At 45.5% G+C, this 288,358-nt stretch overlaps 1 protein-coding gene across 1 annotated transcript; it reads right to left on the bottom strand.

Annotated features, from left to right (window-relative positions):
• Positions 1-60,275: 60,275 nt before the first annotated feature.
• On the bottom strand, positions 60,276-207,270 carry LOC138266898 (phosphatidylinositol 4,5-bisphosphate 3-kinase catalytic subunit alpha isoform-like). The gene is made up of 22 exons (XM_069215630.1): positions 206,632-207,270; positions 166,550-166,813; positions 163,243-163,405; positions 162,678-162,887; positions 150,913-151,163; positions 150,279-150,521; positions 149,335-149,420; positions 146,674-146,779; positions 140,834-140,986; positions 140,336-140,470; positions 139,346-139,467; positions 136,372-136,453; positions 109,704-109,868; positions 107,741-107,844; positions 105,440-105,611; positions 104,563-104,669; positions 98,686-98,807; positions 94,743-94,821; positions 94,239-94,409; positions 85,457-85,574; positions 66,131-66,282; positions 60,276-61,585 (listed from the first exon to the last, which is right to left on the bottom strand). The coding sequence occupies exons 2-22, from the start codon at positions 166,736-166,738 to the stop codon at positions 61,300-61,302; spliced, it is 3,216 nt and encodes a 1,071-aa protein (XP_069071731.1). The 5' UTR covers positions 166,739-166,813; positions 206,632-207,270; the 3' UTR covers positions 60,276-61,299.
• Between the last annotated feature and the right edge of the window lie 81,088 nt (positions 207,271-288,358).

Genomic DNA, 288,358 nt, shown 5'->3' on the forward strand with positions numbered 1-288,358 from the left:
ATGCACAGACTTCACGGGTGAGGTTTGGGCGCTGTGCTGAGATTTGTGGCATCGTTCCCACACCTGGTTCAAAGACTTTGACCTGTGCGCTGAAGTACAAAAGCACTTTGACTTCTTGGACTTATTTACATGGAACTTACCAGACGATGATTTGGACCTAAGCACAACTGGTGTAATAGAATCCAATATCAAGTCTGCGACATTCCACATGACAAGGACTGTCCTATGTCAAGCAACCAAGTGCTTCAAGACACACTGATGTATTGCTTTTGGGTTCATAGTGAGACAGTCGGCAGGCTGTGGAGTTGTGGCCTTGCTTCAGGCTTCCTTTTTTTGTTGGGGGGGGCGGGGGGAGGCTTCCCTAAAGCACACAGGAGCTGAGAACTCACAAAAAGGTCGACAAAAACTTGAAATGGTAGTAAAAAAGGGAATGAGGTAGCTCTTTTGGATTCTCGCTGATAGCGGGGCAAGAAAGGAAGTGATGTCAACGCGCTGGGGTGGTGCCTATATAGGCACCATTCAAGTCACACCCAGCGAGGACGACGCCTAGGACACTGAGCTTAGCAGCTTCACCTACCAGAGTATAGAGGTACTGCTCAAGAGTAGGAATATTCTAAGGTAAGGAATCTGCAGTTAGAAGTCTCTAGCTGATGAAGCTCATACTATTCTGTATTCCCTCTCATCTCCCAAAAAAAACTGTACTTGTGTGGCTGGACCTTTGTCTGCCATAGGAAAGGCCCTGAAATGGAAGACTGAGAAATAAAAAAAGAATTGTTTGCAAATGACCATTTTTGGCGCTAAAGGTAGCTGTGGTGTAAGGCCAAGGCTCAGCCACCACTCAGGAAAATCTACTACAACTAAACATTTCTGAAGACTATGCACCCATAAGAGTGCAAACTCTAAGGACTTGTGTGGATCCAACAACTTTTTCCTACCCAGAATGCCCCACAAATCTCAAACTGTGACTAAACTCACACATTGTTCCTCACATTTCTGGGTGAGAACGTTCAAGATCCTGCAGGGAGCCACAAAATTCCTACTACCTACTGTTCCCATACCGCTCCTTATAAAAACAGTACTTCACTTGTGTGGATGGGCCTGTCGCTGGCAACATGAATGGACCAACGAGGGACCATGTGAAGACAGCATTGACTTCCTATGGTCACAGTTTTCATCAATATGTATCATGCCACGCCACTCTGGATTTGGCTGTGTCTCTACATTTGAGAAATGCCAATAAATGCCAAGATACCCACTGCTCCACAGCTAACTCTAGAAACAGTGAGCTATAATTAACAACAGGCATCACGCTCTTGACAATCCTTTGTGAACAGTCCTGAATACCTGTTTGTGTGCATAACAATCATACAGACCTCTTGATTGCCACAGCAGCTTTAAGACAACCTCCCAGGCTCCTGTACAGCCATTGAGTGTCAGGCTAATATTGTGAACAAGATAATTCATTGTTTTATGCTAGGCTTATGTCAGCCCAAGTATTACGCCAGTCCTAATAATTTCTGGGCACCTGGATATTCCTGCTCGGAGTCACAATATTCAACAGTACCTTGTTGCAATTTACTGTTCAAAAGTAAGTTGTGAACTGAAGGCGCGGCAGCAGCAGAGAGCTGGCGAAGATGCACTGGACTCTGCTAAAGGGAGCTGCAGGATGGTGACTACAGAGTCAAGGATGTTGCGTCCTTCTCTTACTGGTGATGATGAAGGCAACTGAGGTGAAGCAGGTGGATTCAGCTTAAATAGATGTGCCAAACTCAACAAGGTTGTCAGTGTCTTGCCAGAGCTGATTTACTTCCAAGAGATCTCTTGTTCCTCCAGGATGTTCCTCTGGTTCTGCATTGACAGGGACCTAGATACTATCCACATATTGCTGCATGTGGGGACTGGGATGGCTACACTTTGCCAACATCTGCCTGATACATGGGGCTGGAGTGGCCTAGGGTAGGAGATGGGGGCCCAAAGTACAAGTTACTTACCTTCAGTAACTCCTTATCTGGTAGAGACTCTATATAGCCGCAGATACCTTACCTTAGAATTATCCTTAGGCGTCAGACCGGAATGTGAATTTTGTCGTCAGCAGTACCACTGCGCCCTAGTAGGTGGTGTTGTTCGGCTTCATATGGCATCGTCCGCACTGGAAGTGATGTGAGTGGTGCCTAGATAGGTGCCAGCCCAGCATATGTGTCTCTCCTGTATTTCTGTATATATAAGTCTCTCTCCTGGATTTTTGTATATAACTGTCCCTCCTGTATATATAAGTGTCTCTCCTGGATTTCTGTAAATATCTTCTATATATGGGTGTCCCTCCTGTATTTCTGTATATATCTTCTATATAGAAGTGTCTCTCTTTTATTTCTGTATATATGTGTCCCTCCTGTATATATAAGTGTCTCTCCTGTATTTCTATATATATCTTCTATATATATGTGTCCTTCCTGTATTTCTGTATATATAAGTGTCTCTCATATTTCTGCATTTATCTTCTATATGTAAGTGTCCCTTCTGTATATATAAGTGTCTCTCCTGTATTTCTGTATATATAAGTGTCTCTCCTGTATTTCTGTAAATATCTTCTATATATGGGTGTCCCTCCTGTATTTCTGTATATATTTTCTATATAGAAGTGTGTCTCTTTTATTTCTGTATATATGTGTCCCTCCTGTATTTCTGTATATTAAATGTCTGTCCTGTATTTCTGTATATATAACTGTCTCTCCTGTATTTCTGTATATATAAGTCTCTCCTGTATTTCTGTATATATATATATTTTATATGTAAGTGTCTCTCCTGTATATATGTGTCCCTCCTCTATTTCTGTATATGTGTGTCCTGTATTTATCTTCTATACAAACCTAAGTCCCACCTTTATTTTTTTTTTAAATGCAGTTCCAAATCATAGCACATCCAATTTTAAGCCAAATCTTTATCCCCTCTCTTCCAAAACTTAAAATAGTAACTGAGCTAAAACGTTGGAAGCCAGTATCTAACAACTGTGTAGGAGCATAAGATTGAATCACCACATTCCTCCTCCAATCTCGTTGTAAAGTTGAACTGAAATGCGAAGAGGCTTTTCTCAAGAACACAAGTAACAACACCCCAAATTAGAGTGAAAAATCCAGAGGAAAAAGGAAGTCCAGAATCTACATTCTACATATACTTAAGGCTCTGTAGTCCATCTTTTCATAAGGGAAAAGAAAACTACAGCAGTAACATAAATCAAACCCCCAGTTACATTACATAGCACTAGATTAAGCTGAAGAGCAAACCATGTTTTAATTCCCACAAATGATCATGAAAATTAGCCCATTGACAGAAATAAAATCTGTGCAAACACTCAGGTTCAGAAACACCCAATAGACAAAGCAGTTGACACACTTCCATTAAGTCCAGAGCTTGAGACAATTCACAGGGAGTGGAGAAATATCTGGAATGGCATGCAAAGACTTTTGTCATGAACACAAACAACAACCCCACAAAAAAGATGCAGTTAAGCAGCGAAACAAAAAAAGATTGAAGGACGACTCCAGTATCTATGTCCACCAGCTAAATATGGAGAACAAACGGTTGTCATCCTGCACAAACCAGCAACAGGAATAAAGTAAAATCTGTTCAAACACTCAGACCCAATAGGTGAAATAGAAACCAATTGACACTTCTAGCAAGTCGACCAGTTGAACACAGAGCTTGAGACATTGGTTATTGGATATGGGCCACAATTTTACTTCAACTGAAGCAACATCCTCAGTCTTTGCTGACTGTCAAAAATATTTTCTTAAGATCAACAATTACCGTAGCTCCTGTTTCTCCAAGGAGAGACTGGAGACATCACAAGAATGGCCTCAGTTGTCTGTTCACTCCTGAGTCATCTAACGCAAGCCCAAACCCTCCGGGGACTGGCAGATCTAAGAAAACCTCTAGTAATATCCCAGCAAGCACAGCCCTGAAGAAAACTGGAACACATTTCAGGCCTTACAGTGTCTCGAACCACCGAAATGTCTATGATACATTGGCAAGCCACTAGGGAGAGGCAACACATTACCAAAAACAGATTTGTCTACTCCAAGAAGTGTAAAGGTTGTACAATGTGTACGTGTTTTGACAAAGCCTAACCACATACATTTTTATAACAGTGCTACATTACACTTACCTTGGGAGGCACCTGGAACGTCAGATGTATCAATTGTACTGAAGCCCACGACTGATTCTGGCTCCAGAGTCGTTTTTAACAGTGCTTCTACTGCAGTTAGTGAGGGATCCTCCAGCAGCTCCGGCCTCACTTAGCCCATTTGCAACCTTCCCTTTTGTACGTGATCTAAGATCAAGCCAGCGTTTTCTGATTTCCTCTATGGATCTCTGCATCACTCCAAAAGAGCTGATTTTCTCCTGCGTTGCTTTCCATATTATCCTCTTGTGATTCAGACACTGTAAGGGATGATTTTCCAAAAATTGACCAAGCAAACACAAACATCTGTGGGAAAAAATGTGCAAGTGGTGAATTCCAAATAAAATAGTAAATGTGATACTTCCATTGTACTCAAACAATTGGTGCAATTGAGAGTAACTGCAGAGGGCCCCCCAAGAAAAACTGGTTAAAACTGTTTGCTTGCCCCTCTGTTCTTTAATTAGCTGTTGCTGGCATGGAGGCAGCAGTTGTGAATCCTAGAGCACAATCGCCACCCGCTCATGATTCTGAAGTTCTGCTATTTGACATTTTACCTGTATAGGGTTACAACACTGTAGGAAAGCACCCTTTGTGGCATGGTTAGCCCCCACTTTGCGCCTGGTACCTGATGTAATTTTGAGTGAAAGTGCACTGTGTTCCTGCTAACCAGGTCCCCAGTGCCAGATCACTGTCTGCAAAACTGCACAGTTATTTCCCCCAATTGGCAAAACCTTTAGCACCCTCTGTAAGTAAATGGTACCCCTGGGGTACTAAAGAGGGTCCCTAAGGGTTGCAGCACAAATTGTCCCACCATAAGGGGCCCCTCACCAAGCACATGACAAGCTGCGTGTCTTGGTGCAGACAAAAATGAAAACACAACATTGCATTCAGCCTGGGTGCCATGTTCCCTAACACTACATGTACGTCACCTCTCCAGGAGGCCTTACAGCACTATGGCAGGGTGTATTATGTTACATGTGAGGGCACATAAGCCCCTTCTGGGTCTTTGTCAATTCTCATACATGGTAAGGGACCAGGGAAGCCTATTTCCACTGAAACCAATCCCCATTGAGATATACTGGGCACATGTCGCCATACACCTCTGCACCCGGCCACCCAGAGTGACCTGTTGGTGTTGTCCTGCAAGTCATCGTAAAGTACCTCTTTGCTGAGTTTGTTTTCCTCCCGTAGGTTAACACTGAAGAACTCAAAAATTGCACTGTGTCCAAGTAAAAAAAGTATTTATGCTCAAAAACATGCTTACCTTGTAACGAAGGTCTTGGTTTCAAAGCATACATATATAAAGAAGTTTTATTATTCTGAATTGGTCTCGGATTTGTTCTTTGAGTGGGTGTCTCATGTATTGCCTCTGTGAGTAAAGCAAATGCTTAGCACTACCCTGTGATAAATCTAGTTGCTCGCCCACACTAGCACAAAATAGAGCATTAGTCCTATCAAGTTTTGCCTCTGCCAACCAACTGGGGATCCTCTGGACTCTCTGCACAGTGTTCTTCATTTTAGTAAATTATGTATAGAACAAGCTTCTTACAATCATCAAACATCCTTGAAATTAATTATGAAAGTCCCTACTTTCTCTAAGAAAGAGAAATTCATTAAAAAAATGTATGCTTGGAATAAAACCAGATCTCCAATGCTCCATCAAAGTCATTTCGAAGGGTGGATTTCAAACCTACAGGTCATCACAAAGCCCATGTGCAAGAGCTGGAAAAGAGAGCTGCAGGTCTAAGGTTTACACTTTGTAAAACTGAACACCACCGGAACAGGCTTACTGTGAAACCGCTACAAAATGTTCACCTGGAAACCTTTTATCATCATTAGCATACTGCCTGATTGCCTTCCCCCTGAAACTCGACAATTGGCTCAAAAACGTACATAAGTAAGCAATATGCTAGAATTGGGAGTCGTTGAGCCCCTGGGCCTTTTTCCAGGGTGGAAAGAAAGAAATGATGTTTTGTGTGGATTATAGGGGCCTCAATGCTGTGACCAAAATGGTAAACAATCTTTTAGTTATTGCCAATACAACAACTTTGAAATTAATTATGACCAAATTAAAATCCTAACTTTCTCTAAGAAAGGGAAATTTATAAGAAAACGAATGCTGAGGGAAACCCAGATCTCCAGCACTCCATCAAATTATTATCTAGGGGTCTACTATGTAAAGTTGAACACCACCTGAACAGACCTACTGTGAAACTGCTACATTTTTACATACAAACATTTTACCTTCATTAACTTACTGACTGATTGCCTTCACCCTGAAACTCGACTACTGGCTCAAAAATTTACAGATGCAACTCTATTGTACAAATTTCAAATTATCCAACTGGGTTAGACAAGTCCTTCACCTTGAGTTCAATCTCAGGGAGTAAACCCTGCATCAAAAAATCTGTGTTATTAAATGTTTGGTTAAAATTATAGCAAGTGGATGAAGAGATATAGGCACACTAAAATACCATCTCTGCCAGGAGTTAAGGGAGGCTAAGGAGACCGTATGATCCACATCCATTGAGTCCATCCTGAGAACACTTCAGATGACTCGTCCGTGAAACTCCAACACATCCTATCAACTACTAAAAAAGGTTCTCAAAAAGGACGATTGCAAACAAGAAAAATTATTACATTGAGTCCGAACAAACCGGCATGCCAAACTAATAGCGGACACCTACACAGCCATGCAGGGCTATTTGAATCTTTCATTGACATGAGCTACAAAAATTAATCAGGCATGCCTGTTCTGATCTTACCATTAAGAGTTGATAACTCATATCGCCTGAGTCTCTAAGGCCTTTGAAACAGAAAGAAAACAGATTCGGCCAAGTTAAAAGACATTTGATCATGTAATAAAAAGGGGCAATTTTAAAATATCAACAATGGCACTAGTAAGACCAAATTCAAAATCAATGTCATTTTTAAATTCACCAATTATGTCCGGGACAATTGAAGCCAGGAAATTTTCCACATCGACAGGTGGTAAAAGGGCCAAATCTTTACCAAGTAGAGTCAACGAGCACTCATGTTACAAAGCCTGAGCTCCAGCTGAGGCAGCAGCATTCCGTGTTATGCCAAATGTTGTTTTAGGAGCTGCACGGTCCAAAAAGGGTACTCATACACAGCTTCCCGCAGCAGATGCACCCTCAACGCGCATGTCTAGTAATGAGCCCTCAGTGATAACATCAACAGATCAACATCCAATGACAGTAAGCGCTGCATAGAAAGGCAAACTTCGAGGGCACACTCAAAATTACACCAAAGGCATCGAAGCACGGGCTGCACACAATCCAAAACGCGTTAAATATTTGTCGCACAAGTTCACCAAAGTGTCTCAGAAAGTTTGTACTTCAAAGGGACTGTATCTCTGCTGATGACCTCACAAGCTGAAGTGCGTAAGTCTTGCGTGCAGATGTAAGCACCACATGTTTTTGAAACAATAAAGCCTCAAGACTGCTTAACTTGTCAAAATTCACATCTGAAGTAGCAATATGAGGCCAAATTTCTGCCACTTCCCTTCGCTGTGTAGAGGGAAAAAGGACATTCCTGTGACAATTTGGGAGACCGAAAAGACTAAGGGCCAGATGTAGCAAAGGGTTTTTCCCATTCTGTGTCAATGGGAAAATGTGTTCGTACATATGGCCCTAAGTTATTCCGGCTCACATTCCACAACAGCTCTCACTGTTAAGGAGCACATAGCTACCATTTTAGAGTACCTGGAATGCAGGTCTAATCAAGGTGGCTGGAACTCCTTTCAGATAGCAAGCCAAGTTCACCGAGAGGCGTTACATGCCCCGTGCAAGGACAGCTGCTTACGAACCATCGAATAGCTCACAGAAGTCTTGCATTGACTACCACTAAGACCTCTTTCATGGGATTGAAACATTAGTATGAATAGGGAAGCTCCCACATCTCGTGTATATAGCTATCTCCCAGCCTTTCATATCTGCCTACTGAAATGTGTTTCAAGCAGGAAGTGAACTGAAGTGTTGAAATAGCTCGTTTGAACACTTGTGTATTAACCATTCATCAGATGGTTTTTCAGCAGCAGTAAAAGGCAACTTCTCTAATTTCTCGATGTTAAGCATGACATAAGTTGCTTCCTTCTTAGCTATTATTTGTTGTTGGTGCGTTAAATTAAATTTTGAAAATATATCCCTGGCACTCACATGTTGCCAGGGAACGCGACCTGCTTTCAGAGTTTGTGGTGTCCAACCTAACTGTATTATGGATCTTAGTTGACTCTGTCCACGATATGGACATGTCACTCTGTACTATCTTTATTGCAGACGACACAATATTGTTTAACGTGTATATCTGGTCGGACAAGGTGTTAATCCCATTATCTACAACAGCGAATGCTTTCTGTACGTTTTCCCGATCTATTTGCCTTAACAGGGCAGTAGCTTCTTGTTGTAAAGTTTCCAAATCTCATTATATACTGCATATAAGAAGCTCTTTCTACGTTGTCTTCTGGGGCCTATCAGAGCTCATGAGCTGCCAGTACCCATTTATTTTTTTCAGTTGCTAAGAAGCGTATAATACGTTTTTACATTCTAATATTTTTCTAGAGTTGGTACTGCTCAAAACCCATGCTTACTTAAAAGGAAGCCTTGTTGTAGTGAGTAAAAGGATGTAGAAGAATTTTCTAATCATTGTTCCTGTAGATATAACATTTCATCTCCCCTGTGGAAAGCTAGTGCAGCAGGAAAAGATGTATGGGGTTGACAAAACTCAACAAATCCGCCTCGGACCATCTGGTTCTGACATTTCCCCATACGGATAACCTCGCAAATTTTATGTATCAGTAAAATAAAGTGTGCTTCAAGGGCAGTGACAGTAGCCTTGACACACTTCTGAACAACATTTGTATAAATTCAAGGTTGCAACTGGGGGGTGTTGGTAGGGGGTGGCTTTGGGAGGGGGTGTGGAGCTAGCCACCAAAGAAGGCGGCGGTGTGAAAGCAAAGCTCCGGACCAGTCCATAAATGATCCGGTAAATAACGGTGTCGCAAACCGGTACTAAGACCAGGTGAAGGTGTCCGAGGATGTGTGGTTGGTAGCGATCCCTCCCCTCGACGAGCAGCGTGATGGAGACGGACACGGAAGACCACAGAGGCATTGCACAAAATGGAAGCCTTGCCGCAGCATTTAACGCCTTGAGATCCTGGAGGAGGTGAAGAGTGCAGATGCAGCGATTGCACCCCTCCGACTGGGACCGTGGACCACAGAAGGAGCAGTGGGGCTTCCGAACCTCTGGGGGCACAGGAGAGGAGGCGATAAGAGATCGGGTGGCAGCTGGGCATGTGCAGACCCTGTGACCTGGGCAGAGCACACCTCCCCCCCGGTGGGAGTAACAGGCTTGCGGTACACAGCTGGGGGCCTGGGGGTCTAGGGAGAGGCCCCGATGCAGAGTACTTGGGTCGGTGCATGGTTCCCTACCGGCAGGGTGGTGGATGAAGGTCTCTGCAAGTGCATATGGGGCACTGCGCCCTCGTGTGCTGTCTGAACCTGGGCTGGGGTGCTGCAATATCCTCACGAAGGAGATGCTGGACACTGGACACCCACCCCCTGAAAAGGAGCTGAAACCCGTGGGAGCCCGGGCTTGCTGGAGTGATCATCATTAGAAGGGACTGGCTGACCAAGGTGAGACAGTGCTGGGCTGTGTACTCAGCAGACCCTGGTGCTTGTGGGGGGCCTTCCTTGGCGGAGCCCACTCGGACTTTGAGCTGGGGAGGCCACCCGCCAGGAATGGATCTCTCACCCCCCCCCCATGCAGGCCTGAGTGATAGGAAGCAACAGGGGCCTGATGACTCAGGACACTTGCAAAAGCACGCAGACAGAGGACTAAGTGCCACTGCCGGACTACGTGGGCTGCCTGGACACCCAGAGTACCTAGTCGCTGGGGGGGACCAACATTGGTGGCAAGAGGTTCCAACAGCATGCCCATCCATAAACGGCACTATACTGCCTGGGAGCAATAGGGCCCTGAATATTGACTCTAATGGGGAAGGAAAGCCCTAAGCCCCAGGGGTCATGGGCGGTCAGCCCCAAAAATGGGCTACGTGCTGGATTAATAACGCCGCAACTGGTAGCACAACCATCTCAAGCAACTCTACAAAAGATACTGGAGACAATTGAGTACTCTAAGAACACACCCCCCGGCAAGAGATCAGGAAGGTGTCTGGCAAGCTCGGCCTCCTGTGGATGGACCACCGGAAACCATCCGAAAGGGTGAAAAACACAAAGGATGAACTGACCGACCTGGAAACCTTGCATCGAGCACACCAGACCCAACTAACCCACCTCACAGACTGAGTATAGTAGCAAGAGCATCAGGCAGAAGACTCTGAGGGTCGAAGTCAGCTCAACAAAGTACGCATCATTGGGCTACTGGAGGGGGCCGAGGGCCAGGACATGGCGGCTTTCCTAGAAACTTGGATGAACTCTCTCATGGACAAGCAACAATTCACACAGTTCTTTGTATTGGAAAGGCCGCATAGAGTCCAAGCCCGAACCCCCGCACCAGGCGGGAACACCACCCAGGCCGGTTGTGGCCATCTTACTGCACTACAAAAACCGGGACCTACTATTGCAGAGAGCGCGAGAGGCAGGCCCCTTCGAGGTAGAGAATAGTAGAGTCAATATGTTCCCCGATTACACAGCAGTGCAGGCTAAACGGATATCCTACATGGAAGTGAAGAGAACATTACGAGTGGAAGGGATCAGGTATGCCTTGTTATTCCCCTCGAAATTAAAGATAATGTGGGATGGCCGCTACCATTTCTGTCGAAGAGGCCTGGCTTTAAACCTATGAAAAGGGAAAGACTGACTCGGACCGAATGAGCCTACTACATTTAGATGCAGAAGGAAGACACACTGCTCCAAGGACCAACCTCGCACTGAGCACGTGACAAGGCCCACACAAATGCAGGGGAGCCAGGAGAAGAAAGCGGCAATCCAGGCTGCGGTGTCCCAGACAGAGTCACCTACCCCCAATAAGGAAAGAAATGATCTTACCAATGTCCATGAGATGGAGGACACCTCTGACCTTGAATCATCGCTAACACGCTTGAAGAAACCCCTCATGTGACACCCCAAACAGCAGAAGACATTATTTAGTAAGTGGCCCCTCTCAATTCTGCGAATGACTTTTAACCAGGAGCGGCAGTTTAAACACGGGCCTGGGCTGATCCAGGCTAAATCGATGGTCTACTACAGACCCACGACTATTTCAACCCTGCTCACCTTCAGACTAGTCCAGAAGGGTGACGATGATGGAATACCAAAGATTGACTTAATTGGTTTGGGCAGTCGGCCGTTGCCGAACTGCTCTGGGGATGGGGAGTTGGGATTTGATTATTATTATTATTGTTGTTGTGCAAACATATTCCTCAATCTAAGTTCAACCTGAACAAAGAAGAAAATGCAGCCTTACTAAACTTAAAAGATAACAAGATCACAATAAAACCATGTGACAAAGGAGGCGACATTGCTGTATTAGATACTACACATTACATTGAGAATATGTCGAATATGTTTGAGTTCCTTACTCCTAAACATACTAGATTTCCCATCATATATGGACTTCCCAAGGTACATAAGAACTCTCTAGATCCCCTGTTATGCCCCATTGTCTCCACTATTGGTTCAGCCATCGAACCGTTATCTCAATATGTTGAAACCTTCCTGAAACCATTAGTGACGCAGCTTCCCTCTCACGTTCGAGACACAGGACATTTCATCTCCATACTTGGAGGCTTAGTCTTCAATTCTAAACAAGCTATATTGGTCACCATGGAACTAGAGTCCCTTTATACTAACATTCCCCAACAACAGGCACTTGACTGCGTTGAGGCTTTTTTTTGCAGACCTGGGCTCAGATCCCCTACATGCATTGATTTTAGAATGTCTTAAGATGGTTCTATTTAACAATTATTTTTAATTTAATGGAACAGTTTTTCAACAAATTAAGGGAGTCAGTATGGGCGCTGCTTGCACTCCCTATGTAGCAAACTTGTATTTGGAGCATTTAAGAAGAGACACATCTACAACGAGATTGCTCAGTTTTTTTAAAACATCCATCTATGGTGTAGCTACATAGATCGATTAAAGGTTTGGATCCCATTAAAGGCAATTTTAAATGTGGTAACTGTCATGCCTGTGAAGCGGCTATAGTTACAAAAAAGGTCACCTATAATGGAAAAACGATTGCCCTCAACACTATGACGAACTGCAGATCAAAAAATGTGATCTACCTTATCCTATGTCCGTGTAATCTAGGATATGTTGGTGAGACATCAAGGGAGTTTAGAGTTAGACTGTCCGAACACAAATCTTCCATTAGAACTCGGAAGCCTAATGCCCCCTTGGTCACACATTGGGTCACATTTAACCATAAGGAAGATGAGACCAGATGGACCCTCTTGGAAAAAATAACCTCGAGGGACGATATGTTTTCTGAAAAACTTAGAAAAAAGAAGGAGGTTTTTTGGATCTTCTTCATGGAGACCTTTAAAAGGGGTTTGAACAAAGACATCCCTTGGCATAACACCCTTTGAGGAGTTTTCAAGGCTAGTGATGTCCAGCTACACAAAGAGGGGAGCAAAGAGGTATCTGTTAGCCCTTGAGCCACGATTTCTCTTATTTCCACAGGTTATTTGCTTGTATTTAGGCCTTATGATCGCTTTTGATCATATATCCTGCTGTTTCCTTGTTTTCTGTACTCCTCTATTCTATTACCAATATTACATATAACTAAATTACTCTCTTTTAGGATGGCCGCCATGTCTTTCTGAATTATTACAGCTCAGTAAGAGGGACGGCTGTCCCTCATCTATTTTCACACCTTCTGGTGATTAGCACCCGGCGTTTTAAGAACGCGTTTTAATGCCACGTGTCACAGAGATTGTCGTCCTGTCCACTTGTATAATTGATCGAATCTTATTCCCTGGAAGACCTCTGAAGGTACGTGTTTTAGGTTGAAATGACTCAGGTAATGCAGCTTTCTAATTCTGTAGTGCTGCGCTTGCCCGTGTCTGCTTTGTATTCTGAAAGACGATTCTCTTTGCAATGTCGGCGCTCTGGTCCCCTGACCCTTTGGTATTGTGGTAGGCTGTTCTGTGTTTCTCCTACTATCATCAGGTAAACATGTAATTTCTTTGCGTGCTATACTTCTCCAATCTTTTTTAATGTATGGGCTGAAGGTCTCCTCTATTTCTGTGTATATCACGTGGCTTTATGCGGTTCTCTGTATTATACACTATACTCGCACTGTGGTTTTGAGATTGGTCCTCACATTCACTTGAATGGGCCCCCACACACTGGAACAGATGTAACATATGCCCTCATAATACGCCATATCCTTGATATGGAGGTAATTATGTTTTTAACTTATACATAGATTCAAAAAGATGACGCAGTGCGCAATATGGGATATAGTGCCCCGATGAAGGTGGTTGTGAGTATTATGAACATATTTGAAAGTGCAAGTCCACCGAAACGCGCGTCGGCAGCTTGGATGATCCACTAAGGCAGTAAGGATGATCCACTAAGGCAGTAAGGATGATCCACCAATTGGCAGTACTTTCATCCAAAGATTAACCGGATTTAGCTACTACAGCTAGAACTTATGTTCTTATTATGAGCATCGATCCTTGTGACATTTATCACTATATTTGTGAAATGGACTTGTTCAAAGCTCATTATTGGAGAGAATTTTGAATATTATTCATATAATGGGCGTGATGTCTTTATTCGTCATTTATTTGATATCGAAAATTTGAGATTTTTGATATATATTTATTGTTTGAAAACATTTCTGTGTATGAAATTATTTGTCTTTCAGGTGTCTTGGTATTGTTTATATGTATGTTTTATGTATAGTCGGTTGTTCATGGTCCTTGTGTGTTGATCTGTATGTTTGTTATGATTATCTGGGAAGGTCTTGCTTTGAGGGCTTTTGTGCTGGTAGGGGTTTATGGTCTATTTTAGAAATTGTATAGTTTTGAATAATGATGTATATTTACACACATATACTCGTGTTTGGATCAATACATTTTTGAGTATCAGTCAGGCCTTTTTGAAAATAGGTTGCTTCATTGAATTAATAGGAGAGTGATGTACTTTTTACTTATTGTATATTTCCCTGAATCTCTCTCCCTATTCGCGTAGGGACCCTGTACCTCTTCTTGATATGCCAAAGATTGACTTCATTGGTTTGGGCAGTCTGCCGTTGCCAAACTGCTCTGGGGATGGGGGGTTGGGATTTGATTATTATTATTGTTGTTGATGCCCAAGTATTTAACTGGTGTGAGGCGCTGTGGAGTGCGGCAGGGGGACAGAAATGCAGGACAAGAGACACTGTGAACATATGTCAAATAGTACCACTGCCTTTAAACTGATGTCCTGGAACATACGGGGATTGGGCACTGCATCAAAACGACAAAATCCTGACATACATGAATAGGAGAGGGGTCCACATTGCTATGCTACAGGAATCCCACCTCACTAACGTTGGTGGCGGCAAATGTATGCCACCATCTATTCTGCCTATGCACGGGAAGCATTGGTGTGGGTGTGGGTAGGAGTGCCCTTTGAGGCCATTTCAGTAGACGTTGACAAGGAGGGTCGCTATGTTTTGGTGGACGGACAGCTCTGCGGTCGACTGGTAGGTTTGGGAAAGTATATATGCCCACAATCAAGACAAGGTCTCCTTTCTACACTCACTCTCTGCCCAAATGGTGCGGTACCCAGACGGTCCCGGGCTTCTGGGGGAGGGGGTTTGGGGGGAAGGGGCTGTGGGGGTGACTTCAATAGCATCATTGACCAGGACCGCTTCCTCCCTCCCTCCCCCGTCCCCCCACCCCAGTGAGGGAGCTGCGACAATCAGAGTGGCGAGGGGACTGGCGCTGTGGATGTCTAGGTGGGACATGGAAGACATATATCGGATTCAACACCCCCACATTAAGAAATTCTCATACTATTCACCCCTTATCAAGTACATACTAGGATAGATCTGCTCTCTGCCTTACCTGGAGGGACTCACTGTCCCAGGGATCCTCGCTGCCTGTGGGGGCCGAACTTTCGATCGCGGGCGCTTATAGCGCACCGCGTCGCCCCGCAACGTTGTTGTGCTGCTCTCTGCCTTACCTTGAGGGACTCTCTGTCCCAGGGGTCCTCGCTGCCTGAGGGGGCCGGACTTTCGATCGCGGGCGCTTATAGCGCGCTGCGTCGCCCCGCAACGCGGGATGCGTGCGGGCTGCGCACGGGCCGAGGGCAGGCCCGTCTGGGCCCGTCCAAGACCGTTTGAGGCCGGGCTGGGCCAGCTCTCTTAGCTCCGAGGTAGGATTTTTTGAAGATTTTCGTTGTTGTTGAGTACCATGTAATCTGTGGGGTAGATCAATAGTACATGGAATGGGGAAGCGTAAGGCCAAAGGAAGTCCTGTGGCAGGCCTTGTACAAACTAAAATACCAAAGCTCCTTCAAACTTCACACTCTCTTTCCAATTGTGTAGTTAATGAAATAGACACTCTGATCGAAGAGGTCGAATCTATTTTAAATAAAAAGGAGAAAAACCAGAGAAAGGGCCTGAAGAATGGTACTCTTACCCCCTTCCTCTCTGCTAGACTTCCCAGTAAGAGCAGTATCCAAGCCAATGGAGATTCCCTGCATGCTCTGGCATTTCAGGCAGGTAGCACAAATACAAATCCCTCAGCATCTACCTTACTTCATCGCAACATAGAAGATCCCAGGTTAGATAGTGCGATTGTTTATAACATTCCTTGTATCAATCGCTTTTTACCATTGGAACCCCAGGACCATATGCTTGATCAAGGTAGCCCTTCCTCAACTCTGCAACTCACTATCCAACATTCTTCCACAGCCCCTAAAGCCTCGTCTCAGGAGGATCTGGCTTCTCTTGTTATTGGCTTATAAGATGAAGTGAGAGAGCTGAAGTTATTAATGGTAGAAGTACTACATACCTTTAGATCTATTAACTTGAGGAGGGACACTACCTATATTCATGAGGATGAGGTGGCTCTTCCGAACGTTCGGGTCCCCTTACCACAAAGAAACAAGATGAACCTAAGCGGTGCCTGCTCTTCCAAGAGGCACGCTCACGTCCCGGGAGCTCCTCTAGCCAAGCCTGCTAATGCACCATGTGCTAGGGGTCTTTTTGAAGCATCTCTGGGGCATCGATCACAAGCGAAATTGAAGTGGGATTCGACTATTGCTCATAATCATTCCAGTCGTATTAGTAATGGCTACCCAATTTACATGTGTAAGGTACCCCCTCTACCCCCTAACACATGGGAAGACAAATCCTCATTAATAAATAAAGCCTCTCACTGGCTACGTCACACTAGGCAATGTGGTTCTATCATCCATTCGGACATATTATCGGCAGACCGATTCAGCGGTAAGCCAGGACACTGGGATTTTATAAAGCTAACGCTAGCCAGCCCACACTTGGTAAAGGGCCTGTTATCTGTGGAAACCCGGAACACCATGTGGAATGGATCGAACATTTATCTTAGTAGCAGTTGGCCTGCAAACATCTACTTCGAATCTTAGGTCATTCAACGAGTGATCCAGGCTTCTAGTTCCCGGTGAAGAAATGTCTTGTGCGCCCCTTGTGAAGGAACATGATCCTCCAATTGGGAGGTCTAACCCACATGAGCTGGAACATTTGGCTGCCACATCGGATACTGATTGACTGCACTCGCCTAAAATGCACAGGGGTGTTAATATACCCTCTCCCAATGCCACATTCCATCCACTTGATATTCTTGATCTGGAACCTCCAGTTTCAGGGAGCATGGTTTCGCTATCATTGCAATCTCAAATCTTGTGGAGAATCCTGCAAAGACATGCATTCTTGCCAATTCTCAGGAGGGTCTCCGCTATCCTGAATCTTCATTGATGGAGCTCTTGTCATGGAATGTGGCTGGAATTCGCAACAAACTAGATGATGATGATTGGGGGGAGTACAGAGACAAATTTAAACTCTGCTTGTTTCAGGAAACCTGGGCCACCTCAAATGTGTATAGACAGTGATTCTGTTCATTTTGCAAAGAAGCTAAATAGTCCCCCGCTGGTAGAGTAGCGGGTGGCCTTTTTACCTGGATAAGAATCTCTGAGGTGGGCGGTGCTAAGGAAATTTATGTGAATTCCCCTGACATTTTGTCTACATCAATACAATACAATCAAGGCTTACCAGTGCTGTGTATTAACATCTATAACAGACCGGATCACCCCAATCAAATGTCTAGCACTATTCAGTTGTTGAACTCCTTAATCCTGGACTTTCATACATTGCACTATATTATTATAGCCGGTGATTTTAACGTGTCCTTTGAGCCTAACTTAGTCTTCTCTGAGATCACGCAGTTAGAAGACTCAGTATGGAACATCCCCTCCTATTCGACCCAGATGAAATATCCGAAAACAAGTAACAGGGCTCTTCAGATCATTGACATTATGATAACTTATGGTTTCCACCCAGGAAATGGGTGTTTTCCTTCAGATACCCCTGCGAATCCTACATTTTTCAGAGGGTCATGTAGCAACATTTTAGATCTTGTACTTATTGACATGAGGATTTGGCACCTCATCAAAGATGTAAGGGTGGAAAACCAATATAACAGTGACCACGCCCCTCTCCTGGTAACATATGACAGGCAGCTTTTTATAAAGACAGATGTGCAATCAAATTATGAAGCTACTGCTGCTTTGGAGGTGTCCTCTAATAAGCGTGCTGTGAAATGGGAGTTCTTTAGAAACTCTCATAAATTATGGGGAAAATTGTGTACCCTAGTATCGACCCACTTGTTATTTGACGGCTCTTCCTGATATACCCCGAATGAGGTTATGACTTTGCATTCAGATCTTTTCTCTGCCCTCAAAGAACTATTTTTCAAAACTAAACGGGAGAATAGTCACTTAGGAGCTCACCCTCGCCATAGGTGGTTCGATAAGACATGTAGAGAGGCTAAGAATACTCTTATGAAAGCAATAAGATCAAAAGACAGATGTAAGATAATTCATGCAAGGCGTGATTATAAGTCCACACTCAAGTCGAGCAAAAAACACTGGGAAGAGTTATCATGGCAAGAATTAGTCCTGGCTGCCAGGGACTCAGACTTGAAATGTTTCTGGTCCTTGGTGGGCAGAAACATACGCAATGAGAACTCCAGACCTGATTGTCATATTTCCCAGGAAATCTGGTCTAGTTATTTCATCGAGTTGTACAGAGATAAGTCTGATTGCAAATGATGCCGAACCTACGCATGTCTCCTCCCCGACAGCTAGTTTGATTCCCTTTACTTTGAAGGAAACCGAAATTGCCATCAGGGCCCATAAATTAGGAAAGGCACCTGGGTTAGATGGCATACCCTCAGACATGTTTAAATCGGACTCGAAGCACTGGGGTCCATATGTCAATAGGGTATCAAATGATGTCTTGGCAAGTGGAATCTAGAGTGTTACGGGAAATTACAGACCAATTAGCCTCCTGGACAACTTACAAAAGATTTTTTGCTACCAAGTATTAGGCAGGCTTAAAGAGTGGATAGAAGAAAACCAAGCTCTTAGCCACTTACAGGCGGGCTTTAGGCAAAAAATAAGTACTGTTGATCAGGTCTTTCACTTCCTTACTATTAAATGGAAGATGGTGGACGTGGACGCAGGGAAGCTCTTTGTTGCGTTCGTAGATCTCAAGTCCGCCCTTGATCTTGTCCCACGCTGTAAGTTGTGGGAATTTATGAGTAGGGTTGGAGTGCCGGGCCCCAATTTAAACTTAATTACAGATCTGTGTTCGGAGTATTATACCAGAATTCGATGGGGGACAAAAGGGGAGCTGACGACTGATATTCCGATATGCAGAGGGTTGAGACAGGGGTCTGTGCTGGCCCCTATTCTCTTCCTCTTGTTTATTAACGCGTGCATTCCTTATCTTCTCGACTGTGTTAACGATGCTCCCAGATTAGGCGGGGCTAAGACCCCATGTCTTTTATTTGCAGATAATACTTTGTTATTATCTCAAACTGCTCTTGGGCTTTCTAACTTGCTCGAAAGGTTTATGGGCTTTTCCAAAGATTATTGCTTGGAAATCAATATAGTCAAAACCAAGTACATGGTATTTGGGGATACAAAATATAAAATGAAGAAATGCATACATCTGGAGGGCGAGGCACTAGAACGAGTCAGTGACTTTGATTATTTGGGAATTAAGTTGGAGGATTCACATAAATGGCAGGCCCATCTATCGAAGTCGCTTATGAGCTTAAAATAGAAGTCGGGGGTATCTTGAGATACACAGCCAGGTCCTCCAGATTTGCCATTACTCCCGCCATGGAAATATGTAAAGCCCAAGCAAGAGGGGGAAGGACCCTGCACCTGATTGGAGAATCAGGAGCCCCCTGTTTTTCACCCAGGAGCAAGGATAAAACTGACAGACCTACACCCACACCTCAGTTCCCTACCACATCCCTACCAGGAAGAACTACAGAAGAAGAAGGACTGCCCTGCTAGACCCCTAGCCTGCAACTGAACCCTGCACTCTGAATGACTGCACCACCTGCACACTTGGGCTTCACCACAAGAAGGACTTTGCCTGGTTTCAACTGGTTCAAGGAGGGACTCCCTGTTTGATACAGGTGAAAAAATGCTAACCAGAGTCACCTGCACCAATTCCTGAAGAAATCAACCAGCTGACCTCTGTCTAGTGGCATAAAAGGAGTTTGTGCCAGGTGCATTCTGGGAAGTTGTAGTCCACACCCCCAAGGATCATCTCAGAGCTTCTGGACCCTTGGGGTGAGCTGTGGACCCCAAAAGAACATCTGGGATAAGATCCAGAATTTTGGGGAACTTTAAAAAAAAAAAAAGCTCCATAGAGGGACCGACCCGCCGCGGCAACTCTAGCCGGCTTGCCTCAACCGCGACCCGGCCTGATTTGCAGGTTCGCCTCGGTGAAGAAAATCTCCAAAAAAGAGACTAAGTCTGAACGTACAAAGTTGACCGGGACCTCCCAGCCAGCGTATATATAAGTGTCTCTACTGTATATATAAATGTCTCTCTTGTATTTCTGAATATATGCGTCTCTCCTGTATTTCTTTATATCTAAGTGTGTCTCCTGTATTTCTGTATATATACGTGTCTCTCCTGTATTTCTATATATGTCTCTCTCCTGTATTTATCTTCTATATATGTGTCCCTCCTGTATATACAAGTGTCTCTCCTGTATTTCTGAATATATGCGTCTCTCCTGCTTTTTTATGTATGTGCCCCTCCTGTATTTCTGTATACATAAGTGTCTCTCCTGTATTTCTGTATATATGTGTCCCTCCTGTATTTATGAATATATAAGTGTCCCTCCTGTATACACGTGCCTCTCCTGTATATATCTTCTATATATGTGTCTCTCCTGTATTTCTATATATGTCTCTCTCCTCTATTTCTGTATATATAAGTGTCTCTCCTGTATATATGTGTCTCTACTGTATTTCTGTATATTTGTGTCCCTCCTGTATTTCTGTATATATGTCTCCCTCCTGTATTTCTGTATATATGTCTCTCTCCTGTATTTCTGTATATATAAGTGTCCCTCCTATATTTCTGTATATATAATTGCCTCTCCTCTATTTCTGTATATATGTGTCTCTCCTGTATTTCTGTATATATGTGTCCCTCCTGCATTTCTGTGAATATTAGTGTCTCTCCTGTAATACTGGATATATGTGTCCCTCCTGTATTTCTGTATATACGTGTCCCTCCTGTATACATGGTCTCTCATGTATTTCTGTATATATATGTGACCCTCCTGTATTTCTGTATATATGTGTCCCTCCTGTATTTCTGTATATATGTGTGTCTCCTGTATTTCTGTGTATATGTGTGTCTCCTGTATATAAGTGTCCCTCCTGTATTTCTCTATATATGTCCCTCCTGTATTTCTGTATGTGTGTCTCTACTGTATTTCTGTATATATGTGTCTCTCCTGTATATATGTGTCCCTCCTGTATTTCTGTATATGTGTCTCTACTGTATTTCTGTATATATGTGTCTCTCCTGTATATATGTGTCCCTCCTGTATTTCTGTAAATATATCTTCTATATATGTGTCATTCCTGTATTTCTGTATATAAGTATCTCTCCTGTATTTCTGTGTATATAAGTATCTCTCCTGTATTTCTGTGTATATAAGTGTCTCTCCTGTATTTCTGTATATATAGGTGTCCCTCCTGAATTTCTGTATATATGTGTCTCTCCTGTATTTCTGTGTATATGTGTCCCTCCTGTATATATGTCTCTCCTGTATTTCTGTATATATATGTGTCTCTCATGTATTTTTGTGTATATAAGTGCCCCTCCTGTATATATGTGTCTCTCCTGTATTTCTGTATATATACGTGTCCCTCCTGTATATACGTGTCCCTCCTGTATTTCTGTATACGTGTCCCTCCTGTATTTCTGTATATATAAGTCTCTCCTGTATTTCTGTATATACGTGTCCCTCCTGTATTTCTGTATATATGTGTCCCTCCTGTATTTCTATGTGTGTCCCTCCTGTATTTCAATGTGTGTGTCCCTCCTGTATTTCTGTATATATGTCTCTCCTGAATTTCTGTATATATGTGTCCCTCCTGTATTTCTGTAAATATGTGTCTCTCCTGAATTTCTGTATATATGTGTCCCTCCTGTATTTCTGTATATGTAAGTGTCTCTCCTGTATTTCTGTATATATGTGTCTCTCCTGTATTTCTGTATATGTAAGTGTCTCTCCTGTATTTCTGTATATATGTGTCTCTCCTGTATTTCTGTGTATATAAGTCTCCCTCCTGTATATATGTGTCCCTCCTGTATTTCTGTATATAGGTGTCCCTCCTGAATTTCTGTATATATGTGTCTCTCCTGTATTTCTGTGTATATGTGTCCCTCCTGTATATATGTCTCTCCTGTATTTCTGTATATATATGTGTCTCTCATGTATTTTTGTGTATATAAGTGCCCCTCCTGTATATATGTGTCTCTCCTGTATTTCTGTATATATACGTGTCCCTCCTGTATATACGTGTCCCTCCTGTATTTCTGTATACGTGTCCCTCCTGTATTTCTGTATATATAAGTCTCTCCTGTATTTCTGTATATACGTGTCCCTCCTGTATTTCTGTATATATGTGTCCCTCCTGTATTTCTATGTGTGTCCCTCCTGTATTTCAATGTGTGTGTCCCTCCTGTATTTCTGTATATATGTCTCTCCTGAATTTCTGTATATATGTGTCCCTCCTGTATTTCTGTAAATATGTGTCTCTCCTGAATTTCTGTATATATGTGTCCCTCCTGTATTTCTGTATATATGTGTCTCTCTTGAATTTCTGTATATGTGTCCCTTCTGTATTTCTGTATATATAACTGTCCCTCCTGTATTTCTGTATATATGTGTCCCTCCTGTATATATGTGTCTCTCCTGTATTTCTGTATATGTGTCCCTCCTGTATTTCTGTATATGTGTCTCTCCTGAATTTCTGTATATATGTGTCCCTCCTGTATTTCTGTATATATGTGTCCCTCCTGTATATATGTGTCTCTCCTGTATTTCTGTATATGTAAGTGTCTCTCCTGTATTTCTGTATATATGTGTCCCTCCTGTATATATGTGTCCCTCCTGTATTTCTGTATATATGTGTCCCTCCTGTATTTCTTTGTATATATGCGTCTCTCCTGTATTTCTTTGTATATATGCGTCTCTCCTGTATTTCTTTGTATATATGCGTCTCTCCTGTATTTCTGTATATATATATGTGTCCCTCTTGTATTTCTGTATATATAAGTGTCTCTCCTGTAGATATAATCTCAGAATTAGAGATAATATAAAAACGTCTGATAGAGATCAATATACTGATACACGCCAATCTCGTTCCTTTCAGGACTCATCGGAGAAGCGAAATGAGAGAGGTGGGCGATCAGAGCGAAGATCAGAGTACATGAAAGCGAGACAGGAATCACAACGCTCATCAGAGGTTTCTGTTAAAAAGGAAGACAAACCTGCCCAACAAAAAACCCTAATTAAAAAGAAAAAGGTGGCAGCAGTCGGAGTTCGACATGCCACCTAGGAAGATGGTCCTCTTGAACAGGAAGTGGGAACTAACACTGCTCGACAGCGCGGCCAAGGTCACAATAGTTTGCCGGAGTCTTCTAGAGCATCTGGAGGTGAAAGCAACTGACTTTATACAAGTAGAAACTCTGGACATGAGTGTCTCCACACCTGACAGGGTGTATAAAGTACCGCTACAGCTAGAAGGAGACATTGTGCGCAAAATAGACGCAATCTTTTGGGATCGTCTAGTAAATATATATGATGTTTTGTTGGCCGAACAGGATTGGCCACCTGAATTTGTCAGTACCTGCCCATATGGAGAAGATGTTATTAAACCTGCTTTCTCACCCCTTGTTCCAGAGGTACCCGCTGAAACCTATGCCACTAATTGTGATATAAGGCAGGTGCTTGTGCCAAAGCCCAGTCACGTAGGATGGGATAAAGAATCCCGCTACCATGTAATTCCTATTAAAAATCAACCCCAACCACAACCTCAGTATCCAATAAAACATGATGCTAAAGCACCTGTGAGGGAAATACACAACTAGAGTACCAGGGCGTAATTGAATCCTGTGTCTCCCCAATGAATCATCCATTATTCCCAGTAGCTAAACCAGACCATTCATACAGAATAGTCTGAGACTACAGACATTTAAACAGTCATACACACACACACGCTATACAAAACTCCCATAGCACAGCACTAATGAACAATATAGTGCGTAAAAAATACAGAACACTGGACATTTCCAGTGGTTTCTTCTGCCAGAATATAGCACCTGCGAGTAGAGACTTAACAAGTTTCAGTGCACTAGGCTCCCATTAAAAATTCTGTTGTTTACCCCAGGGGTATAAGAACAGCCCAGGACTGTTTGCAGTATGTGTTACTGCAATGTTGCACGAGATTGACCCTAAAGCAGTGTCCTATGTAGATGATATTTATCTTACGGATGATGAATTGCTACAACATTTAAGACGGGTAGCCTGCATTGTTGTCGGAGTGCTGAATTTAGCTACACATTTAACGTCAAAAACGTTTGAGAAAGCCTGCCAGTGTCAAGACAACTAGCCTGACCCAGGTCCATCTGCCAGTCCAAGGGATGTTGCCTTAGGAGGAAGGGTCGGGATACGACATAAGGAGCAAGGACCCTGCCAAAGTCAGAACCAAATGCCGTAGGCTCAGAGAAGAGAGGCCTAGAATGTCCACGCTCTCTTCCCAAATCAACCAACAGACAGAAATTTAAAAATGCTTGTGCTTCTTTGACTTCCTGTGCCCAGGCTTACACCCCCCTCCCCCCAATTATCCCAAAGACAATTCAGTTGGAGGGCTATGCAACTGTTTGCAGTAACTTCCAACTGACAATGCCGAGCACAGTAACACAGTAAAGTATTACAGGGCAACTTTTTGCTGAGAGATTTGGGGTTATGTAAATATTGCCCCACTACAAGTGGCCTTTTAGGCGTGAGAAGGTACTGCCTGATATCAACCATGAGGCATTGGTTATATGGGGGATTTTATCCACCTTCTTATTGTGGAGTTCAGTCTGGGTTAAGGAGCCAAGCTTACAGGAGCACCTGCCCCTAGACATTAGGTTGTGTGCTACAGGAAGTCATGTTTTAAGCTCTTGGAAGGCCAGCGTTCAACAACCCAGAGGGCATTACTAAAGCGGACATTGTTTAGCTGAAGCACACCTTCTCGCCGGGTGGCAGCCGAGAGCAAGGCCCTGGCTTGAATCAAGCAGTCAATGCAAAAGTACTGCATGGTAACAAGTTCCCAACATTATCATCAGCATCTGATTACTTAAAACTGGGTAAATTAAATCAGTTTTGGGTGCAAAGGGTACTTGGTTTCAAACTGATTTACCAGCTTGAGCTTGCACACTTTTTTTTTTTTTTTTTTTTAAATAGGTGCTTACTGAAAGAAGAAATTTAGCTTGTAAACTCCAGAGCTCAAGACCACAATCTCACTCTCTAAAAACAGCACTAACAGTCAGCTTTCATTGGAAGAAAATTATGGGACAAGCTAATTTGTAAAATGAGCTCACTAACCATCACAGGAAAGTGCTATATTCCGTCTTCTAAAGATAATGGGACATGGAACGGTCCTAAATACCATTTACAGACAATCAACTCTCAGGAGAGCCCCTCTGAGGAAACCTTGATCACTCTTTCCACATCTCAAAATTAGCACAGACACAGAAGTTCAGTTCAATACTTTATTTTACAATAACGTGAAGCTTTGAAGTGAGACAAGGTCTGGCCATCAAAGATTTCCTCCAAGAGGCTTCCTGTGGGAGGAGAGTCACCTACAAGAAAATAAAAAGAACTTGAGTGAGGACAGCTACAGCCACCTGAGATGTTCAAGCACCCAACATGAGAAACTAAGACCAACACTTTACACCACTCTGCTGTAAACCAAACTGGTAAGATTCTATTCAACCTACATTGGTTACTGAATTCAGTTTATGTAATTTGAATTGTGTATTCCTTAAAATTGGATTTCCAAGATTTCTCAGATTTCCCTGCCATGCATTGCCAGTTCGCATAAACCCATGACTTACCCTTTAATACTGCAGCTTGATTTTGATGGGGTCCAAGCAGACATGTAGGCAACTCAACGACCATCTATGTTTCAGGGATTGGTGCAGCACGGACAATGATGGCCACTTCTGAAGCTGGGGAATCTGCAATAGATAAGAACAGATTGGTACAAACTCAAGTGGAGAAGCCAATATCTTCAGATATGAAAGTGACTTAAATATTTATGCATACTGTGCCAGCAATAAGTCCTTCCAGTGTCAAAGATAACAGCTAGTCCAGGAATTAAAAGGTTCTCCTCTAGAGGAGAGATTTCACTGCGAGATGCCCGAATAGAGGTGTTCTGAGCGGCCCTTGGGTGCCAAAATCCAGGCTATCTCGAGAGAGAGGTGACAGATGGCGCCAATCTCTGCCACCTCTCTGTTGACATCAGCACTACAGCCGGTTCACCCAGTGGGACACCCTTTTTTGTGTATGGATGCCCACATGGGGCCCGGCTGCAGTGCTGAGGTCAGGCTTAAATAAAAGCCACTTTATTTTAATTTAGTCATACCATAATAGAAATAAAAGTAAGAAATAAAGTAGAGAAAATGGAGATACAAAAGGATAGGAAAAAGAGGAAGTGTTGCTAGCAGACCTACAACAGCATGGGATGGCAGGAGGCTAGTGTCTTGCAACCCCTAACACACTTACTGAATTGACCGATCACCAAAACAACGTCCAACTTAAGCTACATTCGTATCCAGCAACCTGCGCTTACTATTCAGGACCATTTCCCCCCTCACTAAAGTCTCCCTACTAATTCACATTCCTCTCCCTTTCTACTTCCCCTTAAGTCCCTCTCATGCACCCTGCCCTTGTATAATGTATTTTAACCTGTCAGCATGATGGTTGGATAATAGTCTCTCACCATCACCACCTACCCCAACCCAAATGCCTTGTAGTCTTAATCTCGGATCCCTTTTATAAGGAAGTTGAAACATTCTGGCCTTAGCTTTGGAAGTAAATGTCAAAATATAATAATTCCTGCAGATCAGCGCTTACGGGATAGGCCATTAGGACCAGTCCTTTGCAGTGTGAAATTTGCATCTCCCCCTGGTTAGGAGGTCAGCTTCAGGTGGTGATGAAGTTCAGAGCTTGCACTTAAGGGCAAGGCAAAATATAAATAAGATAATGACTGAACTGCACAACTTCCACGGCCCTCAACAGCACTAATGCATGTTGGTTGGAGTTCTAACAATGCTGCCCAAATTGAGTATAGGGTGTCACCAAGAATAAATGCCCTGCATCACCATCTGCACTCAAAAGTGACTCCAAAGGCAAGTTTAGCTTGTCTTCTCTTCAAAGCTACGAGAAAAAAAGAAAAAAGTCTCCCTCCACTCTTGGAACCTTGGTTGGGTTGTAAAAAGTGTGTAGGTGGCCTTTTTCTGCAATGGTGGACTAGCTATTTGGAGAAAAAAAAAGAATTTTTTTTTTTTTTTTTTTTTAATTATCAGGGTTGTGTCAAATCATGTATTAAAATTTTGTAAATTGGTTTGGGATTTATATTATTGTGTTGCCACGGTTAGTGTGTTCCCCATAACCAGTTACCACATTGCCTCAAAGTTTAGCCCGACTGCTTTTTTTGTGCTAAGCTACCCAGGGTTAAGTAAGTAACTTTGTGGTTCACCCTGCAAGGGATTGTGGCTGTTGCTGGACCACACGCTTGTCAACCAACAACCCAATTTCTCACACGAGGTTTGCAAAAAGAGCCAAAGAAAGATGGTTTTTGAACAATACCTAATGAAACAAGTCAAGACAGAGGAATCCATACTATGAACTATCACACATCATAGGGTATGGTGGGGAGCGTTCCTCAGTGGGGCTGGCTGGCTCACAAGGGTGGCAGTTAGGTTGGCATCAGATTCCCTGGTGAAAGCAAGAGCATAATGACAGGTAGACTGAACAGTTTCCTTGTGTGGGCAGGTTCATCCTTCAGCCAGAAGGTAGAAGTTCTGGTCTGGTTTTGACCTAGAAAGGTTTGTAGTAGACAGTACTTTAAGATGTCGGGCTATTTGGCTCCTCAACACCCTTGATGGATAGAGTTGTGATGAGCAGGTTCATTTATATGATTGGTGGGGGGCAGGGGGTGTTTAAGAATACACTCTAAGAGCCAGCTGAGCCCATGGCAAACAATGGGGGGGGGCACGCTAGTACAGATGAAATGACTGCAGAAACATTTTCTGGAAAGCCGCAGTTTAACCTAATCACTGCTGTGATGAAGTGCACTAACGACAAGGCAGAGGAGCTGCAGTTAGGATTTTTTCCAGTTTTAAATACCCGCTACCCCAATTCCTCTTGCATCCCTGTGTGTGCAGTTACTGTAGATTACTTCTGCAGGTGTCCTCCCATCTGCGTTCATGGAGTCTGGTTGCAGAGAGCCACACTAGTCTAGAAGAGAAGCCTTCTAGAGTTACTTATGACCACATGCACATGCACCAGCGTTGCCAGATTACTCAGAACTACACTACATTTCAACGAAGTCAGCTCCTTCTTTCCTGTACGTGCTCTGCGAGGACAACCCCAAGGGCAGCAATTCAACAAAGCTGGCTAAAGCCCGGAGAATTCAGATCCTAGATCTGGAGAAACTGTCTCAGTAGCAATTACTAGGTTTTGCTGAACTATTTCATTTGGAGAAACTAAATTCTTGAGCGCACTCATTTTGTGGATACTCCGCACAAGCCACAGGGACCACAGCAGAAACTAATCACAAAGACGAAGACAGCTAGCTAATTAATCACCAGCTGCTGAGATCACTCGTGGAGTAAAGTCTGCAGACAAGACCCACTAAAGAACCAGGTAAGTACTCCATGCCCAGGACTTGTATCAAAAGATTGGCTGCCAAAGAAACTCAAAGGCTTGAAACTGGCAGCGCAGAGACCACCACGAGGTACCAGCTTGTTATACTGCAGCTCTGCGACCACCTAAAAGAGAAGAATAGAGTTAAATAAAGTTCAGGGCAAAACAGGAACCCTTCAAAGCAGAACTGTCAATGGTGGGGGTCACTAGCAAATCAAGGCAGAATTTCACTTCTGTCCAAGTCTGAAAACATGCAAATGCCCATCAGACGTCAGAGCCACGGCTGGACCCAACACACTGATACCACCTTTGATTGGATCACATACGCTAGTGGGCAAAAAATAAATAAACCACATACACACACCAATACAATTCCCACCCCATGCAAAGGGAGACTGTACTCACCGATATGATAAGTTCCAGGAGAGAACGAACTACAAACCTGCATGGAAAGAAAAATACATACTGCAGTGCAGGCCCTGCTGTGAACTAGAAACATGTAGTTTACAAACAACCTAGACCTCCCTCTCAAACAGAAGCGTACCCCCTCCAACAACACCCTGCAACTGTAGTACCTTGTAATGGCACATAGATGACCAGAACCCCACAAAGAGAAATATTGTTGCAAGACCCTAAATACAAGCTCAGTAGCCGAAAGACCCTGGAGACAGAGTGACCCCCCAACAGCTACGAAAAACCGGGGTCACAATCTTTCCAAATTCGTAACAAACGTTGCTCACCTTTGAGACGCCCCTCCCACGTCCTGAACTGCACCTTTAAGGAAGAAAAAAAAAAAAAAAAAAAAAACAACCTCCAATTGAAGTTAATCTTAACATTGGTACCTTGGAGCCAGGATCATGGGCTTCAGCAATCACCTGGCGAACTAGAATACCGAACAGCATTAATGCACGATAGAACCATGAAACTGACTCATTTCAAGGGCCAACAGACCCAGAAAGTACCCCCCCCCCCACCGTAAAGCCCAAATAGTGTTCTACCTTTAACGGTTCCAACAAGCATTGCAAACTGTTACAATCGTCTGCATTTCAGGTCACCCCGGGATTTAGTATTTCCTCACGAAGGGTCACAGCTACTCTGGATCTGTAAAGTATAAATTAATTTAGGAACAATTAACCTACTAACATGTTTAATAGGGTTTACAGCACTCAGTTACCCCAGAGCGGTCCTTCCCGTTCATGGAAGTTACTCCAGTTAGTTATATTGAACTACAACTCCCAGAATACAGTCATGTATTAAGTAAACGAAATTTCCTTAATAAGTCAAGTGAAGGGAAGCAGTTTGCAATGAAGACACGCTGTTCTAAGGAAACACGATACAAACACGTAATTTTTAGTAAACCGGAAAACGTCCGTGGCTGAAAAGCATAAAAACAAAACATCAGGTTAAATATTTTGTTCAGGACAAGTTACCGTTTACTTGAAATATTAACAAATAAAGGGAGACAAAAAAAAAAAAACACACACAATAACTGAACTATGACGGCCTCTGAAAGGAAACATGACCTGATATTGAAGCATCTTCCAGGCGGACGGTGGAAACAACTGAAGGTTTAGAAAGAACATAAAATAAAGATCCCCCCCGACCCTCGTCCACTCACCTCCCTCTTTAGCCTCCACCCGAGCTCCTTCGAGAGGATACGAGCATAAAATTCTGCAACTAGAAAAGAACCACAGACTCCAAAACCACAGAAAACCTTCTGTGAGAGATAAAACTAAACACTACTATTAATAGCGAAAACTAGCAGAGAGAACCACAGCCTCTAAAGGCAACACGAACAAAACCGCCCACCTCACCATACGCCCAAGAAACTCACCTGAAAGAAACTAAAGCATCTTCTGGCCTGACCCTTTTTAAATTCACAGCCTGGGCGACATCGGGTCATGTGGCCACCTCTGGACCAATCAGAAGCTCTCCCATAATTACAAGCCACGCCTATTCCGTGCATGTGACAGTCTCCTGGCCAATCCAAGGCTTCCATGAGACCTTGGCGGCAACGAGAAGAAACAGGTGGGAGCTGGATGGGCGGCAGCCAGGTGAAGTCGTCGATTGGCTCCCGAGGGAGAGCTGGGGCTGTGACTGAACAGGTGGTGATAGGAGGCAGCTAGGTGAGGATGTCATTGATTGACTCCTGTATAAGAACCCGTGTTTCCATGCAGTAACAGGCCCTTTGCAGAGCTGCACTGGCCACCTTTTTTTGCTTAATGCTATATTTGAGTATTAAAATTGTACTAGTGAGGTGCAACCAGCGCCCAGGCCGTGTTACCAAGTTTACACATGACAAAATGAAGAAGTAATACTCCTACACAATGTGCACCATTATGCCACATAATTTACTTATCCCTGCCAGGTAATTTGACTATCTCCTACCACATACTTCCAGTGGTCCTGGTTATAGCCTTGGTTCACCTGCATTGCGCAGCACTGAACATGTCAGGTTTACCACCTTTGTTAAAAGAGAGCCTAGGCGTGCATTAATGGGTGGCTGACGTGGCCCGAGATGTCAGGTTTAGAAATACTGGTTATTCGATCAGGTTTCCTTTTGTAACGGGTGCTCCAGTCCCCAGACAAGATGAGGTAACCCCTCAAAACAAGTTTCAAGCCTCACACAATACACACACTTGCAACAATGCGTTCTCTGTGATGCAGTTCCATTACAAAGGAAGAACACCAAAAGGTATGGGGGTGCCAATCAGTGCACTGCGGTACCTGGTATTACTCTGCAATTGGCATCATTAACACATCGACTTATACACTGGAGGCCATCAACTACCATAAACGCATGCCTGAAAAAATTAAAATAGGAAACTAGCCCCCACCCCCCACTCCCGCCCCCAAAATTGAACTCAATACAACACTTTATTTTCTTGAAAAATAAAGTGCTAAGAATCACTGGAGGAATGACCCCACTGCCTGACTCCAAGGCTTGTTGAATCCAAGGTGGGCTCAGTATGGGACAGCGGACTCAAGATTTGTTTCATGATGCAACATGAACATTTTTGACAACTGACATTTAATTTCAGGTAGCCATACCACCGTTTCCTTCAAATGAGTCCTTAATCCTCAGTTCTTCGTTTGTTCTGTCACTGTGCCCTGTGGAGCGGGACCATTGCTGTCACATGGTCCATCACACATAACACAGCAAATGATGGAGGACAGTTCTTTCACGACAGTGGATATGGCTTTGTGTTCTTTCTGATGCAGTCTTCGTAATACCCCTTTTTAAATCAAAGTATACCAGACAGCACAGCTGTCTGATTTGTTAATGACATTGGGGATTGGGGGGAGGAAGGGCATTCAGAAAGCTTCCCGGGGAATGCATTCTACCTGTTACTTGCCATTGGCTTTGTGGTTTGTAACTCACATTTTCTGGCTTTCTGTTTACTGACTTTTTTTGTCTTAGGCTGACCTGGTTAATTTCGTCTCTCACAAGGAGTAAATCATCTTCACACCACCTCTCTTTGCATTTTTCCATGAGTGCTCATTTTCTGTAATCAGGGCTGTAAATATTGTTCTTATCCTGTCACATTTGGTGTGCATTCAAAGACAAGGGTCAAATGTCAGTCTTTCTTCTGAGGGAACTTGGTGTTTACTTTTCTTTCTGGGAGGTCAAAGTGAGAGGATTTATTTGACATTCATGCTGGATACAGGGGTAGACAGGGGTTGGAAAGGGTTTATGTCTAGAACACAACAACATTTAAATGAACTGTGTAAGTATTTCAGAATATATCAGAATTACAATAGCACAAATGAAACACTTGTTAATTCTGAAGTGTTTTGGGAATAAATACTTTAATATGATCAAAACAAATCAATACAGGAACTGATGCCATTTCCACACATTATCATTTGTGTGCTATATAGTTTTATTAGTAAAACTGTTAAGTCTGTGCAAATGTAATGGTCATTTCAATTGAAAATGCATTCTTTGTAATGGCAGTGTGCTACCACCCCATGCATACTCCACGCTACTGCACTCTGCACCACTCCACTTTACACAATACAACTGTGCCATGCACCACAGCACTGTACTCCACTCTACAATAGAAAGGCATACAGTGAACTGGACTGGTGCACTCTGCAACACTTTACTCTATGCCAACGTACTCTACACTACTGCATGCTTTGCCCATGCTCTCTAAAACATTCTGGTCTAGGCTAAGCCACTTTACTCTGCACAATTCCACTCTACGCCACTGCAACACCGCACTCTACGCCACTGCACTCTATGCCAATATACTGTACATCAATGCACTCTAGTCTTTACCATTCCACTCTACGCCGCTGCACTCTATGCCAATCCACTGTGCGGCACGCTAACCTATTCTGCACCACTGCACTCTATGCACAGTACTCTACTTCACTATATTCTATTCCTCTACACCACTCTACTGTACCCTGCTCCAATCTAAGCCACTTCTCTACTCAAAACTTACTGCTCTACACCACTGTAGTCTCTGCCACTCTACACCACTGTACTCAACGACACTACTCTGGAGCACTGCACTCTCTTCTGCTGAACCTTATACCACTCTACTCTGCACTCTACAGCACTGCACACTGCACCACTCCACTCTACACAACTGCATTCTTTGCCCATGCTCTCTACATCATTCCAGTCTAGGCTACACCTATGTACTCTGCAAAGTTCCACTCTATGCCACTGCAATCTATGCCACTGCAACAACGCACTCTATGCCAATGCACTCTAGTCTTTACCGCTGCACTCTATGCCAATCCACTGTGCGGCACGCTAATCTATTCTGCACCACTGCACACTATGCCACTGTACTCTATACTACTTTATGCCATTACTCTCACCACTCCACTCTAAGGCACTTCTCTACTCCGAAGCAATCTACTCTATACCACTGCACTCTACTACACTCTGCACCACTGCACTCTACGTGACTGCACTCTATGCCACTCTACTCGAAACTACTGTTCACTCCAATACACAACACTCTATGCCCCTCCACTCTACAACCCTCTATTCCACTCTTCGTCATTCACTCTACAATACGCTGTGCCACTCTCCTCTATGCCACTGACTTTTAGCAATGCTGGACATCATCCATGCTGGTGAGTTGAACACATTTGCAAAGCCAAAAGCTCTAGCATAGGCGAGACCTATTGGTTTTGCCAATGCTTTTTCTTAGGTGCAGTTTCTAGAGATTCCTGTTGCTGGCCATGTAACCTCTGTGGATGATTGTGTCAGAAACACAGCAATATTATTTCCATAAATGTTGCAATATTGTTGTGAATTACCCAGGCATTCACCCATCCTCATCACAGTCCTAACAAACGAAGCTTGACTTCCAAATAGGATTACCACCTAAAGCCTGTATTTTTAGCCCTTTTCTGTACATACTTAAAACAGCAAATATAAATAGAAAACGCTTTTAAATGTGTTCTAGAGCTCATTAACTATCCTTGATAAATAAAGTAAATAGACAGAAAAGTCATGTTACAACTGAATACAATCCATTTTATTTATAGCCCTATTTAGTACCATGTCCAGGCCCTTGCACTCCTAAAACCACAACAAGTGGCCGGTATTTTTCTTTTGGACAGGTGGCAACCCTACTCCCACCTGACAGAGGTCTAGCAAGCGTCAATAAAAGCAGAAGCACAAGCCCATGGCCCCACCCCCATTATTTCCCATGAGAGCCTGGGCTACAAATGTCACTTCCTGCTTTATTTCTGTTCCCTGTGGTGGGGGTCTGGCAAGAACCAATCCTGTTTTGTTTATTTTAAGGTGACGATTTTGGGATTTGGTAACTGCTAACTGCTTACCAGGGCAGGGGTGATCCCCTCTCTGTTACTCCACATGCTCCCGCTTTCCTTCTTATTTCTATCTCCTGTTCTTTCTCTTTTGATCTTGCGCTTTCTTTTTTGGCTTCCTCTTTTTACATTTCTTTTCTCTCTTTCTTGTTCTTTTATCTTTAGTTTCTCGCTTGATTTAATTTACTGTTTTTCTCTTTCTTTTGTCTTTCATTCTCTTTCTCTTCTTTCTGTCAGACATTCTTTTTCTTTCTCTGGCACCTGCCTTTTCCTCTCTTTATTGCCTTTTTTTCTCTTTCACTTTCAATCTTTCACTTTTCCCTTACTGGAAAATCTTGTGTTGCTTTTACTGTGTTATACATATTGTCAAAATCCTCCCTAAAGTACAATTTCGCTGCACTTAGGCCCACAAAGTCCAGCAAGGTATCAAACCAGATAAAAACACACACATCAAGTTCGAATTTGCAGTCCCCAAAATGGGATGTCAGAATTGATCATATTTCTCTGGCTCACCTCACAATCAGATTCCAGGCCTTTATTACCCCTATTGGGCCAAGTTAAGTACTCTGTTCAGGATCATATGCCTCCCCACACGAAAGGGCAATCAACAATGATGGACCCACTTCCTGAGAAAGAAAAGGGATGGGAAGGAAATCTGCATCTGATAATTACCTTGTCACATTGCATCTGGGCAGGGACTACTGTAGACTGGTCCACAAAGCTACTCCTTGCAGCAAGCACAGATGCCTGCAGTCTGCCATACATTACAAGCACCCACAGAGCAAGTCTTTACACATTCAAAACTGCTCTTACTTGCAAAAGTGGGGACTTTTTAAAAATCTTTCTAATTCACTTAATATAATTTTTTTAGGCCAACTCTATCTTCTGTCCCAGTTTGATTCCGTGGCCTAGCAAGAAATCTAGCAATTCCAGAGCAGCCCCATTCCTTTTCTCAGGAGTTTCATATTGCATGATTTTCTGAGTCAGGTTAATTTTTATTTTCCATCTATTCACCCTGTTTTTTCTGGTGATGCCCTTTCTGCCATTTTGGTTTTAATTTCTTGTAATTTTGTCACTACCATACCACTTATTTACAATTATGAAGCACTTTGCTTAAAAGGGCTCTAGCAAATTCAAATAAACTAAGTTGCATAATGGGGACAACTTACAATGCTGGAAGAGGAGGCACATGCAAGTATGTCCTGCTCTTAAGCAAGCCCTGCCATGCGGGACTGCACCATACTTCCAGGCTTCTTTGCCAACAGTGCTTTGCATGCTGGGATTTGTAGTCTTAACCTTTTGAAAGAAAACACAAACATTTAAGCAGCTCTCCCAAATACCACACATCAGCATTAGACTAACGCCTTTTAGTGTTGGTGTCAGCATACCTGCACTAAAATGCATTAGTCATAAAATAGCACCTTCTGGACCTCCGGTTATGAAGCGCTATACTGGCCTCGCTTCTTTCACAGAAACAACCATCACCTCTTTAGCTTGCCATGGCAGAAGTGCCTGCTGTGCTGTGTGATGCTGCTGCAGAGCCATCTGACAAATTCACTCTCAGATTTGCGCATGCACTGTCCTCATCTGGATCCATCAGTGCCTTGTTTGCTGTTGTATTGTTTATTTCCAGTAAGGCTCTACAGACTGTGGTTACGGGACAGCAGCAGACAAATGCAGGCCGCAGCATGCAGGTTTTTTTTTTCCTGAGTTCCAGCACCCCCATCTGTAGTGGTGCTGGAACAAATCTCCGAGAGGGGGGCTGCCATTACTCTTATATCACTGAAATCATAGGGAATGTGAATAATCTAAGCATCACATGAAAACAAGTGTAGCCAAGGTGACACGTCCATTCAGTGATGGTATGTAGCTGACGGTGCATCTTAGAGCACATTGACAGATAGCATGAACATTTTCTGTTAAAATAGGCACTACATTTTGAAACATATGCAGTTTTATTGGTATAACTATATAGGGCAAAAAATAATGAGTGGAAGAACAACTTACTTACCTTCGGTAATGCATTATTTGGAGAGACATATTCTAGTTGCAGACTCCTTACCTCAGAAATTTCCCCAGTCTGGATCCGGAGATTTTTCTTGAGCAGTACCCTAGCATGCTATTAAGTGGCGTTGGTCGGCTCAACGACCGCCATCGGCGTTGTGCGTGCCGAACATGATGTCGAAGGGCCTATATAGGCACCACTCCGGCACAGACACAGATTTAATTAGACAAGGCAACAAAATGAACCAAGTAAAGATAGATGAAGTGGAATAGAAGTGATAAGAAAAACAAAATAAAGAAAGTATGATAGAAAAAGATTATGGAGGGACGCAAGAAAAAGAAAACTTCTTGACCAGTGAGTCGGTTGTATCCAGTCCGCAGCAGGTTGTGAACTTTGCTGCGTCTCTCCCACCAGCATCTGCTTGGAAAAGTACGGCTTGGGCCTCCGCCAGGACCTGAAGAAGCAATCGTATCCCACAGCATCTGGGAATAATGGCCCAAAAGGCCAGGCTGGTGACAGAAAACATCTTCTTCCCAAGTGTGTCAAGCCTCTTGAATTTCCTATCCGGGGGTGCAGAAAGGAACGTGCCCTGAGAAGTGGATGCTTGGATAACCAAGCTCTCAGGGGTGGGATGTTGTGTTAGGACATCTGGGTGACGCAGGGCAGGGTGATGGAAGCGGGCAATAGTTTGGTTCACAGGAGCTCCTGTGCTGGGTTTGGACCAAGTATCCAGAAGGACATCAGTGAGGGCTTCATTAACCCCGTGTGTGCCGCGGGTCAGCTGGTCTGATCCAGGCACACAGTTGCCATGTGCCTGGGACGAGACCAGCTCGTCCTGCACCTGGCCCACACACCCCCTGTCGGGGATGGAAGGGGAATCGCTTCTCCTTCCACCACCGACCCCCTCCACCCCCCTAGTGATGTCTGATAACATCAGCACGCAAATCGCGTGCTGACCTCATCGGAGGTCACCTCGGATCACGCTGGAACCATGCTTCCAGTGCGATCTCCCGGAAGAGAAATACTTTTGCATTTCTCTTCCGACCAGGATGTGGGGCGGGAGAGACAAGAAAGGAAAGGAAGGACCTTTCCTTTCTTGTCTCTCACAGCATTTCTGCTGCCCAAAATGCCCACTAGACACCAGGGATTTTTTTTTGTGATTTTCAATAAAAGTAGCGGCCCCTTGGGAAAGGGACGCTCCCTAGGGGGGCCATAATATTTTTAGGCCATTTCTCCCCCCCTGTGGGCAGGGCAGAAAACCCCTAGACACCAAGGATAATTTTTGTGTGTGTTTTTTTCTTTTCTTTTATGTGCAGAGAGCGACCCCTTAGGCAAAGCTCGCTCCCCTGGGGGGCAAATTGTATTTAGCCCATTTCTACCCACCTTGGAGGCAGATCAGCCTATTTTTGTTAGGCCAATCTGCCCCCAAGGGGGGGCAAAAACCACTAGACACCAGGGATTGGTGTGTGTGTTTTGTTTGGGGGGGGCAGCCCCTTGTGCAAGGGTCGCTCCCCATGGGGGGCACATTACTGTTGGCCATATCTTCCCCCATTGGGGGCAGATTGGCCTATTTTTGGAAGGCCCATCTGCCCCTTAGGGGGCCAGAAAGTTCACCAGAGACCAGGGAAGATTTGTTTTCAAAATAAGAGGGTGGGAGTACCCCAAATAAATGGGGCCAAAGTTGTTCTGCCCACCACTGGGCAGATGGGGCAATTACTCCCGATCCACACCCTGAGGGACAGAAAGTCTACTAGATGCCATTGAATAAAAAAATAAAAATAGTGGGGTGGTGGCTACCAACCAGTATGGGCCTGGTTATGCCCCCACTCCAAATGAAGGGGGTAACAGTCATTCAGCTCTCCCCTTGCACACTAAAACATCTTATCACACAGCAAGCAAGAGGACATTTGATTATTTTGTGTTTTGGTTTTCTATTTGGGCCAAGAGAGCTTGGTAACTCTCAAACTCGTCCCACTAGGAATGGTGAGGGCTGCTCTTTTTTGACTTTGGGACGTTGCCATGTAGAATAATCCACAAGATCTAGATGCATCTGAAAATTAAACATCTGGTTGATTCCAGGGTGGTGTGCTTCACATGCACCCCGCACCACTTTCTTACCCACAATGCCCTGCAAACCTCCAACTTTGCTGGAAATCACACATTTTTCCCACATTTTTGTGATGGAACCTTCCGGAATCTGCAGGAATCCACAAAATTCCTACCACTCAACATTGTCTCATCTATACCAATAAAAATTCTGCTGCATTTGTCAGCCTAAAAATGTTTTTTTTTTCAAACTGCCCTTTTGGATCCGCTTTGGTTCCCCCCTCAATTTTGACATGTTTTTTGCTCTTCCCTGTCACAGGCACTTGGCCCACCTACACAAGTGAGGTATAATTTTTACCGGGAGACTGAGGGGAACGTTGGGTGGTAGGAAATTTGTCCCGGTGCGGTGATCCCACACAGAAATGTGGGGAAAACGTGATTTATTTCAGCTAAATTTGAGGTTTGCTGAGGATTCTGGGTAAGAAAACATTGGGGGATCCACACAAGTCAAACCTCCCTGGACTCCCTCGGGTGTCTAGTTTTCAGAAATGTCTGGGTTTGGTAGGTTTCCCTAGATGGCAGCTGAGCCCAGGACCAAAAACACACGTGCCCCCCGCAAAAACAAGTAGTTTTGTATTTGGTAATTTTGATGTGTCCAGATAGTGTTTTGGGGCATTTCCTTTTGTGAGCACTAGGCCTAACCAAACAAGTCACCCCATCTTGGATTCCTCTAGGTGTCAAGTTTCCAAAAATGCGTAGGTTTCCCTAGGTGCCATATGAGCTAGAGGCCAAAATCCACAGCTAGGCACTTTGCAAAAAACAGCTCTGATTTCTTTTGGAAAATGTGATGTGTCCACGTTGTGTTTTGGGGCATTTTCTGTCGCAGGCGCTAGGCCTACCCACACAAGTGAGGTACCATTTTTATCAGGAGGCGGGGGAATGCTGGATCAAAGGAAATTTGTGGATCCTCTCAGATTCCAGAACTTTCTGTCACCGAAATGAGAGGGGAAAAAGTGTTTTTGTGGCCAAATTTTGAGGCTTGGAAAGGATTCTGGGTAACAGAATCTGGTGAGAGCCCCACAAGTCACCGCATTTTGGATTCCCCTAGGTGTCTAGTTTTAAAAAATGCACAGGCTTGGTAGGTTTCCCTAGGTGCTGGCTGAGATAGAGGCCAAAACCTACAGCTAGGTACTTTGCAAAAAACAGGTCCGATTTCAATGTAAAAATGTGATGTGTTAATGTTATGTTTCCTGTCGCGAGCATTATGCCCACCCACGCAAGTGAGGTACCATTTTTATCGGGAGACTTGGGGGGACACAGAATAGCAAAACAAGTGTTATTGCCCCTTGTCTTTCTCTCCTTTTCTTCCTTCCAACTGTAAGACAGTATGTAAAAAAGACGTCTATTTGAGAAATGCCCAGTAATTCACATGCTAGTATGGGCACTCCGGAATTCAGAGATGTGCAAATAACCACTGTTTCTCAACACCTTATCTTGTGCCCATTTTGGAAATTTTCTTGATACCTATTTTTCATTGTTTATATTTCAGCAAATAAATTGATGTATACCCGGTTTAGAATGAAAACCCACTGGAAGGTGCAGCTCATTTATTGGCTCTGGGTACCTAGGGTTCTTGATAAACCTGCAAGCCCTAAATATTCTCGCAACCAAAAGAGTCCAGCAGACGTAACGGTATATTGCTTTAACAAATCTAACATCGCTGGAAAAAGTTACAGAGTAAAACGTGGTGAAAAATGGCTGTTTTTTTTCACCTCAATTGCAATATTTTTTTATTTCAGCTATTATTTTCTGTAGGAAACCCTTGTAGGATCTACACAAATTACCCATTGCTGAATTCAGAATTTTGTCTACTTTCAGAAATGTTTAGCATTCTGGGAACCAGCATTGGTTTCACACCTGTTTCTGTCACGAACTGGAAGGAGGCTGAAAGCACAAAAAAAGGTAAAAATGGGATATGTCCCAGTAAAATGCCAAAATTGTGTTGAAAAATTGTGTTGAAAAATTGGGTTTTCTGATTCAAGTCTGCCTGTTCCTGAAAGCTGGGAAGATGGTGATTTTAGCACCACAACCCCTTTGTTGATGCCATTCTCAGGGGAAAACACCACAAGCCACCTTCTGCAGCCCGTTTTCCCCATTTTATTTAAAAAAATGAAATTTTCACTGTATTTTGGCTAATTTCTTGGTCTCCTTCAGGGGAACCCACAAATTCTGGATGCCTCTAGAATCCCTAGGATGTTGAAAAAAAAAAGGACGCAAATTTGGCATGGGTAGCTTATGTGGACAAAAAGTTATGAGGGCCTAAGCGCGAACTGTCCCAAACAGCCAAAAAGGCCTGGCACCTGAGGGGGAAAAGGCCTGGCAGTGAAGGGGTTAAAGGGAAGCAGAGGATGAAACCCCAGGTTGAAGCACCTGTCAGGAGATTAATTGACTGCCACTGAAGGCAGCACAAGGTTCAGGACCTCAGCTGCTTTACGCACCACCATGGAGTTTGAAGCACCCACCTCCGTAGGAACGGTAGTGGGTGAGAGCATGCCAGTGTCTGGGGAGTTATCCAAGCCACTGGCTTCATTCAGTTCCACAAACCAGTCCAAGGGGGTCTTGGAACTAGTATTGTAAAGGGTCCAGGGACCCCTCCCCTTCCTCACCGTAACCCAGCACAAAATAATAACAGGGCTCAGAATCCGACACAGGGGGCAAGACACCTACCAGAGTCAGCATCATACGATGCCCATCGAGCTTCATGTTGGAGTCAGCAATGAGAATGGGGACGGCGCAGCCCGAGGGCACTGGGAACGTCCATGACGGGACCGGTACCAGGGAAGGTCAAGGTGGTACAACCAGCGCTGGTTTGGATCCAGGAATGGATCCATGGGTCCCCCCTCAGAGCCGAGGCCAGACTGCCAGCATGGAATACAAAGGGGTGACTTCTGACTCAGGGGGCCCGAAGGTGCACCAATGGAGTCAGACTCCCCAAAGATGAGGCACATGGCTTCATAAAAATCATATAGCTGGACAGGGGTTGCTCAAGCTCCAAGAAACTCGCAGAAAATGCAGTCCTTGGGGAAGAAATGTAACAACACAGTTTGCAGGTAATTACTCAATTTACAATCCCAGTCTCATGGAGTTAAATTATCCAACCGGGTGCAGAGGTTAAAGTTGGTGTCCGAAGCCCAATGGAATCCTATTGAGACAGGGGGCACTCAGAAAGATAGAACTGGCAGGTAAGTACCTGCAAATTCATGGCACAGACCTGGGGGGGTTTAGCTCAGCACCAGTGGGGGGCCACAGGTCAGCACCAAACACACCCTCTCTGTGGCACAGGTGCAGCTGGGTGCAGGGTGCAAACATAGCATCAGGAGCCCAGTGCTTTTCAGTGAGGAAAACCCGGGGGTCACAAAGATGCCACTGGCATGGTCTATGGAGTAGACTGAAGAAAACCAGCTGCTGGGCAGCTAAGTAGACTGCCCACTGGACGTTGCTGGACTGTTGGTTGGGTTCCCCAATGACGTGGGGCTGCAAATGCAGGGGTACCTTCAGGCCTCGGGATATCTTCACCAGATCCATTCACACGGGGGGCTCTGGATTTATGCTGCAGACGTCCTCGTCATGGTCAGAAGGGGTCAACCCAGGGTGGTATCACCTGGAGACTCTCTCTGGTCCAGTTGGCCACCTGGACCCAGGCTGTGGACGTTGGGTGCAGAGTGGCCAGGACTCACGAATCTGGGGCAGTTCTGGAATACTTCCTGGAAGTTTCTTTGTGGACAGAGCCACTGTCCTCAGGAGATCTTGGTCTGTGGGTAGGCAGGTAGTCCTCTGGGGGTTTGTAGAGGTCACTGGTAGTGCAGGACTAGTCATCTTCTTGTAGCAGGAGTCTTGAAGCTGCAGACAGGCCAGTAGGACTGGGGACAACTCAGTTGTCATCTGGAGTATTATCTGCTTGTGCAGCTCATCAGTCCTTTTCAGGTCACCAGGAATCTGAAGAGTAAGGGTCAGGGTTTCTCCTTAATACTAGATCTAGGGGCATTACTGGGATCAGAGGGCAGCAGCCAATGGCACTGAGCCTGAAGGTGGTTGCACCCTTCCTGTGCCCAATCCCTTTGAAGAGGGGGTCAAATTCCTAACCCGATTGGGTATCACCCTCCAAAACAAGATGGAGGATTCTGTGGGGGTGGGGGGGGGGGGGGTCACCTTAGCTCTAGGCACCCTAGGTTTGGTACCACTTCGGGTGGACACTCCTCCTGGTGTTTACTAATTTACTTGTCGGACCTGCCATCAAATGTGGGGCTTGGTCCAGGGAGAAGGCATCTCCACTAGCTGGAGTGCCCTGGGGCAGTGTAACATGAGGCAGGAGCCTTTGAGGCTCACCACCAAGTGTTGCAGTTCCTGCAGGGGGAGGTGTGAAACTCCTCCACCCAGAGCAGACTTTGTCGCTGACACCAGAGAGCACAAAGGCTCTTACCCCATGGTTTCAGACATTTGTCTGTTAGTGGCAGGCTGGCACAGACCTTACACTAGAGGGTTGGATGAAATACAGGGGAAATCTCTAAGATGCCCTCTGTGTGCATTTTACAATAAATTCAACGCTGGCATCAATGTGGGTTTATAGTGCAGAGATGTTTGATACCAAACTTCCCAGTCTTCAGTGAAGTCATCATGGAGCTGTGGAGTTCATAATGACAAACTCCCAGTCCATGTACTTTATATGGCCACACTACACTTACAATGTCTAAGAATGGACTTAGACACTATAGGGGCATAGTGCTCATGCCGCTATGCTCTCACCTGTGGTATAGTGCACTCTGCTTTAGGGCTGTAAGGCCTGCTAGAGGGGTGGCTTACCTAGCCCACAGGCAGTGGTTTGTGGGCATGGCACCCAGAGAGGGATGCCATGTTGACTTTACCTTTTTCTCCCTACCGACACACATAATATGCAATGGCAGTATGCATGTGTTTGGTGAGGGGTCCCTTAGGGTGGCATAATAAATGCTGCAGCCCTTAGAGACCCTCCCTGACTACAGGGCCCTTTTTACCACTGGTACCTTTTATAAGGGATGAACTGTGTGGCAGGGGTGTGCCAATTGTGGAAGCAATAGTACAGTTTAGGGAAAGAACACATGTGCTGGGGTCTGGTTAGCAGAATCCCTGCACACTCCGCATCAGATATGAGGCAAAATTGTGTGTGTCGGGGTTATCCATGCCAAAAAGGGGCACTTTCCTACAGCTGGCTCTAGACCATTTCCTCTTTTGGGCTCTCACCAACCCCTGGGAAGTCATTTGCAAGGAGACAATAAAGGGGAAGGTCTGAACTGACTACCACCCATGTCGAACTAAGGTACCCAGCTATTTCTAGGGGTACTAAAGCAACAGGCCTATTTAGTAACTTCCCCTGGGATATCCTTTACTCAGAGTCTCACCTGGGATATACTGGTTTGAGAGTTCAAGTCTATTGTGCACAATGGTGTGACTGGTACAAGTATCTCTCAGGGTGGTGGTTAGAACTGCATTCACTAGAACTCACCCTTGGGTCCCTCTTTCCAGTTAAAAGTTACAAGGACTTCCTCATCTGAGGAATCATCCTCTAAGGCTACACTGGAAACCCCTGGGGGCACAATAGTGGGTTTGCTTTTAGGACAGGAAGGGTCCTTGGTTTGGTGTTCTGTCTGCTTAAAGTCAAAGCACCAAGCCTTTGTGGCATCCCAGGACTTACTGTGATACCCACGTTTCATTTTTTAGGTGTCGTGGGGCCCATCCTCCTAAACAAATTTGTGTGGGACTACAGCGGATTCATTTTCTTGATTTTGAAAGTTGTCTACCTTTTCCTCTTGGTTGAGCTTCCCCACTCCTTTCTTTTGGTCACTCCTTCCATGACTTCTTTGACATTCTAGTTTTATCTCAATGACCAGTCTTCCTCTCAAACTTAGTTTTCTCACTAAAAAGTCTACAAACTCAACCCAAGACTGACTCAGTGTTTTCTGAGTCTCCATGAACCAGATTCTATATTTCTCAGTGGTAAGCCGGAATCCCTCAATCAGGATTCCCTTCACGAGGTCAAAGCCTCAGCATTTGTTCATCAAGTGTCAGGAGTCTATCCCTACACATGCCTTAAAACAGCTCCCAGAGTAGAGAGCCCCAATACTTTTTGTTGAGTTTCCTCATCCCAGAAGCCCTCCCAAAGGCAGAGAACCCTTTGGTGATATCATCACCTTCCTCATATTTGGCGACAATCCCTTTGGGGATTTCAGGATGTAAAGGTACCTTCTTTCTCCCTCTTTAAGTTATTGCTGCCACCAGAGATGGTCCTAGGCCCAACTCAGTTCTTTCTCTTTCTATTTTCAATAGTTTTCCCATAAGGGCCACACTCTAGGCTTGTTTGTCCAGTTTTAGGTCTGGTTCTTCTAGCACTTTTCTGGGCCTGGAGGAGCCGGGCTGACCCCCAGGTCCAGTTTTAGGGAGTTTGGCAACATGGGCCACCCTATTGGCTAGTTTGTCCAGTTCTAGGTCCGGCTCCTCTAGCTCTTCTCTGGCCCTGGAGGAGCCTGGCTGACTCCCAGGTACAGTCTTGGTTTAGAGGTTTCTACTGTTATTCGTTCCCTATGTGTTATTAGAAGGAGAACCCTCCTTGAACACTGTTGTCAGGCTCGTCCTCACAGACTAGGTCATCCTCCTGACCATCATCAGTGTTTTCTTGGAATACCTGGGCCCTATTAAACGCAGCAAGCAACTCCTAGAGTTGTGCTTTTGTTGGTCAAGGCCCAGGTGCAAGCCTTATAGAGTTTCTGTAGCTGCTTCACACTACGTCGAAGGTTGGGAGTGAAGTTGAACTCCTCAATTCTATCCTCAAAAATTCTAAGCAGTTCTTAAGGCCTTAACTACCTAGTAACTTTTACATTTCTAAACACAACAGGACTTGGGGGCTAACAGACCAGATTAGAAATTTTGTAAAAATCAAAAAGTATTTTTGGCAACTAAAGTCAATTGTGGATTTTTTAGTGGAATCCGAATACTGACAGCGTGGTACAGTACATGCAAAGTCTTCTTCCCACCGCTGTACATCAATGTAGGAAGCTGGCTCTTTATATAGTGGAGTGAAATAGGGTCCGCTATGCAAAGAGTCCAAGCAAACCTCAAAGGTATCACAGAGGCACAAATGGAACCCCAAATGCTCTATTTTGCGGTAGTGTGGTCGAGCAGTTAGGCATATCAGAGGGTAGTGCTAAGCATGTAAGGCACACACATACAGTGAGTGAGACACATACTCAAAAAAGAAATCAAACACGAATATTTAAAAATAACACATACTTTTATATAAATTTAGATACCAAGATCACCAGAATCAGGGGAGTACTTTTCAACATACAGCTTTTAAACGGTCCCAAAAGTTGACATGTACTTCATTTGGTCACTTCGCAGTGACTTACAGGACTGTTCTCCAGACTCCAGGTAAGTATGGGGTAGGGTCCAAGGCAACACCAACAGGTCACATCAGGAGGCTTTATGACATCTGGTTGCAAAGGTGTGTTATGGCTTCGGGTGTCCCATTCACTTCCATGTTAAATGATCTTGTCACAAACTTACTGCAAGCTGGGGCTGGAAGGTCAGTCTGGGGTAACCCACAAGAGGGTAGACCCTTGAGGGCCTTGGGCAGATGGGGAAACCATTGGTCCACTCCTCCTCAGGCTGTGGGACTCAGGTGCAGTGGTGTCTTTGGCCTCCAACCGATACTCACGGTTGGAGGGGGTTCTGCAAAAAGAGGCTGCAGGTGGCGACTGGAAGTCCAGTCTGGTCAAACTCAAGGATGGGCTCAGCTCCAGAGGGTCACAGGACCTCATGGGAACCATTGACTTCCTCAGACTCAGGCTGTGGGGCGGGGGTGCAGAGGTGCTTTGAAGTGTCAGATCGCAGTCGTCAGGATATTACTCTGGGTCTTGGTGGCCTGGTGAAGAGGGGAACCAGGGCAGGGGGGACATTCTCCTGCACGGCCTTCTGAAATACACTCGATGGTAGTTCTGCTTTGGTGCTGTTAGGATCCGGATTGGACCATCAAGAAGCCTTGGTTGCTGTAAGGGGTCCAGTACCCCAGATATAGGTGCCAGGAGCCTCCAGGTGGATTCAGTGTCTCAAGACTTCAATGAAGTAGTGGGACTGACCTTCTGGACTCCAAACAGTCTTCTCCTGTCAGTGATCTCTCGGAGGGCCCGATGGCCAACAGGGCAGAGTACCAGACATTATAAGCAGTGCCTGCAGATGCAGGAAGAAGCTTCTCTGCTCCATGGGAGGTCTTGCCAATTTGCGCGGCACTGGAACCTCTCCTAGTTTATTGGAAGCTGCAGCGACAGGACAGGTCAGTTGCTCCTCAAGGGTCAGGTGCAGCAGGCAGGCTGGCAGAGTTGGCACCAAGTCTGTTGTGCTACTCGGGTCAGCAGTCTTCTTTGTCCACTCCTTGTGTGTCCAGGAAAGATCTGCAGTCCTAGTATCAGGGGGTAACACTTAATACTCAATTTTGGGGGAAGTAAGGGGAGTGAATGGTAGTAGCCAATGGATTTCTTACCCTTGGGGTCCCTCCACCACCTAGATGACCACTTCCTTTGAGGAGTGGGCATCACCTTGTGCCAGAGGTCCTAATTCATCACACACAAGATGGAAAAATTTCTAAAGCTGTGTTCATTTCAGGCTAGTCACCCTGGGGTGTGTTCAGCCTGCAAATGCAGCATACCCCCTGCATAGCTAATTTTCCCATCTGTCCAGGTGGCAGATTGATCCTGGGGCAGGGGGTCGACATCTTCCTCTGAAGTCCAGATCTGTATACCAAAGGCTGTGGGCTTCTTTGATGCCTCCTGTCAGGAATACAGGTCTGCAGGTCATCCTGCTGGGAAGGGTGTGTAACACTTCTGCCAGAGCAGGCTTTGATTTTGACCGCCAGAGAGCAAAGGCTCTCACCTTTGGGGGTCAGAATCTAGTCTGTTGGTGGAAGGCTAGCTAGAAGTGCTCAGTGATCCCACTGCAGTTGGTAGGTTTTCAATCTGTACCTTTAAGTTACCCTTTGGGTGCATGTATTAATAAATCCATCTCTGAAATCAGTGAGGGTTTATTCATACAAGATGTTTGATACCAAACATCCCTAGTTTCAGTGAAGCCATCATGTAGCTCGGGAACTCATATTGACCAGTGCCCAGCACATGTATTTAAAATGGCTGCCCTGTACATTTACTATGTCTAAGAATCGACAAAGACATAGCAGGAGCATAACTACTCATGCAGATATGCCCTCACATGTAATATAATGCACCCTGCCTTCACACTTGGTGAACACCCGAAGGGTGCTTGTAAGGCCAAAAGGGAGCACGGTGAATTGAAAGTGCCTGTGACCTACTGTGAATAGCAGGCAACACCTGCAGGCAGGCATTACGGGGATGTGAAAGTATGCATCCTGCAAGTCCAGTGCTATTATCCACTCTGCCGGGTCCAGGGCAGAAAGGAACTGAGCAAGTGTGAGCATTCTAAATTTCTCCTTGAGTAAGAAATTGAGAGGGTGCAGGTCTAGGATAGGACAAAGGCATCCACCATTTTTGGGCACCAGGAAGTAGCAGGAATAGCAACCACTACCTACTTCTGGCTTCAGAACCCTCTCTATGAGTCTCTTGGCCAAGAGAGTTCTCACTTCCTGACAGAGAAGGGATAGGTGGCACTCTGTTAATCTTTTGAAGCAGGTGGCATGGAGAGAGGGGTGGTCATGAAGGAGCAGGATTATGCCCTTTGGACGACCTGCAAAACCCACTGGTCTGATGTTATAGTCCGCCAGCCGGGCAGGTGATGGCGGATCCTGCCCCCCATTGGGTGTCCATGATGGTAAGAGGGCAGAATATAGGGGTTTGGAGGCTGAGACTGCTTGGGGAGTGGTGGACTGCTCCAGACCCACGGGGTTTGTGGCTACTGCATCCTCTGCCAAGCAGAAGTTGAGAAGCTTAAGTGCCACAGTGGCTGGGATGGTATAGACATGGAGGGAAGCTCTTCCACAGCGACTAAAGGACTGAAAGGTGAATTGGAGGTGACAAAGGGCCATGGAAAGGCCCAGGGACCTGGCTGTAGCCCTGCTGTCCTTAATCCTTAAAGGCGCTCCAGCTCTGAATTTGCCGTGTCTCCAATGACACGTGAGCCATCTAAGGAGATGTCCATAAGCGATGCTTGGAAATTCTCAGAAAAGCCAGCTGTCCTTAACCAGTTATGGCACCTTAAGGGCAATGTTGATAGATCCGCTCTGCCTAGCAAGTGGGTGGTGTCCACTCCACACCTTGTTTTCTTATCAGCGTCTCTCCTGTCTGCAACTGCCTGGGAGAGCAGAGCCAGGGCCACCTCCAGTATTGCTGGCAGCTGAGTATGATAACAGCAGGCTAAACTTTCCTAAGTTATCCATCCTCTTAGATTCTCAATCCAAAGGTGCAGTTGGGAATGCACCAGGATTTACTTCGAAAGAGAAGGCTTGGACCACCAAGTTTTCAGGAGTAGGTGCTGTGTTAGGAAGTTGGGATCCCTGGAGCAGGGCGGTGGAGGCAGGCAACCACCCTGTTCACAGGAGCTCCTGTGTTAGTGCTGGACCAGGTCCTAAACAGGACATCAATAAGAGCTTCATCAAAAGGGAAGAAGCAGTTCTGAGGGGCGTACTCCTTTTTGAAGCAGTTCTGTCAAGACGTTCATCTTGACTACCACCAAGGACAGGCTAAGTTCCAGGACCTTGGCCGCCCTCCTCATCCCCATTGCAAATGAAGCTCCCTCCTCTGTAGCCACAGTAAGGGGAGAAAACATTGCAGCATCTGGAGAAGTGTCCAGTATGCTTGCATCTGCTAAATCCTTACACAAGTCCCTGTCAAAAGGCTGGTATTTTCCAGTGTCCAGAGACCCTCTCAATCCTCCCTGAGTCCTAGCCCATAAGACTAGCAGTCAGGCTCTGGCCTGGAAGGCATGGTTCCATGCGGCCTCGGCCAATGCCCTTACACTCCGTGTCAGAGATCAGAATGGGGATGGAGGTGCAGGGAGCATTTGCATTGGAGAAGGTAGAGGTGGCATGACTGGCACCAGTCTGGATCCATCTGAGGATCCAAGGGACCCTACTGCCCCAGGGCTGCCAGTGTGGATCAAGTAGGGTCCCCGCCCAAATCTGCAGGGCCCTAAGGTGCAGTTGACGGAATGGGTCACCCAAATAACGGGTGCCTGGCCTCTTAAAATTCTTAATTAGGCAGGGGTGGGTCCAGCCCCCAATTAACTCGTGGAGGAGAGGAGATAGTCCAGGCGATAGCTCTACCACAGTGCCAGTCCTTGGATGTCAACACAGCCGACAGACAAGTTGAAGTTGAAGGTGTCTTCTCTTCAACTTCTTCTTCTTGTGGTAGAAGTTACCTGAATTAGCCAATCACTTTGAGTTCAACACAAATCTCGGACTCTGAAACTGCTCCTGGGACCTTCTTCCTGACTGGGATCTTGATTGTTGCAGAGTCACACATAAAGCTGCCAGAAGTTTGAAGGATTGCTGCCTCAAGACCTTCAGGTTCACGACGCAGCAATCAGAGCAGGCCTTAGGGTTTTGGTTCCAATCAAGGTACTAAAAGAATACAAGATGTTGGGCTGAGACACACATCGAGCAGTGACAAGCGCCGCAGGACTTGAAGCCAGCCTTCTGAGATCACATCCCTGCCACACTAGCAGGAAAACCTCAAAAACACTTAAATAAAAAGTAAAAAAAAGTTGGTCAATAATTGACTAAGGGTTAGCTCTTCTCCAGATCTGCACTGACTGGTCCAGAAAGAAAAGAACTGATGTCACCGCTATAGGGTTGTGCCTCTATAGGCACAGGACACATCACTTCTGCTCTGGACGACAACTCCTACTGGCACGCAGAGGTACTGCTCAAAAAAATAATTCCGGATCTAGTTTGATGCCTGGGGATAATTCTAAGGAAAGACAACTGAAGCTAGAGGTCGCTACCAGAGGATATGTACAACAGAGGTGACCTGGAAAGGCACCAAACTAAGGGCTGAGCATCTGACCTGGTATCCGCGGGACTGGCTGTTACAATATTTACATATGAAAGTGACACTTAGAAATGGAAGGTGCAAGTATTACTGAGTGGCGGCGAAGACATAGGTATGTCACGTGGAATAGTGTGTGATTATGAAAATGTGAATATGTGCTAAGATTAGTATGTGAATGTGCAACTGTGCTCTGCCCTTGCAGCCATATGGTCTGAGTGAAGATGCAAAGTCTCATGGGAAATGTAGTTTTTTTGAGTTGTTTATGATTTTGCTGGCTGATGATCTAAAATAAGGGAAAGAGAAATGTATAATCTGAGCCTCTAGTACGGACACAGAATCACTTTTAATTATGGAATTGACAGCCCGACCTAGAGGTTTTGCCAATGCTTGCCCTTAAAAAGCAATCTACAAGTTTCAGTACTGTACAAAGGTCGAGCCCAGTGGAGGACCATAAGGGTCAGGCTAGTACAGAACAGGTATGCACATGTGCAACAGTGTGCAACGGAGAAGTCCTCTCAGCAGATGTACCTCTATAGTTTGTGGTTCACACATACACCAAAGACCTCACACTGGACATACAGTCAGAATTTGCACACAACACCTTGTGACAGTCATATTATAACAAGTCAAATTTATTCAGTCTGCTCAACTTCAAATGCCAAGACATTTATATTTTCAAGTATAACATAGTCAGCCCTTCATTTTTGCACATACCCCAAAACGTCATACTGTGGTAACTGCGTTTAAAAATATATAGATTTATGTTGATATGTGTTTACAGAATACAGAAATACTTTTCAGGCTTTTGAATGTACAAAGCTCTACCAACAACAACAAAAGGAAAATACAACCCATACATGATGGATCAGATGTGCATGCAATATTCTTCAAGTGGACCCACACATTTTCCCAGTAGAGTGCTGATGGCAACAGGGAAAGAAATCTCAAGGCAAAAGAGTTGCTTTAAAAATTTGGCACAGAGTTGCAGTTATTTATTCAATGTTGATGTCTGAGGGAGTCTCTGCAACAAATTCAAATCTGGCAAATGATCCGAACACTTTGCAGTTTAGATAACAACTTCATAGATGCTGGTGGCCACAGAGCTAACCTGTGTCACTGAGCCATCGCCGCAGCCAATAGTCGACACTTTTCCTGGCAGAGTTGCAGAAAGGGCAAACATGGTGCATGCAGTATGATATCTGAACTGTCCTGTCACTCGAGAGGTGCCTTCCTAATTTAGCCCTTTGTCCTCAGGAACACCATGCCCCAGTGAGCCTCACTTTTTCACATACAAAACAAGTTAAACAGGGACAAACGCCTAGGATAAGTTCCCATAGACGGTAATGCTAGCACAATGAGTGAAATCTTCCTAATAGTCTGTGCCCCCTAATGTAAGCTCCATGTCTTTTGGACTATGCAGCTTATTACCTAGTAACTGGCTGAAAGTTCTGGCTGTAGCTCTCAGAATATAAGCTCGTTTAAGCCCCATTCTCAGTCGTGGAGCCCTTTCAAGGAGTAAGGCTTCTGCTGGGACAGGTTGTTCCTTGGTTTGCTGCCAAGAACCATGAAGGAAACTTGGGAAAGGAGGAACTCATTCTGTGGTGATCTGTAGGAATCACTTCCTGTGTCATCCACCAGTGCATGTGCCACCCTTTCGGGTACAACCGAGTCAGTGAGTCCAACAACATTTACTGGTGGGTGCCCAACTCCCTTTAACCAGGTACAGGGAACACACCTGGGGTCACCTGTATTGCTTTGTTTCAATTACTTACTGTTGGTAACTATAGCTGAAATTTGTGAAGCTCAGGATTGGTAGTATTCTCCAGCTTTAGGTGCTCTTCCCGGTCCCTACACACCAGCGGCCTTCACAACAATTGGGTGAGATACAAGGAGCTACACTCATCCAAGCACAAATGTGGAGAACCCTGGGCACACCCACCCTGTGGCACTTCGACAATCACATTCCTTTCAATCTGAACTCAGGTCACCGACATTGTGCTGTGTTGGATAACCGCAAGTGGGTTCTTCTACTTCCCCTCTATTGCAAACTACTTTCGTCACTGAATTCAGTCTCCATTTAAAGGTCATTCTTTTAATCCTATTTTCAAGTTAAGCTCATTGGTTTACATACAGATCATGTTATGCTCATTGGCTTACCTAGCACAGCTTATTTCCCGTGCAGGGACTTCTTTGCGCCAAGAAACTGATCTAGACAGAAATATTAATTTTAGGAAAGCCACATTTTCGGCTTTTTCTGAAGCATTAAGTGGTCTTCCAAGACCAGATATACAAGGGAAGATTGTTAAGGGAAGATTGTTAAGGAAATGCTGTACGCATTGGCTCCTTGGTATGGATCACCTTATGTCTCATAGGGCACACTTTAAATGTAAATCACTGATTGGAAGCAGACAGACTATACATAGCTCCCAAGTGATATGTTTTCATCATATCAGAGCCGTTTGTGGCTGCCACGCTTTGGACTCTCTGTAATCTACTTTGGAGCTATAGTGATAGTCCAAGGCAGCCTCCATTTCCATAGTTCAGCTCTGATATTATGAGAAGAAGAATTAACCTGTACACTTTTGAAGTAGGGAGGAATGGGGGATGTTAGGTACTGTCCTTGTGTGGACAAGGGCACCTGTAGCACTTCCAACACTTGTATAATTATTGATGGTTCGTGGTCCAACCAAAGGAACAAGCTATGTACCTTCCGTAACTAACTGTCTTTGGAAGCTCCAGCTAACCACAGATTCCTCACCTGTCGAATACACCCTAGATACCAAACTGGATTTATCAACAATTCTCCAGCGTGCCATAGTGCAGCTCCGTGCAGACTTCTTTCCTCTTCGGAAGGGTTGAATGGAGCTGCATGCAAGTGCCACTCCTGAAGGAGAAGTAAGTTCTTTCTTGATTCTGCCTGCTACCTTGGGTGTGGAGCCCAACAGTAATCAGCCATATCAATGTGCAGATTCCTACAGTGGGACCTTTTTATAACAGAAAGGGGACCGTTCCACGCAACAGGGAGGAGGAAGGGTGGTGAGGAATGATCATCATTGAAGGTAAGTAGCATGTTCTTCTGATGGATATTTCAACCTGCAGATTCCTCATCTTTAGAGCAGATACCAAGACAGTACCTCCCAATGTGGTGGGTCTGTGGAATGACTTAGATCAAAATTCATTCAGGGCTGAATAGCCAAATGCTCTCCCCATCAGACCTGACTGTGAAGGTGTGGAGGTGTGTACAGACGACCACATCACAGCCTGGCAGATGTCAAGTACTGGCACTCTGCGGGCCAGTGCAGTGATAGCACCCATGGACGTGGTGACATTGGGCTTCAACTCCAATGGAGGCTGCTTCTTGGTTAGGGCGTAGCAGATCTTGATGAAGAGGACTATCCACCTTGACAACACCCTTTTCTGCGCTGGCTTACCTATCTTTGCCCCAAAGAACCCCACAAAGAACTGATCTTCCACCAGATGGTCTGGTGAGAGTCCACCTGATGGAATCTCTCCCCTTTCGAGGAATGAGGTAGGGCAAAGAACGTTAGGAAACTGATGGATTGTCAAATGTTAAAAACAGTAACCACCTTGGGTTAAAAAGCTGCATTGGTCCATAGTGCCACTTTGTTTGGAAGAAAGGTGGTATAAGATGGCCACTCCTAAAGAAGCTGCATGCCACAAGCCGAAATCATCACAACCAGAAACACAGTCTTCAAAGTCAGGAGACAAAGCACATAGCTGTGCATAAGTTCAAATGATGTGGCAATTAGTAAAGTAAGAACAAACTTAACTTAAGATCTCACTGTTGCATCACAAAGGGTTTTGAAAGAAATAAATGAGTCAAAACCTTTAAAAATCTACGGATGATTTGAATAAGGATGGTTTGTCCAGTAAGTCTGGTAAAAAAAGCTATAAGGGCTAACAAATGACCTTTAACGGTGCCCAAAGCAAGCCCTGTTGGGCTAAAGATAAAATAAACAATAGAACATTTGACAGTTTGGCCTGCAATGGATCAGTATAGAGGGTGCCATGCCAGGCTGAAAACTTGTCCCAGCATCTGGAGTATACAGACTTACTAGAAGGACCCAGGCTGCCAGGATGACATCCACACCTTTGGGAGGAAGATTAAATGCAGTCAACTGCTGCCGCTAAATGTCCATGCTTAGAGGTGAAGATTGTCCAGGTTCAGTGCAGGATGCTGCCCTGCTGCAATAGCCGGTCCTCTCAAAGTGGTAGCCTGATTGGAGGGCAGATGCTCATGATCAAAATCACCAGGTACCACACTCTTCTTACCCAATCTGGAGCCACTAGGATGACTTGGACCTAGTCGTACCTGATCTTCTTCAGAACTCTGGGAGTGAGTGGTAGTGGCAGAAAGGCGTTAACAAGTCTAGTGTTCCAGAGTATTCAGAATGCGTCTCTGAGAGAGAGAGAGAGCCTTCTTAGAACCTCAATCATGCAAACGTTTTGGCACAGTGCATTTCCTATGTGAGCAAAAAGATCTAACTAGAGTTATCCCTTTTGATGGAAGATGCCCTGTGCCACCTCAGAGTGTACCAGCCATTCGTGATCTGTCGGCACCACCTGCCAAGTTTGTCTGCCCTGGTGTTCAATGAATCCACCAGATGGTTCACTAGCAATTAAATGCCTTGTCGCTCCAGCCAGCTCCAGAGCCAAAGCACCTTCCTGACACGAAAACAATACTCCCCCTCCCCACCTTGCTAGTTGCAGTACCCACATGGGTGTCCATGAAAATTTGAACCAACATCCCTTTGATGGATCGTAGGAACAACTTCAGCACCAGGTGAATGGCCTGCAGCCCCAACAGGTTGGTTTGGGGACAGGTATGTGCCATAGACTAGTGTCCTCTAATCTCCACCGCTTCCAGATGACCTCCCCCATCCCAGCACGGACATCTGTCACCGCAGTCAGCTCTGGGTGGGGCAAGGAGAGTGGGCTGTAGTTGGTTACATCGTGCTTGGGCGGTTGAGACACCATTGCAGGTCTTTTGCAGTTTGTTCTGAAACCTGGATCGAATCTGATACATTCGCTTGGTGCTTGACCACTGCAGTGCCCAAGTATACCACCTGGCATCATCAACTATCAGGAGGCCAACAGGCCCAGAAGCCTCAGGGACACACTCACCAAGACACAGGATTGAGGGTGAATTACAGGGATCACAGCCTGAATGTCTTGGAGGAAAGGCCTGAAACTCCTGTGTATCCAGGAGCGTTCCAATGAATGTAAGCCTATGAGAAGGCGTCAAGTGGGAATTCAGCACACTGATTGTGAATCCAAATGATATCGGAGGTATGCTGTCTTATGTAGATGGTCTATGACTGCCTTCAACAGACAGCTGTCAAGCTGGGGGAAAACTGGTACACTGACCTCTTAACGTGTTCTGCGACCACCTAATCATTTTTGTGAACACCCGAGGGGCGCTGTTGAAGCTGAAGGGGAAAATAGAAAATGTAAAATCCTCTTGGTCCCCCCTGAGCGGCAAGCTGCATGACAGGCACTTAAAAGTAAGTGTCCTGCAGGTCGAAAGCCACCATTCAGTCACCTTTATCCACGACAGGCAAAACCTAGGACAGCGTGAGCATCTTGAGTTTTTTTCCTTCGGAAAGAAGACATTCAGAAGACAGAGATCTGAAATAGGATGAAGGCCTCAGTCCTGCTTTGGCACGAGAAAGTTATTTGATTAACAGCCAGTCCTTACTTGCTGGGCCAGGACACTCTCCATGCCTCCTTAGGCGCAAATAATTTGCACCAACGGGAATGGGGTCGAACTGCAGGGGCGGTGAGCCTTGCTGGTACACCACACCCATGAAGTAGCCTCAACAGGGGCGAAATTGATAAGGATACTGTCTTGCGGGATATAAAAGCCTAGGGAATGTGCTGCAGACTGGCTGTCTTTAAAGCGTTCTAGTTCTGAATCTGCATTCTAGCCAAACAGGTGAGACTCATCAAATGGCATGTCCATTAAAGAGGCTTGCACATCTCCACAGGAGCCTGTGGATTAAACCAAAGCGTGTCTCTGAAGACCCCATACCAGTGCTGACTGCTCTCCCCAGTCAGTGTTGTTCAGTCCAGAGGAGGTAATATGCTTAGCAGTGTCCTGATCATCTTGGATAGTATGAGCCAAATTGGCACAAATTTCCTCAGACACTGCCTGCAGGATCTTTTCAACAATGTCCCACAAGGCATGGGTTTACCTCCCCAGCAAGCTTCTGATAATGACTGAGGGTTAAGCTTAGAGAGGAAAACATCCACTTCCCAAAGGCCTCAAGTCATTTTGACTGTCAGAAGTGGGGTTCAGAGGACTAGTAGAACTCTGAACGACCCCACTTGCTGATTTAGAGTGCTGTTTGAGAAAATCAAGGTCGCCTAGTGCTGGCATGTGGTGTCTCTCAACTTGTCTGTTCACTGGTGGACAGGACTGGGCTGAGTCCAGGTGCTCATGAGGGTGTGTGTGTAGGGCCCCATTAAATAGAAGTAAAGCCTCTGACGAGGGTTTTCCAGGTTCCAAAACTTTGGGAGAACATTAGTTGTAGCCACCAAAGTGGACAAATTCAAGTCTAAAACCTCTGCCACACATCTCATCAGTATGGTGAAAAAGGCACTCTCTTCTGTCGCTGCCCCAGGTAGAAAACACAACCCACTGCCCGGAGAAGTGTACAACTTACAGGCATCTTATAAGCTCAGAAATACATTCTTATCCTGAAATGCTAGGGGAAAAAATCCTACTCATCATTATTATCACCTCCAAAGGCAGGCTGGCTTTAATCAGAGTCCACACCAATGAGTTGTTGAGGCTCTGAGATAAAGGCATGGTTTTGACTGGTTCTGGATGGACTGGAGCCAGGTGGGTCGGTAAAGTGTCAAGACACGACTGAAGCCGAGATGAATTCAACTTAGAGTCAGAAAGGATGATAGGAATAAGGTTGTCCTTCAGCACCTGTATTGATGTTGCAGGAACCGGCGTGAACTTTAGTGCTGACTGGAAATAGGCTTAGACATCGGAGCAGAGCCCAAGGTGGGTTCTGGAGGCACAGATGGTGATAAGGGCAGACACACCATTGGTATCCTAACTGGATACTTCGGTTTGGCTTCGACTTACAAGAGGACTTGGTTCTTGATGATTACATGTGCGGGAATGTCCTTGAGAGAGGGAGAAGGGTCTGCGTCCTTGGCGAACCATGAACTGGCAAATTTACAAGCCTGCACACTGAAGATGAGGATTAGTTTCATTAGAGGCAAGCTAAATTTATTAAAAAACAGTGGGGGAAGATTGGACCCTTGTAATGCTGCACGCTGCAAACTCTGCAGGAAGAGTTGATGAAGAGACAGGGAAACAGCTTGCGATCTGCACCTCATAGACGTGATGTTCGAAGGCAGAGCCGCTGATCCAAGTATCAAAAAACAATATGGATATCAGTATAAAGTGATCTGCTCCATCAAATGCTGGTAGCAATTTTAACAAAATCTGAGAATCAACAATCACAATCTTCATGCACAGATGATCCACTACAGAATGGGGGCAGCCTCCGTTCTTTGATATCCCAAGGTATTAAAGATAAAAAGGTACATTTGACCAATAGCAGATTTTTGCATCAGTCTGGCTGGATGAAGGAGAACTGCTACTGGCCAACGGCTTGCCAGATCAGCGAGTGTGCTTAGGATTTGTTTTCGCTACTGGACTCACCGCTGCGTCTTCCCACCAGTTAGGTACACTAGGGAGTGGTTGATGCCAACCCTCAAAAGGCTCACCTCCCCTAGTGCTGGGATTACTCTTATACATTTCACAAATCTGTGACCCTGACTCTTTGATCTGGGGGTGGTGCTTGGAAACGGGGGCCACCCCTTCACTCAATCTAGTACATCGCTTTGATGAACGCCTGATTATCTTTGCCTCCTCATAAACTGGTTTTCAGAAAGATATTTTCAGCTGCCATATGGGCTTCCTGGGAAATGGGGTCACCTTTCTTGTGATGGATGGCTCTGGAGCAGGGTATTCCACTTTCTTGGTTCCACAATAACTCTCCAAAGTCCTGTGGCTGGGGCAGTCTCAACCTTCTTTCAATACTATGTCCTCACTGTCTTTGTACCATCATTTTACATTGATGCACATAGCGAACACACTTTTTTCCTAGTTTAAATGTTAGCACTGCTTCCTTTTTAATATTCACTTCTTTCTTTTCGCTTTACTAATTTTCCCACAGCCGTCTGCATTGTCATTGTAGTAATGCCAGATACAATTACTCAAACTCTTCCCAATTTACCCTACCACGGGCCAGCTCTATTCTGGATCTGCAGTAAAACATTTCACCGAATTAAGGTAAGCATGCGCCCATGACCTTTCCTTTACATTTGGGTGCTGCATTAGCGTCAAATGTATTCTCAATGATCATTGCTCGCAGTGCCGCCTAGTGTTTATTCACGTCCATTCTGTCCTGCAGCCTCACAATTTGTCCAAGGACCACCATCCATACCTACCAATGGGCCTTAAATTGCCTGCAGCATTCCAGCTATACATTTATCTGGTCCCACACAGAGCTCTACCAATGCATCTCACTCCTGCCCTGCTGTTATAGTACTGGATCGACAGAGCCCTGCTAACATACCTCAATCCTACCTCTGCAGTAGGGCCTCCTATTCGGCACTCCTGCCCTGGTATTCTAGCAGTGGACCCACAGAGCTCTACTAACACACCTCAATCCTGCCCTGCTCTTTTAGAACTGGGACACAGTGTCCTGCCAATGCACCTAAATCCATCTCTGCAGCACTCCCTGCTTTTCAACTTCCAACCCTGCTCTGTTACTATACCTTGGTGCTGACATCCAGTACATCACCCACTCTTTTTCGGTACTGGGGCATTCGTAAAGGTCTGCAAATGCAATTCCTTACTGGCCTGGAGGAATCCTTCTATCCTGCTGGTCCTCACTCTCAGCTCTGCTCATGCACAACCTCTGCTACTCAAGCATTGGGACCAAAACCGATCTCAGCATCTCCTGTTCTGCAAATACTAGCACCATACACTGCTCTGCCCATACACATCAATCCTGGGCTGCAGGTATTTAAAATAGTATGTACTGGTGTGCCAATCCCTGACACACACCCTGCCCTAGAGGTGACCAACTCTGACATCATCTGCCAGTCTCCAGAATCCATCTAGCTTTAGAGGAAGCAGGCCCTTCATTTACTGTGCCAATCTCCTAAGTCAGGGTTCTGCAAAGTCGGTCCCGGAGAGCCGGGTCCATGCCAGATTTTTAGCATATCCACATTTAGAAAAATTTTGATTTCTGAAACATCTTTTTTTCTAAATGTGGATATGCTAAAAATCTGGCATGGACCCGGCTCTCCAGGACTGATTTTGCAGAACCCTGTCCTAAGTCATCCAGCCACAGAGAAAGCACGGCCTGATTCACTGAGCCAATCTCCTGAGCCATCCAGCATTCGAGGAAGCAGGTTCTGGTGCAGTGTCTGTCGCCTGAGGTTTCCATTCTTAAAACGTTTAACACCTTGGAATCCTCACCTCAGTTGAAACCTCCCAGTTCAAAGGTGAAAGTGTGTGTAATTCTTGCCAAATCCCCTGCATCTATCTAGCTCTTGAGTCGACAGTGCCTGAGCTTCCTTGACACTGGCAGTCATCAGGGAAAACGTTCTCCTCTTCGTGCCAGTCTTTGGTCCACTTGTTTCACCCAAATGAATCTCACAGAGGGAAAAAAAAAAAAACTTTAATCCGTTTCGCCTTTGTTACTAGTAATGGACAATTAGTGCAATATTGTTTCTCCTTCATGGGTCAGTGTTTTGTCTCAGTATTTGTGTTCCCTCTAGTTCTACACAGTTCTTTTTCTTGTGGTAGAGTTATTGGCACATATAGATTCAAGTTCCCCATTACTTGCTTTTCCTGCTCCTTCCACGTGCATCTCCATCTGCATTGTCCCCTTAAATGGAGTCTAAATGGCCTGTAAGTGCCAACACAATCTACATTTCCAGTCATTCTCTTGCCGCATCTGTTGTTCCTCAAACTTGCTATGGAACTTTCATTTCAGGTTGGAGTTCCTCTGGAACAGGTCTCCTTTTCAGTCCACCTGCACCATGTGCAAGCTGTGCTTATTCTAACACCAGAAAGTATTTATATTAACCTGGCACAGAGTAGACGCTTTATGTGGACTGAAAACTCCAATATCCTTCATTGAGCCGGATGAAGTATCATCATTGATGGAGGCAATGTATGACAAATTTGAATCCTATAAACACAGAAAAGTCTAAAAGGTGTAAATGCACATACAAATCTTACAAAGAAGACATTTCATTTCAAATCCAGCATCCCAGAACACATGTAGTGCCTAGTGGCCATCAGCAAATCTCTTAAATGTTGACACATCTCCACGAAGGCAACTCCATTTGCAGTGCCTTCAAGGGTATCTAATATAGAAGACCACTTTAACATCTGACTCACTGTCCTAGCACCTTCTGTGTGGTTTAAACACACAAGATCCTTAGAATGTAAATCCTCATTCCCTCAAATTGCACCCAGAGTGACCTGCGCATCAGTGTAGCATAATCTTCCTCCTGAAAGAGATAGATGCGGCCGTGCTGTTCAGCTAGGGCCACAGTCCTGGCTGCTCAGACAGCGCAGCCTGAAGACACTGTAGAACACATGCAGGTCATTCTCCACAAAGGAGGAATGTCTGTGTTTTTTATTGGATCTGGTGGTGGTCACCTTCCACTGTGTGCTAGTCGTGTCCACCTTCGGTCAGGGGCATGTGACGGATGGTGTGAAAGATCCAGTCCATCTTGGTGGTCCAGCCACCATGATGGGCATCATTCATCTGCTTGGTGAAGTACTCCAGGGCCTCCTGCTCAGTTTTGTCCAGAGCCAATGTCTTGCGTAGGTAGGCTATGTCATCAAAGGACTGTAGCTCAGGCATACCTGATCCCAGCATCATGGAGAAGAGGTTGATGAAGAGGTTAGCATGCTGGCGGATTGCCAGGTAGGCCTTGTAACACATCTCCTGAAACCTGGGACAAGGGATGAAGACAAGGTAGTATAAACGTGTGAACAATTCACATGCTACATCAAAGACAGTAGAACACAAGCTCATTGGTGTGCTTTAACAATTGCCACTACAAAACAAGGCAGATGTTGTGATAGAAGCCATTGACATCAAGGGATGGTAACAGAGCAGGGCACGCAATGACTGCCTAATTCCATCTTCAGAACATTTAAGGGACCATCCAGTGACTAATGATACATCTCAAAATCCTAGCTGACATTATTAAACAAAGCAACATTCAAGAATGTGTATAGTTGGTGACTGTTGCAAAAGCAGGACTGGGTAAGAGAATTGTTCTCCAATTCAAGGGCCGTGGCCTCAGAGGGATCTGTAGAAGTCTGTGACTGGCTTTACTATCTCAGGCCAAGCAGGCATGATGCCTTTTATGGATTCCTCAAAAAGTCACCATTTGGTGTTCACAAATCACCACGCCTCACTGTGCAAGCCTCTGGTCTACAGCTAACCAATTGCTTCGAAGGGGATGTAGGAAATACTGTAGAGACAGCAGACGGAGCGATGAAGCAGAGCAGAGAAAGGGGAGGTGCAGTCTGGCATGGGTAGACAGCACAAAGCAAGAGGGGAATTAAGTGCAAAGAAGAAGAAAAAAGACAAAAGGGAACTGCTCAGGAAGAAAACAGGAAGTGGCCAGGAAGAAGACAACTTAGAAGCATAGTGAAATGAAAAAAGTAGGAAGTGCTGAAACACACAAAGGAAAAGCAGGCAACAGCTTAGAAAAGTGGGGGGAATTCGGGTTCTGTTCAGGAATTAGAAACATCAAGGAAAGCATCGACTTCTTAGGTGATTGAAGGAAAAAGAAGGGGAGTTGAAAGTGCTCAGAAAACAAAGAAAAGCAAGAACAGTGGAAGACTGAAGCAGAGATAATAGGAACTGATGAGGAGAATGATGGGCACAGAAAGGGAAACCAAGCTGCTCTTTTTGTATAGCAAGCAAAATGGTTCCCTGAGGAAACCATTTTGCTTGTTATGGTAATACTGCCCTGTTTTTGGGGATTATTGGGTTTGCCTGGCTTTTTGATTCTATGTCAAATGGAGGGGAGAAGATTTGGCGTAACAGCCTAAGCTGCCGACTTCGGAGCTGGGGGAACCAGGTTCAAGTCTTGGCGTTGGTTCAACATCCTGTGATTCTGGATAAATCACTTAATTTCCCCGTGCCTACAATGCAGCGTCTTGAGACTCTCAATTATGATTTGCCAAGCTTTACAAAGTCTGGAATTATTTATTTAAGGTTCAATGGCAATGGAGCCTTTATTTTAGCCCTTTAATTATTGTAATGCCTTTTTTCCATAGCAGGGCTATGTGACCCTAAGATGGTGCTTAAACAAAGGAAATAAAGAAAAAAGAAAGGAAAATTGGCAACAGGAAAAAAAAATGAAAGAAGGAATATGAAGGAATGAAACAAAGAAGAAAGGAACGAAAGCAACAAAGGAAAGAAATAAAAAGGAAGGAAAGGGAAAGACTGGAAAAGAAAGGAAAGAACGAGAGAAAGTAAGAAAATACACATATGGAGAGAAAAAAGTAAAGAGAGGAAAAAGAGGGAACAAAGGAAAGCAACAAAGACGGAAAGGAAGAAGGAGAAAAGAAAGAACATAAAAAGAAAGAAGGAAAGATTAAAAATGGAGAAAAAAAGCAGAAAGAAAAAAGGACAGTAAAGCTAAATTGAAAGGAAGAATAAAGAAGGAAAGGAAGTAAGAAAAAAATAAAAGAAAGGGAAGAAAGAAAAAAGAAAGGGAAAGAAGAAAAACAATGAAGGACAGAAACAAAGGAGGAAAGAAAAGACAGCAACAAAGAAAGGAAAGAAAAAGGAAGAAAAAAGAAAGAAAAAGGAAGGAAAGAGAAAGAAAAGGAAGGAAATAAAGAGGATAGAAAAAGATAAAGAGTTCAAAGATGGAAATAGAAAAGGAAAAATACCAGAACAATAAAATCAAAGAAAAAAGAATAAGGAAAGAACGAAATCAACAAAGAAGGAAAAAGAAACAGAAAGAATTCAAAGATGGATTGACAAAATGAAGTAAAGGATAAAGGCGACAAGCAACAAAAAAGAAAGAAAGGAAAAGGGAGATGAAAAGAAGTAAAGAAAGTAAGACTCAAAAATAGAAATAAAAAGAGAAAAAGGAAAAAAGAAAGGAAAAAGAAAAGAAAAGAAAAAAGGAAAGCAACGAAGGAACGAATGAGGAAGGAAAGAAAAATGAACTAAAGAAATAAAGGAAACAGAACGTGAGAAAGAAAGACAAATTCACAGATGAAGAGTGAAGGAAAGAAAGGAAAAAAGGGGAAGAAAGGAAAGCAACAAAGAAGGAAAGGAAAAAAACAGAAAAGGATAGGAAAAGAAAGAAAGAAAAGAAAGATTCAAAACTGGAAAGAAAAAGGAGAGAAAGAAAGGGAAAAAGAAGATATAAAGGGAAGAAGAAAAAGAAAAGGAAAGAAAGTAAAAAAGTAAAAAGGAAAGAATGGGACAAATGGAAAGCAACGAAGAAGGAAAGAAAGGAAATGGAAAGCAACAAAGAAGGAAAAGGAAATGGAAAGAAAAGCGAAAAAGAGAAAAAGGAAATGAGAGAAACAGAAAAAATATGATAGTAAGACAAAAGGAAAAAAGAGCAGGGAAAAAAAGAAAAGAAAAATGGAGAGAGAAAAAAGAAAACAGAAAAACAAAAGAAATGAAAAAGGGGACAAAGAAAAAGCAAAAAGGGAAGAAAAAGAAATAAAGCAGGACAGAGATAAAGAAGGAAGAAATGTCAAAAGTGAAGAATGAAAACAAGAAAGAAGGAAAGAGAAGAAGGGGAACAATGAATGAAGAAAAGTAAGAAAAATGAAAAAGAAAAAGAAAAGAAAAGCAGGAAAGAAAGGAAGGAAGGTGAGAAAGAAGAAAAGATTGAAAGAAAGGAATTAAAAGGAAAGGAAGAAGAAATAAGAAAAAAGAATGAAAAAGGGAAAAAAGAAAGAAAGAAAAGGAAAGGAAAGAGAAAAGCAACGAAGGAAGGAAAGAAAATGAAAGGAGAGAAAAGAAGGAAGGAAAATGGGAAGAAGGACGGAAAACAGGAAAAAGAAAGGACAGAAGGAAAAATGAAAGGGAGGAGGACAGAAGGAAGGACTGAAAGCAGGAAAAAGAAAAGACAGAAGGAAACAAAAAAGATGGAAAGAATGAAAAAAGAAAGGGAAAGAAAAGTAAGGAAGAAAGGAAACAAAAAAGGAAAGGGAAGAATTAAAGGAAAAAAGAACGAAAGTAAAGAGTACACAGGAGAGAAACCGAAAGAAAACGTGAAAACAAGAAAGATAGAGAAAGAAACAAGAAAGAAAGAATTAAAGGAAAGAAAGAAAGAATTAAAAGAAGGAACGAAAAAAGGCAAGAGATAAAGAAAGTAAAAACAAAGGAAATAAAAAAAGTGTTACTTTTTCTGCTTAGGCAAAGCTTATTAAGGACCCATTGGTGAAACTGAGTCCAGAATGAATGTTTTCTGGAGAATTGTCCGCTTATGAATTTGTATGTATATTATTAAAGCTTCTGGTCTGTGTACTGCATGCGTAGTAAAAAGATGATTACTTAATACAGAACAGTTTCACATGGACACAATCTGTTATGCTGTGAAATACCAGCAGTCAGATAAACAACGGACAAGCCAAATTTACAACAGCATTGGCAGGAGACAGGAACTGATAGAGCGGAATGTTGCCTGTGCTCACATCTGGTATAAAATGTTCTGCTTTCACTTCAGGCGCTAAACACAAAGGAAATACTAAAGTAATTATGAAGTAAAAACAAAAGCTCTGGAACTGAAGGGAACTAACTTGTGTGTGGATGTGCTCCTTGTGAGAGAACAAAATGCAGTCACCGAAAGTGAAGTTAACTAGTGGCTAAAGTGTAGGCTGACCTCGCCCCATGCCGTAGTGGATGGAACCAAAATGTGAATAACAGACCAGTGGATGAAGAAAGGTGGCTGAAACCGTTTAAGTATATTCTGCTTCCAATTAATTCTTTAATTATGTCCCCCCACTCCGCCCAAAAAAAGAATCTAGAACTGACAAAGAATGCTGAAGACTCCACTAATCTACTGGAGATGAATCATTTAATTCATGGAAAACCCATATAACTTACGGCACATTAATGCTTTTATTCTGGATTCTCCATATATTCTACTGGTGATTAAAGCTTTAATTCTGGGCACTCTGCATAATCTACTACTAGGAATGGATGATAGGACTACACTAATCTAATGGAGATGATTCATTTCACTCTGGAGAATCCACAGATTCTAATGGGACAGAAAGGTGTAGTTATGGAGATTCCACATAATGTGGTGGAGCAGCGTCTTGCTGCAGATGCTAGCTAACATTCTGAGGGGTTAGTGTTTTATTGTGCAGAACTATAGTAAACCAATTAGAAAATTCATATTTAATTCCTCAGCAGTACTGGAAGATCCCTATGTTGCGACTAGTAGTCATGCATGTAACGTGGGAGCTGCACACAGCACATCTTGCCCTTTCAAGTATCTGACCTCTCAAATTCCTTGGTCTTGGTGTATTCTGGAACCCCTTTACTAATGACAATCAGGAAGTCCTGGGTCAGCACGAAGGGGACGCGCTCCCTCTTGTAGCCAAACTTCTTCTTCTTGTGGTCCAGGAAGTGGCCAAAATCGATGTGAAAGAGCTGGTGGGAGGGAGACACAAACAGGTGTTTGGTGGTTAGGTAAAATGCATGAGACCGTCCTCCATATATTTAAAAATACCAAACTTAACACCAGACTATCCTCAGAAACAAAGAGAGGATGCAGGAGACAACTTGTTCAAGTGACTCTATGCGCTTGGGGGAGGGTCTCACACTTCAGTGCACGCTGGCATTCCATTACTTTATACCTTATCAAACAACTTCAGTTATAAGTAAAAATAAGAATCAGGGAATAAGTTTAAAGCAGACTTAAAAACATACTTTCTCTGTGATCCCGGAGCACTGGATGCACCCCGCCAGTCTTTCATCGACAAATACATATATGAGGAACAAGGCATGAGTGGTTAAGCAAATTTGAAAATGGAATGCACGCTTTAGTTTTTACAAATGAAAATTATTCAATAGTTATCATTTATTATCACAGAATGGAGGCCATATTGCAGACAAGGATGGTGCTGTATCTGTGCCATAATCATCATTACCCTACAGGGCAAGTTAGCTTTGGAAGCGAGTGGTGGGAAATGCACTAAATGAGTTTGCTTGTTCCACAGGAAGACTGCAAAGTTCAATATTGAGGAGAATCTCAACATACATTTAGAAGAATATTCCACCCAGGAACTTCCCTCAATAATATTTTGAGTTGTGTGTGGACCGGAAAGCTATTCATGGTTTTCAGTTATATGTCAAATCAACTCCATTTTCAAGATCTAAGATTTTATGCTCCTAAATGGTGGCTGGAGACAGTGGGTGGTAAATGTCAGTGTGTGTCACATGCTAAACTGTGGGATCTTGTTCCCTCCTCTTTGTACCATTCTACTGTTTTTTTTATCTTTACAATTAAATTGAAAAGCTAACTCTTGAACTGTAGGTCAAAGATTCATGTAAATCGGTGGTCTGGATTGCATGACTGAGATGTGATTTTTAAAGTATACATCCAAGTGATTGTGTTTTATCCACTTTCATTGTATTATTGTGTGAACTTTTCAATTACTGGTATGTAATTGCGTTGACGATGGACCTCCTTTGGTAGATATCCCTGTGGGTGATAACCATGCCCTTGAAAAGAACTCTACTTTGAACTGGAAGCCAACACTTGCCTTTGCTTGACTTCCAAAGAAACCATTGTCTACCCTCGGAAATAACTCAACTAGTACATATTGCAGCACTGAGAGTAGCTTGTACTTTGTCACTATTCGGATATAAACCTCTTGATAACGCACACTCCTATATTGTAAAGGTCGGTGCTTGGGACTCTGCTATGTACCAAGATGGAACGTTCACCAATAGCGTAACCATGGACCAATGGTACACTCCGGTAAACTGTACCACCTCTTCTCCTGGGTACGGTGTGCCACACAATTACTTTTCAAGTTAGGAAGACATCTGGTTACAGGGAGTTCTTCTAACACACAAGGCCAGGGCAGAGGGATCCTAATTCAGGGGACTCAAAATAGAAGCCACCAAGCACTCCCATGCAAGCCATCCATGCGAATGGACTGCAAGCAGAAAGTCCAAGGCAAAAAAGGGTACAAACATTTGTAGCAAGGAACCCATGAGCAGTGGGCTAGTACAAAGGAGTCCTATGGACACTCCCTATCTTATCATATTTTGGGTGCACCAAGTTACCTCTTTCAGTTTTACTAAACTAGATAGGGGCCTGGTCCACTATTTAGAACACCTTATACAGATACATAAGCAAATGAGTCTCACAAATATCTTGCACAGAGGTCAGACACATAGAGGCCCAGCAGTCTTGCAATCGGAGCCTCTCTGGCTCGAACCAGCTCAACAGCTCAGACCCTGGAGAGACACAGCAGGGAGAAACAAGCATTGGCAAAGCCCATAGGTCCGGCCTTGGAAAGTGTGCCACGTTTTTATTTGCTTTTTCTTCAAACGAGTAATATGCGGAAAGGCAGAAAATTAAAAATAAATGATTGCCCCAGTAGCAAAGGCACACCAGCTCTGGCAGTGAAGTGCACTTCCTTTTAAGCAGCTATCAGACACCGGTCGGGTGGGGACACACTGGGCCTCGACCCTGGTGAGTGAGGACATTTGCCTCTATGGCTCTGCACACTAGGGCAAGTACAAGCCTTTGTGCACTTACTCTCAGAAAAAGCAAGGGTGAGCGGTGAAAGGCTTGCCAGGGAGGTAGCATGGAGAACAAGAGATCCTAACAGGTCAATTAACTGATCTAATAATGTATTGTTCAGATGTTATGAAATTTATTGCATGCTCACTCCATGCACTTATATGGATGTCAAATACATCCGAAGAAAGTTATTTATTGATTGATTTTGTCTCGTTCAGTGCTTATCTTTCGTAACAAAGAAAGTGCTTAGTGACCCAGCATCACAATACTACACAAGACAATTAGCAGCGTGTGACAATACTGAAATCCTGTTTGGCATCTTGAGGCGCTACACACTTTAAACTCCCTTTAGATTACGGTGTTTCCTGCATCGGAAATCCAGGCTTCCAATCTGTGATACGGTGCAGATTAGGTACAGGTGTAGTTTACTCAACTAACCCAACAAAATATATGTGCCCAACTTATCAGTTAGCTTTTCACTTTTTGTGGTTATTCGTAAAAAGTTTTAGTTTGTGCTGCAGATTTCTGTCTGCTACTCAGTCTCTCCTCCCCACGTAGTCTCAATCTCCGTGGTGACCTGCATCTGCGAGTTGAGAGTCTGGGTGGGTGGGAAATGGACATCTGCTGCATCCCTGCTCCTACGGCAGTGGCTTCAGCACAGCGATTCTCTGCAGGAACTCTAGGCTTCGGTGGTTGCGACCTCCACGTGCTGGGTGCAAAGATGATGCTGTCACAGAAGGTGCGGCCACCGGGCTGATTTCAACCTCGCAGGTGACTTCGACAGTGGTCTGCTCGACGTTGTTGGAACACTCAGACTCCGATGTCGGCAGCATCAGTCTCTGGGTCATGGCAGACTGCAGAACACACTGGTTCAGGATTTTTGCAAAAGGCTTGATATGGTTAATGATCGGAATTGTTTAAGGAGACCAGGGGCATCTTGCACAGATGGCTCGCTCCAGGCCTCCCACCCCGGTCTTTAAGATATAACTCTGGATATTCCCTGCACCGGGAGCACGCAGGACTTCTTTTCTGGACAGTCCTCCTGCAGGGCCAAGACACTTATTCCACTTTTCAGCAAGAATGCTCATGGGCTATAGAAAGGCACTGAGCATCTCCAGCAGACAGTACAGACTTAAAGTGAAGTCCCCTCACCTTTTGAGGATTGGCTATCATGTAGGGACCAGCCCCTGCCACCCAGCAGTCCTTCAAGTACTTTATGAAGCACTCCCTTCCTTGGTCACGAAAAACTTGGAACTGAAAGTGTGTGGCTTACATCCCAGTTTTATACACATTTTTCAGCCACAGGATGTGGCTCCAATGTCGAAGGTTTCAGAATCAGTTTGGGCTGTTGTTTTTTTTCCAAAAGTCATTGACTGGCTGCTCCTCGGGCTCAACCTGCGAAGGTGATGACTCTCACAGCAGGTAGCAATGTTTTTGTTTCCAAGCATGGGTATCCAAAAAAGGGTGCAATGCAGTGTGAGATCTCTGCACATGGCTGTCTCCTGCTTTCCTGAAGCAGTAATCAAGGACAGAGAAAAGAGCAAGAACTGCCTAGAAACTTCCTCACGCGGAATAACAGAAATTGTAGTCTCAAGCCTACCATTTAGCAATGCCGGTGTTCAGGAAGAAATACTCTGCAGCCGTTTGCTAACTTGGCCCTCACCGTGTTTCTAATGATTGTCCTCTCTTCATCCTGTCTCAGTTCAATGTCTGGATCTTCACCTTCCAGCCAAAGGAATTCAGTCAAACGACCATGGTCTGGAGAAGCTGTATCCACCGCCCATCGTGTGTCACGCTAAACTAGAGCTCAAACAAAATTGATTCCACTGGTTCCAGTACTCAGACTCTCACCACACACAGAGTCCTACTACCATACGTGTGTGACACACACTGCACATACACACACACACACACACACACTCGACATGCACACAGAATGCAAGTTCAGGGAGCCTGTGTTCATAAAACATCACAACTTAACATGAGAGAAGTCAATAAACATATCTGCCAAGTTTTCAGTTGGCATAAGCGTGACACTATCCTGTTGTGAATGTGCTTATATGTGACTTTTCAATGCCTTATGTGTGACAATTTGAGTAATATGTTAGTGCTGTAGAAAAAAGCAGTTGCGCCAATGTGATAAAACTATTATCCATCACCCCCATTTGTGACTATAGTGGTCTACAAAAGGCATAAGAGATCCAAGTCTCTTCACATCTTCAGCTAGGCCACTAACCTACTGCCAGTTTGCAGCACCAGAAGAAACAACAAATAAGTCATGAATATGGAACATTTAAACGTAATGAAAATGTCACTTACCCAGTGTACATCTGTTCGTGGCATCAGTCGCTGTAGATTCGCATGTTTTGCATAGCTCGCCATCTGGTGTTGGGTCGGAGTGTTACAAGTTGTTTTTCTTCGAAGAAGTCTTTCGAGTCACGGGACCGAGTGACTCCTCCTTTTGTCTCCATTGCGCATGGGCGTCGACTCCATCTTCGATTGTTTTTCCCCGCAGAGGGTGAGGTAGGAGTTGTATTGTAGTAATAGTGCCCATGCAATGGAGTGACTAAGTATGTACCTATTTAAGGTTAAAATAATATATATACAAATAGTTGAAGGTACCTTCCGAACTGCTACAGGCTCCCGGGGAGGCGGGTGGGCACATGCGAATCTACAGCGACTGATGCCACGAACAGATGTACACTGGGTAAGTGACATTTTCAGTTCGATGGCATCTGTCGCTGTAGATACGCATGTTTTGCATAGACTAGTAAGCAGTTATCTCCCCAAAGGGGGGCTCAGCCTGTAGGAGTGGGAGTAGTCTGAAACAATGTTCTTAATACGGCTTGACCTACTGTGGCTTGTTGTGCGGATAACACGTCTACACAGTAGTGCTTGGTGAATGTGTGAGGCGTAGACCATGTGGCTGCCTTACATATTTCTTGCATTGGGATGTTTCCTAGAAAGGCCATGGTAGCACCTTTCTTTCTGGTTGAGTGTGCCCTTGGTGTAATGGGCAGTTGTCGTTTAGCTTTAAGGTAGCAGATTTGGATGCATTTAACTATCCATCTGGCTATACCTTGTTTTGATATTGGGTTTCCTGCATGAGGTTTTTGGAATGCAATAAATAGCTGTTTAGTTTTCCTGATGCTCTTTGTTCTGTCAATGTAATACATTAATGCTCTTCTGACATCTAAAGTATGTAGTGCCCTCTCAGCTACGGAATCTGGCTGTGGGAAGAACACTGGAAGTTCCACTGTTTGATTTAGATGGAACGGTGAAATAACTTATGGTAGAAATTTAGGATTAGTCCTTAGGACGACTTTATTTTTGTGTAGTTGTATAAAAGGTTCTTGTATTGTAAACGCCTGAATCTCGCTTACTCTTCTTAGAGAGGTAATGGCGATGAGAAATGCAACCTTCCATGTTAGGAACTGTATTTCGCAGTAGTGCATGGGTTCAAAAGGTGGACCCATAAGTCTAGTTAGGACAACATTTAGGTTCCATGAAGGAACAGGTGGTGTTCTTGGTGGAATAATTCTTTTAAGGCCCTCCATGAATGCTTTAATGACTGGTATCCTATATAGGGAAGTTGAATAGGTAGGCTGCAGGTATGCAGATATTGCTGCAAGGTGTATTTTAATGGAAGAGAAAGCTAGGTTAGATTTTTGTAAGTGAAGCAAGTAACCCACTACTTGTTTTGGGGTTGCGTGTAATGGTTGGATTTGATTAATATGGCAGTAGCAAACAAACCTCTTCCATTTACTGGCATAGCAGTGCCTGGTGGATGGCCTTCTGGCTTGCTTTATGACTTCCATACATTCTTGGGTAAGTTGTAAGTGTCCGAATTCTAGGATTTCAGGAGCCAGATTGCTAGATTCAACGATGCTGGATCTGGGTGTCTGATCGTTTGGTTGTGTTGTGTTAACAGATCCGGCCTGTTGGGCAGTTTGATGTGGGGTACTACTGATAGGTCTAGCAGCGTTGTGTACCAGGGTTGCCTTGCCCAAGTTGGTGCTATTAATATGAGTTTGAGTTTGTTTTGACTGAGTTTGTTTACCAGATAAGGAAGGAGAGGAGGAAAAGCGTAGGCAAATATCCCTGACCAGTTGATCCGTAGGGCATTGCCGTGGGACTGCCTGTGTGGGTATCTGGATGCGAAGTTTTGGCATTTTGCGTTCTCTTTTGTCGCAAACAAGTCTATTTGAGGTGTTCCCCAGAGCGTGAAGTAAGTGTTCAGAATTTTGGGGTTAATTTCCCATTCGTGGACCTGTTGGTGATCTCGAGAGAGATTGTCTGCGAGTTGATTCTGAATTCCTGGGATAAATTGTGCTATTAGGCGAATTTGGTTGTGAATTGCCCAACGCCATATCTTTTGTGCCAGCAGGCTCAATTGCGTTGAGTGCGTCCCCCCTTGTTTGTTTAGATAATACATTGTTGTCATGTTGTCTGTTTTGACGAGAATGTATTTGTGAACTATTATTGGTTGAAAAGCCTTTAGTGCTTGAAAAACTGCTAGCAGTTCTAGGTGATTTATATGCAGTTTTGTTTGATGTACGTTCCATTGTCCTTGTATGCTGTGTTGATCGAGGTGTGCTCCCCACCCTGTCATGGAAGCATCTGTTGTTATTACGTATTGTGGCACTGGGTCTTGGAAAGGCCGCCCTTTGTTTAAATTTATATTGTCCCACCATAGAAGCGAGAGGTAAGTTTGGCGGTCTATTAACACCAGATCTGTAAGGTGACCCTGTGCTTGTGACCACCGAGATGCTAGGCACTGTTGTAAGGGCCTCATGTGCAGTCTTGCGTTTGGGACAATGGCTATGCATGAAGACATCATGCCTAGGAGTTGTAATATCATCTTTGCTTGTATTTTCTGTGTTGGATACATGCGTTGTATGATGTTGTTGAAATTTTGAATTCTTTGTGGACTTGGAGTGGCTACTCCTATTGTTGTGTTTATTATGGCTCCTAGGTATTGTTGTACCTTGCGCGGCAGAATGTTGGATTTTGCGAAGTTGACTGTGAACCCTAGTTTGTAGAGGGTTTGTATGATTTGATTTGTGTGGTGTGAGCACGTTATTAACGAATGGGTCTTGATTAGCCAGTCGTCTAGATACGGGAATACATGTATTTGCTGCCTTCTGATGTGTGCAGCGACTACTGCTAGACATTTGGTAAAGACTCTTGGTGCGGTTGTTAAACCGAAAGGCAGTACCTTGAATTGGTAGTGTATACCTTTGAATACAAACCTTAGGTATTTCCTGTGCGATGGATGTATTGGTATATGGAAATACGCGTCTTTGAGGTCTAATGTTGTCATGTAGTCGTGTAGTTTCAGCAATGGTAACACTTCTTGTAGTGTGACCATGTGAAAGTGGTCTGATTTGATGTATGTCTTTGGTATTAAGAAGTACAGTGAATAAACTCCTGTGTTTATTTGTGTGTTTGGTACTAACTCGATTGCGTTCTTTTGCAATAGTGCTTGAACTTCTATCTCCAGGAGCTCGGAATGATGTTTTGATAAATTTTGTGCTCTTGGTGGTATGTTTGGAGGGAATTGTAGAAATTCTATGCAATAACCATTTTGGATAATTGCTAGAACCCAAGTGTCTGTAGTGATTTCCTCCCATGCTTTGTAATAATGACCTATTCTTCCCCCCACTGGTGTTGTGTGGAGGGGGTGAGTGACATGTGAGTCACTGCTTAGTTGTAGGGGTTTTGGGGCTTTGAAATTTTCCCCTATTCCTAGGCAATTGCCCTCCTCTATATTGGCCCCGAAAGCCTCCCCTGTACTGTCCCTGGTAACTGGATGGTGTTGCCTGTGAGGTGCTGGCTTGTGTGGCCTGACCCCGAAACCCCCCTCTAAAGGGTGTTTTGCGGAAGGTGCTGTAATTTCCTCTGCTCTGCGGGGAGTAGAGTGCGCCCATGGCTTTAGCAGTGTCCGTGTCCTTTTTAAGTTTCTCAATCGCCGTGTCCACTTCTGGACCGAACAGTTCTTTTTCGTTGAATGGCATATTGAGAACTGCCTGCTGAATCTCTGGTTTAAACCCAGACGTTCGTAGCCATGCATGCCTTCTGATGGTCACAGATGTATTTATTGTTCTTGCAGCTGTGTCTACTGCGTCCATGGAGGAGCGTATCTGCTTGTTTGAAATGTTCTGTCCTTCTTCAACCACTTGCTTTGCCCTCTTTTGTAGGTCTTTGGGTAGATGTTCAATGAGATGTTGCATCTCATCCCAATGGGCTCTGTCATAGCGCGCAAGAAGTGCCTGTGAGTTAGCGATGCGCCACTGGTTTGCAGCTTGTGCTGCGACTCTCTTTCCAGCTGCATCGAACTTGCGGCTTTCCTTATCTGGGGGTGGTGCGTCCCCAGATGTGTGGGAGTTGGCCCTTTTCCTAGCTGCTCCTACAACGAAAGAATCTGGTGGCAGCTGCGAAGTTATGAAAATAGGGTCTGTAGGAGGCGCTTTATACTTTTTTTCCACCCTTGGTGTGATTGCCCTACTTTTGACCGGCTCCTTAAAGATGTCTTTTGCGTGCCGAAGCATACCAGGGAGCATCGGCAGGCTTTGGTAGGAGCTGTGGGTGGCAGAGAGGGTGTTGAATAGAAAGTCATCCTCGACCTGTTCTGAGTGGAGGCTTACATTGTGGAATTGTGCTGCTCTAGCCACCACCTGAGAATATGCAGTACTGTCCTCTGGTGGTGATGGCTTTGTAGGGTATGCCTCCGGACTGTTATCTGACACAGGGGCGTCGTATAAGTCCCATGCGTCCTGATCCTGGTCACCTTGGCTCATGGTGGTGTGAGCCGGGGAATGTGATGGAGTTTGTGCTGGCGAGACGTGAATTATAGGTGGAGGAGAGGGTGGCGGAGTAACCCTTTTCACCATTTTTGTTTGTGGTGTTTGGTCAGTTTGAAATTCCAGTCTTCTCTTTCTCCTAATAGGGGGAAGGGTGCTTATCTTTCCTGTCCCCTGCTGTATAAAAATATGTTTCTGCGTATGGTCTACATCGGTGGATTGCAGGTCTTCCTCAAACCTATGCTTTCGCATTTGGGAGGTCATTGATTGCTCTTCGGTATAAGAGCCTGAAACTGGGTCGGTTGCAGGTTGTTTCCGCACCGAAACCCTGTCTGCATCTTTTTTCGGCTCCGAGGTGGTTTTTTTCTTTTTCGGAGTCGAAACATCTCGGCGTCGATCTTCATCGGTGCCGCTGTCTCGGCGTCGAGCCGTGTCTACACCGCTATCTCGGTGTCGATGTAGGTCTCCAGCACTTTCTCGGTCCCGAGAAGGCTGCGTGCCGGTGTCTCGACCGGAGTCGGACGGTCTCGGCACTGATTGAGCCTTTTTCGGTGCCGACGGTCGGTCACCGAATTTATGGGTGGAGCCATGGCCTGGTGGCAGTGGCGTCCTCTGGGCCTTGACAATCTTCTTATGCGTGGTTTTCGACGTCTTACTCACGGTTCGTGGATCGTCGAATTCCTCGGAGTCCGATTCGTGTATCGAAAAGGTTTCTTCCTCTTCCTGTACCTCGAACTCTCGGTGCGCTGTCGGCGTGGACGCCATTTGAAGTCTTCTTGCTCGACGGTCTTGGAGTGTTTTTCGGGACCGGAACGCACGACAGGCCTCGCAGGTGTCTTCACTGTGCTCAGGTGATAGGCACAGGTTACAGACCAAGTGTTGGTCTGAATAGGGGTATTTTTTGTGGCATTTGGGACAGAAACGGAACGGGGTCCGTTCCATCGGCGTTCTTCTACACGCGGTCGGGCCGAGCAGGCCCCGACGGGGATCGAAAACTACCCCGAAGGGCTCCGGAGCTCTTCGATGCGGTGTTGATTCTGACTACGCCGATCCCGAACGCAACAATACCGACGAAAATCTTCCGAAATTTTGCTGTTTTTCCGTTCCGAAACTCGGAGCGACAGGAACACGTCCGAACCCGATGGCGGAAAAAAAACAATCGAAGATGGAGTCGACGCCCATGCGCAATGGAGACAAAAGGAGGAGTCACTCGGTCCCGTGACTCGAAAGACTTCTTCGAAGAAAAACAACTTGTAACACTCCGACCCAACACCAGATGGCGAGCTATGCAAAACATGCGTATCTACAGCGACAGATGCCATCGAACTCTAGAATCTCTCACACTCTAGATTTGAAAATAATTTACTGGGAAGAATAAATTTAAAACGCGTCTTGGTTTGCATGAGTTGTTGGTCCCAAGCTTGGCCGATTTGCATTGTACTGGGTTCCCAGTTTCCCAGCACCCCAGGACTACCAACTTCAGGAGTCAAACTCAGAACTTTTAAAAGGAAGCGAGTTAGTGAGATGCCTAACGTCATGGATCAAATCTTTTCGCGCTCCAAGAACATTTAACAATAATAATTGATGGAGTGCTGGGACACAGAACATAAAGGCCAGTGGCCCACATGACAACACAGAATAAAAAGACACAGTCTCTGGCTTTAAAGAACTCTCTTTCAGGAGATAAAGTAAATATAGACTAAAAATACAATATAACAGAGCTCCCACTCAGGTCACAAATAATGTACACGATAAATAATCGTACACAGCAGAGCCATCTCTCACGTCACACATAGTTTATGAGTTATGCCTGTCCAACCCAAGTTTTCACTTAGGAAGCCCAGATCTTACAGATGACACACGTGCCTTGAAGACCTCTACATGAGACAGTAGATCTGTAGCTCAGGCTTAATTAATCTTAACAAGTTCAACCCTCAGAGAGCAAACTGATGTATCTGGTTGTCTAGACAGCAGAACTATCAATAAAACGAACAATGCATGTCAATGGAAATAAAGATCTTTCAGGTGGAGATTTCCCCTCCTAATCCCTTTACAGTTCACCTATGTTACTGACCAAAGGTGTATTAAAAAACACACAAGGTCCTTCCTTATAAAGTTGCCTTTAGGTAACATCCAGTTCTGGCCAATGACGCGTCTGATGTGCTTAAAAATATGGCAAATTGTGGTTCTTGAAGCATTTCTTGGGTTGAGGCTGTGCTGGTGTTCGCTGTTGGAAAGCAGTAGCGTGGCACTTATACCCGCCTCCCCAGTAGATGCCTGTAGGCCTTTTTGTTCCCAAGGCCGGAGCACAATGTAATGAAAGTGCTCTGCCCTCAATAATAAGGTGTTTTAAAGTGCACCACCTACCACAACAATTCACAAATCAATCCCGGGGGAATGAGGAGTTTTCCATTAGTAAAGTGGTCTTTAACGTCCAGCATGAAATGAGGTCACCAACCGGGGACAAAGGAATTATTAAAAAAAAAAAAAAATAGAACAATTCCATTTGCCATTATTTAAACTTTAAGTGTGTCTCCGTTATTGTGTGGGGCTGCATAGCACACTTGTGCCGTCCCTAGGTGCACAGTTTTGTACAGCACAAGATGATGGTCACATGGCCGCTTGGCAGATGCGTTGGTGACAAAATTTACATTGATGAACTGAAGAGCTTCTGAGATCCAGCTGGGAAAGTGCCATTCAAACTAAATCCACGTGAAAATCAATAGTCTTTGTGATTCCTTCAAGCTGCCCTCTGACAGCATCTTTGGGAGGAAGACAGTGCCTGCAAGGCAGAGCACCAGCAAGTTTGTAAGTCACCTTTAATGGTTAGCATGTAAAGCAGTGAACACCCACCAATCCCAGTCTGGGGGTGGGAGAGAAGCGCAGTGCCAGTACTCTGCCGCGCTTCCAACAGTCCAGCTAAGCTTCCTTGCCTTGGTCACTCCTGGACACCAGTGTGGGAGACTGGAGGACAGCAGCACAGCCATGCCACACAGAGCTGGCTGAAAAATAGGGAATTAAGGGCGAGATGTAGGTAGACAGCAAATTGCGACTTGCAATTTGCGAGTCAGAGCGACTCGCAAATTGCAACTCGCAATTTGCTATGCAGAAAGGTGTCTCAGACACCTTCTGCGACTCGCTATGGGGTCGCAAAGACCCACCTCATTAATATTAATGAGGTGGGTCGCAGTTTGCGACCCCATAGCGAGTCTGGGCACTCACGGGGATGGTGGCCTGCTGGAGACAGCAGACCCCCATGTCCGTGACTGCTTTTAAATAAAGCCGTTTTTTTTTTTCTATCTGCAGCCCGTTTTCCTTAAAGGAAAACGAGCTGCACATAGAAACAAAAATACCGAAACCTTTTGTTTCGGTTTTTTTCAGAGTAGGCAGTTGTCCTAGACTACTGCCTGCTCTGTAAAAATAATTTTGTGATCATTCACAAAGGGGAAGGTTTGCAAATGAGGTTTGCAAATGAGTTACCATCCACTTCAAGTGGATGGTAACTGCGAGTTGATTTGCGACTGCGAATCAACTTACATTGCGGTGCGAGTCGCAAATAGGAAGGGAACACCCCTTCCTATTTGCGAGTCGGAAACGCATTTTGCGAGTCGTTTCCGACTCGCAAAATGTGTTTCTGCATCGCGTGCGGGCATTAGCGCCTCGCAAACGGCGTTTTTCGCCGTTTGCGAGGTGCTAATGCCTTCATACATCTGGCCCTAAATGAGCTGCTGCCCTTTGGAGGTTATCTTCAGCCTGGTCGCATCACTGACTGCGCCTCTTAGCTCCTTAAACTGAAGCACGTGCAGTCCTCTTGTGATGCTGCTCCAGGTCCAGTTTTCTTCTTTGAATTCTGGGACTTGTACTCTTGTTTATTCCATTAAAAAACAAAACTACAAGTCCCATGATTTAAAGGAAAAAAACTGGTCTGCAGCAGCACATCACACATGGATCTGGGAAACTTTGCAGCTATACACACACACACGGTGTGTGTATACACAGAGCACGAATAAGGAGGGATGCTATCAGGGGAGGAAACATGCTATCACCTGCGCTGCTTAACTCATTTGCGTGATAAGTGTTAGAGCCCAAGAGAAAACACATTTATAGAAAAAAGTGTTAGTCTAACCCGAGATGCGTTAGACTTGGCAGAACTGAACCATCCGTGTCACAGAGAAAAAGGTCTGGACACACTAATGATTCACAACACGGTAGGCAGACACCACCATGTTATCCCTTACCCGGGGCATGGACAGCAGTCCTATACCTGCTATGAGGACAAGCTCCCTGCAGCCCTCCGGGTCCCAGGACAGGTCCTGGACTTCGCATTACCAGAGAGAAGCCTAGGCATCTGAACACTCTCTAGGCTAGCGTGACACTGGCGCCAAACAAAACTACAGGCTACCGGTTTCAGCATCAATCCAGGGCAGGGGTACTTGCACGTTTCCCCATGCTGGGGAAACTCATTTCCCAACAACGGCTGTGCACCCAGTGGAAGGCGGCCAATGGGTGAAGGGGGCTGGCAGACTGCCTCGTGCTTTTATGCAGTTCTGGGTGGCAGCAAACTGTGAACGATGCAAGAACAGACCAGTGGATGCAGAGAGCTGAATGAAAGCCTGTTATATGTATTGTTTTTTTTTTTTTTTTAAAGAAATGGCCAGACCTAAGGAGAAGACAAGAGCGAAACTCCAGTCACAGAGTAGCCCGCAGTGACAGCGGGATTCAAGACATGGCGCACAGGAAAAAAATATATATATTTCAGGCTTTGGCCTAATTCCAGAATGTTTCAAATGCTTAGGGCCGTCATCTGCATCAACAGGAAGCGCTTTGTTCCTGTTGTGGGAGCTTTTGCATCCGGAAGGGAAGCAAGAACTGCTCTTAGCCTACATTTTCCCCATTGTTTGCTATTTTTGTACGGGCTGAAGTTCTGCCTCCGTGCGCCGGGTGCCAGTGTGTCCGCACAGCACTTTTCACATAAACATATTACACTGAACAATCTATTTCACAGGAGAAGGGCATTCAAGACATTATAGTCTTGATCGCCGAAGCTCAGTTCTTGGAACGCCACAGGCCTTCCCAGGGTGATAAAAGGCTCCCATGAGATTGATTTTTCTGGATCGAACATAATCAGTCTCCGGGAAACTTGGTTAACGTGCGATTATGCTCCAAAAGACTTGTGTATCATTCTCCGGAGACTGCTACACAAAGGGGTTAGGGTTGGGCTTCTAGCAATATTTTCTGATGAAAGCGTCAACTAGAATTGTGTGTGCATCGACTGCCATTTAAATATCCCGACTGCTTAGAAAACGTATGTCTCTAAGGGATTCACAAACTTCCCTATTATTATTTAACATATTATACCCCTCCCGGAAGTTCTCGTGACGTCACTCTTGAAGGAAGCATGGACACCATGTCAGATATGTATAACCTCGCCCCAGTTAACTCATTCTCACCGTCGTTGGCTTTCACGCTCATGTCCCATCTACACAAGTCTACACATCGTGCACTGAACTGGAGGAGATGAATGGGTCGACGACCCCAGTGCAGGGGCGGAGCCTACTCTGAAAGATTGGGGGGGGAGAGCTTCAGAATTTCCAACACATCGGACAAGCAGGGCACACTGGAGAGGCTAAAGGGGCAGAGGAAAGGTAGACAAATATGGATAGGGAGGGAAGATAGAGGGGAAAAAACACAATATTTTGTTAAAAAAAAAAAAAAATGTTTTGAAGACTTTCAAAGGAGAAAGGGTATGTGTGAGCTTTTGTCTGTGTTTAAGTAAAAAAATATTGGTGAACTTCGACAGACGCCTCAACATACCTGACTGAAAGCACCTGTACCCAACTATTTCCCGGTATATACATTTATTAGGGTGGTGTAACACCCCAAACACCCTCCTTGAAGCCACGCCCCTGTCCCAGTGATATGTATATACATCTGATGTGACGAGAAAACGCTCACTTACCTGGGCCTTAGGGTTGAATGTCTCCCTCATGAATGGTCACGTGAGGGAACATATTCTGAGTACCCCTACTTGGCACTGATGTGCATTACAACCCATCATTGGGCACTGTTGCTATCACATGGAAATCTGAATTCATGGGGTCACTTTTCACTAGTACTCATGCCCGTAAGGGATCATAACTCCATCAAAATCCTTTTAAGGACGCGTGTCACTCCCTCGATTAGAGTTATACCGACTGATTGATAATTTACTCCTTATAAAAAAACATTTTAAAATGGGACGAACATGTACAAATTAATCTGGCATTTTTTTATTTATTTTTTAACTATGCACCTGGAATTCAATGTGTGAGGTTGGGGTTTTGAGGCATTTCAATACTTCGCCCTCAAGTAGTGGTATTTCATTCACCATAAGAGATTGCAGATTGGGCACCCGCTTCCTGTAATTGGAATAGTATTTTGCAAACTTGTTTACGTGCGAATAGGTTGTTTCACAAAATACTGAATCACACAAGGTCGCAGAACAACTTACCCAATTAACGTTCATTAGGCCATTTCTAATCCCATTTAGCACTTTGAAAACCTCTTCTGAATTCCTGAATAAGCTTAGTAAATTTGAAAAAGGTTTTTAGCATTTGCTAACCCTCTGATTAACCGGTTCAGAAGGTTAAAGAACACTAAATACTTTTGTGCACGAGGTCCTTAATTTCTTAGGTTTCAGTCATGATTCAAATTCAGCATCAGAGCCTAGGCCAGTCAGAATATAAAGTTACACGGAAATTCCTTGAATGTTCATCAAAAGAACTGAAAATAGCTAAAGCATGGAATCAGAGTCATAACGTGCTAAATAGAGGAAATACGTCACAGTTTTTGGATATATGTTGTTCTACGATTGGATTGACTACCCCTAAAATGCAGGTTCCAGTGGGGGCATTAATTTGGCGACCCTATTTGCATGACTTACACAAGCTGAAGAATACCGAAGTCGCATTCAACGCTCAGTTCCTCAGACGGCAGGATCCAGAACAGCCCTGGCTGGGTAAGGAGACGATTCCAGATCAAGGGCAGCAGAGCGTCCGTGGCTGAAAGGACTGATGGATTTCTGATCTCCATATTTCAAGCTAACCCTGCAGAATAGCAGTATACTTTTCTGCCTTTCTTAAATACTGCATTGTATATTGAACTATTCCCTCCTTAGAGAAAGTTTCATTAGTATTACTGATTTATAAGAGAGGAAATCAAGAGTTGCCTCAGAGTAATCACCCATTGCTTTTCCAGAGATTGCTGGGAAACTGCTTGAAAAGTCCCTTTTTGAGGCTAAAGAGATTACACTTTTTTTTTTTAACTATCTGATTATCACTCATGTACATCGATGATTGAGAACATTCTCGTATACCATAGATTCCATCACAGAAAAATATCATGTTTGTTAGAAAGGGCCTTCTTTTTCCGTGGTATTCCTCCAGATTTTTGACTAAACTGTTTTTGTCGGCTTCTGGACTCTGTGTACTTTACTACTAGTTAGGAGGGGTAAAGTGCTTTGTTCTCCCATAAAATGTGCTTTAATTGGCATACACTTGATTGGCACATTTAATTTTCTTACAATTCCGAAGTGTATGGTACCACATGAACCCAGCACCTGAAAATTAACTGCTACTAGCGGGCCTCATCACTGATTGTGCCACCCACTACAGTGCCAGTCTGCCACCTCAGCCAAGCTGAGCAGTTTTCAAGCTGCCAATTCGACTTGTCAAAATCAGCCCTTTGAAAGGCCTAAACCTTCCTTTAAAATGTATGTCACCCCTGGCGTTACCACTGAATAAGGCAGAATGCATTCATTTTAGAAGTAGGAAACGTAGAAATTAATGTTAGACATGCCCTGACAGTAAAAAGGCCCCCAAAGCCTTTTTCACCGTGGGGCGGCTAGCTGCGCCTTAGGAAAACAAGGAATTACATTACAGCACTTTAGGATGATCATTTCGGGTTAGAAGCAACTAAACTGATGGCGCCCCTGTGGTGATGTGAGAACTGCTCCAGGAAAGGGATAGTGGGCCTTGGGTATCAGGCGGGTTGTCCTTCCCATGACAGGATGGCTTTGGGCTGTGCCCAGTAAGTTGATGGCGGACCCTTGGTTATGGTCAGAGTGCACTCCTTGCCTATCTGAAAGCTGCAAGCTTCACCAGCTTGGATGTGTGTGTTACTTCAGAAAGCCGGTTTTTTAATCTTGCTATAAAAATTCTGCAAATATTTTGCCTCTTACTCTAGACTAATGAAGTTATGAAATGTCTAAGGATGGGTATTGACAAAAGATCTATTAAAGTTCGTATTCTCCTTGAACTTTGTGCTGCTTTTGATATGGTGGATCATTCGATTCTTCTTTACTCTCTTCACTCTTGTTGTGTTAAAAGTTCTGTCCACAACTTGCTTTGCTTGTATATTTTCAGGCGCTCCTTTCTGGTCTCATGGAAAAAAATGGACTCGTTTCACCTCACCAAGTTCAATTCGACAGCCAACAGGTTTCTGTTTTACCCCTCTACATTTTCTGGCTTTGTACTATGTTTGAATGCGGCTTCAATTCCCACTTCTGCGCAGATTCTCAGATTTTCTTTTCTTTCGCTTCCTTTTCACTTCTCCTAGGGCACGTTTCTATGCTTATAGGATATTGAAACGTGGATGGATTCACATTTATTTAAACCTCAATGCTAGCAAGGGAGACATTCGTCTACTCCTAATCTTCTCCACCTCTGGTTTTTTTATCTCCCACTGCTGTCCTTTATTCCTCCTCTGTGCTTTGCTCGAGCATGGCCTTTAATACTTCTCCCAACGTTGTACCTCAGATTGCACTGCCTGTTAAAACCTGCTACTTTCATCTTTTAACATCCTAAAACTCAAATCCTTTTCCCTATTCCTGTCCTGAAAATTTTCTTGCTAACACTCATTCTACCACAATTTAATTATTGATCGTCTTTGCATGTTGGGCTGTCCAAATATTCGATTGCTGCTCTCTAAACAATTCAAAACACATATGTGTCCCACTTCTGCTTTCTCTTTCAAATCAGTCCTCAACATCTGCCTACTTGAGCAAACGGAGGAGTTATCAGTTTTCAGTTACTGTACATTTTATTTTTTTGTGTTCAAATGATTTAACTTTTTGGCACACACATTTGAGCTCATTAATTTCCGAGTATGTTCTGTCTCGGTCTTTGCTTTCCACTTCTGTGAATGTCTGTTGCCATCCTTCCATGTGCTTCTACCCTGTTCGGCTCTTCCACACATCTCTCTCCTTCCATTGAATTAACTTCCTGTATCAGTGAGAGTTGCTCCTAACTTATCGACTTATAAAACAAGTTAAGGTGCACTTCCTTTTTATATGTCATTAGATGGAACCGTGGCCAATGATATACTTTTCTTCCCTTTTGTACTGGTATTACTGTTTGTACAGCGCTTTGAAAAAAAAAAGTGCTACAAGAATATATCATACATCCTGTTACAGACATCTCACCTATATTCTACACAAGCATACCTGTATCCTACAAAATTCTTGCAAAAAGAACAAGTGATGAACGGAATTCTGAACGTCAAACATTCACCCCCAGTACAGATATCCGGGCCGAAATCCATCCTTTTTTGCCACCCATGCCATTCCAGTTTGGACCCAGCCATATGCAAATCGGTCTTGACCCTGTTCCCCATGGGAACAGTGCGCCGGGTATGCCCAGGTGTGGGTCCCGGGATCACTGTGCCACTGGATTCAAGCTAGCCTGTCTGATAAAGGGTGATACCCTGAAACCGGTCCGAGGATGCTTGTTTCCAGTCCAGGGAAGACCTTGCTTGGCAGTTTGGGCTGGAATGTTCCCATGAGTAACAGGGTCAAGACTGATTTGCATATGGCTGGGTCAAAACTGGGGTGGCATGAGGAGCAAAATAATTGATGGATTAAACTAAGATCTGTGACTGGGGGTGAATGTTTGAATGTCCTGCATTCCGTCCATCATTTGTGTGTTTTTTCCCTACAAAATTCTTCCCATAATTCTCATATCTTGCAGCTTATCAAATGTCACCCTCTATGGTACAACCTGATATGAAAGCTCACTTGTCGCCTGCAACCTACTAAGGACAGTACAGCTGTGTCCTACAACTGCCTAGAAAGAGGGCTTTGTAATCCTGATCCTACTATCTGGCATGGTTATCCCCCATATTCTACAACCAGCTGTAGATAGCCTACTAACCTCCTATAACGATGGATAATTCATCTGGTCCCCCATTGTCCTGCACTCCACATTTATCATCCAGTATGGACACTCACCTGCCCATCATCCTTCACCATAATGTTGCTGTTATGCCGGTCGCCGATGCCCAAGATGAAGGTTGCCACACAGTAGCCAGCACAGGAGCGAGTGAACAGGTCGATAGCAACATCGTAGCTACACGGGACAAGATATTCAAGAGGTCACACAAGCATATATGTGAACAACACAAACACAGACCAATGGGCCAATACATAAGCAAATGATTGATTAATGCATCCCTCCCTAAGAATACACCATACACTTTATCATAGACTGTCCCTATTCGCCTGTAGGCACTGAAAACATTATCAAAATTCAACCCTTTCCGTGTGAAATCCAAAACATTTCCAGGAAAAATGACATTAAACATAACGAAACCCTGAAAGTCCTACTGAAACAGCCCTCAAGTAAATTCAGCATTGGAGGACACTTACCAGCAAACCAGAGAACTGCAAATCTAGCCTTTACATTACAGAACATGGCGAAGAGTACACTAACTACTTTCTTTAAAAGTTCCTTTATTTAATTTGAGATAAAGTAGAAATCTAAACATTAGAATAGCTAACTTTAGTCTGATTCAGCTTACATTTGGAAGATATGAGAAATCAGGTTCAGTCTTCAATTTGAAAAGCACTATACTTATTTGGTTTTCAAAAGCTGGACTCAAACGAGAAGTTTTGGAAATTGGGTTACTGGTTGGGGGGGGGGGGGGGTGAGGGCAAGAAACTCTTCTCAATCAGCAACCACTATCCCTGTCAGGGTGAAGTCTCAAGCAACTCCAAATTAACCTGTACTTAACCCTCTGGTAAATAGGCACCAAAGCAGTCAGGCTTAACTTAGAGGCAATGTTTTAAGTATATATGCACCACTTCAAACAGTAATAAAGTGAAAACACAACACAAGGAAAAACCTACACCAACTTAGAACAATAAACTAAAATGGAATAAATATAGCACCAAAACGATAAGAATCCAAATAGTAGAACACAAGAAATGCAATTTTAAAGATTTCATTCAGGTAAGTGAAGTGCTTAAAAGATAGCACCGCTCACGGCTATCTGGTCATGCAAAACCAGATGGAAGTCAGAAGTTCAGGCTATATAGTGTGGGCTGGATACAGGGTCCTGGTTAGTCCCGCTGAAAGAGTGATCTAAGTCCAGCACAAAGAGTTTCCGTTCACTGTGGAAGGGGCTGCACAGATCAGGGAGATCGCTGCAGGTGTGTGAAAAGCAGACCAGGCGTCGTGGCTGGTCATCACTGTAACATGAAGATTCTGTTGTGTGTCACGGAGGGTCATTACTGGCGGTTCACATTGGGAGTCACTACGAGCTGTCGATGCTGTGCCAGGCATCACTGGTGGTTGCTGTGACGCAAAGAGTCGGTTTCACAGGAATTTCGCATTGGTGGGCAGCGCAGGTGGCAAGATCTTGGTGCAATTGGGAACCATTTGTGAAGAGCCCAATACTACAGGATTTCTTTTTTTCTGGAGGAGAGATCTCAATTCTATGTCAGGACCGGAGGCTCAGATTATGCTTCTTTTTCCATGCTTTATTTTAACAGCAGCCAATGAAAATCATGGAAAGTAAAAAACTACATGACCCAACATCAGTTATATCACGTGATAAACCATAGAGGAGGAAGCCTATAAAGTGTTGTATCACACCCAGCCACTCCTTTTTCTTTGCTGCTTCGCAGCCAGAGAAGTGTGATTTAATTTTGCTTAAACTGTGTAGATATTTAAAAGTGTTGGAGCGGGCTTTTCCCCTCCTTTTAAGCGTTCCTTGGAACGCTTTCTCATATAGTGGAGTGGGAGCAGGGAGCGAGGACTCGGGCTCCCCGCGCAGTCCTTTTATATGCCGGTGAGGTTTTTCTTTCCTTTCTCTCTATTCATATTTTATTACCCGCGCTCAGCGTGAGTGCGTTTTATGGGTCTACGCTTTATCGTTTCTCCCTGCTTCACCGCGTGTGCATTCAGACGCGTGTGTGAAGCCTTCCTCCCCGGGCCGCATTTCAAGGACTTTTCCCCTCCCGAGCCAATTATTAACGCTCGGTCGGGGCGTTTCAGCTTTATGTATCCTCGCGCTCGCTCGGAGCGCTTCTTCTATTTGTTTATTTTTCTCCCCCGGGGGTCAGAATTAAGCGCTCGCTCCGGAGCGCGGCCTAGAATTTTTCTTCCTTCTCCACAAGGGCGTTTATGAGGCGCTGCCTCGTGTGAAATTAGCGCTCCTGCGCCATTAACATCCTCATGACGGGGATTTTTGTTAGAGGTTCTGCCTCTTAAAATCAAAGCGTTTTTCAACGCTTTTAAGACCCTCATTGAAATTTCTCCACCGGCTTAGCTGCCATCTATGCCCCAGTGCTTGGACACTGGGGTTGAAACAATTCTGATTCAGGCTGGGCCTGGCTTAAGGGTATTAACCCCTTCAGGGCAGCTCCCTCCACATCTTAAAAAAAATTATTTTGTGATTACTGCCCTGATTTATTATTTTATTAGTTATACTGCTCCCCTGGAGCTCATCTCTGCTGTATCTCAGTATGGCTGGCTATGATGACCAAGCCGCAGAATTGTACTATATGGATGATACTGCTGGCTCGTTTGACCAGGACTTAGTGTATGCTCTTGACGCAGGGGAGCGTCACTCAGTTAATCAGGCCTTGGCTCAGGCCATTCAGCCCATCAAACATCACCTTTTGGGCTTGGTCGATCAACAGGTTTGGGCAGCTCCAGTGAGTGCATCTACCATGGGAGATCCTTCCTTTGCGGCTAACCCGCAGCCTGAAAAACAACTTTCTAACCCGCATGCTGCGGATTTCCAATCCCTTATAAAGAATATGGCAAGAGAGCATGATTACAATGCAGGATCACATAATAAGGGTGTGGATGCTCCAGCCTCTTCTTCCTCTGAGCCTTCCTCCGAGCAAGAGGACGCGCCTCCTCGTAAACGCAAGAAGAAAGCTCATCACCAGGAGGTTCCTACCCCTAAGGTGTTGACTTTCGAACCAGAGGACATCGTGCACCCCAGATCTTCTCTGTGGCTACCGCCCCCTGAGGTGGCAGATTATGTAGGCATGGGTTTGATAAAGATATTCGTTCTAGATTAAGGTCTGAGTGCCCCAGACCTGATTTTCCATCCAAGGTTACCGAGACTCCGGACTTAGATCCTACCCTAGTAACTTTCCTCAAAAAATCCACTAAGGATCCTAAGAAGGGTATTGATCGCGCCTGGCGTGGCTGCCAAGATAAACTTTTAGACATTTCCGGACCTCTAACTAAGATCCTCGAATTAGCCTTTCAAGCCAAGGAATCGGGTGATCCTATTAACCCAGATATTCTGGTAGGCTGGGCTCAGAGAGCTCTATGTTTCTTGGGCAATGCTAATTGCGCCATTTCATCTGAGCGACGCAGATCGGTCTTGATGAAGTTGGATCCCAAACTAGCGGACCACGCTGCATCAGAATCAGGCCCCGTGGCCCAGGGTTTTCTTTTTGGCTTGCCCTTCATGAAGGAACTTTCTAAGTTCGTATCCACCTACGCCAGTCTGGACAAGGCACAAGGATCCATCCGGAGAGTGCTACGTCCACTTTTTCGAGGGGCAGGACGCTACAGAGGGCGTGCCTTCGGCCGTTTAAATCAACAAGGCCCCCATCGTGGATCCTTCCAACAAGGAAGTGGCGGTTATCAGGGTTACGATTCCTCCTCATCTACCTTCTACCCGTCAAGACCTAGGTACGGTCGAGGCAGATTCCACAGAGGGAGATCCAAAGGTCAACAATCTTTCTCCCAAGAGTCGGGAGCCACAGGTGAGCTTGGTCTTGAGTTCATAAGTGATTTTGGGGGGCAGAAGTTTTTGGAGAATTGGCGTCTAATTTCCTCGGATACTTGGGTCCTAGAGACCGTGCAGGGGTTCAAGCTAGAATTTTACGAGTCCCCTTATCAGACATGCCTTCCCAGGCAGGGATATTTTTACCTTCAAGAACACTGTCTTATTTCCGCAGAAATTTCGGCTCTGCTCAAGAAGCGTGCAATTATCAGAGTTCCTCATCATCCGTCAGGTTTTGTCAGCCCAGTATTTCTGGTAGACAAGAAGGGGGGCGGCTCGCGTTTTTTTGCTATATCGTCTTTTCAAAATGGAAGGTATCCATTTACTGAGAGATGTTCTCCAAGAGGGAGACTGGTTAGTCTGCTTAGATCTAAAGGACGCTTACTTGACCATTCCTATTTTTCCTCCACATCGGAGGTTTCTTCAGTTTTGTTGGGAGACCGAATATTACGAGTACAAGGTGCTCCCCTTTGGTCTATCCTCCGCCCCTTGGTGTTTCACAAAGGTTATGCGCCCAGTAGTGGAATTCCTTCGATCCCAAGGGGTCAGGTTAATTGTATACCTAGACATACTTATCATGGCCCAAGATTGGGAGCTCCTGTTAAATCATCTCGAATGGCCAGTGTCTCTGCTCCAAAGTCTGGGTTTCATAATAAATGCCCATAAATCAGTTCTAGCCCCCTCTCATCGGATAGATTTTCTGGGATTCCAGATAGACTTGTTGCAGTCTCTTCGGATTCTTCCTTCCGGGAAGATCCGTTCAATCAAGAGAGAATTGAAGTGTCTATTATCCAAACAGACTGTTTCCTTGAGAGCGATTGCTCGCATCGTGGGCCTGCTTTCTTCTTCGATTCAGGCCATCTTCCCGGGTCCCTTGCATTACCGAGCCCTTCAACGTTTGAAGATTTCTCACCTTCAGAAGGGACTTCGTTATGCAGACCAGATTCCCCTGTCGGAGGAGGCCCGGGCAGAGATGCATTGGTGGCTCGATCATATGGAAGCCTGGAACGGCAGAGCCATATTCAGCTCTCTCCCGGATGTAGTGATAGAGTCCGACGCCAGTCGGTGGGGCTGGGGAGCCCGGTGCGGATCAGTGTCCACGGGAGGCAGATGGTCCAACTCAGAGTTGAGTCTCCACATAAATTGTTTGTAACTCCTAGCAGGCTCTTTTGCAATCAACAGTCTTTCCCCCATCAAAACGAATTGTTGTATTCTGCTTCGCATGGACAATATCACGGCAGTGAGATATGTCAACAAGTTGGGGAGAACTCGTTCCCGCATTCTGGCGGAGATAGCCAAGGAATTCTGGCATTTTTGCCTTCAACACAGGATTTCAGTGGTGGCGAAATACCTTCCCGGGGCCAGCAACTTAGTGGCAGATTGGAACTCTCGTCACCTGAGAGACTTCAGCGATTGGAGGTTGCACCCCAGAGTTTTCCAAACTCTCTGCGAAGTGGGGCCCTTTCTCGATCGATCTGCTTGCATCTCGTCTCAATCGACAGATGAAATGTTTTTTCAGTTGGAGGCCAGATCCGGAGGCATCAAGGACGGATGCGTTTCTTTAGGACTGGTCGCAAGAACTGAGTTATGCATTTCCTCCTTTCCTAATGATTCCCAAGGTTTTGGGCCAGGTCAGACGTCAGCAAGCAGAGTTAGTTCTGGTGACGCCCCTTTGGAGATCGCAAGCTTGGTTTCCGGTAGCAATGGAACTGAGTTGCGATCATCCGATCCTTCTTCCCTTCCGAGAGAATGTCCTCCAGGACCCTCGGGCTTGTTGCATCCGTTGATCCTGTCAGGCAAGCTATCCCTGATGGCATGGCGTCTTTCAGGGAAAGATGGGTCATCCCAGGACTTTCGCAAGAGTCTTCCGACTTCATTGGGGGTTCCTGGTCCTCCAGTACTCACAAGAGATACGCTTCGGCGTGGAAGCGATGGAGTGCTTGGTGTAGTTCTAGGAGTGCAAATCCTTCTTCAGCGGGTAGCTGTCTGGTCTTGAATTTCCTTTCCTCACTAGCAGCGTCAGGTCTAGCATACCGTTCTATTAATAATGATAGATCCGCCATTTCAGCAGGCCATTTACCAGTGGAGGGTAAACCCATCGGTGAGTCTCCTATTGTGTGTAAATTAATGAGGGTATCAGGTTAGCTAATCCCCCTCATCCCTGTTATTCGTCCCTTTGGGATGTTAATGTTGTCCTTCGATTTTTAGAATCCTGGCCTGCTAATACATTTTTGTCTAGGAAACAGTTATCAGCTAAACTCACCATGTTGTTGTGTTTGATATCTTGTAAGAGAGTTTCAGATGTTAGAGCACTTGATTTGGCTGGGAGAGTGTTTTCTCCTGAAGGAGTCTCTTTCTCCATTTCGCGTAGAACAAAATGCATTTTGAAGTCAGTGTCTTACCCCTGTTTTATGGACAATCCCAAGCTTTGTGTGGTGCAATGTCTTAAAGCTTACGAAGTGACTACAGAAGAATTTCGTTCTGATATGGGGGGTCAATTACTCATTTCCTTAGTTAAACCATATCATCCTGTTTCCTCAGCCACACTCGCTAGATGGATGCGTTGGTTGCTGAGTGAAGCAGTTATTGATGTTTCTAAGTTTGGTGCGCATTCGGCCAGAGGGGCTATGGCATCGAAGTCTTTAGATTTGGGTTCTCGCTTGGAGGACATTTTAAAGGCAGCAGATTGGTCTTCGCCTTCAACTTTTAAAACGTTTTATTATAAACCTATTGTTGATATAGCATCTGTAGTGGTGAATCAGTTTTGAACAAGCATAATCTGAGCCTCCGGTCCTGACATAGAATAAAAAATGTTCTAGCATTCGCGCTAAGAATTTTTCAATTCTATTAAGGACAAGGAGGAGAGGATTATCCCACTGCACTGTATATATATATATATATATATATATGATTGTAGAGTTTCATGTTATTTTATTGATTTTATGTGCAAGTTATTGTACTTCAGTGCTATCCCTCCCTATTGAATAGTTGATATAAGTATTTATTATGCTATTCAGTTTTTATGGCCTGGATTTTTTCATTTTTCCTAGGAAATGATGAGAAGTAGTGCGGACTGCCGCAATATCGTTTTTCTTCCAGTCAAGTGGGATGCCAGTTCATCTGTTTTCAGGATTTTCGTTTGCAAATTTATGTTAAGACTTTGACTTTTCTGTCGCAAATTTTGGACAAAGAAAGAGGAGTGGCTGGGTGTGATACAACACCTTATAGGCTTCCTCCTCTATGGTTTATCACGTGATATGACTGATGTTGGGTCATGTAGTTTTTTACTTTCCATGATTTTCATTGGCTGCTGTTAAAATAAAGCATGGAAAGAGAAGCATAATCCTCGCCTCCGTGTCCTTAATAGAATTGAAAGATTCTTAGTGCGAATGCTAGAATTTTTTTTACTGATGCCACTCCAAGGGGCACCTCTGGGAGATGAAACTCACTTGAGCAGAGGCCATCAGAGCATAGGCAGGTCCTGGCAGCAGGTTAGCTGGGAAGTTCCAGGGAGCCTCTGGAGCTTGTTATGTCGCTGTAACTCAGAACAGGAGGTCAGTCAGCTGACTCTTGGAGTCACTCAGCCTGGGATGAAAGGTGCACATCCAGTCTTCCTTTACAACAAGCAAAGAAGCACAGAAGCAAAGCAGCAGAGTGGCAAAGTGGCAGTACTTCTGTGGCAAAGCAGCATAGTATTCCTTTTCTTCTGTAGTATTCACAGGTTCAGTAACGTACTGAAGAGTTGGGTCTGAGAGTCCAATATTTATATTGGCTCATAGCTGGCTGCATGAATAATTCAGTGGTGACAATTCCTGTGATAAAAGGTAGTACACAGCCATTCAGTTGAAAGTGGGACTGTGTCCAACTCCACTTTCCCCATCCTGACAGATGACAGACGAGCCAGGCACACCTAATCCCTCTATACTGTTTGGGAGGAATAAGCAAAGTCAGCTTTCTGAAAGTGACATTTTCTAAATTATAACTTAAAACCCTACTTAACCATCAGAGATGATTTCAACTACAATTTCTCTGAAACCAAACATGAAATGTTTACCTATTCTCAATCAAAGGTTAGCATCTACTACGTGCAGTTGTGAAAAACGAATTCAGGAGTTCTTCTTTACCAGAATATGTAAAACTGAAAAGTACATGCCCGCCTTTTTAAATACACTACACCCTGTCCTATGGGCTTCTTTGGGCCTACTCTAGGGGTGACATATGCATTATATAGGTATGTTTGGTCAGGTCGAAATAGCAGTTTAAAAATGTGCATTCAGGCTGCAGTGGCACAACCAGTGCTGCAGGCACACATGTAGCATTTAATTTACAAGCCCTGGTACATGTAGTACCACTTTACTAGGGACTTCCACATAAATTATATGTGCAACTTGGCTGTAAGCCTAGTTCACAGTGCTTAAGGGAGAAATAACAAGCACTTTAGCATTGGTTAGCAGTGGTGAAGGGCACAGAGTCGAAAGGCCAACAAAAACAAACTCAGCAAAAACAAGCAAGAAAGAAAAAAGTTTGGGTATGACCATGTACAGAGAGCCAAGTCCAAAAGACAGGTTTCTTTTTCTCATCCTACAATTACATTTTATTACGCTACATTTTCTTTTTCTTAAAAGCTTTTTCACATTTCTGCATATGAAATACTGCAATGCACAATTGAAAATGAAATTCAGTCTCATCATAATCTCCTAGGAAAAAGAAATTGGGCCTCCGATACTCTGTCACAGGGTAAATCGTAATGAAGCCAGATTGACATTAACACTGTGTAAAGTAAAATGAATAATATATAAGAGCTCCAGGGTCCAAGCAAGCATCACAGATGCTTATTGTAGTTTTTATGACTATCAGTGAAGATGCTATAATGGAGAAATAAATGTTTACTCGCTTATATGCAACATATAAAGACTTCGTTTTTTTAGTGGGAGTCTCATCAGTCAATTTGTGTCTATGCAAAACTGAGTATTTCTTACCCCTCGCCTCGGTTCTTATCTTTTAGCCAGTGGTGCAGGGTGTTGCTGTTGAACTGGAGCGCTCCCTTCAAGCCACCTTTGCATTGGATCTGCATGATAGTGTGCGAGTTTTTCACCACCTCAATGAGCCCAACGCAGTCTCCGATGGATAGGCAGCCATAGGGAAGCATCCTGGAAGAAGAGAGACTGGATTGAGTGAGTCCTCCTTTGGCGATGGTCATCAAAAGGGCATCCATTGAGCCGGGCAAACTAATCTTTCTAGGTAAGCAGTTAGTGGCTGAGGAGGAGAGCCCACAGAGCGCAAATGGAAAAGATGAATGTTTGCATCACCCTTCAAATGCTACACAAGAAGGGACGTTTTGCTGTCATCTACAGACTGAAGGTCCCTGGTGCGGAGCAGGTGCCAGGTAGTGCGCATGAAGGGTGCAGTAATAGAGGATGTGTCAACCTACAGCTGCACAGCTGATTGGAGTGTCTGGACTATGCAAGGGACCTCCATCCTACCTGAGGTCCAGGCCTTGGTTTTGCCACATGTTCTCCATAATACGGATGATCTGTAGTGTGAGCATGTCCTGCCGCAGATCTAGAGACACACATACAAAGACTTGTCAAAATATTATTCAGCAATAACATATTTCATCATGATGGGACAAGAGCACGTGAGTGGGGCAAAGGAAAATATTGGGACCCTGTACAAAATATGGTGTGGGTCTCTGAGCTGTCCCTTCCACCCGGGAAGAAATGTTGATCTATAACTATATTGCAGTGCAATGAACCATGAGTTTAACTGCAGTGAGGGTTCAAACCCACTAACAATGGCTTGTACCCTCAACTTTAATAACAGCGAAGTTCAGATCTGGTGACAGTGTCTGCTAACCTCAGCTTTAATGACAATGGAACCCAGATCTACTGACAACGTCTGGGGCCCTCTCTTTTAATGACAGTGGGGCTCGGGCCTATTGAGAGTTCCTGGTCGCCTCACTTTCAATGAAAGTGGGGTTCAGACTTACTGATAGTGCCTACTACCTTCACACTTAATCACAGGAGGTACATACCTGCTAACAGTGCCTGCTCTAATCACTTTTAACAATGGGGGTTCACACCCACTGATGTTGTAAAAAGGGTTCATATCTGCTGAATGTCAGGTACCCTCACTCCTACTGTGACAGTGGGATTCAGACTGTTTGACCACCCTCACTTTTAAAGAAAGTGGTGAACAGATCTTCTGACAGTGATGTCTACTACTCACATTTAATCACAGTGGGGTTCAGTTCTGCTGACCTGCCTGCTATGATCCCCTTTAATGACTGTATGGTTTCGACTTGTAGACCATGCCTGTGGCCTTCACTTTTAATGATAGTAGAGTTCAGACATAGGCGACATTGTTTGGAACTCGCACTTTTAATAGATTTATCTAGCACAAATTGTGTACAGAAAGCAATCCATTTTTGTATTTGTCAGTACAGCAGGTTTTTTCAAATGTTTTGGTCAGGAATTGTGCACAAATAACACATGCAAGCACACATATATGTGTACACACAGACATGTCCAAGGGTGCACAATCCGGTGCATTGAAAAAATAATCTTAGTATATGAAATCCGCCTTTTCTACAAGGGCACCTCATATTTGGTTTGCCTTTTGCTGGAACATATATTTTTGCTTTTAAAACGTCTTCCACTTTACCACTACTAATAGGATTAAAGTGCCTGCATCCCCCTTTAAACATGGTTACATTGGCATATTTAACTTCCCTATAAAACTTCTCCCAACAAGGGATAAGCATTTGAATAGGTGTGAAAATGGTGTGAAATGCCTCCTGGAAGCAAACAGGCTGACATAAATGGGCAGAGATGAGTACTCTGAACCTCCCAGAACATACAGTGTCAAATCCTGCTTGAAGTTTAAATCCTGTTTGATAGGTGCTGTGGTTACATATAACATTTTGGGGCACAGTTGAAAGGAAGGGAAACAGAATTCCAAAAGCAAAACTTGGGTATCCACTATCTGGTTGCTGAAAATGAAAAACCCGACTTGTGTTCTACTAGATGTCTGTCTCTAGGTTTTACATATGACAATGTGGTGGGGGTGCACTTGAAAGCAAGGGAAATAAGATGCCAGAACAATTATTGTGTATCCACTGTCTGATTGCTGTAAAAGCTTATTTTTTGCTCGAGCACACGCCTTCTCTGGGTTTGTTGTGGGTACATTAGCAGTCCCAAACTGGATTTTAGTGTTAGATATGGGAAGACACCAAGAATACCATAGCATACTCTCTACACACCCCCAGCCCTCAGAGCCCAAATAGTGTGGCCAAAGGTTTTACCCATCTTGAAAACTCCCAAAGTGTGTAGGGTTGCCCCCCTGGGGCCTTTAACCCATTGGTTGGCAGGAATCATTTCCACCCTACAAACAGGGAATCTCCAGGCAGGCACTTCAGAACGTTCCAGGACCTGGGGAATATCAGAAGAGGACGAACATGCTGCCTGACATCCTGTGAGTCTCCAAGTGTCTCCCCTGAGGTCCTGTTTGTATTTTTTTTTATTTTTTTTAATTATTTTTTTAGAAGTGTATTCCTATTGGGACTTAAAGGGCTGAAGTTAGAAGGTACAATCTTTTACCAGGATGAACTTGGTTGGTGTTTTCAACCCACACTCCATCACGGTCAGTGTCAAATTGTGCCTATGCCCCGATCTATCACAACCATTGGGATCATTGGCACTTTATGCTTCTCGACTTCTTCCTACTTGAAATTAAAAAAATTAATTCCTCTGGTTCCCCTTATTGGATTTTTGTTATTTTTGTCTCATTTTGTTTATTTATTTTTACTCTTTTTTAGGTCGAGCATTGCAGCGCGCATGCGCTGCTTTTCCGACGTGTTGGTGTGCATCTTGGCTTCTAACAACGCCCACATCACACCCATCACTACCACTCATTCGTCGGCTTGCCCTTCAAAAATCATTTGATTACATTGGTAAATGGTTTACCTTTGTCCCTCCTTGGGGAGGTTTTGTTACCGCCTTGGCCATGGCCCCGTTACATGGATATTTGCACTTTTGGCGATAAGTTTAACTGCGAGCGAACTTCTTTTCCTTTTGTGTATCTCTTCACGCTGATGCTCATGGCGGCCGTGGCGCTGTGAATCGGCTACCTTATGTGAGAAAGTGTTTAACTTTCAATTTATGTGGCAAGAAAAGTCGGGTTAGGAGCTTATAACGCTAATAGCTCTAACTCGAGCAGATGCGAGTCCCATTGCATTGCAAATGCTTGTTTTTTATTTGGTTTGGGTTTTTCTTTATTGGTTTGCATTTCAAATGTCTTGCTGTTTTGGTACTGCATAATACTTAGAACATATAGGCTTAGCTTAAGGCTATGTGCAATGCCATAGCTACCATGGGACTGAGCTCACTCTGATAAGGGCAGTGATTATTCTTTGAGGTGGGAAGTCACACACTCCCGAACAATAATCAAATTTCTTACACTTTAGCAAACCCAATAGGTAAGTCTTTAATGCTGTAGTACATGAAGGCAATCACAAATGCCAAGCTTCAAGCGTTAGCACACCAATGCTACTGGTTCTGCAAAAGCTTTTTCTAACTGAGGTGCTGTGAGAAAGGCACTTTTCACACCAATACAGTAATTTCATGTTACCACAATGATGATGTCCTGAGAGCAAACTTTTCTTTTCAGTGCTTCAGTGAAACACTGTGTAATTCAGCCACTATCGTCCTTAGGAAGCTGTTGTTTTTTAATTGGTATCAGAAAAATTTGTGTCACTTTGAAAGCTAATATATTCTTTTGCCCTGACATTTTGTTTTCAGAAAGTCATATAAAAAGGTATAAAAAGGTATAAAAACCTGAAGCGTTTATAGCACTGTGCGGTAACGAAGATCCCCTGGCAGTCACTTAAAGCGCATGTTCAACCCGCTACGTATTTTTGGATTGTCATCCAGTAATTTTATTTGTTCTAGCGTCTGTCCCTTTTTCCAGCTATCACAGCTACATTCTTTTTCTTAAGTGTTTAAAGTGGGACAACTCATGTGCTACTTTGCACTTTGACAAAGTTTTGAATGTTTTCTCTATGTGAAAACCCAAGAAGGCAGGAGCTCCTACGAGGGACTCCTAAACAGCAGACAGGTTTAATATGTTTTAAAATGGACAGAGGCCTGACTTGAAGCAGCGATGACCTTACAGCCTGTGGTACAAACCAAGAAAGAAAGTCAAATTAAAAAAGTAGATAGGCTGAGGAAATGCCAGATGTGCAGCTGTCAATCCAAGGTAAACATGCTAGAACCATTTTTTGTCTGCAAATGCCTAGCTAATAGAGGGAAATAAAAAAAAAAAAAGAGCATGTGATTCTATAAACAACTCAATGCTGGAGAAAGAGATCTTTCGCAGGGTGCAAGAGCTGACCTGGTAGAGACCGCACCGTTCACAACAGCCACTCACCGTCTCCATTTTTGAATATAACCTCATGATTGGTGAAGAGCAGCTCGGACATAATGTCCGGGTTTTCCCAGTTGAGCCAGAGCGGTCGCTTGGCAGACGACATGATGCGGCAATCATCTAACCTGTAATAGAACACCACACAATTATCATTACCTGTTAGGGAAAACGTCCATGATGCCACTGAGCGGTGTCACACAGTCTCAAATCTCTGCATCCTGTCTGACCTGACCTCTATCTGCCCATTGTATTTGACCCCTTGATAGTGAGGCACATGCTTTCTGTGACTGGTCTCTCTAGCAAAGTTGTGGACTTGGTTACACCTGGGTCTTCTCAAAGTGTATTCTCACCAATGGCGAGGGTTAAATACAGCACCCACCAGATGGGTAGACCTCCAGCTGCTAATTCACTGCCAGTGTGCATGTGCATGAGTGTGAGTAGTATATATAACTGGGGTGTGTGTGTATGGGTGCACGTGCCTTCCTCACTGTAGGAGCAAAGGGATATGCAGGAAAGGAGTGACACACACTGCCCGAGCAGGCTGCATTACAATACCTGAACAGTGAGGGCACTGCAGGTCAGAACTGAGAATTGATGAACCACAAGGGGTGCTACAAGACGGGATTGGTGTAAAAAATAAATAAAAACAATTGGTGTTGGACCTTTGAGGAGGGCCGAGGGTGGGCCCCATTATAATAATGGAGAAAATAAACAGGACACTGGACTTAAGAATTGCACATGGCACTCACGACAATAACTCATATGAGCATTATGATTAGGGCATGTTTTTTACTTCACATTGTTAAAAAAATTGTTATACGATCACAAATAACACTCTGTGAGTTTTCTTTTACATGGAGCGCGACACAGCCTAAACTGATATAACAGTACCTCGACTAAATAAAAAATTGGATCAAATGAACTAAGAAATTGTACCCAAAAATGCCAAAGACATGCAAAGAGTACCACCAATTATCATAAAGGAACATGGAATATCACAAACTAATTCAGCCTCAAAAATGCTAAATAATTTCTCTTTGAAAAAGTCCAAAACTCACATATACTGTACTTTGAATTATGAGGTGATCAGTCCCATTTGAAGCAGGGGTTTTTCTAACTTTGTTGCTTTCAACCAGGATTGTACAATAATCTATTTATGACAGGTCAGCGAATGTCCTGATGGGACCCTTTCAACTGCACTCATAGGCAACATGTTGGACTTGACACTTCCAAGACACATTCCTTTCAAGTAGTCAGTAGTGCTCACCCACCTAAGGTTCATGCTAATCATAGCAGGACAGGACTGGCGTAAAGTAGCAAAGCTGAGAGGCGTGCCGGTGCTATAATAGCAGGAAGTGCTGAAGGCCATGAAGGAATCGCATCAACACAGCTCTGGATGGTGTTCTGCGCTGTGATGGTTCTGCTGGGGTCTTTTAAAAGCACTGGGAGCCAAAATGGAGGTCCCACTAAGACACTGAAAGGCCATTCCAGACTGTCTTCCCGAACAATGTAACGCTGTGTTATTTCTTTCCTCTTTAAACTTCAGAGACTGCATTCTCCTTCAATGTTTTTTTAGTTTTTCTCTCCGAGTGTAAGCCCAAAAACACATAGTCCAAATTCTATTCAACAGCAGGAGCCCTGACAATTGATGGCTCCCTCTTAGCCTAGACAAATGTCCACCTTGCCAGGATGGATCCAGTACCAACATCAGATCATTTGATGATCTCTCTCTTTCCATTTCCTGTAAGGCCAAGAGATGCCTAATTTAGTCGGTTGGACAGCCACCTGAATTTCAATGGTCTTAGCCTCCAAGACAGGGCACACGTTTTCCTCTAGCCCCCCCCCCCCCACCTCTAGATATATACTAGCATACTCTAGCCAGTACTACTACCCGTTTTATAAACGCTTTCTGCACATAAATGAAGGTAGGTGTGGACCAGCTGCATGACCTAGCATTAACTGTACCAGCTGGTGTAACCTACGAGTTGAGAGAACCTTCCCCAACATTGTGGTGTCCAGCTTTGTCCAAGCAGAGCTCTCTGATTGGAGGACTGCTGAGCCTCTATACGATTTCTCCTTGAGGTGAATTTGAATACCTGTGCACTTCGTCCATCTGCATCAGGGAAAATCATCCTGAGCCTCCTGGGGCACTTCCTAATGTATGGATCCTATTATGCCAATTTCATGAATGTTGGTTGCACTTCCCCAGTCCCAACAGAACTATAGATATAGCGGCTATAACCTCTAGGTAGACATTTTTGTTTCAGTTTCTATCTGTTAAATATTTCAGTGGTGTTTTTTAGTGTTTTCCCATGTTTGAAAAATATACATATCAGTGACTATTCCTTTTTACTCCATAAAATAATTCACAAAGCCAATGTTAATCCAGTGCATATTAAAAGTTTGCTTTTATTTCTTTTCCCTTTCACTACTATTGTCAATTCTACCATCTTTGTACCCTACACCCACCACTCTCATTTGTGTGCTTTCCATAAATTCTCTTTCCAGGAACATTTCAATATTTCTCTCATCTCCCCCGTCTCCTTTCACAGCACTCAAATTCCACTTCCCGGTAGTTCTAGCTATTGTGAAGGATCTGCATTGATGGAGATGTCTGTATTTAATCAAGATCTGATTGCAAAGATAAATGATGGGCATTTAACAAATGTACCTGCATCTCTCTCCTTCCAACAAGTGGGAAAGATCAGCTCAATGAGCTCTCTGTTAACTTTAAGTCAAAGTCACATTGTCCTGTATTATTACTATTTGATATAGTCCTACACATGCTCTTCTTGGCCACAGGGTTGAAGAAGCCTGCAAAGGAATTAACATGCCTGCTGTTAACCATAGACCACTTGTGACAGCAAACTGTGCTGTATGAAGCAGGAGGTGAGGTATTCAGAAGCCTTATGACCTGCAAAATGCCATGCACCATTTGCCTGTTCAGTTCACAACCTGAATGACCTTTATTTTATATTGTTGGGCTGTGCTTAAGGGATGTTCTGTTTATCTGAAAGTCAGCACAAAGACCGCTAAGCATTGATTTCTACAGATAATGTGGTCTTTTGTTTATGTGAAAGCAGGTTGAGGGATCTGTGCATTTATGTAAGAGTTGCACAAGGGATGTTACCTTTGTGTTATGTGCAACAGGCACTTTTCAAGTGCGTTTTCCGTCTTGGAAGAAACAGTGAGCATAGCTCAATAAGTATATAATGAATTCAATTGTTCCAGCCAGTGGTTTGTTTGGGAGATGTTGTTAAGTGTGGCTAATTTCTCCACCATAAGCTCCAAGCTTCATTTTGGCATGGATGCAGTTGGAATGCATATTGAACCTGGTAATGCTGGGGTTGAATCATTAACTCATTATACAGGAGCACCCAGGCTCAGAGCTGGTCCATGCAACAGTTGTTTTCAAAACATTCTCTGTCTGAAACACATACTGAGACACACAGGCAGTAATTGTTTTTTAGGGGCGAGCACAAAGCGCTCCGTCCCCTGAAGTAATCTCTTTGGGCTTCCAACCACGCCATGTCACGTCAGTCACTTTCATTGGTTCGTGGACTTGCCTTTTAAAATCCGCTTGCTTTCATTTGTGAAAGGCATGCATACGTTATGCCTTTTCCAGTGTTTAGCCCACCTACACAGCACCGGTAAACTACTGAAAACATACAAGGCTCGATGGTTACTTTATCTGTTTAGTTTCCACACAGCGTGATCGCGCTGGGGTTTACATAGCGCAAACTTTTTTTTACCATTTTCAATTTTAGCAGGATCGCGCTGCATTTTACATAGTGCGATTGCACTGCATTTTTTTTTTCTTTTAATTTGGCTGGCAAGAAAAGTCCGGTTAGGAGTTTACAACGCTAATATCTCTAACTCGACAAAAACGAGACCTGTTGCATTGAAAATGCTTGTTCTTGATTGTAAGCTGTACTGCGTACAGCTAATACACTGAATCATACATTTTCTGAGTTAATTTATGTGATGTGGGCAGTGCAGTTTCAGCAAAACCAGCTTATGGACCCCTTCTTAGGCTGTACATGGTCACTGAATATGTTCATGATAGGGCCCCTGATCCTATTGAAGAAGTGAAGGATGCTCTTAGTCATAATTTTCAGGCCATTGTGATGTAAAACCAAGACTAACAGTATTGGGTGCTGCGCTTTAAGGGGGAACATTGCTTCAGGACGCATATGTATGCAAAGTGATATTTGTTGCTTCTATCCCGATACTTAAGCTTGCATAAAGCAAAGCTCCACCCTCTTCTCTGTACAGGAGGATGGTATTTTGATTGTGCTGCTTACCTCAGACAGAGACCAGCTGTTAACATGCAGGCCAGTACAAAGCAACAATCACAGAGCCAAAGCGACATGAAGGGATCATGCGCCAAAAACAGGAGAGCCCATGGACATTGTGGATGGTCACAAAGGCATATGAAGTGGCTTACCACAGTCGAAATGTGCCATCGCCAGAGCGTCCATCACAGTGCAAAGTGCTTATAGATAGTGGTTGCACTTGTACTGCTTTAATACCAGTGAGCATCCAAGCAGTAAAAGGTGCAGCAAAATCCAGTGCTTTCTGTTTCTAATGAAAAGCAAAAATTCCCTTTGGTGGCATCTTATCAGTTATATTTGGTTTTATCTAAACCACAAACCCTGGTTACAGGACTCTTCTCATTAAGTCCCACTCCATCTTAGTTGGCTCGGCAACCCACTGTTAAGTGGCTGTGGGACGAAGAATCGGTGGGCTCTTAGCCCAAATATCTTGTCTGCAAAGTGGCCACATTGAGCCTCCTGAAATTTCTGAATAATGGCAAAGGCTAAGTGTGTCCTAACCTTCAGGCTGGGGTTGCCTTAGTTCTCCACCATCCTTTTGCAACCTAAAAGGGAAGCAGGTTCATTGTTTTCATTGATTGATAGTTGTATTGTCTGGATTTGTGGCGTTCACTGACATCACACTCTGCAGCACTGACTTTGGTTGCTGAGCTCCTTAACTCATGTTGGGCTGTTTGTAAGCTCACATAGACACTGCTGTTGCGATTTCCCTTTATATGCAACAAGGCTAAGCATCTGGTTCTCCGTTACTAGAGACCAGTATGGACTTGGGAAACCTCTGCTTGTTTGCAAGTCAACTACTGCGACAGAGCAGCAATGCCATGCAATTGTAAGTTAAAAATGGATGGCACTAAATTAGCATTTTCCGTTTCATTTAGTTAGGTATTTCTGGGTTACCTAGTTTGCTGACCTCATCTCAGTCCTTTTCCATCAGTACCACCAGTGGTATAATGATTGAATTCTGCCAATCTCTGATGACTCCATTTGTCATAAGTTGTCAGGTCTTACATCACCACTGGCAGCAGTGCTCCTCTGCTGGAACTCAGCTATTAAAATACTCTTCTGGTAACTAAGCAAGCACTGCTATAAACAAAAAGGCGGCTTAGGAGCAGTGGGTCTCTTTAGTGGGCACAGCTTATACCATAGTTTACATGGACACCAAGAGTCCTTGGTGCATGGTTCTCTGCTCATTTCTGGACCTCAGTCAATGCATACAATGACAAGTCACTGTTGCTTCACCTATATAGCTCTCTCCTTCCTATTAAAGGCAGACCTTGGGCCTATGAAAACATTACAGACCCTTTCTGAGACCTCACAGCCCATACCAACATCACCCACTTGGTGTCCCAAATGTATCAGTGTACCTGCCCACTTACATAGAAGATAGACTTTATGATGATTCTGGGTAGTTGAGAGGGAGATGGCATGCCCTAGCTGAGACGCAACCAAAGTTTTATCCCGATCGGCTACTATGCACCAACATGGAATGAATCCAGATAACCATCTACTGTTATTGAGTTAACCAACATCTCTGGAGCCTCCTTACCTGAGGTTCCCCAGCTGGTGCACCGGGTTCAACGGACAGATGAAGCCTTGAAGGGCCTCCATATAATCAGGGCGTCTCATCTGCTCCACCAGAAACTTCATCTGCATCTACGTGTCAGGGTGAGTATGTAACAGAGGGAAAGGAGGGGACAAATTGAGAGAGGAGAAGAGTAAATAAAGCAGAAATACATTGTTTAAATATGAACCACAGTAGACGATACGGTCTAGGAGGCTCAGTCTCCGCTACAGTACTTCAACGAAAGCAGGTTTAGTAAGGCTCTAGGGCAGTATCAATCTGATCTATAATGCCCTTGAGTAGGTGCTATGGGTTCCGCGTGGTCCAGGAAGAGTGGGGGCCAGTTCTACATGCTCACAGAAAGAGGAGGCAGTTGTGTACGGTCCATACACAGCAAGCTCTGGAAGCAGAGGTGTTCACTCGGCTCTCTTTCACCACAAACAGAAGGGCCAGTTCAGAACTGCCCTAAGCATGGGGGTTACTGGTTCTATACTGCATGTGAGAAGAGGGTATAGACCCTGCACTGCTCTAGGGCAGGGCATTTAAGTTTTTTTTCTGCCCAAGAGTGCTTGTTCTGCACTACTTTATTTAGAGGGCATTTGTTTTGTACTACTCTGTGCAAAGGGGTGGCTTGTCTCTATTGCTCAGTATTGTCTGGAAATGGAACCGTACTGCCTTTGGAGAATGGGTACTTTGTCTACTCTAGGTCAAAGGGCTCTCATTTGTTACTGTGCTGGGCTGCTTCTAGTGCTCTCATGGGCTTACTGGATGAATTCCACAACTGCATTGGTTTCTGCGCCTGCACTACCGTAGGTCAGATCGGGTGGTTTTAATAATGGTCTCTCCACTTGTTTCACTCTACCTTCTGGGTCTCATCCTTCTTCTCTTGCTTTAAGATGTCAGTCAAGTTGATGAGCTTCTCCATGGCCTCCACCTGCCGGTTAAGGTGCTTCAGATACATGCCGCAGCCCCTGCAGAAGGCCTCCAGCATCAGGCCAAAACGCTGGCTCACTGTCTTGCTGTGCATCTCTGACCTGGAAAATGTAGAAGCATAATGAGTTACGCCCAACAAATAAGCCTAGTGTACCCTACATTCTGACACACAGGCGCTAAAGCAGGGAATCTGGAGACTATGGTAAGCAACTGAGTTGAGCCTGCTCAGTTTGTGAGATGCACTCTGCAAAGTCCAGTAGAAGAGGTACAGACAGATGTGTGCTTCTGGGGGAATACAAAAGTGCAGCACACAAACCAGTCATGTACTTCTGCCCTCCCACTCTTCCGTACAAATGGCCTTGCAGGACAGCTTCAGTGGGACCTTGCAATGCTGATGGCCCTTTGAATGGTGACTTACTCCATAGCTTTGTGGCCAGGTGCTCAAGATGAGCTCAAGGTTTTCAGTGAAGCAAGATAGCGTGAACATAGGAACAATGGAATAGTGTGCCTACGGAGGCACCACAATCTAGGCCACTTTGTAGCATCAGTTATATTCTAGAGCATTTTTAGTATGAAGGAGTGCCATACCTGGAGACATTTTTCCAACTCTAATAAGTTGAAGGTCTGTAAGAATCTCACCCTCTAGAACCGTGGTACTCAAAGTACGGCCCGTGGGCCGCCAGCGGCCCCACGGACCTACCTTGGCGGCCCGCGGACACGTCGGACAAACGCCATATGATAATGGCCGCCGTACATAAACATAGAAGAGGGCCGCGGGAGCATGCGCAATAGTGGCTTCTTTGCGCATGCTCCCGCAGCCCTCCTCTATGTTTACGTACAGCGGCCATTATCTTATAGCGTTTCCATGATGTCTCCACGTCTGCCCCTATAAGCCCTGCCCCCCCCCCTCCCCCGCTGTCACTTCAGTGCGGCCCTCGGCCGCAAACCATACTGCAATTTTGGCCCCCGAGAAAAAGTTTGTGAGTACCCATGCTCTAGAACAACAGTCATGGCCTTACCTGTTGGTTTGGTAACTGTACTAGCTGCTTTCAGGTGGCTCAGAAAATGTATTGTTTGATTCAACAGGAACTTTCTTCAAACATCATCAGCTATGGTTGCCATTAAGTAACTGTCTATCACGCTCTGGGAAGGAAATGGATTTTTCTCCTCCTTTTAAAAAAAGTCAATATATTTCCCGTTTTTCTACTTATATATACTCATTTCATCTTACATTCGCTTTAACTACTGTCTATTACCGCTCTCCACATGGCTATCAGTTGATTCCCTTTTCTATCTCTATAGCTCTTCTCCCTCTCCCTCTCTCTTTCTTCTTTCTTTATTCAAACTTGGAGTCTTTGATACTATATTGCTGTATAAGCCTAATTCATTTACATGTTTAATATGCATTTATAAGTACAATATTCTTTATTCATATATATTCAGATCTGCATATCTGTTATGGCAATGTTCAGGTAATGTTCTTGTATTTGACTCAATGAAAAATGTCTTTAAAAAAAAATAGAAAATGTATTTGCAGATAATTTAACTAGATCTACTGACTATACGGGAACAAAAATGTTGAACTCACCAACAAGAGAATCCTGCAATGATGAGAAATGGAAGCTTTGTTGTGCCATATTTCAACCTAAATATCTTATCTTTATGTTTCAATGTTAAGATCATTATAAATGTAGCCATCACATTAAGGAGTGTGCTTTGCCAGAGGTCATACATGTAGTGGTATTAGTATGCATCATGCCCGTGTCGCTCCATTGCACACTGCATGGTTTTCCATCCTCTGACTGATGACTGCCACCTTAGAGTTAGATCTGGAGGCTCGCTAGGTCCTTTGTACCACTGATGCCTCCACAGCTGTTGGGTTAGGCTGCCCGGTGCACGGGCACAGTTGGTGTTAATTCTCAATAAGCCATGCCACTAAAAAAGGATAAATAATAATAATGCACTCAATGAGGCCTATTGTCTAAATCTATCATTAAACTTGAAGCTCATGAAAATTAGACCATGCCCATAATACACCATGAGATGTAGGTGCAAAAGGTTTGCGTTGACCACAGGATAAAGATGGAACTGCACTACCCGCATACGGTTATCGAGATGTGACAAGGGCTGTACATCCTCAGAAATTCAGCTGATACACGTGTAAAATATGTCACTGTCTTACCTAACCCTCCACGCAGGACACTTAACCTGTCCGTTGCAGCCTACTTACTTGAGATGCCAGAAGAAGAAGTGGCCAATCCTCTGGTTGGTCAGCGCTTTCTTGATGAGGAACCGTGCAAGGGGGTTATCCAGATATTGTTCATACTTCAGCACCTGAGCAAGGAATGGAAAAGCAGTGGGTAGAGATTGGTACAGCTTCCATAGAATTGGACAGAGTGGAGGTCAGAATGTGCAGCACTTGCAGTCTGGTACTGTGTAAGAGAGAGACAGACAATGTTCAGGATGAGAACCGCTTGCAAGTGGCATCTGTGAAAGGAATGGACAGACAGTGATCAGGATGGGCACCACTTGCTGCAGCATCTGTGTAAGGACTGGGCAGAAAGGAGTCATTATGGGCACAGCCTACAGACAGCACCTGTGTAAGGATAGGGCAAACAATGGCCAAGGTACAGACCAGCAAGGACCAGAAAGACAGTAGTCAGGCTAGCACTGCATTCAGGCAGCATCTGTGGAAGGACTGAACAGACGGGGTCAAGCTTGGCACCACTCTCAATCAGCACCTGTACCAGGACTGGGCAGACGGGACGGGCACCACATGCAGCAAGGACTGGAAAGACTTGGGTCAGGCCTGGCACAACAAGAATGCAGAATGTGTGGAAAATCTGGGCTGTCAGGGTCAGGACACACTGCTTAAAGGCAGAATATGTACAAGGGCTGGCGAGGCAGGGGTTAGGATGGGCACTATATTCAGGCCACATCTGTGTAAGGACTGAACTGACAGGGGTCGCAGTACAGATCGGCAAGGACTGGACAGACATAGGGCAGAAGGGGCCCCATGCAGGAAGTATCTGCTCAAAGGCTGGATATATAAGGCTCAGGTTGCCCACTGCTTGCAAGAAGAATCTGAACAAGGCCTGGACTGAGAGTGGTCAGGCTGGGAAATCTCATGCAGCCATCAAGATAGCATCTGGGCAAGGACTGGAGAGACAGTCAAGATGGGCACTGCAGGCAGACCGTGGCCTGGCAATGACTGGACATACAAGGATCTGCATAGACAGTGGGAAGGACTGGGCAGGCTGGTTAATTTGGGCAATGCATGAAGGCGGCATCTGAGTAAGGACTAGACACACAAGGACACACTGGGCATCACTTGCAGGCAGAATCAGTAGAGGGATGGACCAAGTGGGGTCAGGATGGGCAGTTACTTGCAGCCTGCATCTGTGCATGGACTGGACAGACAGGGGGTCAAGAAAGCCACCGCATACATGTGGACTGGACCGACAGGGGTCAGGTTGGCCATCTTTTGCAAGAAGAATCTGTATACGTATTGGACCGAAAGGAGTTAGGACAGGCACCGCATGCAGCATCTGTTCAGGGACTAGACAAACTGGGGTCAGTATAAGCACTGTATGAAGTCATCATCTGTGCAAAGACTGGACAGATGCGTCCGGATGGGCACCGTATGCAGCGTCTGTGCAAGGACTGGACAGACAGAGGTTTCGGATGGGCACCGCATGCATGTAGCATCTGTGCAAGGATTGGACAGAAAATGGCCAGGATGAACAGAGCATCAGGCAGCATAAGGATGGGCAAAGCTTGCAGGCAGCATCTGGTAAAGGACTGGTCATGATGGGCAAACACTGCATTCAGCATTTGCTTAGGGGCTGGACAGATGGGTCAGGATGGGCAAAGCTTGTAGTCGGCATGTGTGAGTAGTATCCTGGTCAGAGGGGGCACAACAGCAGGAGGCACAAGTGGGTGCAAGTAATGGACTTTTAGTGAAAGGAGTAGGGCCATAGCAGCAACAACACTCTTTAAGGGGCAGGACAAGCAGGGCACCACTACAGTTAAGCACATTCCATCAGGGTAGGGACCATGGCACAGGGTAGACAGCCAGATGCCGAACTCTTCACCAAAAGGATCATTGCCATCTTTGACCATTTAATGCCTGAAGCACCCCCGTCGCCTGCTCCCACCTCAAAACCCCCGTTTCTCTATCAAGCCCATCGTACCTGGACAAGCTGGATCAGATACTGTGACAGCTTGTCATCCGTCAGGCCCTTCACCAAGCACTTTAAGGCAAACTCACGCACCACTGGATCTGGAAAGTTGCAATCTAGCAGCTCCAGGGAGAGCTCGGGCTTGATGAGTGGCCATTCCCTCAGCAGGCAGTACATCTGAGAGGGGAGAGAAGAGGTGCAATGAGGAATGGGTCACCAGATCCCTCAAAAGGCAGGGGACAGAGAAGGAGTAGTGTAACACAGACAGAACCAGAGTCCTGGCATGCAGGACAACCCCAACAACTGTGACATGCAGACTTGGATCCAACAGGAGAACCCTTCATTCCAACTAGCAGACACACCCATTAAGCAGACCTACCCAAAGTTTTATCTGCAGGACACTTGAGTGATACACTCCACCAACGGTCGGTCTTTACTACACCTAATCACAACCCTGCATACTTCTAACCAGATAAAGGTCATCCTGTCCAGCCTGAAAGATGTTTTCCCCAAAGTACATGTCGGTAATGGCAAAAACAAGTTTGCGTATTGGGTGCATTACTCTTTTTACTTTACATAGCAGACTTATCAAACTACCCAAGTCTTTCAGAAGGCTTACCATCAAAACTGGATGGCCTGCCTATCACTTACCTTGCATACCCTGGCGATTTTGTGGTCCTTTGTTTTTAAGCCCTTTGGCTCTCCAGGCCCAACTAATGAACTTGGATGTATTGAACCTTGCCAATGGCCTTACCATTAATGCCCCTATAAGAAAAAGTTTGTCATGTGGGAAGGAGGTAAAGCGTCTTAGATGGCATTTAAAGAATCTCCCAATTGGAATAGTCTTCACTTATCAGTATCTTGGTACTACAATTGACTCCAAACACACCTGGTCCTCTCATGCTGAGAAAGTAAAAACAAAGCTCACGCAGTCACGAAAGAAGTCAAACACATTTCTGCCACCTACGGCAGATGGGCAATCGTGCCTTCGCTGGCCTTGAATGCCAAACTCCTCCCAACCCTTTTTTACGCTGCAATGATACTCCCAGCCAAACTAATCAACATCTTCAATACAATTTACATGCAGAATGTCAGGCTGTTACTCAATTTATAATCTTCTACTCCTTAGGTAATGTTACCCCTAGAATTTATTTTAAAAACTGCAAACATCATTTACATGGCCTCTCTTACCAATTACTTATTTGATTGTCAGAACACACGAGGGCATGCTATGAAAATGGATCTTTAGCAAGCTCTCTAATAATAACTCAAAACGTGCTAACCTGATTGTCTGCTGTCAAGACTTTCCAATGTAACAGTCTCCCCTCCCTGAATACTCCATCCATCCTCCAAAGAGGGTCTGGCAAGCATTTAGTATAGGCTCCTTTATCTCAGTTTGGCTGAGAAAAATATCTTAAAGTATTCGTCACACAAAAGAACGGCCATTTAGTTTTGACAGCTTTCAAGAAGCAGAACAACCTTACCTTGATATGGAGAAGCTGTCAAGATTAAATGTATGCTATTCTGCTTTTGTACATTCCAGTCTCTGAACTCAAGGGCTCTTGGAACATCACGCTGCAAGTTATGCGGCTACAGATCAGAGACCTTGGAACATATAGTATGAATCTGCCCTTGCTAACTGGACCCGAGAATTAAATATCTTCTTCAAGCTTTTATCGACTGATGCACGCTGCACATCAACTTAAAACTTAGCCGACTACCGGAATTAATGTTACGCTTAGTGTATTAAGTAGGGTTTTTATATGTTACAAGCCGTTCGATTATTGCACATGTATTGCTTTTAAATGTACAATGGATTTTGTAATTGATTGATTTTAATACAATATACCTATTACTCTCAACCAACACATCAACTTCTCCAACATGCCGAGTCTCTGAATGCAAACAGCCACCCATAGACCCGGCTGTACAAGCAGACTCTGCAAACCTGGAGCTCCACTCTAACGCACAGACTCCTCCCAAAATGCACACCCGTCAAGTATAGCGCCCTATCACACATGCACACCTCATCGACACAGACCACCTCAGCGTGTCACAACTTTTAAAAAGCTTGTGACTTTACAGGGGCCAATTACGTGGTTTGTTTCTCTACAATTTTTGCTTTAGCTTTGACTAAGCAATGGCTATTGGTTCTAATCGGATTCTTGTCTGGGTTAGGGCATGAGGGCCGCTAACAGAGTCCACAGCTGCAGCGCCTCCTCTCTGTGGAGGATCTCCAACTCCATGAAGCATGTGCCCGTGTCTTTCAGCCTCTTGCCACCATCTTCATGAGCGGCTTGAAGACCCAGCACCAAGGTGCCCAGCATGAGCCTGCCATTGCCTGCGCCCTTTTAAAGTTACCTGCAGCACCTGCATGCATCTGTCCTTCTATTAAATTAGAACATGGTCAGCCATGAAACATGATAAAGTAACTTCATATGTTTTTTTTTATTACTGAATCATGCCTAACTCTACAATGTTCACATTTCTGAAAGACCCAGAGTTTACAAAATTCTGTGCTAACATAGAACATAATAAGTAGGAGCACAGGGTGTCCTGACTGTCCAGGAGGTTAGTGGCATGTCTGGGAAACTATATTTACAAAGTGTACATCTGCCGGCCACATCTCTTGGCTTCGAAACACTAAAGCATGTTTGTGTGAAACATTGAAATATTCAGTTTCCTCACGGATTTCGTTTTATCCATACTGGCCTGCGTCCTCTGCAGAAGAGCATTTCACAGCGGAAGGCACAGAGCAGAAAATGAACTATTGCCCACCCCATTCCATCATTAGAAACCACAAGGAACCAGCTAGATTAATCCAAATTACAAAGGGCCCTACTACAAACCCCAGTGGGGGTTAAAAGGTCTTTCACACACATTTTGTGGCATGCTGCAGCATAGGCTCCTGTGACCAGAATGACAGTGCCTCTGGATGGGCTAAACTTTGAGGGAAGAAGTAGGGTGGAAATGTAGCTTCTCGTCTGTTATCATTCAAGGTATAAACTACAACCAGGTCTTTTCTAGTCTGAAGCCAGTTTGAAAGGCTTTTCATAGATTATTTCCCTTGATGTATGACTTGATTTGGTTAATTAACACTTGCTCCCAAATCTTTGCTGGGATGTGAATATTTGTGACAGTATCTGATATATCAGTTTTGAAAAGCTGCAGAACTAGTGACTCTGTATGTGACCAAGGGCCTCAAAAGTGATACATGAAAAAAGCATCTGTAATTCCACACTGCCCTGTGTGTTGCCATCTGTGGCACTGTATGTAGGGGTGTGTTCTGCATGGTGAAAGGGTGTGCCCCCCCCCGCCCTGAGTGCCTGACAGCATGTGAGCCTGGTATCCTTCTGCTGGGACCCTAATGCCCCTTGCATGGTAGAAAGGTGTGTACCTGTCCTCAGAGCCGGACTTCATGTGAAACCCATAGTCTGACTTTATGTTGGGCCTGCACCCAAAGGACCCAGCATGAACAGAAAGGCTGAGGCCCGTATATGTTATGTTATGTTATTTTTATTTGTACCGCGCACAGCTGCCCCAGCAAAGGGGCGTCCCGGCGCTTTGAGAAGGTAAACACAACACAGCACTAAAAGCGGGCAAAAGAAGACAAAACACAACAGATAAGCTTAGACAAATAAAAAGGTCTTAATAGCCCGCCTAAACTGAAGGAGCTCATCAATGGCCCGGATTTGTGGAGGAAGAGAATTCCACCAACTCGCTGCCAGGACTCGAAAAGAGCGGCCCCCAATTCTGCTCAGCTTAAAGCGCGGAACCACTGCTAAGTTCTGGCCTAACGATCTAAGAGTGCGAGAGGGAACATAAGGAATCAGCAATTTCTCCATGATTTGCGGGGAAGTACCCTTTAAGATTTTAAATGCAAAACAGAGAACCTTAAATCTAATCCTCTGCTGCACAGGGAGCCAGTGGAGAGAGCGCAGAGTATTGGACACCGAACATCGCCTGGGGAGACCAGTCACCAGTCGGGCCGCAGCGTTTTGAACCCGCTGGAGCCGCCGAAATTCTGACTGGTTTATCCCCGCCAGTAGGGAGTTGGCATAGTCCAACCTAGACAGCACTGATGCTTGAACCACCAGCTGTCTTGTAGGTGCATCAAAGAATTTGAGGATAGGTCGAAGTCCTCTGATGATGCCATAGCAAGAAGCCGCCACCTTCTTGGTATGACAGATGAAACTCAGAGAAGAATCAAACCATACCCCCAAGTTTTTTATCTCTGCCGCTGGGAGGGGAGTCACACCCAACTCCGAAGGCCACCATTTATCATCCCACAAAACCACCTGTTTACCAACCACCATAATCTCCGTCTTTTTGGTGTTTAACTGGAGACAGTTGGATTTCATCCAGTTAGCCACTTCCCGCAGACCATCACAAAACCTGGGAGCCTCCAGGTCTGAGTCCCCACTCAGTGTGACCGCCAGCTGCGTATCATCTGCGTAGGATACCATGGTTAGGCCCCACCGCTTGACGACCGCAGCCAACGGTCTCACATACAGATTGAAAAGGGTAAGGGAAACACAAGGTCCACAACCTGTTCTGTCGACAGGAAGGGTGCGCGGAGCATGACTTTATAACCAACATGAGACTGCTGTCAATCTCCTGGGATAACCTACAGCACTGTTGGCAGCGTGCAGTTTTGTGAATCAGTTACCTTGAATGAACAAATGAACGGCTGGATTCACAAACTGCACAGAGCATCCTGGCTCCACGATACCAGATATCCTCTCAAACTGAGCCTTACCGTAAAGTGAACAGAAACATTTTTACAACTTTCTGGAAAGGGGGGTCATTTCAAATAGCCCGTAGCCCTACCAGAAGATTGTTTCATACCTGGGAGGCTAAGACAGAAAAAGAAGAAACGTGTCTCCCAACGTGTCTGTGTTGGAGCGCCACATTCACGACAGCTTCTACGAAACAACGAGTTCTCCTTGGCCTATAATGCCTAATTCTCTCTAAAAGATATTGTGGGCCCGACTTTTTAGAAAGCCTGATGGGCCAGCACTAAAGATGTAAAGAAAATATTTTTAATAGGAAGCCTCTGAAGCTCAGATAGGTGATTAGACATATAAGTACTGCTGGGAGGTTCAATAACATCTGTGCTGCCACATTTTGGGTCACTTGTAAAGGCTTAGCAAGAAAACCCAGTAGGTCCAGGTAAAGAACATTTACATAATTCAGCCTGGATGTAATTCGGCATGGATCACCACATGTTGGGCCTTGAATGGCAGCAGAATATTACCCTTCAACTGCCGAAATAAGAGATTTAAAAGAAAGTTGGTGGTCGAATCTTACTCCCAAATTCCACACCACCAATAAGAGAGGGTGAGGGTGAAGAGGGACGGAGTGCTGATGGCCAACAGTTGTTCCACCAATCAGAAGAGTCAGAACCGAACCATAAGATTTCAATTTCATCTGAAGTGCACTGTACATTAATTACTACTTCCAATTAAAACTGCTCTCGCACGTTTTAAAAAGATTCCTGAATGGCCAATTGGCCACACTTACAGGTAAGGGGAAGTTGAGTATCATCAACATAAGAGATTATCTGAACGCCATAACACTTACCCAAAGCAGCCAGAGTGTACATGTATATGTTGACAATGTTGGCTCCAAGATGAACCCTGTGGTACTCCCAGGCTTAGAGATTCAGAAGAGGAAGAGTACGGGGCCATCCAAGCGGCTTGTCTTCTATTGCTAAGGATGAAGTTAATGCAGTCCCAGACCAGGCCTCTCACTCCGACGTCACTAAGACTTTGTAGAAGAGTGGCGTAGGAGACCGTATCTGAGACCGCTGGTACAGCCAATGAAATCAGAACAGCATTGTGACCTTTATCCTGTATAGGCTTAAAGTAAATAATGATTTCCAAAATTGTTTTTTTCCGTACTGTGCCGAGAACGAAAGCCCAATTTGGAAGGATGCAAAAGCCTATTCTTCTCCAAATACTCTAAGAGGCTATTGACATTTGTTTCAAGAATTTTGGCTGCACCAGGTAGTAAAGAGATGGATCTAATGTTCGACAGTTGGGACGTATGTGGAAGGGTTGTTTTTTTTGGGGAGAAGAGTTAATTTAGCCCGTTTCCAAGTACTTATAATGTGTGCTATTTGCAAAGAGATGTTGAAAAGCGGATTTTAAACTGGATTATTGATCTCTGCAGCCTTAGCTAGTACAGCATTTACAGCTCAGCTCAGGATGGCCTTATTACACTCCTCCAACAGGCCTAAAATGAGGCGCAGTACAAGCAGGGGGTGAGGAAGGACCTCCCACCGCAGTATCAATGGTATGTAACCCTGGCGAGGAACATAGATTGTGTCAGATTTTAATTTTTAAAAAATCAGCTAGTTTGGTACAAACACCCAGACACACATTAATAGGCAAATTAACCGCATGTGGTTTTATGAAAGTGTTTACAAATTTAAAGATCTCTCAATGCTTACTGGCAGCCACATTGATTTTATCCACAAAAAGTACTTTGGGGAATGTTTCCACCACATTCTTACCCTTTGCTTGCATTTCGTTTTCTCCTCAGCTAATTGAGCTGTGAACCATGAGCTGAACATGCCCGTTTCTTGCGGGTAACTGCTTTCAGCAGGCAAACTTACCTATGGCTAACTGCACCCAGGGATTGACAACCTGGGCATCAATGTTCTCATCATATACCAAACAGGGAGTAGAGGTAGAGAGAAGTTTAATCACAGGCCTTGATTTCATGCCAAGCCCGCACAAAGAGCTCTGCATCAACAGGCTTGTAAACTAGAATTGATCTTAGTAGGCCACGGAATGGACTCCAGTAGTGATCCGACCACGTTACCACCTTAGGATTGTCTACCGCTAGCGAGATGTTTAAAAAAATCATATCAGTTGTATGCCCAAATTCAAGGATGCCAGCAAACCAACAAGTAAAGAGGCCAAACTCTCTCAAGTTATCAACATGCAAATTAAAATCCACCAAAAAGGTAAAATTACCACACTGCACAATTTTAGGGGCCAGAGCTTAAATTATTCAAAGCACCAGCAAAATATGTTTGAGATAAGGAGATTCAGACACCCAAGGCCTCTTCCTCTTTCAGTTCCCCACATGAGAAGGTGGCACCCTTAAGATCATGTTTATAGGCAATGGAAAGACCGCCTCCCCTTAAATCCTTCCTATTCAAGTGCACAGAGGCAGAATTACCCTGAAAAGCCATTTGGTTATCTGGAGCTGATGACTCTTCCATTCATGCTTCAGTCATAAACACAACATGTAACCGAGTCTCCCCTAGCAAGTTGTTAATATACAGTGCTTGTTTGCAAAACAAATGAATATTAATTAGAGCAGTTTTCACATACATGCCACCTCTCTCCTTGGGCTCCCCTCTTACGATCAGACCCCCTTTCCTGGTTGAGTGAAGATTGCTATTTACTCTCCTGAATGGAGTAAAGTTCTGATTTAGTGTGACCCCCCAAAACAATTGCCCAGATATTCAGCGTGCATATCGAGTATGTGTATGTGCAGTGGATGTCTATGGGTCCAGGTCTGGGATGACACAAGATGGAGGGTGGATACAGGTTCCTCAGGCAGTGGAAGTTTATTCACTGTATTCTTGTGGCTGAAGGTTGGAATCCCAGACTCGGAAGTGAGCGAAGATAGAGCCAGAGCTACCTTTAGAAATCCCATTAAGTCCTTGTTAGAAAAGGGATGCTTATTAGTTCTTCCCAAGCACTGCCATATACAAGAGGATATGGGTGGATCAGCAGCTTATATTATTAAAGGGAAGACAATTTACAGTCAGGTCCTTTCCTTTTGTCTATCCACGACAGCCAGACTTCCAGAGGTGAGGTACATCACATGGAGTATGGACTTCCTGCTGGAGGAGCAAAGGGTCTGCTTAGGAACTTTGAGACTGCCTGCCTTCTGCGCAGAAAGGAAGGGAGAGTGCCTGACTCCGCAAGAAGAGAGACTTTTCAGGAGAAGAAAGCCAGTGTGCAAACATAAAAATGTGGGCTGCAGAGGGAGTGAAGTTGTTGGAAAATGGGTTATTGGTAAAGACAGGTAAGTACGTACACTTAGCAATAGGCCACTAACCTCCACTTAGGTCCAGTTAGGTCTCAGTAAATTAAACCCAGCTCAACCTTTTTACCTTCCGACTTAGTCGTTTTTTCGAGGTGAAAATCCTTCGACCGGGGCAAACCTGGATCTTGATCACACGTCCTTGGAGCCCTTCTCGGATACGCTGGCTGGGAGTTCCCGGTCAACTTCCTACGTTCGGACTTCGTCCCGGTGAAGAAAATCTCCAAAAAAGAGACTAACCTGCAAATCAGGCTGGGTCACGTTTGAGGCAAGCCGACTAGAGTTGCTGCAGCGGGTCGGTCCCTCTATGGAGCTTTTTTCCAAAAGTTCTCCAAAGTTCTCCAAACTTCTGGATCTTCTCCCAGATGTTCTTTTACGGTTCTTTTGGGGTCCACAGCTCACCCCAAGGTTCCAGAAGCTCTGAGATGCTCCTTGGGGGTGTGGACTACAACTCCAAGAATGCACCTGGCACAAACTCCTTTTTGGCCACTGGGCAGTGGTCAGCTGGTTGGTTTCGTCAGGAGTTGGTGCAGGGGACTCTAGTTAGCAATTTTTCACATGTAGCAAACAGGGAGTCCCTCCTTGAACCAGTTGAAGCCAGGCAAAGTCCTTCTTGTAGTGAAGCCCAAGTGTGCAGCTGGTGCAGTCCTTCAGAGTGCAGGGTCCAGGTGCAGGCCAGGGGTCCAGCAGGGCAGTCCTTCTCCTGTGGTTCTTCCTTGTTGGAATCTGATGGGGATCTGAGGTGTGGGTGCAGGTCTGCCAGTTTTATCCTTGCTCCTGGGTGAAAAACAGGGGGGTCCTGGTTCTCCAATCAGGGGCAGGGTCCTTCCCCCTGTGATGACCACTTCCTGGGAAGTGTGGCAAAAATCAATCCCAGGGAGCAACATTCCTCAAAAATCCATCATGGCTGAAAGTAATTTTTGGAGGTTACATCTGGCTGAGCTCACCCACTGGTGTGGCTAAAAATCCTAAACACACCCCTCTCCTAATCTAATCAAGGGGGCACCTAATTGTCTGGGTTTGCAGGATGTGGGGGTGTTGCTGGGTTGCTCCAAATGTCCTTCTCTGCCTTTGAAGACCAGTTTGGCAGCCCTCCCCCTTCCTGTCTCACCATCTGCTGAGGGGAGATCTCCACCCACAGGCACATCTCTTTGTGTGAAGCCAGGCCACTTCACATCTCATCAAGGCAGCCTGGCCAGGCTGCCAGAGGCTGGCCAATCAGAGCACAGCAGCAAAAACACTGCAGGGCTGAAGTTGGCAACTTTTTAGGTAAAGTTTATAACTCTTTACCTGAATAAGTTATATTAAATCCAACCACTGGAAGTTTTTGGATTAATTATAACAATTTGGTACCAAACTATTGGTAACTGTTAATTAAGGGGACTTTTAAAATTAAAATAAAAAGTCTCCCCATTCTAGCCTGTGGAGGCTATTCACTACAATGAGGGAAAAACAAATTTGGCTGTTTTTACCTCACCAGGGATATAAAACTATCTTATAAGGTCCCTGCTTATAGTTACATGGCACCCAGCCCCAGGGGCACATAGGGCACACCTTTGGGGTGACTTATATGTACAAATAAGGTAGTTTAAGACTTTTGGAACTACTTTTAATTCCAAAGTCGAATTTGCATATAACTTTAATTTAAAAGCAGACAGCAAGGCAGGCCTGCCTTTAAAAGGACACTGGGCACCGCAGCAGTGCACCCATGGGTGCACTATCTATGCTGGGGTCCCTAAACCTACATGCCCTACCATAGGGATTTATAGGTAGGTTGACGTAGCCAATTATAATTAGCCTAATTTGCATATCCATTTTACACAGAGCACTGGCCCTGGGACTGGTAAGCAGTACCCAGGGCACAGCCAAGAGTCAGTAACCACCAGTGCCTGTCCAAAAAGTGTGGGGGTGACCAGGCAAAAAGAAGGACTTTCCTACAGAAGTCAACAGCCAATCCATGTTGTGGGGGTGGGAGACTGGAGGAGAACTGCGCCAAGTGATTCAACTATAGTGCATCACTATGTTGTTCAGACAAAAGACTGGTGCTCTCCCTGCCCGATTTTAGGGCAATCAAGTAAGATTCTTGGGCATTGGGGGAGGCTGAAAGGTGCTTTGTGTCTTGGAAAGTTTTTTGACCAGGAAGTTGTCATCTTCCTGGATAACATGCATATCTATTTTATGAAAAAATAGTTGCCCTTTGTATAACCTCATGCTACAGGGTAGTGTTAACAGGTGGGGAAGGTTTCGCCAAGGAGAGGTCAGGAGGGTCTGTATCACCCAGGGTACTGATATCCTAATCGTCCCATTGGTCGTTTCCTGGTTCAGGCTAATGGGTGGATACACTGGGCTGTCCTCCTTATAAATGGAGCGTTGTGAAGATGGAGGAGGTAGTATGGTGGTGGCAGTATGGGAGGATGGGGAGGGCAAGTAGGAAGAGGGGAAGGAGGAGGATGAGCAGGGAGAGAGCTAGTTCCCCTGTTCTTATATCGTTTGTGTCTTGGAGGAGGTGTGCGCTGCAGGTTAAGCTGCACCTCAAAAGACAACTTCCTTTTTCTTGGAAGGGTCTCCTGGGGCATAGGTGGCAGCTAGGTGGATATTTTGCCCATTTGCGTCCAACAACTCCTGCAATCGCTCAAGAATAGATTGCTCTGAGTTGTTGGAGCCAGCCATCGATGATGCTTTCAGCACTGAGTGGATTTCTATGGGTTTGTTGCAGCTCAGGATCTTGATGCTGATCCCCCTCAGATTTGGAGGGCGAACTAGTCTCTGACCTGGGTTGCACCAGCTGAGCCTCAGAAAGGATGGCTTCCTTCTCCACCTCAATATCACGTTCCCCAAAGATGTCTGCAGTGTCCTCTCTGTCTCGCCTTTGCATTCTTCGATGGGCCTACCTCCACTTGCATCGGTATCAAAGGGTCTTCTTCGACTAGAAGGAAAGGCAGGCGTGGCATGTGGTCTTGTCGTGCTCCAGGGAGAGGCAAAGATTGCAGACTTAACGATGGTCAGTCCGGGCGAACTTGGAGTGATACTGTGGACAGAATTGGAAGGGCATCCTTTACATCACAGACCTTGCATTCTTGTTGACAAAGGCACCAAAGGCAGGGGCAAGGCCCTGGAAGAAGGTGTCAAAGTGAGAGCAGATGTAAAAGTTTTGGCAACGATGATGAAACAGGATCGGTAAAGATTGTTCTGTGACAACAGTAGAAAAGAGTCCCGGCAGTAAGTGCCATTAGGTGCCGAACACAGAGCCTGATCGGTATGCATCCTAAACCGATGGTGGAAAAAAAAAAAACTAACAATGCCCATAAGCATTACCAAGTAAGGGAGGAGTCCCTATACCTTGTGGCCCAAAAGACGTCTTCAAAGAAAAACAAGTTACAAATGAGAGAGGGTCACCCAGAATCTCGTTGTTTCTTCAGCTCTTTTCAACAAATACTTGGCTTCCCAGGTTCACATCTCTTTCAAATTAGTGATCCTGTGCAGATGACACACAACTATGGAAAATGTCACTTACCCAGTGTACATCTGTTCGTGGCATGTTCCGCTGCAGATTCACATGCTATGCACAGGTCCTGCCATCTAGTGTTGGGCTCGGAGTGTTACAAGTTGTTTTTCTTCGAAGAAGTCTTTTCGAGTCACGGGACCGAGTGACTCCTCCTTTTCGGCTCCATTGCACATGGGCATCGACTCCATCTTCGATTGTTTTCCAGCAGAGGGTAAGGTAGGAGTGATAGAGTGTAAATAAAGAGATGTCCATGCAATGGAATAGAGATCTATATATGCATATGTACAAATTTAAATGTAAATTAAACGGCTACAGGCTCCCAGGGAGGTGGGAGGGCGCATGTGAATCTGCAGCGGAACATGCCACGAACAGATGTACACTGGGTAAGTGACATTTTCCGTTCAATGGCATGTGTAGCTGCAGATACACATGCTATGCATAGGCTACAAAGCAGTTCTCCTCCCATAAGCGGTGGTCAGCTTGTAGGAGTTGGAGTTGTTTGAAATAGTGTTCTTAGTACAGCCTTTCCTACTGTGGCTTGTTGTGTTGCTAACACATCTACACAGTAATACTTGGTAAATGTATGGGGAGTTGACCATGTGGCTGCCTTACAGATTTCTGTCATAGGTATATTTCCTAGAAAGGCCATTGTGGCGCCTTTCTTCCTAGTGGAGTGCGCCTTTGGCGTAATAGGCAGATCTCTTTTTGCTTTAATATAGCAGGTCTGAATACATTTCACTATCCATTTGGCAATGTCTTGTTTGGATATTGGATTTCCTGCATGAGGTTTTTGGAAGGCTACAAACAATTGTTTTGGCTTGCGAAATTGTTTTGTTCTATCAATGTAATACATTAGTGCTCTTTTGATGTCTAACGTATGTAAGGCTCTTTCGGCTACTGAGTCTGGTTGTGGAAAAAAGACTGTGAGTTCCACTGTTTGGTTTAGGTGGAACGGTGATATAACTTTTGGTAAGAATTTTGGATTTGTACGGAGAACTACTTTATGTTTATGTATTTGTATAAAGGGTTCTTGTATAGTAAATGCTTGTATTTCACTTACTCTTCTAAGAGATGTGATAGCTATGAGGAAGGCTACTTTCCAGGTTAAGTATTGCATCTCACAAGAGTGCATGGGTTCAAATGGTGGACCCATGATTCGAGTTAATACAATATTGAGGTTCCACGAGGGAACTGGTGGTGTTCTCGGGGTATGATTCTTTTTAAACCCTCCATAAATGCTTTGATGACTGGGATTCTAAAGAGTGATGTTGAATGTGTAATCTGCAGATAGGCAGATATTGCTGTGAGATGTATTTTGATAGAAGAAAATGCTAGTTTAGATTTTTGTAAGTGTAATAAATAGCTTACAATGATTTTTGCAGAAGCATGTAGTGGTTGAATTTGATTATTATGGCAGTAATAAACAAATCTTTTCCATTTGTTTGCGTAACAATGTCTTTGTGACAGGCTATATGGTATAAACCAGACTGGAAACGGCGTAATGTGGTAAGTAAATAGAGTTTTATTGTGCTAGTGTCTTTTCTTATCTCTTATTTTCCTTTCTATTGGTATTCACAAGTGGTAAGTATCTGTAAAGTCTATTGTTTAGAATGCTTCTCTTCCTTAATCTTGTTGTTCTTCTTCCTTTCCTTCCTCAGATCAGCGTTCTCTGGACACGCGAGTGGCTCCCGGAAGAATACCGGCAAGAAAACAGAAAAAACCCTACGGTAAGTAATTGGGCTATTTCCGGGGTTTATCGTTCAAGCAGGAAGAGGGGAAGGGCAAGTGGGGTATAGAGAAAGAGTGTTGAGACACCCGTGCACCATGCAAAACAAACGGGGTGGTGTATCTTCTGTTTTAAACAAACAGTGCTCCCAGGCTTGAGGGGATAGTCAGGCTCCCTCGTTAGGTAGGGAGCCTTCCCTTCCTTTGTCTTCCCTCCTCCTCCCTCTCGCTCCTCCCAGCTCCCTTCCCCTGTGGGTTTTCCCGTTTCTTGTCTGTTCCTCCGAATAGGAACCGTACCTTTGAAAGCCACGACCCTCCGGGGTCGTGGCTGGCTTGTGGGCTCCTCGTCTCTGGCGCTGCGTGGGGAAAATTCTCCTTCTCCACTCCGCTGTCGCCGTATCCGTCTCTCGGTCTCTGCGCGGTCTGCTCCTTGCCGCCGTCACTCATCTCCGTTTCCCGCTTTCCCGGTCTCTGCGCCGTCTGCTCCTTTTCGCCCTCACTCTTCTCCGTGTTCCGCTCCTCCTGCTCTCCTGCGACGGCCCGGAAGGTGTTGTGCGTTTCCCTGGAAACAGGGAAACGCCCCCAGGACGCCGCGGCCGTTCCTATGGGAACGGTTAAACGCGGAACTGACGTGTCGGGGTTCTCCGACACGTCGCAAGCTGCTTCTCTGTGTGGCGTGATCGTGTTCACCCGATCACACCCCCCCCCCCCAAGAACGATCCTGCTCGAGGATTGAGGAAGAGGTGGGAAATCGCGATAAGTAATCCGCAGGGCCTTGGTGGGACCCTGGAATATGGCGGACCTGGAAGGAAAAAGGCTGGAGTTCAAGGAACCAGCGCAAGATCCTAGAATTGGAATCTTTGTGAGATGCTAGCCAAGCAAGAGGAGCGTGGTCAGTATATAGAACAAAAGGTCTGCCTAAAAGGTAATACTGCAGATTTTCTATCGCCCACTTAATGGCCAAACACTCCTTCTCGATGATGGGGTAATGACACTCCCGGGGAAGCAATTTCCTACTAATAAAAACAATCGGGTGATCCCTCCCGTCCAGATCAGGCTGGGCAAGCACCCCCCCCAGTCCCACATTGGAAGCATCAGTATACAGATGGAAGGGCTTAGAGAAATCGGGGCATTGCAAAACAGGTTCCGTTGTAAGAATGGATCGTAGATTATCAAAACTAGCCCTCTGAACCCCGGAAAAAGGTGCCAACTTGTTAGGATGATGCTTAGATAACAGATCTGTAAGAGGGGCTGCAATAGTGGAGTAGGCAGGGATGAATCTACGGTAGTAGCCCACTAAACCAAGGAAAGAACGTAGATCTTTTTTTGTTTTTGGGGTGGGGGCGTTACTAATGGCTTCAACCTTTGAAATTTGGGGTTGTAGCGTGCCGTTGCCTATTGTATAGCCCAAGTATGATATGTCCGTTTTCCCTAATATACACTTCTTAGGATTAGCGGTCAATCCTGCCGCTACCAGAGTGTCCAAGATTTGACGTAGATGGTCTAGGTGCTCTACCCAGGTGTCGCTAAAAATAACGACATCGTCCAGATAAGCAGCGGAGAAGTTATGGAAGGGTTTCAGCAATCGATCCATTAATCTTTGAAATGTGGCTGGGGCTCCATGGAGACCAAAAGGTAGTACCGTAAATTGATAAAGTCCAGATTGAGTAGAAAAGGCTGTTTTCTCTTGGTCTTCGGGGAAAAGGGGAATCTGCCAATACCCTTTTGTGAGGTCCAGTGTAGACATATACTTGGCTTTACCTACCTTCTCCAGGACATCATCCACCCGGGGAATAGGGTAAGTGTCAAACAGGGATATCGAGTTGAGTTTTCGAAAGTCTATACAAAACCGGACTGATCCGTCGGATTTTGGAACCAGTACCACCGGAGAGCACCAGGGGCTAACGGAGGGTTCAATTACCCCTAAGTTTAACATTTTGCATATTTCCTCCTCTACGAGGTGTTTCCTTGCCTCAGGGACGCAATAGGGTCGTAGGCGGATAGTTTGTCCTGGAGGTGTTCTAATTTGGTGATAAATCAAGGATGTTCTTCCCGGTATGTCGGAGAAGACTTGGGTATATTGGCGTAACAGGGTATACAATTGCTGCTTCTCTGACATGGTCAGGGAAGCGTTGATACAGGGTCTTGTCTCTTGTTGTGGTGTTTCACCTGGAAATAATTCGATGTCTAACTCTTTGCAGGGAGATATAAAACGACCCATCTCAACGGTTTCAGGACCCCCATCTACGGGTTCCCATTTTTTTTTAGGAGATTCACATGATATATTTGGGTTTTCCTCGGGTTGATACTGAGTTCTATGAGATAGGTGACAGGGGAGACGGCTCTAATCACCTTATAGGGCCCTTGCCATCTAGCCAATAGTTTCTGTTCAGACGTGGGCCTCATAATCAGGACTTGATCGTTCGGGAGAAATGTACGCAATTTACTTCCTTTATCATAATAATGCTTTTGAGTCTCTTGTGCTTTTTCCATATGTTGTCGTACATCTTCCCAAAGGTCCTGTAAATGTGCTTTCAGTTTTTGAACATATTCTAACAGTGGGCGTCCCTCGTCTTCCTCATCTTCTTCCCAGGTCTCAACGGCCATATCCAATAGAGAACGGGGTTGTCTGCCAAACACCAGTTCGGATGGGCTGTGGCCCGTTGAAGCCTGTTCGTGGGTTCTAATGGCTTAAAGAGCTAGGGGCAATTTCAGGTCCCAGTCCCTCCCTGTTTCATCGACAATTTTTTTCAACAGTGATTTAATGGTCCTGTTATAGCGCTCTACTAGTCCGTCTGTCTGGGGATGATAAACTGCAGTTTTTATTTGTGTAATTCCTAATACCTTACATATTGGTTTCATTAGGTTGGACATGAATGGCGTACCCTGGTCAGTAAGTATCTCGTGGGGAAACCCGGTCTGTGTGAATACCGTTATCATGGCCTGTGCTACTGTTTTAGTGGTTAAGCCTGATAGAGGAAGGGCCTCGGGGTAACGGGTAGCATAGTCTACGATAACCAAGATATAGGTATGGCCTTTAGAGGAGGGAAGTAGGGGTCCGATTAAGTCCATCCCCACCCTTCTAAACTGAATATCAATGATGGGAAGGGGCAGGAGAGGTGCTTTCCGGGGTCGACCTGGGTCGGTGAGTTGACATCTGGAGCATTGCAAACAATAGTTTCTAATGTGGGCAAAAACCCCGGGCCAGTAGAATTTCCTGAGGAGATATTCCTCCGTTTTCTCTCTGCCGAAATGACCCCCTCCTGGCTGATTATGGGCTAGGAAGAGTACTTGGTCCCTATAAGATTCGGGGACTACTAATTGACGCTTGCGTTCTCCTGCCCGTGTAGTGCTTACTCTATAGAGAAGGTTTCTTTGTACCAGAAAATAGGGACCCACCTCATCGGTTTCCTCAGTTTTGGCGTCTCTCCAGGCATGAATTAGAGTTGGGTCTTCTCTTTGACGTTGACGGAAACTGATAGGAGCGCTATAAGTTTCTGCTATAACTCTTATGGGTAGATTATTGTCTTTGCCTGACCTAAACTTGAATTTCTCGTCTCTTTTTTCGCGACGGGACAGTTTCCTGCGGTATGGGGGACACTCAATGATACTATCACAGAAGGGAGCCTCGTTCAACCATTCGGGGTTTTCCCTCTGGGTCTGAACCGCATGTAAGAGTTGTTGGAAATGTATATAGTCAGTACCTATAATACATTCTTCGATCAGTTGGTCCATTATACCCATAGGAAGCAAGTCTCGGTGCGTGTCCCACTATCTCTACGGTACTAAGAGGGTATTGTTCCTTGTCTCCGTGTATACAGCAGATGGTTACCCATCTGTTGGCGTTCTTGTCAACCGGCTCTACCAGATCTTGTCGTATAACGGATTGACTACAGCCTGAGTCTATAAGGGCAGAGAGAGGACGCCCATTGATGTTTATATAGTGTTTAAATTTGGTGTCTCCCCCTCCTGTACACAAGACTCGGCGTTGGGTCACCCCATTCTCCATAGGCTCAACTCCCTCGGTTTTCCTGGGGCATCCCCGGGCTATATGGCCCCACTCTCCACAGTTAAAACATTGAGGTCCTTATATAGGAGGGGCCTCCCCATGTCTGCGTTGGAAAGATTCCTCTAAAGGAAATCGTGGAACGGGTTTTGATGGCGTAGGGAGTGTCTTTACGTTAAGTCGTGGTTGTAATGTTCTCCCATCGGTGGACCTGTGATATGCACACGCCAAGTCGATGGCTAGCTCGGTATCTACCTTAGGATGCTGCCTTATCCAGTTTTTAGTTCTGGAAGGGAGGGACTCCAAGTATTGTTCGAGGATGATCGTTTTTATTATATCTTCTCTGCTAGTCCCTATCGGCCCCAGCCACTTCAGTGCCAGATCTTGGACCCTAAAATAGAAGGTGCGGGGGTCCTCATTGTGTCCCCATTTTACTTTCCGGAATTTTACTCTGTAGTACTCAGTATCGTGGCCCACCCGTTCCAAAATGCTCCTTTTAATGTCCTGGTAGGTGGTGGTGCCACCGGGATTGGCTGCCTGATAAGCTGTCTGCATAAATCCCGTGAGTAGAGGAGCAATATATTGTCCCCATCTGTCTTCCGGCCATTGAGCAGAGGATGCTACCCTTTCAAAATTAGTGAAGAATGAGTCCGGGTCTTCACCCTCCTGATATTTTTGGAGGACCGAACTGGGGATATTCGGGTGTACTTTACTAGAGGCTATTGTCTCGGTTAACTTTTTCATCGCGGTTTCATGTACAAGTTGATTGTTTGCCAGGATAGTGGCTTGACTTTTCATGGCAGACTGCAGGGCCTCCCTATCCTCTTTGGCTTCACGTTGGTGAGCTTCCCACACCAACTGTAAATGGCGTTGGCCTTCGGCCAATTGTTTGATCATGTCTTCCAAAGAAGGAGATTCGCTCATTGTCTATACCGTGTCTTAGCCTTTTAGGGGGAATAATATCCCACTTCTGACACCACTGTGACAGGCTATACGGTATAAACCAGACTGGAAACGGCGTAATGTGGTAAGTAAATAGAGTTTTATTGTGCTAGTGTCTTTTCTTATCTCTTATTTTCCTTTCTATTGGTATTCACAAGTGGTAAGTATCTGTAAAGTCTATTGTTTAGAATGCTTCTCTTCCTTAATCTTGTCGTTCTTCTTCCTTTCCTTCCTCAGATCAGCGTTCTCTGGACACCCGAGTGGCTCCCGGAAGAATACCGGCAAGAAAACAGAAAAAACCCTACGGTAAGTAATTGGGCTATTTCCGGGGTTTATCGTTCAAGCAGGAAGAGGGGAAGGGCAAGTGGGGTATAGAGAAAGAGTGTTGAGACACCCGTGCACCATGCAAAACAAACGGGGTGGTGTATCTTCTGTTTTAAACAAACAGTGCTCCCAGGCTTGAGGGGATAGTCAGGCTCCCTCGTTAGGTAGGGAGCCTTCCCTTCCTTTGTCTTCCCTCCTCCTCAGGAGCCAGATTGCTAGATTGAGCAATGCTGGATTCGCGTGTCTGATCTGCTGTTTGTGTTGAGTTAACAGATCTGGTGTGTTTGGTAGTTTGATATGAGGTACTACTGACAGGTCCAGTAGTGTTGTATACCATGGTTGGCGAGCCCAGGTTGGTGCTATTAGTATTAGTTTGAGTCTGTTTTGACTCAATTTGTTTACCAGATAAGAAAGGAGTGGGAGAGGGGGAAAAGCGTAGGCAAATATCCCTGACCAACTCATCCATAACGCATTGCCTTTGGACTGAAGGTGTGGATACCTGGACGTGAAGTTTTGGCATTTTGCGTTTTCTTTTGTTGCGAATAGGTCTATTTCTGGTGTTCCCCAGGGTAGAAAGTAAGTTTGTATTATCTGGGGATGAATTTCCCATTTGTGTGTCTGTTGGTGATCTCGACTGAGATTGTCGGCCAACTGGTTTTGAATCCCTGGGATGTACTGTGCTATTAGGCGAATGTGATTGTGAATCGCCCAATGCCAAATCTTTTGTGCTAAGAGACACAGTTGTGATGAGTGTGTCCCTCCCTGTTTGTTTAAGTAATACATTGTTGTCATGTTGTCTGTTTTGACAAGAATGTGTTTGTGGACTATTAGCGGTTGAAATGCTTTCAATGCTAGAAACACTGCTAACAGCTCTAAATGATTTATATGCAGTTGCCTTTGTTGAACGTCCCATCGTCCCTGTATACTGTGCTGGTTGAGGTGTGCTCCCCACCCCATCATGGAAGCATCTGTTGTGATCACGTATTGAGGCACTGGGTCTTGGAATGGCCGCCCTTGGTTTAAATGTATAGGATTCCACCATTGAAGCGAGAAGTGTGTTTGGCGGTCTATCAAAACTAGATCTTGAAGTTGACCTTGTGCCTGTGTCCATTGTGTTGATAGGCACTGTTGTAAGAGCCGCATGTGTAGTCTTGCGTTTGGGACAATGGCTATGCATGAAGACATCATGCCTAGGAGTTTCATCACAAACCTCACTTGATAGTGTTGGTTTGGGTACATGTTTAGTATTACATTTTGGAAGACTTGTACCCTTTGTGGACTTGGAGTGGCAATCCCCTTTTGTGTGTTGATTGTTGCTCCTAAGTATTGTTGTATTTGACACGGTTGTAGATGTGATTTTTGGGCGTTCATAGAGAAGCCTAGTTTGTGAAGGGTTTCTATGACGTATTTTGTGTGTAGAAGACACTGTTGCTGAGTGCTGGTTTTTATCAACCAATCGTCTAAGTAAGGGAATACGTGCATGTGCTGTCTCCTGATGTGAGCGGCTACTACTGCAAGGCATTTTGTGAATACCCTTGGGGCTGTTGTTATGCCGAATGGTAACACTTTGAATTGGTAATGCACGTCTTGGATTACAAACCTTAAGTATTTCCTGTGGGAAGGATGTATGGGTATGTGGAAATAAGCATCCTTGAGATCTAACGTAGACATGTAGTCCTGTTGTCTGAACAAGGGAATCACGTCTTGAAGAGTCACCATGTGAAAGTGATCTGATTTGATGTAAAGATTCAGTGTTCTGAGGTCTAATATGGGTCTCAGTGTTTTGTCCTTTTTTGGAGTTAGGAAATACAGGGAGTAAATCCCTGTTCCTTTTTGATGGTTGGGTACTAGTTCTATTGCTTCTTTTTTAAACAAAGCTTGGACTTCTAGTTGTAACAGGTCTAAGTGTTGTTTGGACATATTGGGGGTCATTCTGACCCTGGCGGCCGGTGGCCGCCAGGGCCACCGACCACGGGAGCACCGCCAACAGGCTGGCGGTGCTCCCACGAGCATTCTGACCGCGGTGGTTCAGCCGCGGTCAGAAGCGGAAAGTCGGCGGTCTCCCGCCGACTTTCCGCTGCTCGGGGGAATCCTCCATGGCTGCGGAGCGCGCTCCGCAGCCATGGGGATTCTGACACCCCTACCGCCATCCTGTTCCTGGCGGGTCTCCCGCCAGGAACAGGATGGCGGTAGGGGGTGCCGCGGGGCCCCTGGGGGCCCCTGCAGTGCCCATGCCCATGGCATGGGCACTGCAGGGGCCCCCGTAAGAGGGCCCCGCAAAGTATTTCAGTGTCTGCCATGCAGACACTGAAATACGTGACGGGTGCAAACTGCACCCGTCGCACCCCTGCAACTACGCCGGCTCAATTCTGAGCCGGCGTCCTCGTTGCAGGGGCATTTCCTCTGGGCCGGCGGGCGCTCTTTGGAGAGCGCCCGCCGGCCCAGAGGAAATGTTAGAATGGCCGCCGCGGTCTTGTGACCGCGGTGCGGTCATTTGGCGGCGGAACCTTGGCGGACGGCCTCCGCCGTCCGCCAAGGTTTAAATCAGGCCCATTGTGTGCTCTTGGAGGCACATCTGGTGGCAAATGTAGGAATTCTATGCAATAACCATGTTGGATAATGGCTAGGACCCACGCGTCCGTAGTTATGTGTTCCCAGTTGTGTAAATAATCTGTAAGTCTCCCCCCCACTGGTGTTGTGTGGTGGGGGTTTGTGACATTGAAGTCACTGTTTGGTTTGTGAGGTTTTTGGGCTCTAGAATTTCACTCTTGTTTTAGGGAACTGTCCACCCCTAAATTGTCCTCGAAACCCTCCTCTCTGATACTAGCACTGATATGTAGGTCTGACTTGTGAGGTGGAAGGCTCTGTGGTTTGGGCACAAAACCCCCCTCTAAAGTGCGGCTTCCTAAAAGTGCCTCTGCTCTGTGGGGAGTAGAGCGCGCCCATGGCTTTGGCCGTGTCTGTGTCTTTTTTCAGTTTTTCTATTGCCGTATCCACCTCCGGCCCAAACAATTGTTGTTCGTTGAAAGGCATATTCAGCACAGCCTGCTGTATTTCTGGCTTAAATCCGGAGGTTCGTAACCATGCGTGTCTACGAATGGTTACTGCCGTGTTCACTGTCCTTGCCGCCATGTCTGCTGAGTCCATAGCCGACCTTATTTGGTTGTTCGAGATAACTTGGCCCTCCTCAACAACCTGTTGGGCACGTTTCTGGAACTCTTTGGGAAGGTGTTGAATGAGATGTTGCATTTCATCCCAATGTGCCCTGTCGTATCGTGCCAATAGAGCTTGAGAATTGGCAATTCGCCATCGATTGGCTGCCTGTGCTGCCACCCTCTTGGCTGCTGCATCGAATTTCCGACTTTCTTTGTCGGGCAGTGGTGCGTCTCCAGAAGTTTGTGAGTTTGCCCTTTTCCGGGCTGCTCCTACTACCACCGAATCAGGAGTTAACTGTTGTGTGATATATACAGGGTCGGTAGGGGGAGGTTTATATTTCTTCTCCACCCTAGGCGTGATGGCTCTGCCTTTTACTGGGTCCTGAAACACCTGTTTGGCATGTTTTAACATGCCTGGCAGCATTGGCAAGCTTTGGTATTGGCTGTGCGTAGAAGACAGGGTGTTGAACAAAAAGTCGTCCTCTATGGGCTCTGCATGCAATGCTACATTATGGAATGTAGCTGCCCTTGAAACCACCTGCATGTATGCGGTACTGTCCTCAGGTGGTGACGGCCTTGCCGGGTAGCAATCAGGACTATTGTCTGAGACCGGTGCATCATACAAATCCCATGCATCCGGGTCATCTTGGCTCATCCCTGTGTGTGTTGGTGACTGCTTCATTGGGGGTGTTGCTACCGGGGACAGATGTGGCGACTGTGTTGGCGATTGCGGTGGCGAGAACCGTGGTGGTGTCTTTTCTTTAGCCAATTTCGCTTTTGGCTGCATTTCCGCCTCTTGGAATGTGAGCTCGCACTTCATCTTTATTGGAGGAAGAGTTCTGATTCTCCCCGTGTCTTTTTGTATATGCAGCCTTCTCTGGGTATGGTCTGGCTCTCCCATGCCCAGTTCTTGTTCAAATCTGTGACCTTGTAATTGTGTTGAAAGGCCTTGTTCCTCTGTATAGGAGCCTTGTTTCGGCTCCGAGGCCGCATGTTTCGGCACCAAAATCTTTTCGATAGTCTTTTTTGGCTCCGAGGAAACCTTTTGGACTTTCGGAGTGCCGAACTCTCGGTGCCGAGTCTGGTCGGAGCCGGTATCTCGACCAGAGTCGGATGTCTTCGGCTGCTGGGAGGCCTTTTTCGGTGCCGATGTTTGGTCACTGTGTTTTTGGGTTAAGCCATGGCCTGTTGGCGGTGGCGTCCCCTTGGCCTTCATTATTTTGGTGTGAGTTTTTACCGGGGATGGTTTACTCACGGTTTGTTGCGTCTTCGGCTGCTCACTCTCGGACTTGTCCGAGTCCGAATCTCGAATGGAGAATCTCTTCTCTTCTTCGACGTCGGTGTGCCCGGCCGGTGTCGACGCCATCTGGAGTCTTCGAGCTCTTCAATCCTGCAGTGTTTTCTTGGATCGAAATGCCCGACAGGCCTCGCAAGTATCCTCTTTGTGTTAGGGGGACAAACACAGATTACAGACGAAGTGTTGGTCTGTATAAGGATACTTTGCGTGGCAGTTGGGGCAGAAGCGGAAGGGGGTCCGGTCCATGAGGTTTGAAGATGGACGCGGTCGGGCCGACCAGGCCCTGCCGAGGAGTGGAAGCCCCGAAGGGCCACCGGAGCTCTTCTTTCTTCGGTGTCGATGTGCTAGCACTAACCCGGTACCGAGCGCAAACAATACCGTCGAATTTTCCAATGGATAATTATCTTTTCCGAACCGAAATACGGAGCGAAGAGGAACACGTCCGAACCCGATGGGGGAAAGAAAACAATCTAAGATGGAGTCGACGCCCATGCGCAATGGAGCCGAAAGGGAGGAGTCCCTTGGTCTTGTGACTCGAAAAGTTGTTTTTCTTCGAAGAAGTCTTTTAACACTCCAAGCCCAACACTAGATGGCAGGTTAATGCACAGCATGCGTATCTGCAGCTACACATGCCATCGAACATATATATATATATATATATATATATATATATATATATATATATATATATATATATATAATGAGCTTTGTCTTAGGTTGATGGAGCCTGGGGTGTAGGAATGAAGCCACTCTGCTAAGTACCAAGGGGCAAAAGGGTCGTAAATCGTGGGGGAATTTTATGATACATTCCCTTCCCTCTCTTTTTGAATTAGTTTTACCCACATCCTAGAAAACTAAACACTGTGGCACATATTTGGTTGCCTAGTTGTCTCTTCTCCCTAAAATAGATGCTTTGGTGAGTTTTTTTCCAGTCAGAGAGCCTGAAAACTCACCCAACTCACAGACATCATGGCTGTATCCACCACTCAATGCTATTTTTAAGGATGACTTTTATGCGAGTCCTGCGTTTCAGTCTGAGTTTCAGCCAGGACACCATCATGTATCTTGAGTTTGACATCAGTGCTGAAGACTTCTGACTCATGATAGCAGTCCCATCAGAAACCTATTGACAAGAACTCCTTGCTCCACTATTCATCTTATTGCCAAGAGCTCTGAGGGTCAAAATTTGCCTATGGCTCAATTTTTCAATTACAGTAAGAACTGTTCAGAAACTCGGACATTTGTCGATGAGTCCCTATTTCTTCAAGATTACTTTGTGCCAAGAGTTTATCCCAAAAGAGTTCAACAACCCAAAAGAGAGCCCTCAATACCTTGTTCTGTTCTTCTGTTGACACATCCTAAACCAACATCTGAATGCATCCCTGTTGTGATGACATTAGACCCTTTGGCTGCTAAGATCATCATAGGAACTGGGATTTAGATCCTCAGGGATAAAACTCTAATAGAGCCTCTAATCTTAAGGATAAGCTTGTGCATACAAAAGTTAAAAGTGAGTCCACTAAAACATCAAGTGGACTTCCAACATCTAAGGGCCATTAACCTTGTGGTGGTTGCAATGTGTGTAAATTTACATTACCAACCCCACACGTGATATTGATGTATTAATGGACAAGTCTGGTTAATGTATTAATGGATAAGCTTGGTTTCAAAAGAAAATGAGTTATTGCAAACCAGAGACCTCCGACTAAGTCATTACTGGAAGCAAGCCACCTAAGAATGTTTGATGATTTAAACCACAAACTATAGACAAAAGTACAGAAACAAGCATTTATCATACAAATACACAAACTATTAAATATCTTATCTAATTCACAGCCAAATATAAATAAAAAAAAATTAAAAAAATGAATAGGAAGGTTGGAGCTTTCCTAATTCAAGTCATGCCACTCATTGTCCAGACTATGTTCTGTTTCATGCACCTGCACTGCTCCCATAAATTAATCTGAGGCCACTAATTTATATTTTAGCCTCCAATTTAAAATTCCTTTACATGTACAGAACATTTTACATTTTTTAATTGTAAATTTTTCATCTTTATTTATATGCAGTTTAGTGATCTATTAATATTATTTAATATTCTAAGCAGTCGTGGACCCCTGACGTACTCTCATGGGGCCCACGGACTTCAGGTTAAGAAGTACTGGTTTAGATGGTAACTGCAGAATCCCTTGGCTTAATTATATGCCACCTCTGCTGCACTCTCTCAGTCTGGAGGAACTGTGGAATATTCTAAGTAAGGTTTGATTGATCACTAAGGATTATTTAAAAGACAAATATTGGTTGTATGTAGCAGGAAGAGAGTATGCCAACTCAAGACATGGATGCCTCACTGTACTCTTCCTGGACTTCAAATGTGTATCCAGTTTTGACCTGATCCCAGATGCCATTACGCAACCCATCGCCAACAAATTTATGTCAAGATTAGCTATGGGATGCTCCAGATTAATAGGTTTTGTGGCTAATTTACAGACTTCTCTCTTGCATCTAATAAATGTCAATTATTTCTGTTTTTCAATGGAAGCAAATCTGTGACATGTTTTTACATAAAGTCTAGATTAAACCTCGCAGGATATTGTTAACTCCTATCTGCTGACAGATTGGAGAGCTCAAATGTGAAGGAGCTCTCAGAATATCAAGTTAAGATACAAGAGAAATGATAGATTTTGGTTTAGTCACAGTTTATAGTTCTGTATCGTTGCTGGGGAATAAGCACTGCACCAAGGATGATGTAGAGGGTCATGATCAATTAAGTATTGTGGATTTTAAAGATTAAAAAAAAATATTTGTTTTGCTTTCAGCTATTTATTGAAGTGTAAATTGAAAATAAAATGATTGAACTTGTTTAATGTATATTTGTTTGATGAGGATGGTCCCAATATAAACAATATCTGACTCACTGTAATATTGCACTTTGGTAATAAACATTGCGTCACAACATGTTGTTTGTTTGTTTAATGCATGAGTTCCCCAACTGTTTATCCCTTATGTTTTATGTTGAATTGTCCCATAGCTCTGTTCTTTGTCAAGTGTTATATTCCCTTTCCATTTTCATTCAAAACCCAGCAAGTCCTTTCCTCAACTAGGAACAATAACTTTGTTAGAAAAGGACTCTCTCCTTCAGAATCCAACACTAGAGTGGTGAACGTTGCACACACTCCCAAGAAGGGATTGTACCTTTTCATATTTGTTCCATGCTCAAGATGGCTATTCTAAGAGAATAGCATGGTATAGACTCCATGTTGCCCCTCAACGCCCTCAAGCTGGCAAACCCCCGCTACATGGTCAACAAGCAAACTCACAATACAACTCTCCTAACCAAATCCTCAATTGTAACGGTGCCAAAAGTGAAGGCTTTCTAAACAAACGTGCAATTACACCACACTCGCAGGGTTGGTTAGACACAGTGACTTAGTCTGAATACTCAGACAACAGAGACTTACCCACCACCCATATGAAGTCTACCAGCACACAGTAACACTTAACGTATGCTCAGACAGTGTGCATATGCACACACAGTACATTTCAATTCTCTGTCCTGGAAGCAGTATACAGATATGTGGTCTCCCACTTAGGCAGCAGGTTCAAAGACACCTGTGATGAGCTGTTGTCAGCCACACATCCATCCATCCATCACATACCTGTGATACCTCGTCCCTCGAGTTCCATTTCACAGATAGCAACAGTTTGGGGAGCGTCTCTGGGATATTAACACAGTATTGCCTAAAACAAGGTTGGGAAATAAAAGTTATTCTCTATACTAGATTAATAGTTCTTAAATAATGTGGCAAACACATTAAAAACACATTGTAGTGTGAACAGCATGTACACTGATACAAATATATACACACAGACTACTTGACAGATTGATACATATCACACAGACTACTTGTCAGATTGATACACATCAAAGTATTAATAGCAACACCTATAGATGTGTGAAGCACTAACAGAGATGACTGTTGGCCAGACACGGGTCACAGATGCTCATGTATGGATACAAGTTTCAATGGTCAAACAGAGATACAGTGTGCATGCACAAAATGAGTGACTTTGCATGGAAACAATTCCCAGTGTACACAGTAGGTACAATACACGTTTATGCCAAGGAGGCACATATATGGGTACACACCGAGTGTCCATAGAGAGGGGTAGAGGCAAACATGGAGGTGGCTGAGGAATATGACTGGGATGAATGTCTGCATTGTTCAGCATTCCGTCCATCATCTGTTCTTTTTGCTTTTGTCACTGTAAGTGGGAAGGCTATGCCCAGGCATGGGTCCCAAACCCACTGTGCCACTGGATTCAAGCTAGCCTGGCTGGTGAGGGGTGATACCCCGAAACCAGTCCCAGGATGCTTGTTTCCGGTCCAGGGAGGACCTGGCCTGGCAGTTTGAGCTGGCCTGTTCCCATGGGCGGCTGGGTCAAGATTGATTTGCATATGGCTAGGTCCTAACTGGGGTGGCATGGTGGGCAAAAAAATGATGGATTAAACCCAGATCTGTGACTGGGGTGAATGTTTGCATTGTTCAGAATTTCGTCCATCATCCTTTCTTTTTGCATAGTGATCAGTGATGAGGGAGATGATTAAGGAGTTGATGCAGCATATTACGTACACGTGCAGTTTTACTTGCTGGTGGTGCCCATGTGTGAAAATGAAACCGAACTGCAAATTGGTAATGGATATCCTGCCTCGTACTCAAGTGAAGGAATGCAGTGCTGATACAGAACACAGAAAACTATGCTCAGATACAACACACATCTCCCAAACTTTAAAACAGCTGAATGGGCACAGAAAAGAGCCGCATTTTTAGGTGTTTGGGATTTTTTCTTTTTTGGCCCAGTGAACTAGCTCGGAAATATGGAGAAGACATTCTCCTCAGAAAGGCCACTTGCAGTTGAACTTTGATTCTCCAGTACTGGAAAATTTAAAACATTTTCTCCTCTTTTTACCTCTTCGAAGGAGCCGTAGTTGGAACATTTCCTATTGAAGCCACCACCCTCCCCTCCCACCCCCACTCAACCACACCAAAGATAGGTAATTCTTTGCATGGCCCTTGAAGGGAAAAAAACTTAACCATAAGAGTTATAGTCAATGTAATGCATATTGGGCAGTCTTCAGCACGTGGTGTGGGTGAAGGCACTCTTGAGGGCGATCTGTGAAGGTCTTTTTTAATCCATACATTGCACAGGACTTTGACTGACCATAGAAGACTCTTCACCCAAGGACAGAAAAAGTACTGTCCACAGATCTGGAAAACCAAAGTATTTGGAACACCCCATGGCTGTTGCTGGGTGTGGCAATAGGCTATCCATGGGAATCAAATAGGGAATAGGCAATTAGATCTTGTTTAGATGCAAGCCCGTGAAGCTGAAGAATTACTTACTGGTTAAATGTTTGTTCCTGGTCTATAATCTCCATCAGCAGGACCTACAAAGCCTCTCTGTACTAGTTGTGATGCAGAGACTCAATAGAGATTGGTCTGGTTTGTTTCTAGCCCCTGTTGTAGGTGCCAGGATAAAATCTACTAGCAGGTTTACTCTTTCTCAGGGTTTCAAAAAACAAAATTGGGCCTGGGCGAGCACCCTCCTTCTCTTAGCGGTCGCACAACAGAAGTGATCATGCAATACCAGCAGAGCCAGGATCTTTGCCTCATGTCCACCTATACACCCAATCTAACCACATGCATGTTCAGGTGATCAAGTAGCTTCTCATACAAAATAATTTGCTAGGCCCCACAATTACAAGATTATAATCACTGTGGGGCACATTTATGAAAAGTGGCTCCGCACTTAGCCCACCACCACTTTCCCTGCGCCCCTTAGCGCCCCCATAATGCCACCATGGTAGCGCCATATTTAAAATATGGCAGTAGTTCGAGTGACTTATGTCATAATTTTTTACTCTAGACTGGTGCTTGTCAGGATTAGCGTAAAAAATCATGACGCTAATCCTGCAAAGCACCCAGAGGCCAATGGAAGCCTCTGTTTAATGCCTGCACTTAGCAGGCATTAAACAATGCCAATAAAAATGGCGCAAGGGAATCTCAGATTCCTTTATGCCATTTTTACGGCCCCCTCTAGTGCCGGAACGCCCCCCTTGCATACATTATGCCTGGTGCAGGCATAATGGGTTGCAAGGGGTTACAAAGTGGCGCAATGCAAACACTGTGCCACTTTGTAAATATGGCGCAGGGTTTTTGGCCTCGTTGGGCCACATTTGCGTAAAAAAAAAAAATATGGGGCACAATGAGGCACTAGGGGCTCTTAAATATGCCCCTAAGTCTCCTCCACACATAACAGAACTGTTCCACTGAGACGCTGATCTGGGTAAAAAATCTACCCCATGTTTCTCTGGGGTCACCATGGTATTCAGGGTCTGGTCATCCTCATTTCCCACTAAGAAGCTCCCAGTAAGCACTGGGAGTCTACAAACTAAAACAGCAGGGAATACCAATACAACAGCCCTTCGGACAGAGAAAGTAATAGGTTTCAGATTGCTCATTGATATATTAATCAGTAGGACACACCCAACCATATCTGCCTTCAGGACATACAGACATATACACACACACACACACACACACACACACACACAAATAGTTAGACAGAGACCTGTGCCTCCAGAGGAAGTCCTTCTCCTGTTCAGTTATCTCCCACAGCGGGTCCCTGTTGCAGATGTTTCGCAGTTGTTCAATTTCATTTTCCATTAGACTGTCTCTCACCAGGCGGTTACTCTGTGAAAAGACAGAAGGATGATTTGGGATCATCACTATTGTCTGTCACGGACTGGAATCAGGTTGCAGAACCAAAGATGCAAGTCTGATGTTCCTGTCTCAGTGAACGAATCCAACACTTTCTCAGGAACATATTTTATTTTGTGGAGAACAGGGTGCATTTTATTCTCCTATAGTTGCTTCCTCTTGGTGAATCCATGAGTCTTCCTGTCTGTTTACCAATGTGCATGTCTTGTGCGCTCTCTCTCTCTGGGTCTCCTAGCTTGTTGACAGTTTCGCTGACAGTGCCCAATCGTCTGAGGTTCTTTCTTGCTCACTTTGTCGGTATCTGCTTTTCATCCCTAAAACAGGCTTTTTGTAAAGTTAACAGGGAAGCCACAGAAAGAAAAAAAAGCAAAAGGGCACAAGAGAAATTCACAGGAACAAAAAGGCAATGCAGAAGGGCACGTCTTTATCTGCCACATACTGACTTCCTGTCTCTTCTAGATCTGCCCTCCGTCTTTACATCAGTCAGCCTCCCACAAATGCATATCCACATGACCTCTCTTATGGCCCCTAATCTTCTACTCTCAAAACATACGTTCCAAAGTTTCCCCCATTGGTAGGGTGTCCATAGGGTCTTTTCTGCTATTCTTGCCATGTAGTAGCTGCCTGTGGGACCCTTACTCTTCCTCAATCTTTTTTAGGTAGTGCTAAATCTGACTCTTTCTCACTCTCGCCAGGAAGATCACTGTTTCAGTTTCTGGTGAAGGGGGATCTGTCCCTTCCGGCTACATTTTATTGTCCTTGCCCTACTGTCTTGAGGTCTTTTTTCTCCCAATGACATTTACCATCTAGGGTTCAGATTTATTTTCCCAAGAGCACTTACCACGCCTAGGAGGGAATAGTTAATCCCAAATTCCCGGCTCATACTCCAGTTTGCGTGTTCCTCTATCTGGGGATTGTCTGGAAACTTCACAGCATGACCTAACCAGCTGAACTCCAGCTCCAGGCAGGGTGTTTCCTGAAAGTAATAAAAGAGAGACCCAAAAATGTGATTAGTTCAGCTCCAGGCACCGGGTGCACAATACAAACTCCCATCAACATATAGTCCATGTCGAAGTTGGTCATTTATAGCAAGAATAGAAGAAAGATTCCCACCAGCATGACTGGTCTTCATCTGAACAAAGTGTCTTTTACATAAACTTGAAAACTCACAACCCAAAAACACGGTTAGTCAAACTCCGGCATGATGTCTCTTCCAAAATGTAGAAAACAGACAATCCGTCCCTGCTTACCGCCAACATAAAAACTCATGCCCTTAATCCCCTAAATTTCACGTTCATCCAGGTTCAAATGTATTGGTCATGGAAAGGGTTCCACCTACCTTATTGGGGTTAGAGCCACTGACCCCAATGGAGTTCAACAGGTCTTCCAGCCCATGGGGCACTGGCCACAAATTCAGCGCCACCTTGCCCACCACCAGAGTGTCCTTGTAGTCCAAGAGGTTGATGTTTCCCCAGGCCAGTGGGCAGTGCTCCTGCAACAGCAAATTAGAGGGTTCACTCAAGGTAGAAATGGATTACCTGGCACCAAGGTCCTTTTGTCTAACGATTTAGGAAAAAGGAAAATGTTCCTTACCCTCTAAGCATCTGTTTGTGGCATGTAGTGCTGTAGGTTCACATCCTGTGCATACTTTTGTCATCTAGTGTGGGTCGCAGACGTGTATAACTTGTTTTTCTTCAAAATAAGTATTTTTTTAAATCATGGGATCTAGTGACTCCACCCTCTAGTGGTAATGGGCAAGACCATCGACTCCATTGTTAGAATGTTTTTTCCCTCACTGAGGGTGGGTTTGGGGGATGGAGCATAGGGACACAGCAAGGATGACCATAACCATGCAAAGCCTAAGGAAAATTTAAAGTAAAGAAATATCTGCAACAAGCAAAGGCGACCAGGGAGGAGGGCGGGTGCTGGTGAATCTGTAGCACTACATGCCACCAACAGGGTAACATTTTCTGTTTGTGGCAAGTGTGACTGTAGATACACATGCTGTGCATATACTGTAAGGCAGTCCTCCCTAAAGTGGTGGGTTACCATGAGGATGTTGCAGAAGATTGGAAAAATTTAAGAAGGAATGCCTGACCAACTTTAGCTTGTTGTCTGGCCAGGACATCCACACATTAGTGCTCAATATATTTATGAGTGGTGAACCAAGTAGCTGCTTTACAGATGTCAGCTAATGGTCTATTGCCTAAGAAGATCGTAGAAGCCCCTTTCCTATGAGCAGAATGAGGTCTGGGTGGGACAGGCAAGGTTCTTTTAGCATTTGCATATCAAGTCTGTTTTCATTTGACCAACCAGCATGCAATATCCGCCTTGGAAATGGCACGCCCTAGTCCGGCTTGGAGGATGCCATAAAAATCTGTTGTTTTTTAGGGAAGGATTTTGTTCTGTAAATGTAGTTCATCAATGCTCTTTTGACATGTGGAGCACGTTCCAATACAGTCTCTGGTGGTGGACAAAACACTGGAAGCTTGACTGTCTGGTTAATGTGAAAACAGGAAACTACCTTAGGGAGGAATCTTGGATTGATCCTGTAAACCACCCTATCATGATGTACCTGGAAGAAAGGCTCTTCCAGGGTAAGAGCGTGAATTTCACTAACCCACCTGAAGGAAAAAATGGCTACCAGGAAAGCCACCTTCCAGGAGAGAAATCGTAATTGACAAGAGTGAAGGGGTTCAAAGGACGGGCCCATGAGTCGTTTAAGCACCATAATGAGGTTCCATACAAGAGAAGGAGTCATCCAAAGTGGGATAACTTTTGAGGCCTTCCACAAATGCTTTAATGACTGGTTTTCTGAAAAATGAAGCATGTAGCCTATTTTGAAGGTAGGCAGCTACAGCCACCAGGTGTAGTCTAATAGAAGCATAGGCAAGGTTTGATTCCTGCAGGTGGAGCACATAACAGACAATGTCTTGTACCAATGCTGTGAGGGGATTTATAATTTAGGGAAGACAGTAGTGTACATAATGTTTCCATTTGGCTGCGTGGCAAGCCCTGGTAGTAGGTCACCAAACTCTATGACCTCAGGAACCAAATCATTAGGTTGAGTTGCTGAGGGTTAGGATGTTGGATAGTACCACGATCTTGTGTGAGAAGGTCCAGTCTGTTGGGCAGCTTCTCGCTGGGAGCTAGAGAGCGTTTGGGCAGTGTGGAGTACCATGGCTGGGGAATCCAGGATGGTGCAACAAGGATGAGAGTGCGGGATGTCTGACTCAGCCTCCATACCACAAACCGCATGAGGGGAAGAGGCGGAAAAGCGAGACAAATATCCCTGACCCATTCATCCATAGTGCATTGCCCATTGACTATGGGCGTGGTAGTCTGGTGACTAAGTTTGAGCATTATGCATTTTCTGCAGTAAAGGTCTATTTGTGGAAACCCTCAGTAGCCTAAGCAGGCAAGTAGGATCTGGGGGTGGAGTTCTCACTTGTGGACTTGATGCGCTTCTCCTGAGCAGGTCTGCAAGATCGTTGTCCACCTCAGGAATGTGTTGAATGACCATTTGTACTTTATGCTGTATTGCCCACTGCCAGATGCTCTGTGCCACATTGGACAGCTATGTTGAGTGTTTGTCCCCTTGTTTTAGTAAGTTAAAATATGGTAGTCACGTTGTCAGCGCATATCAGGACTGTTTTCCCTTGTATTACACCATTAACTTTCCGGAGAGCAAGCTGTTTAGCCGGCAGCTCTGGCTTGTTGATGTGGATGATTTGCTGGGTAGCTGTCCACTTCCCCTGAATATTGAAATTATAGAGATTGGTAGCTCCCGTGGTGATGGTCTCTTGCGGAACTGGGTTGAGGAAGGGCTGCAGTTTTAACAGGTTGTTTGTGTTCCACCACTGCAGAGGGCAATGTGTACGGCCCCAAACCAACACTAAATCCTCCAGATGACCCTCCACTTGAGACAACTCTGCTGCTAAGGATTCCTGTTATGGGTGCATGTGCAATCTGACATGAGGACTATGGCTAAGCAAGATGCCATCATGCCGAGCAATTGCATCACAGTTCCGACTGTTCCTTGATGACATGACAGAAAAAGCAGCAGCACTTTTTGGAAGGCTTGCACTCTTGCTAGGCTGGTGAACGCCTCCCACCCTTGAGTCTAGGATGGCCCAGAGGTAAGTCTGCACATGAAGGGGTTGGCGGTGGGATTTGGTCAGACAGATTGTGAAACCTAGACCGTGATGGTTTTATGGGTATGCCCTCAGCATAGCTGGTGCATGGCGCTCTCGATCAGACAGCTATCCAGGTAAGGAAATGCATTGATGCCACTCGTCCTCAGATGAGCTGCTACCACTGCTAGACATTTGGTAAAAACCCTTCGGGCAGTGGTAACCCCGAACAGAAGTAATTTGAAGCTGGTAATGTTGTCCACTCACAAAAAACTTTAGGTATCTTTGATGCTCTAGTTAGATGGGTATGTAGAAATAGGCGTCCTTCAGATCAAAGGCTGTGACTTCCTGGAGCAGTGGTATGACATCCTGTAGAGACACAATGTGGAAGTGCTCCAACAGCATGTATTTGTTGAGGGGCCTGGGATCAGGGATGGGTTGGAAGGAGACATACTTTTTGGGGGATGAGAAAGGACATAGGAATAGACCCCTTTTTCATGGTGTTGTTTTAGAACTGGTTCTACAACACCTTTGGCAAGGAGGGCTTGAATCTCCCCCTGAAGGAGTTGCAAATGTTCTGTGGACATTCTGTGGTGACGGGGAGCAACGTTTGGTAGAGTTGAGTGAATTCCAAACATTATCCCTGTTGTATAGTGTCAACAACCCAAAAGTCAGAGGTGATTTCTTACCAATGGGCCAGAATCCCCTGCCACCTTCCCCCCAACAGGTGTTATGTTTTTGGTGGGGTGGGGGGAAAGGTAGAGTGTCATTGTTTTGGAAGGGCAGGCCCTTTTGGAGCAGCTAAATGTCCACTACCCTTGCCGTTATTGCCCCTTTAGCCATCCTTGCAGTAGCTAAGGGAATGAAATTGCTGCATGGGTCTTGAGAAGGTGAAGAAGGTTTCTGTGGTGGAGTTTTCTGTTGCTCCACAGTACTAGGAGCAAGAAAAGGAGCAACATGGAGTGGGTGTCTGTAGGGCACCCAATGCTTAGGTCGTGTCAATGTCCTTGATTTTTTTTCTAGCATCTCATCGACCTGAGGGCCAAAGAGATGCTGCCCATCGAAGGGTACATTCAAAAGATGCTGCTGGACCTCTGGTTTAAAATCAAACACGTGCAATCAGGTGTGGTGACACAATAAGACGCTGTTATTAATGCCACGAGCAGCTGTGTCAGCCACATCCAGTGTACCACGTATGTTGGTATGTACTGCGGAACTGCTCTGGGAGATGTTGGACTAGGTCCGCCATCTGATCTCAATGTGCTCATTTATAACGTGATAGTAGTTTGATGGAGTTGTTGATGCACAAATGGGTAGAGGCCTATGCTGCTATCCTTTTACTCCCAGCATCAATTTGCTCTCCCAGTCTGGAGGAGAAGCATCACCTGTGCATGAATTTTGAAGGCTTTTCTTGTTCTGAAATGCAAGACATGCCTAACTAGAGTCTTCACGGTGATCTGAAGACAGGCAAAGGTTGCCAACCTCGTGGAGGTCGGTTCTTGGGTCCATGGCAAGTATGGCAGAACCTAAATGGAATCCATTCAACTACAAGGACATTCTCGACTCAAACGCAGGACTCGAGAGGCTGTTGATCGACGCAAAGTGGAAGGAACACAACGTTGGAGAATGAAAAAGATAAAGACAGTTTTGATCAACCAACAAAGAACAGATGAGAAGGCCTGGCGAGAACAACACGCGGGATCGAACTGGTACACACCTTGACATGTCTGAACATGACAGCGGAGAAAATAACAATCAGTCAATGGAGCCAATGCCCATGCTCATTACCACCAGAGGGTGGTGTCACTAGATCCTGTTACTTGAAAAGACTTACTTAAAAGAAAAACAAGTTTTACACAGCAAAGCCCAACACTAGATAGCGGAAGTATGCACAGCATGTGTTTCTATATACACACATTCCACTAACATATTGTAGGATTGATAAGTTATTGTGAGATAGCATACAAAGAGGCCTCTACAGCTTTAAATGATTAGTGCCTTGTCAAACACCATCTCAGAATCATCTCCTATGCACATCTTATCAGGTCTATCTCAGACAATATAGTCAACAGTCAAATTAGACTTAATACCTGTATCTTAGATGCAGCCAACTGGATGCACGAACACTGTCTGAAGCTGAACAGCAACAAGAATGAACTCATCTCTTTGGTAACTCCACTTTCTTTTGAGGCGATATCTGGTGGACACAGGAAGTTGGCCTCCTCCCATACCCCACCTACTCTGCCAAAATCCTCAGGATTATCCTTGACAATAATCTCACAATTGCCGAGCTGATTACATTGGCATCAACCATCAGTTTCGGCAACCTTAAAATGTGGCTTTCAGTCAATTCATGTAAGTCTATTATTCAGACCCTTATAACCAGCCTTCTGGACTATGGTGCTTCCTTATACATAGGTATCCCCATGTATGCTCCCCCTCTTGCCTTCCATAGCAGCCTGACTGCCCTACTCGCTTGGCACTGAGATACCCGTATTGATGATAAAGCACCCTACAAATCTTAATAACTTAACAGTGAACAAGAGATATATGAAGTATGGCCACTATTATTTTTGAATGCAAGTTTGTCATGAATCCTTTTAACAACTTCTAGCTTGACTGTCACCAAAACGTTTTCATGGATGCTCAAGGTCCCTGAAATGTTGGTTTGTAGACAATCAGAGCACCATAGCAGTTTCCTATTGTTGTATGCTATGTCAGTCAAGTAAATAAATACTCTCATAGAAATTAATGTAAGAAAGCTTAATAAAAAAAAGCTTTTCTGTCAACGTTTTCTTATAAAATAATACCTGAATTGCACCCACAGTAATTGCAACTCTAGATATCAATGTGCACCGGAAATGTCCACAGCAGAGAACCTAGAACACCACCCTGCCCCAAGACTGCAATCACGTTAACCCACAGTGAGGGAGCTGGAATGGTCCAACCATTTTCCTTACAATCTGGCATGAATAGAACAGATTCAGGACAGGGCCACCCACCTAATCCCCAAACGGTTTCAATCTATAACTCACAGGGCCAGTACCTCTTTGGCACCTTTCCGGCCTTTCACTGAGCAGATAGAGAGGCAGAGGCGTGCAGCACGGGGCAGATCCGTCAAGTAAATATCGTATGACAGCCACTCATTCCACCTGTGTATTGAGAGAACAAAAGGCAGAGTCAATGTCAAGGACAAAGCAAACACAGACATCATCACCCCTTTAGGAAAACTTAATTTTCTCTGCATTTCCTCTGAATGTCTTGACTTTCAAGGACTTGGATAGCTGGTGTTTTTCACCTCCAGCCATTAAGAACTGAGCACTAGTGGCTCAACTATCAAATTTGGAACCTGATCCCTAGGTTTGAGCCCTGAACTTTGCACTGAAAGTAAATTGTGTGCTTTTGGCCAAATCTCTTAATTTCTCTGGCGTAAAAATGTAAATATATGAAATGTAATTGTAGGTTTGTGAGATGTTGTAATTGTATAAGTCAAATAAGTAACCTCCCACTAGACTTATACAATATTGCAACTTTGTCCAACACCACCCATGATGTACAGTGAGCTGTTGCACTATATAGATATAATTTGATACATATAGCCTGCATGCTCCTTTCTCTAAAACACATTAACTATTTTGGCAGTTTCTTGGCGTACTTAATGTCGTTATGTCATCCTAAAAGTGTGCACAAATAATGTGGGCTGCTAAAACAGCAAATACCACGTGTGCAGTGCACCTTTCGCCGCTCACACCTGAATCAAAACCATGGACTGAAAGCAGTAATGTGGCACACAACAGGCCAGGCCTGGTGGAGAAAACTGAACCATCTAGTTGGATTAGAATACCATCTGTTGCACTCAGTATGCCAAGTTTACACTATCAAAGTCAGCTGTCAGCATGCCTTATAAACCTGTGGCCTGGCTACACAGTGCTCTTGAAAGGATTAACATGCAACACCTGTTACTAAAGAAACCCCACAGTTTTAAGTTGTGCAGTTACAAACATTTATTTCTTTCTAACTTTAGCTTGGAAAAAAATAAGAAAGTTAATAATTAGGTAACAGGGATTTTTATTTTATATTTTGCAAGAGTGACCTTTTTAAAGTTGCTCTATTCCTGTCTTTAAGGGAACCACATCAAACTGGATTTCTTATACTCGTATAGCACCTTGAGAACACAGCACTGTGGGAAGTAAGTCAGCCCTGGCAAACAGATCCTGAATCATACTGTTGGAAAGGGAAAGCGGGAATGAGCAGGTAGTGTCCTGTGATTCACTTAGTGAGATTGGCTATTTCACTGCTGGTTTAAACATCTATATCAGTAATGACCATCACTCCCAAGGAACAGGTCTGCTTGAAATAAAGAAGAGACTACAATACTGCTCTGCTGGAAGATTTCTTGACCACCCAAAGATGGGCTGAGGAGTAGGACTAAAGCTTCCGTGTGATCAGAAACATTCTTCTGCGGTGCAGGATAGCTGCACTTGGTTGACCTGCAAGTCTTTCCAGACTTTTGTAACCACTGTGAAACCTGTTGCTCAGTGTCTAGGAATTGTGGAAGACCCAAGAGACAAAAGGGCCACATTACTTACAAGAAAAGCTGCAAGATCAGTAGTACCTGTACTTTTGGCAGTCATCCTGAAAGTATTGGGGAAAAGCATTTTGCCGTGTGTACCGGTGTCCTCCTGTCCAAGGACAAATCCCTTAAAGTTTGGGAGAATCATGAGAGAACCTACAGTTGTAATGATCTAGACATGTATTTATCTGCTGCTTTTAAAACTAGGGCATTTGCTATTGCAAGAGAGAGCAACTTTGTTTTTGAAGGGAAACATTTTCTTAAAACTTTTTTTCTAAAAGCATTCCCCTAGCTGCCCCAAACGGCCATGTATGAGGATCAGAAGCACACTTAAGTGATTCATTTTGTCACTTTCAGAAACCCATATAAGAATAAAAAAAAACCTTCACAATTAGTTTATTCATGTCCCCCGATCAGTACATTAGATGTGTAGCATTGTGTGCCATTGTATTAATTAAATAGTTTTTTTAGTTACATTGGGTTGGAGATTTTCATCTCATTTTATTCTTAACCGTAGTGTTGTTTTGGTGTTTCTAATCATGTATCACATGAAATTTTAAAGCCTTGTTGCTTATGCCAAACTACCAGGGTTAAGTTTGGGATGAATTACAAGAACCTGTTTCCCTTCCAAGCACCAGACTTTTTGGAGTCTGGGAGCTCAATGGCAATCATATCGAAACTGAACTCTAGATCCTGTTATATAAAAAACAGGTTCATACTCTAAGGAGGTGCTGGAGGTACCCATGCACTGTCATGAACAACCAAGGCTACTTAATGTAAATAAAGTTCTAAATAAACTCCAACTTAACAACCTGCCTTTTACCAAGATTAAAAGTATGAAAGGTTGTTGCTTGGATTAGAGCCTGTGACTTGCTGGTTACACAGATTTCTGTATCCAGCATCTGATCCACTGACTTACGTAGTCCTTGAAGGGGCTTTACAGCAACTCACGGCCGAGGAACTCTATATGTAGTCAAGTTGGAAATTTTAAATAACTGAACATCTCTTTAATCAGCATTGGTGATAGAGGCAGGATAAAGTCTGGCTATTCTTATGCAGCAAGGCTGTGAACCACTGTCTAAGCAGTACATTAGGAGCGAGGAGGTGGCTACCAGTGTCATTGAGGCTTGTTACCTAGGGTTAGAGCAGGGGACCCGTTGTGTGTTCACATTGTCACAGAGAGGCTCTCCACCGTGGTAAATTCCTGTCCGAACGTAAATCTAAGGAAAAAACAAAATACAGTGAGAAACTCCTGTCAAAGAAAAAATGGAAGACAAAGATAGCTCTTCACTAAATTTATTCACTGGACATCAGTCTCCCCGATTCCTGGATAAACATGCTTTTTGGGGCACTATTAAGCAGAATTACTTTGTGGCATGATGGCAGTGCACAAAAACAGTGTAGTCACAGGATCAAAATAAAAGCTATCAGGACAATAAGAGTGACAAACATGACAAAATGAAATGTGCAAATTATAGAATAATACGGTAATAGTCAGCCTGGAATTAATTTTCCTAGCCTTATTAGGTTATATTTTCCAGTCTCACAAGTCTTTGGCTTGTATTTTCAGGGACTTTTTATGACAGCAGCTCCTCCACCTTCCTCACGCTGAGCTAAAATGTAGTTCACGAAAGAAAAGGCCCCTTGTGCTCTCTTACTTCAAAAGCAACAAAGTCTCACCAACTAAAACATTACTTTATTCGTGAATGGGGCATTGGGCAACAACCTAACGCATTCTAGTACCACTCAGACCTCTTATTCACAAACTCCATGTCACTAATTGCATCCTGCTCTGGCCGCAGGAGCTAAAGGACAGGATGTGTGGCTGAATGGACGTGACTCTCTAGCCTCATTTTTGTGGTCAGCCACATATACTTGACCTTTACATTAGAAGACCATCCCACTTGCTTGAAAGCAGGCAATGTCTGGATGCAAGAGTAAAAGAAAGCTGAGAAGACGAATCAAAAAAAGGCTGTGAAGGAGGAACTGCTCCTTTAATCAATGGTCCGACTAGACTACCTGCATCGGCTGGTCAAGTTAAGAGGATCATACACCTGCCCATCTGAAACAAAGCTCACCTTATCAATGTCCCGTATGTTGACATTCACGTATGTAGCACAAAGAATCTTTATGCGCAACAGGCTGTTGATGGACCACAGGGACTTGGCAGGTGCATCGCCGTTCATGTATGAGGAGGTGGCAGAGCGGCGGGCATAGGACGGCATGACGAAGACGTTGGCCGGTAGTTGGCTGTACAGGCTGTCCTTGGACATCAGCATGAGGTGCGGTAGGCGGCCAAGGCTAATACAGTTCCTGATGTACTGCACAAGATGCAGACACCCAAAATAGCAGGAAAAAAACATAACATCAGGACCTGTGCATAACATTAGAAAATACATTTTTGGGAAAAGCACATACTGTACAAGGAAAACAACTTCCTGAGGTAGGAGATGAGCCAAAAACAGTAAAGGAATTCAACATCTTTCACATGCAAGAAAATCATTAGTACTTAGAAAGGACAAAGCAGGGGACACAGCACGATTTGCCAGTAAAGGTATGTAGAACATTAGCAGGATTGATGCCGAAGGGTTCTAATATGCCATCACATTCTGTGTGACAGACAAGCAATATCTCTGGAAGAGGTTTCTCTGGACATAAGAAAAGCTGCACAGAAGTGACTGCTGAAAGGCAGCATTGCAGCAAGCTGTTTACCTTGTATTGGCTAAGCGGGTACTTCTCCAGCAAGTACTCATCACAGCCGCAGACCTTGAGGATGTACTTGCCCTGATACTCCAGTACGCAGAGCTTGAGCTGTTCTGGGGAAAGGTGCATGCTGCGAGTCTTCTTGCGGATGGCGTCTGCGATCACCTGCTCCGGGAGGTAGTTGTGCGGAATCTTCAGAGTGTACTTCTGCTTGTCATTGGTGGGTGATACGATCACCCAAATGGTTACGATGATGCCTCCTGAGGGGCAGGAAAGGGTAAGCCAAGTAAGCAGAAAAGCAGCGACAACTACAATAGGTCTTCCAAACTAAAATTTCTTACAGAAACAATTGAGTACACAACTTGTACACCAGCATAAAAAGGCTTGAGGGAAGTTCTGTTTCTTGCAGATGGCCAAAAAGAGATTTGTAAAAAAGTACACAGCACTTTGGCATTCAAGCATCTTTGTACAAGGTCTACACTACCCACACTCACATCTTGTCCAAAGGCTTTGCAAGAAGCATACACCTCTTATCACTAAAACGTGTTTGTATGAGGCATACACAATTTACAGTCTTCTATAGTGCTTCAAAAAGTCCAACAAAACCAATGACTTTTATATGAAGTCTGCACCATGCAAGGCATGTCCAAATTGATTTGAATAAGACTACCCTACTTCCAATGTATCCAAAAAGTATCAAGGAGGCAAATGAGATGGAAGCAAATCAAAAGAGTTTTGTAGGAGGCTGATAATACTAACAGTTAGTCTAAGGTGCTTCAAAAGCGACTTACACCAATAACAACCAACTGAAGGAGCTTTGTGGGAAGTCTTGCTTTTCAAAACAGCGCAGTGAGTATTCTTTAACAAATACAATGAACTCCTGGAACACTGCAAGCCCTAAACTGCATTAACTAGCCCAAACAGCTTCATGAGATCAACACCTATTAAAGCCAAACCAGGAAGGCTTGTGGGGTCTACACAGCTTGCAGCCCTGAATGGCTTTCAACTTGCAAGCTACAAAGAGCTTTCTGAGACATTTACACCACTTGCATCCAGCCAATAAAACTTCATAACAATCCTCAATTATGCTTTGGCAGACACTTAGATATGATTACCTGTCCCACGATGGCTGTCCCATACAACACTGGAATTTAGAACCCTTGTGATCACTTACCAGGCAAACACTGCTGTAAAGAAATATATTATGAACTACATACTGCATTGACAGTTTGGTATCTTCTTGATGTGCCTGCCTTCATTTATTATCAATAAAAATTAATTTTACAAAAAAAGTAGAATCATCATTAATTGCAACTTACACAAGACGCTAAGTAGACGATGTATACCCTATCCAGATGTCACAGAAAGCTCTGCAGATGCTTACAACACTTTTGTGACCCATGAGCTTTGACTTTAACTTTTCCAGGGATCCCGGTTAGAAGCCTAGACACCACAAAGATCAGTTTCAAGGAGACCGGAACCACTTCCAGCTGACCCGGATAACAATGGGCGAGGCTCAAGCCAATTAGAGATAGAAAAAGAAGTTTGTATGATGCTTTTAGTTGTCTTTCTAGTCACCTACAAAACTTGTAGACAGCACAGAATGATATCAGTAACCAAATCTACTTTCTTTCAGAGGGGACAGTGAATATTGTGTGATGCCTGCACCACCTAGGGGCAGCCCAAGGTGCATCACACAAGGCCATGCCACTACCAGCCAGCTGAAGGATCTTTAAACGGAGGCTACAATACTTCCAGCCTGCCTAGGACGCCAGCCCAAGGAGGTCTACAAACCACCTACAAGCAGCACAGTGAACGTATTAAGTGATCTTCATCACCTGCAGCCAGCCCCAACTATCTCTAAATCACTTACAGCCACAACAGGGAGCATCTTTGGAAGTGCCAGAGCCAGTCTCTGGAGCACACAAGTGAAATGGCTACTGAGCACTCTTAAAGACAAAATGCAGATGATCGCTAGCAACCAGTGCTCTGGTTGCAAGATATACAGTAGAAAGCTGGTCTCATGATGCCCCCAAGATTCTAGGAGGACACATAGAAGAGCATTCAGGGTGGTGAAACAGGGCGATTCTAGGTGCAGTACAACACAATTATCACAGCTGTAACAAATTATGATTAAACAACATATGTAATATAAAGTCACTATATAAAATATATTACCATTACAAGCGTTAAAAAAACAAAGAAATGGAACATGCCAATAACACAGTAAAACCAATAATCTCACAGTGAGAAGTGTATTCCCCTAAAGACACTGACAGTAATACCATGACCATAGTACTAACACAGCACAACAATGAAATCAGGATTGTAACCTTTTGACTCTACGTAATGTTCATCGTTAGATGTTAATTGACATTAGCGAGTCATCAAGTCCAGAACACACCAACAATGTAGAAACGCAGAACCAACATAATGAAACATGAGAACAGCAGTCCAGTGGCACAATATTAAAAAAGGTTAATGTACACTATAGCAAATCTGCCTTCTCTGCATGGTCACCCCAGGTTATTGGCCTTTTTGTGGACTCTCTTTTTGCTGGTGTTTGAACTCTTTACATTTTTCCCCTTCCCAACGGGAGTAAGATACCTATTCTCCTCCTTTACACACGGCTATATTGGCTTCCCAGATTGATATATTTTACTTAGTATATGTGTGGAAAATGCACCCAGAGCCTGGAAGATAAATGCCACCTGTGAAATGCAGTGTCAATCATACCCTCCATTGAGTGGCCCTGGAAAACATGACTTCAGGCTTACCACGTGTAGCCTGGCAGCAGCAGCCTAAAACCTGCTGTCAAACTTGTCAAAATAACGCTTTTAGACAGGCGGGAAACCCTGCTTTAAAATATTAATAAGTTACTATTAAGTACACCTTGTTCCCCACAAGGTAGGGTTTCTGACATTTAAAAGTGGAAAATATGCAAAAGAGTTTACATGTTCCTCCAGTGACTAGGCCTCAAAAGCTATTTTCAGTGGCTGGGCTGCATTTGGATCCTAGAAAATGCCAAAGTACAGATTATGAACTTAAATCTGTAACTTCTAACAGTAAACAGCAAAAACAGACACTGAAAGAAAAAAAAAAATCATATTTATTAAAAATCCAACTCACTAAAACATTAATGGCATTTACTGTTTCCTGGCTGTATTTTTGGCATTTTACAGTCTTTTTGTTTATTAAGTTTTATTTTATTTTTCTAATTTGGGATTTTTATTCTTTGGTGTCCTGACTTTTACTGTTTTGGTACAAATACATTACACATTGCCTTGAGTTAAGTTTGTCTGCTCTGTACCATAGCGATGAGAGTGTTGAGCACAGGTTAATTTAGTGACTTTTGGGGTTCACTCTGACAAGTTAGTTTCATTATTCCCTGAGGAATGGCCCACCCCAAATAATAATAAACTTTCATACGTTCACCTACAATGAAAAGTACTGTATCAAAAAATACATTTCCACCGCAACTGATTACTTTGTATACTTCTGTATTGGTTAGGATTTGCTGCCAAACTTCATAGTTCTGATAGTAGATACACAAGAAGAGGACAGAGTCTTGTAATTTGAATGTGCATTAATGGAAGCCAAGGAGGCATGCCTACTGGTTTAGGGTTACATGTGGTTACAAAAGGTGTGCAAGTCCCAGAGGGAACACAGGGCTCCCAGTTGACCAGGAAAGTAATTTGATCAGTTGCTAATTATTCAACCAGGTGCTGAGCTAACAGACAAAGCAGGTCAGTGAAAAAGGAAAGCTATATTTAGATCAGAGAGGACTCTGCTTGCAGGGTAGAGTCACCACTCTTCTCACTGAACTTGTAGAATTTGATCTTTCAGCAGTCTGTCTCCAACTCTGTGAGGGGGTATGGCTTAAGCAGATAATCAAGAAAATCTTTTTCTACTGAGTTCACTTCTAGACAACCCATTCTGATTGGTAAAGCATGCTTCAGGGCTCTGGTCCATGTCTCTGGAGTGTGGGCTTTTAGATGGGCAAGGTCAGTAGCAGGGCCATCGGATGTTCAGTGGGCTTAGTACTGGCTAAGAGGAAGTGGGAAGCATGAAGCTTCGGACACAGGAGACACCGAGAGCAACAGAGATGACACAGGTCTAAGTTTAAAAGATGAGTGAGGTGGTGAGCCGCTCTAGCTAAATGGTTCCCAACTTTTTGATTTCTGTGGACCCCCACTTTAACATTAATGGAACCCCGGGACCCCCACTATATCATCATTGGAATCCGGGGACCCCTGCCTGAATCATTACTAGAAGCTGGGGACCTAATTTGTAAATATTTGTTAATATTTTTACATTTTCTAAGCAGTCGCGGACCCCCTGAGAAGGCTTTGCGGACCCCCAGGGGTCCCCGGACCACAGGTTGGGAACCACTGCTCTAGCTTATATCGCAAATGCCGCACAGGTGGGGAGCAGCACACAGCCCATCAAAGCAAGTGCATATCACAGTTTACATGATCAGCCACTCAGTGTGGGCCACTCTCCTAGAGGTGTCTGGAAACGTCATCATCCACAATGCATGGTAATGGTCAATGGCTGCACGTACATGCCTTCCTTTGGGCTTTGGCTGGAACCGTGTTCATTCGCTCCAGACAGTTCTTGAAACAAAGGGAGAAAATGGATGAAGAAGTGGGGCACGGGATTGTTCAATGTTTGGAACGCTCATCCTCCATCTTGCACACACCATTCCTGTATATATGCAGATTACTGCCAACAGTGGCAAGAGCCTTAATAAGAGTTGCACCAGCAAGGGTCACTAAGCATATAACTGCAGCTCTCTCGTGCAGTGAAGGCCGCCTATGAAGGCTGGGAACATTACATTTACTTAATCATTGATTTCTTGATTCTTCCTGTTTATTGAGACAAGAACCATACAAGCAGAAAGGAGATATTTATGACAATATGTTTGTTTTTCCACGCTAAAGGTCACTGCAGGAATAATAAAATGTCTCATATTTCTACACAGTACAAGCCACAACACTTTTTAACCTGACTTACATTAAACTGATTCAAGTGTCTATTTTGCTAACATTGCTAACTGCTTGTTGATGTGTTTAATTTAGCAGTACAGATTTTGCTATTATTCTTATATCTTAGGAGTACATGACCCCTATTTTTAGTAGATGCGTGGACAAAGAAAATTGTTGAAATTAAGGTAGTTCTGAATAAAATATGGAATTATTTTAAACTTATTCAATAAAAAAAAAGAAGTTTGAATTTAAAAAAATCCCATCTGAAATGAAACAATTATATTTCTGTATTATGTATTCATGATTAACAGTGATGTGTAGACGTAAATGTGATTTACTTATATTTTATTACAAATGGATGTTACATTCGTTTTTAAATTCACAAAAGGTTATTAAAATATTCTAAATTTAAATACCGTGGTTTTTTTTAGATGATTGCTTATACATTCGATTTCAGTTGTAAAGATATTTTAAAAAGTTGGAATAAATTGATTTATTTAATCATTACTGAATATGGTCTTTTTTTAAGCTCTTGCCTCCGTTATTTACTATGGGAGGGTGCAGCACTATCAGTGCCTGCAACATGTAGTCGTAGACTTACTACTGCTCCTTTTTGACTCATGTAACTTACACTCGTAATTTTGACTCCAGCCCCTGTTTCAGGGGATGGAAATGCGCATGTCTATACTTTTAAGTAACTTTACACTCATAAACGGTGACTAGCCAAAAGGAGTAAAGTCACTCAAAAGTGTAAGAGCAAACTTACAGGTGTAAATTATTCACAGGTGTTAGTCAACTTTGTGAACAGCCATGAATATATTGAAGAACAGGTTGTGTGATATTTCAAGTAAACATTTTGTCTGAACAAATATATGGGGCCGAGGGCACCCAGCAAGGCAGGCTAGTGGCTCCCTAACATTGTGATCGTGTCCCTTGCCATTGGTATCATTGGGAGCGTCCACCTGTGACTCTGAAAACCAGACTCAGTATACCTTTTCCAAGACTGACTCTCAGATTATCAGTGTGAGCAGTCAAAGGCTTCTCAGGCGCGTAGTGTGGAGGCAAGAACCCAGTCAGCCAACAGACACATTAACATAATTTTAGCTAACTGCTTATCTTCCATATAAAAAGAAATTACTTAAATCTCACAGCAAAACGAAATATAACACAGTTCAACAGATGTAAAGTTCCAGGGTAGTTATACTTCCATCTACAGCCCCCAGGAAGGCTCTACCCTCTCTCTCCTGCCATCTCCTCTCCCTGGGAGTTTCAGGCACAGGGGCAGACCACTCTGGATTGGTCCACTGGCTAGAGGCGTAAATCAATTTAATGGCTTTCGTAGACTTACCTTCACCTGGGCAGAATTTCATTTAGCAGATTCCTCTGTGTGCAAAGTCCTCATTCCATTCATGGTTAGGCACTGTTTTCATCTACTGGGTGGAGATGAAACTCTGGTGGGCACATTCTGCGTAACTGCTGCTGCAGCTGTGGCTTCGTTGAGGCGTCCTAGGCCGTATGCAGATGAAGGCTCAGCCATGGTAGTTGTAGTGTCTCTGCGAGTTCATCAGTGGGTGTGCATCTTTGGCAGCTGGGCTTACGCATCAGCAGCTGGTAGAAGCTGCGCCAGTTTCTCGGGATGCCAGGAGACACATTGATGCCTTGTTCTTGAAAGTTTAGATGCAATTCACAACGGGATCTGCTCGGGAGACTGGGGGGGGATCCCTCACAACATGTGTCACTTCCGTCATCTCTCTGTTACCTCTGCGTGTTCCTGACCCTTGGATCGTGTTGAACTTCCCTGTCAGGACAGGCCCTCTTGGATGTTTCTGTATCCACTTAAGTTTTTTCTTGTGAGTAGAGGACCTTTCCCATCCCACCCTTCTTGGATGCTTTCTGATCCTTCCCCGGCTCAGAAGATGTCCTCAATGTCCTCATTTGCTCCTTTGTGTTTTTTTTTTATATGCAAAAGGCCGCGAATCAATCACTAACCCAATGTGAGGTTTCTACCTTCCTGCAACCAAGAGGCGCTCTACAGGGACTTGGAAGCTCCTGCCTTTGCCCAAGCTTACTGTTTAACACGATCACACAGACTGCAAAACCTTCTTCCCTATCAGTCGGGTCCTGGTGTTCACACTACCATAGTGATGTATCCTAGTCCGTATAGTTCCTTTCTTTCTCACACATTGTCCCAATCATGTCATCATATCATGGAGACGGAGTTCTTTTTGTCGTCATGGTTCCTTGTACTACAGTTGCCCCATTTCCCTTATCCTCGCCTTTCCCTCTCCCAACACCTGTTCAACCCTCCCTCTGGAGGTGCAGGTCTGATACCCACTTTTCTAACTGTTTTCTTCTGGACCTCTCCCAACACATTTGCTCCTCCCCTTAGCTTCACCTTCTGTCTCAGCTCGGGCAGTCTCGCAATCCTCCTAGAGCTGAGACTGCATGAACCTTGCTCTGCTGCTCTAAAGCCCACTCCTATTTACAGTGATTTTGTTATTTCATTTTTCCTTGATTTCCCAGCTCCCGTCTTGGAATCTCTGCTCCTCTTTCGCTACTCTTGTTATCTGATGCTGCAGGTTACTTTTTCGTATTTCATTTCTGTGTAGAATACTTCCCTGGTATTCCAAGCTCCTTGTGCTATCTGCCTACCACCAACCATCAACCCTTCATGTTTTCATTTTCTAGTTTGCTGTGTGTGTCTGGTTTCTCCAGATAGCTAGTCAGGTTAGTCTCTTGTGATCCTCCGACAGTCTGTTATGCTTTCCTAATTCCTTGTTGCTCAGCATCTAGTTTTGCCTTTCCTAGTCCTTGAATCTGCATTATTCATCATTCCCCATTCTCTGGTGCTCAGAAGAAAGTCCTGTCATTCCCGTGCCCTGTCCGAATTCTGTTCCACTTGTTCTGTTCACTTTGTCCTCTCTTGTGTTTGTGTTCTAGCCTTAGTTATTTTTACTGCAGGGTGTCAAGGGGTGCTGAGGCTTGGTGACTCATATACAGAGATGCATTTAGCGCGCTTCTCCCTTAAGAGCGGTGGGGTGACTCGCAGGCTTCTGAAAATAACTGCTTCTTGCCTTATTGTGGCCTCTTTTCAATTACAGACACATCATTTCCCATGCAGCATGTAAACTATTGTCTATTGTTCTTCTGCTTAGGAGGTACCTATTGCCTCTCAATTGTTTAATGCATTGAATGTGTGCTGTGTTTCTCCTTCTTCCTTCGAGGGAGAGTATCCAGTTTCTGCCCAGAAGTCAGTCCCCAGTCCACTCTCACCTGCTCCAGTCCAGCTGGTTTTCTGTCCTCCTTTCAGTGTTCAGGTTGTATATGCTAAACTCCCTTCCCCCAAATCTCCTTGTCCCTGCAGAAAGCAAGCTTTCCCCTTAGCTATTTACGTCCTGGTCTCAGCATGGGTAGTCACCCAAATGTTTAACCATTTGAAGCCTACTCGACATCTTAGCTTAGCACTAACAGATGAAAAACTACTGAGTGGATTTACATCTAACAAAAAAGACCCTAATCTATGAAAAAATCTATCTTCGTGCCAACTCTGGTAGAATTCCGTTCAGTAGTTTTAGCTGCAAGACAGCACAAAATTCCTATGGGACTCAACAAAAGGAAATGATATTTTTAGATCACTGCAAATAACTTTATTTCTCCTTGACTGATCTGAACATTGGGAAAGGGCAATCCGAGTCAAAAGACCGTCAAATTTCTAGCAGATTCCTCATGCTGTCATTAGAGCGCTCCAGAACACACCGAGCATGTAGAACCACAGAAACAATGCAATGAAATCCGTGAGCTGAAGCGCAGCAACACAATATTTATAAAAATCGAAGGTTTGCCTACAATAACAGATACAATGCCAAAATGGAGGATCACAATGTTTCACCATAAATTGATTACTTTTATACTTCTGGATTGGTTAATGCTTCGGACCCTAGAGTTTGGCTGAAATATCAAGTTATTAGCAAACCAAATAAATAAACCGGGGTCTCCAACCTTTACCGCCCCTAGAGTATCCTAGCAATGTGAACTTGTGGGGTCCCCTAGAATCAAGTTTGTCCCTTGCTTGTGACTAAAAAGGAGGTGGTGATTCAATTTAGACTTGTTCGCTCATTTTCATGCAATACATAAGATGACCATGTTCTCATTTTGATATTTTGGGCACAAAGGACCATTTGCAATAATACATTTTGCGTGTCCCTTGCGGATATCTAAACGTAAACATATCTCAGAGGTGGCCTGCAGACTGTACAGCTGTTAGACAATAAGGACACGCAAGTTAGCACTCCTTTCCTTTAAATAAAGGATGAAAGAAAAGAAGAAAGACAGAAATAAAGCAAAAAGCATGGAAGAGCGGAAGGAGCGGAAGTAAGGAATGAGAAGGGGAAATAAAAAAGGAAGTAGAGGGAGAAAGTAAACGAAATATGTGGGGGGGAATTGAGAAAATGGAGGAAGCAAGGTACAATAAGAGAAATAAAGAAGAGAGGAAGAACAAATTAGAAGACCAAGGAAAAGAAGGAAGAGAACGCCAGTTAACGAGAGAGAGGGATGGAAAAAGAGAAAAGCACTAAGAAAGGGAAGTGAAAGAGAAAGGAAGAGAGAGAAAAGATTAGGTGAAAGCATGAGAGATGAAGGTGAAACACGAGAATGAAACAACAAATGAGAAGGAAGAAGACAAGAGAAAAACAAAAGGGCGGGAACGAAAGGAAAAATCATGAGAGAAGGCAGAATAACAAGAACGAGAAAAAAAGAGAAAGAAAAGGAAGCACTAAGAAAGAATTTAAGCAAAGGAGAAAGAAAAAAGGAAAGGGGAGCACAAGAAAGAAAAAGGAAGGAGTGAAACAAAACGAAGAAAGAAAGATACAAAACATAACACTGAACAAGGAAAGAGGAAGAGAAAGAAAACAAACCAAGGGAAAGAGAAAAGGAAAATCGAATACAGTACAAGTCGAGAAAATAAGAGGCACAAAAAAGTATTTCAAACAAGAAAAAAAACAAAGTGAAATAAAAATAAGAAAGACGCACAAGGAAAGAAATAGTGAAGGCATTTGAGGGGAAGAAAAAAGAACAAAGGAGAAAAAAGGGAGAACATTTGAAAATAGAACAACAGGAACAAAATATGAAAAAAAGGCAACAGTAACTTGAAAGCAAAAGACAGGAAGAAAAACTCAAGAAGACAAGTAAGAAGCTGAAAGAAGTTTAGAATGAAACAAAAAAGGAGAAAGGAGAGAATGTGTGGAGAAACGAGCAAAAAAATGGAAATTGAACAGAAGCAAAAAGAGAAGAAACTTACGAAACAAAAAGATGGACAAAGGCAACGGAGAACAAGAAACAAATCAATGAAAGAACGAAACGAGGAACTAGCAAAATAAAGAAAATGAAAGAAAAGAGGATGGAAAGGAACAAAGCGATCATTTTCCAGGAGAGGGTGGAGCACCTGGACCTGCATTCTCAGCTTTCCAGGCCACAGAGAATGTGGTGCACTGTGTTTTAAAGTGCTTCCTTAACATTTGGGCAGCTGCATGTTGTCAACCCAGTTGTCAAGTAATTGGCATGTGAGAGTTACTCTGAAGTAGCCTGAGAGCTTCTGGTAGCTCGCAATCGACCTGTTGGAGGCCCCTGTTCTAAACTAGAAGTATAGAATCACTGACATCGTAAGCGATCATTTCAATAGGTATGCCTAAATATACATGAAAAAAACACAAGTAAGTGTAGGGTGCATCACAAAGGAGACAGATACTGCTTTCTGGTAGCAACTTGGTTGAGGCAGGCTTAAAATGACAACACACACTTAGATGGGGCTGGGTGACTGCAGCCAGGCTTGGCAGGGCCAGCCTCCAACCTTTCCAAAGACACCTTTGTGTACCACAGAGCTGTCCTAATTGAAGTCTACAGGTTTTGGGACCAAGCAAGGCCCTGGCTGACCAATTTCATTCCCTTAGTTGCTCCTTATACAAAGATTTTATGGGTCAAAGTGAAGGCCCTCACACAATACAGAGGAAAAAAATGGTTCTTACCATGGGTCAAAATAATCTTGGACGATACTGGCAGGTAACAGAACTGAGCAAGCTCAAGGTGAGAAGAGACTACTTTGCAGATTGTTTCCAGTTGTATGCTCTCAGAATCTAAAGAGGTGTACTGAGATTACCTGGGAGAACTGACATCCAGAGTCGCTGAACCCCATTCAAAGCTCCACTCTAATCCCAGGCCAACGACCGCTTGCACAGAGGCCATGATAATGGTAGCCTGTTGCCTCACGGTGCCACATCTAACATAACAGCTCCTTCTCTCCATGGCATTTCAATCAGGGATATGATAAATGCATCATCCTGCAGTCCCGGCACAGTGGACCGACTGGGTTAGCTCGGTGGATAGAGGTGTGCCTTACAATATCTGAGAAGGCATTCAGAGCCTTCTGTGAATTTTGTGTGAGTTTTTTGTAGTATTCAATGCATGATTCATTTAGATGTGTATATTTTGTAGCTATTTACCTACTTTTTGTATTTATCTCAGAATTTACTGATAGTGTATATTTTTGTACCAACAAACAGCAGTCTTCGTCTTGAGTGCTCTCTCAATAGCACAAGTGAATGAACTACCCGGATCTCAGGCACACTGGGTGGTTCCCTCAACTAAGAGAACATTAGTTTGATAAAGAATATTTACATACAAGCTAGGGATTTTTGTGGCAGATACATCTCCCAGGTACCTCAAAAATAAATTTGATGAAATACGGTTTGCAGGCAGGTGGACTGCGCAGCATCTGCCTAAGGCGGGACTCACCATTTTCCAGCTTGTTGTAGATATGCTTTGGAAGCTCTGGGGTTGACTCTACATTGGGTGGGTAAACGTAGAGTGCCTGGCTATGCAGCCCACTGGCTTCCCTTAGGTCCATGGCCTCTTTGCAAACGCTTAAGATGTTGCGTCGGAAATCCTGCACTTCGGAATCCTTCACCAGCTCAAACTCACAGATTGGCATACCGATGGCAAAGCCTGGAAGGAGGGAAGCACATAGAAGGACTGCAGAGAAATTGTGTGTTGATCATGTTGGAATGAGAGAGATGGGAACAATTAACAGATACAGCAAGGAGGGGAGACCAGATGTCCCAGGAGGACGGACACAGTGAGGCAGGAGTACCAGAAAACAAATTCAATCACGCACAGGTAGTAGAAGGAACAGACTGATGCAGCAGTGGCAACCAATTGAAACTTTCAGAAACAAGTAATAGGGAACACTACTAGACAAACTCAGATGACATTCGGCTGAGGGAGAGAGACAGTCAGATACACGAACCACATAAAAGAAGAAGTACATTGTTCTACAATCCCCTTCTTCCCAGGGACTCACCGATCTCCCTGTTGAGAATCTTCTCTTCACGATTCCCCACAGGCTCGATCACTTTCAGAATAGGCTGGAACAGCCTAAGGTCGCACAAGCGCCTTGCTTCATCATAGAATTCCTCCCGTTCTGCTTCTTGCGTGACCCCCACAAAGATGTACGAAGAGTCGTCCTACCGAAGGTGAGAAAAAAATTGCCACTGCACCTTCTTGGCTGAATGCACATTTTGCAAAAGGCTGGACCGCCAGGCCCATATCACAGTTAGATGATGAAAAATATCATGAAGGCTTAGTCATCAAAAGCGTGACTGGTCAAGACACATAAAATAATCAATGCAGTTTTGAAGATACCACTTTTATTACTTATCCCCACCTGATGCATGGGTCATGCAGAGGACTGTAAACAGTGTCCCTGTGATGGGTATGCTCCTGCTTGTTTTACTCACCTGGCTGATTATACCAAGCAAGAGTACAGACTTCTTCAGCTGCCTGTGTAAACTGCTCAATATCAAATGTTTGTGGCTAACAACATGAATTAGTAGAAATTTTCTGAACTCGTGATGACGGAGAAAGCCATTTATTGTGGGAACCGATGGTCTGAAGTACGTAAAGGCAGATTGCAAACAGCAGATGCAAATTTTACACCAACTTTTTGCAACCCACCGGTCTCTTTACAGCATGACCTATATTTTCTGAATGGAATGGTCGGGTCACAAAATTCTCTTTCAGAGAGGGCCACCAATTGTAATCAGGCAGGGCGGTATATGAGGCTCTCCGCGCTTGGTTAACTCCAAGGTGGTGGCCTGCAAGCGACAACAGACAACAATGGCAACAGTCGCCTGGACCACTGCACTTTGTCCCAGGGGACAGCTTCCCCTAAGCAAATACCACCCAACGCGCAAGTCATCATCACAATAATGTTATGCAAATGCAGCTGTGGTCACAAGCAATGGATAAATGCAATTAGGAGGCAACTCCCCTTTTACGTCATCTTTTAATCACGATTGAGAATGAGTCGCAAGAACCCGTTTTGCGAGTCAGAAAACCCTTTGACAGTCAGAAAAGAGGTTTTGTACATCACAAAATGGAATTTTGCAATCACAATGCCAATGAATTGTGAATGTCACATGTTGTGACCGCAAAATATATTAGTGCAGGAGGGCCTTAGTCTGTGACTTTCCATACTGACTCCTGGTTGCATTTACTCTATACTGGGCGAGACCTGCACCATTTCTGCGCCTTTTTTGGACAAAACTCCCGCTGCCATAGTCCAAAGGAATGGCACCTTATTCCCAGCTCTAGAAGTGAAGAAAATAACAAATGGGTCCAGAGAGGACAGTAATGTTTCTACCGGAATGAAGGGGTTTGAGTAACTATTTTCATCAAACTAATATGAAACGATTTCTGGAAATCTTTATTTCCTGGCTGCCTCACCACTCCTTTAAGGATGGGGCAGTGGCAGTAGCTTACCACCTACATGCCTATCTGATGGTTTAGGATGTGGGAGTCAGTTGCAAAAACGTTTTATGCCTCTGATGTCACACATGCTGTCACTGTTTTGCCTAGAATATGTTGTTTGTCATCAAGAAAAAGAGAGCCTTTCTGTGTGGGGGCCGCTTGAGTCTCACCAGGGGCCCTGGACATTCTTTGTCACTTGCATGGAAACCTGTTGGTTCTAAAGATTTGTTTGTTTCTCAGTCTCTCTTTCTTTAATGGAAAATTCCCTAAAAATGGATGCTCTAGTATGTCTAACAGTAACTTTGGCTAAAAAAAAAAATAGCATTTTTAAGATGGCTTCCCAATATTTGCGTATTGTTCTAGATTTACACGAGATCACAAATCCAACTATTGAGAGAAGCCAACATCAGTTTCCACCACAGTTGAGAGCACAGATTTACATCAGAGAGACAGTAACTTGAACAGCAGCGCCTACATGCTGGGCTAACTGATATAATTCAGATTCGTGACCAAACAATATGAAGATTCAAACTTTTTTTTTTTTTTTTTAAACAAAAGCAACATCAAGAAATTATTCATTCTTAGTTTTATCACAGAAGAGAGATGTTTGGGCCAGTGCCCCTAGCTCCAATTACCAAGCAGGGACATAGTGAATGAACTCGGACATAATGGGCCTGCTCCTGCTTACATGAATGTCTTGTACGCAGATGGCAAGAGCATCAAACTCACAGCTACAGATGTTGACATCCTGGACTCAAGTACCTTTCCATTTCTAGGTGGACCATCGCACCAGACTGGCGGTTTCCAAACACTGATGAATAATGCTCTTTGCTCTGGAATGAGCTGCAACATTTGTGGATACCCTCTCTGCACACCGAGATACGCTCAACACTTTCTCAATCTTCTTGAGCGCCTAACCTATGCGTCAAGCCCAGATCACACTTGGCACACTCACAACACATATATTGTTGTTACCAAAGTGATTCTGCAAAAGCCCGCTTCCTCACTAAAGAATGATTCAGGACCTGGGCAGCTAAAGAAAAGTCTCTGGTGGCTCCTTGATGACGGGGATGGTATCTTGCCCCATTCGGACTCAGAACCGGACAAAATGTCTTAAAGAAGTCGACTTAGGGTGTAACTTAAATTCAAATTAAACCCCAGATACCTCGGTTTACTAAAAATACTTCGAGGCGGATCCCTTAAAGGCCATACTGAAAACCGTCGTAAAAATCAATTGATAAACAATATTATGTATCATCAACTTCTGATTTTTCTTTTAATTGTGAAATGCATTAGTGAAGAAAACTGCGCAAGCAAAGAAAACGAAATGCTTAGGCATATTAGCAGTTCTGGGTGAAAAAATTGTGTTTCATTCAAGCCGACTGTGTACTTGGCAGCGTAAAAAAGCAGTAAGCAAACAGCACACATACTGAGCTCTGAGTAACCGCAAGAAAGGCAGTAATTGCAGAAGAACCATCAGATCAGGAGCATGATGGAGTCAACAGTGACTGCTTGTGCTGCTTGTGTGGGACAACATGAGTTCCTGTAGTTGAGGCAGCTGGAAATAATTTCTAATTCAAAGGCAGAATTTATATTCACTGCAGAAGAAAGCGAAGCACAAACCACCAACCCACCCATGGGCATGAGACAAATGGACCAATGGCACACAAACCCCCACTTACTAAAAGCGGTTACCCAAGAGGTCATGACCATCTAACACCGCAATCCTCCTGATTTTATCAACATACAACTGGTAGGTGGGAACAGAGGCCCACTTACTCCACCCAGCTCAGATTAAACACCTGGTGCAGATGATCAGGGACATCCAATTCTATGCCCACATTTAAATTAGCTCTTACCTGCAGCAGATGGAAAAGCGGGTACTTCCGGGCTTCCTTGAAGAGGTCATGTTTGATGCTCAGCAGTGTTGCTTCCCGCAGACACTCCAGTGTCACGATCATTCCATTTGGAAGGCAGCAGTCCACCATGATCCGTGGGGGCATAAGATGGAGCCCCCATAGTTCTCCTGATGAAGGCCGCGGTGGCATGATGGCCGAGGTTCAGCCCGCACACAGCTGCTGCGTGTGTCCTAAGGACGCTGACAGGTGAGGCTGTAGACATATCTGTGTGGCAAAGGATAGGAAATCAGGGAAGTGTATAGTCTGGTACATAGAGACAGCGGTGATAGAGCTGAACACCCCCCCCCCCCCCCCCAAGAATCATGGGCAGCTCTGCAGCTTGATGGAGACCTCAGAAGTAAGGGTAACTTGAAGAATAGTGAAGGTGTCTAGCAAGAAAGCCTTCAAAATCAGTATAAGATAGACCTGAGTGAAAGTTCCAAGTATAATCTATGGAGTTCATTTGATGTTTCACTACAGCGGGGACTATAGTTTATTTAAAAACAACAACAAAAAAAGTGGCTTGGACCAGGCTTATAAAAACACTTTATAATTCATCTAGTGACCTGGAGCTAGCTATCCCAAATCCAAACACAAAATAAACATGGAGATGGCCAAAAGCCATGTATGCTGATCCAAAAGAAAAAAAACAAATACAAGCAGATGGCCAGGGAGCCATAACTCAACATGTTCGCTATTTAAGTTCAGTCACACTACTTGTAGGGAGGAAGGAAAAGCAAGGGATGAAGGAAAAGCAAGGAAGGAAGGAAAATTAAGACAGGAAGGGAAAAACAAGGAAGGACGGAAGATACTTCTGTATTGCACAACACATGACCCCTACTGCGGACAATCTCTAAGCACTGCTTCCAGCGTGTGCCTAGTTCTAGGCATTCAACACGAGAGCAGGCTTGCACAGAGAGTACATTTGACAGCGGCACCGAAAGAGTGCAGTACTATACATAACTCAGTTACACAACCCGGGTGGCCACAGAGGGAATGTTCACCCTCTGAGGATTTCAAGCTTAGGATACCATACCTTGGGCCTCAGCTACTACGGTTTGCACTAGCTAAAGCCTCCTTGCCAAATACAAGGAGAGCTTTGCATACAACTGTTCCTATAGTGACAGCATGTAGAAATAACACCAGGGACTAATTATTAAGGGGCTGATAAGAGAAGGTGCAAACCGATCTGGTGTCACCAGACAGGATACTTGAGCAAGCATGCTCACTCTGCCTCAAAGCGGGCACAGAAGTTGCACATCTGGATCAAGAGAAACTGGCGCATGCTAATAGTCCATGGTAGCACACATTGGTACTGAGAGAGCAGCAAGTGAGTCACAAAAAACAGCACCACCAATTTCATCTTGTGTGGACCACGTTTCAACCACTTTCTCTCCATCTAGGTTATGACTGGCCGCAAAGTTTGCAGCTGAATCTACGGTAGCCTCAGGTTGCCTTAAAAGTATTCAAAAGGCCTAAAGGAAAGAGATAGGTTACAGCAAGTCAGACATGTAAATACATTTTTTTTACTAAATTATAAACACTACTTTTGAAAACAAGGGTGTCGGTGTAGCAATGAATTTGATCATTCTTAAGTGAATTTACGAGTAGTTAAATAGCCCTATCCGGCTCGTAATGATTCACTAAAACGCTGAAAAGGGTATGGCAGCCTATCTATCTTAAAAATTAGAATCCTAGCCTGTAGCCCACCGGGAAAATGCAAGAGTGGCACAATGGCTAGCCTAGTCCTATGTAGTGTCCAGCTCCATTCATTTTTTAATCTAGAATTCTTCTCCACTGTGAACACCAGTCATACTTCCAAGCATGATTAGTACATGTTACTTCAGGCCAGCAAGGGCGGCCTTCAGATGAGTGGCGCGGGTGCCCTTAAATAAGATATCTCACTTTTTCTAACTGAATGAAAATGTTCCAGTTAGCACTCCCAGTTGAGCCCTCTTAAACTATTTTATTAAAAATCAAACTAAAAGCACAGACTACTGCAGAGTTCTCATCAACTGCATGGGGAACGATGATGGAAGAGGAAGAGGAACACAAAATGAGATGCTGTCCCAGTTAAAGGAATCCTGGACATGGGTGAGAGATATCCAGATGCTACATTAGATGGAGGGAAGGGGGTGACCTTCTTACCAGAAACTAAACCCAAATTAGAGGTCTGGCATACCCCATTTCTCATTCATATCTGGTCATCTTTGCCGACAATGCGCAACAGTAGAGGCTTACAAGGATGCAGGTGCCTTGATTTTAAGCAACACTCTAAGGGCCAGATGTACAAAAGGATTTCACCCATTCTGTGTCTATGGGAAAAAGCTTTCGTACATATGGCCCTAAATTACATAGGACAAATAGGCTACGATGAGTTATGTGAGCATGTGGCAGAGTCAGATGGTACGGAAATTTCTGATATCTTTGAATCAGCACCTGAACCGCTTGCCTCCCTAGTTGAGGGATTTGAAATGGTTGTGCAGTTTTTGGAGTATACTCGCATTATTTCTTGTAAAATCAGGTCTATGAAGGACGATGTGTGATGCACGAATGACATGCCGGCATATATTCTAAACCTTCTCTAATGTGAGGGAATTTGCGGGCACAGTGGATGTGGAACCAAGCCAACGCTGGGTATTAACATGCCAGAGTCTCCCTTTCCTTATCCTTTCAATTGTATATTGCTAACCAACATATGGCTTCTAGAGACCAAAAACGCAAACAAACCTAGGTATAACCCTTGGGTACAGGCAAACACTTACACAGGGACCCAAAAAAAATCTTGTGGGGTGACTGAGGGCCGCAGGATGGCGGTCCTGGATGTAAGGTTGGCATAGGGAAAGGAAGCATGACCATGTAGTGGCTGAACTGCACAATGTGATACCAGAAAACCTGGGATCCATCCCGGCTTCCCCACTTCACCAAATAGTGTGACCCTAGGCAATTGTTTTATTTCACCTTGCCTCCTTTTATCTTATCACAAATACGGCGAGCTCAAAATACAGGACTTCAGGGCTTGTGCTTTACAAAAACTTCTCTTTTGTTTAATTTGATAAACTACACTGTGGTCTATGTGTAACAGCAACCCAGGCCGCTCAGAGGGTGCCCGTAGCAACTGGTTTGCCTCTAGTTCGTTACTTTTATGTTTGAAAGTTAGTACCTTTAAAAAATACTTCTCAATGCGTTCATATACTCTGACGCACCAAGGAGAAACGCTTCTGCATGATAATAAAATACACTTTTCGAATTTTGGAAGACGGTCATATTTTTACACGCTTGATGCCAGATATGCTTAAAAACGAAGGTGTTTTCCAAAGTTAAGTGGTGAAAGACAGAGACCTTCTTTTCTTATTTCGATTAACATCATCTGCGGTGTACACGTCCCCCCTTTGTTTAGCAGTTTCTCAGTGTTGGTGCTGATTAGAGGCCGTCTGTAAAGTCAGGAGAGCAGTACCCGGAGTATCTTCAATGTATGAGCAAAAACATGGCGATGCCCCATTTAGGGGGTGCCTACCGGTCTGTGGGCGAGAAAAAGAAACTCGACTCCCCCCTCCTCTATCCCTCCGTTATTATATTCAGCGCAAATAACAGACTCACATGTCCCCCGCTCAAATTAACCCCTATTTCTCTATAATAATACTATACTCCTATTTCCCTACACTAACCCACCACTATCCCTTTTGGGTTCTGGAGTAGCGTGCTACTCGCCAACAAGCGCTTTGACGCCTCGTCAACGGGGTAGAAAGCGCTATATAAAACAATCAGAATTTGAGGGCGGGGGCCATCAGTAACAGGGAAGTGAGAACAGAGCCGCTGCGACGGCCCCCAGGGCACGGCCGTGGCTGACTGCGCTCTCGGCCCCCAGGGACTGCAGAGGCCTTGGGACAGGATACCAGGCTTTTCAGCTCAGTACGGAAACGCTGCATGGGAAGTAACTTACCCACACCGGCCGGAAGCAACAGGCGCCCATCACCTCAGCACCAGCTCTGGAAATAGGTCACTGCCGGGAGGGTGCGGCCCAGGGCTCCAGGCCCTAGGGGGAGGTGGGGGGGGGGGTGACTGGGCGAGCTGGGTTCAGTCTGCAGCAAGGGGAGAGGCCTAGGCGTGGGTACCGAAGCGAGGACACCTCCAAGAGGAAACACCTGACCCTTTGCAAAAACGGTGACATGGCTTAACTTTCTCCTCCTAAACTGCACCTCACTTCATTGCACGGGGATCTGCAATAACCACCTTCTTGTGATGTAAGTATGAACACCCAAGGGTGTGTAGATGGGAAGTGGGGTGGGGGTAAGAGAGAGAGAAAAGCGAGACAAGGAACAGGAAAGGCAGGGCAATCATATACATTCTGTGTGGTTTAAAAGAGTAACGAATAAGAACAAAACGCACCCCCAGGGGCGTAGCTTGGTCAGTCAGAAAGTTGGGAGGAAGGGGGAAGCTTCAGATTTTCAATCAGGCTGGCATATAATTTTTAAATACTTTATACGACAAGCGTGTGCATGAGAGGGGCCCAAGGGCAGTGGAAAGGGAAAGGATGCTGATTGGTATTGGCACTAGGAGAGAAAAAACACAATTTTGTGAAATAACTTACTTTTTTGAAGACTTTCAAAACAGGGAGGGAGAGTATATGTGTGCACTTTTGTCTGTGTGCATGTAAAGATTCCTGGAGAAACAGGATAGACATCTCACCATACCTGACTGAGAGCACCTCTACCCAACTATTTATTAGAGAATACATTTGTTACTGGGGTGTAACACCCCATACTTCCCCACCCCGAAATTACACCCCTCTTCATCACCTCCTCTAACAAATAAATGAATGGGCACTGTACGACGCATGACATTTTACACAGTAGGGTTACAGAGGGACAGAAGGCCCGTCCACCAAAAATAAAAGTTGCCTTCATGCCCCATTGGTGACCTAGATAACTAAAAAAAAGTGGCCCATGTTTTCAAATTGGAGCAGTCTGGAACTAGTAAAGACACTATATTACTACTTTGCAAGGTATGGAACACTGCATGGATCTGAACTTGCAGGCAATGTTTGTTTTTAAGTCCGGTTAATCAACAATAAAAACCAGCTCAGCAGGCCACAAACAGTTTAAAAAAAAAAAAACTGCCCACACACGTCCTCTCAACAGGGGACGCTCCTCTGGCTGAGTCTGCAGATCAAAAATAAAAAAATAGCTCGCTATAGTTTTATTTTACAGCTGCTGGCTCAAGCAACAGTGAAGGGAGTCAAGGGGAGGAGGAGAGAGTTCACCTAAGTGCACTTATGTTTTGCCGGCCAAACACACATGCGCACTGAGGTTTCTCCAACCTAGCTGTGTTGAACAGCTGGGCTGGACAAACTGCACAGACCTCAAGGAAGTGTGAGCGGCAGACTAAGCCGCTCATATCAATCCCAACACTGCTCTTATGTTAAGTTTAGTGTGACAGGGGCACCAGGCTTGCTGGGGAGCCTGTGCTGGTGTTCCAGAGAATGCTAGGACACCAGAAGTGGAGCGAGGTGGCAGGAGACAGCGGCGGCGAGAATGGTGTTTGTTTTAGTTGTTTTCCTCGTCGCCCCCTGTTCTACCCTGGACATGTCCGGCATCTGCCGCTGCCTCTCAGACCATCCCATCACGCACCACCTGACTGCCCAGCAGGTCAGTCTGATCCTGCTACACAGTCCAGCTGCAGCGGAAAACAAGCATCGGCAAAGCTTTGGCCGCCAGCCTTGTGGCAATTCTTGTTTTGTCATGGTCTTTGCAAACCTTTATTGTTTGAGAATGTGCTGGGATTACATCAACCTAATAACAAAAACTGTTAAAAAGTCAATTAGTCTGGAAATGGCTGCAAGCCTCTTGCCTTTGAGGAAGAAAGAGGGAAAAACAGAAAAGAAAGAACGAAAAAGAGAATGAATGAAAGGGGAAGAATGAAGGCAAGAAGGAAAGAGTGGAAGAATGAAAGAAAGAAGGAAAGACTAAGAAAGAAACAAAGACAAAGACAGAAGAAAAGCCATAAAGAAAGAAGCAAAGAATAAAAGAAGCAAAGAAAAAAAAGAAAAACAGCTGGAAAGAAAGGAAAAAAGAAAGAAAGACAGTAGGAAAGAGAAAGAAAAGGAAAGAAAGAAGACAAGGATAAAAGACAAGTAATGAAAGCAGGCAAGATGGAAAGAAAGACAAAGAAAGAAGGAAAAAAGAAGCAAAGAAAAACAAAGAGGATAAGTAAATATATGAAAGCTTTACATGGACACAATCTGGTATGTTGTGAAATAGAAGAAGTCAAAAAAGCAAAACACTCTAAAAGGAATTTACAACAGCATTGACAGGTGATTTGATCTGATAAAGAAGGATTGTGCATCAGAAGCCCCCTGCTGTCAAACCAGTCTCTAAACACAAAGGCAACACTAAGCAATTATAGAGTTAAAACACAAAAAATGACCCTGAAGGGAACAAGCTTGTGTGCAGATGTGCTTCTTGAGTGAGGAAAATGCAGTCACTCAAAGTCAAGTGAACCAGTGGCTTAAGTAGGCTGACCCACTGCTCCTTGCTATATGCTGTAGCAGGCGAAAGCAACATGTGAGTGACACAGCAAAACACCAAAGCATGAAGAGAGGTGTCTGAAAGACCCAATATGCAAGTATATTATATATATTTTTGTAAAATCAACATGTCTTGGCGTACACCAGACCTAAACAACAATTCACAACAACGTTTTTGTGCCATGCTGGGATTCAAAGATGTTTATGAAGAGCCCACCCCCTTGCTTCGTCATTGTACTCCGCTCTTAAGGTTGAAGACGAAAAGACTAATCCATGATGCTACTTGGGTAGTATCTAGAGACTATCTACGTTCGGAGTCTGGCCGTTTTTTAGGGTAACCATATTCCATCCTACCCATTGGACCTTGCAAGGTTTAGAAAAGGCACTGGTCCCTCTTTTCTTTCACCTAGGAACTTTCATTCATGGCCAATCACCTGGCATTACCTGGGAATTCTTAACTTGTATATAGACCTATCTATACTTGTACTTTAACCAATGGGATGTAACTTTTTCTATGATTTCTTCTCTGTTCAGCCCGATGACGCTTCCATCGTCCAACCATGTTGGAGATATTTCGATGCTCGCTTCCCTTATCGTAAGGGACACAAAGGGTGATATTCGGGTCATACTGCTTGGAGTATTCTAATATATTAAAATAATTTCTTGCAGTGCTTTCTCCACAGAAACTATAGCCACACATGCTGTCTATATGAATTCCTCAACCATGTGGTTTGTACTCAATACAAGACCATTAGCTTTCCATCCAGTTACCCCTGGGGATACGCTCAATGTAGAATATATCCGGCAGGAAACCAATAAGCTCACTGGTAGATGTGCTGTACCAGCACTAGGAACGTTAATTAACAAGCACCAGAACATACCTTCTGTGGAAACATTTCTTGTCTATATGCTTTATGTCTACGTCTAATTCAACTTGGGAACTTCAAAATGAGAAAAGGGTTTTTTTTTCCTTGGAACCTAGGCCCTACCAGAGAGATCAAAGTTGAAACACAACGTGACCTTATTTTTCACTTGATAATCTAACCCAGCCTACCAGTATTAAGATCTGACCTTCCATTCAGTCTAGCTCCAGCCTAGGTGTCCCTCATGCACCAGATTACACTCTCTGCTTGAACTCTGCTTCTGGCATGGAAACCTGATATAATCCCATATTGGATTTCCTTTAGCTCCTCGTCTTCCTTGATTGACTCTTCTCCCTCATCTATTCTCAAACCCAACAAATCAGTGGCCAGCACAAGTTCAACAATATCTTCTTCTTCACACGTTTTCCAGTGGCAAAATCTGCTGCAACATTTTTAGCTCCTGGTAACTAAGTTAACCCCCCCCCCCCCCCCCCAAACCCAGGAACAACAGGGAAACCCAAGGCATGTTGCATCCTGAACCTTATGCTGAAAACACCTAAACGGACTCCACCCCTACATGACAGGTGGCCCCCAATTCACTGAGGCCTGCTTCTTTATTGTTCTGTAAGACCATCTTGTGTGCTTGTCATTGATCACTTTGTAGAAATCATAGACTAACATATCTTCCTGGAAGCAGAGGGTACTGAGTGTTCTTTCCAAGATGTCTTGCACGATCTCCTGGAACACATCAGCAGCAGATGCATGTCCATAAAGCATCCTAATGCAGCTGTAAGCTCCAAGTGGAGTTATAAATGATGTAAGGGGTCTGGACTTGGGTGCAATTGACCTGGTAGTACACTGTTGGAAAGTGGGTTATTGGCAGTGATAAGTATGAACCTACCCCTGGCAATAAGGCCATTAACCGAATAAAGCTTCAGTGAAGGTCACAGTAAATTAGCCCCTTGCTCAACACTTGGTAGCTGTAACTGAGCTGGCAGGCCTAACTTAGGAGACAAGAGTGTAAAGCATAAAAAAACACCAATATAGTACATAAATGAGACAACACACAATAAAAATCCAATACCAATTTATAAAAATAGTTTTTATTTTTATGAGTAAATAGACACCAAAATGACAAAAATCCAACGTAGGGAACGGAGATATGACTTTTTAAAGAATAAACACTTTCTCGTACTTAGAAACACAAAGCAGCAACTTTACCAAAATTCTCCAAACTTCAGGAGGTGTTTCCTGAAGTCCTCCTTGCAGGTTCAAAGGGCCCAAAATCCAAGGGCCTGGACTCTCCTTGGTGGTTCTCTGGAAAGTTGGACCACAATTCCCACAATGCAGCTGGCCAAATCCTTAAAAATCCACTGAATGCACTCCAGGCTAGGGACTCTTCTTGGAGATGATGCAGGTGAAGGTATGTTAGCCTGTAGCTTAAGGGGGGGCACTCTTGAGTCCCAATTGAAGCAAGGCACCATCCCCAGGGCTGTAGTACCAGATTGTACAGCAGGCACAGTTCACTCAGAAGTGCAGACCAAGGGTGCAGATCCAGATTCCAGCAGGGCAGTCCTTCTTCTTCTTGTAGTTTCCGGCAGCAGATCTGAAAGGCTACGCACCTCTCACATATCTATTCCCAGCTCCTGGCAACACAAAGGGGGGCACACCTGACCAACAGAATGAAGGGTGACACCCAGATGCATAACCACTTCCTCCGAAGAGTGGCATATTCCTGCCCAAGGAAGCACCATTCTTCCAAAATCCATGATGGCTGAAATTTGAGCAGAGCAGTTAGAGCCGACTAAACCAACCTCCAGTGTGGCTATTTCCATACCTCTCCTCCTCATAACATCTGCAAAATCCTTCCTTAAGCCTTGTATCTGGGTGATTGGTTCAAAAGGTGATCTGGTATTCCCTGCCTGTCCTGCTCTCCTTTGAGGCTTGATGTTTTATGACCCCTTCCCCTGCTCTGGCATTCCTGTGTAGCCACAGAACTGCCCTTCACCAGATAGCCTCTACACTGGACACCACTTATCGTCTAATCAAAGGAGCTCTACCAATCCTGTTAGCATTGACCAATCAGAGGGGAAAGAAAAGCCTTAGAACTTATTTTCTGTACTAGTTGTGATAAATTCACCAATGTCAAATTGCTGGATTTATCAAAACAAATCTTTTATATCATTGAATGACCTTTCTATGCTTTTCCTTATTATATTTACAATACAATAGTTTATTACAATGATAACCCATGGTGCTCATTATCTACAATGGAGGAAATAAAATGATCAGTTTTTCCCTCACAGGGTTTATAAAACATCTTTTATAAGGCTCCTGACTATAGTTACATGATCCCTCACACCTGGGACACATAGGGGAGACCCTGGTGTACCTATTATGTAAAAATAAGGTAGATCATCACCTTTAAAGTGCCCATAGCACCAAAGTCGAATTGAGACTCTATTTAAATGCAGTCTGCAGAATCAGGCTGCATTTAAAAATGACAGAAAACCTCTAGCAGCGCCCACATGCAAAGGGCATAAATTCTGCGGGCCTCTACTACCATGCTCTATTATGTACTATGGTCTTATAGGTGGTTGGCACCCCCTTACCATATTATTTACAAGTGACGTATAGGAGCTGTCATGCAAATGGTATGAATTTAACTTTTAATGACAGGCTGCAAGACAGGCCTGCATTTAAAAGGACAGAAAGGACACAGCAGTGCACACATGCAGGTGCAGAAATTCTGCTGGGCATCTAATCTCCATGTCCTATTATATACTAGGGGCTTATAGGCAGATTGTACCCTCTTGTCCTACTATATACCCGGGTTTACAGGGTCTGTCAGGCCAATTGAAAGGTTACCCTAATACCTGGTGTACTCTACTACATGTGTGTGTTTTAACATAGCACTGGACTGGGTCTGGCTAAGAGCCCCTGGCACAGTCAGCGTCAGTTACCATCAGCACCAGTCAGCAAAAAGATGAATTTGCAACATACGCTGGGAATACATCTAAGACACTGAAGCAATGGGCAACTTTAACTAAACTCAGCATATGATCTATCCTAGGCACGTGATGTCATCCACCTATACCTTGGTGCTGAGATCATAACGATAAACGCATAATTTGATGCCCTTTCTCCCCACCTCGGTGGGTACAACAACTGGAGCTAGCCACCGTAAATGAGGGGTGTGAGACCAGAAAGGAGGGAGAAAGAAGAAAAGAATAGTGAACAAAAATAACATTAAACAAGTCAATAACAGCCTTCTCCCTCTTTCAGCTTACAGGTCCACCAATTAGGTGTCCTGAAATGCTGATTACAGTGCCATGTACGGTGCCAGAACCACCAATGGAAAAGCAACAAGAAGCCTAATTCTCTTCAACCAAGCACTTTATCAACCCACTGCCTAATCCAATCCCACAGACAAGTACAATGCAAACCAACCTCTTCTGATGGACCTGTGAGCTGAAAGAAGACTGTTCTATACTTGTTCATTATTATTTTTACCATAAATGTATACTATTGCCTCCTTATTGGATTTCTTCCTTTCCCCTCCCTTCTTTACTCCCACCACTTCAAGGTGAGGAGAAAGAGCATCACGTTATGTGCGTGTCTACATGACCTCAGTACCAAGATATACCTGGAGAGACATCCCCTATCCAGGATACGTCACAGGCTGAGTTGAGTTAAGGATGCCCACTGCTTCATTGCTCTAGAATTATCCTCAGCGTATCACCAGGTCAAATTACATCTTGAGTCCAGACTCCTTACGTCAATTATGACCCCAATTGGAGCTTACAGCTACAAAGGACACCTGGAGTCTACATGACAAGGCTGTCCCTGATTAAGGGCATCCTCCAGGCGTCTTCAAGGGCCTAAATAAATGACCACATCACCCCAAACCTCTTGGAACCTCACCGGCTCATCTTACCAGCCTGTACCATCTTCAAAATCAGTTGCATCATCTAGAAAGCATTTAGAAGCCCATGGCCTCTTGTGGCTTTCACAACACCCTGATGAAGGGCATCATCTCTTCTTTGTCCATGCACTCAGGATCAAGACTGCCTCACAACCTGTTCCAGTTTAGGAAAGATCTGAAGACGCACTTCTTGAAAGAACATTGTAAAATAACAACCTGTCTGGGCTGAAAGCCACCTCTCCAACTGAAGGGGAGGAGAGAGAGAGAAAAAAAATGGATGACTGGAAAAGGGGGTGCACTGCTGCATCGAACTTTCATGCCAGGGCCTCTGTTGGTGATCAGTCCGGCCCTGCTTACAGCAACATCTGCAGCTCAAGGACTGGGCCACCAAACGGCCTGTGAATGTACCGACCTCCTAACCTGCGGCCCTCCTGCTAGGACAACACCCGGACACACACAGTCCCTTCACTTTCTGCGGAGAGAAGATGTCTGCGGAGAGAAGATTACTGCGGGGATTAAAGAAGAAAGGGCTGAGAAGGAGAAACTGGCAGCAAGAAAGGAAAAAATACCAGACAGATGAACAGAGAAAGGAACGAGGGACAAACATTGAACGGGATACAGCAGGGAAATGCACGGAGGCCAGGGAGGAAGGGTGAGTCACCGAGTATTTCGATTTGCACAGCACATGATCGTGAATGCAGAATCCATATGTAGAAACAGTGAAGCAGGGCAGAGGCAAATGATTAAAGGGGAGCCCTGATAAAAAGACAAGCACGTGGAGCGAAGATGGAGCCAATCAGTGCTTCATTTGTAAGTAAAAACGTGCCGGTGCTCAAAGCTCTCCTCTTAAACACGCGGCTGCTGCAATTGAATGTGCGAGCACAGAATACTGAGGCAGAGGAATCCTGGAGCCACCTCGGGCCTGTTCAATACAATTAAAGCGACTCCCCGCCCCTTCAGCTCACTGTAGCAGCTTTCTGCTTTCTCCTGTTGTGACGCTTTTTCGTTTGTGTTTTCCCATGTCTTTCCCATATGTGTCTTTTGCTCGCAGCTAATGCTTAAGGCAGAAAGATAAGTGCCGGCCCTCAAAAATAAGTGCCTGTGCTCCGCACCGGAAACAACAAGCACAAATTAAGCACTGGAGCGAGTAAAACATGGGAAATTAATGGATTCGAAAGAGTCATGGACCTCCACCCTACACTACCTACTTGGGCGCTGCGCCCAAAACGCACAGCCACTGGAGACAGCGTGGCACCCCGTCAGCTGTGCCAACGAGCACAGCTGCCAGCGACACGGCCAGCTTGACGTCAGAGGTGAGGGCACGGGCACATCGCCAGTGCACTGGACCTTGTGCGTGCTATTTACAGAGGCCCCCAGGCCAGAGAGAAGGCAGCTGCTGCGCCCCAAAAGTAAGCCAATAACAACAGAGAAGTGTATCGTGTTCACATACCTGTTCTCGACTCAAGCAGCACAGTACGAGTAAGAAAAAAAAAAAAATAAAAAAAAAAAAAAAAAAAAAAAAAAATAATAAACCTCAAAAGAAAAAAAAAAAAAAAACACAAAGAAAACAAAAAAACACCTCAAAACCACAAATCTATTCTAAACATAAAAAAGGTAATTAGGCCAACAAATTTAGAAGCACAGTACTAAATTGAAATATACCTTGACATCAGGGGCGCTACTCTGCAATGACGGGGGAGCATCGCCCCCCTGGCTAAGAGCCAGCAGATGTAAAATATAATAATATTTAATTATCATTTTATTTTTCAGCTGCTGGCTCAGCCATCAGCATGTGTGGTGAGGGACGGGGTTGGGCTACGGGAGGGATAGGGGCACGGGTAGCGGAGTTGGTGCACATGTGTTTGCCTGGTCCGTCTCAGCCCGGCGATACACAGATACCCACTTAGGTTTCTGCAACACAGCTGTGCAATTGTGAGTTGTCTGAGCAACAGACCAATCTTGACATTGCTCTTATGCTAGTTTTGCATGAGAGCAGAGCCAGGATTGCTGGGGAGCCTGTGCTGGTGTTCCCGGGAATGCTGAGACACCAAAAGAGGAGCGAGGTGGCGGCATCGGGTACTTTAAAAAAAATATTCTTTATTTCCCCATCCCCATCACCCCTCCCCTCGAGACTTGCCGTCGCCACTGTCTTGACTATGACCAGCACTTTACAAGCTGCAAAACCAATTTACCATTTTCAGAACAACCTGAAAAGAGCTAAACCAGAACTGCTTCAAAAACAAAGGCAAAACAAACAAGCATTGGCAAATCCAGTAGGTCTTGCCTTTGCAAGAGCTACTGGCTTTGTCAATGTTTGTTAGCCATGTTGTACACCAGTGTTGCTTCTGTTCAGCATGGCTAAATATTAGTGGTGTAGAGGAGAGTGGTGTAGAGTGTCTTAGACTGGAATGGGGAAGAGTGGAGTAGAGTGTTGTAGAATGGAGTTGCTGAGAATGTCATGTAATGGAGCGGCATAGTGTGTAGTGTTGTGTACTGGAGTGGTATACACTGGAGTGGCGTAGAGTGGACTGGTGTTGAGTTCATTGGCGTAGAGTATTTCACAGTATTGTGGTGTAGAGTGCAGTGACATTGAATTCAGCAGAACACAATAAAGCATAGTAGAATGCAGTGGCATAGATTAGAGTGGTGTAGATTGTAGTGGCGTAAAGCAGAGTCGAATGGAATAGAGTGCAGTGGCATACACTGCAGCATAGAGTGTAGCATCGTAGAGAGCAGGGGCTTAGAGAACAGTGGCACAGCGTAGAGTGGAGTAGTGCAGAGTAGAGTGGTGGAGAGTTCAGTGAGGAGGGTGGACTGTCGAATAGAGTGTCAGAGTGCAGTGATGTGGAGTAAATAACAGTGGCGTAGAGTACAATGATGCAGAGTAGAGTGCAGTGACAGAGTGCAACTGTGTAGAATGCACTGGTGCAGAGTACAGTGGTTAAGAGTGGAGTGGCAAAGAGTAGAGTGGCATGGAGTAGCACAGAGTGGAGTAGAGTGGCAGACTGCAGTGGTGTAGAGTAGATTGTTTCAGAGTAGACTTAAGTGGTGTAGAGTGTACTGGTGCAGGGTAGACAGAAGTAGCACAGAGTGGCAGAGTGTAATGGAGTAGAGTAAAATGGTGTAGAGTGCAGAGGCATAGAGTGCAGTGGTGCAGAGTAGATTAGAGAGGCATACAGGGGTTTGACAGAGTGCCGTGGCATAGAACTGAGTGTTAAAGAGTGATGTAGAGTGGAGTCATACAAAGTAGACTGCCGTGGCCTAGCCTGGAGTGGTTTAGATTGTAGTAGTGCAGTGCATAGAGTGCAGTGGCGTAGAGTGCCATTAGAGGTAACACATTTTCAATTGAAATGACCATTACATTTGCACAGACATACAGTTTCCCTAATAAAACTATACAGTGCACAGATGAAAAGGTGTGGGAATTGCATCACCTAGTGTAATGATTTGTATTGATCACATTGAAGTATTTGTTTCCAACACAATTCAGAAATAACAAAAAATGTGCTTCATTCGTGTTCCTAATTCAGATATATTCTCAAATCGTACAAATTCAAATAAAAGTTGTGTGCTAGAAAAAAAATCTTTCCTACCCCCAGTATCCAGCAACAATGTCTTAACTCCTCTCACTTTGAAGTCAGAGAAAAAAAAGAAAAAAAAAAGTAAACCAGTGCCGTCGGGAGACTGACATTTGACCTTGGTCTTTGAATGCACAGCACGTGACGTGACGAGTTAAGAACAAGATCTGCTGGCCTGTTTACAAAAAGGGAGCACGTGGAAGGATACTGTAAATAAGTTTGAGTAAGGCACGGTTGAAGTTTAGCTGGACAGCCTGATACAAAGCCGGCAAATATAAATGCAAGAAAATATGAGTAACAAACCACAAAGCCAATGGCAAACACATGTAGAACCCATTCTTAAGTAAGCTTTCTTAAGGTCCCCAAGATGTCTTTAGTAAACCATATGGCTGCGTGGTCTGGTAGGCTACAAGCTGAATAGTTATGGAAGGAATGTTGGAGTTAATCATGGCCACTGTTAAGTCTATCACTTTTTTTTTTTTTAAAGATGTCCCCTCAGACTGATACTAGGCATATGGAAATCAGCAAATGGCTGAGATTAATTCAAACATTCCTTCAATCACCTTCTTGTTTGCTGCCCAAAGCTAAGCCAAGAACAGACATTTACAAACATAGCAAAACAAACAATTATCAAACGAAGACCAAAAGCACTAAAGATACACTAAAAGGAAACTGTCCTCAAAGTAAGACTAGTGCCTCACAAGTTAAGAAACAGAACAAAACCACAAAACAAGCCTTGGCAAAGCTAATAGGTCACGCCTGTGTAAAATCTGCTAGCTTTATCAATGCCTTATAGCCAATGTTGTAAAGCAGTGTGACTGCTGTTCAGGATGGCTAAATGTTAGTGATGTGGCTTAGAGTAGAGAGGCGTAGAATAGAGGTGGTGTAGAATAAATGTGGGCTAGAACAGAGGTGGCGTAGAATAAAGTGGTGTACAATAGCATGGCGTACAATAGAGTGGCAAACAATACAGTGGCAGAGAGTGAGGTGGCATGGATTTAGTAGAAGGGAGTGGCATAGAATGCCTTAGAGTGGCACTAAGTACAGTAGCTTAGAGGAGTACAGTGGAGTGGCATACAGTACAGTAGAGTGGAGTGGAGTGTCATGGAGCAGACTTGTGTGGAGGAGGGTGACATGGGGGAAGAGTAGAGTGCCATAGAGGAAAGTGACATTGAGTTGCATAGTATGGAATGGAGTAGAGTGGGATCGAGTGCAGTGGCATAGAGAGAGTGTGGAGGCACATTGGCGTGGAGCGGCAGAGTGTAGAGAAGTGGAGTGACATACAGTTGAGTACAGAGGTGTGGAGTATTGGGGCAAGGAGCAGAGGGGTGTAGAGTGAAGTGGAGTGGCATGGTGTAGAGAAACGTTGCATAGAGTGCCCTGGAGTATCACTGTTTGGAGTAGAGTGTAGCAGAATAGAGTGGCGTGGAGAAGAGTGGCATAGAGTTGCATAATGTGGAATGGCATAGAGAGGCGTTGAGTCAAGTCGAGTGGCATAGAGTGGAAAATGCCCTGATGTTCCAGCCATGTTGAGAGACACAGGGTCTCTTGACACAGGGTCCACCCTGCCTGTTGCAATTCCATATGGAAGTGGTGTTGTATGTGAACATCTAAACCAGCCTTCCCTTGTTGGAAGGATAAAAGGCTAGCAATGCCAGGCAAATGGCTCTCAGTCCAACATATTTAGCTGGAACTGAGACTCCACCAGAGAACACAGTCCTCTGATCTCCACCTCTCACAGAAGGCAACTCTAATCCAGGAGTGACACATTTGTCACCACTGTGAGTTCTGGATAAGGAAGGGAGAGGGATCTGTCACTGACCAAGTCACAGTTCATCATCCACTATTGCATATCTTCTGCAGTACCCTTCGATATCTGTACCAGGTTGGAGAGATTCCCCATCTGCTGCACCCACTGGGACTTCAGAACCTATTGCCTGCTTATGCCATTGGACATGTTTTACCAACTGGACGCAGGCGCGCATCAGACCCAGATGCCTCAGAGTCAGTCTCACCTGAAATCCAGGCTAAAGGCTTAAACATCGGAATCATAGCTTGAATATCATGGATTGCTGTTCCGGAGGATAGGTCCGAAACTGCTCTTTATCCAGAACAGCTCCAATACACAGGAGCATCTGAAAAGTCAGGTGTGACCTCAGCACGTTTATAGCAAACCACAGTGAATACAGGTGGACCCCCATATTTTGGACATGGGAGACAACTGAATGAGCTGAGTTTGTCTTCAACAGCCAGTGGTAGAGGAAGGGAAAAACAGGAACCCTTGACCTCTGCAGGTGTACTGAAAAAAAAAAAAAAAAAAAAAAACACCATCACTTTGGTGATCATCCAAGGGATGACTGAGGCAGGAGATTCCCCATCAAGGGAGATCCTGCGCGAAGCAGCTACCCAGTCATTAAATATGTTCCTCTTGTAGATTTCAATGTCACTTTTAATTTGAAAAATAACTGAGCTGTATTTGGACCTCTTTGCGGTCAGCTACTGCCCCAGGGACTGGCAAGGTTTGTGAATAATTCTGAGCTTTCAGCGGGAAGACCTGCATGGCAGTGGTGTAGATACAGCAACACCTTTTCCCGATCTGTAAGGACCCACGGAGTGGAGATTGTTGGCAGTGGATAAACAGAATTCTAGAAGTAACTTCAATTATATTGGAGGCAAGGCCTAACACTATCTAGAAATGCAATATGGTGGTTTTAAGAAATGGTAAAGTTATATTATAGACTAACTCTAAACCAGCAGGCAGACCCCATCCACAGCCAAAAGGTTTTTCTCCAAAGAAGAATCTAAAGTACTGGTATTCATTGTACGGCCCGCGGCCCGCTGGCGGCCCTCCAGGCCATTTCATGCAGCCCTCCTGGTAAACAGCTGCACTTGGGTCAGATATTAACGTGCACTGCTGTTTGCCAGGGGCCATGTTTGCATCGCAGCTGCAGAGGAATAGATGGTGTTAGAGGGCCATGTGTAATTTATTGTTGTGTAAACTCGCTGCCCACTCTCACAGTGACTTCCTTACAGTAGGAAGGTAGGAAACTGCCTTTAAAAGCCAGTTGCTGCGCTGTGCCCATCTCCATTTCTACAGTGCAGTAGCTCCTGAGCTCACCTGCCCCAGACGTGCTGCGTCCATTCGCAAATGGCATTGGAGAAGTCTGCAGGCAGGAAGGCAAGGGTGCCCAGTCTCCTCTTCGGAAGGGGTCTGTGTTTATTTTAAATGTTTAAGTTAGGTTTTATACTGCTGTAACTGTACCATTTTTCCTTAGGTGTCCAAGACACATGTTTTTCTTTATCACGATGTCCTATATAGTCAGTTCAGCTTGTTTGATGAGCAGGGCTGTTCTGACAATAAAACAAGCTGAAATGATTGTAGAAAACCCTTTCTGTTTTAAAACACGATGTTACTTAAATATAACAAAGTGAAAACGTCACAGTCGCAGCAATACTAAAACACACGCTTTAAAGTTAACAAACACAAGCCCTCTGGCACGAGCTGTCTGGGCACCCCTTCAGTTCAAGCTTATCTTCACAAGCACCTCCTTCTTTGAAGTGTTCTTACATTTCTTAGAAGAGCTGGCGGGGCGATGTGGAATAATGGCTAGAATTGCCAACTTTGGAAAAGGGGAACCAGCTAGATTTCTAGTTTCGCCATCAGCTCAACATCTTGTAATTCCGGGGAAATCACTTATTTTTCCCATATCACCGCACTAACACGAATTGTTGCCCAGCGCAGTCACATGATTCACAGCTCTTCAAGTTTTAATAACTTTCCTGTTCTGACTTTCTTCGCACTAGAAGTATGTGCCAGGTATTCAAAGGAATCAATAGTAGGCGCAATTGATGTCCTGGTGGGCAGTTTAGCGTAAGTATTTGGAAGCTTTCCACTTTTTCCACCAGGTTCTGCTTCACAGATTAAGCTTCAGCGACTTGAGTATGTATGCCTCCTGAATTATAATCTTTGTATTGTAAAACAGGAACCTCTAGTTGTCCTATGACACATGGGAGCCTTTGTTCTGGTGCTTGTAGCTGTGCTTTTCCTGTAGGTGTAGATGCTCAATTACAAATACCATAATGCAATAGCTAGAAATTAGCTAGACTCACGCTGAAAACTATAAGGTCTAACTAAAGGTGTAATGAAGGATTTTCTTGTATACATAAGTGGCACGTGCTCCCTCTTGAAAGAGGATTCTACTGTCTGGTCTGGAGAAAAGGCAGCTGTTCAAGACGCAGAAGCTTTAGTTGACCATAATAAAGTGTTTCACAAAGGAAATGCTTTACTATGATAGCAGGGAGGGATCTTGACGCACACTACAATTGTGTGACTGGCCAATGTGAAATGTAACAATGCCGAAGTACCTCTCAGAGAACACTGGTATTGTATTTATTTGTGGTAATGATTAGGATGTACACCTATTAATACAAAAGGGGTGGCTCTCTCAGACATCTAATGCAGAGCTTCTGAGAGGAGATCTCATGGGTTCCGTTTAGCGCCTGGATTAGGCACCAGTATTTTAGCTCTTAGGCCCATAGCCTGTGCCTATAAGACACACACACATTTTATTTGCTTTCTTCATTTGATTATATTTTAGTTTGCTTTAGTTGTTGTTTTTTATTTTTATCAGCTGCCTTTCTTAGAAAACATACTTGTTCATGTTCTACATTTACCTGTATTTGTACACAATAGTTTACCTAGTATTGCCACTCCAAGAGTTACGGGTCAGTCTTCTAACCATAGACATATTATCATGTTCGGCCTGCTCATAGAACTCAACATGTTTTGTTATATAAACACCAAATAAGGCATAAGAAGGATAGGGGATATTCCAGCTAGCCACCTTATGCTGTGCATCACTTCGTCAACAGCTTTGTTGATCTTGGCCTTGTCTTTCCTGCGAACTGGGAGGACTGCACGCAGAACAATAAGCAGAATGTTGCCTTCTTTTAGGTATGGGGGTGGGGGCATACAGGCTAACACTACTAGGCTCCATGTTAGACATTAGGGTGTAGGTATGAAGTATTAGATCTCATGATTATGTAAGGATGTTGGGACTGTTTATATGTTCCACTCTAATGGTTACAATCATCACTGTATTTTGTTCCATCCTCCTATTAATTGCAGTCCATGTTTTTTTTAATCACAGAATGCAGTCGCTTCAATAAATACATTGAAACTTATCCTGCATCTTTTTGTCTGCCTTCGCATGTGTGAAACTTTGTGTAATTGATAGAAAAGGGTATGATCTGTCAACAACGACTTACCTGAGGAGTCAGAGTGCCATGTTTCTAGGCTGCCACAAATCACCTTTACGTTCTAGGTTTGGGTGAGGCGCTGCTAGCTAGCTGGCAAAGTCAGGCTAACAGCTTCCGGTCGGTGTAGGACTATCTCAGTCACCCACAATCTGTGGTGCCTTAACCAAGCAGTCTTACCCCATGGCAGGAGTCCTACGACATGGCACCACCAACGTTTTGTCAGGTGCTAATTTAACAGATTTCCAGAGTATTTTTCTCCTCCATGCTAAAAGTACCATAATTACCTTTATTAGGAGACATCTGTGGTGTTAAGGAAATATCCTCCACAGCTAAATCTTAGGCTGCATGTTGTTCAAGCTTGTTCCTTAAAAACATTCCCCTGTTTGGTGCTCCCAACTCTGATCCCTATCTTTTGATATCGTGGATGCATGACCAGTAAATATAACAGTAAACTGTAGACAACCAGTCACACAGTTTCTACTTGCTGATGGAATCACTGATGAGGGTAGGGATGTTAAGTTCATGGTAGAGGCACACAGAACAGAAATGTTTTACTCATGGGTCACCTTTCCTACAGTCAACACAGATACAAATACATTCTATGCATACACAGTTACAAATATACTTCAACGATACAGAGCTTACTAATATTTAGAGATACCTCTAACTTATCAAGAACAACAAAACTGGTTCAAAGGTGCCCTCCTACATGTAATACAACACGTTAGGTTAAGTCCTTAAGCAATGACGGACCTACATGGCCAGCATTGGCTACATCCTAATGTACGAAATACGCCAGTAGAAGAAATACGTACTTTATACAACAATCATGTTGACATCTAAAGATGCTTAATACAATTCATAATGCAGACTTTAAACACTGCCCCAGCAAGGTCTTCTCCAGCTGTAAATCAATTGGCCATAACAGGGATAAATCTGCAAACTGTCCATTCAATAATGGGAAAAGCACCTGCCAAAATAGGAGGAAATTCAGTTTTGGATTGCACAAAAAAAAAAAACAGCTGGAAACAGTGTTTCCCCATTTGGGACCCAAATATAAACATAGAAGTCTCAGAATGTGCTTGCCTTTTGGAATGGTTCCCTGTGTGGAAGACTGTGCCACTTGGAGCTCAGTCTTTGCTGCAATATATACCACTAGGCGTGGTACCCCGACACTTGTGAATCTTCCGAACGTTTTAAAGCAAATTCAAAGTGAACACTGGGCAGCCACTGCTCTGGATTTGGGAATGAAACGGATGTGCAACTTTGACACAGTGTCCTCAATTATTTCGAGGACTATTAAAGGGGAAGCAGCAGCTTTGGCAGTTTGTCAGCGGCTCTGGGATGTTCCTCTAACAAGATCAGGAACGTGAACTCCCTAAGATTATTTCTGAAAGTTACAGAAGTATAGGTTGGGATAGCTTGAGAATTAGACCAAATAAACCACAAGTACAAAGTAATATTAGTAAGGCTAACACTAAGCAAGTGCAAGAGGGCTTTAAAAAAAACACTGAGATAAAACAAAACTAATTGAGATAAAAGAAGCCAAAGAGGAGAATCTCTGCATTAAGAGACCTCAGAAAAACAGATATGATCTTAGAAATTGTGAAACTTCTAACAGATATCAGAATACTGATACTCACCCATCTCGTTACTTTCAGGACTCACCCAATAAACAAAGTGAGAGAGAGGAGGGCGGTTAGACCACTGAAATAAGTATGCAAAACCAAAAAAAGGAGTCACAACGCTCCTCTGAGACTGCCACGAATAAGAGAAACTTTCACAACAAAAACTGTAATTCAAAAAGAAAAAGTTTGCAGCAATTTCGGCTAAACGTGCCACGCATATTGAAAACATTATTGAAGAACCGGACATAGGCAGTGACTGTGCTAGACACATGGGCAGAGGTCATGATAATTTGCCAGAATCTTCAAGATGATCTATATCTGACAGCAACTTACGACTTCCTCGAAGTTGAAACTGCAGACAGGCACGTCTCCCCCCTCTATAGTGTCTAACAATTAAGAATACAATATGAGGGAGATATAGAGTACACCATTAAAGTAATCTTCTGTGGGTAACACTAAATGATGATATATTATTGGCAGAAGAGGGTTGGCCTCCTGACTTTGTCCACATGCTCCCACAAGAGGAAGATGTAGTTTTGCCTTCTTTCGCAGTCCTTGTGCCAGGCACAGTAAAAGAAGAGTATGCTGCAGATTGGGCTTTGGCGCAGGCACCAGCACAATACCACAACCATGTGGTGTGGGATAGGCATTCCCCCTACCACACTATTTTGATAAGATCAATTCCACAGATACATCCTCAATATCCCATTCAACATGAGGCTGAAGCACCAGTGAGCGAAATTTTCTCACAACTTGAGTACCAGGGATTAATTGAACCCTGTTTCTCTCCTACGAATAACCCTCTGTTTCCCGTAGCAGAGCAGGATCATTCATATATAATAGTCTTCATTTACAGACCCTTAAATAGTCACACATGCACATTTGCCATACAAAATTCACATAGCACAGCAATAAAAAACAATAGAAACTACAAAACAACCTTATGCATTTCCCCATGTTTTTTCCTGCCAAAATCCAGTTCCTGAAAGACGGGACTTAAGCGCCTACCTTGAGCTAGGCTCGCAAAGAAGATTTTGCTCTTTACCCCAAGGGCATAGGAACAGTCCAGAATTGTTTTCAACCTGTGTGTCATCATGATGCTTGATACTGATCCTGAGGCATTGTCCTATATACATGACACCTATCTGACGGATGAATCGCATTGTTTTGGGATTCACCGCATAGGGCAACAAATTCAACGTCAAGAAAACATAAATTGCTTTTCTAAGTGTCCTATTCTTAGGATACAAATTATCAGATGAAGGTAAGAGCATGGCTCCTCAATTTCTAGAGAAATGTACACAATTACAACTGCCAAAGGCCATCAAGAAACTGCTGCCATTGCTGGGTTTCTTTAACTTTGGCAGAACATACATTCCAGAATATGCACAATGCATAAAACCACTTTATGATTTAGTATGTCCAGACTTCTAAAGCAAACACTGGACACCACAACACACACAAATTCGTCGAGAATTGCAGACTGACATGCTTAAAGCAAAACATTTGCACACACTTGACAACACAACATATTTGGTAAGCTGGGTAATTCCTCTGCCAACGGGTTCACCTATGTCACATTCAATGAAGGGAACGCTGAACCCATAGCACACAAATCACACTTGTACTCCAACACTAAACAGCATTTTACACCAACAGAAAAAATACTGACTGCTGTTCAGATGTCGGTCATCAAGGAGAGACCACTAGCCCAGGGGAAATGCATTGTTGTTTTTACAGCGATACAAGCCCTTGAGGCTGTTACAAAAGCAAGCATACAGAACGCAAAAGCATTACATCCATTTTGGAATCAATGGGCTACCTAATTAAACTACAACTGATGTCTATTAAGTTTTTGATCCAAAGCTTCAGGCCCAAGAATTTCTCCAGCACGCACTAGAATGCCCCATGTCTGCTAACATTCAGCCTCTTGATTAATACTAAATCACCATTTACACTGATGGCTCAGCACAACCAGCTGTCAGTAACAATACTCAGTGGCTTGTGCATTCATATGTAGAGTGACGAGGAATGGTGAATTCCACCCTCAACAAACCTACATGCAGACCCTAGAGAACTGCACAGCACAACTTGCAGAGCTGAAGGCTCTAATTTTTGCACTGGAAAACACAGATCCTGAACTTTATACCTTGATTGTGTGGGATTCATATTACTGTTTCCAGTCCTTTAATGAATACTTACAGTACTGGCACCTTAATGGATTCAGAGACTCCAAGGGCTCATGTAGTACATACATTGGGTTACCAAAGTGTCATTGGCTGATGAAGCTGCCAAATCTGTCGTAGCTACAGATTCTGTTGCTATAATTACTTGTTCCCATATGAGGTTGGATGATGAAACACTGGCTGCTGTGAAAGCCTTGGCTGGATGGCGAGCCCTTACCAAAAGCATATCCTGCAAAATATTCCTACCACTTAACTGCTCAAAACATTACCTTCGCAACAATACCAGGAGTGGGTGATCGCATGATTCCCAACCAAGACCAGAGATTAGATCTCATCAACGCAGTGCAGGAAGGGGTTGCTTTTGCCCATGCTGGTGTGGCAGCTACATCTCACTCTTGCAGAAGCGCTATTGGTGGCCTGGTCTATACAAAACCGACCAAGCAGTATGTCCTTAGTTGTGACATTTGCCAACAAATTGAAGGCTCCACAATTCAACGCTCACAGCAGACACCCTCTTGACTTCCTACAAATAACTGCAATCTATGTATCTGGACCATTGTGGTCCCTTACAACCAGATGGTCATATAAATATACTTGTCATTGTTGATTCATGTTCTAGATTTCTATGGGTATGACCACAATGATTGGCTGACGCTCAAACGGTTATTAAAGATTTGCAAGTCTTTATTGGGACATATGCAATTGTAGCATTTCACGTGGACCAGAGCCACGCCATTGCCTCCAGGGCCTTCAGGAACACCATTGCAATAATATGTGTTGGGGTGCATTACTTTTCTCCATATCATCCTGAGGTAAATTCAATTGTGGAACAATTTAAAGCAATCCTTAACAGTTAGGGTATTAGGGTCAGGTCGTAGTTGGCTCCATCACCTGTACTGAGCCAGAGAGCACTAAACAATCTGCCCAGAAGGTCTTTAGGAGGATGTACCCCTTATGAAGTCCTGTTTGTAATATCTATGTATGTCCTTGATCTTGATGGCCTCGGTGTGGTGATAACAGAAATACCATTTGACATAAATGAACATATCATTGTTTTACAGAAAATGCAACAGTCCTGTGATGTAAATTCATCAGCATATGCCACCACCTTGGGAATGGGGGGTTTGCCACCATCCACACGCTGGATTCCTAAAGTTGGGGATCTGGTTTGTAAAAAGATACCTATGATCAATGAGTTTTGCCCATCATACCAAGCACTGGTTCCAGACCTGGGAATACACGTTACCAAAACTGTTATTCTACCACCACTGCCTGGTTCTCATGAAAACAGATTTGTTTCATTTGACAATGTCAAATTGCACCATGTGGCCGATCCTGCACAGTATCAAAGGCAGCTTAGGGGTCCAGGAGAAGTAGTGCAGCAACTCCATTGCAGTCGACTGTGTTTTTAAGATCATCCCAGATTGCTATGAGCGCTGATTCAGTGCTTCTTCCTGGGGAAAATCCAGTTTGGTAGTCTGAAAGTATGATGTTGTCTTCAATGAATTGTGACATCTGGGTGAATGCTGCTGTTTCCCAGGAAAGGTCCATTTGTAATTGGTCTGTAGTTGTTGGGATCATTCAGGTCTCTGCTTGTTTTCTTTAAAACCGGACATGTGTATGCCTTTTTCAGGTCTTCAGGAAAAGGAAAGAGTTATTATTGATTCTTGTTACAGGTGTGGCAGCAGAAGTAGAAAAAACAATGTTCTTGAAGATGTGTGGTGGACAAGGGTCAGAAGGGCAGCTGCAAAGCCTGCTCGTTTTGACCAAATCCATAAACTCACCTTGTGATATTTGTTTGAAGGAGTGCAGAGGCTGACTGGGCTGGTTACGCTTGGAAGGGATTTTAGGAAAGGGTTTGGTGCTGATGTTTCTTTTCTGTTTTAAATAGGAGTCCAATATGTCTGCCTTGATTGTGTAATGAGTTGCTAGTTTGTTAAATCTTGAGTAGCAGGATGACTTCCTTCCATGCATTTAGATTTTCAAAACTCACTGAGAATTTTATAAAATTATTTAGTTGCAGATTTAGCACTCAAAATTCTGTATGAGTTGTACCTTTTTAGCTTTTTTGATTGATTTGTATATTCTGTTACGTTTGTGTAGCTGTTGTTAATCTTGAACGCGGTTTGTTTTGAACGAGGTCCATTGCAGCCTTCTGATTTGTTGCTTTACATTTTTAAGTTCTGTGTTTCTCCAAGATGTTGTTTTTCTTTTGCCTTGTTTAGTTTTTTCTGAGTGGCTTTAGGATTTCAAAACCTTCCGGTAGCCACTTAAAGATTTGGAACAGAATTAATTGTGTTTAGATCTGTGTTGGTGTTAGTTGTGTTTCTAAGTCTTCAAAATTGAGTTTGCTTGCATGGTCGATAGATGCATGCATGTAAATGATGATCTATGCACAAGAAGAGGTGGAAGATCAATTAAATAGGGAGCAAGCAAATGAGACTGACAAGAAAATTAGCCAATGGTAAGCAATAGGCTGTCCCAAAGCCTATTGCAAGGTTCAAAATTGTCTGCAATAAGTATTTGACAACAGCTAAATGAAGTTTGTAGGCAAGACCTAACAAGGAGACAATCTGATTGTTGGCATTCATGTCTCTGCCTATATGGTGGTGCTACCCTCATGGACAGCCCTTCTACCAAGTTCAAATGAAGTGTTAGTGCGTTTTTCATACTTTCTATTAACAAGCCTGGGGATCAGGGAAGAAAATGAGTTACTTACCTGTAACTTTAATTCTCCAGTATTGGAATCTTTCATAGATTCACATGCTTGAATCATTCCCCGTCATCGGGATGGGAGTCCCTGGTACCTTTAATTAAGTAGTACTAACATAGGTTAAACCTAAAGGCCCTTAGGCCTGTCAGTTTAGCGCTCTATCAGTCATTTTAAGAAAAAAAGGACCAAACTTAAGGCCCCACCATCAGGCAACACCACTATCAGGCGACACCACCCTCTAGAACCTTCCTGAGAGACGCTCCATTTCCTCAGACTTTCTAAGCACAAGTGCATAGAGGATATAAGCGATAAAAGAGGTGATGGTGAGCTTCTCCCGGGAGGCGGGCGGGTCGTATGTGAATCTATGAAAGATTCCAATACTGGAGAACTAAAGTTACAGGTAAGTAACTAATTTTCTTACTCCATTATTGGAACTTTCATAGTCACATGCTTGAATCAGAGTAGTAAGCAGTGTTGATGGACATTGTAGAACGTGCATCTCTTTTCCATACATAAACTCACTGCATGTCTAAATACACATATACATAACTTACAATTCTAAACATTTGATATTAGACTTTTTAATAGAGTTTACAAATCATTTAAAAGCCTTTTTTTTTTTTTAACAGACAATGTTCAGATCTGAATTGAGGATCGTGGGATGAGAGATATAGCTCACTTTACTGAAAAAGATTTCTTAGGACAGCCTGGCCCATCACTACTTCTCCTTGAGACAATGCATCCAAGTAGTAATGTCTGGTAAATGTATGGCAGCTTTTCCAAGTTGCTGCCCTACAAATGTCCTGGAGCAGTACACCTGCAAACAGTGCTATGGATGAGGATACTGCATGTGCTAAATGAGCACGAACAGAGGTTTGCAGTGGCTTGCCCGCTGCTTGATGGAAAAATTGGATTGCTGAAGAAATTCGTCTTGCGATGCTCTGTTTGCAAAGCAGCTGACCCCGTCTGGGTGCACTGAAAGCCACAAATAGTTGGCTGGTTTTGCGAAATGCTTTGGTCCTGTACAGATAGAATTTAATGCATCTTTTAATATAAGAGTGTAGAGCCTTCTCCGCTGGAGTTGGAGGATTTGGAATTTTTTTTTCAAGATTAAGGGCTTATTTAAATGGAAGTCTGAGGGGACTTTTGGTATGAAACGCGGGTTTGTGCGCAAGATTATTTTATCTTGTTTGATTTGTAAAAAGGGATCTTGTATAGATAGTGCTTGTATCTCACTGACTTGCCTGGCCGATGTTAGAGCAATAAGGAAAGCCATCTTCCAGGGAAATAAATATCGTACAAGCTCTATGGATTAGTTCAAATGGTTGCTTCACGAGTTGCGCAAGAACAAGGTTTAGATTCCAGGAGAGAGGAGGAGGTCTGAAGAGTGGAAAAACTCTGAAGAGCCCTTTCAGAAATCGTTTAATCAATATGGAGGACCATAACTATGGTGAAGAACCTGACGGTCTATAAGACGCAATCGCTGCCAGGTGAACCCTTATGGAGGACTGGGCGAGGCCTGAGTGCACCAAATGCAGCAAATAAGGCAATATTTGTTGCGGTGATGAGAAATAGGATAAATCTGTGGCTGTTGGCACCACAAACAAAATCTCTTCCATTTACATGAATAAGTTTTGTTGGTGCTAATTGCTCTGGCCCTTGACAGTACATCTCTGCACTCCTGTGAAATGTTTAGATGTGCAGACTCAAGGTGCTCAGGAGCCATAGTGACAACTGCATTGATTGAGGATTCACTTGCAAGACTCGTCTGTTGTTCATCGTCAGCAGATACAGAGATATTTTCAGTGGGATGCAAGGCTTCACTGACAGGACAAGAAGCTCTGTGAAACAATGCTGGTGAGACCAATATGGGGCTAATAGTATCAGTGTGTATGGTTCCCTCTTCATTTTGGTTAGGACCTTCGAGATCTAGGGAATGGGCGGAAAAGCGTAGGTAAAGATTCCTGACCATGCTATGGAAAGCACATTCCCCCCATGATCCCCGTTGGTGATGCCAGCTTGCGTAGTGTTGGCATTTAGTGTTTGACCGGCTGGCGAAGAGGTTGAGGTTGGGTGTTCCCCACTAGGAAAATATATGGTTGACTGTAGACTGGTCCAGTTCCCATTCATGACAGACTGATTTTAGTCTGCTGAGCGAGTCTATCTTGTTCTGAATGCCTGGAAAATGAACTGCTGTTATGAGTATTCCATGCTGCATGGTCCAGTTCCATATCACCTGAGCTTCCTTGGAGAGAGGAAGGGATCTTGTGACCCCCTGTTTGTTGATGTAGTGCATTGTAGTGGTATTGTCTGTTCTTACCACCACGTCTGGATCGTCTATCTTTGGGAAGACCGCCTGCAAGGCTAAGCAAACTGCTTTTAGTTCTAGAAGATTGATGTGCATTGTTTGAAACAATGGTGGCCATTTGCCACTTATCTGCAGGTCCTGCAAAAATGCTCCACAACCCTCTAATGAGGCATCTGTGGTGATAACCCATGGGACTGGGCAACGAAGAAATTATAGGCCAATGGAAAGACGATGTTTCTGAGACCACCATACCAGAGCCTTGGTGATGGCCGGAGTGATCTTTATGTTATCTTCGAAGCTTCATGAGACCTGGAGCCATTGCACACTGAGATGTTCTTGGAGAGGGCCTATTTTGAGTCTGCAGAATGGAACTAGAGGGATGCATGAAGACATCCTCCCAAATAACTATTTATAAGGGTGTATTGAAGTGGATTCTTTTCTTTGCACTGCCTTTGCCAGAGATAGCAGTCTTTGTTGTCTTTCTACAGTAGGGCAAGCAATGCTGGATTGAGTGTTCAGGTTTGCCCCTAAAAGTTATTGTGCATGATCACTGTGGCTTGGATTTCTCCCAATTTATAGTTAGACCTAAGCTGTTGAGTAAGGCAAAGCACTTTCTTGTTGACCTGCGTGCTGCTGAGAAGGAGTTTGCTTTTATCAGCCAGTCTAAGTATGGGAATACTGGATGTTTTCTTCTTCTGAGAAAGGCTGAAATAGGAGCCAGGCACGTTGTGAATATCCTGGGATCTGATTTTAGGCCAAATGAGAGAACTCGAAACTGAAAGTGGCTTCTGACTACCATAAATCATAGGTACTATCTGTGGGCTGGATAAATTGATATTTGGAAATATGCATTCTTCAGGTCTAGGGTAGACATAAAGTCTCTCTGGTCCAATCAGAGAAGGACATCCTGTAGAGTTATCATGCGGGACAATTGTTTTTTCAAATAGGTGTTTAATTCTCTGAGATTGAGGATCAGTCTCCAGTCCTTCCATTTTTTTTTTGCGAATGAGGATGAATCTGGAGTAAAATCCTTTCCCTTGCTGTGACGGTGGCGCCCTTGGGGAGCATTTTGCTGAGCTCTCTCCTGAGGTGGTGCAGATACTTTGGGGAAGTCTTGTGAGGAGGATTTGAATGAGGTATTTGGAGCAATTCCAGTGTGTGTCCACACTTTACTAGTTGTAAGATCCACTGGTCCGATGTGATGTTTTGCCATTGCTGGAGAAATGAGATTTTTCCACCTAGATTTGGTAGTAGATGTTTGCTGGTAGCCAGAGCCCTGGATACATCATGCTCTGAGAGCAGAGTCTTTAGTTGGACGAGCTTAACGTCCTCTGATGGTAGACCTATTGTAAGCACTTGCGGAGGTGGGCTTTGGGAGTATTGCTGGTGAAACTGTTGGGTGGTGGATGCGAACGACAGATATCTAAACTGCTGGTAGCTTCCCCTATATGAAGGCATTCCACATCCTCTTGTGGCATGAAAGGAAGACTTTCAAAACTGCAGTGTTCCCAAAGATTTTGCCGTCTCTGTATCGGATTTTATCGACTGTAATGCCTCGTCATTAATTTTGCCAAAAAGCGCTTGACCATCAAATGGAAGGTCTAGTATTTTATGCTGTACTTCCGGACAAAATTATGTGGCCTTCAACCAACCTTGCCTTCTGAGGACAGCAGCTCCTGCAAGCTGACGAGACTCAGTAGTGGCTATGTCCATCGCACAGTCCATTATCTCTGCCCTCATGTAGTATCTTTTTAGCTTCTGCTTTAACGTCCTCCGGCAGTTGATCAACATATGGGGCGATGTCAGTCCATAATTGCCAGTCATATCTGGCTAACACTGTAAGGGAGTTAGCCGCTCTTACAGTTAAGACAGGACATTGCGGAAAATCATTTGCATATATTGTCCAATCGTCTACCTTCCTTATCCGGAGGTGCGGAAATTGGCATAGAACAGTGATACTCATAGTACGGCTCGGGGGGCGCAGGTGGCCCTCCTGACCGTTACATGCGGCCCAGCAGCACTGGGCTGCTCTTAACTAGACTCGGCACGAACATTAAAAAAATGTAAATAAACAGGCAAGCATTTATTTAAGGTGAGTTGAAGGTAAAGAAAAGAGATAAGAGAGGGGTTCTGTACAATGTAACATCAGAAACACCTTCATTTTTAAAGACATATTTGAAGCAAAAATGTAAAAGCACAAACAATTCTGCTCAAAATTCAAAAAGTGTACTTCATTAACACGCAGAAACTTCACCTTAGTACACCAGATTATATCAGTGCATTGAAGAAATATATTTTTTCATAGTGATAATTTTCTAACCACAATTTAGAAACATTCACTCCCCCATCTCCCACCCCGACAACAATGCCTTTGGTGAGCTAAGAGGCAAGTCAGCTATGTGCACTCTTTCGGTGGCCTAGGTTTCAATTATACAAAAACATTATAGTTTATTACATCAAACACAAAAAGGTTTTGTGAAGCACACATCCTAAAGTCATGCGAGGTCCTCATATGTGATAACGGCAAAAAAAGCAGGGAAAGTGAAATAAGACATTTGCTTAGGATCAGACAGTTTGGTTAAGTGGAGAAGCTGTGATTATTCCCAAGTTTATGGTTTCACGTTGTGCTATTCAAACACTAGAAGTATAACTTTGCGTCCCTTACACCCACTTTACTACCAACCCCCAACTGCCATCAGTGCAGCCCTCAGTCACATAAAAAGACCAAACTCTGCGGCCCCTGTGAAAATGTTTGCGAGTACCCATGGCGTAGAAGGATTTTTGGATCTTCTCTGGGCTGTTTGTGTTACCATCGAATCTGGGTGAGGGTGACCAGCCAAGCATGCTGGGGCATCTTCAGGTGCTTTGTACTTTTTATCCAGGCGTGGAAGCACTGCTATGACCGTCGCTGGGTTTTGCATGACTTTCAAACCTTCCTCCCATATGTAACTGACTAGTGGCATGGAGCATACTGATTTTTGGGATGGCTCCTTAAAGTCACAGAGAAAGCAATCAGTTTTCTTGGATGGCATGGGAAGTGCAAAATGCTTAGCAGCCTTTTCCAAAAGATTATGGAATCCTCCGATGTCCTCTGGAGGTTAAGCTACCTTTCAAGGTGAAGGAGAAGGTGGAGCTGGGATAATATATTCGTCCCACTCCGAAAGGTTGTTGAGGAGCTCACCTTTCTCTTGTTCTCCTTCCGATATATCAGTCTCATGTGGGAGGGTCATATCAGGTGTGGCCACATTTGTCAATGGTAGAGTGGTCGGCCTCCGATGCGGGGTGCCTACCCGAAAAATTGGAGATTGGAGAGGTTGCACCTCTTCTGTAGCAGGAAAGCGCCTACTATAATCAGTTAGAATTGCTCGCAAGTCAGATATTAAAATGTTTGGCATATAAAAATCCTCTTGATATGCTTGATCACTTGCATAGTATTGTTGGTCATAAGCTTCGCTATCATCATCGTCCTCCTGGTACTTTACATTCAACTGTGAGGGACTGTGTGCTGTTCCAAATGGACCCTCATCAACAGATTCGTCGTCACCCTCCAAGAGGTGCACTGGTATTAAAGGTTTTTTTTTACTAGGAGAAGTATGCTCCGGTGTAATTTTTGTGGTGTCCTGTATGTTATGAACTTTTTCCCTAGTTGACGGTGTTGTGGAGAGCTCATCAACTGTGTCGTAGATGCCTTCATAGGCGGCGTGACAGGAGCACTCGTCGATGCTGCCTTCGTTGCTGCAGATTTTAAAGATATTTTAACCGTCAACGGTTTCGTGGTGGAAGCTACCATCAACAGGGTCATCGTCGATGAAGACGGTAATGCAGAAACCATGGTTACCGTCGTAGACCATGAAGGAGTATAGGTCTTCACTGACAATGATGACGTCGTCGTTGGAGGGGCCATTGTCGGTATTATTACAGAATACATCATCGACAATGGAACAGATCTCGTTGTTGCTGTCGTTGCCGAGGATGTCGGCGACTGTGGGGATTTGACAAGTGGTCTGTTGACTGTAGGAGCAGAGGAAAGTCTCAAACGACTCAGCTGACTTAGAAGGAGGCACAGAAGATGATTTTTAGCCCTTTCTGAACTGCTGAAATGTCCTCCTTCCTCCTTGCCGAGAATTTGTGAGAAGATAAAGAAGGGCTGCGGCCTTTGTAAAACCCTGATGTGGTCTTTTTGTAGGCCTTTCTTGGCTGCTCTGAGGAAGACCTTGAGTAAGGAGATCTTGCTCTTTTATGTGATCTCCTGGAAGATGTGTAGGAATCATCGCTCTCTGAATCAGAGACTGGATTATCTTTAGATTTATGTTTTTGCAGCCATATCAGCAATCTGCCTTCTCTATCCTTCAGGGTTTTAGAGGAGAAGGTACGACATACCTTGCAGTCCTTGGCAGAGTGGTCTGGTTAACGGCAGTGTAGGAGGCTGGCCTGGCTTGTAGTGGGTACCAAGGGGTACTTACACTCTGTACCAGGTCCAGTTATCCCTTATTAGTGTAGAAGAGGTGTTTCTAGCAGCTTAGGCTGATAGAAGGTAGCTATAGCAGAGCAGCTTAGGCTGAACTAGGAGACATGCAAAGCTCCTACTATACCACTGGTGTCATATGCACAATATCATAAGAAAACACAATACACAGATATACTAAAAAATAAAGGTACTTTATTTTTATGACAATATGCCAAAAGTATCTCAGTGAGTACCCTCAGTATGAGGATGCCAAATATACACAAGATATATGTACACAATACCAAAAATATGCAGTAATAGCAAAAGGAAGTAATGCAAGCAGTGTACAGTTACAGTAGATTGCAATAGGAGCACATAGGTATAGGGGCAACACAAACCATATACTCCAAAAGTGGAATGCGAACCACGAATGGACCCCAAACCTATGTGAGCTTGTAGAGGGTCACTGGGACTGTAAGAAAACAGTGAGGGTTAGAAAAATAGCCCACCCCAAGACCCTGAAAAGTAGGTGTAAAGTGCCCCTATATTCCCCAGAGAGCACAGAAGTCGTGATAGGGGAATTCTGCAAGGAAGACCAACACCAGCAATGCAACCAAAGTGGATTTCCGGACGAGAGTACCTGTGGAACTAGGGGACCAAGTCCAAGAGTCGCGACAAAGTCGAGAGTGGGCAGATGCCCAGGAAATGCCAGCTGAGGGTGCAAAGAAGCTGCCACCGGATGGTAGAAGCTGTGGATTCTGCAAGAACGAAGAGTGCTAGAAACTTCCCCTTTGGAGGATGGATGTCCCATGTCATGAAGAAGCTTGCAGAGGTGTTCCCACGCAGAAAGACCCCCAACAAGCCTTGCTAGCTGTAAGGGTCGCGGTTAGGGTTTTTGGGTGCTGCTATGGCCCAGGAGGGACCAGGATGTCGCCACTTGGATGAGGAGACAGAGGGGGCGCCCAGCAAGTCAGGGAGCCCTCACAGAAGCAGGCAGCACCCGCAGAAGTACCGGAACAGGCAATTGGAAGAGGAGTGAACCAGAGTCCACCTGAAGTCAGAAAAGGGAGTCCCACGACGTCGGAGGACAACTCAGAAGGTTGTGCACTGCAGGTTAGAGTGTCTGGACCCAGGCTTGGATGTGCACAAAGGAAATCCTCGAAGAGTGCACAGGAGCCGGAGCAGCTGCAAATCACGCGGTACCCAGCAATGCAGTCTAGCGTGGGGAGGCAAGGACTTACCTCCACCAAACTTGGACTGAAGAGTCACTGGACTGTGGGAGTCACTTGGACAGAGTTGCTGAGTTCCAGGGACCACGTTCGTCATGCTGAGAGGGGACCCAGAGGGCCGGTGATGCAGTCTTTTGTTGCCTGCGGTTGCAGGGGGAGGATTCCGTCGTCCCACGGGAGATTTCTTCAGAGCTCCTGGTGCAGAGAGGAGGCAGGCTACCCCCAGAGCATGCACCACCAGGAAACAGTCGAGAAGGCGGCAGGATCAGCGATACAATGTTGCAGTAGTCATCTTTGCTACTTTGTTGCGGTTTTGCAGGCGGCCTGAGCAGTCAGCGGGAGATCCTTTGGCAGAAGGTCAAGAGAGAAGTGCAGAGGAACTCTGGTGAGCTCTTACATTCGTTATCTGAAGAATTCCCCAAAGCAGAGACCCTAATTAGCCAGAAAAGGAGGTTTGGCTACCTAGGAAGGAGGATAGGCTAGTAACACAGGTAAGAGCCTATCAGAAGGAGTCTCTGACGTCACCTGCTAGCCCTGGCCACTCAGAGCAGTCCAGTGTGCCAGCGCACATCTGAATCCAAGATGGCAGAGGTCTGGGGCACGCTGGAGGAGCTCTGGGCACCTCCCCTGGGAGGTGCAGGTACGGGGAGTAGTCACTCCCCTTTCCTTTGTCCAGTTTCGCGCCAGAGCAGGGCTGGGGGATCCCTGAACCGGTGTAGACTGGCTTATGCAGAGATGGGCACCATCTGTGCCCATCAAAGCATTTCCAGAGGCTGGGGGAGGCTACTCCACCCCAGCCCTGACACCTTTTTCCAAAGGGAGAGGGTGTAACACCCTCTCTCTGAGGAAGTCCTTTGTTCTGCCTTCCTGGGCCAGGCCTGGCTGGACCCCAGGAGGGCAGAAACCTGTCTGAGGGATTGGCAGCAGCAGCAGCTGCAGTGAAACCCCGGGAAAGGCAGTTTGGCAGTACCCGGGTCTGTGCTAGAGACTCGGGGGATCATGGAACTGTCTCCCCAATGCCAGAATGGCATTGGGGTGACAATTCCATGATCTTAGACATGTTACATGGCCATGTTCGGAGTTACCATTGTGACGCTATACATAGGTAGTGACCTATGTATAGTGCACACGTGAAATGGTGTCCCCGCACTCACAAAGTCTGGGGAATTTGCCCTGAACAATGTGGGGGCACCTTGGCTAGTGCCAGGGTGCCCACACACTAAGTAACTTAGCACCCAACCTTCACCAGGTGAAGGTTAGACATATAGGTGACTTATAAGTTACTTAAGTGCAGTGGTAAATGGCTGTGAAATAACGTGGACATGATTTCACTCAGGCTGCAGTGGCAGGCCTGTGTAAGAATTGTCAGAGCTCTCTATGGGTGGCAAAAGAAATGCTGCAGCCCATAGGGATCTCCTGGAACCCCAATACCCTGGGTACCTCAGTACCATATACTAGGGAATTATAAGGGTGTTCCAGTATGCCAATGTGAATTGGTGAAATTGGTCACTAGCCTGTTAGTGACAATTTGGAAAGCAGAGAGAGCATAACCACTGAGGTTCTGGTTAGCAGAGCCTCAGTGAGACAGTTAGTCATCACACAGGGAACACATACAGGCACACTTATGAACACTGGGCCCCTGGCTGGCAGAGTCCCAGTGACACATACACTAAAACAACATATATACAGTGAAATATGGGTGTAACATGCCAGGCAAGATGCAATTCTGGTGAGGGTCTTCAGAGTGTAACTTCTTTTTTCCAAAGGTCTTGCAGGATCTGAATAAGCCCTTCTTCTTGTTAGACATGGTGGAGGCCTTATCAGCCATCAGTCAGAATTAGTTGTGAAGAGTATAACTTTCTGGGTATTCCAAAATAGAGAAGAGCAGAGCAGAGCTCTGAGGAGACTTCCTAGCACGACGTGCCGTAGAAAATCTGAGGAACTGGAGCTTCTTTCAGCAAGGTTCTAGAGGGTGGTGGCGCCTGATTGGTGGGCCCTTAAGTTTGGTCCTTTTTTTCTTAAAATGACTCCAATAGAGTGCTAAACTTAGAGGCCTAAGGGCCTTTAGGTTTAACCTATGTTAGTACTACTTAATTAAAGGTACCAGGGACTCCTATCTCGATGACAGGGAATGATTCAAGCATGTGAATTTATGAAAGTTACAAAACTGGAGTAATTATCTTACAGTGAAAATCAAGTGGCTAAGGAAATAAATTATTTTTCAACATTGAGTACACCCGTTCTTCCCCCACCTTCTTCAGCTAATCAAACTTTCCCAATCTGCTTTTTTATTAATCGTTTTCACTTTTTCTTCTTTTCAGCCCACCAATTTTATCACCATTTCCTGCACTCTTGAACATTATGCACTGTTTAAAATGTTGATTCACTAAAGGCCTGCAGGGAAAACAAAACTGAAATTGCTTTTAGAGGAAGTTGATGCACAGGCTGTATATTAGAGTCTTGCTGACTTGTTTTAGGCAGAGGGGAAAACATTTATAAAAAGGTAAGTATTTGTTTAAAGCTGGAGGCAATGGGATGGGGGAGGGATGTTAGTCCAGCTCTTCATTTGCCTGAGGTAAGGGCGACGTCCCTGAAACCATAGTACAACTAAACTATAATTACCAGTGCAGAAAGCAGGTATCTGAAAGTAGGCTCACAGTTCTGGAGATAAAGCCAGTAGCATATAAGCCTCCAGGAGCTGGTTAGTCCAGGCGAATCAAAGTCCTTCCATAAAATACCACTCTAGACGACTAGCACCAGGCAGCACAACACCACAGCTAAAAGGTGCCAGCAGGGTCAGATTGGCCTAAAGGGCAATCAAGCAGATCTCAAAGAACTTTTTGGGCTTGTTTTATGGACTGGTGGGTAGGTTTTTTACTGTTAATTTCACTGCAAGCTCAAATCCATGGAGCCCTCCATACCTTGAAAAGCAACTCTACAGTATGTCTTTACAAGGTTAAAACTGACAATTTGCAAACATGGGCCATTTTTTTTTTTTAAATCAAGCTGATTCACTAACGGGGCCCACTTTAATTGCGGTACCAGGGTCTATTTTCTGTGCCAGCGCGAACCTGGGTACCAGCGACCAAGATCAGAATTTCAAAAGGAGAAAAAAACATAGGACCCAGACTAATTACAGAAGGGGCAATAGGCATGCCAACAAATACTACGCCTTCAGTGTAATACAGCTACAAAAGGTTTAAGCCATATGTTACAGAGGAGGACAGAAAACAGGAAGTAGCAGTTGTCACTTGACTGGCATCCATATCGGATTATGGAACCATAAAAAAGGAAATAAACAGTAATATCCTGGAGAGGGCTTGGGAAGGCTCTACTACTATTTCTTTGTTTTTTGTAAAAGAGCATCAACAACATTGGTAGTTGTGGCCTTGTGGTTTTGACTATATATTCAAGCTGTCTGCCTGCCTTTAAGTAATTTCATTGCTAGACGTCATTGAGTTTGGTAGTGCCTCGGATACTATTTGGCTCAGGCAGCAAATAATCTATATATTAGTCTGGTTAGGAAAATTGTTTCATGGTGATGTGAAATTAATTAACACAGTTTGTTGCCCACTGATTTGATAAATATGTGAGTACATGTTTAAAAAGTGAAACGCAGCAATGTTTTTTGTTTCATTTATTAAGTTTGTATCTTGGATAAGTTATCAATGGCTTGGTCAAATTGTCTACAATTGCAATGTTTGTTTCTTGGCTGCAAAATAATGTGGTAATCGTTTTCAGGAGAAAAAAAAAGTATTGCATGAAAGGGTTAGTTTGAGGAAGGGTTTGCAGGGATGAGTTTAAATGGACTAAATCCGACACGGAGACCCCTGAAAGATGGCAAGAAAATAGATATTGAGGTGGAAAACGTAGGAAGGAACCAAAGACCCAAAGTACACATTCACGTCTATAAATGATTACTCCAAGCTATTGGGGTAAAAAAAGAGATACTCACCACACAATGCAACAAATTACTATAGATATCACCGGTGCATCTATCCTGCGTCTTGCTAGGCTTTCACCTCTGGGGAAAGGAGAACCATGCAGACCTTCCTTGTTTATTGCCGTGCTGAGGCAAATCCCACCATCCGGGACCAGTGAAAGGAACTAATCTAGTAATGATGAAAACTCATCCATTCATATTTTTGAGAAACCAAACAGCGGGTGAAGGAAGGAGGCGCACCTCTGCGTGTGGAGAAAGAAACATGTGAACACAGCTATCTAACTGGGGCATTAACACACAGAAACGAGGCTTTTCTACTAGGTTAATAATGCAGTATTTCACCTGGGGCATGAAAAGAAAACCCATTAGTACAGCTGTTTAACTGCATCACCAGCAGTCAATGAACCGGATAACGAGGCTTTTCTACCAGGGCAATAATGAAGTATTTCGCCCGGGGCATTAACAGTACAGTACCCTTTAATGTAATTATATAAACATGACATTAAGCACTGCAAATTTGTACTAGGGTATTCTTAACTGCTTAGCGGGGCAGTATGCGCCAGATAGATTACCACCTATAAGTAAATATAGCGTAGAAACACACCTCATACGTGGCGCCAAATCTTCCCGCAGCGCTCTAAAGAACCCCCCTTACACAGTTAGTCCACGGTGGCATTAACGGGAGAAGAAGTTTAAAAGACAAAGGGCTATTCATCGAAGGCCTAATAGGGCACAGGGCATTAAGAAACCGAAGATACGATAACATGCCCCACCGGGGCATTAATGAGCATTTAGCACGATAACATATTTTAACAAGGCATTAACTAATACTGACCACCCTTCCAGTTTGCACTGAAAATAGCTGCGGCTTCGAAAAGGCAGTTCCAAAACCTGCGAGTTTCCAGAAATGTGTTCCGTTTTAAAATTACTGTCATTTTTTCTCACTGGCAAGTGACTCACCCGGTGTTTCTCCAGTGCAAACTAACATTCCAGTAGAAGATGAGGAGCGAAAAAGGGAGGCGACCATGATCTGATGAAACCGTAACCTGGGTGATTTGGCCTCTTTCGTGTCCTGGGCCAGGTATCCCTCACCAGGGCGGGCACTCACCTGAGCTGCCATCTCGTGCCAGTCCATGGGATGCGGCGTCCTGAAAGTGCATTTGTCTTCAGGGGCACCTCTGGTGCAGAAGAAAAGGGTTTGACAACTCAGTCGGGTCTTGCTAAGAGTAGCAGCAGGGAAGTAAACATATATGCTGTGTCTGTGCGCTCTCTCGCTTCTCTTATCTGTTAATTTTAGGATTCCGACCCGTACATTCTTTCTCTTGTAAAGGCCTCGGATGCACTTGGAGGCTGTTAGCGCTTACAGATATATACAATACCAGAACAGTAATCCACAGAGGGCTGTAGAAGGGGTGGAGGGGGCCCTGTCGGTACTCACATGAGATCAGCTGTCGGTGTGACTAGGTGGTGGTCGTGATCTGGCGAGTGGGGGGTGGGCGAAGCCGCGCGCGTCCAACCTGGCCAAGCAGAACCAGGCCAGGGAGCTTTGTGCCAAGGAGCCAGGGAAGGGCTGCAGCTGTTCTCCTGCTCCCCCTTCTCCGTCCCTGCCCTGGGTGGCCGAGCATGGGGAGGGAGGACGCCCGCTCCGCCTGGTTCAGTGTTGGGGGGCCAGGGGCAGGCATGGGAAGGGGGTTCGGCCGGGCTTCCTTCCGCCGGGATCCTTCCCTTCCCTCCAGGCTGAGCCGGGAGGAGGGGAGGGGATGGACGGATGGCTGCTGCGGGGCTCGTACCGATGCTGGGAAGGGTGGACAGGAAGGAAAAGCTACATTTCCAGACTGAGGAGCAGCGCGGCTCTTTAAAGGGACAGAGCGCGGTGTGCGCCTGGACCCACAGCGCCCACCGACAGTGGAAGTAGGCGCATGGTCACAGGGACCCCTGCATCTCACACTCACAGCCTCCAAGCGAAGCCCCGCTCCACTCTCACAGCTGTCTAATCAGAAGAGTGGAGGGTGGGAGTGTGACACCAGCGTGGGTCGGGGGAATACATGCCAGCTGCTGGGGTTTACATCCTTTGCGCACACTCACAGCCCCGTGTCATGGTTTTCAGCTAGTTCTGCTTTTGACGGCACAGGACCGAGGATGCTGGGTCTTGTAGTCCCGCACTCCGAATTATTCAGTCAATCTCTGCAGGCAGCGGTTTACCATCCCTGATGAGGCGTCGAAGCGCTTTGTTTACGAGTAGCACGCTACCCCAGAAAGCAGTATTACGGCAAAATAGTAGATTAGTAACATGTGCTTCTGTTTTACCTTGTGGATTAGTTGTGAATTTATTAAGTTTGTGCTCTCGAGTTCACGTGGGGTTAGTTGTAATTGGAGTAGTGATCAGCGCTTTAAATGGGCAGGTACTGTCCGGTACTGAGTACCTGCACTTCTTAAAGTAGAAAGGGACAGTGCCTGCACTTCTCAGCACGGCTTCAATACATTTACAGTTCTATATATCTATTTAAATCACTGATAGTGATGGAGCGATGAGAAGGGATTGGGAAAGGAGAAGTAGTAACTTGTTATTGGGAGTAGTTGACGTGCGCCCGTTGGGGGAATTGGCTAAACATGGAAAGGGGGGAGTTTGACAAGGATTTTTCTGAGTTATAGTACTGACAAAGGTTTGGGATGAGTCCGAAAGAAGTGGGATGGGACAAAGTATGGATAGAATAGATTTTTTTTTAGCAAGTAACTAAAATTAACACATACATGTATAGAGACTTAGCAACACATCTAAATATGTAGTGATATCCATGCGTACATATAGGCGTCTGACACTTCTTGAAGTTTTTGTAGAAGGCATAAAACCTATATATACACACAACACCTATTAACGTTTTTCGAGAAGTCATAAAATCTTCAGTATGCATCCAAATGAATTCAGAAGGAGCACTATTTACACGGCCTATGGTAAATACATATATCTGCTTATAACTGAAAGTATAGTACCAAGTACAGGACACATATATAACGACATCCTCATCTTTAAACCCTCACAAGCATATTTTCTCATGTCTCACTAGTACATATAACCGACACATATAAGCATTATACTTATTACTATTGATGTGCAAGGAATAAATCCTGGTATATACATACAAGTACATGCATGTAATAATAGTCGAACGTTCAGACATACCCATGTATGTTATGACTATATGTAGGCTGTATATGCATGATTCTTTTACTATTATAATGTATTTATTTATTTTTATATCAAAATATATAGTTATACACTTCTGTTATAGTTACTTTTCCCTGTAATCATATTTGCATACTCTGCTAGAAAGGAGCAGAAACCTATATGCTGACACTCATCTCTCTCTCTCTCTCTCTCTCTCTCTCTCTCTCTCTCTCTATATATATATATATATATATATATATATATACAAATATATATATATATATTTTTCCAAAGACCCAGCTGGGGCTGATCACAAATATCCACTTAGAGAGGCTAGTGCGCCGAGCGGGAAGCCAGGATCCTGCCTAAATCACCATACAGCTCTGTTATTTCTCGCAGACAGCAAAACGCACTCCAGGATCGTTAATGTTTGAAAGCAAAAGTTTTATTGGCAACACGTTTCAATTGTTGCAATCTTTCTCACAGCCATTTTGGAAACCCTGCCCCACTCCCCTTTAAAAAGAATTTTGTAACCAACAATAAAGTAAGAAAACAAACATTCACATTCACAGTGATTGAAGAAAGTAGACTCACGTCCCCATAAACAATTTGCCTGACAATTGGAAACAATACTAGAACAGCCAATTCCATACTTTTCAATATCCACATTCATGGCATTATCAAAATAAAAAAATGAATGAAAAATGAGTAGATTAATTCATAATCACAATTGCATTAATTTGAAACATTCTACCTATACATAATTAGAAATAAATGCATAATGGCCAAGTGGCCCTAGTTCCTTAACATGCCATTATTAACATGTATCCTTGGCCACTAAATGTTTGTCAGACTATGTCATGATTGATACAAAAATTATTAATAACTCCAGAAATACACACCACAAAAGGAGTGTCCCTACCACATAAATAAATTAGTCAAATCCAGATAATACATTCCCTCATACTCTCTGTGCATTTCCTGATTATGGAACAATTTTTCTCTCTCAACTAATAGGAAAAAAAAGTTCCTCATCTGAATTTAATCCTCTAGAAATACGACTGTTCAGGTAGATAATGTATTCTGACTGCAAAATCCTGAGTTTCTTCTCCCGCTCTCCTCCTTGTTTATTAAGGATGACACTGTCAACACCATAAAAAGACCAGTCATCAGTATTCCTGTTGTGAACCTGGGACCAATGGCTTGCCACAGGGGAGCTTTGATCAACATTTCTGATGGCACGCATGTGTTCCAATACCCTCTTCCGAATCAGAAAAATCGTGCTTCCTACATACCATAAGCCACAAGGGCATTCTAGTACAGAGACACAAAAGTCACTACTACAAATAATAAACTTGTTTATGTATCTAACTTTTCCAGTCGGTAGGGAGGAAGTCCAAATGTTTTTGCTTGCTCTACAATAGCCACATTTATATAAACCATGTTGTTCTGTCAGCCCCCCACCCACATCCTTCCTAGGATTCAAATTACTATGCACTAGCATACCCCTAAGGGAAGGGATTTCCTGTATGTAACTGAAGAATTTGATGATCGATCACTGGTAATCACAGAGTCAGATTTAACAAATGCCAGTGTTTCTGAGTCATCCTTCTAATCAGGTGTGATTTTGCATTATAAGTGTTGATCAGACAAATTTGATTAGACCCTTTCTTATTTTTAGCTCTGGGAAAGGGAAGTTCATCTCTGGTGCTCAGTTTCACCTTCTCTTTGGCATCATGCAGAACTTTCCTGGGGTAACCTCTCATCCTAAACCTGTCCTCCATCTTATGTTCTTCTTCCTCGTACGTGTGAGGGTTACACAGAGATTCCTTCACCTCTGAATTCTCCCCAGGCTTCGGACTAGATCCAAAGGATTATTCATGAGCAGTACCCCTGTGCACTGGTCAGCTCTGCGTGTCATCATCGGCATCTGCGCTGGAACTGATGTATGCTTCACCTATATAGGCGCCATCTCAGCGCATTGACGATAGTTACTTTTCATGACTTTCCACACAAGAATCAGAGCCATGAAGTGCACTGACATTGTTGTGCCCAAACTAGGGCCCTGAACGGGATCATCCTTAACCCTAGAAATCTGTCCGCAGAGCGGGGAAAAAATGGGTGAGTCGGTAAGGAATCTGCATCTAGATATTGTCTCTACCAGAGAAGGTGTTATTGAAGGTAAGTAACTTGTTCATCTGGTAGATACTTCTAGCCGCAGATTCCTTACCTTTGAATAGATACCCAAGCAATACCACCCCTGGCGGTGGGTCGGTGGACAAATTCCGAATAGGAAGTCCTGTAGGACTGAGCGGGTGAAATGCCTGTACCTGCACACCTGACTGTCCAGGCAGTAATGATTGGTAAAAATGTGCAGAGAGGTCCATGTTACTGCCTGGCAGATATCCAGGACTGGGACTCCAAGTGCGAATACGGTGGCAGCAGCCTTAGCTCTGGTGGAATGAGGTTGTAAGCCTTCAGGTGGCTGCTTCTTCTGCACTGCGTAACACATCTTGATGCAGAGATTGACCACTGAGAGAAGGTTTATTTCTGCACCACCTGACCTTTCTTCGCACCAACCAACCCCACAAAGAGTTGGTCATCCACCCAAAACTCTTGTGTGAGGTCAAAGTAGAACAACAATGTTCTTTTTGGGTCCAGGCAGTGGAGTTTCTTCTCTTCTTTACAAGGATGTGGGGGAGCATAGAAAGTGGGCTAGGTGACAGATAGGCCCACATGAATTGGTGTTACCACTTTCGTCAGGAAAGAGGTCCTAGAGTGAAGCATCAGTTTGTCCGGACACATGGATAAGAATGCAGGCTTGGAAGATAAAACTTGTAGCTCACTCACCCTCTGGGCTGATGTAATTGCCACCAGAAAGGCTGTTTTGATGGTGCCTTACTGAGGAAGGGTAAAAATAAAAAACAAAATGTCAGAAAGAGAAGCAGAAAGTGCGTCAATTTCCTTTTTTGCACAATATGATACCAATCACTTCCAATAGCATGAGTATACCGTCTCAGTGGAGGGACGCCTGGCTACCAGAATAACACTGTAGACTTCCAGAGGAAGGTCGAAACATTTCAACTACCGCTGCTCAATCTCCATGCAAGAAGGCAAAGAGATGACAGGTTCGGGTAGAGGATCCTCCCCTGCTGCTGCGACAGAAGATCTTCTCAAAGGGGCAGGCTTATCAGAGGAACAACACTCATATGAAGAAGCTTGGCATACCAGACTCTCCAGGCCCAGTCTGGCGCCACAAGGATGACTTGGGCCCAGTCGTTCCTGATCTTCTTGAGAACTCTGTGCAGGAACGGTATGGGTGGAAAGGCGTACAGAAGGCCCAAGCTACATTTGAGAAGAAAAGTGTCTCCAAAGCGAGAGCCACCTTGAAACTCCAGGGCGCAAAACTGCTGACATTGTCCATTCTTGGTGGAGGAGAACAGATATAACCAAGGCTCTCCCCACTGCTGAAAGAGACCTTGGGCCACCTCTAGGTGGAGACCCAACTCGTAATCCGCTAGGCATTGACAGCTGAATTTGCCCGCTCTGGTGATTTGGAATCACCTGGCATGTGTCATCAGCTGGACGCAAGAACCCATGAGGTCCAGCAGCATCAGAGTCAGTTCACCGAAACCCAGGATAGAAGCTGAAACATTGGTAACAAAGATTGAATATCCTGGACTTGAAGCTTGGGAGGGTAGCCCAAAACTTCACTGTGTCCAGAACAGCTGCAATGAAAGGGAGCATCTGAGAGGGAGTCATGTTTTAATTTGGATTGTTGATAGAGAACCCCAGTGAATGCAAAAGGTTTGCTGTAGTCTGGAGATGGGAGACGACAGCCTAGGCTGAGACTGCCTTCAATAGCCAGTCGTCAAGATAGGGGAAGACTGTCACCTCTGATCTCCGCAGATGAGCTGCAACCACTGCCATCACCTTGATGAACACCCGAGGGGAGCCGGTAAGGCCAAAAGGGAACATGGTGAATTGAAAGTGCCCGTGGCCTACCGTAAACCACAGGTAATGCCAATGGACAGGCAGGATGGTAAGTGAAAATAAACATCCTGCAAGTACAATGCTACTATCCAGTCTCCTGGGTCCAAGGCAGACAAGACCTAAGCATCCTGAACTTCTCCTTTTTTATAAAGTAGTTGAGGGTTCGAAGATCTAGGATAGGACAAAGAACTTTGTCCTTTTTGGGGACCAGAAAGTGGCAGGAAGAGCAAGCTCAACCCACTGGCACTGGAAACCTCTCTCTGGCTCCCTTGGCCTAGACAGTCATGACTTCCTCCCAGAGCAAGGACAAATGATCCTCCGTCGGCCGATCATAAGATGGAGGCATTGAGAGAGGGATACGGCATGGAACACACCATGGGAAATAGAAGCTCAACAGGATAGGGTGCTAAGTGAGGAACTTTGGGTCCCCTGTGGCCGGTGGTGGGCAATCGTCCTATTCACAGGAGCCCCTGTGCTGGGTTTGGACCAGGTTCCCAGAATGACATCGGGCTTCTTTGAAAGGGAGCAGGGGTTCAGAGTAAAAAGCTCCTGGTTGCAGCACCGCTACCAAGATGTTGGTCTTGGCTGCCACTGAGGGCAACTCAATTTCCAGGACCTCACCTGCCCTCTTAACCACCATATCTTAGGTCGCTCCCTCCTCTGTAGCCGAGGTACGGTAAAAAAGCATGCCGGTATCTGGAGACGTGTCCAGTCCATTAGCATCATCCTGTTCTTCACACCAGTCCATTTCCTGTTATTCAGGCTAGTATTCTAATGGGTCCAGTGACCCCTCCCATTCTTCCCTGAAGCCTAGGCCTTCAGATGAAGGCTGAGGCACCAACCTAGAACACAAGGTCCCTGTTGGTACCGGAATGAGCATCAGTTGACGCAGCTCTGTGTTTGATATAGGGATTAAAATGGCGCTGTCAGTGTCAGAAAAGGTTGCAGTGGCACGATCGGCACCAGTACGGATCCATGACTGGACCAATGCCCATTGGAGGTGCCGTTGCAGAACCAGATGGGGCCCCCTCCCTACCCTGGGGGACCTAAGGCCTTGCAAGAGGTCTGGCCACTCAAAAATGAGGCACCTGGCCTTATAAAACTCTTTAATTTCAGCGGGGTCATTCCTGCTCCCAGAAAGCTGGGGAGAAGTGTCGGCATAGGCTCCAGAGAACCAAGCCTTGTACGCCAATGTTCCGTCCTCACATCGGCCAACGGACAACGAGAAGCCTAAGCATGCTTCGACTTCTTGTGTTTTTTGTGCCTGCTACCTGAATGTCCAACAATTTTGAATGGGACGAAGTGGACTTGAGAGTGGACTTGAGACTCCTGGAATGATCCCAGGGCCTTCCTTTTAACCGGACCAAGATGTCTGTGGAGTTACATGATGTGGAGTCACCTGCTGGGCTGCTAGCAGCTTTAGGGACTGCTCCCTCAACCCTTAGGCACCATTGCCCGGCAGTCAGAGCACATCTTGGAGTCATGGTCCCGCTCCAGATACCACAGACACACCAGGTGTGGGTCTGTCACTGGTGAGGTGTCAGGTGGCAATGGGTCTAAAACCTGTCTTCCTCAATGACATTTCCTCAACACGCTAAGAGGGTAACCTCAAAAAATGTTGCCAAAAAGTGGCAACAAGGCCTCTCAAAACTGACATACGAGTAGCTCTTCTCTCAGATCTGCATGGCTGGCTAAAAAAGAAAATGACTGATATCAGTGCGCCGAGGTGGCGAGGTGAGGAAGACGTCACTTCCTGAGTGGACACCGTAGCACATAGCTGAATGATGTCACCTACTGGAGCATAGGGGTACTGCTCATGAAAAATCTTCCTAATCCAGCCTGACGCCTGGAGAAAATTCAAAGGTAAGGAATCTGCGGGTAGAAGTCTCTATCAGATACATCAGGATTATAGACCACATATTCTGGACTCATTTTTCAGGAGGATAGGCCTGAAATTGCACTGTTTCTAGAACAATTCAAATGAAAGGGAGTATCTGAGAGTGGGCCAGGTGTGGCTTTGGCACATTTATAGTGAACCCAGTTAGTGCAGGAGGTCAGCCATAGTCTGGAGGTGGGAGACAACTGCCTGGGGTGAGCCCATCCATAACAGTCAATCGTCAAGGTAGGGGAAGACAGGAAACCTTTGACCTCTGCAGATGTGCTGCAACCACCATCATCCCCTTGGTGAACATCCGAGGGGCAATGGTAAGGGGAGCACAGTGAACTGAAAGTGTTCTTTGTTCACTGTGAACCCGCAAGTAACGTCTGTGGGTATAAAGGACCATGTCCTTCAAGTCCAGCGCTACCATCCAGCCTTCGGCATCCAGGGAAGAAGATACCTGAGCTAAGGTGAGCATACTGAATTTCTCTTTCTTCAGGAAGAGTTTGCAAAGGTGCTAGTTTAGAATAAGACGGAGGTCTCTGTCCTTTTTGGGCACCAGAAAGTAGCAGGAATAGCAACCATGACCTACTTCTGGTGCTGGCACCCTCTTGATGGCCCCTTTAGTGAAAAGGGCCAACACTTCCTAATGGAGTAAAGCAAGATGGACCTCTGTCAGTCGGTCATAAGTGGGAGGCATGGGTGGAGGTATTTCCATGAAAGGGTTACAGCAGCTCCTCTCATGACGTGTAAAACCTACTTATCTGATGTTATGGACTCCAGTGAGGCTGGGGATGATGGATCCTGCCCCACACTGAGCACCAATGCTGGTATAAGGGCGAACTAAAGGGGTTTTGAGGCTGGGGCTGCCGGTGGAGTGGTGAACTGGTCTAACCTCTAGCTAGTGTTAAGACACTCAGTATTCACAGACTGCAGTACTAGGCAGGCAGGAGAGAACATCTTCTTCCTACATATTTCCAGCCTTTTCCATTCGCTATCAAGCGGTGTGGTAGGGATCACGCCAGGGTTGATTCTGGAGGTGGAGGCCTGGACTACCAAGCTCTCTAGGGTGGTGTACAGGTTGAGGAAACTGGAGTTCTCAGGAGGGATCCTAGGACGGCTGGCAATTGTTCTGTGCACAGGAGCCACTATGCAGGGTTTGGGCCAGGCCCCACACCGGGCATCTTTGAGGGCTTCAAGAAATCAGAGTGGTGGTTCAGAGAAGGTATCTCCCAGCTGAAGCACTTCTGTCAAGATGTTTCTGCCACGAGGGCAGAAAAAGGTCCAGGACCTCAGTCGCCCTGTCTACCAACATTCCAAAAGAGGCCGCTTCCTTCATAAACATGGTAGGAGAAGAAATCAAGTCAGTGTTCAGTGAGGTGTCTAACCCACTGATATCTGCCAGTTTCTCATATCAGTTGTCCTCTAGTTTATCTATGGGGTGATGGAACAAATAAGGGTCCTCAAAATCCTCCCATTCGTTTCCCTCTCCCGGTCTATTAATAGTAAAAGGCACTGGGTCTGACTTGGAAAGCATGGTACCGGCTGGCAGCGTAGTCGACATCGGGAAACGTCGATCAGGCTCTGAATAGAAGTCTGGATTGATGATGGGGTCAGCGTCTGGTACGGTGGCACTGGGGCAGGCTCAGAGGAAGATTGTAGTGTCGCATGTGGAGTCGCTCTGGGTCCAACACCGGATCTGTGGGGCCCAACTGTCGCCAAGGGAGAACTTGTCAGTAGGATTCTAGTATGGGTCCTTGAAGGAAAGTACCCTCTTTTTGGAATGGTTACCCCCACTTTTTGCCTCCTATCAATGTGTTTTGACTGTTTTCACTGGGATCCTGCTAACCAGGACCCTAGTGATTGTGGTCTCACCGTCTAAGTTTGGTTCCTTAGGACCTTGCACACCCCACAATTGGCATATTGGTGCCCCCATATAAGTCCCTAGTATATGGTACCCAGGGTATTGGGGCACTGGGCTCTCACATGGGCTGTAACATGTATTATGCCACCCATGGGGAGCCCATGCAAAGTGTATCTGCAGGCCTGTCATTGCAGCCTGCGTGAAAAGGTGCATGCACCCTTTCACCACAGGTCACTGCACCAGGTCACTGTAAGTCACCCCTGTGGTAGGCCCTCCTAGCCCAGAAGGTAGAGTGCAGGTATCTGTGTGTGAGGGCACTCCTGCATGAGCAGAGGTGCCCCTATGAACTCCAACTCCGTTACACTGGACTTCATAGGTGCAGGAAGACATTTTACTTGTGTACTGGGCACAGGTCACCAACTGCTTCCAGCTACATAATGGTAAATCAGAACCTGGGCATGTTTGGTATCAAACATGTTGGAATTATACCCCAATACTGTTCCCAGTATTGGTTGTTTGCTTCCATGCACTCTGGAGGCTCCTTAGGGGACCCCCAGCATTGCTCCTACCAGTCTTCTTGGGTTTTCTGGGCAGCCTGCACTGCTGCCACCCCTCAGACAGCGTTCTGCCCTCTTGCTGCTTGACCAGCACAGACAGAGGAAGGCAGAACAAAGGATTACCTTTGGGAGACAACATCTCCATTGGGAAATAGGTGTTACATGGCTTGGGAGGGGTAGCCTCCCCAAGCCACTGGTATGCTTTGAACGGTACATTTGGTGCCCTCCTTGCATAAACTAGTCTGCACCGGTTCAGGGACCTCCAGTCCCTGCTCTGTCACGAAACTGGACAATGGAAAGGGGAGTGACCACTCCCCTGTCCATCACCACTCCAGGGGTGGGGTCCAGAGCTCCTCCAGAGTGTCCCTTGATTCTGCCATCTTGAATCCAAGGTGGGCAGAGGCCTCTAAGAGCATCTGAGTGGCCAGGTCAGACAGGTGAGATCACAGCCCACTCCTGATAGATGGTCATCAGGCTAGGTGACCAATCCCCCTTCCAGGGCTATTTAGAGTCTCCCTCTCGGATGGGTCCTCAGATTCGACTTGCATGATTCCAGCAGGACTCCTCTGCAATGTCTTCTTTGACTTCTGGCCACTGGAACAGCAACTGGACTTCACAGGAACCTACAATCTCCAGTTCCAGTAATGACTTCTCCTGCAACATTGTTTCTCCAGCTCCTTCCAGCAACTGCAACATTTACCCGGCTGTGCATCCTCTGAGAGCGGTAAGTCTTCAGTCTGCATGGGAAGGAAGAAAGATTCTCCCTTGGAGAGAAGGAGTCACTCCCCTGCATCCGCAGGCACCAGCTGCAACGACGGCAACACAAAAGGATGATGGGCGGAGTGCTGAACAAATCAAACACTCACCCCAAGTCACAGATCTGGGTTTAATCCATCGTTCTTTTGCTCGCCATGCCACCTCAGTTTGGACCCAGCCGTATGTAAATCAGTCTTGACCCTGTCCCTCATGGGAACAGTCCAGCCCGAACTGCCAAGCCAGGTCCTCACTGGACCGGAAACAAGCATCCTGGGACCGGTTTCAGGGTTTCCCCCTTCATCAACCAGGCTAGCTTGAATCCAGTGGCACAGTGGGCAAGGGACGCACGTCTGGGCATACCCTTCCCACTTAGGGCAACTTTAGCAAAACAAAAGAATGATGTTTTTTTTGTTCTTTTTGCATTTGTGGCCCCAAGTGGGAAGGGTATGCCCAGACATGGGTCCCGTGCTCCCCATGCCACTGGAATCAAGCTAGTCTAACTGATAAAGGGTGATACCCTGAAACCGGTCCTAGGATGCTTGTTTCCAGTCCAGGGAGGACCTGGCTTGGCAGTTCGGGCTGGACTGTTTCCATGGGGGACAGGGTCAAGACTGATTTGCATATGGCTGGGTCCAAACTGGAGCGGCATGGGTAGCAAAAAAATGATGGATTTAGGCCCAGATCTCTGAACCGGGGGTGAATGTTTGACATTGTTCACCATTCCATCCATCACTTGTTCTTTTTGCACCAACTGCAACGACGGCCAGCTGCATGAATCTCCTCTCATCCTGAGATGTGTGGATCCTGCATCACAGGTGGTGATGTGGAGTGGTCAGCTTGGTCCTCTCTACCAGCTATCCAGCTTTGGTGAAGGTAAGCCCTTGCCTTCCCAGGTACACAGTACCTCCGTGCACCAGGTGTCTTGCAGCTACCACAGCTTGTTGGCATCTCTTCCAAGGGATCTTCAGGCCCCCTATAGACCCCAGACCCCTTCCCTGTGACACACAGCGCTCTGCACACTTCTACGGTGTGGGGCCCTTCTTCAGCTGTGCTGCGTGAGCCTCTCTGTGACTCCTGGGCTCCTTCCCTGTGGGTCTTCTGTGGAGGCTGCTGTTTCTTCTGTGGACTCTCTGCCTTGCTGAGGGTCCACTGAGACAACCCCCCACGGGTTGAATGTTCCTAAACCTTGCTGGTCCCCGGCAACCCCACATATCATCTGCTGTGACTCTTGCCTTCGTCAAGGCTTGCTGCTGGCTTTTCCATGCCACAGACAGACTGCAATCTTCCTTCCGACGTGGGACTTCGTGTGCATCCTCCGGAAACTCTTCACTGACTCCAGGGCTGCATTCCTGACCGTCTTTGCTCCACTGACGACTATCTCCTGCAACCACCGACTGGTGGGAAGTGGCTACTGCCACGACCAGACACTTCCGCAAGATCTGGACTTGGTCCCCTTCTCCTTCAGGTCTTCCCCTTCAGGAATCCACCATTGGTTTCTTGCAGTCTTGTCTCGGTGTTGCATTATCCTTATTTTCAGTCCTTTTGGTAGTTTGGGGAAAATCCAGTAACAATTCTCCTTTCTTCCTGGTCGCTGGGTGGGGGGGGCACTCCGGTACTTACCTTAGGAGTTTCCTGAGTTCTCCAGCTCCCCTCTACTGATTCCACCTCCTAAGGTGGGGACCGGCATTCGCATTCCACTTTCTTAATATATGGTTTGGTCCCCCCCAGGCCTTCATTATTGCCTATTGCATTTTGCTGTTTTCCATTGCTTTTTATGCTTAATTCTGATAACTACTGTATATACAATAGTGTGTTTACTTACCTCCTATTTGAGAATTGCCTATCTAGTAATTTAGTATTTGTGTCACTAAAATAAAGTACCTTTATTTTTGTAACACTGTGTGGTTCTTTCATGTGTGTAAGTGCTGTGTGAATACAGTAGTATTGCATGAGCTTTGCGTGTCTCCTAGAGAAGCCTTGGCTGCTCATCCACAGCTGCCTCTAGAGCCTGGCTTCTAGACGCTGCCTACACTTCACTAATAAGAGGATACCTGGATCATAGATACTCACCACACACCAGCCCAGCTTCCTACAGATGCACTGCATTATTTTCTTCCATTCTGTTTTCATGTGGACATGCCCTCTTGGGGCTGACTATATGGGTCCTCTAGGGGCTGTCTGAGCATTACAGCCCAAATACTACAATATTTGTGGCACTCAGTCGTACCATAATGCTTTGCATGGCATTTTTTTTCACAATATATTTGCTCATAACTTATCCTCTGGTGGTCGTAGGACAATGGGACCACCTCCAAAACGTTCACCACAACCTGCCCTTTCTGTTTAGATCATCACAGGTTCCCCACATTATGTTAGAGGGGAATACCAAAATAATAACACCTCCCACTATGTATTATCTTTTTAAAACGCTTTTCATGGCTGGAAGTTTTGTTTTATATCCCAGAGTAATTCGTTCTTTAGGGTTTTGTTTGTTATGTCATTCATGTAGATATGCTAGCTTTGAGAATATATAATGTACTATGTTTGCTAGGGGCTAAATATAGTGGTGCATAGCATTATTTTTTGTCTTTCTTTTTCCATGTTATTATGTTTTCTATGGGCCAACTATATGTTTACATGACCATGTTTCTTACAAATGATACTTTTATTGTTGTGTTCTCTAGGGGATGTTCTGGGCATTAGTCAACAAACTACAATATTCGCTGTACTCAGTTGTCCCAAAATGCTCTGTAGGCCATTCTTTTCCAAAAAATGTTTGCTGTTAACTCTGCTTGTGGTGGTCCTAGGACAATGGGACCACTTAAAAACGTTCACCACAACCTGCTCTTTCTATTTAGATCTTCCTCGGGTCCCCCCGCTAGGTTAGTAGAGATCCAAAAATAATAACCTCTCCCACCATTCAGTGGCTTTTTAACTTCTTTTATGATTGCAATTTTTGTTTTATAACTGAGTGTATTTTTTTTAGGGATTCTGTTTATAATATCATTGTAGTAGGTGTGCTAGATCTGAAAATATATAGGTGGTCATTACAACCCTGGCGGACGGTGTTAAAGCGGCGGTAAGACCACCAACAGGCCGGTGGAAAAAAAATTGCAATTACGACCGTGGCGGAAACCGCCAACAAAGACAGCCACTTTAACACTCCGACCGCCACGGCGGTACAAACAAACAACGCGGTGGTCACCGCCAACAGACAGGCGGGAGACAATGTACCGCCCACACTATTATGACAGGCCAATCCGCCACCTTTTCCTGGGCAGATTCACAGCGGATAAAAACACGGCGGAAACAGGAATTTCAAAGCAAAAACACACACCTCTACACACCCCACGAGGAACGAGGACACCATGGACAGGAACTCCAAATTCTACCTGCAATAGTCTTCCTGCTCCTCTACCAGGAGCACGAACGCCGGCGGCGAAGACCACAGTGAGTACTGCACCTACGACACAGGGGAGGGGGAAGGGAAAAAACAGAGACACACACACGCAACACCCCCACCCACACCCTCACCCACTACAACACACACACTAATACAGCATGATACATTACAGTTACACCCCCAAGTCCCCCGGGAGAATGCAAAGACAAAAGGAAATGAGTGTAACCATTGTAATATATTAAAATCCAGTACTCAAACATATATATACACTATAAACAAATATATACACCAATAATACAAGTCCAGGTATTGCACCATTTATAGTCCTTGGACCACTGGGCCCAAAATGCATGGGCGAGGCCCACACTCGATACCCAATCAAAACAGAGAGAACACTGCAGGGGCATCAGATAGAAATACAACAGGCACCTCAGGGGGAAGGGAAGGGGGGCACCTCAGCCGGATGAGTGCACAACGCCAGATCCACGAGGGGGCTCAATACCCACTGTTCAATCCTGGGGAGTGCAAAGCCACAGTCTCTCAAGTCTCTACAGTGGGTGGGTTGCCCACTGCCATATCCTGGGGAGTGCAAAGCCACAGTCACTCAAGTCTCTACAGTGGGTGGGTTGCCGCCATATCCTGGGGAGTGCAAAGCCACAGTCTCTCAAGTCTCTACAGTGGGTGGGTTGCCCACTGCTGCATCCTGGGGAGTGCAAAGCCACAGTCTCTCAAGTCTCTACAGTGGGTGGGTTGCCCACTGCCATATCCTGGGGAGTGCAAAGCCACAGTCTCTCAAGTCTCTACAGTGGGTGGGTTGCCCACTGCTGCATCCTGGGGAGTGCAAAGCCACAGTCTCTCAAGTCCCTACAGTGGGTGGGCTGCCCACTGCTGCATCCTGGGGAGTGCTAAGCAACAGTCTCTCAAGTGGATAACAGTCTCCACTGGTTCTGGAGGGGGACTGGTGCCCAGAGTGCTTCATCCTGTGAAGGACAGAGGTAGTGGATGCATGCCTCCACTGGTTTAGGAGGGGGACTGGTGCCCAGAGTGCATCACTCACCCCGTGACGGACCCAGTTGCGTCAGTGCCCCTGCCGCTCATGGGCTAGCAGTGCTTGATTTGGCGGCGCCCTGTTCAGCAGTGCTTGATTTGGCGCTGCCCTGTTCAGCAGTACGTGATTTGGCGGTGCCTTGTTCAGCGTTGCTTGAGTTGGCGGTGCCCTGTTCAGCGGTGCTTGAGTTGGCGGTGCCTGTTCAGCGGTGCTTGATTTGGTGGTGCCCTGTTCAGCGGTGCTTGAGTTGGCGGTGCCCTGTTCAGCGGTGCTTGAGTTGGCGGTGCCCTGTTCAGCGGTGCTTGATTTGGCGGTGCCCGGCCCAGCGGTGCTTGTGCTGGCGGTCCTTCGTGGCCCAGCGTGGCTTGTGCTGGCGGTCCTTCATGGCCCAGCGGGGCTTGTGCTGGTGGTCCTTCATGGCCCAGCGGGGCTTGTGCTGGCGGTCCTTCATGGCCCAGCGGGGCTTGTGCTGGTGGTGGCCTCCTGGGCAGTTGGGCTTGTGCTGGCGGTTCTTCATGGCCCAGCGGGGCTTGTGCTGGTGGTGGCCTCCTGGGCAGCTGGGCTGGGGCTGGCGGGCCCTCCTGGGCAGCTGGGCTGGGGCTGGCGGGCCCCTGCTGGGCAGCTGGACTGGGGCTGGCGGGGCCCTCTTGGGCAGCTGGGCTGGCGGTGGCCTCCTGGGCAGCGGGGATGATGGCGGTCTTCTCCGCCGTGCAGCTCTTCCCAGACTTCCCAGGTTTCTTGTGGCCATTCCCCACCTTGGAAGGTGTAACAGCTGAGTCCACACTCCCACCGGGACCCCTGGGAGCAGCTTTGGTGGCTGGAGTCTTCCCCCTCTCCCGCCGGGCACTGGCCAACTTCTGATGCTTCACAGGGGGGGGACTGGCTGTGCTGTGGCTCCGTGCAACACTGGCTGTCCTGGTGGCCGGTGCACTCCACATACCTGTGACAACAGGCACCACTGGTCCCGTAGATGTTGTGGCTGAGGTGCTACTTCGGGACCTATTAGATGGACGGGAGGTGTGGGAAAAAGGTCAAGGCTGGACAGGAAAAGTTTTTGGGAGACACTGGGACGGGTAGCTGGAGGGGGTTTGGGAGTGGAGGAAGAAGTAGTGGTTGTAGGAGGTGTACGTTTGGTGACTTTGGGTGCAGGTGCATGCGCTGGAGGCTGTCGTGAGGTGGATGGCTGTTGGGTGGGTGTGTGCCTGCGTTTGTGTATCTTGGGAGGGGGTGTCACAGACACACTGGGAGAGGACACAGGGGACGTGTGAATGGTAGTGGGGGTGGTGAGTGCACGTGAGCGGGGTCTGCTGGTGGATGTGCTGGTGAGGGACGTAGTGGCTGTAGAGGTAGTGCATGCAGGTGTGAGAGTAGACGAGACTGGGAGGGAGGAGGGAGATGACGAGGAGGGGGACACAGTGGAGGCAGTGGATGTTGGTGTGCCTGCATGTGTGTGTTGCTAGCGTGAGTGCCTGTGGGATGTGTGGTGCTTATGTTTGCCTGAGCTTCCCTTGTGTGGTGAGGTGTGTGCAGGCTGGTCTGATGGTGTGCTTGGGATAGGCAGAGGTACAGGCGATTGGGTCTGGGTGGAGGAAGTTGGAGGGGGGAGGCTAGAGACTGAGACAATGGCTGCCATCAGTGCTGAGGCCAGAGTTTGAAAAGCTCGGTGAAGGGCCGCCTGACCAGAATGAATGCCCTCCAGGCATGCATTAATTTGTTGCAACTGCCTTTCTAAACCCTGGATGGCATTCAAAATGGTAGACTGCCCAACAGTGAGGGACCTGATGAGGTCAATGGCCTCCTCACTGAGGGCAGCAGGGGTGACTGGGGCAGGGCCTGAGGTGCCTGGGGCAAAGGTGATGCCCACCCTCCTGGGTGAGAGGGAACGGGGCGAAGGCTGAGGGGCTGCTGGGAGGGCGGTGCTGGTAGGGGGTGTGGCGGCTGTACCTTTAGATGCGGGGGGCACAGATGTTGCTGCCACCACAAGGGAGCTCCCATCAGAGGACGAGTCCGTGTCGCTGGTGTCAGCTCCTGTCCCCGCCGTGGAGCTCCCCTCGCCCTCTGTCCCACTGGTGAATTCCGACTCTGTAGTCTCACCCTCCAGGGCCATGTGGGATGCAGCTCCCTCGTGCTCCGGTGCCACTGCTCCTCCGCCTGATGATGCTAAAGCACACAAGAACAGGAAGACCAAAAAAGGGGGGGGAGACAGAAGAAAGACATGTTGAGTGCATGGATTACCGCTACCGTTGGCGGACAAGACAGACACAGAGGCTCCCTGCACTACGCTGCGCTCTTGGGCTCCACAGTGCAATTCCTGGGAAATGGCATACAAGGCTATGGACGACATCTGCACACATAGATGACACAGGGTCATGAATAGCTGTACTTGGCACTCTACAGGGGTGGGGTGGAGGGCCACAGGGCCATGCCTTACGGAGGGGCCTCGCCTACAGAACTCGCCCTGGCCTAGGGAAACCCACAGCCCTCCTCCCCCACCCAGACAACTCCACTGCGCGCAAAGTCAGCTGAATGAGAGTGTACTCACCCCCTTGTGTCTGCTGTGATGCCCTCAAGCGCCCATCCAACTCTGGGTAGGCCACCGCCAGGATCCTGAACATCAGGGTTCAACGGGCACCCCTCCCACGTTGGGAGGCCATCGCCAGCTGAGCCTCCGCCGTCTTCTTGCTCCAGCGGCGAATGTCCTCCCATCTTTTCCGGCAGTGGGTGCTCCGTCTGTGGTAGACCCCCAGGGTCCGGACGTCCTTGGCGATGGCACGTCAAATATCTTTCTTCTCGTGGACGCTGACCTACATGAAATATACAGGGGAAGAAGAGAAGTAATTACCAACTGCACCGTCAAAGTTAGTGGCCCCCATCCCTACCTTTGCCATGTGGCACATGCACTCACCGTCTTACATGCACGCAGCACTCTGCCCCCTTCCTTCTTACATCCAGCCCTCTCCACACAGGCATAGCCCATACAACATGCTCCCTGTGTACTTACCTGTTTGTCTGGAGGACCGTAGAGTAGCGTGTACTGGGGGAGGACCCCATCAACAAGCTTCTCCAACTCCTCTGATGTGAAGGCAGGGGCCCTTTCCCCAGACGCACGAGCCATTGTCTCTTCCAGACTGAGGTCACAGCAGCACTTGCAGTGTAGGTTCTCTCTTGTCGAAGATCAGGTATCAAGTGATTGAAGTGATAGAAAATGGCGGTCACGTCCGCGGCAGTGCGTACCATCACCGACGGCGTACATCGTCATTGGCTCCTGGGACCCATAGGGTCCAATGTTAACCAATGCAGAATTGCGCCGCGGTCTCCGACCGCCTACTGCGACAGTGTACACCAGCGCAATTACCTCACATCCCATTGTCCCACTTTAGAGGTCAGGCAGCCGCCATTTCAGGGGCCCACATGGCCTCATTTTCAACTGCGTCACACATACCTAGGCCTAGCCTCAACACACATACAGGCCACATTTTGTGTATGATTGGTGTTCTGGGTAAACTGTGGGTACGTACCTCTGAGTTGTTTGACTCTGTGCTCGCTGTTGTCCTTCATAGGCACCGTCCACTGGGACATGTGAGGAGATGGCGGCATCCTCCGGTGTACCAAACGTTGGTGGACCTGTCGACAATGGAGGAGCGACATTTGATAATCACCTACAGGTTTGACCGTGCCACAATCCAGGAACTGTGTACCCAGTTGGAGCCAGACCTGATGTCAGCAATCCGCCATCCCACAGGAATCCCCCCTCAAGTGCAGGTGCTGTCAGTGCTCCATTTCCTTGCAAGTGGGTCATTTCAAACAACAGTGGCCATGGCATCAGGGATGTCCCAGCCTATGTTTTCTAACGTGTTGTCCAGAGTGTTGTCTGCCCTTCTGAAACAAATGAGGAGCTACATCGTTTTCCCTCAGGTGGAGGATTTGCCTACAGTGAAAGGTGATTTCTAAACCCTGGGACATATCCCCAACATCATAGGTGCCATTGATGGGACCCATGTGTCTTTGGTCCCCCCACAGGAGTGAACAGGTGTACAGAAACCGGAAGAGTTATCATTCCATGAATGTACAGATGGTATGTTTGGCCGACCAGTACATCTCCCATGTGAATGCCATGTTCCCTGGCTCAGTGCATGACGCCTACATCCTGCGGAATAGCAGCATCCCTTATGTGATGGGTCAACTCCAGAGGCACCGTGTGTGGCTATTAGGTGAGCCCCTGGAAGCAAGACAGTGGAAATGGTTGTCTGGGGTTATCCCTACAGGTTAGCGTGTGTCTAACAGTTGTCCCTCGCCATTTGCAGGTGACTCTGGGTACCCCAACCTGTCATGGCTACTGACCCCAGTGAGGAATCCCAGGACCAGGGCAGAGGAACGCTACAATGAGGCCCATGGGCGAACTAGGAGGGTGATCGAGCGGACCTTCGGCCTCCTGAAGGCCAGGTTCAGGTGCCTCCACATGACAGGTGGATCCCTATTCTACTCACCAAAGAAGGTGTGCCAGATCATCGTGGCCTGCTGTATCCTTCACAACTTGGCTTTGCGATGACAGGTGCCTTTTCTGCAGGAGGATGGTCCAGATGTTGGTGTTGTGGCAGCTGTGGAGCCTGTGGACAGTGATGAGGATGAAGCAGAGGAAGAAGACATGCAGAACAGGGACTCAGTGATCCTGCAATATTTCCAGTGAAACACAGGTGAGAATACATTCCTGCCTACTACATGTACTTTTACACTACTATCTCTATCCTGTCTGTTGTTTTCACCCAGTGTATGGTCACTGAGTTGTCACTTTCCCTTACGGTTTCACAGGTGTGGGTCCCAGCGTGAGTCATCTGCTTAGATTCCTCATGGACTAGAGCTGTGTGGCATAGGTATGTTCACATTACTATTTCAAGAACATTTTGACACTGTAATTGCAAATACACTATTTCGAAATCACAGACAGACTCGAGATCTTATTGTGCTTTAGGTGTGTTTATTTTAATGCAAAATATTGGAGGGGGAAGTTAAATGGTGAGGGGTGATGGCGGAGGAGTGTCCATGGCTGATTCCAGTCTATTAGGCTCACAGGTGCATTGCCCATATGGGCATAGGAAGTGGAGCTGGGGCAGTTTAATTATGGACAAGGTGACAAAGTGGGACAGTAGTATGACAATCAGGGTGGTCTCATTACTTGGCGGGGGTCTTGGCATCGTTCTCTGTCTTGTTCCTGGATCTCATGGACCGTTTGCGGGGTGGTTCTTCCTCTCCAGGGTTGGGGTGCTGGTGTGGTGGTCCTGTGGCAGGGCGTCCTGTCCACTAGCGCCGGCGGAGGTGGTGGGCAGTTCATCATCCATGCTAGTGTCAGGGGCCCCTTGTTGTGCCACAGTGTCCCTTCTGCTGTTGAGTACTTCCTTCAGCACCCCTACAATGGTGCCCAGGGTGGAGCTGATGGTTCTGAGTTCCTCCCTGAAGCCCATATACTGTTCCTCCTGCAGGCACTGGGTCTCCTGGAACTTGGGCAGTACTGTTGCCATCGTCTCCTGGGAGTGGTGGTATGCTCCCATGATGGAGGAGAGGGCCTCGTGGAGAGTGGGTTCTCTCGGCCTGTCAGCCCCCTGTCACACGGCAGCCCTCCCAGTTCCCCTGTGTTCCTGGGCCTCCGTCCCCTGGACCGCGTGCCCACTGCCACTGCCCCCAGGTCCCTGTTGTTGTTGGGGTGGAGGGTTATCCTGGGTTCCCTGTAGTGGTGGACACACAGCTGATTGACGTGTCCTGGGGACGGAGGTATGGGCCCACTGGGTGGGTGCTGTGCTGGTGTTTCCAGAGGGGGGAAGGTCTGTGGTGGCCTGTGCCTGTGTGAGGGAAACTGACTGTCCAGAGGTCCCCGATGGTCCGGGCTGGTCACCTAGATCCAGTTGGACAGAGCTGCTGTCATCACTGTGGGCTTCTTCTGTGGATGGAGTGGACATGTCTGGACCCTCCTGTCTGGTGATATTGGGTAGGGGTCCTGCAGGGGTGGAAAGGCATGATTATTGCATCTGTGTGTGCCATGGTGTGCAATGGGTGGGTGACCGTGTACCCCAGTGCTGGCATTCCTGTGTGGGAGCTTGTGTGATGATGGTTTAGGGGGGTGTATGGCTATGTGCAGTGTGCATGCTTTAGTGATGGGTGTCCATGCTTTGTTGTTGCATGCAGGGCTTGGTGTTGGGATGGGTGGTTTGTGATATTGGGACATTTGTGAGGAGTTGGTGTGATGGGGGTGAGGGTGGGGGTATGTGATAGCATGCAGGTAGGGTGGGGGATATATTAGTAAAGCTTTGACTTACCAGAGTCCATTCCTCCAGCTACTCCTGCGAGGCCCTCAGGATGTAGAATCGGCAAGACCTGCTCCTCCCATGTTGTTAGTTGTGGGGGAGGAGGTGGGGGTCCGCTGCCAGTCCGCTGAACCGCCAGGTGGTGTCTTGAGACCACAGAACTCACCTTCCCCCGTAGATCGTTCCACCTTTTCCTGATGTCCTCCCGATTTCTTGGGTGTTGTCCCACTTCGTTGACCCTGTCCACTATTCTTCGCCATAGCTCCATCTTCCTTGCAATTGAGGTGTGCTGCACCTGTGATCCGAATAGCTGTGGCTCTACCCGGACGATTTCCTCCACCATGACCCTGAGCTCCTCCTCCGAGAACCTGGGGTGTCTTTGCTGTGCCATGGGGTGGTGTAGGTGATGTGTGGGGTGGAGTGTGTGGTGATAAATGTGGTGATATATAGTGGTGTGTTGTGTGAGGTGCGTGGAAGTTGTGTGGGTGATGGTGTTATGTGCCTGTGGATGCTGTTGTACTTGCTGGTGGTGTCTCTCTCTGGCCTTCTTTCTGTATTTTTGGTCGTAGGGGTTTGTGGGTGATGTGGGTGTGTGTTTTATATTGTAATGGGTGTGTGGAAGTGGTGTGTGTATGTGTCTCAGGTGTGTGTATTTTGAATCGTCCAATGTGGCTGTGTTTTGTAGGAGTGTGTGTATTTTGAGCGCGGCGGTGTGTACCGCCAATGGAATACCGCGGTTGAAAGACCGCCGCGTGGATTCGTGTGTCGTGATAGTGTGGGCGTGTAGGAAGTTGGCTCTGTATGTACTATTTCAAAGTAAGAAATAGCATGCACAGAGTCCAAGGGTTTCCCTTAGACGTAAGATAGTGGCAAAAAGAGATAATTCCAATGCTCTATTTTGTGGTAGTGTGGTCGAGCAGTAGGCTTATGAGAGGAGTAGTGTTAAGCATTTGTTGTACACACACAGGCAATAAATGAGGAACACACACTCAGAGACAATTCCAGGCCAATAGGTTTTTGTATAGAAAAATATATTTTCTTATTTATTTTAAGAACCACAGGTTCAAGATTTACAAGTAATACTTCAAATGAAAGGTATTTCATGTAGGAACTTTAGGAACTTTGAATTAGCAAAATAGCATATACAGTTTTCACATAAATGACATATAGCTATTTTAAAACTAGACAGTGCAATTTTCAACAGTTCCTGGGGGAGGTAAGTGTTTGTTAGTTTTTGCAGGTAAGTAAACCACTTACGGGGTTCAAGTTTGGGTCCAAGGTAGCCCACCGTTGGGGGTTCAGAGCAACTCCAAAGTTACCACACCAGCAGCTCAAACGCATAGGCTTCAATGGAGAAGGGGGTGCCCCGGTTCCAGTCTGCCAGCAGGTAAGTACCCGCGTCTTCGGAAGGCAGACCAGGGGTGTTTTGTAGGGCATCGGGGGGAACACAAGTCCACACAAAAAGTACACCCTCAGCAGCACGGGGGTGGCCGGGTGCAGTGTGTAAACCGGCGTCAGGTTCGCAATAGAAATCAAAGGGAGACCAAGGGGTCTCTTCAGCGATGCAGGCAGGCAAGGCGGGGCTCCTCGGGGTAGACACCACCTGGGCAAGGGAGAGGGCCACCTGGGGGTCGCTCCTGTACTGGAGGATGGATCCTTCAGGTCCTGGGGCTGCGGGTGCAGTGTCTTTACCAGGCGTCAGGTCTTTGTAGCAGGCAGTCGTGGTCAGGGGGAGCCTCGGGATTCTCTCTGCAGGCGTCGCTGTGGGGGCTCAGGGGGGTCAACTATGGCTACTCACGGTCTCGTAGTCGCTGGGGAGTCATCCCTGTGGGGGTTGTTCTCCACAAGTCGAGCCAGGGGCGTCGGGTGCAGAGTGCAAAGTCTCACGCTTCCGGCGGGATGCGTGTGTTGTTTCAAAGTAGCTTCTTTGTTGAAAAGTTGCAGTCTTTGGGGAACAGAGCCGCTGTCCTCGGGAGTTCTTGGTCCTTCTAGATGCATGGTAGTCCTCTGAGGCTTCAGAGGTTGCTGGACCCTGGGAACGCGTCGCTGGAGCAGTGTCTTTAGAAGTGGGGAGACAGGCCGGTAGAGCTGGGGCCAAAGCAGTTGGTGTCTCCGTCTTCTCTGTAGGTTTTTCAGTTCAGCACTCCTCTTCTTATTAGGTTGCAGGAATCTATCTTGCTGTGTTCTGGGAGCCCCTAAATACTCAATTTAGGGGTGTGTTTAGGTCTGGGGGGTTAGTAGCCAATGGCTACTAGCCCTGAGGGTGGCTACACCCTCTTTGTGCCTCCTCCCTGAGGGGAGTGGGGCACATCCCTATCCCTATTGGGGGAATCCTCCATCTGCAAGATGGTGGATTTCTAAAAGTCAGAGTCACCTCAGCTCAGGATGCCTTAGGGGCTGTCCTGACTGGCCAGTGACTCCTCCTTGTTTTTCTCATTATCTCCGCCGGCCTTGCCGCCAAAAGTGGGGCTGTGGCCGGAGGGGCGTGACAAAGGCACTCTCCCCATGTGGCCAGCAACATGTCTGGTGTGTGGCAGGCTGCTAAAACTAGTCAGCCTACACTGGTAGTCGGTTAAGGTTTCAGGAGGCACCTCTAAGGTGCCCTCAGGGGTGTATGTTACAATAAAATGTACATTGGCATCAGTGTGCATTTATTGTGCTGAGAAGTTTGATACCAAACTTCACAGTTTTCAGTTTAGCCATTATGGTGCTGTGGAGTTTGTGCATGACAGACTCCCAGACCATATACTCTTATGGCTACCCTGCACTTACAATGTCTAAGGTTTTGCTTAGACACTGTAGGGGCATAGTGCTTATGCAATTATGCCCTCACCTATGATATAGTGCACCCTGCCTTAGGGCTGTAAGGCCTGCTAGAGGGGTGACTTATCTATACCTGTAGGCAGTGTGAGGTTGGCATGGCACCCTGAGGGGAGAGCCATGTCGACTTAGTCGTTTTATCCCCACTAGCACACACAAGCTGGCAAGCAGTGTGTCTGTGCTGAGTGAGGGGTCCCCAGGGTGGCATAAGACATGCTGCAGCCCTTAGAGACCTTCCCTGGCATCAGGGCCCTTAGTACCAGAGGTACCAGTTATAAGGGACTTACCTGGATGCCAGGGTGTGCCAATTGTGGAAACAAAGGTACAGGTTAGGGAAAGAACACTGGTGCTGGGGCCTGGTTAGCAGGCCTCAGCACACTTTCAAATCATAACTTGGCATCAGCAAAGGCAAAAAGTCAGGGGGTAACCATGCCAAGGAGGCATTTCCTTACAGGGCGTATTTCTGTTGGCATGACGGTGGAGGTTTTGTTTTCGCCAGTTTATCACTGACCTTTGGTGTGGCGGACTCGTGTGGGTGTCTGAATTTTGGCGGATTCCGAGATGTGGGTCATAATAGCTGTGGCGGAATTCCGCGGCGGTGTGTTGGTGGTCTTCTGCACGGCGGTAAGCAGCTTTTACCGTGAATGTTGTAATGAGGGCCATAATGTATTATGTTCTCTATGGGATACATATATGATTGACCTGTATTCCTTTCTGCTACTCTGTTTTTATGTGGGTATGTCTTTTAGGTGCTAAATATATGATTATTTAACTGTGTTTCTTACAAATGATATATTTATTGTGTTCACTAGGGGATGTTCTGAGCATTACAATCAACATACTACAATATTTGCAGCACAAAACATTTTTGCTCATAAATTCGTCTGTGGTGGTCCTAGGACAATGGGACCACATTTAAAGCATGCACCACAACCTCCTCTTTCTGTCTATGTTAGTGGGGACGCCCAATTAATAACCCCTCCCACCATCCAATGCATTTTTAAAACTTCCGTTATGGGTGGAGTTTTTGTTTTAGTTTGTAGTATAGTTTGTGTTCTAAGGATCTTAGCTTATTTTAGATAGAAATGAAAATGCATAAGATGCAACACATGCTGAAGGCTAAATATATAACTGCACTGCATTATATAAATTATTTTCATGGCTGGAATTTTTTTATCCCTGAGAGTAATTTGTATTTTTATTGTTTTGTTTTTAATGTCATTCAAGTAGGTCTGCCAGACTTGAAAATGTGTAATGTGCTATGTTGTCCAGGGGCTAAATATAGGGGCTCACTCCATTACTTTCTGTTTTTGTGTGGTTATGTCCTCTAGGGGCTAAATATATGGTTACATGGCCATGTCTCTTACAAATGATATATTTATTGTGTTCACTAGGGGATGTTCTGAGCATTACAGTCAACATACTACAATATGCACTGCACTCAGTTGTCCCACAGTGCTTTGCAGGGCCTTCTTTTACAAAAAATGTTTTGCTCATAACTCAGCCTGTGGTGGTCACAGAGCAATGGGAGCACCTTCAAAATATTCACCACGACCTACTTGTACTGTCTAGATCATCTATGGGTCCCCACATTTCATTAGCGGGGACCTCAAAATAATAACCCATGCCACATTCGGTATCTTTTCAATCTTTGCTATGAGAGGATCTTTTGTTTTGTATCTGAGAGTAGTTTTTGTTTTAAGAAATGTAGTAGTTCAGTAGGTCAGCTAGCTCTGGAAATGTATTGGGGCCAGCACTGTGCAGGGGGCTTCGAGTCAGGGCCCCTGATTGGTGTTGGGAAAAAAAAAATACTCACCCGGCCTCAGCTGGGTTGGGTCCCCCATCCTTAGGCGACCTCCTGGTGTGGGTGAAGGTGTCCCTGGGCCCAGGGAAGGGCACCTGTGAGCAATTTCCATGGTCTCTGACCATGGAAATATGTCTACATGTCCCCTTACACCTGCCCAGACCCAGGCATTAAATAATGGTGTTAAGCACGCTTAACACCATTATTTAACGCCCCCATGCTTGCTTTTAGCATGGGGGATAAATATGGCGCAAAGGGCATATCGTCCTTATCTAGACGGGACCACCTATCTTGAATCTCATTGACGTAAGGTAGGGTTTCCCCTCCAGAAAATGACGTAAACTCCATAACCCAATGTGTAAATGTGGAGTTAGGTTTGTGCTGAATTAATGTAAAAAAAATACGCTAATTGAGCGGAAACCGAGTATAAATATGGGCCTACATCTGAATATATGGCTACACCACATTATTTTCTTTGTTTCTGCTTTCATGTGGTTATTCCCTCTTGGGGCTGTTCTGAGCATTACAGTCAACATACTACAATATTCTCTGCACTAAGAGTTGTCCCATAACGCTTTGCAGGGAATTCTTTTCAAAACTACCTTGCTCATAACTCCGCCTGTGGTGGTCCTTGAACAATGGGAGAACATTCATAATGTGCACCACAACCTGTTCTTTCTGTATAGATCATCTCTCTCTGTCCCCACAACACATTAATCGGGACCCCAAAATAATGACCCTGCCCACCATTTTCTTTTTTAATTTAATTTGTTTCTTTTTTTTTTTTTATTATGTTGATGGAGGTTTTTAGTATTGCAGTAGGCCTGAAAATGTGTAAAATGCTACACTCTTTGGGTATTATTTATATACATATATAGCTGCATTGCATTATTTTCTTTCATTCTGTTTTTTTGCCGTTATACTGTCTTGGTGCTGACTATGTGGTGACTGTGGCATTCCCTAGGGGCTGTTCTGAGTATTACAGTCAAAATTCTACAATATTTGCTGCACTCAGTCATCTCATGATTCTTTGCAGGGAGTTTTTTCCCAAAACATTGCTGCTGATAACTCAGGCTGTGGCTGTTCTAGGCCGATGGGACCACGTTAAAAACGTTCACCACAACCTGCTCTTTCTATCTAGATCAGGGATACTCAAAGTACGGCCCGCGGGCCTCATGCGGCCCCTCTGACCTTTCCATGCGGACCCTGGGGCAACAGGAGCACTGGGCAGCTGTTTGCTCGACTCCGCACTAACAAAAATATTAAATACACACACAATCATTTATTTAAAACTTAATTGGTGCTAAAGAAAGGAAGTAACTAGGGACTCCTGCACTTAACTTTAGAAATGCCTTCATTTTTAAAGACATCTTGCAGCATAAGTGTAAAACTAAGACAGTCTCTTCAAAATTAATTAAGTGTATTTAGTTAACATGCAGAACCTTTTCGCCCTTAGTGCAATTTATTTTATCAGTGCATTGAGATGTATTCCTTTTAAAGTGATAGTTTACAAACATAAATTTGGAAACATTAATTATTTCCCTTACCTTGAGAACACCACCAATAGTAAATTAAAGAGGGAAGTCACTTGGTATGTGCCCTTTATGGGTGACCTGGGTTCCTATCATACATAAACAACATTATAGTTTATTAAATCAAACACAGAAGCAGGTTTTGTGCAGCGCACATCATGAATCATGTATTTCGTGGTCATTTTAAATGTGATAATGCAGAAAAAGGAGGGAATGTGACACTAAACAATTGGCTAGGATCACATAATTTGAAAAAAGTGGGTATGCCGTGATTAATTCCAGGTTTTCTGGTTTCCCATTGTTTATTTCAGCCACTAGATGTGTATCCTGTGCTCCCCTACACCTACCTTGCCACCAATCCGCCTAGTCACACCACCCAACTGCCACCGCCCTGGCATCAATGCGGCCCCCAGGCACGTCACAGACCAAACTTTTTGGCCCCTGGGAAAATGTTTGCGAGTACCCATTTTCTAGATCATCCCGGGTCCTCACACTTGGTTAGTAGGGAACCCAAAATAATAACCTCTCCAACCATTTAGTGTCTTTTTAATGTCTCTTATGGATGGAGTTTTTGATTTATAATTAAGTATAATTTCTTTCTTTAAGAGTTTTGTTTATAACATCATTACAGTAGGTGTGTTAATTTTTCAACTATGTAATGCATTATGTTCTTTAGCGGATAACTATATGATTGTACTGCATTACTTTCTGTCGTTCTATTTGCATGTAATTATATGCTCTTGGGGCTAACTATATGGTTACATGATCATGGTTCTCGCAAATTATACTTTTATTGTGGGATTCTTTAGGGGATGTTTTGAGCATTGCAGTCAACATACTAAAATATTTGCTGCACTCTGTTGTCCCATGATGCTATGCAGGTCACTCTTTTGCCAAACATCTTTGCTCATAACTCGGTCCCAGGTCAATGGGGCCACCTTCAAAACGTTTATCACAACCCGCTCTTTCTGTCTAGATTATCCTTGGGGCCCCACACTAGATTAGTGGGATTCCAAAAATAATACCCCTCCCACCATTCAGTGCCTTTTTAGTTTTTTTTTTATTATGACTGGAGCTTTTGTTTACAGTTGAGAGTAGTTTCTGTTTTAAAGGTCTTAATATTGCAGTAGTTCTGCTAAATTTTAAAATGCATAAGAAGTTAAGGGGCAGATTTATAGAAAGTGGAGCAGCATCCCTTTGTTTTGTGCTCTTTAGTGCTCTCCTACTGCCCTCATGTGTGCGCTGTGTTTAAAATATGGTGCACCATGGTGCGGCGTAGGGGGCAATGGCGTCATTTTATGTGACACTGTTGATGTACTCTGCAAGAGTAGTGCCAAAATGTTGGCTTTTCTCCTGCAGAGTACCTAGGAGCCCATTCTGAATACTGGTATGCCCCCTTTTAACACCGGCTCTGAGCAGCTGTTAAAAGTGCTGAAAAAATGAAGCGAGGAAATCTTATAGATTTCCTTGAGTAATTTTTTTCGCCCCCCCCTAACAGGGGAACGTCCCCATGGTCACATTATGACTGGTGCAGGCATAATGTGGCGCAAGGGTTTACAAAGTGGCGCAATTCAAGCATTGCACCCCTTTGTAAATATGGCACATTGGAAATGCCACCTTTACACCACATTTTGTCATAATAAATGCAGCAAATGTGGCACAAGGTGGCGCTAGAGGCTTATAAATATGCCCCTACTTCCCCTGGGGGCTAAATATATGGTTGTACTGCATTCTCTTTTTCATTTCTGTTTTCATGAGGTTATGCCTACTAGGGGCTGACTATATGGTGACCGTGGTGTCCTCTAGGGGCTGTTCTGAGCATTGCAGTCAACATACTACAGTATTCCCAGCACTCGGTCGTCCCATATTGGTTTGCAGGGCATTCTTTTACGAAACCTTTTTGCTCATAACTCAGCCAGTGGTGGTTCTAGGACAATGGGACCACCTTCAAAACATTCACCACAACCCACATTTGGTGTCCAGATTATCCTTGGGTCCCTACACTAGGTTAGTGGGGTTCCAAAATAATACCCCTGCCACCATTCAGTGGGTAGTTCCTTTTTTAAAAAAATGTTTTAATTTTTTTTTTCATGGTTGTAATTTTTATTTTATAGTTGAGGGTAGTTTGTATTTTAATGGTCTTGTTTGTAATCCCATTTGAGTATATCTGTGAGTCCTGAAAATATATAATGTGTTCTGTTTTCTAGTGGCTAAATATAGGAGTGCCCTGTATTACTTTCTGCTTTCCTGTTTTTATGTAGTTATGTCCTATAGGGGTTAACTATATGGTTACGTGACCATGCTTCTTACAAATGTTATAGTTATTGTGTTCACTAGGGGATGTTCTGAGCATTACAGTCAACATACTCCAATATGCGCTTGTTGGAAAATGGGTTATTGGTAAGGGCGGTAAGTACCTACACTTAGCAATAGGCCACTAACCTCCACTTAGGTCCAGTTAGGTCTCAGTAAATTAAACCCTGCTCAACCCTTGGTAGCTTGGCTACGAGTGACAAGGCTTAACTTAGGAGACAGAGTGTAAAGCATTCAAATATCACAAAGCAGTAATTAAATAAAACACAGGGAAAAGTTTAAAAATCCAAAATCAATTTATAAAAATATATTATATTTTTATCTTTCAAATGACACAAAAACTAATAAAATCGGATAAGGGGAACCAGAAATATGAATTTTTAAGGAATTATTGCTTTCTAGCGCATAGAAACAAAAAGCGCCAATCTGGTCATCTGGTCACACCTCGACCGGGGCAAAGTCAAAGTTTAAGGCCGACCTTGATGGAGCCCGGCTCGGCTACAACCCGCGGGAGGCCTCGTTCAAAAGTTTACCTTAGGAATTAGTCGTTTTTCTGAAGATTTTCTTCAGCGGGACGAACCTGCCAGTCCAATCCGACCTCCTGGAACTCTTCCTTGCATGCACATCGCGGGAGCCCTCGGTGGAGATTTTTACCTTCGGACTTAGTTGTTTTTTTCGAGGTGAAAATCCTTCGACCGGGGCAAACCTGGATTTTGATCCGTCGTCCTTGGAGCCCTCCTCGGATACGCTGGCTGGGAGGTCCTGGTCAACTTCCTACGTTCGGACTTAGGGGGTTATTCTAACTTTGGAGGAGTGTTAATCCGTCCCAAAAGTGACGGTAAAGTGACGGATATACCACCAGCCGTATTACGAGTTCCATAGGATATAATGGACTCGTAATACGGCTGGTGGTAAATCCGTCACTTTTCCGTCACTTTTAGGACGGATTAACACCTCCTCCAAAGTTAGAATAACCCCCTTAGTCTCTTTTTGGAGATTTCCTTCACCGCGACGAACCTGCAAGTCAGGCCGGGTCGTTCAGACTTAGGGGGTCATTATAACATTGGCGGTAAAAGCCGCTTACTGCCGTGCAGAAGACCGCCAACACACCGCCGCGGAATTCCGCCACGGTCATTATGACCCACTGCCCGGAATCCGCCAAAATTCAGACACCCACAAAAGTCCTCCACACCAAAGGTCAGTGATAAACTGGCTAAAACAAATCCTCCACCGTCACGCCAACAGAAATACACCCACACTATCAGGACACACAAATCCACGTGGCGGTTTTTCAACCGCGGTATTCCATTGGCGGTACACACCGCCGCGCTCAAAATACACTCACTTTTACAAAACACTACCATATTGGACAATTTGAAATACACAGACCTGATACACATACACACACCACTCCCACACACCCAATACAATATAAAACACACACCCACATCACCCACAAACCCCTACGACCAAAATTCACGACCAAAGGCCAGAGAGAGAGACCACCATCAACAAACTAGCATCCACAGGCACACAGCACCATCACCCACACAACTTCCATGCACCTCACAAAACACCCCACTACATATCACCACACTTATCACCACACACACCACCCCACACATCACCTACACCACCCCATGGCATGGCAAAGACAGCCCAGGTTCTCGGAGGAGGAGCTCAGGGTCATGGTGGAGGAAATCGTATGGGTAGAGCCACAGCTATTTGGATCCCAGGTGCAGCACACCTCAATTGCAAGGAAGATGGAGCTAAGGCGAAGACTAGTTGACAGGGTCAACGCAGTGGGACAACACCCAAGAAATCGGGAGGACATCAGGAAAAGGTGGAATGACCTACGGGGGAAGGTGCGTTCCGTGGTCTCAAGACACCACCTGGCGGCTCAGCGGACTGGCAGCGGACCCTCACCTCCTCACCCACAACTAACAACATGGGAGGAGCAGGTCTTGGCGATTCTGCATCCTGAGGGCCTCGCCGGAGTTGGTGGAGGAATGGACTCTGGCAAGTCAAATCTTAACTATTACATCCCCCACCCTACCTGCATGCTATCACATACCCCCACCCTCGCCCTCACCCCTATCACTCCAACTCCTCACAAATGTACCAATATCACAAACCACACATCCCAAGACCAAGCCCTGCATGCAACAACAAAGCATGGACACCCATCACTAAAGAATGCCCACTGCACATACCCATACACCCCCCTAAACCATCATCACACAAGCTCACACACAGGAATGCAACCACTGGGGTACACGGTCACCCACCCATTGCACACCATGACACACACAGAGCAATAATCATGCCTTTCCACCCCTGCAGGACTACTACCCAATGTCACCAGACAGGAGGGTCCAGACATGTCCACTCCACCCACAGAAGAGGCCCATGGTGATGACAGCACCGCTGTACAACTGGAACTAGATGACCAGCCAGGACCATCGTGGGCCTCGGGACAGCCGGTTCCCCTCACACAGGCACAGGCCACCACAGAGCTTCCCCCCTCTGGAAACACCAGCACAGCACCCACCCAGCGGGCCCATACCTCCGTCCCCAGGACACATCAATCAGCTGTGTGTCCACCACTACAGGGAACCCAGGATAACCCACCACCCCAACAACAACAGGGACCTGGAGGCAGTGGGCACACGGTCCAGGGGACGGAGGCCCAGGAACACAGGGGAACACAGGGGAACTGGGAGGGCTGCTCTGCGACAGGGGGCGGACAGGCCAAGGGAACCCACTCTCCACGAGGCCCTCTCCTCCATCATGGGAGCCTACCACCACTCCCAGGAGATGATGGCAACGGTCCTGGCCAAGTTTCAGGAGACCCAGCGCATGCAGGACGAACAGTATTTGGGCTTCAGGGAGTTACTCAGAACCATCAGCTCCACCCTGGGCACCATTGTAGGGGTGCTGAAGGAAGTACTCAACACCAGGAGGGACACTGTGGCACTACAAGGGGCCCCTGACACTAGCATGGACAATGAACTGCCCACCACCTCTGCTGTCGCTAGTGGAAAGGACGCCCCGCCACAGGACCACCACACCAGCACCCCACCCCCTGCAGACTGAGAACCACCCCGCAAACGGTCCCTGAGATCCAGGAACAGGACAGAGCACAATGCCAAGACCCCTGCCAAGAAATGAGACCACCCTGATTGTCATCCCACTGTCCCACTTTGTCACCCTGTCCATATTTAAACTGCCCCAGCTCCACTTCCTATGCCCTTATGGGCAATGCACCTGTGAGACTAATAGACTGGACTCTGCCATGGACACTCCTCCGCCATCACCCCTCACCATTTAAATTCCCCCTCCAATATTTAGCATTTAAGTAAACACACCTAAAGCACAAAAAGATTTCGAGTCTGTCTGTGATTTCGAAATGTGTATTTGCAATTACAGTGTCAAAATGTTCTTGAAATAGTAATGTCAACATACCTATGTCACACAGCTCTAGTCCATGAGGAATCTAAGCAGATGACATGCGTTGGGACCCACACCTGTGAAACCGTAAGGGAAAGTGACAACTCAGTGATCATACACTGGGTGAAAACAACAGACAGGATAGAGGTAGTAGTGTAAAAGTACATGTAGTAGGCAGGAATGTATTCTCACCTGTGTTTCACTGGAAATATTGCAGGATCACTGAGTCCCTGTTCTGCATGTCTTCTTCCTCTGCTTCATCCTCATCACTGTCCACAGGCTCCACAGCTGCCACAACACCGACATCTGGACCATCCTCCTGCAGAAAAGGCACCTGTCATTGCAAAGCCAAGTTGTGAAGCATACAGCAGGCCACGATGATCTGGCACACCTTCTTTGGTGAGTAGAATAGGGATCCACCTGTCATATGCAGGCACCTGAACCTGGCCTTCAGGAGGCCAAAGGTCCGCTCGATCATCCTCCTAGTTCGCCCATGGGCCTCATTGTAGCGCTCCTCTGCCCTGGTCCTGGGATTCCTCACTGGGGTCAGTAGCCATGACAGGTTGGGGTACCCAGAGTCACCTGCAAATGGCGAGGGGCAACTGTTAGACACACACTAACTTGTAGGGACAACCCCAGACAACCATTCCCACTGTCTTGCTTCCAGGGGCTCACCTAATAGCCACACACAGTGCCTCTGGAGTTGACCCATCACATAAGGGATGCTGCTATTCCGCAGGATGTAGGCGTCATGCACTGAGCCAGGGAACATGGCATTCACATGGGAGAGGTACTGGTCTGCCAAACATACCATCTGTACATTCATAGAATGATAACTCTTCCGGTTTCTGTACACCTGTTCACTCCTGTGGGTGGGGACCAAAGCCACATGTGTCCCATCAATGGCACCTATGATGTTGGGGATATGTCCAAGGGCATAGAAGTCACCTTTCACTGTAGGCAAATCCTCCACCTGAGGGAAAACGATGTAGCTCTGCATGTGTTTCAGCAGGGCAGACAACACTCTGGACAATACGTTGGAAAACATAGGCTGGGACATCCCTGATGCCATGGCCACAGTTGTTTGAAAAGACACACTTGCAAGGAAATGGAGAACTGATAGCATCTGCACTTGAGGGGGGATTCCTGTGGGATGGCGGATTGCTGACATCAGGTCTGGCTCCAACTGGGTACACAGTTCCTGGATTGTGGCACGGTCAAACCTGTAGGTGATGATCAACTGTCTTTCCTCCATTGTCGACAGGTCCACCAGCGGTCAGTACACCGGAGGATTCCTCCATCTCCTCACATGTCCCAGCGGACGGTGCCTATGAAGGACAACAGCGACCACAAAGTCAAACAACTCAGAGGTACGTACCCACAGTTTACACAGGTCACCAATCTTACACAAAAGGTGGCCTGTATGTGTGTTGAGACTAGGCCTAGGTATGTGTGATGCAGTTGGAAATTAGGCCATGTGGGCCCCTGAAATGGCGGCTGCCTGACCTCTAAAGTGGGACAATGGGATGTGAGGTAACTTCGCTGGCGTTGTACACTGTCGTGGTAGACGGTCGAAGATCGCAGCGCAATACTGCATTGGTTAACATTGGACCCTATGGGTCCCATGAGCCAATGACGATGTACTCCGGCGGTGATGGTACGCACCGCCGCGGACGTGACCGCCATTTTCTATCTGTTTAATCACTCGATACCTGATCTTCGACAGGGGAGGACCTACACTGCAAGTGCTGCTGTGACCTCGGTCTGGAAGAGACAATGGCTCGTGCACCTGGGGAAAGGGCCCCTGCCTTCACATCGGAGGAGTTGGAGAAGCTCGTCGATGGGGTCCTCCCCCAGTACACGCTACTCTACGGTCCTCCAGACAAACAGGTAAGTACACAGGGAGCATGTTGTATGGGCTATGCCTGTGTGGAGAGGGCTGGATGTAAGAAGGAAGGGGGCAGAGTTCTGCGTGCATGAAAGAAGGTGGGTGCATGTGCCACATGGCAGGGGTAGGGATGGGGGCCACTCACTTTGACGGTGCAGTTGGTAATGACTTCTCTACTTCCCCTGTACATTTCATGTAGGTCAGCGACCACCAGAAGAAAGCTATTTGGCGTGCCATCGTCAAGGACGTCCGGAACCTGGGGGTCTACCACAGACGGAGCACCCACTGCCGGAAAAGATGGGAGGACATTCGCCACTGGAGCAAGAAGACGGCGGAGGCTCAGCTGGGGATGGCCTCCCAACGTGGGAGGGGTGCCCGTCGAACCATGACCCACCTGATGTTCAGGATCCTGGCGGTGGCCTACCCGGAGTTGGATGGGCGCTTGACGGCATCACAGTAGACACAAGGGGGTGAGTACACTGTCATTCTGCTGACTTTGCGCGCAGTGGAGTTGTCTGGGTGGGGAGGAGGGCTGTGGGTTTCCCTAGGCCAGGGCGAGTTTAGTAGGCTAGGACCCTCCGTAATGCATGGCCCTGTGGCCCGCCACCCCACCTCTGTAGAGTGCCAAGTACAGCTATTCATGCCCGTGTGTCATCTATGTGTGCAGATGTCGTCCATAGCCTTGTAGGCCATTTCCCAGGAATTGCACTGTAGAGCCCAAGAGCGCAGCATAGTGCAGGGTGCTTCTGTGTCTGTCTTGTCCACCAACGGTAGCGGTAATCCATGCACTCAACATGTCTTTCTTCTTTCCCCCCCCCCCCTTTTGTGGTCTCCCTGTTCTTGTGTGCATTAGCATCATCAGGTGGAGGAGCAGTGGCACCGGAGCACGAGGGAGCTGCATCCCACATGGCCATGGAGGGCCACACTACGGACTCAGAATTCACCAGTGGACGGAGGGCGAGGGGAGCTCCACGGCGGGGACAGGAGCTGAGACCAGTGACACGGACTCGTCCTCTGCTGGGAGCTCCCTTGTGGCGGCAACATCTGTGCCCCCGCATCTACAGGTACAGCCGCCACCCCCCCTACTAGCACCGCCCTCCCAGCAGCCCCTCAGCCTTCGCCCCGTGCCCGCTCACCCAGGAGGGTGGGCATCACCTTCGCCCCAGGCACCTCAGGCCCTGCCCCAGTCACCCCTGCTGCCCTCAGTGAGGTGGCCATTGACCTCCTCAGGTCACTCACTGTTAGGAAGTCTACCATGTTGAATGCCATCCAGGGTGTAGAAAGGCAGTTGCAACAAACTAATGCATTCCTGGAGGGAATTCATTCTGGTCAGGCGGCCCTTCACCGAGCCTTTCAAACTCTGGCCTCAGCACTGATGGCAGCCATTGTCCCTGTGTCAAGCCTCCCCCCTCCAACTTCCTCCACCCAGACCCAAACCCCTGTACCTCAACCTATCCCAAGCATACCATCAGACCAGCCTGCACACACCTCACCACACAAGGGAAGCTCAGGCAAACATAAGCACCACACATCCCACAGGCACTCACGCAAGCATCACACACATGCAGACACACCAACATCCACTGCCTCCACTGTGTCCCCCTCGTCGTCGTCTCCCTCCTCCCTCCCAGTCTCGTCTACACACACACCTGCATGCACTACCTCTACAGCCACTACGTCCCTCACCAGCACACCCACCAGCACACTCCGCTCACGTGCAGTCACCACCCCACTACCATTCACACGTCCCCTGTGTCCTCTCCCAGTGTGTCTGAGACGCCCCCTCTGAAGATACACAAACGCAGGCACACACCCACCCAACAGCCATCCACCTCACGACAGCCTCCAGCGCATGCACCTGCACCCAAAGTCACCAAACGTACACCTACTACTACCACCACCTCTTCCTCCACTCCCAAACCCCCTCCAGCTACCCGTCCCAGTGTGTCCAAAAGACATTTCCTGTCCAGCCTTGACCTTTTTCCCCCCACCTCCCCCACACCGTCCATCTCATAGGTCCCGTACTGGCACCTCAGTCACAACATCTCCAGGACCAGTGGTGCATGTAGTGACAGGTATGTGGAGTGCACCGGCCACCAGGACAGCCAGTGTGGCACGGAGCCACAGCACAGCCAGTATCCCCCCTCTGAAGCACCAGAAGTTAGCCAGTGCCCGGCGGGAGAGGGGGAAGACTCCAGCCACCCAAGCCGCTCCCAGGGGTCCCGGTGGGAGTGTGGACTCAGCTGTGACACCTCCCAAGGTGCGGAAGGGCCACAAGAAACCCGGAAAGTCTGGGAAGAGCAGCACGGCGGAGAAGACCGCCATTATCCCCGCTGCCCAGGACGGCCCCGCCAGTCCCATCCCCGCTGTCCAGGAGGCCACCGCCAGCCCCATCCCTGCTGCCCAGGAGGCCACCGCTACCCCCAGCCCAGCTGGCCAGGAGTCCACCGGCAGCCCCATCCCAGCTGCCCAGGAGGCCACTGCCAGCCCCAGCCCAGCTGCCCAGGAGGCCACCGCCAGCCACAGCCCAGCTGCCCAGGAGGCCACCGTCAGCCCCAGCCCAGCTGCCCAGGAGGGCCCCGCCAGCCACAGCCCAGCTGGGCCATGAAGGACCGCCAACTCAAGCACCGCTGAACAGGGCAAGCACCGCTGAACAGGGCACCGCCAACTCAAGCCCCGCTGAACAGGGCGAGCACCGCTGAACAGGGCACCGCCAACTCAAGCACCGCTGAACAGGGCAAGCACCGCTGAACAGGGCACCGCCAACTCAAGCACCGCTAAACAGGGCACCGCCAACTCAAGCACCGCTGAACAGGGCAAGCACCGCTGAACAGGGCACCGCCAACTCAAGCACCGCTGAACAGGGCACCGCCAACACAAGCACAGCTGAACAGGGCAAGCACCGCTGAGCAGGGCACCGCCAACTCAAGCACCGCTGAACAGGGCCCGCCAACTCAAGCACAGCTGAACAGGGCACCGCCAACTCAAGCACCGCTAGCCCATAAGCGGCTGGGGCACTGACGCAACTGGGACCGTCACGGGTGAGTGATGCACTCTGGGCACCAGTCCCCCTCCAGAACCAGTGGAGACATGCATACACTACCTCAGTCCTACACAGGATGCAGCACTCTGGGCACCAGTTCCCCTCCAGAACCAGTGGAGACATGCATCCACTACCTCAGTCCTTAAGAGGATGAAGCAGTCTGGGCACCAGTCCCCCTCCAGAACCATTGGAGACATGCATCCACTACCTCAGTCCTTAACAGGATGAAGCACTCTGGGCACCAGTCCCCCTCCAGAACTAGTGGAGACAAGCATCCACTACCTCTGTCCTACACAGGATGAAGCACTCTGGGCACCAGTCCCCCTCCAGAACCAGTGGAGACATGCATCCACTGCTTCTGTCCTACACAGGATGAAGCACTCTGGGCACCAGTCCCCCTCCAGAACCAGTGGAGACTGTTATCCACTTGAGAGACTGTGGCTTTGCACTCCCCAGGATGCAGCAGTGGGCAACCCACCCACTGTAGAGACTTGAGAGACTGTGGCTTTGCACTCCCCAGGATGCAGCAGTGGGCAACCCAGCCACTGTAGAGACTTGAGAGACTGTGGCTTGCACTCCCCAGGATGTAGCAGTGGGCAAACTACCCACTGTGGAGACTTGAGAGACTGTGGCTTTGCACTCCCCAGGATACAGCAGTGGGCATGGCGCCCCCTCGTGGATCTGGCGTCGTGCACTCATCCAGCTGAGGTGCCCCCCTTCCCTTCCCCATGAGGTGCCTGTTGTATTTCTATCTGATGCCCCTGCAGTCTTCTCTCTGTTTTGATCTGGTATCGAGTGTGGGCCTCGCCCATGCATTTTGGGCCCAGTGGTCCACGGACTATGAATGGTGCAATACCTGGGCTACTATTCTTGGTGTATATTTTGTTAATGGTGTTTATATGTATATTTTTCCGTACTGCATTTTATTATATTACGATGATTACACTCTTTCCTTTTGTCTTTGCATTCTTCCGGGGGGGTTGGGAGGTGTAACTATAATGCATAGATATGTATTAGTGTGTGTGTTGTAGTGGGTGAGGGTGGGGGTGGGGGTGTTGCGTGTGTGTGTCCCTGTTTTTTGCCTCTCCCCTCCCCTGTGTTGTAGGTGCAGTACTCACCGTGGTCTTCGCCGCCGGCGTTGGTGCTCCTGGTATAGGAGCAGGAAGACTATCGCAGGTAGGATTTGGAGTTCCGGTTCCATGGTGTCCTCCTTCCTCGTGGAGTGTGTAGAGGTGAGCGTTTTCCCTTCGGAATTCCAGTTCAGCCGTGTTGTCATCCGCGGTGAATCCGCCCCGGAAAAGGTGGCGGATTGGCCTGTCATAATAGTGTGGGTGGTACATTGTCCTCCGCCTGTCTGATGGAGGTGACCGCCGAGCTGTTCGTTTGTACCTCCGTAGCGGTCGGAGTGTTAAAGTGGCTGTCTTTGTTGGCGGTTTCTGCCACGTCATAGTTCCAAAATTTTTACCGCCGGCCTGTTGGCGGTCTTACCGCCGCTTTAACACCGTCCGCCAGGGTTGTAATGACCCCGTTAGTCTCTTTTTGGGAGATTTTCTTCACCGCAACGAACCTGCAAGTCAGGCCGGGTCGCGGTTGAGGCAAGTTGGCTAGAGTTGCCGTGGCAGGTCGGTCCCTCTGTGGAGCTTTTTTCCAAAAGTTCTCCAAAGTTCTCCAAACTTCTGAATCTTCTTCCAGATGTTCTTTTAAGGTTCTTTTGGGGTCCACAGCTCACCGCAAGGTTCCAGAAGCTCTGAGATGCTCCTTGGGGGTGTGGACTACAACTTCCAGAATGCACCTGATGCAAACTCCTTTTTGGCCACTGGGCAGTGGTCAGCGGGTTGGTTTCTTCAGGAGTTGGTGCAGGAGTCTCTGGTTAGCAATTTTTCACCTGTAGCAAACAGGGAGTCCCTCCTTGAACCAGTTGAAGCCTGGCAAACTCTTTCTTGTGGTGAAGCCCAAGTGTGCAGCTAGTGCAGTTCTTCAGAGTGCAGGGTCCAGGTGCAGGCCAGGGGTCCAGCAGGGCAGTCCTTCTTCTTCTGTAGTTCTTCCTGGTAGGGATCTGGTAGGGAACTGAGTTGTGGGTGCAGGTCTGCCAGTTTTATCCTTGCTCCTGGGTGAAAAACAGGTGGGTCCTGGGTCTCCAATCAGGGGCAGGGTCCTTCCCCCTGTGATGACCACTTCCTGGGAAGTGTGGCAAAAATCAATCCCAGGGAGTAACATTCTTCAAAAATCCATCATGGCTCAAAGTGATTTTTGGAGGCTATATCTGGCTGAGCCCACCCACTGGTGTGGCTAAAAATCCTAAACACACCCCTCTCCTGCTCCCTCCTAATCTAATCAAGAGGGCACCTAATTGTCTGGGTTTGCAGGATGCGAGGGCGTTGCTGGGTTGCTCCAAATGTCCTTCTCTGCCTTTGAAGACCAGTTTGGCAGCCCTCCCCCTTCCTGCTTCACCATCTGCTGAGGGGAGACCTCCTCCTCCAGGCACATCTCTTTGTGTGGAGCCAGGCCATTTCACACCTCATCAAGGCAGCATGGCCAGGCTGCTAGAGGCTGGCCAATCAGAGCACAGCAGCAAAATCACTGCAGGGCTGAAGTTGGCAACTTTTCAGGTAAAGTTTAAAACTCTTTACCTGAACAAGTTATATTAAATCCAACAACTGGAAGTTGTGGAATGTATTATAAAAATTAATTTGATACCAAAATTCTGGTATCTGTTACTTAAGGGGACTTTAAAAATTAAAATAAAGTCTCCCCATTCTAGCCTATGGAGGCCATTCACTACAATGAGGGGAAAATAAATTTGGCTGTTTTGCCTCACCAGGGCTTATAAAACTATTTGTATAAGGTCCCTACTTATAGTTACATGGCACCCAGCCCTAGGGGCACATAGGGCACACATTAGGGGTGACTTATATGTAAAAATAAGGTAGTTTAAGACTTTGGAACTACTTTTAATTCCAAAGTCGAATTTGAATATAACTTTAATTTAAAAGCATCCAGCAAGGCAGGCCTGCCTTTAAAATGACACTGGACACCCCACCAGTGCACCTATGGGTGCATTACCTATGCTGGGGTCCCTAAACCTACACGTTCTACCATATACTAGGGACTTATAGGTAGGTTGACTTAGCCAATTATAATTAGCCTAATTTGCATACTAATTTTACATAGAGCCCAGGGCACCATCAGAATTAGGAAAACACCAGCAAAAAGTGGAAATGGGGGCAAAAAGTGAAGGGGCCTCTGCAATCAGCCCTGTTCTCTCACACAAGCCCCCCCCCCAGCCCACACGCCCAGGAGACTCAGCCCAACCCTGGGAGAGTCTTCCTGGCTTGTCAGGCGAGGAAGACAGTGAAGAGAACAGACTGTCCCTTTGCAGGGCCTACTCTGCCTTACATCCTCCTGTCGTGGTCACTCCCTCTGGGTAGTGAATCCATCCCAACAGTGAAAGGACCCATCTCAAACTGAAACTTCCCTGTAGGGCAGTCTTCCTCCTCTCTCTCTGCCAACTTGGGTAGTGAGGTGCCCACCTTCCCTATCCCTAACTTTGCTAGGGAAATACCTAGCTTACCCAAAGAGGTCACTCAACAATTGAGCAACCCCACCATGACCAACAGGGTCAGGGGGCCTACTTTGCTTTTGGCCCTGGGGTCTGCCTCCCAGGCCAAGTAAAGTGCTGTCAGGAAGGGTAGCATCCGGCAGATGCTACTGACAGCTGTCAGGACCCAGAACCACACCCTAAGCTCTCCACTGACAGGTGGCTGAGCTGCTTTAGGGGCAACTGTGGGGTCCTGGCACCCCTCTTTCTGTCTAGAGTGGGGGGCTACCACCTCCTGTGGCAGACACCCTCCTTCAACTCCCCCTTCTGTCAAGGCAGGGGCAACACCCTGCATCGGGACAGCTGCCTGACTACTCAGGACTTCCTTGGGGTCAGGAGAGACCTCACCAGTGCCAACTCTGGGCTCCCCCCCCTACTGGGGCAGAAGGCCTTTGGCTCCCTAGAACTCTCTTTAAGAGTGGCCCACCCTTCCTTTTCTTCTTTCCTTTTCTTGGGGACCCCTGTCTCCTAACTGTAGGGACTGACTCCCCAGGACTTTGGTTTGGGGGGGCGCCCTGGGTGTCCGCCCCATCTGGGACCATACTCACCTCTGGGAGGTCATTGCCCAGGATACAATCTAGGGGGAGGTCAGCACTGACTACCACCCTAAACCAGCCAAGGATGCCCTCCCTCTCTAGGGGCACTATGGCTACAGGTTTAGAGGTGACTTCCCCTGTGGCTATCATGACTTTCCTGGTCTCTCCTGGGACATACATGTCTGGGGTCACTAACCGGTCACTCACTATAGTGTGACTGGCACAGGTGTCTCTCAGGCCTGTGGTAGGGATCCCATTCACCTGAATGGGGTGAAAGTGCTTACTCCCACCCTCAGGGATCACCAGCTTACCATCTGGTCCTGTCTCCCAGCCCAATGCTAGGAGGACGTCATCATCTGGGGAGTCCTCCTCCATGGCTACACTGGACAGACCAGTGCTAACCACCTTCTTTGGACAGGCTGCATCTCCTCTGAAGTGACCTGTCTGCTGACAGTCAAAGCAAGCCTTACTGTCCAAGAGCTTTTTTAACCCTGGGTCTCCCTGTCTCTGCTTGTCAGAGTGGAAGTGGGATTTAATCTCCTCCTTCTTAGGGTTCTGGGGTACAGAGGGAGTCTCTGTGGTGGGCTTACCATATCCCTCCTTAGGTTTTTGGGGACCTGACCCTCCCCCTTCTTGGAGTCTCCCCCATGGGACTTGACAACCACCCTGGTTCTCAACCACTCATGAGCTGCCTCCCCCAGCTCTCTAGGGTTGGCCAGCTCAGAGTCCACTAGATGCTGGCGTAACCTTTCTTGGATATAATTGGTCAAGATGTGCTCTCTCATGATCAGATTGTATAACCCCGCATAAGTATTTACTTTGTTACCATGAATCCATCCCTCTAGTGTCTTAAGTGAGGTGTCTACAAAGTCAACCCAAGACTGGGTACTGACCGTCTGGGTGTCCCTGTACTTCATCATATACTGCTCTGGGGTCAGACCAAACTTCTTGGTTAAGCACCTCTTCATACTAGGGTATGAATCTGCCCCCTCCCCACTTAAGGTCAGAAGCCTATCCCTCCCTGAGTAGGGGACTAACTGCCATAAAAGTGAACCCCAGTATTGAGGCCTAACCCTTCTCATTTGGAGTGCCCTCTCAAAGGCCTCCAACCACTTGTCTATGTCATCCCCCTCTACATAGGCAGGAACCACCCCCCTGGGTAATCTGGGGCAAAAACCCCCACCCATTGACACTTTAGCTTCTCTGTCGCTGCCACCATCTCTTTTCTCTTTCTTTGCCCATTTTTTCTCTTCTAGGGCCAGCTTCTGTGCTTCCAAAGCTATAAATGCTAGCTGGGCCTCCAGCTCTCTTTCCCTGAGGGACAGGTTCTCTCCTCCAGAAGGGACCCCCTTCTCCCAACTATCTTTGGGTATGACCCTATTGACTGGGTGCAGTGAGGACCGGTCTTCCTCCTCCTCACCTAGGCTCAGATGCCCTCCCTCCCCTGAGTGGTTGGAGCTAACATCCTCCCCTGCTTCTTCCTCCTCTGGAGCTTCCTCTGAGCCTACTTCTTGGGCCTCAGCCCATGCTGTCAGAGATTTAATCAGGACATGCTTCCTGAGGTCAGTGGTTGCAGGCAATCCCATTGCAGTACACAACCCGCTAAGCTGGACTACTGTCAGTGTGGGTAGGCTAGCCAGATCAAGCTCCATGGTTCCCTAGTTTTGTGTCAACAAAATGTTTTTGCAAAAATTGAAAACAAGAATATAGAAAAATCACAAAATTAAAAAATAAATTGCACTAGGGCAATTTAAAGGATTTTTTATTTGTTTTACTTAAAACTTTAACGTGATACTGAACACAAGTACTGGATCCCACCACTGCGCACCAAAAATGTTGTAAAATGGGTTATTGGTAAGGGCAGGTAAGTATCTACACTTAGCAATAGGCCACTAACCTCCACTTAGGTCCAGATAGGTCTCAGTAAATTAAACCTGGCTCAACCCTTGGTAGCTTGGCAACGAGTGACAAGGCTTAACTTAGGAGGCAGAGTGTAAAGCATTCAAATATCATAAAACAGTAATTAAATAAAACACAGGAAACAGTTTAAAAATCCAAAATCAATTTATAAAAATAGATTATATTTTTATCTTTCAAATGACACAAAAACACATAAAATCGGATAAGGGGAACCGTAGATATGAATTTTTAAAGGATTATTGCTTTCTAGCGCATAGAAACAAAAAGTGCCAATCTGGTCATCTGGTCACACCACGGCCGGGGCAAAGTCAAAGTTTAAGGCCGACCACGATGGAGCCCGGCTCGGCTACAGCCCGCAGGAGGCCTCGGTCAAAAGTTTACCTTAGGACTTAGTTGTTTTTCTGAAGATTTTCTTCAGCGGGACGAACCTGCCAGTCCAATCTGACCTCCTGGAACTCTTCCTCGGATACGCGTCGCAGGAACCCTCGTGGAGATTTTTACCTTCGGACTTAGTCGTTTTTTCGAGGTGAAAATCGTTCGACCGGGGCAAACCTGCATCTTGATCCGACGTCCTTGGAGCCCTTCTCTCTGTCACAGTGTCTTTTCCTCTGGATCTGCACACTGCTGAACAAGAAGGCCCACCTCCCGGAGTCATCGACTCAGAAAACTTTAATAGCACAGAGTTATGATGAAGCCAGGCGGGGGGAAGGAATTAGGGTAGGGAACAACTGGGAGAGAGCTCTGAAAAGGAAGAAGTTAGAACAAGCATGCAGATACTCATTACTGACAATCTAGTTCACCATCAGAGCCTTTGCGTACATGCATCTCCATAATACCAGATTGAAACTCTTTGTGATTGGGCAATAGCCCCTTCTGGAAATCACAACACCAGAATGAATTGAGACCCCAGAGTCCCAAGAAGACCAGAGTTTTAGATCATGGACAATATCTGAAATATCAATCATAGAACCACTTATGCATTGATAAAACTCTAAACATTAGATCTCTGTTTAGATGACTCATAAAACACTTAAAGAGGACTTTTCTAATCATGTAAAACACCTTAATATGTATCTCGCATATCATGCATCTTAAACAATGAAACTGTGATTTCTTTATCTTTGAAACCCTTTTTCAATAAAGGTTCTCCTGTGCAGGAAATGCGCTTTTACTGGAGCGCGTTGCTTCCATGAACTGAAGCACTTTACTGAGCGCGTTTTGCTGCGGTGAACTGAAGCGCTTTACTGAGCGCGTTTGCCGCCGTGAACTGAAGCACCTTACTGGGCGTGTTTGCTGCCGTGAACTGAACCGGTCTAAAACGTCATGCTCGTTAGTCTAGGGGAATGCTGAAAGTTAGGGAGAAACAACTCCCTTCTGACTTGGACTCTTCACGACCTTACCGCCCACGAGTACGACCTACTCATGTCTGAATTCCCAAAGGGAATAACTGGAACCTTCGAGTTTCTGCCAAGCTGCCTTTGAAGAAATTCTGCTTTTCTCCAGGAAGTGCATCTTGACCACCAATGGCCTGAACCTGCAGCTATGTGGGTTTTACCACAGGGCAAGCGACGTTGCTGGCCATTCTTGGAACACGCGGGGATGACCAGTGGTGGGCATATTGCGCCACAAATCCGCGCAGTGGACCTTCGGGTGGAACTTGGACCGCGCGCAGCCTTGATCCTGACACTCGGATACGCTGGCTGGGAAGTCCCGGTCAACTTCCTACGTTTGGACTTAGGCCCTCATTACAACCCTGGCGGTATATCCCGCTTACCGCCGTGCAGAGGACCGCCAACATACCGCTGCGGCCGCGGAATTCCGCTACAGGTATTACGGCCCACAGCTCGGAATCCACCACAATACAGACACCCACACAAGTCCGCCACACCAAAGGTCAGTGATAAACTGGCGATACCAAAACCGACACCATCATGCCAACAAGAAAACACCCACACTATCACGACCCATTAATCAACGCAGCGGTCTTTCAACCGTGGTAAACCATTGGCGCTCAAAATACACACACACTTACAAAACACAGCCACATTGGACAATTCAAAATACACACACCTGATACACATACACACACCACTCCCGCAAACCCAATCCAATATAAAACACACACCCACAATACCCACAAACCATTACTACCAGAAATTTGAAAGCAGGCCAGAGAGAGACACTACCAAAAACAACACCAGCATCCACAGACACACAACACCATCACCTACACAACATCCACGCACATCAAACAACACACACCAACACATCCCTTCACACATCACAACAGACACCACCTCACACATCACCCACACCACATCATGGCACATCAAAGACACCCCAGGTTCTCTGAGGAGGAGCTCAGGGTCATGGTGGAGGAAATCATCCGGGTAGAGCCACAGCTATTCGGATCACAGGTGCAGCAGACATCCATTGCAAGGAAGATGGAGCTATGGCGAAGAATTGTCGACAGGGTAAATGCAGTGGGACAGCATCCAAGAACACGGGATGACATCAGGAAGAGGTGGAACGACCTATGGGGGAAGGTGCCTTCTGTGATATCCAGACACCAGATTGCTGTACAGAGGACTGGTGGTGGACCCCCACCTCCTCCCCCACAACTAACAACATGGGAGGAGCAAGTCTTGGCAATTATGCAACCTGAGAGCCTGGCAGGCGTAGCAGGAGAACTGGACTCTGGTAAGGCAAATCTTTACTACCTTATCCTTCCCACCCCACCTGCATGCCACCACATACTCCTACCCTTAACCTCACACCCATCACCCCAACAACCCACAGATACCCCACCAACACAACCCACACATCCCAAAACCAAGCCCTGCATGTAACACCAACGCATGGACACCCATCACCCAAGCATGTCCAGTACAGAGACTCACTCATGCCCCAAACTCACCAATCACACAAGGACCAAGCCAATAATGCAAGCACTGGAGTAGAGGGTCACTCACCCATTGCACACAATGGCACACACAGATACAATAACTATGCATTTACACCTCAACAGGACCCTTACCCAACGTCACCGGACAGGAGGTGCCAGACATATCCAGTCCCCCCACAGAAGAGGCCCACAGTGATGACAGCAGCTCTGCACGCCTGGATCAAGATGACCAGCCCGGCCCATCTGGGATCTTGGGACAGTCGGTTCCCCTGCCACTGTCACAAGCCACCACAGACCCTCCCCCCTCAGGAAACACCAGCACAGCACCCACCCAGGGAGCCCATCCCTCTGTCCCCAGGACACGTCAATCAGCAGTGTGTCCACCACTACAGGGAACCCAGGCAACCCCACTAACACAGGACGATCAGGGATCTGGGGGCAGTGGGCACACGGTTCAGGAGACAGAGGCACAGGATAACAGTGAAGCTGGGAGGACTGCTGTGCGACGGGGGGGACAGGCCCAGGGAACCGACACTCCACGAGGCACTCTCCAACATCATGGAAGCTTACCATCATTCCCAGGAGACCATGGCAACGGTACTGGCCAAGTTTCAGGAGACCCAGCGGCTGCAGGAGGAACACTACCTGGGGATCAGGGAGGACTTGATGTCCATTAACACCACCCAGTTCACCATTGCAGGGGTGCTGGCAGACCTTCTCAATACCAGGAGGGACACAGTGGCACAACAAGGGGCCCCTGACACTAGCCTGGACGATGAACAGCCCTCCACCTCCGCCGGCACTAGGGGACAGGAGGCACCGCCACAGGAACAACAGGACACCAGCACCCCACCCCCTGCAGATGGAGAACCACCCCGCGAACGGTCTCTGAGATCCAGGAACAAGACAGAGAACATTGCCAAGACACCCACCAGGAAATTAGACCCCTCTGAATGTCACCCTTCTGTCCCACTATGTCACCCTGTCCATCCTTAAACTGCCATTGCTCCACTTCCTATGCCCCTTTGGACAATGCACCTGTGAAACAAATAGGCTGTACTCTGCCATGGACATTCCTCCACCATCTCCCCAGCCCATTTTACAACCCACCTCCACTTATTTGCACAGGAATAAACACACTTAAATCACAAAACAATCTGGAGTCAGTCTGTGCTTTCAAAAATGTGTAATTGCAATAACTATGGAATATAGCACTGTCAATGTACTTGTTCAAATACCAATGTAACACAGCTGTAGGCCAGGAGTAAACAGAGCAGAAGGCACAAAGTGGGACCCAGATCTGTGAAATGGAAAGTCATGGTGACAAGTCAGGGTCCATACACTGAGTGAAAATGACAGACCTATGCTAGCTCAAACAGTATAAGATGTCGGAAGCAGTTACATCTTCTTACCTGTGTCTCACTGGAAGTATTACATGCTGATGTTGTTTCGGTTGTCGATATCCTCTTCTTCTGCCTCCTCTTCTTCACTGTCCACAGGCTCCACAGCTGCCACAAGACCACCATCTGGCCCATCCTTCTGCAGAAAAGGCACTTGCAGTTGCACAGCCAGGTTGTGCAGCATACAGCAGGCCACGATCATCTGGCACACCTTCTTCGGTGAGTACTATAAGGAGCCACCGATCAGATGGAGGCACCGGAACCTCACTTGGGTCAGTAGCCATGACAGAGTCACCTGCAAATGTAGAGGGATATCTGTTAGACACACACTAACCCTTAGGGACAGCCCCATACCCAGACACCTATGTCAACTGGATTGAGACCTTGGCTTCACCTATTAGCCACACATGGTGCCTCTGGAGTTGGCCCATCACATAAGGGATGCTGCTGTTTCTCAAAATGTAAGCATCATGCACAGAGCCAGGATACTTGGCATTGACATGGGAGATGTACTGGTCTGCCAAACACACCATCTGCACATTCATCGAATGGTAGCTCTTGCGGTTTCTATACACCTGTTCATTCCTGTGGGGGGTATAAATGACACGTGTCCCATCAATGGTACCAATGATGTTGGCGATATGTCCCAGGGCAAAGAAGTCACCTTTCACTGTGGGTAAATCCTCCACCTGAGGGAAAACGATGTAGCTGGGCATGTGTTTCAGCAGGGCAGATAACACTCTGGACAACACGTTAGAGAACATTGGCTGGGACATCCCTGATGCCATGGCCACTGTTGTTTGAAAAGACCCACTGGCCAGGAAATGGAGTACAGACAGAACCTGCACTAGAGGGGGGATTCCTGTGGGATGGCGGATAGCTGAAATCAGGTCTGGCTCCAACTGGGCACACAGTTCCAGGATGGTTGCACGATCAAGCCTGTATGTGACTAGGATGTGTCTCTCTTCCATTGTCGACAGGTCCACCAGGGGTCTGTACACCGGAGGATGCCGCCATCTCATCACCTGCCCCAGCAGACGTGCCCTATGGAGGATAACAGTGAGCAGAGAGTCATCCAACACTGAGGTATCACAATTTGTTATTTGCAGAAACGTTATTAATCTGCAATGTGCCGGTATCTGTCTATATTGCCGGCCCAGATAGGTGTGACCCAGTTAACATTCATCCTGAAAGGGCAGCTGCCTGACCTGTAAGGTGGGACAAGGGAATATGAGGTAACTGCGCTGGCGTTGTACACCGTCGCAGTGGGCGGTCAAGGACCACGGCGCAATTCTGCATTGGTTAACACTGGGCCCTACGGGTCCCAGGAGCCAATGACGATGTACGGCGGTGGTGACAGTACGCACCGCCATGGACGTGACCGCCATTTTCTGTCTGTTTCCTCACTTGATACCTGACCTTCAACAGGAGAGGACCTACACTGCAAGTGCTGCTGTTACCTGTGTCTGGAAGAAACAATGGCTACAGTGTCTGGGGAAAGGGCCCCTGCCTTCACTGCGGAGGAGTTGAAGAAACTAGTGGATGGGGTCCTCCCCAACTACATGCAACTGTACGGTCCTCCAGACAAATAGGTGAGTACACTGTGAGCATGCTGCATGGACAATGCCTGTTTCGAATGGTGTGGATGGAAGATACATGGGGGGCTGAGTCCTGCATGTGCGGATGGTGAGTGTATGTGCGTCAGGGCATGGGTGGGAACGGGTGGGCAATGAGTATGCCGGTCTGGACGGTTAAGTAATTTCCTTTCCCCCTGTACCATTCCTCTAGGTCAGCGCCCCCAGAAGAAGGGTATTTGGCGTGCAATCGCCAAGGACGTCCGGGCCCTGGGGGTCTACCACAGACGGAGCACCCACTGCTGGAAAAGATGGGAGGACCTGCACCGCTGGAGCAAGAAGACGGCGGAGGCCCAGCTGGGGATGGCCTCCCTACGTGGGAGGGGTGCCCGTCGCACCATGACTCCCCTGATGTGCCGGATCCTGGCGGTGGCCTATCCGGAGTTGGATCGGCGGTTGAGGGCATCACAGCAGCCACAAGGGGTGAGTACACCGTCATTCAGCTGACTCTGCGTGCATTACGAGGTGTCTGGGTGGGGGAGGTGGGCAGTGGGTTCCCCTAGGCCAGGGCGAACTTGCTAGGCAAGGTCCCTTGTGAGGCAGGCTATGTAGCACCCCAACCCCACCAGTGGTAAGAGACATCTACACCTAATCAGGCTCCTGTGACTTCCAGGTGTGCAGCAATTGGTCTTAGGCCTCGTACCCCATGGTCAGCTGAAATTTCTAGGAACTGTCAGTGCATGGCGTAGTGCAGAGGGCTGCTCCATGTGTGTTGTGTCTGCCAACGGTAGTGGTGTTGCATGCACTGAACATGTCTTCCTTCTGTCTCCCCCCCCCACCTTTTTGTGGTCTCCCTGTTCTTGTGTGCAATAGCATCATTAGGCGGAGGAGCATTGGCACCGGAGCAGGAGGGAGCTGCAACCCACTTGGACCTGGAGGGTGAAGCAACGGAGTTTGAAGCCACCATTGGGACGGAGGACGATGGGAGCTCCACAGCGGGGACAGGAGCAGACACCAGTGACAGGGACTCCTCCTCTGATGGGAGCTCCCCTGCGGTGGCGGGCACCTATGTGCCCACCGCATCAACAGGTACAGCCGCCACCCCCCCACCAGCACCGCCTTCCCAGCAGCCCCTCATTGTGTGTCCCGTGCCCGCTCACCCAAGAGAGTGGGCATCTCCTTCGCCCCAGGCACCTCAGGCCCTGCCCCAGTCAGCCCTGCTGCCCTCTGTGAGGAGGCTATTGACCTCCTGAGATCCCTCACTGTTGGGCAATCTACCATTGTGAATGCCATCCGGGGTGTAGAGAGGCATTTGAATCAAACAAATGCGTACCTGGAGGGCATTCATTCTGGCCAGCCAGCCCAACAGAGAGCATTTCAGGCTCTGGCCTCAGCACTGATGGCAGCCATTGTCCCTGTGTCCAGCCTCCCCCCCTCCAATTTCATCCACCCAGACCCAATCCCAAGCACACCATCACCATCACCTCAGCCTATCCCAAGCACACCATCAGACCAGCATGCACACACATCAACACACAAGAGTGGACATGGCAAACATAAGCACCACACATCCCACAGGCACTCACACAAGCACCATCCCCATGCAGACACAGCAACATCCACTGCCTCCACTGAGTCCCCCTCCTCCACGTCCTCCTCCTCCCTCCCTGTCTCGTCTCCACTCACACCTGCATGCACTACATCCTCAGCCATTACCTACATCACCAGCACGCCCATCTCCACACACTGCTCACGTGCACTCCCCAACCCCACTACCATTCACACATCCCCAGCGTCAGTGAGCCCTTCTCCCAAAGTACACAAACGCAAGCACACACCCACCCAATGGCCATCCACCTCACAACAGCCTCCGACCCATGCACCTTCACCCAAATGCAGCAGACGTACACCTCCTATAACCACTACCTCTACCTCCACTCCCAAACCCCTCCATCTTCCCGTTCCAGTGTGTCTAAGAAACTCTTCCTGGCTAACATTGACCTCTTCCCTACACCTCCCCCCCGTCCTTCACGTAGGGCCAGTCTTTCCAGGTCCCAGCCCAGCACCTCAGCCACTAAATCCCCAGACAAAGTGGTACCAGCAACTGTGGGGTCATCAAGTGCGCCACCCATCAGGGCTGCCAATGTGCCACGTAGCGAGGGTAAGGACATTCCGCCACCTGGCAAGGTGAAAAAGGTGCCCACATCCCAGAGGGAGAAGCCGGAACTACCAGCCACCAAGGGCTCAGTAATAACAAAAGGGGATAGTGGCAAGACAACTGCGGCACCATCAAAGGTGGGGAAGGGCCAAAAGCAGAAGAGCAGGTCAGGAGAGGGCATGGTGGTACCGACTGAGGGACCAGTGTCACACCTTCTGTCCACGACCATGCCAACCTGTCTGGCGGCGAACACCGCTAGCTGCCCCGCCACCACAATCGCCACCTGCACCGCCACCTGCACCACCCCCGGCATGACTACAGCCTCATCGACAGTCCCCAGCCTCTTCCCCAGTAGGCAGCCATCTGAGTCTGCAGGAGACGTCCTGCTTTGTCCCTCAGCAGGTGCTGACCCATGCACCACCGCCAGCACCGCCACCACAGACACTGCCGACAGCACCGCCGCCACAGACACCGCCGTAAGCACCGCCGCCACAGACACCGCCGCAAGGACCGCCACCGGCCCGTGGCATCCTCAGACACTGGCACCACCACTGACATGGCTACCGTCCCCAGTGGTCAGTTGTCTGAGGCTGGAGGTGAGTTGCTGGACCCTGGGCAGCTTCCATGAGGCATGACTTCCATCACTGTTTGCACCTGCAGGTGGAATGCGAAGCCGCAGCAGTGTGGGGTATCTCGCTGCCTCCATGGCATATCATGCTACCTGAACCTCGCCAATCTCGTGGCACGCACACCCAGGTGAGGGAATTGTACCGGCCACACTGCACGTGTAGCACTCTGGACACCATGCCCCCTCCAGAACCAGTAGAGTATCACATCCACTACCTCAGTCTTTGCCAGGATGAAGCACTCTGGGCACCAGGCCCCCACCAGAATCAGTGGAGTATCACATCCACTACCTCAGTCCTTGGCAGGATGAAGCACTCTGGGCACCAGGCCCCCTCTAGAATCAGTGGAGTATCACATCCACTACCTCAGTCCTTGGCAGTTTGAAGCACTCTGGGCACCATGCCCCCTCCAGAACCAGTGGAGTATCACATCCACTACCTCAGTCCCTGGCAGGATGAAGCACTCTGGGCACCAGGCCCTCTCCAGAACCAGTGGAGTATCACATCCACTACCTCAGTCCTTGGCAGGATGAATCACTCTGGGCACCAGGCTCCCTCCAGAACCAGTGGAGACTGTTATCCACTTGAGAGACTGTGGCTTTGCACTCCCCAGGATAAAGCAGTGGGCAAACCACCCACTGGAGAGGCTTGATAGACTGTGGCTTTGCACTCCCCAGGATAAAGCAGTGGGCAAACAACCCACTGGAGAGACTTGAGAGACTGTGGCTTTGCACTCCCCAGGATACAGCAGTGGGCAAACCACCCATTGAAGAGACTTGAGAGACTGTGGCTTTCCACTCCCCAGGATAAAGCAGTGGGTAAACCACCCACTGGAGAGACTCGAGAGACTGTGGCTTTGCACTCCCCAGGATGCAGCAATGGGCATTAAGCCCCCTTGTACAGCAGTGGTGTTGTGCGTTCATCAGACTGAGGTGCCCACCTCCTCATCCCCCTGAGGTGCTTGTGTATTTTCGATATGATGCCTCAACAGTGTTCTCTCTGTTTCGAGTCAGGTATTGTGTGTGGGCTTCTCCCATGCATTTTGGGCCCAGTGGGCCACGGACAATGATTGGTACACTATCCAGACTTGTGTAGTTGGTGTACATATTTGTATATACTGAATTTTGACTTTTGACTAATGGATTTTTAATGATTACAATTGTTACAATCATTTCCTTTTGTCCTTGCGTTCTTCCATGGGGCTACGGGGTGTTCATGTAATGTTGATGCATGTATTTGTGTGTATGTTGTTGTGTGTGAGGGTGGGGTGTTGTGTGTTGCGTGTGTGTGTGTCACTCTCTTTCCTCCCCCCTCCCCTGTGTTGTAGGTGCAGTACTCACCGTAGTCGCTGCCACCGCTGTTCGTACTCCTGGTAGAAGAGAAGATAAACCAACATGAGTAACACCTGAAGTTCAGGCTCCATGGCGTCCTGGTTCCTCGTTGGGTGTCGAGAGGTGAGTGTTTTCCCTTATGTGTACTGTTTCTGCCGTGCTTTTGATAGCGTTGGTTCCGCCCCGGAAAAGGTGGCGAATAAGCGTCTTGAAATACGGTGGGCGGTACTTTGTCTTCCGCCTGTCTGTTGGCAGTTACCGACGCGGTGTTTGTTTCTACCGCCGTGGAGGTCGGAGTGTTAAATTGGCTGTCTATGTTGGCGGTTTCCACCACGGTTGTAATCCCATTTTTTTTTTCACCGGCCTGTTTGCGGTATTACAGCCGCTTTTTACACCGACTGCCCGGGTTGTAATGAGGGCCTTAGTCTCTTTTTTGGAGATTTTCTTCACCGGGACGAACCTGCAAGTCAGGCCGGGTTGCAGTTGAGGCAAGCCGGCTAGAGTTACGGCGGTGGGTCGGTCCCTCTATGGAGCTTTTTTCCAAAAGTTCTCCAAACTTCTCCAGACTTCTGGATCTTCTTCAAGATGTTCTTTTAAGGTTCTTTTGGGGTCCACAGCTCGCCCCACGGTTCCAGAAGCTCTGAGATGCTCCTTGAGAGTGTGGACTACAACTCCCAGAATGCACCTGCGCAAACTCCTTTTTGGCCACTGGGCAGTGGTCAGCTGGTTGGTTTCTTCCGGAGTTGGTGCAGGGGTCTCTGGTTAGCAATTTTTCCCCTGTAGCAAACAGGGAGTCCCTTCTTGAACCAGTTGAAGCCAGGCAAAGTCCTTATTGTGGTGAAGCCCAAGTGTGCAGCTGGTGCAGTCGTTCAAAGTGCAGGGTCCAGGTGCAGGCCAGGGGTCCAGCAGGGCAGTCCTTCTTCTTCTGTAGTTCTTCCTGGTAGGGATCTGGTAGGGAAATGAGATGTGGGTGCAGGTCTGCCAGTTTTATCCTTGCTCCTGGGTGAGAAACAGAGGGTTCCTGTTTCTCCAATCAGGGGCAAGGTCCTTCCCCCTGTGATGACCAATACCTGGGAAGTGTGGCAAAAATCAATCCCAGGGAGCAACATTCCTCAAAAATCCATCATGGCTGAAAGTGATTTTTGGAGGTTACATCTGGCTAAGCCCACCCACTGGTGTGGCTAAAAGTCCTAAACACCCCCTCTCCTGCCCCTCCTAATCTAATCAAGGGGGCACCTAAATGTCTGGGTTTGCAGGATGTGAGGGTGTTGCCGGGTTGCTCCAAATGTCCTTCTCTGCCTTTGAAGACCAGTTTGACAGCCTTCCCCCTTCCTGCTTCACCATCTGCTGAGGGGAGACCTCCTCACTCAGGCACATCTCTTTGTGAGGAGCCAGGCCACTTCACACCTCATCAATGCAGCCTGGCCAGGCTGCTAGAGGCTGGCCAATCAGAGCACAGCAGCAAAAACACCGCAGGGATGAAGTTGGCAACTTTTCAGGTAAAGTTTTAAACTATTTATCTGAACAAGTTATATTAAATCCAACAACTGGAAGTTTTTGGGATTTATTATAACAATTAAGTTGATACCAAACTTCTGGTATCTGTTACTTAAGGGGACTTTAAAAACTAAAATAAAGGCTCCCCATTCTAGCCTATGGAGGCCATTCACAACAATGAGGGAAAAACAAATTTGGCTGTTTTACCTCACCAGGGCTTATAAAACTATTTTTATAAGGTCCCTGCTTATAGTTACATGGCACCCAGCCCTAGGGGCACATAGGGCACACCTTAGGGGTGATTTACATGTAAAAATAAGGTTTTGGAACAAATTTTAATTCCAAATTCGAATTTGCATATAGCTTTAAATTAAAAGCAGCAAGCAAGACAGGCCTGCCTTTAAAATGACACTAGGCACCTCAGCAGTGCACCTATGGGTGCACTTCTTATGCTGGGGTCCCTAAACCTACATGCTCCACCGTATACTAGGGACTTATAGGAAGGTTGACTTAGCCAATTATAATTAGCCTAATTTGCATACTGATTTTACGCGGAGCACAGGTCCTGGGACTGGTTAGCAGTACCCAGGGCACCATCAGAGTTAGGAAAACACCAGCAAAAAGTGGAAAATGGGGGCAAAAAGTTAGGGGACCTCTGCAATCAGCTCTGTTCTCTCACAGTGCTGCACTCAGTTATCCCACAATGCTTTGCAGGGCATTCAGTTACAAAAGATATTTGCTCATAACTCAGCCTGTTCTGGTCCTAGGACAATGGGACCACCTTCAAAACGTTCACCACAACCCACTCTTTCTGTCTAGATTATCCTTGGGTCCCCACACTAGGTTAGTCGCATTCCAAAATAATACCTCTCCCACCATTCAGTGTCTTTTTTAATTTTTATTATGGCTCGGACTTTTGTTTACGTCTGAGAGTAGCTTCTGTTTTATGGGTCTTAATATTGTAATATGACAGTTAAATTTTAAAATGTGTAAAACAATATGGGGCATATTTATGAAAAGTGGCACTGCACCCAGTGCAGCAACCCTTTGTTTGTGCTCCTTAGTGCTCCCCTACTACCCCTGTGTGTGTGCTGTGTTTAAAGTATGGTGCAGTGTAGGGGGCAATGGCATCCTTTTATGTGATGCTGTTGATGTACTCTGCAGAAGTAGTGCCAAAATGTTGGCGTTACTCCTGCAGAGTACGTAGGAGCCCATTCTGAAAAATTGTATGCCCCCTTTTAACGTTGGCTCTGAGCAGGTGTTAAAAGTGCTGAAAAAGTGACGCAAGGAAATCTTATAGATGTTATTTGAGTATATCTCTTAATCCTGAAAATATATAATGTGATATGTTCTCTTGTGGCTAAATGTAGAGGTGCTGTGTTCCTTGGGATTGATCTTTGGCTTTTTTCTTTTATCCCATTGCTTTTAAACATTTCTGTTTTAGTTTCTTTTACTTCTGAATGCATTAACATTAGGAGGTTAACCTGGTGTTGGCCTTGGCACTGTGTGCGGTTTTTCACCTGGTCTAATGTCGTGCCACCTGAAACATGGATTGGCTAACATGTATTCTGTCTTTTAAGGGTTGAATAAAGGTTTTGAAACTTAAAATAGAAAATAAAAATAAAAAAAATAAAAAAGTTTCTGTTCTAAGTGTCTTAATATTATAATATGTCTGCTAAATTTTAAAATGTGTACGATGATATGCGACAGATTTATGGAAAATGGCATTGCACCCAGTGCAGCAACCCTTTGTTTGTGCTACTTAGTGCTCCCCTACTACCACCATGTGTGTGCTGAGTGTTTAAAGTATGGTGCAGTGTAGAGGGCAATGGCATCCTTTTATGTGATGCTATTGATGTACTCTGCAGGAGTTGTGCCAAAATGTTGGTGTTACTCCTGCAGAGTACGTAGGAGCCCATTCTGAATAATGGTATGCCCCCTTTTAACGCCGGCTCTGAGCAGCTGTTAAAAGTGCTTAAAAAGTGACGCAAGGAAATCTTATAGATTTCTTTGCATCATATTTTCACCCCCCCCAAACAGGGGAATGCCCCATGCATACATAATGACTGGTGCAGGCATAATGCGTCGCAAAGGTTTACAAAATGGCGTAATGTAAGCATTGCACCACTTTGTAAATATGGTGCGTTGGCAATGCCACCTTTACGCCACATTTGCGTCGTAACAAATGCAGCAAATGTGGCACAAGGTGGCGCTCAGGGCTTATAACTATGCCCCTACATCCTCTGAGGGCTAAATATATGATTGTACTGCATTCTTTTTTTTCATTTCTGTCTAGATCACCCCTGGGCCCCCACACTAGGTTAGTGAGGATCCCAAAATAATAACCTCTCCCACCATTCAGTGTGTGTGTTTTTTTTTTTAGAACTCTTTTCGTGGTTGTAATTTTTATTTTATAGTTGAGAGTAATATGTATTTTAATGGTCTTGTTTGTAATGTTATTTGAGTATATCTCTTAATCCTGAAAATATATTATGTGCTATGTTCTCTTGTGGCTAAATATAGAGGTGCTGTGTTCATTGGGATTGATCTTTGGCTTTTTTCTTTTATCCCATTGCTTTTAAACATTCCTGCTTTTAGGTTCTTTTATTTCTGAATGAATTACCATCTAGATGTTAACCTGGTGTTGGCCTTGGCACTGCGTGCGGTTTTTCACCTTGTCAAATGTTGTGCCACCTGAAACATCGATTGCCTGCCATGTATTCTGTCTTTTATAGTTGAATAAAGGTTTTGAACCTTTAAAAAAATATATATATATTTTACAGTTGAGAGTAATATGTATTTTAATGATCTTGTTTGCAATGTTATTTGAGTATATCTCTTAATCCTGAAAATATATAATGTTCTATGTTCTCTTGTCGCTAAATATAAGGACGCACTGTATTACTTTCTGCTCTTCTGTTTTCATGTGGTTATGTCCTCTAGGGTGCTGGGCATTCTGTTACAAAATATATTTGCTCATAACTCAGCCTGTTCTGGTCCTAGGACAATGGGACCACCTTCAAAACGTTCAACACAACCCGCTCTTTCTGTCTAGATTAGCCTTGGGTCCCCACACTAGGTTAGTGGGATTCCAAAATAATACCCCTTCCACCATTCAGTATCTTTTTTTTTAGTATGATTTTTTTTTTATTATGGCTAAGACTTTTGTTTACAGCTGAGAGTGGTTTCTGTTTTAAGGGTTTTTATATTGCAATAAGTCTGCTAAATTTTAAAATGTGTAAGATGACATGGGATAGTATTATGGAAAGTGGTGCTGTACCCAGTGCAGCAACCCTTTGTTTGTGTTCCTTAGTGCTCCCCTACTACCACCATGTCTGCCGAGTGTTTAAAGTATGGTGCAGTGTAGTGGGCAATGGCATCCTTTTATGTGATGCTATTGATGTACTCTGCAGGAGTTGTGCCAAAATGTTGGGGTTACTCCTGCAGAGTACGTAGGAGCCCAGTCTGAATAATGGTATGCCCCCTTTTAACGCCGACTCTGAGCAGGTGTTAAAAGTGCTGAAAAAGTAATGCAAGGAAATCTTATAGATTTCTTTGCATCATTTCTTCAGCCCCCCCAACAGGGGAATGCCCCGATGCATACATTATGACTGGTGCAGGCATAATGTGGCCCAAAGGATTTCAAAGTGGCGCAATGTAAGCATTTGCACCACTTTGTAAATGTGGCGCGTTGGCAATGCCACCTTTCCGCCACATTTGCGTTGTAACAAATGCAGCAAATGTGGCACAAGGTGGCGCTAGGGGCTTATAACTATGCCCCTACATCCTCTGAGGGCTAAATATATGATTGTACTGCATTCTTTTTTTCATTTCTGTTTTCATGAGATTATGGGCCAGATGTATCCAGCCTTTTTGCATTCGCAACAGGTGCGAATGCCCGTTTGCGAATGCAAAAATGGCTTTCAGTATTTATAAAAGGCATTTGCAACGCAAATTTGAGGAATCGCTACAATAGCGATTCCTTCAATTTGCGACCCTGTTTAGAGAATCGCAAATTGCGATTCTCTAATAAAGAAATCGCAAATAAGGAATCCTTATTTGAAATTTCTAAACCACATGTAATAAGCAGCTCCTTAATGTGAATTGGGCATTAAGGTATCGCTATTACCATCAAGTTGAACTTGGTGGTAACCATGTGCAAATTATAAAAATGCATTAAAAATGCATTTTTAAAATTGACATGTAACGCACACATGCCCCTTTGGTATGTGTGCACCTTACATGTTCTTAAAAAACTTCTTGAGGTGCAGCAGAGGGGCCTTAGGCCCCCAGCAGCCTGGGGTTTGCATTTCCCAAATTTGCGAATTCCAGTTAGGAATTAGCAACTTCGGAAATGCAAAATATTCACAAATATGGGCCTACAGGCCCATAGGTGCAAACGGGGCCGATATTGCAATTTGCGATTCGGTAATAGTATTTGAGATTTTTAAGAAATCGCGATTACCGAATCGCAAATATGATACATTGCATTTTGCGAATCAGAAATAGTGATTTCTTAAAAATCGCTATTTCAGAATCGCAAATCCCTTTTTTGTTACATCTGGCCCTATGCCCACTAGGGGCTGACTATATGGTTACCGTGGTGTCCTGTAGGGGCTGTTCTGAGCATTGCAGTCAACATACTACAATATTCCCCGCACTCAGTTGTCCCATAATGCTTTGCAGGGCATTTGTTTACAAAACCTTTTTGCTCATAACTCAGCCTGTGGCTGTCCCAGGACAATGGGACCACCTTCAAAATATCCACCAGAACCTGCTCTTTCTATCTAGACAACCCCTGGGTCCCCACACTTGGTTAGTGAGGATCCCAAAATTATAACCTCTCCCACCATACAGTATGATTTTTTTTTTTTTATATATCTTTTTTCATGATTGTAATTTTTATTTTATAGATGAGAAGAATATGTATTCTAATCATCTTGTTTGTATTGTTATTCAAGTATACCGCTTAATCTTGAAAATATAAAATGAACTATGTTCTCTTGTGGTTAAATAGAGGGGTGCACTGTTTAACTTTCTGCTCTTCTGTTTTTATGTGGTTATGTCCTCTAGGGTGCAGGGCATTCTGTTCCAAAAGTTTTTTGCTCCTAACTCAGCCTGTTCTGGTCCTCGGACAATGGGACCACCTTCAAAATTTCACCACAACCCGCTCTTTCTGTCTAGATTATCTTTGGGTCCCCACACTAGGGGCCATATTTATACTCCGTTTGCGCCGAAATTGCGTCGTTTTTTTTGACGCAATTTCGACGCAAAACTAACGCCAACTAACGCCATATTTATACTATGGCGTTAGAGGCGAATAGCGCCAAAGTTCCCGGAATGTGCGTCATTTTTTAGCGTGAACCCCTTCCTTGCGTTAATGATATGCAAGGGAGGCGTTCCTGTCTAAAAAATGACTCCCAGGCCTTTACGTGGTATTTATACTCCCGGGCAAAAGAGACGCCCGGGAGTTGGCGTGGCTAAAAACGGCGCATTTGCGCCACTTTTTAACGCCTGCTCAGGGCAGGCGTTAAGGGGCCTGTGGGCTCAAAATGAGCCCACAGGTGCCCTCCCATGCCCCCAGGGACCCCCCCTGCCACCCTTGCCCACCCCAGGAGGACCCCCAAGGATGGAGGGACCCACCCCAGGGACATTCAGGTAAGTTCAGGTAAGTATAATTTTTTATTTTTTATATTTTTTTTTGGTGGCATAGGGGGGCCTTATTTGTGCCCCCCTACATGCCACTATGCCCAATGACCATGCCCAGGGGACAGAAGTCCCCTGGGCATGGCCATTGGGCAAGGGGGCATGACTCCTATCTTTACAATGATAGGAGTCATGTTGATGGGGGATGGGCGTCGTTAAAAAATGGCGCAAGTCGGGTTAAGACGATTTTTTCGACGTAACCTGACTTGCCCCATTTTAAGACGCCCATGCGCCATTTTCCCCCTACGCCGGCGCTGTCTGGTCTACGTGGTTTTTTCCCACGCAAAGCAGGCAGCGCCGGTCTGATTGCGCCGTCTAACGCCATTCCATAAATACGGCGCCCGCATGGCGCTTCAGAATGGCGTTAGACGGCGCAAAACTTTTTGACGCTAAACTGCGTTAGCGCAGTTTAGCGTCAAAAAGTATAAATATGGGCCTAGGTTAGTGGGATTCCAAAATAATACCCCTCCCACCATTCAGTGTCTTTTTAATTTCTATCATGGGTCGGACTTTTGTTTACGGCTGACAGTAGCTTCTGTTTTAAGGGTCTTAATATTGTAATAAGTCTGCTAAATTTTGAAATGCGTAAGACTATATGGGGCAGATTTATGGAAAGTGACACTGCTCCCAGTGCAGCAACCCTTTGTTTTTGCTTGTTAGTGCTCCCCTACTACCACCATGTGTGTGCTGTATTTAAAGTACGGTGCAGTGTAGGGGGAAATGGTGTCTTTTTATGTGACGCTACTGATGTACTCTGCAGGGGTAGTGCCAAAATGTTGGCATTACTCCTGCAGAGTACGTAGGAGCCCATTCTGAATAATGGTATGCCCCTTTTAACGCCTGCTCTGAGCAGGTGTTAAAAGTGCTGAAAAAGTGACGCAAGGAAATCTTATTGATTTCTTTGCATCATTTTTTCACCCCCCTCAAACAGGGGAATGCCCCCATGCATACATAATGACTGGTGCAGGCATAATGTGGGCCAAAGGTTTACAAAGTGGCGCAATGTAAGCATTGCACCACTTTGTAAATATGGCCCGTTGGCAATGCCACCTTTATGCCACATTTGCGTCGTAACAAATGCAACAAATGTGGCACAAGGTGGCGCTAGCGGCTTTTAACTATGCCCCTCCATCCTCTGAGGGCTAAATATATGATTGAACTGCCTTCCTTTTTTCATTTCTGTTTTCATGAGATTATGCCCACTAGGGGCTGACTATATGGTTACCGTGCTGTCCTCTAGGGGCTGTTCTGAGCATTGCAGTCAACATACTACAATAGTCCCTGCACTCAGTCGTCCCATAATGCTTTGCAGGGCATTAGTTTACAAAACCTTTTTGCTCATAACTCAGCCTGCGCTGGTCCCAGGACAATAGGACCTCCTTCAAAATATCCACCACAACTTGCTTTTTCTGTCTAGATCACTCCTGGGCCCCCAAACTAGGTTAGTGAGGGTACCAAAATAATAACCTCTCCCACCATTCAGTGTTTTTTGAAATTTTATTTTATTACTTTTTTCATGGTTGTAATTTTTATTTTATAGTTGAGCGTAATATGTATTTTAATGGTCTTGTTTTTAATGTTTTTTTAGTGTGTTTTTTAATTCTGAAAATATATAATGTACAATGTTCTTTTGTGGCTAAATATAGGGGTGCACTGTATTATTTACTGCTCTTCTGTTTTCATGTGGTTATGTTCTCTAGGCGTTAACTTTGGGGTTACATGACCATGTTTCTTACAAATGATATATTTATTGTGTTCACTAGGGGATTTTTTGAGCATTGCAGTCAACATACTACAATATGCCCTGCACTCAGTTATCCCACAATGCTTTGCTGGGCATTCTGTTACAAAATAGTTTTGCTCATAACTCAGCCTGTTCTGGTCCTAGGACAATGGGGCCACCTTCAGAACGTTCACCACAATCCACTCTTTCTGTCTAGATTATCCTTGGGTCCCCACATTAGGTTAGTGGGATTCCAAAATTATAACCTCTCCCACCATGCAGTGCATTTTTTTATTTTTTTTATTTATTGTGGTTAAGGTTTTTGATCACAGCTGAGAGTTCCTTCTGTTTTAAGGGCTTTTATATTGCAATAAGTCTGCTAAATTTTAAAATGCGTAAGCTGATATGTGACAGATTCATAGAAAGTGGCACTGCACCCAGTGCAGTAACCCTTTGTTTGTGCTCCTGAGCGCTCCCCTGCTACCACCATGTGTGCAATGTGTTTAAAGTATGGTGTAGTGTATGGGGCAATGGCATCCTTTTATGTGATGCTATTGATGTACTCTGCAGGAGTAGTGCCAAAATGTTGGGTGTTACTCCTGCAGAGTACATAGGAGCCCATTCTGAATAATGGTATGCAATCTTTTAACGCCGGCTCTGAGCAGGTGTTAAAAGTGCTTAAAAAGTGACGCAAGGGAATCTTATAGATTTCTTTGCATCATTTTCTCACCCCCCCCCCAAACAGGGGAATGCCCTCATGCATACAGAATGAATGGTGCAGGCATAATGCGGCCCTAAGGTTTAAAAAGTGGCACAATGTAAGCATTGCACCAGTTTGTAAATATGGCGCGTTGGCAATGCCACCTTTACGCCACATTTGCGTCATAACAAATGCAACAAATGTGGTGCAAGGTGGAGCTCGGGGCTTATAACTATGCCCCTACATCCTCTGAGGGCTATATATATTATGGTACTGCGTTGTTTTTTTCATTTCTGTGTAGATCACCACTAGGCACCCACACTAGTTTATTGAGGATCCCAAAATAATAACCTCTCCCACCATTCAGTGTGTGTGTGTTTTTAAAAAAAAACTCTTCATGGTTGTAATTTTTATTTTACAGTTGAGAGTAATATGTATTTTAATGGTCTTGCTTGTAATGTTATTTGAGTATATCTCTTAATCCTGAAAATATATAATGTGCTATGTTCTCTTGTGGCTAAATATAGAGGTGCCGTGTTCCTTGGGATTGATCTTTGGCTTTTTTTCTTTTATCCCATTGCTTTTAAACATTCTTGCTTTTAGGTTCTTTTATTTCTGAATGCAATACCATCTAGATGTTAACCTGGTGTAGGCCTTGGCACTGTGTGCAGTTTTTCACCTGGTCAAATGTCGTGCCACCTGAAACATGGATTGCCTGCCAAATATTCTGTCTTTTATAGTTGAAAAAAGGTTTTGAAACTCAAAAAATATATATATATATTTTACAGTTGACAGTAATATGTATTTTAATGATCTTGTTTGCAATGTTATTTGAGTATATCTCTTAATCCTGAAAATATATAATGTTCTATCTTCTCTAGTCGCTAAATATAAGGATGCACTGTATTACTTTCTGCTCTTCTGTTTTCATGTGGTTATGTCCTCTAGGGTGCAGGGCATTCTGTTACAAAATATTTTTGCTCATAACTCAGCCTGTTCTGGTCCTGGGAGAATGGGACCACCTTAAAAATGTTCACCACAACCCTCTCTTTCTGTCTAGATTATCCTTGGGTCCCCACACTAGGTTAGTGGGATTCCAAAATAATACACCTCCCACCATTCAGTGTCTTTTTTACTTCTATTATGGCTCGGACTTTTGTTTACAGCTGAGAGAAGCTTCTGTTTTATGGGTCTTAATATTGTAAAAAGTTTGCTAAATTTTAAAATGTGTAAGACTACATGGGGCAGATTTATGGAAAGTGATACTGCACCCAGTGCAGCAACCCTTTGTTTGTGCTTCTTAGTGCTCCCCTACTACCACCATGTGTGTGCTGTGTTTAAAGTATGGTGTAGTGGGCAATGGCATCCTTTTATGTGATGCTATTGATGTACTCTGCAGGAGTAGTGCCAACATTTTGGCGTTATTCCTGCAGAGTACGTAGGAGCCCATTCTGAATAATGGTATGCCCCTTTTAACACCAGCTCTGAGCAGGTGTTAACACTGCTGAAATAGAGACGCAAGGCAATCTTATAGATTTCTTTGCATCATTTCTTCAGCCCCCCAACAGGGGAATGCCCCCATGCATACATTATGACTGGTGCAGGCATAATGGGGCCCAAAGGTTTACAAAGTGGTGCAATGCAAGCATTGCACCACTTTGTAAATATGGCGCGTTGGCAATCCCCCCTTTGCGCCACATTTGCGTCGTCATAAATGCAGCAAATGTGGCACAAGGTGGCGATAGGAGCTTATAAATATGCCCCTGCATCCTCTGGGGGCTAAATATATGATTGTACTGCATTCTTTTTTTCGTTTCTGTTTTCATGAGATTATGCCCACTAGGGGCTGACTATATGGTTACCGTGGTGTCCTCTAGGGGCTGTTCTGAGCATTGCAGTCAACATCCTACAATATTCCCTGCACTCAGTCATCCCATAATGCTTTGCAGGGCATTTGTTTACAAAAACGTTCACCACAACCCGCTCTTTCTGTCTAGATTATCCTTGGGTTCCCACACAAGGTTAGTGGGATTCCAAAATAATACCCCTCCCACCATTTGGTGTCTTTTTAATTTTTATTATGGCTAAGACTTTTGTTTACAGCTGAGAGTGGTTTCTGTTTTAAGGGTTTTTATATTGCAATAAGTCTGCTAAATTTTAAAATGTGTAAGACGATATGGGATAGATTTATCGAAAGTGGTGCTGCACCCAGTGCAGCAACCCTTTGTTTATGCTCCTTAGTGCTCCCAAACTGCCACCATGTGTGTGCTGTGTTTAAAGTATGGTGCAGTGTAGGGGAAAATGGTGTTCTTTTACATGACACTACTGATGTATTCTGCAGGGATAGTGCCAAAATGTTGGCGTTACTCCTGCAGAGTATGTAGGAGCCCATTCTGAATAATGGTATGCCCCCTTTTAATGCCTGTTCTGAGCAGGTGTTAAAAGTGCTGAAAAAGTGACGCAAGAAAATCTTATAGATGTTTCTGCATCATTTTTTCACCCCCTCGCCCCAACAGGGGAATGCCCCATGCATACATTGACTGGTGCAGGCATAATGTAGCCCAAAGGTTTACAAAGTAGTGCAATGCAAGCACTGCGCCACTTTGTAAATATGGTGCGTTGAGAATCCCACTTTTACGGCACATTTACGTCGTAATAAATGCAGCAAATGTGGCCCAAGGTGGCATTAGGGGTTTATAAATATGCCCCTACATCCTACGGGGGCTAAATATATGATAGTACTGCATTCTTTTTTTCATTTCTGTTTTCATAAGATTATGCCCACTAGGGGCTGACTATATGGTTACCGTGGTGTCCTCTAGGGGCTGTTCTGAGCATTGCAGTCAACATACTACAATATTCCCTGCACTCAGTCGTCCCATAATGCTTTGCAGAGCATTTGTTTACAAAACCTTTTTGCTCAGAACTCAGGCTGCGGCGGTCCCAGGATAATGGGACCACCTTCAAAATATCCACCACAACCTGCTCTTTCTGACTAGATCACCCCTGGGCCCCCACACTAGGTTAGTGGGGATCCCGTAATAATAACCTCTCCCACCGTTGAGGTTTTTTGTTTTTATATGTATGAGTTGTTTTTCATGGTTGCAATTTTTGTTATATAGTTGAAAGTAGCATGTATTTTAATGGTCTTGTTCATAATGTTGTCTGATTGTATTTGCTAATTCTCAATCTATATCACTGCTATGTTTTTTAGTGGCTAAATATAGCGGTGCAATGTATTACTTTCTGTGCTTCTGTTTTTATGTGGTTATGTTCTCTAGGGGTTAACTATATGGTTACATGACCGTGTGCCTTACAAATGATATATTTATTGTGTTTATTAGGGGATGTTATGAGCATTACAGTCAACATACTACAATATGCGCTGCAGTCAGTTCTCCCACAAGGCTTTGCAGGGCATTCTGTTACAAAAGATGTTTGCTCATAACTCAGCCTGTTCTGGTCCTAGGACAATGGGACCACCTTCAAAACATTCACCACAACCCACTCTTTCTGTCTAGATTATCCTTGGGTCCCCACACTAGGTTAGTGGGATTCCAAAATAATACCCCTTCCACCATTCAGTGGTTCTTAATTTCTAATATGGCTTGGACTTTTCTTTATGGCTTAGTGTCGTTTCTGTTTTAAGAGTCTTAATATTGTAATATGTCTGCTAAATTTTAAGATGTGTAAGATGATATGGGGTAGATTTATGGAAAGTGGCACTGCACCCAGTGCAGCAACCCTTTGTTTGTGTTCCTTAGAGCTCCCCTACTACCACCATGTGTGCTGAGTGTTTAAAGTATGGTGTAGTGTAGGGGGCAATGGCATCCTTTTATGTGATGCTATTGATGTACTCTGCAGGAGCTGTGCCAAAATGTTGGTGTTACTCCTGCAGAGTACGTAGGAGCCCAGTCTGAATAATGGTATGCCCCCTTTTAACGCCGGCTCTGAGCAGGTGTTAAAAGTGCTGAACAAGTGACGCAAGAAAATCTTATTGATTTCTTTGCATCACCCCCTAAAACAGGGGAATGCCCCCATGCATCCATAATGACTGGTGCAGGCATAATGTGGCCCAAAGGTTTACAAAGTGGCGCAATGTAAGCATTGCGCCACTTTGTAAATATGGCGCGTTGGCAATGCCACCTTTATGCCACATTTGCGTCATAACAAATGCAACAAATGTGGCACAAGGTGGCACTAGGGGCTTTTAACTATGCCCCTACATCCTCTGAGGGCTAAATATATGATTGTACTGAATCCCTTTTTTCATTTCTGTTTTCATAAGATTATGCCCACTAGGGGCTGACTATATGGTTACCGTGCTGTCCTCTAGGGGCTGTTCTGAGCATTGCAGTCAACATACTACAATATTCCCTTCACTCAGTAGTCTCATAATGCTTTGCAGGGCATTCGTTTACAAAATCTTTTTGCTCATAACTCAGCCTGCGCCGGTCCCAGAACAATGGGACCACCTTCAAAATATCCACCACAACCTGCTCTTTCTGTCTAGTTCACCCTTGGGCCCCCACACTAGGTTAGTGGGGATCCCAAAATAATAACCTCTCCCACCGTTCAGGTTTTGCTTGTATAAGTTTTTTTTTTTTTTTTTTTTTATAGTTGCAGTTTTTTTTTTATTGTATGTAGTGGAGAGTTGTATCTATTTAAATTGTTTTGTTTGTCATATCACTTAAGTTTATCTACTAATTCTGAAAATATATTAGTGCTATGTTCTCTAGTGGCTAAATATAGCAGTGCACTGTATTACTTTCTGTTTTCATGTGGTTGTGATTCTAGGGGTTGCTTGTATGGTTACGTGACCATGTTTCTTACAAATGATATACTTATTGTGTTCACTAGGGTTTTTTTTTAGCATTACAGTCAACATACTACAATATGTGCTGCAGTCAGTTCTCCCACAAGGCTTCGGAGGGCATTCTGTTACAAAAGATGTTTGCTCATAACTCAGCCTGTTCTGGTCCTAGGACAATGGGCCCACCTTCAAAACGTTCACCACAATCCACTCTTTCTGTCTAGATTATCCTTGGTTAGTGGGATTCCAAATACTACCCCTCCCACCATTCAGTGCTTTTTTTTTATTTATTTTTTATTGTGGTTAAGGTTTGTGATCAAGCTGAGAGTTCTTTCTGTTTTAATGGCTTTTATATTGCAATAAGTCTGCTAAATTTTAAAATGTGTAAGATGATATGGGATAGTATTATGGAAAGTGGTGCTTCAACTAGTGCAGCAATCCTTTGTTTGTGTTCCTTAGTACTCCCCTACTACCACCATGTGTGCTGAGTACCTGGCAGGGGAGACACCATAGTGATGTGGTTGTTTTCTCTGTGGTATCCGAGGAGGAGGTTCCAGTGTTTCCAGCGAGTGCAGCTCTTCTCTTCAGCGTGAAATTGGGGGACCCTTTGGAAGGGATCTCTGCGAAGATGGCGGCTAGTGGAGCGCGCCGAAATGCCGTGAGGTTCTCAGCAGTTGAAGACGTCAAGATGGATGGATTGTTGTTCAGCCGCTCAGTGCTGCAAAAGAAACTTGGATTCAGACCTCATCAGATTGACTACCTGTTTGCTTTTCCTGGAGGTAAAGTCTTTGAAGTGATTTTCACCAACTTTGCTTTGTTTGAACAATGCCTCAAGCGCTTTAAAGAAAGGAATGACTCTGCACCTTTGAAAGTGTTTTCCATAAATGCCTTGACTCAGCCTCAGAAGAGATGGGTGAATGTTTCCATGTTTAATGAGTATGTTCAGAGCGCTGACATTATCACCTGGCTCAATAAGTTTTGCATTGTTTCTCATGGGGAACGAGTGAGAGATGCTGATGGAGTAAAGACTGGCTACTTTAAAGCCTTGGTATCTTTAAAGAGAGACCGTGCCACTGAGGAACTGAGGCACATAGCTAGCGCTATTAGACTTGGTGGAGCCACAGGCACTGTCTTCTATGTGGGCCAGCCTAGGAGATGCAGGAAATGTAATTTGGAGGGGCACTTGGCTAAGGATTGCACTGCACCTTTCTGCACTAAGTGTAGAAATACTGGACATGAAGTTTTGGACTGTGTGGCTAAAAAAACATGCAATCTTTGTGGCTCAACTGAGCATGAGTTTAAAAACTGCCCCTCCTCCTATGCCTTTAAAATCAAAGCTGCACGATTGGAGCAACCTTTCACTCCCCACCAGAGTAGAGGGAGGTCAAGGGAAGATGTAGAGGAGGAGGAGGAAGAATTAACCAGGCTTGGTTTGGAGGAGGAAAGATTTGCTCTCCAACCTGGTTTACCCTTGTCTGAGGCAAAGGTGGATATCACTGTGAAGCAAGACACCTCAGGGGAAGGTGCTTCAGTTTTGGCGGGAAAACAAGCAGGTGCAGTTGATGAGGCTGGGAACTGCATGGGACCTAATAAGGGTGCTTCACCAGGTGCTCCTGATCACCCAATCATGGCTCCCACACTTGATTTAAATTTGGCTGTCCAATCACAGCAGACGTCCTCCAAAACCACTAGGGGGGTGGTGCCCAACATCACCTGTGTGCTACTGAAAGGAATGATATAGTCAGTGCTGGAGGCTCTCCCCTGATTTCTACCACAGGTGCAGCTTTTGACGCAACCCAGGTGCAATCTGTTCCACTTTCTGCTCCACAGCCACTTGGCACTGTTATGGATGACAGTCTGTATGTTACGCCTAAGGTATTTTCCACTCCAAGCCAGCACTCCCTAGAACCTGTTTCATCTGATACTGCAAATGCGGTTTGTACTCAGGATACAGTGTCTACAATTTACTCTACAGTCTCTTGCAGTGAGATTGAGTATGCCTGTAATGCCCTGGATCACTCTTCTTTCTCTGACACTGCGGTTGCTGGTGAGGTAGTTGAGTGGGGCAAGGATGACATTTTTGTTGAGGAAGAGGTTGAATCTGCCATGGATGTCTCAACCTCATTAAAAAGGAAGGAGAAAAAGGGTGATGACACGGAAGAGACTGGGTTTGAGAGCAATGACTCTAGAGACTTGTGCACACAGGATGTCAGGCGTAATTCCCAGGCGGTGACAGGGGAGGATGCTTTTACCCCTATGATAAAGCGGAAGACTAAGAAGAGGAATAGAAAATTGGACTGAAAGTACCATTTTACAATGTTTATGTTTTTCAGATATTTCCTGATGCTTCTCCTGGGAAGTATTAATGTCAGGTGCCTGGGGAATGATATCAAATGTTCATCGGTTTTTTACTTTTTGAGACTGCAAAAATTAGACATCATTTTCTTACAGGAATGTGCTATCCCAGAACTATCTAAGGACACAAAATTGCAGCAAATGTGGACTTGTGGCCCTTCCATCTGGTCAGGCTGTAATTCTGACCGAAATGCGGGGATAGGCATTTTATTTTGCAGTAATGACTTTGTTATTCAGAAGGTTCAACATGTGGTTAAAGGGCGATTACCATGTGTGGATGGTACATGGAATGGCCATGATTTACGCCTAATTAATGTGTACTGCCCTACATCTTTGTCCTGCAGAAACGATGTTTTGAGCTTCCTGCCTCAGCTCCTTTTATGTAATATGAATGTTTTTCTAGGTGGTGATTTTAACTGTTTACTGGCTGTGGAAGACAGATCCTCTTCTTCTGCAGTACACCTGGACAGAAGCTCTACCTCACTGAAAAGTATTATTTCTGATTTTCATTTGCAGGATTCTTACAGATTGTTGCATCCTAATGATCCAGGTTACACTTGGGTTAGTTTTAACTCTCCCACTAAGTCACGCATAGATTTTATCTTTGCAAGCCCCTCAGAAAAGATAGTTTCAGCCACTCTCATTCCAGTTTTCTTTTCCGATCATTACCTCATTTCAGTTGACGTCTCCATAGCAGATATACCTCTTAGAGGGAAGGGTCTGTGGAAACTCAATATTCTTTTGCTCAATGATAAGGCTACCAGGGATACGTTTAGTACCATTACCAAAATTGGCAGTCCCTGAAAATTCTTTTCCCCTCAGTCAGTGAGTGGTGGGAGGACATTAAGATTCGTATACGGTCCTTCTTTATTCTGGAGGGAACCAGAGTGGCTAGAGACAGGCGGTGCAGAATCAACCGTTTGCAAATCCGGCTCGAGAATTTGTCCAAGCTATTGGAGCACAGTTTTGATGTACAGGCAGACATTCTATTGTGCAAGCAGGGGTTATCCTCATTGTACCATGATTTTACTAAAGGGTTGATTCTCCGCAGTAGGGTTCAGTTCCTGGAGAACAATAAGACTTGCTCTAGGTTTTTCTTTCTTAAAGCGAGGGCTACTGGGAGAATTATAGATGCCATGATGGACTCCCACGGTGCCACACATACCACTACCGAAGGTATCCGAGACAGTGTGCATGATTTCTATAGCGACTTATATGGGCCCAAAGTTTCAGACAATGCAACTGGGAATTTTTTCATGCAACATCTGCGGTTGTCTTTGTCTGAAGAGGATAAGGAAGTTCTTGAAGGGGACTTGGTGCTTGCAGAGCTCAAAAGGGCTATGCTCAGCTTGCCTAAGGGGAGATCCCCCGATCCTGATGGCATACCTGTAGAGTTCTATGCTACATTTTGGGACCTAGTGGGCTCCGACTTGCTTGAAGTCTTCCGTTGTTCTATGAGGGAAGGATTGCTCCCCAATTCCCTGAGAGGTGGTTGCATAAGACTAATCTATAAGAAGAAAGGTGATAGAGCCGATGTAAGGAACTGGCGTCCAATCAGCCTTCTTAATGTAGACTTTAAAATACTGTCTAAGTCTTTGTTCCTTCGGTTGCGCCCCGTTGTTTCCACAGTGGTTGAGTCAGACCAAACGTGTGGTATACCTGGGCGTAAGATATCTGACAATTTATGTTTGGTTAGGGATGTGTTCTCGTATGTTAAAGACCGTGGGTTATCTATGTGTTTGCTGAACTTGGATCAGGAAAAGGCTTTAGATCAGCTAAACCACTCTTTTATGTTCCAGGTTTTGGAACATTTGAATTTTGGTCAAACTTTTAGGTCCTGGATTTCCTTATTGTTTACCCACTGTTACAGCAAGGTCATGGTGAATGGGACGTTGACTGCCTCTTTTCCTGTTTTGTCAGGTGTACGGCAGGGTTGTTCTTTGTCCCCCCTCTTGTTCATTTTGGCCATCAAACCTTTTCTTGCAACTCTGAGGGCTGACAAGCTTATTAAAGGGATCTCTGTCCCTGGAGGTAGGGGGGTTTCTGTCACTGCCTCTGCTTACATGGACGATGTATCTGTTTTTTGTTCAGATAATATTTCCATCCGCCAGGTTTTATAGTATTGTAGTAGGTTTTCCTTTGCTTCGTCATCGAGGATTAACTTGGCCAAGAGTGAGTGTTTGTACGTCAACCGGAAGGAAGATAGGATGGATTGGGGCCTTAAGGTAGTGCAAGATCACGTCAAAGTTTTTGGTCTGTTGTTTGGTGAGGGTGGTAGCTTGCAGAGCTGGTCTGAATGCATGTCCAAGGTGAAGCAGAAGATTGCACTTTGGGGTTTGCGGTCACTTACTACGACTGGTAAAATACTTGTTGCAAAGGCAGAATTTCTATTGTGCCTTTTGTATATTGCAGTGGTTTACCCCATCCCCGACACTGCCTTACACTGCTACAGAGGTGGGTTTTTTAGTTCCTTTGGGGAGGAAAGCAAGAACGAGTGGCTCGCGTGACCATGTTAAAGCCTGTGGTTTTGGGTGGCAAGAGTGCTAGAAATATTGGTCTCGCTTTGCAATCTTTGTTTATTTGCACCATGATCAGAGGGAGTATTTGTCTGGATAAGGAAGAAAGGAAGTGGTCTTTTTTTGCCAGTTTTTGGTTGAATCTTCTGGTGTGCAGAACATGGGGCATGGTTGTCTCAAATAGCATGCCTCATTCAGAATCCTGCCCACTTGCTTACTTTTATGCCAGGAAATTCATTAGGACTCACAATTTACACGCAATTCCTTTGGGCTTGATCTCACCTAGGCTCATTCGCAAATCTGTTACTGGGGACCTGCAGCAGGTACCAGTCGGGGTTTTCAGACCTGGCTTCTAAGGCTATTTGGGAAAATGTTTCTGTACAGTACCTTCATAATATCCATTGTGACCTGGCATGGTCCACAGCACATGGTTGCCTGCCTCTCTGCCTTTTTTTGTTTAGGAGACGATGTTCTAGGGCCCCCTTTTGTGTCAGGAAGGGTTGTTTGGCAGAAGAATTTTGTGACCACCTCTTTTGGTACTGCCCTATGGCACAAGAGGTGTGGGCTTCGGCGGAAGTATGGCTTTCTTCCCTGAATTCTGATGTGGTTTTGTCTAGAGAGGGTGTGATCTTTGACCTGTTCGTTTCCAGCTCCCCATGTCAGAAGTATTGGATAGTGGTGAATTGCTTGAAGGATGCTTTGTGGAGGGCTAGAAATCTTCTACTTTTCTAAGGTGTTGATCTCTCCCCACAAGTGGTCTATGCTCTTGGCTGTTCTTTGGTCCGGATTACTTGTGTAAAGATATATGTCTGAAGGGTAAGGTGCCTTCCTATTTGGAATGGTGTTGGAATGATCATGGGTGATGGATGGTTTATTTTTTGGTTTGGGCTTTTTTCTAACACAGAAGTTGCTGTGTTTCTTGGGATTGATCTTTGGCTTTTTTCTTTTATCCCATTGCTTTTAAACATTCCTGCTTTTAGTTTCTTTTACTTTGGAATGCATTAACATCTAGATGTTAACCTGGTGTTGGCCTTGGCACTGTGCGCGGTTTTTCACCTGGTCAAATGTCGTGCCACCTGAAACATGGATTGGCTACCATGTATTCTGTCTTTTAATGGTTGAATAAAGGTTTTGAAACTTAAAAAAAAAAAATGTTTTATAGTTGAAAGTAACATGTATTTTAATGGTCTTGCTCATAATGTTGTCTGAGTATATTTGCTAATCCTCAATCTATATCACTGCTATGTTTTTTAGTGGCTAAATATAGCGGTACACTGTATTACTTTCTGTGCTTCTGTTTTTATGTGGTTATGTTCTCTAGGGGTTAACTATATGGCTACATGACCGTGTGTCTTACAAATGATATATTTATTGTGTTCATTAGGGGATGTTCTGAGCATCACAGTCAACATACTACAATATGTGCTGCACTCAGTTATCCCACAATGCTTTTCAGGGCATTGTGTTACAAAAGATTTGTGCTCATAACTCAGCCTGTTCTTTTCCTAGGACAATGGGACCACCTTCAAAACATTCACCACAACCCGCTCTTTCTGTCTAGATTATCCTTGGGTCCCCACACTAGGTTAGTGGGATTCCAAAATAATTCCCCTTCCACCATTCAGAGTGTTTTTTTTATTATTATTATTATCATTAAGACTTTTGTTTGCAGCTGAGTGGTTTATGTTTTAAGGGTCTTTATATTGTAATATGTCTGCTAAATTTTAAAATGTGTAAGGTGATATGGGGCAGATTTATGGAAAGTGGCACTGCACCCAGTGCAGCAACCCTTTGTTTGTGCTCCTTAGTGCTCTCCTACTACCACCATGTGTGCGATGTGTTTAAAGTATGGTGCGGTGTAGGGGGCAATGGTATCCTTTTATGTGATGCTATTGATGTACTCTGCAGGAGTTGTGCCAAAATGTTAGTGTTACTCCTGCAGAGTACGTAGGAGCCCATTCTGAATAATGGTTTGCCCCCTTTTAACGCTGGCTCTGAGCAGGTGTTAAAAGTGTTGAAAAAGTGATGCAAGGAAATCTTATTGATTTCTTTGCATCATTTTTTCACCCCCTCAAACAGAGGAATGCCCCCATGCATACATAATGACTGGTGCAGGCATAATGTGTCCCAAAGGTTTACAAAGTGGCGCAATGTAAGCATTGCACCACTTTGTAAATATGGCGCGTTGGCAATGCCACTTTTACGCCACATTTGCGTCGTAACAAATGCAACAAATGTGGCACAAGTTGGCGCTAGGGGCTTATAAATATGCCCCTACATTCTCTGGGGGCTAAATATATGATTGTACTGCATTCTTTTTTTCATTTCTGTTTTCATGAGATTATGCCCAGTAGGGGCTGACTAGATGGTTACCGTACTGTCCTCTAGGGGCTGTTCTGAGCATTGCAGTCAACATACTACATCATTCCCTGCACTCAGTCGTCCCATAAGGCTTTGCAGCATTCGTTTACAAAACCTTTTTGCTCATAACTCAGCCTGCGGCGGTCCCGGGACTATTTGACCACCTTCAAAATATCCACCACAACCTGCTCTTTCTGTCCAGTTCACCCTTGGGCCCCCACACAAGGTTAGTGGGGATCCCAAAATAATAACCTCTCCCACCATTCATGTTTTGTTTGTATGCATTTTTTTTTTTTGTGGTTGCAGTTTTTATATTATAGTGGCGAATTGTATCTATTTAAATTGTTTTGTTTGTCATGTCACTTAAGTTTATCTACTAATTCTGTAAATATATTAGTGCTATGTTCTCTAGTGGCTAAATATAGCAGTGCACTGTATTACTTTCTGTTTTCATGTGGTTGTGCTTCTAGGGGTTGCCTATATGGTTACGTGATCATGTTTCTTACAAATGATATACTTATTGTGTTCACTAGGGTTTTTTTTTTTAGAATTACATTCAACATACTACAGTATGCGCTGCACTCACTTATCCCAGAATGCTTTGCAGGGCATTCTGTTACCAAAGATTTTTGCTCATAACTCAGCCTGTTCTGGTCCGAGGACAATGGGGCCACCTTCAAAATGTTCACCACAATCCACTCTTTCTGTCTAGATTATCCATGGGTCCCCACACTAGGTTAGTGGGATTTCAAAATAATACCCCTCCCACCATTCAGTGTCTTATTTTATTTTATTATGGTTAAGACTTTTGTTTACGGCTGAGAGTAGCTTCTGTTTTAAAGGTCTTTATTTTGCAATAAGTCTGCCAAATGTTAAAATGTGTAAGATGATATGGGATAGATTTATGAAAAGTGGCGTTGCACGCATTGCAGTAATGCTTTGTTTGTGTTCCTTAGTGCTCCCAAACTGCCACCATGTGTGTGCTGTGTTTAAAGTATGGTGCAGTGTAGGGGGAAATGGCATCTGTTTATGTGATGCTACTGATGTACTCTGCAGGGGTAGTGCCAAAATGTTGGCGTTACTCCTGCAGAGTACGTAGGAGCCCATTCTGAATAATGGTATGCCCCCTTTTAACGCCTGCTCTGAGCAGGTGTTAAAAGTGCTGAAAAAGTGACGCAAGGAAATCTTATAGATATCTTTGCATCATTGTTTCATCCCCCCCCAAACAGAGGAATGACCACATGCATAAATTGACTGGTGCAAGCATAATGTGGCCCAAAGGTGTACAAAGTAGCGCAATGCAAGCATTGGGACACTTTGTAAATATGGCACGTTGGCAATCCGGCCTTCACACCACATTTGCGTCGTAATAAATGCAGCAAATGTGGCACAAGGTGGTGCTAGGAGCTTATAAATATGCCCCTACATCCTCTGGGGGCTAAATATATGATTGTACTGCATTCTTTTTTTCATTTCTGTTTTCATGAGATTATGCCCAGTAGGGGCTGACTATATGGTTACCGTGGTGTCCTCTAGGGGCTGTTCTGAGCATTGCAGTCAACATACTGCAATATTCCCTGCACTCACTCGTCCCATAATGCTTTTCAGGGATTCGTTTACAAAACCTTTTGCCTCATAACTCAGCTTGTGGCGGTCCCAGGACAATGGGACCACCTTAAAAATATCCACCACAACTTGCTCTTTCTGTCTAGATCACCCCCTGGGCCCCCACACTAGGTTAGTGAGCGTACCAAAATAATAACCTCTCCCAGCAGTCAATGGTTTTTTATGTAACTTTTTTCATGGTTGTAATTTTTATTTTATAATTGAGAGTAATGTGTATTTTAATGGTCTTGTTTATAATATTGTTTGAGTATGTCTCTTAATTCTGAAAATATAAAATGTGCTATGTTCTTTTGTGGCTAAATATAGGCGTGCACTGTATTATTTTCTGCTCTTCTGTTTTCATGTGGTTATGTTCTCCAGGGGTTAACTATATGGTTACATGACAATGTTTCTTACAAATGATATATTTATTGTGTTCACTAGGGGATTTTTTGAGCATTGCAGTCAACATACTACAATATGCGCTGCACTCAGTTATCCCACAATGCTTTGCAGGGCATTCTGTTACAAAATAGTTTTGCTCATAACTCAACCTGTTCTGGTCCTGGGACCCTGGGCCCACCTTCAAAACGTTCACCACAATCCACTCTTTCTGTCTAGATTATCCTTGGGTCCCCACACTAGGTTAGTGGAATTCCAAAATAATACCCCTCCCACCATTCAGTTTTTTTTTTGTTTAATTTTTTTTTTTTAAATTTTTATTGTGGTTAAGGTTTTTGATTACAGCTGACAGTGTTTTCCGTTTTAAGGGCTTTTATATTGCAATAAGTCTGCTAAATTTTTAAATGTGTAAGATGATAAGGGATAGATTTATGGAAAGTGGTACTGCACTTAGTGCAGGAACCCTTTGTTTGTGCTCCTTAGTGCTCCCAAACTGCCACCATGTGTGTCCTGTGTTTAAAGTATGGTGCAGTGTAGGGGGAAATGGTGTCTTTTTATGTGATGCTACTGATGTACTCTGCAGGGGTAGTGCCAAAATGTTGGCGTTACTCCTGCAGAGTACGTAGGAGCCCATTCTGAATAATGGTATGCCCCCTTTTAACGCCGGCTCTGAGCAGGTGTTAAAAGTGCTGAAAAAGTGACGCAAGGAAATCTTATTGATTTCTTTGCATTATTTTTTCACCCCCCTCAAACAGGGGAATGCCCCCATGCATACATAATGACTGGTGCAGGCATAATGTGGCCCAAAGGTTTATAAAGTGGCGCAATGTAAGCATTGCACCACTTTGTAAATATGGCACGTTGGCAATGCCACCTTTACGCCACATTTGCGTCGTAACAAATGCAACAAATGTGGCACAAGGTGGCGCTAGGGGCTTTTAACAATGCCCCTACATCCTCTGGCTGCTAAATATATGATTGTACTGCAATTCTTTTTTCATTTCTGTTTTCATGATATTATGCCCACTAGGGGCTGACTATATGGTTACCGTGCTGTCCTCTAGGGGCTGTTCTGAGCATTGCAGTCAACATACTACAATAGTCCCTGCACTCAGTCATCCCATAATGCTTTGCAGGGCATTCGTTTACAAAACCTTTTTGCTCATAACTCAGCCTGCGCCCGTCCCAGGACAATAGCACCACCTTCCAAATATCCACCACAACCTGCTCTTTCTGTCTAGATCACCCCCTGGGCCCCCACACTAGGTCAGTTGGTGAATCCCAAAATAATAACCTCTCTCACCAGTCAGCTTGTTTTTTTTTTTTGTTTGTTTAAAACTTTTTTTATGGTTGCAATTTTTAGTTTAGAGTAATATGTATTTTAATGGTCTTGTTTGTAATGTTGTTTGTGTATATCTGTTAATTATGAAAATATATAATGTGCTATGTTTTTTTTTTGATTAAATATAGTGGTGCACTGTATTATTTTCTGCTTTTCTGTTTTTATGTGGTTATGTTCTCTAGGGGTTAACTATATGGTTACGAGACCACGTTTTTTACAAATCATATATTTATTGTGTTCACTAGGGGATTTTTTAAGCATTACAGCCGACCTATTACAATATGTGCTGCGCTCAGTTATCCTACAATGCTTTGCAGGGCATTCTGTTACAAAATATTTTTCCTTATAACTCAGCCTGTTCTGGTCCTAGGACAATGGGACCACCTTAAAAATCAAAATCAAATCAAATCATTAACATTTATAAAGCGCGCTACTCACCCGTGTGGGTCTCAAGGCGCTAGGGGAAAAGGGGGGTTATCGCTGCTCGAACAGCCAGGTCTTTAGGAGTCTCCGGAAAGCGGAGTGGTCCTGGGTGGTCCTGAGGCTGGTGGGGAGGGAGTTCCAGGTCTTGGCCGCCAGGAAGGAGAAAGATCTCCCACCCGCCGTGGAGCGGCGGATGCGAGGGACAGCAGCGAGTGCGAGGCCAGAGGAGCGGAGGAGGCGGGTGGGGACGTAGAAGCTGAGGCGTCTGTTGAGGTATTCCGGTCCCTTGTCGTGGAGGGCTTTGTGTGCGTGGGTGAGAAGTCGGAAGGTGATCCTTTTGCTGACTGGGAGCCAATGCAGGTGTCTCAGGTGTGCGGAGATGTGGCTGCTGCGGGGTATGTCGAGGATGAGGCGGGCCGAGGCGTTTTGAATGCGTTGCAGGCGATTTTGGAGTTTGGCTGTGGTCCCGGCGTAGAGGGTGTTGCCGTAGTCCAGGCGGCTCGCGACGAGGGCGTGGGTCACGGTTTTTCTGGTGTCGGCGGGGATCCAGCGGAAGATCTTGTGGAGCATGCGGAGGGTGAGGAAGCAGGCGGAGGACACGGCGTTGACTTGCTTGGTCATGGTGAGAAGAGGGTCCAAGATGAAGCCGAGGTTGCAGGCGTGGTCTGTGGGGGTCGGTGCGGAGGGCCGTGGGCCACCAGGAGTCATCCCAGGCGGACGGGGTGTTGCCGAGGATGAGGACTTCCGTTTTTTCAGAGTTCAGCTTTAGGCGGCTGAGCCTCATCCAATCTGCAACGTCCTTCATACCCTCTTGTAGGTTGGTCTTGGCGCTGGCGGGGTCCTTGGTGAGGGAGAGTATAAGTTGGGTGTCGTCGGCGTAGGAGGTGATGATGATGTCGTGCTTGCGTACGATGTTGGCGAGGGGGCTCATGTAGACATTGAAGAGTGTCGGGCTGAGTGATGAGCCTTGGGGTACGCCGCAGATGATCTCGGTGGGTTCTGAGCGAAACGGAGGGAGGTAAACTCTTTGGGAACGGTTTGAGAGGAAGGAGGCGATCCAGTCTAGGGCCTGGCCTTGGATTCCGGTGGAGCGGAGGCGGGTGATTAGGGTGCGGTGACAGACGGTGTCAAAGGCATTCACCACAACCCGCTCTTTCTGTCTAGATTAGCCTTGGGTCCCCACACTAGGTTAGTGGGATTCCAAAATAATACCCCTTCCACCATTCAGTGTCTTTTTTTTTTTTTTTTTTTTTTTTTTTATTATTATGGCTAAGACTTCTGTTTACAGCTGAGAGTGGTTTATGTTTTAAGGGTCTTTATATTGTAATATGTGTGCTAAATTTGAAAATGCGTAAGGTGATATGGGGCAGATTTATGGAAAGTGGCACTGCACCCAGTGCAGCAACCCTTTGTTTGTGCTCCTTAGTGCTCCCCTACTACCACCATGTGTGCAATGTGTTTAAAGTATGGTGTAGTATAGGGGGCAATGGCATCCTTTTATGTGATGCTATTGGTGTACTCTGTAGGAGTAGTGCCAAAATGTTGGCGTTACTCCTGCAGAGTACATAGGAGCCCATTCTGAATATTGGTATGCCCCCTTTTAACGCCAGCTCTGAGCAGGTGTTAAAAGTGCTGAAAATGTGACACAAGGAAATCTTATAGATTTCTTTGCATCATTTCTTCAGCCCACCAACAGAGGAATGCCCCCATGCATACATTATGACTGGTGCAGGCATGATGGGGCCCAAAGGTTTACAAAGTGGTGCAATACAAGCATTGCACCACTTTGTAAATATGGCGCATTGGCAATCCCACCTTTGCGCTACATTCGCGTCGTCATAAATGCAGCAAATGTGGCACAA

This window comes from Pleurodeles waltl, chromosome 12 (assembly GCF_031143425.1).
Source record: "Pleurodeles waltl isolate 20211129_DDA chromosome 12, aPleWal1.hap1.20221129, whole genome shotgun sequence".
In the NCBI taxonomy this organism is placed as follows: domain Eukaryota; kingdom Metazoa; phylum Chordata; class Amphibia; order Caudata; family Salamandridae; genus Pleurodeles; species Pleurodeles waltl.

Coding starts and splice junctions, on each gene's coding strand:
- LOC138266898 (XM_069215630.1), bottom strand. CDS start 166,738: ATGCCACCGCGGCCTTCATCAGGAGAACTATGGGGGCTCCATCTTATG. Junction 98,808..104,562: donor CACCAGCTGGGGAACCTCAG/GTAAGGAGGCTC, acceptor GTTCTATTACAG/GTTAGATGATTGCCGCATCA. Junction 61,586..66,130: donor AAGACCAAGGAATTTGAGAG/GTCAGATACTTG, acceptor CCCTTGTCCCAG/GTTTCAGGAGATGTGTTACA.